Consider the following 288358-nt stretch of genomic DNA (forward strand, 5'->3'; position numbering starts at 1 on the left):
CGGAAGTAAATATAGTGTATATATCGGTAGTAAATATGGCGTATATCGGTAGTAAATATAGCGTATATCGGTAGTAAATATAGTGCATATCGGTTGTAAATATAGCGTATATCGGTAGTAAATATAGTGCATATCGGTAGTAAATATAATGCATATCGGTAGTAAATACAGCGTTTATCAGTAGTAAATATAGCGTATATCGGTAGTAAATATAGTGCATATCGGTAGTAAATATAGTGTATATCGGTAGTAAATATAGTGTATATCGGTAGTAAATATAGTGTATATCGGTAGTAAATATAGCGTATATCGGTAGTAAATATAGTGTATTTCGGAAGTAAATATAATGCATATCGGTAGTAAATATAGTGCATATCGGTAGTAATTATAGTGTATATCGGTATTAAATATAGCGTATATCGGTAGTAAATATAGTGTATTTCGGAAGTAAATATAATGCATATCGGTAGTAAATATAGTGCATATCGGTAGTAAATATAGTGTATATCGGTAGTAAATATAGTGCATATCGGTAGTAAATATAGTGCATATCGGTAGTAAATATAATGCATATCGGTAGTAAATATAGTGCATATCGGTAGTAAATATAGTGCATATCGGTAGTAAATATAGTGTATATCGGTAGTAAATATAGTGCATATCGGTAGTAAATATAGTGTATATCGGTAGTAAATATAGCGTATATCGGTAGTAAATATAATGCATATCGGTAGTAAATATAGTGCATATCGGAAGTAAATATAGTGCATATCGGAAGTAAATATAGTGTATATATCGGTAGTAAATATGGTGTATATCGGTAGTAAATATAGTGCATATCGGTAGTAAATATAGTGCATATCGGTAGTAAATATAGTGCATATCGGTAGTAAATATAGTGTATATCGGTAGTAAATATAGCGTATATCGGTAGTAAATATAGTGTATTTCGGAAGTAAATATAATGCATATCGGTAGTAAATATAGTGCATATCGGTAGTAAATATAGTGTATATCGGTAGTAAATATAGCGTATATCGGTAGTAAATATAATGCATATCGGTAGTAAATATAGTGTATATCGGTAGTAAATATAGTGCATATCGGAAGTAAATATAGTGCATATCGGAAGTAAATATAGTGCATATCGGAAGTAAATATAGTGTATATCGGTACTAAATATAGTGCATATCGGTAGTAAATATAGTGCATATCGGTAGTAAATATAGTGTATATCGGTAGTAAATATAGCGTATATCGGTAGTAAATATAGCGTATATCGGTAGTAAATATAGCGTATATCGGTAGTAAATATAGCGTATATCGGTAGTAAATATAGTGTATTTCGGAAGTAAATATAATGCATATCGGTAGTAAATATAGTGCATATCGGTAGTAAATATAGTGTATATCGGTAGTAAATATAGTGCATATCGGTAGTAAATATAGTGCATATCGGTAGTAAATATAATGCATATCGGTAGTAAATATAGTGTATATCGGTAGTAAATATAGTGCATATCGGAAGTAAATATAGTGCATATCGGAAGTAAATATAGTGTATATCGATAGTAAATATAGTGTATATCGGTAGTAAATATAGTGTATATCGGTAGTAAATATAGTGCATATCGGTAGTAAATATAGTGCATATCGGTAGTAAATATAGTGCATATCGGTAGTAAATATAGTGTATATCGGTAGTAAATATAGCGTATATCGGTAGTAAATATAGTGTATTTCGGAAGTAAATATAATGCATATCGGTAGTAAATATAGTGCATATCGGTAGTAAATATAGTGTATATCGGTAGTAAATATAGCGTATATCGGTAGTAAATATAATGCATATCGGTAGTAAATATAGTGTATATCGGTAGTAAATATAGTGCATATCGGAAGTAAATATAGTGCATATCGGAAGTAAATATAGTGTATATCGGTAGTAAATATAGTGTATATCGGTAGTAAATATAGTGTATATCGGTAGTAAATATAGTGCATATCGGTAGTAAATATAGTGCATATCGGTAGTAAATATAGTGCATATCGGTAGTAAATATAGCGTATATCGGTAGTAAATATAGCGTATATCGTTAGTAAATATAGTGCATATCGGTTGTAAATATAGCGTATATCGGTAGTAAATATAGTGCATATCGGTAGTAAATATAATGCATATCGGTAGTAAATATAGCGTATATCGGTAGTAAATATAGCGTATATCGGTAGTAAATATAGTGTATATCGGTAGTAAATATAGTGTATATCGGTAGTAAATATAGTGCATATCGGTAGTAAATATAGTGCATATCGGTAGTAAATATAGTGTATATCGGTAGTAAATATAGCGTATATGTGTAGTAAATATAGTGTGAATATAGCGTATATCGGTAGTAAATATAGTGTATATCGGTAGTAAATATAGTGTATATCGGTAGTAAATATAGTGTATATCGGTAGTAAATATAGCGTATATCGGTAGTAAATATAGCGTATATCGGTAGTAAATATAGTGTATATCGGTAGTAAATATAGTGTATATCGGTAGTAAATATAGCGTATATCGGTAGTAAATATAGTGTATATCGGTAGTAAATATAGCGTATATCGGTAGTAAATATAGTGTATATCGGTAGTAAATATAGTGCATATCGGTAGTAAATATAGTGTATATCGGTAGTAAATATAGTGCATATCGGTAGTAAATATAGTGTATATCGGTAGTAAATATAGTGTATATCGGTAGTAAATATAGTGCATATCGGTAGTAAATATTGGCCCTCATTCCGAGTCATTCGCTCGGTATTTTTCATCGCATCGCAGTGAAATTCCGCATAGTGCGCATGCGCAATATTCGCACTGCGACTGCGCCAAGTATCTTTGCTATGAAGATAGTATTTTTACTCACGGCTTTTTCATCGCTCCGGCGATCGTAATGTGATTGACAGGAAATGGGTGTTACTGGGCGGAAACACGGCGTTTTATGGGCGTGTGGCTGAAAACGCTACCGTTTCCGGAAAAAACACAGGAGTGGCCGGAGAAACGGGGGAGTGGTTGGGCGAACGCTGGGTGTGTTTGTGACGTCAATCCAGGAACGACAAGCACTGAACTGATCGCACAGGCAGAGTAAGTGTGGAGCTACTCTAAAACTGCTAAGTAGTTTGTGATCGCAATATTGCGAATGCATCGGTCGCAATTTTAAGATGCTAAGATACACTCCCAGTAGGCGGCGGCTTAGCGTGTGTAACTCTGCTAAATTCGCCTTGCGACCGATCAACTCGGAATGAGGGCCATAGTGTATATCGGTAGTAAATATAGTGCATATCGGAAGTAAATATAGTGTATATCGGTAGTAAATATAGCGTATATCGGTAGTAAATATAGTGTATATCGGTAGTAAATATAGTGTATATCGGTAGTAAATATAGTGTATATCGGTAGTAAATATAGTGCATATCGGTAGTAAATATAGTGTATATCGGTAGTAAATATAGTGTATATCGGTAGTAAATATAGTGCATATCGGTAGTAAATATAGTGTATATCGGTAGTAAATATAGTGCATATCGGAAGTAAATATAGTGTATATCGGTAGTAAATATAGTGTATATCGGTAGTAACTATAGTGTATTTCGGAAGTAAATATAGTGTATATCGGTAGTAAATATAGCGTATATCGGTAGTAAATATAGTGTATATCGGTAGTAAATATAGTGCATATCGGTAGTAAATATAGTGTATATCGGTAGTAAATATAGTGTATATCGGTAGTAAATATAGTGCATATCGGTAGTAAATATAGTGTATATCGGTAGTAAATATAGTGCATATCGGAAGTAAATATAGTGTATATCGGTAGTAAATATAGTGTATATCGGTAGTAACTATAGTGTATTTCGGAAGTAAATATAGTGCATATCGGTAGTAAATAAAGCGTATATCGGTAGTAAATATAGTGCATATCGGAAGTAAATATAGTGTATTTCGGAAGTACATATAGTGCATATCGGTAGTAAATATAGCGTATATCGGTAGTAAATATAGCGTATATCTGTAGTAAATATAGTGCATATCGGAAGTAAATATAGCGTATATCGGTAGTAAATATAGTGCATATCGAAAGTAAATATAGTGCATATCGGTAGTAAATATAGTGCATATCGGTAGTAAATATAGTGTATATCGGTAGTAAATATAGCGTATATCTGTAGTAAATATAGTGCATATCGGAAGTAAATATAGTGTATATCGGTAGTAAATATAGTGTATATCGGTAGTAAATAAAGCGTATATCGGTAGTAAATATTAGTGATGAGCGGGTTCGGTTTCTCGGAAACCGAACCCCTCCGAACTTCAGCCTTTTTACATGGGTCCGAGCCGTGATCGGATTCTCCCGTGTGGCTCGGGTAAACCGAGCGCGCCCGAACGTCATCATCCCGCTGTCGGATTCTCGCGAGATTCGGATTCTATATAAGCAGCCGCGCGTCGCCGCCATTTTCACACGTGCATTGAGATTGATAGGGAGAGGACGTGGCTGGCGTCCTCTCCGTTATAGTCATAATAGAAAAGACTAAGAGTGACATTGTTATAATTGTGGGGAGGATTGGGGACGGGGAGCAGCTGTTAGGAGTACAGTGCAGGGTTTTGCTGATAGTAGTAAGTGTGACCACCAGTTTAATCCGTTCTATGCCTGAAAAAAACGCTCCATATCATATCTGTGCTCAGTGTGCTGCATGATATATCTGTGCTGAGTGCACTGCTCACACTGCCTAATTGTGGGGACTGGGGAGCAGTTATAGCAGGAGTACAGTGCACAGTTTTGCTGACAGTGACCACCAGTCCAGTATACGTTTGTCTGCCTGAAAAACACTCCTGTGGTGGCTTTTTTTCTTTATACTAGTAGTTTAGCAGTCTGCTGACAGTGTCCACCAGGTCCATTTATTATACAGTATATTATATATATAGCAGTACGGTAGGCCACGGCTGTACCTACCTCTGTGTCGTTACTCGTCGTCCATAAGTAATAATAGTATACTATCCATCCATCTACATTGTATACCTGTGGTGGCTTTTTTTTCTTCATACTAGTTTAGCAGTCTGCTGACAGTGTCCACCAGGTCCGTTATTATTATTCTGTATATATTATATATATAGCAGTACGGTAGGCCACGGCTGTACCTACCTCTGTGTCGTCACTCGTCGTCCATAAGTTATAATAGTATACTATCCATCCATCTACATTGTATACCTGTGGTGGCTTTTTTTTCTTCATACTAGTTTAGCAGTCTGCTGACCGTGTCCACCAGGTCCGTTATTATTATTCTGTATATATTATATATATAGCAGTGCGGTAGGCCACGGCTGTACCTACCTCTGTGTCGTCACTCGTCGTCCATAAGTAATAATAGTATACTATCCATCCATCTACATTGTATACCTGTGGTGGCTTTTTTTTCTTCATACTAGTTTAGCAGTCTGCTGACAGTGTCCACCAGGTCCGTTATTATTATTCTGTATATATTATATATATAGCAGTACGGTAGGCCACGGCTGTACCTACCTCTGTGTCGTCACTCGTCGTCCATAAGTAATAATAGTATACTATCCATCCATCTACATTGTATACCTGTGGTGGCTTTTTTTTCTTCATACTAGTTTAGCAGTCTGCTGACAGTGTCCACCAGGTCCGTTATTATTATTCTGTATATATTATATATATAGCAGTACGGTAGGCCACTGCTGTACCTACCTCTGTGTCGTCACTCGTCGTCCATAAGTAATAATAGTATACTATCCATCCATCTACATTGTATACCTGTGGTGGCTTTTTTTTCTTCATACTAGTTTAGCAGTCTGCTTACAGTGTCCACCAGGTCCGTTATTATTATTCTGTATATATTATATATATAGCAGTACGGTAGGCCACGGCTGTACCTACCTCTGTGTCGTCACTCGTCGTCCATAAGTAATAATACTATACTATCCATCCATCTACATTGTATACCTGTGGTGGCTTTTAGTTGTGCGCAAAATATGGAGAACAAAAATGTGGATGTTAAAAAAATAGGGAAAGATCAAGATCCACTTCTACCTCGTGCTGAAGCTGCTGCCACTAGTCATGGCCGAGACGATGAAATGCCATCAACGTCGTCTGCCAAGGCCGATGCCCAATGTCATAGTACAGAGCATGTAAAATCCAAAACACAAAAGATCAGTAAAATGACCCAAAAATCTAAATTAAAATCGTCTGAGGAGAAATGTAAACTTGCCAATATGCCATTTACGACACGGAGTGGCAAGGAACGGCTGAGGCCCTGGCCTATGTTCATGGCTAGTGGTTCAGCTTCACATGAGGATGGAAGCACTCAGCCTCTCGCTAGAAAAATGAAAAGACTTAAGCTGGCAAAAGCACAGCAAAGAACTGTGCGTTCTTCGAAATCACAAATCCCCAAGGAGAGTCCAATTGTGTCGGTTGCGATGCCTGACCTTCCCAACACTGGACGGGAAGAGCTTGCGCCTTCTACCATTTGCACGCCCCCTGCAAGTGCTGGAAGGAGCACCCGCAGTCCAGTTCCTGATAGTCAAATTGAAGATGTCAGTGTTGAAGTACACCAGGATGAGGATATGGGTGTTGCTGGCGCTGGGGAGGAAATTGACAAGGAGGATTCTGATGGTGAGGTGGTTTGTTTAAGTCAGGCACCCGGGGAGACACCTGTTGTCCGTGGGAGGAATATGGCCATTGACATGCCTGGTGAAAATACAAAAAAAATCAGCTCTTCGGTGTGGAATTATTTCAACACAAATGCGGACAACAGGTGTCAAGCCGTGTGTTGCCTTTGTCAAGCTGTAATAAGTAGGGGTAAGGACGTTAACCACCTCGGAACATCCTCCCTTATACGTCACCTGCAGCGCATTCATCATAAGTCAGTGACAAGTTCAAAAACTTTGGGCGACAGCGGAAGCAGTCCACTGACCAGTAAATCCCTTCCTCTTGTAACCAAGCTCACGCAAACCACACCACCAACTCCCTCAGTGTCAATTTCCTCCTTACCCAGGAAAGCCAATAGTCCTGCAGGCCATGTCACTGGCAAGTCTGATGAGTCCTCTCCTGCCTGGGATTCCTCCGATGCATCCTTGAGTGTAACGCCTACTGCTGCTGACGCTGCTATTGTTGCTGCTGGGAGTCGATGGTCATCCCAGAGGGGAAGTCGGAAGACCACTTGTACTACTTCCAGTAAGCAATTGACTGTCCAACAGTCCTTTGCGAGGAAGATGAAATATCACAGCAGTCATCCTGCTGCAAAGCGGATAACTGAGGCCTTGGCAGCCTGGGCGGTGAGAAACGTGGTTCCGGTATCCATCGTTACTTCAGAGCCAACTATAGACTTGATTGAGGTACTGTGTCCCCGGTACCAAATACCATCTAGGTTCCATTTCTCTAGGCAGGCGATACCGAGAATGTACACAGATGTCAGAAAAAGAGTCACCAGTGTCCTAAAAAATGCAGTTGTACCCAATGTCCACTTAACCACGGACATGTGGACAAGTGGAGCAGGGCAGACTCAGGACTACATGACTGTGACAGCCCACTGGGTAGATGTATTGCCTCCCACTGCAAGAACAGCAGCGGCGGCACCAGTAGCAGCATCTCGCAAACGCCAACTCGTTCCTAGGCAGGCTACGCTTTGTATCACCGCTTTCTAGAATACGCACACAGCTGAAAACCTCTTACGGTAACTGAGGAAGATCATCGCAGAATGGCTTACCCCAATTGGACTCTCCTGGGGATTTGTGGCATCGGACAACGCCAGCAATATTGTGCGTGCATTACATCTGGGCAAATTCCAGCACGTCCCATGTTTTGCACATACCTTGAATTTGGTGGTGCAGAATTATTTAAAAAACGACAGGGGCGTGTAAGAGATGCTGTCGGTGGCCAGAAGAATTGCGGGCCACTTTCGGCATACAGGCACTGCGTACAGAAGACTGGAGCACCACCAAAAACACCTGAACCTGCCCTGCCATCATCTGAAGCAAGAGGTGGTAACGAGGTGGAATTCAACCCTCTATATGCTTCAGAGGATGGAGGAGCAGCAAAAGGCCATTCAAGCCTATACATCTGCCCACGATATAGGCAAAGGAGGTGGAATGCACCTGTCTCAAGCGCAGTGGAGAATGATTTCAACGTTGTGCAAGGTTCTGCAACCTTTTGAACTTGCCACACGTGAAGTCAGTTCAGACACTGCCAGCCTGAGTCAGGTCATTCCCCTCATCAGGCTTTTGCAGAAGAAGCTGGAGGCATTGAAGGAGGAGCTAAAACAGAGCGATTCCGCTAGGCATGTGGGACTTGTGGATGGAGCCCTTCATTCGCTTAACCAGGATTCACGGGTGGTCAATCTGTTGAAATCAGAGCACTACATTTTGGCCACCGTGCTGGATCCTAGATTTAAAACCTACGTTGTATCTCTCTTTCCGGCAGACACAAATCTGCAGAGGTTCAAAGACCTGCTGGTGAGAAAATTGTCAAGTCAAGCGGAACGCGACCCGTCAACAGCTCCTCCTTCACATTCTCCTGCAACTGGGGGTGCGAGGAAAAGGCTAAGAATTCCGAGCCCACCCGCTGGCGGTGATGCAGGGCAGTCTGGAGCGAGTGCTGACATCTGGTCCGGACTGAAGGACCTGCCAACGATTACTGACATGTCGTCTACTGTCACTGCATATGATTCTGTCACCATTGAAAGAATGGTGGAGGATTATATGAGTGACAGCATCCAAGTAGGCACGTCAGACAGTCCGTACGTATACTGGCAGGAAAAAGAGGCAATTTGGAGGCCCTTGCAGAAACTGGCTTTATTCTACCTAAGTTGCCCTCCCTCCAGTGTGTACTCCGAAAGAGTGTTTAGTGCCGCCGCTCACCTTGTCAGCAATCGGCGTACGAGGTTACTTCCAGAAAATGTGGAGAAGATGATGTTCATTAAAATGAATTATAATCAATTCCTCCGTGGAGACATTCACCAGCAGCAATTGCCTCCAGAAAGTACACGGGGACCTGAGATGGTGGATTCCAGTGGGGACGAATTAATAATCTGTGAGGAGGGGGATGTACACAGTGAAAGGGGTGATGAATCGGACGATGATGATGAGGTGGACATCTTGCCTCCGTAGAGCCAGTTTGTGCAAGGAGAGATTGATTGCTTATTTTTTGGTGGGGGCCCAAACCAACCAGTCATTTCAGTCACAGTCGTGTGGCAGACCCTGTCGCTGAAATGATGGGTTCGTTAAAGTGTGCATGTCCTGTTTATACAACATAAGGGTGGGTGGGAGGGGTGGGTGGGAGGGCCCAAGGACAATTCCATCTTGCACCTCTTTTTTCTTTCATTTTTCTTTGTGTCATGTGCTGTTTGGGGAGTATTTTTTTGAAGGGCCATCCTGCGTGACACTGCAGTGCCACTCCTAGATGGGCCAGGTGTTTGTGTCGGCCACTAGGGTCGTTTAGCTTAGTCACACAGCTACCTCATTGCGCCTCTTTTTTTCTTTGCGTCATGTGCTGTTTGGGGAGTATTTTTTTGAAGGGCCATCCTGCGTGACACTGCAGTGCCACTCCTAGATGGGCCAAGTGTTTGTGTCGGCCACTAGGGTCGCTTAGCTTAGTCACACAGCTACTTCATTGCGCCTCTTTTTTTCTTTGCGTCATGTGCTGTTTGGGGAGTATTTTTTTGAAGGGCCATCCTGCATGACACTGCAGTGCCACTCCTAGATGGGCCAGGTGTTTGTGTCGGCCACTAGGGTCGCTTAGCTTAGTCACACAGCTACCTCATTGCGCCTCTTTTTTTCTTTGCGTCATGTGCTGTTTGGGGAGTATTTTTTTGAAGGGCCATCCTGCGTGACACTGCAGTGCCACTCCTAGATGGGCCAGGTGTTTGTGTCGGCCACTTGGGTCGCTTAGCTTAGTCATCCAGCGACCTCGGTGCAAATTTTAGGACTAAAAATAATATTGTGAGGTATGAGGTGTTCAGAATAGACTGAAAATGAGTGTAAATTATGGTTATTGAGGTTAATAATACTATGGGATCAAAATGACCCCCAAATTCTATGATTTAAGCGGTTTTTTAGGGTTTTTTGAAAAAAACACCCGAATCCAAAACACACCCGAATCCGACAAAAAAAATTCAGTGAGGTTTTGCCAAAACGCGTTCGAACCCAAAACACGGCCGCGGAACCGAACCCAAAACCAAAACACAAAACCCGAAAAATTGCCGGTGCACATCACTAGTAAATATAGTTTATATCGGTAGTGAATATAGCGCATATCGGTAGTAAATATAGTGTATATCGGTAGTAAATATAGTGCATATCGGTAGCAAATATAGTGTATGTCGGTAGTAAATATAGTGCATATCGGAAGTAAATATAGTGTATATCGGTAGTAAATATAGTGCATATCGGAAGTAAATATAGTGTATATCGGTAGTAAATATAGTGTATATCAGTAGTAAATATAGTGTATATCGGTAGTAAATATAGTGCATATCGGTAGTAAATATAGTGTATATCGGTAGTAAATATTGGCCCTCATTCCGAGTTGTTCGCTCGGTATTTTTCATCGCATCGCAATGAAAATCCGCTTAGTACGCATGCGCAATGTTCGCACTGCGACTGCGCCAAGTAACTTTGCTATGTAGAAAGTAATTTTACTCACGGCTTTTTCATCGCTCCGGCGAGCGTAATGTGATTGACAGGAAATGGGTGTTACTGGGCGGAAACACGGCGTTTCAGGGGCGTGTGGCTGAAAACGCTACCGTTTCCGGAAAAAACGCAGGAGTGGCCGGAGAAACGGTGGGAGTGCCTGGGCGAACGCTGGGTGTGTTTGTGACGTCAACCAGGAACGACAAGCACTGAACTGATCGCACAGGCAGAGTAAGTCTGGAGCTACTCTGAAACTGCTAAGTAGTTAGTAATCGCAATATTGCGAATACATCGGTCGCAATTTTAAGAAGCTAAGATTCACTCCCAGTAGGCGGCGGCTTAGCGTGTGTAACTCTGCTAAATTCGCCTTGCGACCGATCAACTCGGAATGAGGGCCATAGTGTATATCGGTAGTAAATATAGTGCATATCGGAAGTAAATATAGTGTATATCGGTAGTAAATATAGTGTATATCGGTAGTAAATATAGTGTATATCGGTAGTAAATATAGTGTATATCGGTAGTAAATATAGTGAATATCGGTAGTAAATATAGCTCATATCGGTAGTAAATATAGTGTATATCGGTAGTAAATATAGTGTATATCGGTAGTAAATATAGCGCATATCGGTAGTAAATATAGTCTATATCGGTAGTAAATATAGTGTATATCGGTAGTAAATATAGCGCATATCGGAAGTAAATATAGTGCATATCGGTAGTAAATATAGTGCATATCGGTAGTAAATATAGTGTATATCGGTAATAAATATAGTGCATATCGGCAGTAAATATAGTGTGTATCGGAAGTAAATATAGTGCATATCGGTAGTAAATATAATGCATATCGGAAGTAAATATAGTGTATATCGGTAGTAAATATAGTGTATTACGGTAGTAAATATAGTGTATATTGGAAGTAAATATAGTGCATATCGGAAGTAAATATAGTGTATATCGGAAGTAAATATAGTGCATATCGGTAGTAAATATAATGCATATCGGTAATAAATATAGTGTATATCGGACGTAAATATAATGCATATCGGAAGTAAATATAGTGTATATCGGTAGTAAATATAGCGCATATCGGAAGTAAATATAATGCATATCGGAAGTAAATATAGTGCATATCGGTAGTAAATATAATGCATATCGGAAGTAAATATAGTGTATATCGGTAGTAAATATAGCGCATATCGGAAATAAATATAATGCATATCGGAAGTAAATATAGTGCATATCGGTAGTAAATATAGTGCATATCGGTAGTAAATATAGTGTATATCGGAAGTAAATATAGTGTATATCGGAAGTAAATATAATGCATATCGGAAGTAAATATAGTGCATATCGGTAGTAAATATAGTGCATATCGGTAGTAAATATAGTGTATATCGGAAGTAAATATAGTGCATATCGGTAGTAAATATAGTGCATATCGGAAGTAAATATAGTGTATATCGGTAGTAAATATAGTGTATATCGGTAGTAAATATAGTGTATATCGGAACGGAAGTAAATATAGTGCATATCGGTAGTAAATATAGTGTATATCGGAAGTAAATATAGTGCATATCGGTAGTAAATATAGTGCATATCGGAAGTAAATATAGTGCATATCGGAAGTAAATATAGTGTATATCGGTAGTAAATATAGTGCATATCGGAAGTAAATATAGTGCATATCGGTAGTAAATATAGTGCATATCGGAAGTAAATATAATGCTTATCGGTAGTAAATATAGTGTATATCGGTAGTAAATATAGTGTATATCGGTAGTAAATATAGTGTATATCGGAAGTAAATATAGTGTATATCGGTAGTAAATATAGTGTATATCGGAAGTAAATATAGTGCATATCGGTAGTAAATATAGTGCATATCGGTAGTAAATATAGTGTATATCGGAAGTAAATATAGTGCATATCGGAAGTAAATATAATGCATATCGGTAGTAAATATAGTGTATATCGGTAGTAAATATAGTGTATATCGGAAGGAAATATAGTGCATATCGGTAGTAAATATAGTGTATATCGGAAGTAAATATAGTGCATATCGGTAGTAAATATAGTGTATATCGGTAGTAAATATAGTGTATATCGGAAGTAAATATAGTGCATATCGGAAGTAAATATAATGCATATCGGTAGTAAATATAGTGTATATCGGTAGTAAATATAGTGTATATCGGTAGTAAATATAGTGTATATCGGAAGTAAATATAGTGTATATCGGAAGTAAATATAGTGCATATCGGTAGTAAATATAGTGTATATCGGTAGTAAGTATAGTGTATATCGGTAGTAAATATAGTGTATATCGGTAGTAAATATAGTGCATATCGGTAGTAAATATAGTGTATATCGGAAGTAAATATAGTGCATATCGGAAGTAAATATAATGCATATCGGTAGTAAATATAGTGTATATCGGTAGTAAATATAGTGTATATCGGTAGTAAATGTAGTGTATATCGGAAGTAAATATAGTGTATATCGGAAGTAAATATAGTGCATATCGGTAGTAAATATAGTGTATGTCGGAAGTAAATATAGTGTATATCGGTAGTAAATATAGTGTATATCAGAAGTAAATATAGTGTATATCGGAAGTAAATATAGTGCATATCGGTAGTAAATATAGTGTATATCGGTAGTAAATATAGTGTATATCGGTAGTAAATATAGTGTATATCGGAAGTAAATATAGTGCATATCGGAAGTAAATATAATGCATATCGCACCCTGTGTATGCACCTTGCGATGCCGATGTGTGGTCTCGTGGGATTGGCATCGCAATGAAATATAGTGGGTGCAGGCAGGGCCAATACTGTCTATATCGGAGGCTTATGCCTCCGGCATCACTATAGTCAGTATCAGCCAGAGGCGGAACTGTGGGAGGCAACGGAGTCGGCTGCTGCCGGGCTCCTGACCTGCAGGGGGCACTTCTCCATTGCCTCCCACTGCCCAACAATCCCTCCCCGCATCTGACTGGACGGAGCAGTGGTGTCAGTGTCATTACATGGCACAGAGACGAGCTGACAGCTGGCTGCATCTAGGGGGAGCTCCAGACACAGCTGCTCACAGGGACTTCCAATAGAGTTGACCGGCTGAAGCTCCCTCTTTCTCCGTCCTGGGGATAGCAACAGGTAGGCACTGGCACCACCTGCCTCAAGCTGCTGCATTGTGTGTATGTGTGTGTGCGTGTGTGTGCGTGTGTGTGTGTGTGTGTGTGTGTGTGTGTGTGTGTGTGTGGTGTATGTGTGTGTGTCTGTGTGGTGTATGTTTGTGTGTGTATGTGGGGGGGGGGTGATTACCGAGGGTATCTTCAATAAATGTTGGCAGCACTATGTTTATGTGTTAGAATGGTTTTAAGTGTGGTGTGTATGTCTGTGTTTTTTTAAAGAAAAGTTGTGTGTTTAAGTAAAAGAGGCAAGTGTGTGTGTGTGTGTGTGTGTCTGTGTGTAAGTGAAAGTGGCATGTGTGTGTGTAATTGTGCGTGTGTAAGTGAAAGTGTAGTGTGTGTAATTGTGTGTGTATAAGTGAAATAGGCATGTGTGTGTAATTGTGTGTGTGAAAGTGATGTGTATGTGTGTAATTGTGTATAAGTGAAAGTGGCGTGTGTGTGTAATTGTGTGTGTGTAAGTGAAAGAGGCATGTATATGTGTAATTGTGCATGTGTAAGTGAAAGTGTTGTGTGTGTGTGTGTAATTGTGTGTGTGTATAAGTGAATAGGCATGTGTGTGTAATTGTGTGTGTAAGTGAAAGTGATGTGTGTGTGTAATTGTGTGTAAGTGAATGTGGCATGTGTGTGTGTAAGTGAAAGTGGCATGTGTGTTTAATTGTGTGTGTAAGTGAAAGAGGCATGTGTGTGTAATTGTGCATGTGTAAGTGAAAGTGACGTGTGTGTGTGGGTGTAATTGTGTGTAAGTGAAAGTGGCACGTGTGTGTAAGTGAAAGTGATGTGTGTTTGTGTATGTATGTGTAATTGTGTGTAAGTGAAAGTGGCACGTGTGTGTGTGTGTGTGTGTGTGTAAGTGAAAGTGGTGCATGTGTGTGTAAGTGAAAGTGGCATGTGTGTGTAATTGTGTGTGTAAGTGAAAGTGACGTGTGTGTGTAATAGTGTGTAAGTGAAAAAGGTGTGTGTAAGTGAAAGAGACGTGTGTGTAAGTGAAAAAGGTGTGTGTGTGTGCGTGTGTAAATGAAACAGGCACATGTGTGTAAGTGAAAAAGGTGTGTGTAAGTGAAAAAGGCGTATGTGTGTAAGTGAAAAAGGCATCTGTGTGTGTAAGTGAAAGAGGCATGTGTGTGTAAGTGAAAAAGGCACGTGTAAGTGAAAAAGGCATGTGTAAGTGAAAAAGGCGTGTGTGTGTGTACAAGAGAAAAAGGCATGTGTTTGTGTAAGTGAAAGAGGCATGTATGTGTGTAAGTGAAAAAGGCATGTGCGTGTGTGTAAGTGAAAAATGTGTGTGTGTGGGAGGGGGGTTTACATGAGAGGCATGTGAGTTTGTGTTTGTGAAAGAGGCATGTGTGTGTGTGTGTGTGTGTGTATAAGTGAAAGAGGTGTGTATGTGAGTTTATGTGAGAGGCGGGTGTGTGGGTTTGCGTGAGAGGCATGTGAGTGTGTGTAATTAAAAGAGACGTGTGTTTGAGTGTATGTGAAACGCATGTGTGTGTGTAAGTGAAAGAGGCGTGTGTGTGTAAGTGAAAAAGGCATGTGTGTGTGCAAGTGTAAGAGGCGTGTGAGTTAGTGAAAAAGGCATGTTTGTGTAAGTGAAAGAGGTGTGTGTGTTAGTGAAAAAGGCACGTTTGTGTAAGTGAAAGAGGTGTGTGTGTTTTAAGTGAAAAAGGCATGTGTGTGTAAGTGAAAGATGTGTGCACTTTAAGTGAAAAAGGCATGTGTGTGTGTGTGCAAGGAAAAGAGGCATGCGCGTGTAAGTGAAAGAGGTGTGTGTGTATGTGTATACTACTATTTTGAAAGGCATCTGAATACACTGCTACTGTTCACCCTGAGTACCAGATATCTACATATGGCATATATGCAGGGGCGGATTGGGAAATAAAAGCAGCCCTGGAAAAATCTGTACTAGTGGCCCCACATGGGCAGCACCAGAGGTATAAGGTCTAGCCATGGGCCATGGCAGCAGCACCCTCCCCCCAAGACTTTCCAGATAGTGGTCATGTCCAGCATCAAGGGGGAAGGTAAAAAGAAATAAAATTAAATATTATGAGCACATTATATGATACACCTTCAGAATTTAGGAAACTATATAATTCTTTAGAAAGATATATTTTCTTACTTATTACACCAACCGTATCCCAATCACTATTCACTCAATCTTATATGTCAGCCAAGCAGGCAGACAGAGCATACACTAGATCATCTGCAATCACAGGCTAAGTGGCAAAGTCATTTTCATATATGCAAATTGTTGGCATCTTATTCATTATGTCTATAAATAGGACCGCATGTCCTCAAACAAAACAGACCCCAGAATCCTCCCTGTAAGCCCTATGGCCAATCCGCCTCTGCATATATGTGTATAGGGGTGGTGGTGGGAAGGGGGTGGGGGGGGGACCAACATTTTATCATGCCTCCGGGCGACTGGGGCGAACTTATGCCACTGGTATCAGCCGCTGCACGGGACGCATCGTGTGATGCACCTTATGTTCCACATGTATGGATCCAGCCTGAGCTAATATTCATCAGGTTTCATATATTTTGCCCATAGTAAGTGAAGGTAATTACACTGGCATTCCATACTATAGTGCATACAGTCGTCTAGAGATTAGTGTAAGATAATACTATTCACATTGGTCTCTTGTGTTTCTGCATGAGAGGCAGATAATGCCATTACTACCTGTTCTGCCGCTACGCCTTGTAGATAACCCACCAGAGCCCCAGATGAAGAGCCCCCTGATGTGCGGCGTTATCAGTGACTGATTGCGTTAGCTCACCATTATCTGCCTGAGACCTCACAGACGTGTCACACGGGAGCCGAATGTCATTACTGGGACAGCATTGGGAAACTATTACATAGCACGTTATAGCAATGCTTTTAGTTATGCCGCACAGGTGCAATGACACATTGTGCCGGATGTAATAGCGTCTGGATTCACCGGACGTGTGGTTTGCCGTCCGAACTGGAACGGTTTTTTAAAGGGGCAATCATTTACAAGGCAGGGTTTTGCTATTACATCCCGCCCACTGCGGCAAGCTGTGGGAGTCTCTGATCTGTGAGATTCCGAGGTGTAAATGAGACATCTGCTCAAATAACTAAACACCAATATGATCTTCAAATTATTGTTCCTCATTTATGCTACTAGTGACACTGGGGGAGATGAATCAAGCCTTGGAGAGCACAGGATTTGCCCAAAGCAAACGATCACCATCTGTCATTTGGATCCAGCACAGTGTATGAAATGATGGTTAGATGCTGATTTGTTACTTTGGCAACTTCTCTACATTATCTGTCTTCAAGGCTTGATACATCTCCCCCAAAAACACCATTAAAGTTGTGCCAGCTTGCAACATCCCTCCGAAGGTGCGAGCAGCAATTTGCGTTACCTGCAGTCTCAGGGCAAGTGTGGGTCTGCAATTAAACAGCTTTAAACAGAACAGACAGCACATTGGGTCCAGGCCACCTCTCTCTGGCAGGCCTCAGACAGCACATTGGGTCCAGGCCACCTCTCTATGGCAGGCCTCAGATAGCACCTTGGGTCCAGGCCACCTCTCTATGGCAGGCCTCAGACAGCACATTGGGACCAGGCCACCTCTCTATGGCAGGCCTCAGACAGCACATTGGGTCCAGGCCACCTCTCTATGGCAGGCCTCAGACAGCACATTGGGTCCAGGCCACCTCTCTATGGCAGTCCTCTGACAGCACATTGGGTCCAGGCCACCTCTCTATGGCAGGCCTCAGACAGCACATTGGGTCCAGGCCACCTCTCTATGGCAGGCCTCAGACAGCACATTGGGTCCAGGCCACCTCTCTATGGCAGGCCTCAGACAGCACATTGGGTCCAGGCCACCTCTCTCTGGCAGGCCTCAGACAGCACATTGGGTCCAGGCCACCTCTCTCTGGCAGGCCTCAGACAGCACATTGGGTCCAGGCCACCTCTCTCTGGCAGGCCTCAGACAGCACATTGGGTCCAGGCCACCTCTCTCTGGCAGGCCTCAGACAGCACATTGGGTCCAGGCCACCTCTCTCTGGCAGGCCTCTGACAGCACATTGGGTCCAGGCCACCTCTCTATGGCAGGCCTCAGACAGCACATTGGGTCCAGGCCACCTCTCTATGGCAGGCCTCAGATAGCACCTTGGGTCCAGGCCACCTCTCTATGGCAGGCCTCAGACAGCACATTGGGACCAGGCCACCTCTCTATGGCAGGCCACAGACAGCACATTGGGTCCAGGCCACCTCTCTATGGCAGGCCTCAGACAGCACATTGGGTCCAGGCCACCTCTCTCTGTGGCAGGCCTCAGACAGCACATTGGGTCCAGACCACCTCTCTCTGGCAGGCCTCAGACAGCACATTGGGTCCAGGCCACCTCTCTCTGGCAGGCCTCTGACAGCACATTGGGTCCAGGCCACCTCTCTATGGCAGGCCTCAAACAGCACATTGGGTCCAGGCCACCTCTCTCTGGCAGGCCTCAGACAGCACATTGGGTCCAGGCCACCTCTCTCTGTGGCAGGCCTCAGACAGCACATTGGGTCCAGACCACCTCTCTATGGCAGTCCTCAGACAGCACATTGGGTCCAGGCCACCTCTCTATGGCAGGCCTCAGACAGCACATTGGGTCCAGGCCACGTCTCTCTGTGGCAGGCCTCAGACAGCACATTGGGTCCAGGCCACCTCTCTCTGGCAGTCCTCAGACAGCACATTGGGTCCAGGCCACCTCTCTATGGCAGTCCTCAGACAGCACATTGGGTCCAGGCCACCTCTCTCTGTGGCAGGCCTCAGACAGCACATTGGGTCCAGGCCACCTCTCTCTGTGGCAGGCCTCAGACAGCACATTGGGTCCAGGCCACCTCTCTCTGGCAGGCCTCAGACAGCACATTGGGTCCAGGCCACCTCCCTCTGTGGCAGGCCTCAGACAGCACATTGGGTCCAGGCCACCTCTCTCTGGCAGGCCTCAGACAGCACATTGGGTCCAGGCCACCTCTCTCTGGCAGGCCTCAGACAGCACATTGGGTCCAGGCCACCTCTCTATGGCAGGCCTCAGATAGCACCTTGGGTCCAGGCCACCTCTCTATGGCAGGCCTCAGACAGCACATTGGGACCAGGCCACCTCTCTATGGCAGGCTTCAGACAGCACATTGGGTCCAGGCCACCTCTCTATGGCAGGCCTCAGACAGCACATTGGGTCCAGGCCACCTCTCTATGGCAGTCCTCTGACAGCACATTGGGTCCAGGCCACCTCTCTATGGCAGGCCTCAGACAGCACATTGGGTCCAGGCCACCTCTCTATGGCAGGCCTCAGACAGCACATTGGGTCCAGGCCACCTCTCTATGGCAGGCCTCAGACAGCACATTGGGTCCAGGCCACCTCTTTCTGGCAGGCCTCAGACAGCACATTGGGTCCAGGCCACCTCTCTCTGGCAGGCCTCAGACAGCACATTGGGTCCAGGCCACCTCTCTATGGCAGTCCTCTGACAGCACATTGGGTCCAGGCCACCTCTCTCTGGCAGGCCTCAGACAGCACATTAGGTCCAGGCCACCTCTCTATGGCAGGCCTCAGACAGCACATTGGGTCCAGACCACCTCTCTCTGGCAGGCCTCAGACAGCACATTGGGTCCAGACCACCTCTCTATGGCATCCCTCAGACAGCACATTGGGTCCAGGCCACCTCTCTCTGTGGCAGGCCTCAGACAGCACATTGGGTCCAGACCACCTCTCTATGGCAGTCCTCAGACAGCACATTGGGTCCAGGCCACCTCTCTATGGCAGGCCTCAGACAGCACATTGGGTCCAGACCACCTCTCTATGGCAGTCCTCAGACAGCACATTGGGTCCAGGCCACCTCTCTATGGCAGTCCTCAGACAGCACATTGGGTCCAGGCCACCTCTCTATGGCAGTCCTCAGACAGCACATTGGGTCCAGGCCACCTCTCTCTGTGGCAGGCCTCAGACAGCACATTGGGTCCAGGCCACCTCTCTCTGGCAGGCCTCAGACAGCACATTGGGTCCAGGCCACCTCCCTCTGTGGCAGGCCTCAGACAGCACATTGGGTCCAGGCCACCTCTCTCTGGCAGGCCTCAGACAGCACATTGGGTCCAGGCCACCTCTCTCTGGCAGGCCTCTGACAGCACATTGGTTCCAGACCACCTCTCTATGGCAGGCCTCAGACAGCACATTGGGTCCAGATTACATCTCTATGGCAGGCCTCAGACAGCACATTGGGTCCAGGCCACCTCTCTCTGGCAGGCCTCAGACAGCACATTGGGTCCAGGCCACCTCTCTATGGCAGGCCTCAGACAGCACATTGGGTCCAGACCACCTCTCTCTGGCAGGCCTCAGACAGCACATTGGGTCCAGACCACCTCTCTATGGCATCCCTCAGACAGCACATTGGGTCCAGGCCACCTCTCTCTGTGGCAGGCCTCAGACAGCACATTGGGTCCAGACCACCTCTCTATGGCAGTCCTCAGACAGCACATTGGGTCCAGGCCACCTCTCTATGGCAGGCCTCAGACAGCACATTGGGTCCAGGCCACCTCTCTCTGTGGCAGGCCTCAGACAGCACATTGGGTCCAGGCCACCTCTCTATGGCAGGCCTCAGACAGCACATTGGGTCCAGACCACCTCTCTCTGGCAGGCCTCAGACAGCACATTGGGTCCAGACCACCTCTCTCTGGCTGGCCTCAGACAGCACATTGGGTCCAGACCACCTCTCTATGGCATCCCTCAGACAGCACATTGGGTCCAGACCACCTCTCTCTGGCAGGCCTCAGACAGCACATTGGGTCCAGACCACCTCTCTATGGCAGGCCTCAGACAGCACATTGGGTCCAGACCACCTCTCTCTGGCAGGCCTCAGACAGCACATTGGGTCCAGACTACCTCTCTATGGCAGGCCTCAGACAGCACATTGGGTCCAGACCACCTCTCTCTGGCAGGCCTCAGACAGCACATTGGGTCCAGACCACCTCTCTCTGGCTGGCCTCAGACAGCACATTGGGTCCAGACCACCTCTCTATGGCATCCCTCAGACAGCACATTGGGTCCAGACCACCTCTCTCTGGCAGGCCTCAGACAGCACATTGGGTCCAGACCACCTCTCTATGGCAGGCCTCAGACAGCACATTGGGTCCAGACCACCTCTCTCTGGCAGGCCTCAGACAGCACATTGGGTCCAGACTACCTCTCTATGGCAGGCCTCAGACAGCACATTGGGTCCAGACCACCTCTCTCTGGCAGGCCTCAGACAGCACATTGGGTCCAGACCACCTCTCTATGGCATCCCTCAGACAGCACATTGGGTCCAGACCACCTCTCTCTGGCAGGCCTCAGACAGCCCCTGGCATTGGTACTCTGTGCCCGCCCCATTGGAGACACCTGAATGTGACATATCCATCCCTTTATCACAATTACTAAACCCCACAAATGCAATCAAGCTAAGCTGCTAAATCCTTTCTCAGACACAAATGCCCCATTCCACTTCTGTAGGAATCCGTCTGCAGTCCTCAAGTCAATGCACTTCCCCATAAAACCAGGTGCCGTTGCGCTTAGTGGCCGGTGACACGACAAAAGAGCATTTGTGCAGCCATTTTACATGGTTTAAAGGGAAGGTCCAAAAGGGAAGTGCATGTCATCGCCCCCTGACCCCTGCTGCTGTTGCGATACGTGCCACTGCACAGAGAATTGCGTCATTATGGCCACACTCACTTTGCAGAACATTAGACAGAGCTGGTTCAGAGTTGGACACAATGCTTATTTTTGCACATGCTGGAATATCCTCAGAAACCATTACTGTGCACGCGTGAACTGCATTTCTGATAGCATGCGCAATTGCATGCTAGGTCACAATGATATGAGACGATCACTGCAAAGCACTTGCAAATCTGGGAGGAGATTGCAAGGTAACCAAAATGAAACAGAATAAGGTGGCGTGCTTGTGCCTGAATTCTCTCCCACAGTATTACTGCGACAGTGGCCATATTTACGGAAATCGCCTCATGGCTCAGCACTGACATTCTCCGGCAGTTGATGTTGGACTGATGTAGGGTCGATGGTGTAGTGCACGGACCAGCCAGCAGATCGGAGCAGTGCACAGATAAATAAAGTGAGCATTTCATGTTTGCACAGCTCAGCTAACGCTTGCACATGTGGGAAATGTGTATACTAACATTTACATATTTTTACATATTAACTGCGTACGGAATCGCAGTAGCGGCAGCATTAGTGTATGTATGTCTTAAGGTGCTCACACACGGCATGATATTTAAAAAGATGTGGGCGTTTCTGACCGCTCGGAATGACACATTGTTTGAAAAGTGCCATATGTGGGCATGATGACAAATCCGATGCCGCACCCGCGGGTCGTTCGTTGCCTCCTCAGATCCCTTCAACATGCAACAAAACAAAAAAAGCAGAAAAACTAAATAACAGTTTCAATTCATAACATTAGTTGGACATGTGAACGTAAAAAACATGTCTCTGATACGCACGTTAGTTTTACCACAATCATAATAAAGATTTGCAAATCATACCATTATTTTCATTTATGATAGGGCGTACTGTATCACATAGGGTGTACTGTATCAGATAGAGCGTACTGTATCACATAGGGTGTACTGTATCAGATAGGGCGTACTGTATCACATAGGGTGTACTGTATCAGATAGAGCGTACTGTATCACATAGGGCGTACTGTATCAGATAGGGCGTACTGTATCACATAGGGCGTACTGTATCACACAGGGCGTACTGTATCAGATAGGGCATACTGTATCAGATAGGGCGTACTGTATCACATAGGGCGTACTGTATCACATAAGGCGTACTGTATCAGATAGGGCGTACTGTATCACATAGGGCGTACTGTATCAGATAGGGCGTACTGTATCACATAGGGCGTACTGTATCACATAGGGCGTACTGTATCAGATAGGGCATACTGTATCAGATAGGGCGTACTGTATCACATAGGGCGTACTGTATCACATAGGGCGTACTGTATCAGATAGAGCGTACTGTATCACATAGGGCGTACTGCATCAGATAGGGCGTACTGTATCACATAGGGGGTACTGTATCACATAGGGTGTACTGTATCAGATAGGGCATACTGTATCAGATAGGGCGTACTGTATCACATAGGGCGTACTGTATCACATAGGGCGTACTGTATCAGATAGGGCGTACTGTATCACATAGGGCGTACTGTATCAGATAGGGCGTACTGTATCACATAGGGCGTACTGTATCACATAGGGCGTACTGTATCAGATAGGGCATACTGTATCAGATAGGGCGTACTGTATCACATAGGGCGTACTGTATCACATAGGGCGTACTGTATCAGATAGGGCGTACTGTATCACATAGGGCGTACTGTATCACATTGGGTGTACTGTATCAGATAGGGTGTACTGTATCACATAGGGTGTACTGTATCAGATAGGGCGTACTGTATCACATAGGGCGTACTGTATCAGATAGGGCATACTGTATCAGATAGGGCGTACTGTATCACATAGGGCGTACTGTATCAGATAGTGCGTACTGTATCACATAGGGCGTACTGTATCAGATAGGGCGTACTGTATCACATAGGGCGTACTGTATCAGATAGGGCGTACTGTATCACATAGGGCATACTGTATCAGATAGGGCGTACTATATCACATAGGGCGTACTGTATCAGATAGGGCATACTGTATCAGATAGGGTGTACTGTATCACATAGGGCGTACTGTATCAGATAGGGTGTACGGTATCACATAGGGCGTACTGTATCAGATAGGACGTACTGTATCACATAGGGCGTACTGTATCAGATAGGGCGTACTGTATCACATAGGGCGTACTGTATCAGATAGTGCGTACTGTATCACATAGGGCGTACTGTATCAGATAGGGCGTACTGTATCAGATAGGGCGTACTGTATCACATAGGGCATACTGTATCAGATAGTGCGTACTGTATCACATAGGGCGTACTGTATCAGATAGGGCGTACTGTATCACATAGGGTGTACTGTATCAGATAGAGCGTACTGTATCACATAGGGCGTACTGCATCAGATAGTGCGTACTTTATCACATAGGGCGTACTGTATCAGATAGGGCGTACTGTATCACATAGGGCGTACTGTATTAGATAGGGCATACTGTATCAGATAGGGTGTACTGTATCACATAGGGTATACTGTATCAGATAGGGCGTACTGTATCAGATAGGGCGTACTGTATCACATAGGGCGTACTGTATCAGATAGGGCGTACTGTATCACATAGGGTGTACTGTATCAGATAGAGCGTACTGTATCACATAGGGCGTACTGTATCAGATAGGGCGTACTATATCACATAGGGCGTACTATGTCAGATAGGGCGTACTGTATCACATAGGGCGTACTGTATCAGATAGGGCGTACTGTATCACATAGGGCGTACTGTATCAGATAGGGCGTACTGTATCACATAGGGCATACTGTATTAGATAGGGCATACTGTATCAGATAGGGCGTACTGTATCACATAGGGTGTACTGTATCAGATAGGGAGTACTGTATCACATAGGGCGTACTGTATCAGATAGTGCGTACTGTATCACATAGGGCGTACTGTATTAGATAGGGCATACTGTATCAGATGGGGCGTACTGTATCACATAGGGTGTACTGTATCAGATAGGGCGTACTGTATCAGATAGGGAGTACTGTATCACATAGGGTGTACTGTATCAGATAGGGCGTACTGTATCACATAGGGCGTACTGTATCAGATAGGGCGTACTGTATCACATAGGGCGTACTGTATCAGATAGGACATACTGTATCACATAGGGCGTACTGTATCACATAGGGCGTACTGTATCAGATAGGGCGTACTATATCACATAGGGCGTACTGTATCAGATAGGGCATACTGTATCACATAGGGCATACTGTATCAGATAGGACGTACTATATCACATAGGGCGTACTGTATTAGATATGGCGTACTGTATCAGATAGGGCGTACTGTATCACATAGGGTGTACTGTATCAGATAGGGAGTACTGTATCACATAGGGCGTACTGTATCAGATAGTGCGTACTGTATCACATAGGGCGTACTGTATTAGATAGGGCATACTGTATCAGATGGGGCGTACTGTATCACATAGGGTGTACTGTATCAGATAGGGCGTACTGTATCAGATAGGGCGTACTGTATCACATAGGGTGTACTGTATCAGATAGGGCGTACTGTATCAGATAGGGCGTACTGTATCACATAGGGCGTACTGTATCAGATAGTGCGTACTGTATCACATAGGGCGTACTGTATTAGATAGGGCGTACTGTATCAGATAGGGCATACTGTATCACATAGGGCATACTGTATCAGATAGGGCATACTGTATCACATAGGGCATACTGTATCAGATAGGGCATACTGTATCACATAGGGCATACTGTATCAGATAGGGCGTACTGTATCACATAGGGTGTACTGTATCAGATAGGGAGTACTGTATCACATAGGGCGTACTGTATCAGATAGTGCGTACTGTATCACATAGGGCATACTGTATTAGATAGGGCATACTGTATCAGATAGGGCGTACTGTATCACATAGGGTGTACTGTATCAGATAGGGAGTACTGTATCACATAGGGCGTACTGTATCAGATAGTGCGTACTGTATCACATAGGGCGTACTGTATTAGATAGGGCATACTGTATCAGATGGGGCGTACTGTATCACATAGGGTGTACTGTATCAGATAGGGCGTACTGTATCAGATAGGGCGTACTGTATCACATAGGGTGTACTGTATCAGATAGGGCGTACTGTATCACATAGGGCGTACTGTATCAGATAGGGCGTACTGTATCACATAGGGCGTACTGTATCAGATAGGACATACTGTATCACATAGGGCGTACTGTATCACATAGGGCGTACTGTATCAGATAGGGCGTACTGTATCACATAGGGCGTACTGTATCAGATAGGGCATACTGTATCACATAGGGCATACTGTATCAGATAGAGCGTACTATATCACATAGGGCGTACTGTATCAGATATGGCGTACTGTATCACATAGGGCGTACTGTATCAGATAGGGCGTACTGTATCACATAGGGTGTACTATATTTTTGCTATGAAGGATAAAGAAATATTAAAAAGAAAAGAGAAGGAATAAAGTTGCCTGTACAGTAGGGTGTGCTATATAAGGCTGGCCATTATCAATATGCTGACACCAGAATGGAAACATAACTGTCAACATTGACTCCATACCGTACAGTACGTTTGCACCAAGGTGTCCCAACTGAGCAATTATCGGTACACTGCGCATCTGTCCTGGACACAAGGTTCCTTTGCGGTGCCGCTCGCAGTACGGAATTAGTCGCAGAGTTATTGACAGAAAGAGGACATTTGGGGGAGGTAACAGGGAGTGTCTACAAAAACGCAGGAGTGATGTGACCGTTTTCCGGGAGTGTCTCTCAGCGTGTGACTGCCATCTTGTGTGCATTAAACATGGCACCAGCGTCACAGCTCCCGCAGCCATTCTGTATGGCCGTGGAGGCACTCAGGGAATCGATGTTCCACGCATCTGCGTCGCGGTTGCGATGGAGTATGCAGTTGCTGAGCATGATGTGACGGCTTCGGTCGGCATCTCTGTTCACCTATGGGCAGCTGCTACGCCTGTGATGCCTCGCAGTTCCATCACTGAAAATGATCGCTGCTACGTCTGAATCAGCCCCAGGTGTGAGTGTAGGACACACGTTACGGTAATGCCCTCTCTCTTGCACACTGATGCAGACTTATATACCATTGGTATTATATAACCATACCAGACAGTAGCACCATACAAGTGGCCTCTGATCCGACAAGAGGGGCACAATATTTTGATGCTAAAATCTATAGATCAGAGTAGTAGATGAAGGCAGCTTAGGGCATAATCCATGTTTGTGCACACTGCCTACACAGCTGCAATATTTTATGCTACAGACTTGCTAATCATCGCAGAAAAAGAAGATAGACCCCCCAGAGCCATTGCACAGTCCCCAGCAACTGTGCACATGTAGCAGGGGCCAGTGTACTAGTGTGGTCACCGGCCCTGCTACTATGTTGCAAGGACATTCATAAAAATAAGGTAGATGAAAGTACATTTACAGTGGAGAAGGTCCTAACTGAACTTTCAAAACTAAAAGTGGATAAATCAATGGGGCCAGATGGGATACACCCAAGGATACTAAAAGAGCTAAAAGATGTGCTGGTGGCACCATTAACAGAATTATTTATCCAGTCACTAAATACAGGTGCCATTCCAGAGGACTGGAAAAGAGCAAATGTAGTTCCACTGCACAAAAGTGGAAGCAAGGAAGAAGCAAGTAACTACAGACCAGTAAGCCTTACATCAGTAGTAGGGAAAGTAATGGAAAAACTACTAAAAGAAAGAGTTGTGGAATATCTTAAATCAAACCACTTACAGGATCCAAAACTGCATGGATTTACTGGTGGGAGGTCATGCCAAACAAATCTTATTGACTTTTTTGACTCTGTGATGAAAATAATAGATCAAGGGGGAGCTGTAGATGTAGCATATCTAGACTTTAAAAAGGCATTTGACACTGTCCCATATCGCAGACTGCTAAATAAACTTGAAAGTGTGGGGGTGGATTATAAAATAGTTAAATGGATAAGAACCTGGTTGCAGGATAGGAAACAGACAGTTGTAGTAAATGGAGTGCAATCTATGGAGGGAAATGTTACCAGTGGAGTACCCCAGGTATCTGTACTTGGTCCAGTTCTCTTTAATATCTTTGTTGGTGACATTGCAGATGGTATTGAAGGGAAGGTATGCCTTTTTGCAGATGATACAAAGATATGCAACAGGGTAGACACACCGGGAGGGGTAAAACAAATGATGGATGACCTAGGTAGGCTTGAGAAATGGTCAAGAACGTGGCAACTACAGTTTAATGCTAAAAAATGCTAAATCATGCACTTGGGTCTCAAAAACCCAAAGGCTGAATATAGTATCAAGGGTACTATAATGGAAACTACTGAGGAGGAAAGAGATTTAGGAGTCACTATTTCAAGTCACTTGAAGGCAGGAAAGCAATGCAACAAAGCAATGAGAAAGGCAAGTCAGATGCTTGGTTGCATAGGGTGAGGAATCAGTAGCAGGAAAAAAGAATGCCACTGTATAGGTCATTGGTGCAGCCTCATCTGGAATACTGTGTCCAGTTCTGGAGACCATATCTCCAGAAGGATATAAATACATTAGAAAGTGTACAAAGAAGGGCAACTAAAATGGTGCATGGCCTACATCACAAAACTTACCCGGAAAGGCTAAAAGATCTTAACATGTATAGTTTGGAGGAGAGAAGGGAAAGGGGAGACATGATAGAAACTTTCAAATATATCAAGGGTCTTAACAAAGTTCAGGAGGGAAACATTCTTCAAAGGAAGAGAAGTATTAGAACTCGAAGACATACACTGAGACTGGAGGGGGGGAGGTTCAGGGGAAATTTAAGGAAAAATTACTTCACAGAAAGGGTAGTGGATAAGTGGAATAGCCTCTCATCAGAGGTGGTAGAGGCTAAGACTGTAGAGCAATTTAAACATGCTTGGGACAGGCATATGAATATCCTTACAAAGAATTAAGGTTCAAAAAGGGTTGCGATTACCTAAAGGATAAAAAAATGGGCAGAGTAGATGGGCCAAGTGGTTCTTATCTGCCGTCACATTCTATGTTTCTATGCACGATCCCCCTTTTTGCATGGGACGGGCCCGGATCCGGAGGGATCCTGGCGCCGTCCTATGCAGCGAGTTACGACTGTGGCAGAGGGCAGTGCTGGGGACCTGGACCTTGTCTGGTGCTACCTGTCCCCATAGCAGCAGAGTTTGGCAGTGGCCATGAAGGGGGCGGTGAATTGTTACCACTGATCCACGTGTGTAATGGTGGCAGACCTGCATCCGCAAGGATTTAGGCCCCACCAATCACAGCGCTGCATCTTGAATTTGGCACCAACGGTCAGCCAATCAGGGCTCACGAGCTGGTGACCAATCGGGAGTGGCAGTAGCGTTCCAATCCCGCCCCCCGGCACTGGCTCATTTTAGCCAGCGCTGGGTGCGGGAGCCCAGTGTGTCGGCCGGGAAGGAGCAGTGAAGAGCTCCTGAAGCAAGAAGATAGGAGACACAGGAAGTCCCAGAGGGCGGAGGCCAATGCAAAAAGCTGAAAAAGTACGTCGGGTGAAGATCAAAGAGCCGTCTGTCGGTGAATACGTTGGAAAGCCTGGGGCGGCGATGTGCGATGCAAAAGAGCAAGGACTGGCCCCAGGTGAAGGCTCCAGGAGGCCCGCCTCCGACGAAGAGCATGTGGTGGGCGGGGCTGGATCAGGCTTGGTTCAGCCAAAGCCCTCAGGACTGGTAAGTCCATCCTGTACCACCCTAGACCACCAGAGTTCGGGCATTAGGCCCGTGGGTATATCAGGCACTAGGCCTGGGGTGCAGTAGGTGGGCTCTAGGCTCGGGGAACATAAGGGGGTGTTAGGCCCTATAGCAAGGTGGAGAAGGGTATTAAGCCCCTAATGGCAACAAAAGGCCAGGGCTCAGTGGGCAGCAGGCCCAAAGCTATTGTGCGAGTTCCAGTTAGGCAGGCAGTAAGTCCGGTCAAATAAAAAAGGCACAAGGCCCTGTGGTATTCTATTGTGCGATCAACAGCACAGAAGATCAGGCGCTAGGCTGTAGGTGTGGTAAGTTGCTGCTAGGCCGTGGTATCACTTGTTCCGGCGCTAGGCCATGGTATCTCTGATCCGGCGCTAGGCCGCAGGTATGGTAAGTTGGCGCTTGGCCGCAGGTATGGTAAGTCGGCGCTAGGCCACAGGAATGGTAGGTTGGTGCTAGGCCGAGGTATTGTACGTAGTATGTCTAGGCCGCGGACACTGTTGTTAGGTGCTAGGCCCATAGGTTTATGGTGAGCAGTCAGGCCCCCATTAAAGGTAAGCTGCGGTAAGTTTTTGGTTTCTCCACAGTCAGGCCCCCATGATCGGACGGCTGTCGGATGGTACCCGTTGGTGAGTATCTTAAGGTTGTTAACAGCATTATCGTATTCTGTTGTAACCACTGCATCGTATTTCCCCATTGTATTGTCTGAGCCTCAGGCCCGTACCACGTCGGTGGGCTGCATCTTGTTGTGTTCTATTGTAGGAGACAGACAGGCAAGTCCAGGGCCGGATTAAGCCCTCGGGGGGCCCAGGGCACCAAAGACAGGGGGGCCCCCACCAGCAACCTCCCCCCGCAGGGGCAAACGCAGGATTGGGAAGGGGGGTTTCCTTTGATGCACGCACGTATGTGTGTGTGTGTGTGTGTGTGTGTGTGTGTGTGTGTGTGTATATATATATATATATATATACACACACACACACACAGTATGTATATATATATATATATATATATACAAACACACACACACACACACACACACACACACACACACACACACACACACACACACACACACACACACACGTTACATAGAACGCATATGCACAAATGCACACAGACACCCACATACACACAAATACATACACATAAAACACATATGCACATATAGCAAAATATACACACATACATATAAACGAATAGAACATATACACAAATACATATACACACAAACACACACACATATAGAACACTCACTGAAGCCTGCCCTGAGGAAAGGGGTGAGGATGCCGCAGGACATATTGCTGGGAGGGAGCCAGAGGCACATTCACCATTCTGACGTGATTCTACACGAATTCTCATATTAACGCCGCTATCTCTGCTGTGCCCCGTGAATTGTGGCACACAGCCACGAGGGGGCGGGGCTCCGAATGCCGGCCGTAGGATCATGGCCATTGAAAAAAAAACTTTGGACCACCCCCGACCCGACCCAAATTTCCCCCGACCCCCCACCCACCCCCCGCCGCACGCACACAAAGCAGCGGGGAGGAGAAAGACTCCCGGCTGCCGGGGAGGGAGGATTCCGCACTGCCAGCGGGCGTGCAATGTCTCGCTCGCGACTGTGCGTGCGGCTCCCTCCTCACGGGCAGCACGGGTCAGGGACTGATACAGGCAGCAATCTCTAGCCTCCGCTGCTGCCAGGAGAGCTGCTGCTGGCGGTGGAGGCTGGAGATTGCTGCCTGTATCAGAGCGGGACAGAGCAGCTTTGGTAGGGGGGCCCCTTATGACGGGGGGGGCCCGGGGTACTGACCCCCTGGGCCCCCCCCTTAATCCGGCTCTGGGCCAGTCGTCTGGCAAGAGGTCTAGGTTACATCCGGTGAGCATATTCATGTTTCATGCGTAATCTGTGTGTTTATGTTGTCCCTTCCCTCATTTCTCCTTTGGGCGTTTTCTTTCAGGGTCGCGCCTGGTGCACCGAGTCTGAGGCCACAAGTGCCAATGATGACCATTCCCAGTGGAGGTCATCCCTGCATAGCGTGTTTTCCGTTCTTTCCAGTTCACCACAGGAGGCTCCCGTCCGAGCCGCTTTCCAGTGCCGTCTGAGTCGCCTTGATGGACTGAAGGTGGGAACGAGGGGTGTAAGGTAAGTGCTTAACTTCAACCACACGGCAGTGGGTTCCGCAACCACTCCCGTCCCTCCCACATACACATACGCAATAACGAGTAGCATCGGCTGCTAGGGTAGTCCTATGGCTACACAGACTGGATACGGCAGTAGCGACGCTGGAGCCATGTTTTTTGCACGTACATATTGCAGTTGAAGGCAGATACACACCCTGTGACAGGCCTTCGTTTTTGCTTCCACTCCCCGTTACCACCCTCAAACGGTCCCTTCCTGTCAGTCGCTTTGCGATGAAATCCTCACTGCATGCGGGATCACAGCGGCATCTTGAGACATGCGCAGTCTGCCGATAATCGCACGGTTGTGTGGACATTGGCGTTGTGTGCCAACATGAAGTATGTACATAATGTGAAGTTAGGATGGGTAGTCTGTCTGGACTGCTACTCCTAAGTCATGTATGAGGTGTTCATAGAGAGTGACCAGATAATCAGATACATGGAGATACTGCGTCTTATGTGCGTGTTATGGGAGTGTCAGAATGACTGTATGCACAGACCATTCACCTCTCATACTCAGACCGAGAATCTGCACCAGGAACTAGTGCAAGTTTCCATGATACGACTAATGGTTGCATTTAAAGACACGTAATATCTGAGTGTCTATAGACTGGAAAACGGAGACGTGTGGTAACAGTGCGGGGAGGGGGTGAATGGTCCATAGCAGAACTACGTGGGATGTTTTGGTAATATTGGCCTATAAAGGCTTTCCCTCCTCCTCGTCCTCTCATGTCTGTGGCAGTCGTCTGCCATGTTGTATAGACTTCCAGTTCCTGCTTCCTGTTGGCCACAGCTGTGTGGCACTTTGATAGGTCAGCGCACAGCAGATGGCTTCCTGTGATATCTCCCATTAGCATGCGAGAACACACATTAGGCTAGAAGTCTGTCAGAAATGTAACATTCCCGTCTGTAGCTCCTCGGTCTGACGTTAGCCGCACTCGGTGGTCGCTGCAGGAAGATATAGAAAACCTTTTCATGTTTAACCATAGCAGGGAATGGTGTTTTCAGTGAGGGCACCGCTGAGTGCATGGCTCTGCCCACCATCTAAGCAAGATATGAACGTTAAAAACTGTATTGTTTCAGGGATGGGGAACCTTTGGCCCTCCAGATGTTGTTAAACTACACATCCCAGCATGCCCTGCATGACCAAAAAGTAAAACTGTAGCAGAGCATGCTGGTATGTGTAGTTCAAAACAGCTGGAGGGCCAAATAATGTTTATTTATGCACAAAGGTGAAAATGTTGCACTTATGTTTGGAGCATTACCCAGTGCCTCGTCCTCCGTCTCAGTGCCTCGTCCTCCGTCTCAGTGGCTCGTTGCTCTTTATCATCTAGCAAACAATAGGTGTTTAAGGCTGGATTTATAATTGGTGGCCAGTGTGTAACAGTAACTCATTATTATTATGCATTGTGGATTTTATTTATGCATTTAGAACCTACTTGCCGATCCTGGATGGTCTTAATTGCAATTTGGGATTTTTTTATTTTTTATTTCCAGCCTGAGTTTCTGATTCCGAGATGCAGCCATGTGCACGGATCTCATGGATTTCACCATACTGCGGCATCAGCAACTGCGCAAGCGCCAGATCAGATATGCGCACATGGATGGAGTTTGCTGGTGCACCCTATCCTGAAAAGGGCTTAAATGCCCGTAATGAGAGGTGCTATGCTATCTGGCTGAGACTTAAGGCTGCTACACACGGGGATGTGTTCCCAGAGATGTGTGATGAGTGAGGGGCAAGACGGGGGAGGTGGGCACTCATTTCACCCCATGGCTAAGTGAGCGATCTCACTAGATTTGGCATGCATGCCAAATCTAGAGCCGGCGATAGCGACACGTGGAACCGCGCATTGCTGTCGCCGGCACCCTACACATGGAGGGGTGGTCTTCTGTTTGCCGACTGACGGGATCCCGGCGCACAGTATACCGGCGCTGGGATCCCGACAGCCGGCATACCGACACTTATTCTCCCTCGTGGGGGTCCACGACCCCCCTGGAGGGAGAATAAAATAGTGTGGCGCGCATAGCGCGCCACCTTGCCCGAACCTTGGCGAGCGCAGCGAGCCCTCAAGGGGCTCATTTGCGCTCGCCACACTGTCGGTAAGCCGGCGGTCGGGCTCCCGGCACCGGCATGCTGGTCGCCGGGAGCCCGACCGCCGGCATATCGTAGTGAACCCCACATGGAGAGATCCATGCTGCAGTTCTAAGCAATCTAGTCAGATCTCTCCGTGTGTATGCCCCATTATAGTACTGTGCAGATGCTCTATACAAGCCGTACTACTCAAAACTGAAATATATATTACAATATTATATAAGAGCTTGTTAGCATATATTTGACCAAAGATACGGGCTTGCCCACCAACATCCAGGTCACCTCTTGTCAGTCAGGTCCCTAACACTCTGGGGTTCATGTCTGGGGTGCAGGACACCCCTAAACCTGCCCAGCCAAACCCTCTGCAGTCTTACAGAGTATCAGGTGTGTTCATAAGAGTGTTATAAGAGCAGGGCAAATGCCAGAAGGGACGATGGCCAGAAGGGCCGGTCCAGCAGACAGCCAGGAGCTGCTGTAAAGGAAACATTCCGACCGAGCTCCCGCCCACTGAGCCCCGCGGTTCTGAGCAGCCAGCAGCAGCAGAACGGGAATGTCAGCCGGCGGCAGGTACAGTATGACTGGAGGGGAGAGTTGAGAAGACAGAGCCGACGGAGGTGTCAGCTGCTGGGGCCGTGCATGCTGGGTGGCCCGGGGAACAGAGCGCGGACAGGATCAGGGACTGGGGCGGCTGGCAGCCAGAGATGGAGCAGGGACTGCGACCACGCTGCTCACCAGCTGGCACCCAGACTGAGTAGACCCGGTGGAGTCAACTAGGCAAGGTGAGGGTGGTGGAGGTGGGGAGCCGGGTAAGAGGAGCAGCCTGTTGTTTCCCTCTCATTGTGCCAGGATCTCAGTATAGGGGCTGATCCATGTCATTATGTATAGCTTTACTGTTATGTTTTTATATTATACATATTTATACAGTGGCCATGGAATGACAGTACTGTGTATAGCTATAATCTATACATCCAGGTGTATATCATATACTACACACTTTATATACTAAGTGTGCGTGTATATTATATAAATGTGTGTAATATATGTTTGTAGGGACATTTATTAATCGGCATATCTATCTATCTATCTATCTATCTATCTATCTATCTATCTATCTATCTATCTATCTATCTATCTATACACATATTTTGAAATTAAAATACTAGTGTACCTACAGCAGACTGTCCATTCATTTATGAATGACTACATATTTTCTCTTGATTTCATGTACGGTTAGTGTAGTGGTTAGCATTACTGCCTCACAGCTCTGAGGTCATGGGTTTGATTCCCACCATGGCTCTACCTGTGTGGAGTTTGTATATTCTCCCCGTACTTGCGTGGGTTTCCTCCCACAATCCAAACATATACTGGGATTGTAATTGGCACTTGATGACAAAAATGAACCCTAATGTGTAAGTGTGTGTAGTCATGGGCAGACTACATGGGCTAAGTGGTTCTTATCTGCTGTCAAATTCTAGTTTCTATGGGCACGCCTCCCCTCTCCTCTGACCAGTCTAGTCCTTACATTAGCTCTGTCTCACCACACTTCTGTTTCCTATGTTCCTCCCCTCTCCTCTGACCAGTCTAGTCCTTACATTAGCTCTGTCTCACCACACTTCTGTTTCCTATGTTCCTCCCCTCTCCTCTGACCAGTCTAGTCCTTACATTAGCTCCATCTCACCACACTCCTATTTCCTATGTTCCTCCCCTCTCCTCTGACCAGTCTAGTCCTTACATTAGCTCTGTCTCACCACACTTCTGTTTCCTATGTTCCTCCCCTCTCCTCTGACCAGTCTAGTCCTTACATTAGCTCCATCTCACCACACTCCTATTTCCTATGTTCCTCCCCTCTCCTCTGACCAGTCTAGTCCTTACATTACCTCTGTCTCACCACACTTCTGTTTCCTATGTTCCTCCCCTCTCCTCTGACCAGTCTAGTCCTTACATTAGCTCCATCTCACCACACTCCTGTTTCCTATGTTCCTCCCCTCTCCTCTGACCAGTCTAGTCCTTACATTAGCTCTGTCTCACCACACTTCTGTTTCCTATGTTCCTCCCCTCTCCTCTGACCAGTCTAGTCCTTACATTAGCTCCATCTCACCACACTCCTGTTTCATATGTTCCTCCCCTCTCCTCTGACCAGTCTAGTCCTTACATTAGCTCTGTCTCACCACACTTCTGTTTCCTATGTTCCTCCCCTCTCCTCTGACCAGTCTAGTCCTTACATTAGCTCCATCTCACCACACTTCTGTTTCCTATGTTCCTCCCCTCTCCTCTGACCAGTCTAGTCCTTACATTAGCTCCATCTCACCACACTCCTGTTTCCTATGTTCCTCCCCTCTCCTCTGACCAGTCTAGTCCTTACATTAGCTCTGTCTCATCACACTTCTGTTTCCTATGTTCCTCCCCTCTCCTCTGACCAGTCTAGTCCTTACATTAGCTCGGTCTCACCACACTTCTGTTTCCTATGTTCCTCCCCTCTCCTCTGACCAGTCTAGTCCTTACATTAGCTCGGTCTCACCACACTTCTGTTTCCTATGTTCCTCCCCTCTCCTCTGTCCAGTCTAGTCCTTACATTAGCTCTGTCTCACCACACTTTTGTTTCCTATGTTCCTCCCCTCTCCTCTGACCAGTCTAGTCCTTACATTAGCTCTGTCTCACCACACTTTTGTTTCCTATGTTCCTCCCCTCTCCTCTGACCAGTCTAGTCCTTACATTAGCTCCATCTCACTACACTTCTGTTTCCTATGTTCCTCCCCTCTCCTCTGACCAGTCTAGTCCTTACATTAGCTCTGTCTCACCACACTTCTGTTTCCTATGTTCCTCCCCTCTCCTCTGACCAGTCTAGTCCTTACATTAGCTCCATCTCACCACACTCCTGTTTCCTATGTTCCTCCCCTCTCCTCTGACCAGTCTAGTCCTTACATTAGCTCTGTCTCACCACACTTCTGTTTCCTATGTTCCTCCCCTCTCCTCTGACCAGTCTAGTCCTTACATTAGCTCCATCTCACCACACTTCTGTTTCCTATGTTCCTCCCCTCTCCTCTGACCAGTCTAGTCCTTACATTAGCTCGGTCTCACCACACTTTTGTTTCCTATGTTCCTCCCCTCTCCTCTGACCAGTCTAGTCCTTACATTAGCTCTGTCTCACCACACTTTTGTTTCCTATGTTCCTCCCCTCTCCTCTGACCAGTCTAGTCCTTACATTAGCTCCATCTCACCACACTCCTGTTTCCTATGTTCCTCCCCTCTCCTCTGACCAGTCTAGTCCTTACATTAGCTCTGTCTCACCACACTTTTGTTTCCTATGTTCCTCCCCTCTCCTCTGACCAGTCTAGTCCTTACATTAGCTCTGTCTCACCACACTTCTGTTTCCTATGTTCCTCCCCTCTCCTCTGACCAGTCTAGTCCTTACATTAGCTCCATCTCACCACACTCCTGTTTCCTATGTTCCTCCCCTCCCCTCTGACCGGTCTAGGCCTTACATTAGCTCTGTCTCACCACACTTCTGTTTCCTATGTTCCTCCCCTCTCCTCTGACCAGTCTAGTCCTTACATTAGCTCCATCTCACCACACTCCTGTTTCCTATGTTCCTCCCCTCTCCTCTGACCGGTCTAGTCCTTACATTAGCTCTGTCTCACCACACTTCTGTTTCCTATGTTCCTCCCCTCTCCTCTGTCCAGTCTAGTCCTTACATTAGCTCCATCTCACCACACTACTGTTTCCTATGTTCCTCCCCTCTCCTCTGACCAGTCTAGTCCTTACATTAGCTCTGTCTCACCACACTTCTGTTTCCTATGTTCCTCCCCTCTCCTCTGACCAGTCTAGTCCTTACATTAGCTCCATCTCACCACACTCCTGTTTCCTATGTTCCTCCCCTCTCCTCTGACCAGTCTAGTCCTTACATTAGCTCTGTCTCACCACACTTCTGTTTCCTATGTTCCTCCCCTCTCCTCTGACCAGTCTAGTCCTTACATTAGCTCGGTCTCACCACACTTATGTTTCCTATGTTCCTCCCCTCTCCTCTGACCAGTCTAGTCCTTACATTAGCTCGGTCTCACCACACTTCTGTTTCCTATGTTCCTCCCCTCTCCTCTGACCAGTCTAGTCCTTACATTAGCTCTGTCTCACCACACTTCTGTTTCCTATGTTCCTCCCCTCTCCTCTGACCAGTCTAGTCCTTACATTAGCTCCATCTCACCACACTCCTGTTTCCTATGTTCCTCCCCTCTCCTCTGACCAGTCTAGTCCTTACATTAGCTCTGTCTCACCACACTTCTGTTTCCTATGTTCCTCCCCTCTCCTCTGACCAGTCTAGTCCTTACATTAGCTCCATCTCACCACACTCCTATTTCCTATGTTCCTCCCCTCTCCTCTGACCAGTCTAGTCCTTACATTAGCTCTGTCTCACCACACTTCTGTTTCCTATGTTCCTCCCCTCTCCTCTGACCAGTCTAGTCCTTACATTAGCTCCATCTCACCACACTCCTGTTTCATATGTTCCTCCCCTCTCCTCTGACCAGTCTAGTCCTTACATTAGCTCTGTCTCACCACACTTCTGTTTCCTATGTTCCTCCCCTCTCCTCTGACCAGTCTAGTCCTTACATTAGCTCCATCTCACCACACTTCTGTTTCCTATGTTCCTCCCCTCTCCTCTGACCAGTCTAGTCCTTACATTAGCTCCATCTCACCACACTCCTGTTTCCTATGTTCCTCCCCTCTCCTCTGACCAGTCTAGTCCTTACATTAGCTCTGTCTCATCACACTTCTGTTTCCTATGTTCCTCCCCTCTCCTCTGACCAGTCTAGTCCTTACATTAGCTCGGTCTCACCACACTTCTGTTTCCTATGTTCCTCCCCTCTCCTCTGACCAGTCTAGTCCTTACATTAGCTCGGTCTCACCACACTTCTGTTTCCTATGTTCCTCCCCTCTCCTCTGTCCAGTCTAGTCCTTACATTAGCTCTGTCTCACCACACTTTTGTTTCCTATGTTCCTCCCCTCTCCTCTGACCAGTCTAGTCCTTACATTAGCTCTGTCTCACCACACTTTTGTTTCCTATGTTCCTCCCCTCTCCTCTGACCAGTCTAGTCCTTACATTAGCTCCATCTCACTACACTTCTGTTTCCTATGTTCCTCCCCTCTCCTCTGACCAGTCTAGTCCTTACATTAGCTCTGTCTCACCACACTTCTGTTTCCTATGTTCCTCCCCTCTCCTCTGACCAGTCTAGTCCTTACATTAGCTCCATCTCACCACACTCCTGTTTCCTATGTTCCTCCCCTCTCCTCTGACCAGTCTAGTCCTTACATTAGCTCTGTCTCACCACACTTCTGTTTCCTATGTTCCTCCCCTCTCCTCTGACCAGTCTAGTCCTTACATTAGCTCCATCTCACCACACTTCTGTTTCCTATGTTCCTCCCCTCTCCTCTGACCAGTCTAGTCCTTACATTAGCTCGGTCTCACCACACTTTTGTTTCCTATGTTCCTCCCCTCTCCTCTGACCAGTCTAGTCCTTACATTAGCTCTGTCTCACCACACTTTTGTTTCCTATGTTCCTCCCCTCTCCTCTGACCAGTCTAGTCCTTACATTAGCTCCATCTCACCACACTCCTGTTTCCTATGTTCCTCCCCTCTCCTCTGACCAGTCTAGTCCTTACATTAGCTCTGTCTCACCACACTTTTGTTTCCTATGTTCCTCCCCTCTCCTCTGACCAGTCTAGTCCTTACATTAGCTCTGTCTCACCACACTTCTGTTTCCTATGTTCCTCCCCTCTCCTCTGACCAGTCTAGTCCTTACATTAGCTCCATCTCACCACACTCCTGTTTCCTATGTTCCTCCCCTCTCCTCTGACCGGTCTAGGCCTTACATTAGCTCTGTCTCACCACACTTCTGTTTCCTATGTTCCTCCCCTCTCCTCTGACCAGTCTAGTCCTTACATTAGCTCCATCTCACCACACTCCTGTTTCCTATGTTCCTCCCCTCTCCTCTGACCGGTCTAGTCCTTACATTAGCTCTGTCTCACCACACTTCTGTTTCCTATGTTCCTCCCCTCTCCTCTGTCCAGTCTAGTCCTTACATTAGCTCCATCTCACCACACTACTGTTTCCTATGTTCCTCCCCTCTCCTCTGACCAGTCTAGTCCTTACATTAGCTCTGTCTCACCACACTTCTGTTTCCTATGTTCCTCCCCTCTCCTCTGACCAGTCTAGTCCTTACATTAGCTCCATCTCACCACACTCCTGTTTCCTATGTTCCTCCCCTCTCCTCTGACCAGTCTAGTCCTTACATTAGCTCTGTCTCACCACACTTCTGTTTCCTATGTTCCTCCCCTCTCCTCTGACCAGTCTAGTCCTTACATTAGCTCGGTCTCACCACACTTATGTTTCCTATGTTCCTCCCCTCTCCTCTGACCAGTCTAGTCCTTACATTAGCTCGGTCTCACCACACTTCTGTTTCCTATGTTCCTCCCCTCTCCTCTGACCAGTCTAGTCCTTACATTAGCTCTGTCTCACCACACTTCTGTTTCCTATGTTCCTCCCCTCTCCTCTGACCAGTCTAGTCCTTACATTAGCTCCATCTCACCACACTCCTGTTTCCTATGTTCCTCCCCTCTCCTCTGACCAGTCTAGTCCTTACATTAGCTCTGTCTCACCACACTTCTGTTTCCTATGTTCCTCCCCTCTCCTCTGACCAGTCTAGTCCTTACATTAGCTCCATCTCACCACACTCCTATTTCCTATGTTCCTCCCCTCTCCTCTGACCAGTCTAGTCCTTACATTAGCTCTGTCTCACCACACTTCTGTTTCCTATGTTCCTCCCCTCTCCTCTGACCAGTCTAGTCCTTACATTAGCTCCATCTCACCACACTACTGTTTCCTATGTTCCTCCCCTCTCCTCTGACCAGTCTAGTCCTTACATTAGCTCTGTCTCACCACACTTCTGTTTCCTATGTTCCTCCCCTCTCCTCTGACCAGTCTAGTCCTTATATTAGCTCCATCTCACCACACTCCTGTTTCCTATGTTCCTCCCCTCTCCTCTGACCAGTCTAGTCCTTACATTAGCTCTGTCTCACCACACTTCTGTTTCCTATGTTCCTCCCCTCTCCTCTGACCAGTCTAGTCCTTACATTAGCTCGGTCTCACCACACTTATGTTTCCTATGTTCCTCCCCTCTCCTCTGACCAGTCTAGTCCTTACATTAGCTCGGTCTCACCACACTTCTGTTTCCTATGTTCCTCCCCTCTCCTCTGACCAGTCTAGTCCTTACATTAGCTCTGTCTCACCACACTTCTGTTTCCTATGTTCCTCCCCTCTCCTCTGACCAGTCTAGTCCTTACATTAGCTCCATCTCACCACACTCCTGTTTCCTATGTTCCTCCCCTCTCCTCTGACCAGTCTAGTCCTTACATTAGCTCTGTCTCACCACACTTCTGTTTCCTATGTTCCTCCCCTCTCCTCTGACCAGTCTAGTCCTTACATTAGCTCCATCTCACCACACTCCTATTTCCTATGTTCCTCCCCTCTCCTCTGACCAGTCTAGTCCTTACATTAGCTCTGTCTCACCACACTTCTGTTTCCTATGTTCCTCCCCTCTCCTCTGACCAGTCTAGTCCTTACATTAGCTCCATCTCACCACACTCCTGTTTCCTATGTTCCTCCCCTCTCCTCTGACCAGTCTAGTCCTTACATTAGCTCTGTCTCACCATACTTCTGTTTCCTATGTTCCTCCCCTCTCCTCTGACCAGTCTAGTCCTTACATTAGCTCCATCTCACCACACTTCTGTTTCCTATGTTCCTCCCCTCTCCTCTGACCAGTCTAGTCCTTACATTAGCTCCATCTCACCACAGTCCTGTTTCCTATGTTCCTCCCCTCTCCTCTGACCAGTCTAGTCCTTACATTAGCTCTGTCTCACCACACTTCTGTTTCCTATGTTCCTCCCCTCTCCTCTGACCAGTCTAGTCCTTACATTAGCTCTGTCTCACCACACTTCTGTTTCCTATGTTCCTCCCCTCTCCTCTGACCAGTCTAGTCCTTACATTAGCTCCATCTCACCACACTCCTATTTCCTATGTTCCTCCCCTCTCCTCTGACCAGTCTAGTCCTTACATTAGCTCTGTCTCACCACACTTCTGTTTCCTATGTTCCTCCCCTCTCCTCTGACCAGTCTAGTCCTTACATTAGCTCCATCTCACCACACTCCTATTTCCTATGTTCCTCCCCTCTCCTCTGACCAGTCTAGTCCTTACATTACCTCTGTCTCACCACACTTCTGTTTCCTATGTTCCTCCCCTCTCCTCTGACCAGTCTAGTCCTTACATTAGCTCCATCTCACCACACTCCTGTTTCCTATGTTCCTCCCCTCTCCTCTGACCAGTCTAGTCCTTACATTAGCTCTGTCTCACCACACTTCTGTTTCCTATGTTCCTCCCCTCTCCTCTGACCAGTCTAGTCCTTACATTAGCTCCATCTCACCACACTCCTGTTTCATATGCTCCTCCCCTCTCCTCTGACCAGTCTAGTCCTTACATTAGCTCTGTCTCACCACACTTCTGTTTCCTATGTTCCTCCCCTCTCCTCTGACCAGTCTAGTCCTTACATTAGCTCCATCTCACCACACTTCTGTTTCCTATGTTCCTCCCCTCTCCTCTGACCAGTCTAGTCCTTACATTAGCTCCATCTCACCACACTCCTGTTTCCTATGTTCCTCCCCTCTCCTCTGACCAGTCTAGTCCTTACATTAGCTCTGTCTCATCACACTTCTGTTTCCTATGTTCCTCCCCTCTCCTCTGACCAGTCTAGTCCTTACATTAGCTCGGTCTCACCACACTTCTGTTTCCTATGTTCCTCCCCTCTCCTCTGACCAGTCTATTCCTTACATTAGCTCGGTCTCACCACACTTCTGTTTCCTATGTTCCTCCCCTCTCCTCTGTCCAGTCTAGTCCTTACATTAGCTCTGTCTCACCACACTTTTGTTTCCTATGTTCCTCCCCTCTCCTCTGACCAGTCTAGTCCTTACATTAGCTCTGTCTCACCACACTTTTGTTTCCTATGTTCCTCCCCTCTCCTCTGACCAGTCTAGTCCTTACATTAGCTCCATCTCACTACACTTCTGTTTCCTATGTTCCTCCCCTCTCCTCTGACCAGTCTAGTCCTTACATTAGCTCTGTCTCACCACATTTCTGTTTCCTATGTTCCTCCCCTCTCCTCTGACCAGTCTAGTCCTTACATTAGCTCCATCTCACCACACTCCTGTTTCCTATGTTCCTCCCCTCTCCTCTGACCAGTCTAGTCCTTACATTAGCTCTGTCTCACCACACTTCTGTTTCCTATGTTCCTCCCCTCTCCTCTGACCAGTCTAGTCCTTACATTAGCTCCATCTCACCACACTTCTGTTTCCTATGTTCCTCCCCTCTCCTCTGACCAGTCTAGTCCTTACATTAGCTCGGTCTCACCACACTTTTGTTTCCTATGTTCCTCCCCTCTCCTCTGACCAGTCTAGTCCTTACATTAGCTCTGTCTCACCACACTTTTGTTTCCTATGTTCCTCCCCTCTCCTCTGACCAGTCTAGTCCTTACATTAGCTCCATCTCACCACACTCCTGTTTCCTATGTTCCTCCCCTCTCCTCTGACCAGTCTAGTCCTTACATTAGCTCTGTCTCACCACACTTTTGTTTCCTATGTTCCTCCCCTCTCCTCTGACCAGTCTAGTCCTTACATTAGCTCCATCTCACCACACTCCTGTTTCCTATGTTCCTCCCCTCTCCTCTGTCCAGTCTAGTCCTTACATTAGCTCTGTCTCACCACACTTTTGTTTCCTATGTTCCTCCCCTCTCCTCTGACCAGTCTAGTCCTTACATTAGCTCCATCTCACCACACTCCTGTTTCCTATGTTCCTCCCCTCTCCTCTGACCAGTCTAGTCCTTACATTAGCTCTGTCTCACCACACTTTTGTTTCCTATGTTCCTCCCCTCTCCTCTGACCAGTCTAGTCCTTACATTAGCTCTGTCTCACCACACTTCTGTTTCCTATGTTCCTCCCCTCTCCTCTGACCAGTCTAGTCCTTACATTAGCTCCATCTCACCACACTCCTGTTTCCTATGTTCCTCCCCTCTCCTCTGACCGGTTTAGGCCTTACATTAGCTCTGTCTCACCACACTTCTGGTTCCTATGTTCCTCCCCTCTCCTCTGACCAGTCTAGTCCTTACATTAGCTCCATCTCACCACACTCCTGTTTCCTATGTTCCTCCCCTCTCCTCTGACCGGTCTAGTCCTTACATTAGCTCTGTCTCACCACACTTCTGTTTCCTATGTTCCTCCCCTCTCCTCTGTCCAGTCTAGTCCTTACATTAGCTCCATCTCACCACACTACTGTTTCCTATGTTCCTCCCCTCTCCTCTGACCAGTCTAGTCCTTACATTAGCTCTGTCTCACCACACTTCTGTTTCCTATGTTCCTCCCCTCTCCTCTGACCAGTCTAGTCCTTACATTAGCTCCATCTCACCACACTCCTGTTTCCTATGTTCCTCCCCTCTCCTCTGACCAGTCTAGTCCTTACATTAGCTCTGTCTCACCACACTTCTGTTTCCTATGTTCCTCCCCTCTCCTCTGACCAGTCTAGTCCTTACATTAGCTCGGTCTCACCACACTTATGTTTCCTATGTTCCTCCCCTCTCCTCTGACCAGTCTAGTCCTTACATTAGCTCGGTCTCACCACACTTCTGTTTCCTATGTTCCTCCCCTCTCCTCTGACCAGTCTAGTCCTTACATTAGCTCTGTCTCACCACACTTCTGTTTCCTATGTTCCTCCCCTCTCCTCTGACCAGTCTAGTCCTTACATTAGCTCCATCTCACCACACTCCTGTTTCCTATGTTCCTCCCCTCTCCTCTGACCAGTCTAGTCCTTACATTAGCTCTGTCTCACCACACTTCTGTTTCCTATGTTCCTCCCCTCTCCTCTGACCAGTCTAGTCCTTACATTAGCTCCATCTCACCACACTCCTATTTCCTATGTTCCTCCCCTCTCCTCTGACCAGTCTAGTCCTTACATTAGCTCTGTCTCACCACACTTCTGTTTCCTATGTTCCTCCCCTCTCCTCTGACCAGTCTAGTCCTTACATTAGCTCCATCTCACCACACTCCTGTTTCCTATGTTCCTCCCCTCTCCTCTGACCAGTCTAGTCCTTACATTAGCTCTGTCTCACCACACTTCTGTTTCCTATGTTCCTCCCCTCTCCTCTGACCAGTCTAGTCCTTACATTAGCTCCATCTCACCACACTTCTGTTTCCTATGTTCCTCCCCTCTCCTCTGACCAGTCTAGTCCTTACATTAGCTCCATCTCACCACAGTCCTGTTTCCTATGTTCCTCCCCTCTCCTCTGACCAGTCTAGTCCTTACATTAGCTCTGTCTCACCACACTTCTGTTTCCTATGTTCCTCCCCTCTCCTCTGACCAGTCTAGTCCTTACATTAGCTCGGTCTCACCACACTTCTGTTTCCTATGTTCCTCCCCTCTCCTCTGACCAGTCTAGTCCTTACATTAGCTCGGTCTCACCACACTTCTGTTTCCTATGTTCCTCCCCTCTCCTCTGTCCAGTCTAGTCCTTACATTAGCTCTGTCTTACCACACTTTTGTTTCCTATGTTCCTCCCCTCTCCTCTGACCAGTCTAGTCCTTACATTAGCTCTGTCTCACCACACTTTTGTTTCCTATGTTCCTCCCCTCTCCTCTGACCAGTCTAGTCCTTACATTAGCTCCATCTCACCACACTCCTGTTTCCTATGTTCCTCCCCTCTCCTCTGACCAGTCTAGTCCTTACATTAGCTCTGTCTCACCACACTTTTGTTTCCTATGTTTCTCCCCTCTCCTCTGACCAGTCTAGTCCTTACATTAGCTCTGTCTCACCACACTTCTGTTTCCTATGTTCCTCCCCTCTCCTCTGACCAGTCTAGTCCTTACATTAGCTCTGTCTCACCACACTCCTGTTTCCTATGTTCCTCCCCTCTCGTCTGACCGGTCTAGTCCTTACATTAGCTCTGTCTCACCACACTTCTGTTTCCTATGTTCCTCCCCTCTCCTCTGACCAGTCTAGTCCTTACATTAGCTCCATCTCACCACACTCCTGTTTCCTATGTTCCTCCCCTCTCCTCTGACCGGTCTAGTCCTTACATTAGCTCTGTCTCACCACACTTCTGTTTCCTATGTTCCTCCCCTCTCCTCTGTCCAGTCTAGTCCTTACATTAGCTCCATCTCACCACACTCCTGTTTCCTATGTTCCTCCCCTCTCCTCTGACCAGTCTAGTCCTTACATTAGCTCTGTCTCACCACACTTCTGTTTCCTATGTTCCTCCCCTCTCCTCTGACCAGTCTAGTCCTTACATTAGCTCCATCTCACCACACTCCTGTTTCCTATGTTCCTCCCCTCTCCTCTGACCAGTCTAGTCCTTACATTAGCTCTGTCTCACCACACTTCTGTTTCCTATGTTCCTCCCCTCTCCTCTGACCAGTCTAGTCCTTACATTAGCTCGGTCTCACCACACTTATGTTTCCTATGTTCCTCCCCTCTCCTCTGACCAGTCTAGTCCTTACATTAGCTCGGTCTCACCACACTTCTGTTTCCTATGTTCCTCCCCTCTCCTCTGACCAGTCTAGTCCTTACATTAGCTCTGTCTCACCACACTTCTGTTTCTTATGTTCCTCCCCTCTCCTCTGACCAGTCTAGTCCTTACATTAGCTCCATCTCACCACACTCCTGTTTCCTATGTTCCTCCCCTCTCCTCTGACCAGTCTAGTCCTTACATTAGCTCTGTCTCACCACACTTCTGTTTCCTATGTTCCTCCCCTCTCCTCTGACCAGTCTAGTCCTTACATTAGCTCCATCTCACCACACTCCTGTTTCCTATGTTCCTCCCCTCTCCTCTGACCAGTCTAGTCCTTACATTAGCTCTGTCTCACCACACTTCTGTTTCCTATGTTCCTCCCCTCTCCTCTGACCAGTCTAGTCCTTACATTAGCTCCATCTCACCACACTCCTGTTTCATATGTTCCTCCCCTCTCCTCTGACCAGTCTAGTCCTTACATTAGCTCTGTCTCACCACACTTCTGTTTCCTATGTTCCTCCCCTCTCCTCTGACCAGTCTAGTCCTTACATTAGCTCCATCTCACCACACTTCTGTTTCCTATGTTCCTCCCCTCTCCTCTGACCAGTCTAGTCCTTACATTAGCTCCATCTCACCACACTCCTGTTTCCTATGTTCCTCCCCTCTCCTCTGACCAGTCTAGTCCTTACATTAGCTCTGTCTCACCACACTTCTGTTTCCTATGTTCCTCCCCTCTCCTCTGACCAGTCTAGTCCTTACATTAGCTCGGTCTCACCACACTTCTGTTTCCTATGTTCCTCCCCTCTCCTCTGACCAGTCTAGTCCTTACATTAGCTCGGTCTCACCACACTTCTGTTTCCTATGTTCCTCCCCTCTCCTCTGTCCAGTCTAGTCCTTACATTAGCTCTGTCTCACCACACTTCTGTTTCCTATGTTCCTCCCCTCTCCTCTGACCAGTCTAGTCCTTACATTAGCTCCATCTCACCACACTCCTGTTTCCTATGTTCCTCCCCTCTCCTCTGACCAGTCTAGTCCTTACATTAGCTCTGTCTCACCACACTTCTGTTTCCTATGTTCCTCCCCTCTCCTCTGACCAGTCTAGTCCTTACATTAGCTCCATCTCACCACACTCCTATTTCCTATGTTCCTCCCCTCTCCTCTGACCAGTCTAGTCCTTACATTAGCTCTGTCTCACCACACTTCTGTTTCCTATGTTCCTCCCCTCTCCTCTGACCAGTCTAGTCCTTACATTAGCTCCATCTCACCACACTCCTGTTTCCTATGTTCCTCCCCTCTCCTCTGACCAGTCTAGTCCTTACATTAGCTCTGTCTCACCACACTTCTGTTTCCTATGTTCCTCCCCTCTCCTCTGACCAGTCTAGTCCTTACATTAGCTCCATCTCACCACACTTCTGTTTCCTATGTTCCTCCCCTCTCCTCTGACCAGTCTAGTCCTTACATTAGCTCCATCTCACCACAGTCCTGTTTCCTATGTTCCTCCCCTCTCCTCTGACCAGTCTAGTCCTTACATTAGCTCTGTCTCACCACACTTCTGTTTCCTATGTTCCTCCCCTCTCCTCTGACCAGTCTAGTCCTTACATTAGCTCGGTCTCACCACACTTCTGTTTCCTATGTTCCTCCCCTCTCCTCTGACCAGTCTAGTCCTTACATTAGCTCGGTCTCACCACACTTCTGTTTCCTATGTTCCTCCCCTCTCCTCTGTCCAGTCTAGTCCTTACATTAGCTCTGTCTTACCACACTTTTGTTTCCTATGTTCCTCCCCTCTCCTCTGACCAGTCTAGTCCTTACATTAGCTCTGTCTCACCACACTTTTGTTTCCTATGTTCCTCCCCTCTCCTCTGACCAGTCTAGTCCTTACATTAGCTCCATCTCACCAAACTCCTGTTTCCTATGTTCCTCCCCTCTCCTCTGACCAGTCTAGTCCTTACATTAGCTCTGTCTCACCACACTTTTGTTTCCTATGTTTCTCCCCTCTCCTCTGACCAGTCTAGTCCTTACATTAGCTCTGTCTCACCACACTTCTGTTTCCTATGTTCCTCCCCTCTCCTCTGACCAGTCTAGTCCTTACATTAGCTCTGTCTCACCACACTCCTGTTTCCTATGTTCCTCCCCTCTCGTCTGACCGGTCTAGTCCTTACATTAGCTCTGTCTCACCACACTTCTGTTTCCTATGTTCCTCCCCTCTCCTCTGACCAGTCTAGTCCTTACATTAGCTCCATCTCACCACACTCCTGTTTCCTATGTTCCTCCCCTCTCCTCTGACCGGTCTAGTCCTTACATTAGCTCTGTCTCACCACACTTCTGTTTCCTATGTTCCTCCCCTCTCCTCTGTCCAGTCTAGTCCTTACATTAGCTCCATCTCACCACACTCCTGTTTCCTATGTTCCTCCCCTCTCCTCTGACCAGTCTAGTCCTTACATTAGCTCTGTCTCACCACACTTCTGTTTCCTATGTTCCTCCCCTCTCCTCTGACCAGTCTAGTCCTTACATTAGCTCCATCTCACCACACTCCTGTTTCCTATGTTCCTCCCCTCTCCTCTGACCAGTCTAGTCCTTACATTAGCTCTGTCTCACCACACTTCTGTTTCCTATGTTCCTCCCCTCTCCTCTGACCAGTCTAGTCCTTACATTAGCTCGGTCTCACCACACTTATGTTTCCTATGTTCCTCCCCTCTCCTCTGACCAGTCTAGTCCTTACATTAGCTCGGTCTCACCACACTTCTGTTTCCTATGTTCCTTCCCTCTCCTCTGACCAGTCTAGTCCTTACATTAGCTCTGTCTCACCACACTTCTGTTTCTTATGTTCCTCCCCTCTCCTCTGACCAGTCTAGTCCTTACATTAGCTCCATCTCACCACACTCCTGTTTCCTATGTTCCTCCCCTCTCCTCTGACCAGTCTAGTCCTTACATTAGCTCTGTCTCACCACACTTCTGTTTCCTATGTTCCTCCCCTCTCCTCTGACCAGTCTAGTCCTTACATTAGCTCCATCTCACCACACTCCTGTTTCCTATGTTCCTCCCCTCTCCTCTGACCAGTCTAGTCCTTACATTAGCTCTGTCTCACCACACTTCTGTTTCCTATGTTCCTCCCCTCTCCTCTGACCAGTCTAGTCCTTACATTAGCTCCATCTCACCACACTCCTGTTTCATATGTTCCTCCCCTCTCCTCTGACCAGTCTAGTCCTTACATTAGCTCTGTCTCACCACACTTCTGTTTCCTATGTTCCTCCCCTCTCCTCTGACCAGTCTAGTCCTTACATTAGCTCCATCTCACCACACTTCTGTTTCCTATGTTCCTCCCCTCTCCTCTGACCAGTCTAGTCCTTACATTAGCTCCATCTCACCACACTCCTGTTTCCTATGTTCCTCCCCTCTCCTCTGACCAGTCTAGTCCTTACATTAGCTCTGTCTCACCACACTTCTGTTTCCTATGTTCCTCCCCTCTCCTCTGACCAGTCTAGTCCTTACATTAGCTCGGTCTCACCACACTTCTGTTTCCTATGTTCCTCCCCTCTCCTCTGACCAGTCTAGTCCTTACATTAGCTCGGTCTCACCACACTTCTGTTTCCTATGTTCCTCCCCTCTCCTCTGTCCAGTCTAGTCCTTACATTAGCTCTGTCTCACCACACTTTTGTTTCCTATGTTCCTCCCCTCTCCTCTGACCAGTCTAGTCCTTACATTAGCTCTGTCTCACCACACTTTTGTTTCCTATGTTCCTCCCCTCTCCTCTGACCAGTCTATTCCTTACATTAGCTCCATCTCACCACACTTCTGTTTCCTATGTTCCTCCCCTCTCCTCTGACCAGTCTAGTCCTTACATTAGCTCTGTCTCACCACACTTCTGTTTCCTATGTTCCTCCCCTCTCCTCTGACCAGTCTAGTCCTTACATTAGCTCCATCTCACCACACTCCTGTTTCCTATGTTCCTCCCCTCTCGTCTGACCGGTCTAGTCCTTACATTAGCTCTGTCTCACCACACTTCTGTTTCCTATGTTCCTCCCCTCTCCTCTGACCAGTCTAGTCCTTACATTAGCTCCATCTCACCACACTCCTGTTTCCTATGTTCCTCCCCTCTCCTCTGACCGGTCTAGTCCTTACATTAGCTCTGTCTCACCACACTTCTGTTTCCTATGTTCCTCCCCTCTCCTCTGTCCAGTCTAGTCCTTACATTAGCTCCATCTCACCACACTCCTGTTTCCTATGTTCCTCCCCTCTCCTCTGACCAGTCTAGTCCTTACATTAGCTCTGTCTCACCACACTTCTGTTTCCTATGTTCCTCCCCTCTCCTCTGACCAGTCTAGTCCTTACATTAGCTCCATCTCACCACACTCCTGTTTCCTATGTTCCTCCCCTCTCCTCTGACCAGTCTAGTCCTTACATTAGCTCTGTCTCACCACACTTCTGTTTCCTATGTTCCTCCCCTCTCCTCTGACCAGTCTAGTCCTTACATTAGCTCGGTTTCACCACACTTATGTTTCCTATGTTCCTCCCCTCTCCTCTGACCAGTCTAGTCCTTACATTAGCTCGGTCTCACCACACTTCTGTTTCCTATGTTCCTCCCCTCTCCTCTGACCAGTCTAGTCCTTACATTAGCTCTGTCTCACCACACTTCTGTTTCTTATGTTCCTCCCCTCTCCTCTGACCAGTCTAGTCCTTACATTAGCTCCATCTCACCACACTCCTGTTTCCTATGTTCCTCCCCTCTCCTCTGACCAGTCTAGTCCTTACATTAGCTCTGTCTCACCACACTTCTGTTTCCTATGTTCCTCCCCTCTCCTCTGACCAGTCTAGTCCTTACATTAGCTCAGTCTCACCACACTTCTGTTTCCTATGTTCCTCCCCTCTCCTCTGACCAGTCTAGTCCTTACATTAGCTCGGTCTCACCACACTTCTGTTTCCTATGTTCCTCCCCTCTCCTCTGTCCAGTCTAGTCCTTACATTAGCTCTGTCTCACCACACTTTTGTTTCCTATGTTCCTCCCCTCTCCTCTGACCAGTCTAGTCCTTACATTAGCTCTGTCTCACCACACTTTTGTTTCCTATGTTCCTCCCCTCTCCTCTGACCAGTCTAGTCCTTACATTAGCTCCATCTCACCACACTTCTGTTTCCTATGTTCCTCCCCTCTCCTCTGACCAGTCTAGTCCTTACATTAGCTCTGTCTCACCACACTTCTGTTTCCTATGTTCCTCCCCTCTCCTCTGACCAGTCTAGTCCTTACATTAGCTCCATCTCACCACACTCCTGTTTCCTATGTTCCTCCCCTCTCCTCTGACCAGTCTAGTCCTTACATTAGCTCTGTCTCACCACACTTCTGTTTCCTATGTTCCTCCCCTCTCCTCTGACCAGTCTAGTCCTTACATTAGCTCCATCTCACCACACTTCTGTTTCCTATGTTCCTCCCCTCTCCTCTGACCAGTCTAATCCTTACATTAGCTCGGTCTCACCACACTTTTGTTTCCTATGTTCCTCCCCTCTCCTCTGACCAGTCTAGTCCTTACATTAGCTCTGTCTCACCACACTTTTGTTTCCTATGTTCCTCCCCTCTCCTCTGACCAGTCTAGTCCTTACATTAGCTCCATCTCACCACACTCCTGTTTCCTATGTTCCTCCCCTCTCCTCTGACCAGTCTAGTCCTTACATTAGCTCTGTCTCACCACACTTTTGTTTCCTATGTTCCTCCCCTCTCCTCTGACCAGTCTAGTCCTTACATTAGCTCTGTCTCACCACACTTCTGTTTCCTATGTTCCTCCCCTCTCCTCTGACCAGTCTAGTCCTTACATTAGCTCCATCTCACCACACTCCTGTTTCCTATGTTCCTCCCCTCTCCTCTGACCGGTCTAGTCCTTACATTAGCTCTGTCTCACCACACTTCTGTTTCCTATGTTCCTCCCCTCTCCTCTGACCAGTCTAGTCCTTACATTAGCTCCATCTCACCACACTCCTGTTTCCTATGTTCCTCCCCTCTCCTCTGACCGGTCTAGTCCTTACATTAGCTCTGTCTCACCACACTTCTGTTTCCTATGTTCCTCCCCTCTCCTCTGACCAGTCTAGTCCTTACATTAGCTCCATCTCACCACACTCCTGTTTCCTATGTTCCTCCCCTCTCCTCTGACCAGTCTAGTCCTTACATTAGCTCTGTCTCACCACACTTCTGTTTCCTATGTTCCTCCCCTCTCCTCTGACCAGTCTAGTCCTTACATTAGCTCCATCTCACCACACTCCTGTTTCCTATGTTCCTCCCCTCTCCTCTAACCAGTCTAGTCCTTACATTAGCTCTGTCTCACCACACTTCTGTTTCCTATGTTCCTCCCCTCTCCTCTGACCAGTCTAGTCCTTACATTAGCTCGGTCTCACCACACTTATGTTTCCTATGTTCCTCCCCTCTCCTCTGACCAGTCTAGTCCTTACATTAGCTCGGTCTCACCACACTTCTGTTTCCTATGTTCCTCCCCTCTCCTCTGACCAGTCTAGTCCTTACATTAGCTCTGTCTCACCACACTTTTGTTTCCTATGTTCCTCCCCTCTCCTCTGACCAGTCTAGTCCTTACATTAGCTCTGTCTCACCACACTTTTGTTTCCTATGTTCCCCCCCTCTCCTCTGACCAGTCTAGTCCTTACATTAGCTCCATCTCACCACACTCCTGTTTCTTATGTTCCTCCCCTCTCCTCTGACAAGTCTAGTCCTTACATTAGCTCTGTCTCACCACACTTCTGTTTCCTATGTTCCTCCCCTCTCCTCTGACCAGTCTAGTCCTTACATTAGCTCCATCTCACCACACTCCTGTTTCCTATGTTCCTCCCCTCTCCTCTGACCAGTCTAGTCCTTACATTAGCTCTGTCTCACCACACTTCTGTTTCCTATGTTCCTCCCCTCTCCTCTGACCAGTCTAGTCCTTACATTAGCTCCATCTCACCACACTTCTGTTTCCTATGTTCCTCCCCTCTCCTCTGACCAGTCTATGCCTTACATTAGCTCCATCTCACCACACTCCTGTTTCCTATGTTCCTCCCCTCTCCTCTGACCAGTCTAGTCCTTACATTAGCTCTGTCTCACCACACTTCTGTTTCCTATGTTCCTCCCCTCTCCTCTGACCAGTCTAGTCCTTACATTAGCTCGGTCTCACCACACTTCTGTTTCCTATGTTCCTCCCCTCTCCTCTGACCAGTCTAGTCCTTACATTAGCTCGGTCTCACCACACTTTTGTTTCCTATGTTCCTCCCCTCTCCTCTGACCAGTCTAGTCCTTACATTAGCTCTGTCTCACCACACTTTTGTTTCCTATGTTCCTCCCCTCTCCTCTGACCAGTCTAGTCCTTACATTAGCTCCATCTCACCACACTCCTGTTTCCTATGTTCCTCCCCTCTCCTCTGACCAGTCTAGTCCTTACATTAGCTCTGTCTCACCACACTTTTGTTTCCTATGTTCCTCCCCTCTCCTCTGACCAGTCTAGTCCTTACATTAGCTCCATCTCACCACACTTCTGTTTCCTATGTTCCTCCCCTCTCCCTTAGCTCTTTTATCATTTTCTCCCAGGCTCTCCCCTTCCCACCCTTGCAGCACCCTTATCCCCCCTGCCACTCAGCTCTGTTACCTACACGAGGAGCTGAGAAGACTGTGTCACTCTGCGTGTGGCTACACTCCCTAACCTGGAGGACTCAAGCAAGTTTAATAAGTGGAGTTAGTTTGGTGCGGTGGTGGGTGCAGCTAATAAAACAAACAGGGTAGGGGCTGGTGGTGCCATGGTCACTTCCAACCAACAATCAGCAATAATTGTGTCCTTAACCCTACCTTTCCCCAGCTGCTATCTATACTTACCCTTTCACTGCCTGACCCTAACCCCTTCTTTCACCCAGTACTGCCCAGAAGTAGGGGGGGGGGGGGGCAGTGCAGAGGGGGCACTGACCCCTTACCTCCTCCCTATCCCCAGCACTGTCCCCAGTACTGCCTGCCCCTAATCCCCTCCTTGTCCCAGTACTGTCCTACTGGCTATCTACTCTTACCCCTCCTTACCACCGGCACTGCCTGGCCATATCCGCATCCTTGCCCCAGCTGCTATCTACCCTCATCCCCTCATTTCCCCAGAGTACTGCTCCAGCTGCTATATACCCTTACTCTGCCCTCCCTAACCCCACCTGTCGCATGCCCTTACTCCCATGTAAACCATCCTGTCCCAACTGCTCCCTGCCTCAACCCTCAGATCTAAACAAACTGCTAACTACCCTTAAATTCCTTTCCCCCAACTGCTACCTGCCCCCTGGCACTCCCCAAGGTGTCACCTGGGGATGGGTATGAAATGCCACTGGTGATAATCTCGGTGGTCTCAATCCCGACAGTGGAGTTCCATCTCCCTCCGGCAGCCTATTCCTAGCGTTTTCCCTCCCTCACTCTGGACCTACATTATGCTGTTTGGGTGTTTATGGCTCATATTTTATTCATTCAACCATTGTCTGTCTCTTTTTCTGTTGTATGGGTGATGGAAATGATCACCAGGACATAGTGAGTAGCAGTATGGTGTGTAGCTTGTTATCTTTAGCACCATTGCAACATACAAGGGATCACCAGTGACCTTTAAGTTAACAAGGCTCAAGTAGGGATCTATATCTAACATCAATTGACATTATTGTCTATGATCCACAGTGGACCCCAGTCTTTAAACAGTCATCTAACACCTGCAACCCGCTTGATTCAGTATATATTTTGGGAACGCTATATGCTCAATCAATCCATCCACTAGATACATACATCAATGAACTGAAACATAATAGCAACAATCAACACTGTTTGCCTGCTACAATCTAATTGATACATATATGTATCGATTTTGTGCTGTTTGTTTATATAGTTTCTTTTTTTAAAGTGTGTTATGTGTATATGAAGTTTATTTAATAAATTGTGATTTTTTTTTTTATTTTTTTTTTACCAAAACAAACCACTGGCAAATAGTATGATAAATAGGGTTTTCTAGCGCGACCCTGTATATATACAATGTGGCATGCCATGAGACCAAGCCCCTTTCCTGCTGTGCACCCTACCTTAAAACAATTCCTACAGAGAACACTATCTTATTCTCTATGCCTACTAAGCCAGGGCTTGGCCAATTGGGAAAATGCCTTCCCTTTACAATGTGTGTGACCTACACCAATGAAGTGCTAGCTTTACCTAACAACCAACCAAATACCAAACATCTGACTATGGCACATGTTTGAATCCCCTGAAGGATGAGCTCTGTTGCATGTATTTTAGATTATGATGACAACTTGTATATTTTGCTAATATTAATTATATTTGTAAAAGCATAAATTAAGAAGTAGGAGGGTCAGGATGAGTAAGGGGAGGTGTCTATGCTAGGAGCCAGAAGCTGATGCCGAGGTGGGCCTATGGTCTTTTAATGCCATAGTCCCAGTCCGGCCCTGTACAAGAGTATATTATAGAAGTACAGTATGGCTCCTTTGGGGAACTACTGCCGCACGAGACATCTCCCAGGTCAGAAGAGATGAATGCAGAGGCGATACTACTGTCTCATAGTGGGTATTTCAGGCCAATAAGAGAGGCAGACACAGAGCCCTGCTCTCATTGTTCCTCATACATTGCAGCAGAGTGGCTCCTGTTATCATCTTAATGAGCTGTTGTCGTCATCTGAACAAGGACAATTAGTGAAGATCCACAGAGCATTTCCCAGGCTTCCCTGATCCCTGGAAGGGGAAGTAATGTCACATTGCCTCATCCAAGAGGGAAAGCGTCTCTAACAACTCCTCCCTCCAAACAGCAGCTACTCAGTTAGCCTAGATTCCTGCTTGAGGTGCAGCTAAGCAATGGAGACAGCCCCAAAGGCATACTGTACTCCCTACGTTGCTGGTGGTAGAGCCGGGATAGATGGTGGACAGGAGTGTAGACATGTCATGGTGGGATTATGCAGGGGGGGAGGGGGGGGAAGGTGTTAGGGTTAGAGTTAGGCTGCAGTAGGTGAGAGTTAGGGTTAGGCTGTGGGAGGTTAGAGTTAGGCTGCAGGAGGTTAGGGTTAGGCTGTGGGAAGGGACGGTTAGAGTTAGGCTTTGGGAGGTGAGGGTTAGGCTGCGGTAGGGGGAAGGGTTAGGGTTAGGCTGTGGGAGGTGAGGGTTAGGCTGCATGGGAGGGGGAGGTTAGGGTTAGGCTGCAGGAGGGGACGGTTAGGGTTACAGTTAGGCTGTGGTATTTTAGGGGTAGGATGCAGGAGGGAACGGTTAGGGTTAGGCTGCGGGAGGGGAGAGTTAGGGTTAGGCTGCAGGAGGGGAGGGTTAGGGTTAGGCTGTGAGTGGTGAGGGTTAGACTGTGGGAGGTGGAGGTTAAGATTAGGCTGCAGGGGGAGTAAGGGTGTAGGGTTAGGCTGCAGTGGGGGGAAGGGTTAGGGTTAGGCTGCGTTAGGTGTGGGTTAGGGTTAGGCTGCGGTGGGGGGGAAGGGTTAGGCTGCAGTGGGGTGAAGGGTTAGGGTTAGGCTGCATTAGGTATGGTTTAGGGATAGGCTGCAGTGGGGGGGAAGGGTTAGGGTTAGACTGTGAAAGGTTAGGGGTAGGCTACAGGAGGGGAGGGTTAGGGTTAGGCTGCGGAAGGTGAAGGTTACGGATAGGCTGCAGTAGGGGGAAGGGGAGGTTAGAGTTAGGCTGCGAGAGAGGACGGTTTGGGTTAGGCTGCAGGAGGTGAGAGTTAAGCTGCAGGTGGGGATGGTTAGAGTTAAGCTGTGGGAGGTGAGGTTTAGGCTGCAGGAGGGGACGGTTAGAGTTTGGCTGCGGGGGGGGGGGGTGATTAGGGTTAGGCTGCAGGAGGGGACAGTTAGGGTTAGGCTGTGGGTGGTGACGGTTAGGGTTAGACTGTGGGAGGTGAGAGTTCGGCTGCGGGAGGGATAGGGCTAGGCTGCGGGTAGGAGGGCTAGGGTTAGGCTGCAGGAGGGGAGGGTTAGGATTAGGCTGCAGGAGGGGTGGGTTAGAGTTCGGCTGCAAGAGGGCTAGGGTTAGGCTGCGGGAAGGAGGGTTAGGGTTAGGCTGCAGGAGGGGAGGGTTAGGGTTAGGCTGCAGGAGGGGTGGGTTAGAGATCGGCTGTGCGAGGGGAGGGTTAGAGTTAGGCTGTGGGAGGTGAGGGTTAGGGTTAGGCTGCGGAAGGTTTTGAGTTAGGCTGCGGTGTTGGGAAGGGTTAGGGTTAGGCTGCGGTAGGTGAGGGTTAGGGTAAGGCTGCAGGAGGTGAGGGTTAAGGTTAGAGTTTGGCTGTGGTAGGTGAGGGTTAGACTGTGGGAGGTGAGGGTTAGAGTTAGACTGTGGGAGGTTAGGGTTAGGCTGCGGGTGGTTAGAGTTAATCTGCGGGAGGTGAGGGTTAGGCTGCGGTAGGTGATGGTTAGGCTGCAGTGGGGGGAAGGGTTAGGGTTAGATTGCGGTGAGAGGAAGGGTTAGGATTAGGCTACGGTGGGGGGAAGGGTTAGGGTTAGGCTGTGGTAGGTGAGGGTTAGGCTGCAGTAGGGGGAAGGGTTAGGCTGCGGAAGATGAGGGTTAGGGTTAGGCTGTGGTCGGGGGAAGGGTTAGGATGCAGTGGGGGGAAGGGTTAGGCTGCGGTGGGGGAAGGGTTAGTGTTAGGTGAGGGTAAGGGTTAGACTGTGGGAGGTTAGGGTTAGGCTGTGGGAGGTGGAGGTTAAGATTAGGCTGCAGTGAGGGGAAGGGTTAGGGTTAGGCTGCGTTAGGTGTGGGTTAGGGTTAGGCTGCGGTGGGGGGGGGAAGGGTTAGGCTGCAGTGGGGTGAAGGGTCAGGGTTAGGCTGCATTAGGTATGGTTTAGGGTTAGACTGCAGTGGGGGGAAGGGTTAGGGTTAGACTGTGGAAGGTTAGGGGTAGGCTACAGGAGGGGAGGGTTAGGGTTAGGCTGCGGAAGGTGAGGGTCAGGGTTAGGCTGCAGGGGAAGGGGAGGTTAGAGTTAGGCTGCGAGAGAGGACGGTTAGGGTTAGGCTGCAGGAGGTGAGAGTTAAGCTGCAGGTGGGGATGGTTAGAGTTAAGTTGTGGGAGGTGAGGTTTAGGCTGCAGGAGGGGACGGTTAGAGTTTGGCTGCGGGGGGGGGGGGGAGGGTGATTAGGGTTAGGCTGCAGAAGGTTAGGGTTAGGCTGCCGGAGGGGACAGTTAGGGTTAGGCTGTGGGTGGTGACGGTTAGGGTTAGACTGTGGGAGGTGAGAGTTCGGCTGTGGGAGGGTTAGGTCTAGGGTTAGGCTGCGGGAAGGAGGGTTAGGCTGCAGGAGGGGAGGGTTAGGGTTAGGCTGCAGGAGGGGTGGGTTAGAGTTCGGCTGCGGGAGGGTTAGGGCTAGGGTTAGGCTGCGGGAAGGAGGGTTAGAGTTAGGCTGCAGGAGGGGAGGGTTAGGGTTAGGCTGTGGGTGGGGACGGTTAGGGTTAGGCTGCAGGAGGGGTGGGTTAGAGATCGGCTGTGGGAGGGGAGGGTTAGAATTAGGCTGTGGGAGGTGAGGGTTAGGGTTAGGCTGTGGGAGGTTTTGAGTTAGGCTGCGGTGGTGGGAAGGGTTAGGGTTAGGCTGCGGTAGGTGAGGGTTAGGGATAGGCTGCAGGAGGTGAGGGTTAAGGTGAGAGTTGGGCTGTGGTAGGTGAGGGTTAGAGTTAGACTGTGGGAGGTGAGGGTTAGAGTTAGACTGTGGGAGGTTAGGGTTAGGCTGCGGGGGGTTGGAGTTAATCTGCGGGAGGTGAGGGTTAGGCTGCGGTAGATGAGGGTTAGTGTTAGGCTGCGGTAGGTGATGGTTTGGCTTCAGTGGGGGGAAGGGTTAGGGTTAGATTGCAGTGAGAGGAAGGGTTAGGATTAGGCTACGGTGGGGGGAAGGGTTAGGGTTAGGCTGTGGTAGGTGAGGGTTAGGCTGCAGTAGGGGGAAGGGTTAGGCTGCGGAAGATGAGGGTTAGGGTTAGGCTGTGGTCGGGGAAAGGGTTAGGGTGCAGTGGGGGGAAGGGTTAGGCTGCGGTGGGGGAAGGGTTAGTGTTAGGTGAGGGTGAGGGTTAGACTGTGGGAGGTTAGGGTTAGGCTGTGGGAGGTGGAGGTTAAGATTAGGCTGCAGGGGGAGTAAGGGTGTAGGGTTAGGGTTAGGCTGCAGTGGGGGGAAGGGTTAGGCTGCGTTACTTGTGGGTTAGGGTTAGGCTGTAGTGGGGGGAAGGGTTAGGCTGCAGTGGGGTGAAGGGTTAGGGTTAGGCTGCATTAGGTATGGTTTAGGGTTAGGCTGCAGTGGGGGGGAAGGGTTAGGGTTAGACTGTGGAAGGTTAGGGGTAGGCTACAGGAGGGGAGGGTTAGGGTTAGGCTGCGGAAGGTGAGGGTTAGGGTTAGGCTGCAGGGGAAGGGGAGGTTAGAGTTAGGCTGCGAGAGAGGACGGTTAGGGTTAGGCTGCAGGAGGTGAGAGTTAAGCTGCAGGTGGGGATGGTTAGAGTTAAGCTGTGGGAGGTGAGGTTTAGGCTGCAGGAGGGGACGGTTAGAGTTTGGCTGCGGGAGGGGGTGATTAGGGTTAGGCTGCAGGAGATTAGGGTTAGGCTGCCGGAGGGGACAGTTAGGGTTAGGCTGTGGGTGGTGACGGTTAGGGTTAGACTGTGGGAGGTGAGAGTTCGGTTGCGGGAGGGTTAGGGCTAGGGTTGGGCTGCGGGAAGGAGGGTTAGGCTGCAGGAGGGGAGGGTTAGGGTTACGCTGCAGGAGGGGTGGGTTAGAGTTCGGCTGCGGGAGGGTTAGGGCTAGGGTTAGGCTGCGGGAAGGAGGGTTAGGGTTAGGCTGCAGGAGGGGAGGGTTAGGGCTAGGCTGTGGGTGGGGACAATTAGGGTTAGGCTGCAGGAGGGGTGGGTTAGAGATCGGCTGCGGGAGGGGAGGGTTAGAATTAGGCTGTGGGAGGTGAGGGTTAGGGTTAGGCTGTGGGAGGTTTTGAGTTAGGCTGCGGTGGTGGGAAGGGTTAGGGTTAGGCTGTGGTAGGTGAGGGTTAGGGTTAGGCTGCAGGAGGTGAGGGTTAAGGTTAGAGTTGGGCTGTGGTAGGTGAGGGATAGAGTTAGACTGTGGGAGGTGAGGGTTAGAGTTAGACTGTGGGAGGTAAGGGTTAGGCTGCGGTTGGTTGGAGTTAATCTGCGGGAGGTGAGGGTTAGGGTTAGGCTGCGGTAGATGAGGGTTAGTGTTAGGCTGCGGTAGGTGATGGTTAGGCTGCAGTGGGGGGAAGGGTTAGGGTTAGGTTGCGGTGAGAGGAAGGGTTAGGATTAGGCTACGGTGGGGGGAAGGGTTAGGGTTAGGCTGTGGTATGTGAGGGTTAGGGTTAGGCTGCAGTAGGGGGAATGGTTAGGCTGCGGTAGATGAGGGTTAGGGTTAGGCTGCGGTCGGGGGAAGGGTTAGGGTGCAGTGGGGGGAAGGGTTAGGCTGCGGTGGGGGGAAGGGTTAGTGTTAGGCTGTGGTAGGTGAGGGTAAGGGTTAGACTGTGGGAGGTTACGGTTAGGCTGTGGGAGGTGGAGGTTAAGATTAGGCTGCAGGGGGAGTAAGGGTGTAGGGTTAGGGTTAGGCTGCAGTGGGGGAAGGGTTAGGGTTAGGCTGCGTTAGGTGTGGGTTATGGTTAGGCTGCGGTGGAGGGGAAGGGTTAGGCTGCAGTGGGGTGAAGGGTTAGGGTTAGGCTGCATTAGGTATGGTTTAGGGTTAGGCTGCAGTGGGGGGGAAGGGTTAGGGTTAGACTGTGGAAGGTTAGGGGTAGGCTACAGGAGGGGAGGGTTAGGGTTAGGCTGCGGAAGGTGAGGGTTAGGGTTAGGCTGCAGGGGAAGGGGAGGTTAGAGTTAGGCTGCGAGAGAGGACGGTTAGGGTTAGGCTGCAGGAGGTGAGAGTTAAACTGCAGGTGGGGATGGTTAGAGTTAAGCTGTGGGAGGTGAGGTTTAGGCTGCAGGAGGGGACGGTTAGAGTTTGGCTGCGGGAGGGGGTGATTAGGGTTAGGCTGCAGGAGATTAGGGTTAGGCTACTGGAGGGGACAGTTAGGGTTAGGCTGTGGGTGGTGACGGTTAGGGTTAGACTGTGGGAGGTGAGAGTTCGGTTGCGGGAGGGTTAGGGCTAGGGTTGGGCTGCGGGAAGGAGGGTTAGGCTGCAGGAGGGGAGGGTTAGGGTTACGCTGCAGGAGGGGTGGGTTAGAGTTCGGCTGCGGGAGGGTTAGGGCTAGGGTTAGGCTGCGGGAAGGAGGGTTAGGCTGCAGGAGGGGAGGGTTAGGGCTAGGCTGTGGGTGGGGACGGTTAGGGTTAGGCTGCAGGAGGGGTGGGTTAGAGATCGGCTGTGGGAGGGGAGGGTTAGAATTAGGCTGTGGGAGGTGAGGGTTAGGGTTAGGCTGTGGGAGGTTTTGAGTTAGGCTGCGGTGGTGGGAAGGGTTAGGGTTAGGCTGTGGTAGGTGAGGGTTAGGGATAGGCTGCAGGAGGTGAGGGTTAAGGTTAGAGTTGGGCTGTGGTAGGTGAGGGATAGAGTTAGACTGTGGGAGGTGAGGGTCAGAGTTAGACTGTGGGAGGTAAGGGTTAGGCTGCGGTTGGTTGGAGTTAATCTGCGGGAGGTGAGGGTTAGGGTTAGGCTGCGGTCGGGGGAAGGGTTAGGGTGCAGTGGGGGGAAGGGTTAGGCTGCGGTGGGGGGAATGGTTAGTGTTAGGCTGTGGTAGGTGAGGGTAAGGGTTAGACTGTGGGAGGTTACGGTTAGGCTGTGGGAGGTGGAGGTTAAGATTAGGCTGCAGGGGGAGTAAGGGTGTCGGGTTAGGGTTAGGCTGCAGTGGGGGAAGGGTTAGGGTTAGGCTGCGTTAGGTGTGGGTTATGGTTAGGCTGCGGTGGAGGGGAAGGGTTAGGCTGCAGTGGGGTGAAGGGTTAGGGTTAGGCTGCATTAGGTATGGTTTAGGGTTAGGCTGCAGTGGGGGGAAGAGTTAGGGTTAGATTGCGGTGAGAGGAAGGGTTAGGATTAGGCTACGGTGGGGGGAAGGGTTAGGATTAGGCTGTGGTAGGTGAGGGTTAGGGTTAGGCTGCAGTAGGGGGAAGGGTTAGGCTGCGGTAGATGAGGGTTAGGGTTAGGCTGTGGTCGGGGAAAGGGTTAGGGTGCAGTGGGGGGAAGGGTTAGGCTGCGGTGGGGAAAGGGTTAGTGTTAGGCTGTGGTAGGTGAGGGTAAGAGTTAGACTGTGGGAGGTTAGGGTTAGGCTGTGGGAGGTGGAGGTTAAGATTAGGCTGCAGGGGGAGTAAGGGTGTAGGGTTATGGTTAGGCTGCAGTGGGGGAAGCGTTAGGGTTAGGCTGCGTTAGGTGTGGGTTATGGTTAGGCTGCGGTGGGGGGGAAGGGTTAGACTGCAGTGGGGTGAAGGGTTAGGGTTAGGCTGCAGTGGAGAAGGGTTAGGGTTAGGCTGCAGTGGGGGGAAGGGTTAGGCTGCAGTGGGGTGAAGGGTTAGGGTTAGGCTGCGGTGGGGGGGAAGGGTTAGGCTGCAGTGGGGTGAAGGGTTAGGGTTAGGCTGCATTAGGTATGGTTTAGGGTTAGGCTGCAGTGGGGGGAAGGGTTAGGGTTAGGCTGCAGTGGGGGGAAGGGTTAGGGTTAGACTGTGGAAGGTTAGGGGTAGGCTGCGGGAGAGGGAGGTTAGGGTTAGGCTGCGGGAGGTGAAGGTTAAGATTACGCTGTGGGGGAGGGGGGGGGGCGGGGAGGGTTAAAATACTTACTGGGATCCATCGGGACTCTGACTTTGGGATTCTGATACAATCTTGGACGGGATGCATCAAGCATCACATTTTGAATGCAATGCATCCTAACACTCATCATATGCATATTGGTATTTATTAAGGCTGTATGCATGAAGATTTTAGCGAAGGACAGCTGGGGCGGGAGTTACTAAATAACATCGCCGCCGATCATTGCGATACTTATGTGATTAGCATTGAGAAGGACAGCTCTTCCAATAAGAACTGTCCTTCACGATCTCTGACTACTCCCTGACTTCTGGGTTTCGGCCCTGGGTGTCATGTACAGAGTGACGGGGGCGGCCGCGCAGAGCCGGCCTTAGCTATAGGCAGGCTAGGCATTTGCCTAGGGCATCCAAGCATGTCTAGGGGCATCCAAGCATGTCCCTGCAGTATCTCATGCTGGGAGGGACAGTCCGCAAACTAACTGTTACTTTCCAAATGTATTCAATCAGTACTTGATACTGGTCTTTTTGTATAACCAGCAAGTGTGGCAGTATCTGTGGCAGTATATGTGTATTATGGGCATTACTAATGTGGGGCATATGTGTAAGGTTCCTTTACTGTGTGGAATTATATGTATTATGGTCATTACTGTGTGGCATTGTGCAGAGTTGAACTGGCCCACAGGGTAACCCCCCGGTGGGCCCCACTACCTGAGCATTGCAGGTACAGATGCAGAACTAGCGGCGGAGCTAGGGGGCACCAGACAAAATTTTGCCTAGGGCATCAAATTGGCTAGGGCCGGCTCTGCGGCCGCGGGGCATGCTGGGAGGGATCCGATCAGATCCCTCACACCAGCGTTGCAGAGAGAAGCCCATAGGCTTCTATGGGGTAATGGCAGCAAAAGCTGGCGAACCCCTCCTCAGCGCTGTCCCGGCGGCTAGCGCATTCGGGAAATGGGGGTTTACCGCACTTTCTGTTTAGTATATCCAGGCCCTGATGAGAACTGTCCTTTGCGATCACTGAACTTACAGGTTTAGGACCCGAGAGTCCATCTGTGCATGCATCGGGGGGAAGAGGGGGGGGTTGCTGGGAGTGATCTGATTGGACGCTCCTCAGAGGGTGTTAAAGATGACATTACCCACCAGAGGGCATTACAGGTGGCATTACCCACCAGGCTGTGGATGTATCGCATTCTGGAGCTTGGTGCATATGCAGTAAGCGGCCAAACCTCCAAAACAGCATTTTCATAGGTTTGACCGCAAAATACCCATTGATGCATCCCACCTTTTATCTGCAGTGCTAGACTGCTCCTTGGGCCACTCCACTTCCCTTCTAAACACCCTTTCATTGCCGAGTACACCAGTGGCGCTTTTCTTGGCACCCGTAGGCTGAACAAGACGTGATTCCCAACATTAGAAAGTGGCGTGACGAAGATGAGCCTTCAAATCGGGACTATCCTGCCTACCGACAGTTTGGGGGGGAGAATAGGAAGGACGCCCGCTGCTCTGCTTGTCAGGGTAAAAGTTATAACACAATAATAAATAATCCCACCACCTGTCTTGGTGAGACAACAGTTTTATGCTCGGTTCCGGTATATTTGGTGCACGTCCCATGGTCGGTCTCCATGCTGCCACAGGAAGAGCGAGGTTACATCATGTTCCATGTGTAGAATCCCCCCATTAGGCAGTTGCAGCCCCTCACAGAGACAGGCAGGAAATGAGACACGTGATGATGAAATGTGCCCTTGTTGAAGAGCTGACACCAGGGTGATACATGCCGTGTTTCCTGTTTTTACTGAAAATTCTTTGTGGGCTACAACATCCTATTAAATAGTCCTGGCAGCCTGACAAAGCTCACACGTTGGGGGCGGCAGGGGAAGGGATTTGGGTAAAAGATAGTTTAATCAGTTGCCAGACAGAAGACCTCGAATAACTTTCTATACCCTGTATGGTTCATGACCAATGGAACTACAAATACTTTATCCTCAGAAGAAAATGTCTCTCACTAATGAAATCACAAAGTTTACATTGATAAGGGGTTTAGTTATCACTATGCGGCAATAGGACATATGAGTGTCGCAGTTTATCGCAGTGATAGAAACTATGGCTGCTATGTAACAATTAGCATTACAGGGGCATTGGCGCCATATCTGTAGGGCTCTTCACCCATTCATAATATTATTTATAGAATATGTGTACATAAGGGTGTTACTACCACGGTAATGTAGCTGCCTCCTGTGCCATCTCTTTCTATCTGACTGCTCCCATTCCTGATCACAGCATCCACTCTGTGGATGCCCTCCCTCCCTCCCTCAAGACTTTCTCCTAGTCTCCAAACTTTAAAGTGTTCTCTGAAAACTCTCCTATTCAGACAACCTAACACATTCCAGAACCACCCAACTATGAGTATATGACCCACACGGATCATTACATATCTCCTCTTCAGGCGGCCTATCACATTCCAGAACTACCCAACTATGAGTATATGACCCACACGTATCATTACATATCTCCTCTTCAGGCAACTTATCACATTCCAGAACTACCCAACTATGAGTATATGACCCACACGTATCACTATATATCTCCTCTTCAGGTGGCCTATCACATTCCAGAACCACCCAACTATGAGGATATGACCCACACGTATCATTACACATCTCCTCTTCAGGCGGCCTATCACATTCCAGAACCACCCAACTATGAGTATATGACCCACAGGTATCATTACATATCTCCTCTTCAGACAACTTATCACATTCCAGAACCACCCAACTATGAGGATGTGAACCACACGGATCATTACATATCTCCTCTTCAGGCGGCCTATCATATTCCAGAACCACCCAACTAAGAGGATATGACCCACACGTATCATTACATATCTCCTCTTCAAGCGGCCTATCACATTCCAGAACCACCCAACTATGAGGATGTGACCCACACGTATCATTACATATCTCCTCTTCAGGCGGCCTATCACATTCCAGAACCACCAAACTATGAGGATGTGACCCACACATATCATTACATATCTCCTATTCAGACAACCTATCACATTCCAGAACCACCCAACTATGAGTATATGACCCACACGTATCATTACATATCTCCTCTTCAGGCGGCCTATCACATTCCAGAAACACCCAACTATGAGTATATGACTCACACATATCATTACATATCTCCTCTTCAGGCGGCCTATCACATTCCAGAACCACCCAACTATGAGTATATGACCCACACGTATCACTATATATCTCCTCTTCAGACAACCTATCACATTCCAGAACCACCCAACTATGAGGATATGACCCACACGTATCATTACATATCTCCTCTTCAGGCGGCCTATCACATTCCAGAACCACCCAACTATGAGTATATGACCCACACGTATCATTACATATCTCCTCTTCAGGCGGCCTATCACATTCCAGAACCACCCAACTATGAGTATATGACCCACACGTATCATTACATATCTCCTCTTCAGACAACTTATCACATTCCAGAACCACCCAACTATGAGGATATGACCCACACGTATCATTACATATCTCCTCTTCAGGCGGCCTATCACATTCCAGAACCACCCAACTATGAGGATGTGACCCACACGTATCATTACATATCTCCTCTTCAGGCGGCCTATCACATTCCAGAACCACCCAACTATGAGGATGTGACCCACACATATCATTACATATCTCCTATTCAGACAACCTATCACATTCCAGAGCCACCCAACTATGAGTATATGACCCACACGTATCATTACATATCTCCTGTTCAGGCGGCCTATCACATTCCAGAAACACCCAACTATGAGTATATGACTCACACATATCATTACATATCTCCTCTTCAGGCGGCCTATCACATTCCAGAACCTCCCAACTATGAGTATATGACCCACACGTATCACTATATATCTCCTCTTCAGACAACCTATCACATTCCAGAACCACCCAACTATGGCCCTCATTCCGAGTTGTTCGCTCGTTCTTTTTCATCGCATCGCAGTGAAAATCCGCTTAGTACGCATGCGCAAAGTTCGCACTGCGACTGCGCCAAGTAACTTTACTATGAAGAAAGTATTTTTACTCACGGCTTTTTCTTCGCTCCGGCGATCGTAATGTGATTGACAGGAAATGGGTGTTACTGGGCGGAAACACGGCGTTTCAGGGGCGTGTGGCTGAAAACGCTACCGTTTCCGGAAAAAACGCAGGAGTGGCCGGAGAAACGGTGGGAGTGCCTGGGCGAACGCTGGGTGTGTTTGTGACGTCAACCAGGAACGACAAGCACTGAACTGATCGCACAGGCAGAGTAAGTCTGGAGCTACTCTGAAACTGCTAAGTAGTTAGTAATCGCAATATTGCGAATACATCGGTCGCAATTTTAAGAAGCTAAGATTCACTCCCAGTAGGCGGCGGCTTAGCGTGTGTAACTCTGCTAAATTCGCCTTGCGACCGATCAACTCGGAATGAGGGCCTATGAGTATATGACCCACACGTATCATTACATATCTCCTCTTCAGGCGGCCTATCACATTCCAGAAACACCCAACTATGAGTATATGACTCACACATATCATTACATATCTCCTCTTCAGGCGGCCTATCACATTCCAGAACCACCCAACTATGAGTATATGACCCACACGTATCATTACATATCTCCTCTTCAGGCGGCCTATCACATTCCAGAACCACCCAACTATGAGTATATGACCCACACGTATCATTACATATCTCCTCTTCAGGCGGCCTATCACATTCCAGAAACACCCAACTATGAGTATATGACCCACACGTATCATTACATATCTCCTCTTCAGGCGGCCTATCACATTCCAGAACCACCCAACTATGAGTATATGACCCACACGTATCATTACATATCTCCTCTTCAGACAACTTATCACATTCCAGAACCACCCAACTATGAGGATATGACCCACACGTATCACTATATATCTCCTCTTCAGACAACCTATCACATTCCAGAACCACCCAACTATGAGGATGTGACCCACACGTATCATTACATATCTCTGCTTTCTACACTCATACATCTCGCTGACCCCACAGCAACATTGCAACATACTGGTATATTCGATTCTTGTCGGATTCTCTCCTGAAAACTGCAAAAAGTGCAGTTTTTTTCACCTGTCGGGCATTTCGACAGGAGTTGAATATACCCATAGAGACCACCAAGAACTTAGCACTTATCTATCCGTGTGTAGCAATGCATATTTCTCTGTAGTGTGTAAGCCGGTGAGCAGGGCCCTGTTAGCACACTATGGGGCCCATTTATAAATAATCGGATTTGGAATGCAATCAGGGAGCTAAATTAGCACCCCAAATCACATTGCAATATGCGGTTATACCGGTGGAAGTCTGAGGAGCACCCGCAGGAGCAGGGGCTCTGAAAAGGAGACTGTCCCTGCGTTGTGTTCACTTCAATACTGGGACTCCTGTGCGGTGCCGCTGACCACACATCTGCAGCGCCGCTAACCACACATCCGCAGCGCCGCTGACCACACACCCGCAGCGCCGCTGACCACACACCCGCAGCGCCGCTGACCACACATGCGCAGCAGTCATTGCAGGGGAGAGTTCTGAAGGAACTCTCTCCAGGTACTTCGTATTCCAGGGCTTGGCAAACCTATGGGGGTTACAGTTGCTGTCGGGAATGCTGGTAATACTAAATATTTACAGTTACCCTTGGTTACACCCATTTTCGGGGAATGTGCCACAAATATTTATTGATAAATGGGTCCATATTTAAGTAAATGTTGATAAATAAAATGTCAGCTATATCCTATGACTGTTATGATCCCAGGAGAAGAGCACGCACACTGCCGTCGGATTGGGTATGCATGACGGGCGGTCAGAAGACTGCCGGTCACTATATCGTCACAGAATTGTGGCTTGCAGATGACCGACGTGGGGAGGGGGTTGCTTACTGAGCTCGCTACGCTGCGGGCTTGGTGGCGAGACAGGTTATATTACCACTCTATGGGTGTCGTGGACTGTAAGGGGGCGGGATTCCGGCGTCGGTATTGTGCAGACTACCGGTCATGTAACTGCGCAGATGTAAGAGAACTCACCTGCCTGCACAGATGTAAGAGAACTCACCCGCCAGCGCACACGTAAGAGAACTCACCTGCCTGCACAAACGTAAGAGAACTCACCTGCCTGCACAGATGTAAGAGAACTCCCCTGCCTGCGCACACGTAAGAGAACTCACCCGCCTGCACAAACGTAAGAGAACTCACCTGCCTGCACAGACGTAAGAGGAACTCACCTGCCTGCACAGACGTAAGAGAACTCACCCGCCTGTACAGACGTAAGACAACTCACCCGCCTGCGCAGACGTAAGAGAACTCACCTGCCTGCGCAGACGTAAGAGAACTCACCTGCCTGCATAGACGTAAGAGAACTCACCTGCCTGTGCAGACGTAAGAGAACTCACCTGCCTGCACAGACGTAAGAGGAACTCACCTGCCTGCATAGACGTAAGAGAACTCACCTGCCTGCACAGACGTAAGAGAACTCACCTGCCTGCACAGACGTAAGAGGAACTCACCTGCCTGCACAGACGTAAGAGAACTCACCTGCCTGCACACACGTAAGAGAACTCCCCTGCCTGCGCAGACGTAAGAGGAACTCACCTGCCTGCACAGACGTAAGAGAACTCACCTGCCTGTACAGACGTAAGAGAGCTCACCTGCCTGCACAGACGTAAGAGAACTCACCTGCCTGCACACACGTAAGAGAACTCCCCTGCCTGCGCACACGTAAGAGAGCTCACCTGCCTGCACAGACGTAAGAGAACTCACCTGCCTGCACAGACGTAAGAGAACTCACCTGCCTGCACACACGTAAGAGAACTCCCCTGCCTGCGCAGACGTAAGAGAACTCACCTGCCTGCGCACACGTAAGAGAGCTCACCTGCCTGCACACACGTAAGAGAGCTCACCTGCCTGCACAGACGTAAGAGAACTCACCTGCCTGCACAGACGTAAGAGAGCTCACCTGCCTGCACAGACGTTATAGAGCTCACCTGCCTGCACAGACGTAAGAGAACTCACCTGCCTGCACAGACGTAAGAGAGCTCACCTGCCTGCACAGACGTAAGAGAACTCACCTGCCTGCACAGACGTTATAGAGCTCACCTGCCTGCACAGACGTAAGAGAACTCCCCTGCCTGCGCACACGTAAGAGAGCTCACCTGCCTGCACATACGTAAGAGAACTCACCTGCCTGCACAGACGTTATAGAGCTCACCTGCCTGCGCAGACGTAAGAGAGCTCACCTGCCTCCACAGACGTTAGAGAACTCACCTGCCTGCGCACACGTAAGAGAACTCACCTGCCTGCACAGACGTAAGAGAACTCCCATGCCTGCGCACACGTAAGAGAGCTCACCTGCCTGCACAGACGTAAGAGAACTCTCCTGCCTGCACAGATGTAAGAGAACTCACCCGCCTGCGCACACGTAAGAGAGCTCACCCGCCTGCGCAGACGTAAGAGAGCTCACCCGCCTGCGCACACGTAAGAGAACTCACCCGCCTGCACAAACGTAAAGAGAGCTCACCTCCTGTGCGCAGATGTAAGACAACTCACCCGCCTGCGCAGACGTAAGAGAACTCACCTGCCTGCGCACACGTAAAGAGAACTCACCTGCCTGCACAGACGTAAGAGAACTCACCTGCCTGCACACACGTAAGAGAACTCCCCTGCCTGCGCAGACGTAAGAGAACTCACCTGCCTGCACAGACGTAAGAGAACTCACCTGCCTGCACAGACGTAAGAGAGCTCACCTGCCTGCACAGACGTAAGAGAACTCACCTGCCTGCACAGACGTTATAGAGCTCACCTGCCTGCACAGACGTTATAGAGCTCACCTGCCTGCACAGACGTAAGAGAGCTCACCTGCCTCCACATTACGTTAGAGAACTCACCTGCCTGCGCACACGTAAAAGAGCTCACCTGCCTGCACAGACGTAAGAGAACTCACCTGTCTGCACAGACGTAAAAGAACTCACCCGCCTGCGCACACGTAAGAGAGCTCACCTGCCTGCGCAGACGTAAGAGAGCTCACCCGCCTGCGCACACGTAAGAGAACTCACCCGCCTGCACAAACGTAAAGAGAGCTCACCTCCATGCGCAGATGTAAGAGAACTCACCCGCCTGCGCAGACGTAAGACAACTCACCCGCCTGCGCAGACGTAAGAGAACTTACCTGCCTGCGCACACGTAAAGAGAACTCACCTGCCTGCACAGACGTAAGACAACTCACCTGCCTGTGCAGACGTAAGAGAACTCACCTGCCTGCACAGACGTAAGAGAGCTCCCCTGCCTGCGCACACGTAAGAGAACTCACCTGCCTGCGCACACGTAAGAGAGCTCACCTGCCTGCGCACACGTAAGAGATCTCACCTGCCTGCACAAACGTAAGAGAACTCACCTGCCTGCACAGACGTAAGACAACTCACCTGCCTGCACAAACGTAAGACAACTCACCTGCCTGCGCAGACGTAAGAGAACTCACCTGCCTGCACAGACGTAAGAGAACTCACCTGCCTGCACAGATGTAAGAGAACTCCCCTGCCTGCGCACACGTAAGAGAACTCACCTGCCTGCACAGACGTTAGAGAACTCACCCACCTGCGCAGACGTAAGAGAACTCACCTGCCTGCGCACACGTAAGAGAACTCACCTGCCTGCACAGACGTAAGAGAACTCACCTGCCTGCACAAACGTTAGAGAACTCACCTGCCTGCACAGACGTTAGAGAACTCACCCACCTGCGCAGACGTAAGAGAACTCACCTGCCTGCGCACACGTAAGAGAACTCACCTGCCTGCACAGACGTAAGAGAACTCACCTGCCTGCACACACGTAAGAGAACTCACCCGCCTGCGCACACGTAAGAGAACTCACCTGCCTGCACAAACGTTAGAGAACTCACCTGCCTGCACACACGTAAGAGAACTCACCTGCCTGCACAAACGTTAGAGAACTCAAGCGCCTGCACACACGTAAGAGAACTCACCTGCCTGCACAAACGTTAGAGAACTCACCTGCCTGCACAAACGTAAGAGAACTCACCTGCCTGCACAGACGTAAGAGAGCTAACCTGCCTGCGCACACGTAAGAGAGCTCACCTGCCTGCGCACACGTAAGAGAGCTCACCTGCCTGCACAAACGTTAGAGAACTCACCTGCATGCACAAACGTGAGAGAACTCACCTGCCTGCGCAGACGTAAAAGAGAGCTCACCTGCCTGCGCAGACGTAAGAGAGCTCACCTCCGTGCACAGATGTAAGAGAACTCACCTGCCTGCACAGACGTAAGAGAACCCACCTGCCTGCACAGACGTAAGAGAACTCACCTGCCTGCTCACACGTAAGAGAACTCACCTGCCTGCGCAGATGTAAGAGAACTCCCCTGCCTGCACAGACGTAAGACAACTCACCTGCCTGCGCAGACGTAAGAGAACCCACCTGCCTGCACAGACGTAAGAGAACTCACCTGCCTGCTCACACGTAAGAGAACTCACCTGCCTGCGCAGATGTAAGAGAACTCCCCTGCCTGCACAGACGTAAGAGAACTCACCTGCCTGCGCACACGTAAGAGAACTCACCTGCCTGCGCAGATGTAAGGGAACTCCCCTGCCTGTGCAGACGTAAGAGAACTCACCTGCCTGCACACACGTAAGAGAACTCCCCTGCCTGCACACACATAAGAGAACTCCCCTGCCTGCGCAGACGTAAGAGTACTCCCCTGCCTGCGCAGACGTAAGAGAACTCACCTGCCTGCACAGACGTAAGAGAACTCCCCTGCCTGCGCAGACGTAAGAGAACTCACCTGCCTGCACAGACGTAAGAGAACTCCCCTGCCTGCGCAGACGTAAGAGAACTCCCCTGCCTGCGCAGACGTAAGAGAACTCCCCTGCCTGCGCAGACGTAAGAGAACTCCCCTGCCTGCACACACGTAAGAGAACTCACCTGCCTGCGCACACGTAAGAGAACTCACCTGCCTGCTCAGACGTAAGAGAACCCCCCTGCCTGCGCAGACGTAAGAGAACTCCCCTGCCTGCGCACACGTAAGAGAACTCACCTTCCTGCGCAGACGTTAGAGAACTCACCCGCCTGCGCAGACGTAAGAGAACTCACCCGCCTGCACAGACGTAAGAGAACTCACCTGCCTGCGCAGACGTTAGAGAACTCACCTGCCTGCACAGACGTAAGAGAACTCACCTGCCTGCACAAACGTAAGAGAACTCACCTGCCTGCACAGACGTAAGAGAACTCACCCGCCTGCGCAGACGAAAGAGAACTCACCCGCCTGCACAGACGTAAGAGAACTCACCTGCCTGCGCAGACGTAAGAGAGCTCACCTGCCTGCGCAGACGTAAGAGAGCTCCCCTGCCTGCGCAGAAGTAAGAGAACTCACCTGCCTGCGCACACGTAAGATAACTCCCCTGCCTGCGCACACGTAAGAGAACTCCCCTGCCTGCGCAGCCGTAAGAGAGCTCCCCTGCCTGCACAGACGTAAGAGAACTCACCTGCCTGCGCACACGTAAGAGAACTCACCTGCCTGCTCACACGTAAGAGAACTCCCCTGCCTGCGCACACGTAAGAGAACTCCCCTGCCTGCGCACACGTAAGAGAACTCCCCTGCCTGAGCACACGTAAGAGAACTCACCTGCCTGCGCACACGTAAGAGAACTCACCTGCCAGCGCACACGTAAGAGAACTCCCCTGCCTGTGCACACGTAAGAGAACTCCCCTGCCTGCGCACACGTAAGAGAACTCCCCTGCCTGCGCAGACGTAAGAGAACTCACCTGCCTGCGCACACGTAAGAGAACTCCCCCGCCTGCGCAGACATAAGTGAACTCACCTGCCTGCACAGACGTAAGAGAACTCCCCTGCCTGCGCAGACGTAAGAGAACTCCCCTGCCTGCGCAGACGTAAGAGAACTAACCTGCCTGCACAGACGTAAGAGAACTCACCTGCCTGCACAGACGTAAGAGAGCTCACCTGCCTGCACAGACGTAAGAGAACTCACCTGCCTGCACAGACGTTATAGAGCTCACCTGCCTGCACAGACGTAAGAGAACTCCCCTGCCTGCACACACGTAAGAGAGCTCACCTGCCTGCACATACGTAAGAGAACTCACCTGCCTGCACAGACGTTATAGAGCTCACCTGCCTGCGCAGACGTAAGAGAGCTCACCTGCCTCCACAGACGTTAGAGAACTCACCTGCCTGCGCACACGTAAGAGAGCTCACCTGCCTGCACAGACGTAAGAGAACTCCCCTGCCTGCGCACACGTAAGAGAGCTCACCTGCCTGCACAGATGTAAGAGAACTCACCTGCCTGCACAGACGTAAGAGAACCCACCCGCCTGCGCACACGTAAGAGAGCTCACCTGCCTGCGCAGACGTAAGAGAGCTCACCCGCCTGCGCACACGTAAGAGAACTCACCCGCCTGCACAAACGTAAAGAGAGCTCACCTCCTGTGCGCAGATGTAAGACAACTCACCCGCCTGCGCAGACGTAAGAGAACTCACCTGCCTGCGCACACGTAAAGAGAACTCACCTGCCTGCACAGACGTAAGAGAACTCACCTGCCTGCACACACGTAAGAGAACTCCCCTGCCTGCGCAGACGTAAGAGAACTCACCTGCCTGCACAGACGTAAGAGAACTCACCTGCCTGCACACACGTAAGAGAGCTCACCTGCCTGCACAGACGTAAGAGAACTCACCTGCCTGCACAGACGTTATAGAGCTCATCTGCCTGCACAGACGTTATAGAGCTCACCTGCCTGCACAGACGTAAGAGAGCTCACCTGCCTCCACATTACGTTAGAGAACTCACCTGCCTGCGCACACGTAAAAGAGCTCACCTGCCTGCACAGACGTAAGAGAACTCACCTGTCTGCACAGACGTAAAAGAACTCACCCGCCTGCGCACACGTAAGAGAGCTCACCTGCCTGCGCAGACGTAAGAGAGCTCACCCGCCTGCGCACACGTAAGAGAACTCACCCGCCTGCACAAACGTAAAGAGAGCTCACCTCCATGCGCAGATGTAAGAGAACTCACCCGCCTGCGCAGACGTAAGACAACTCACCCGCCTGCGCAGACGTAAGAGAACTTACCTGCCTGCGCACACGTAAAGAGAACTCACCTGCCTGCGCAGACGTAAGACAACTCACCTGCCTGCACAAACGTAAGAGAACTCACCTGCCTGCACAGACGTAAGACAACTCACCTGCCCGTGCAGACGTAAGAGAACTCACCTGCCTGCACAGACGTAAGAGAGCTCACCTGCCTGCGCACACGTAAGAGAACTCACCTGCCTGCGCACACGTAAGAGAGCTCACCTGCCTGCGCACACGTAAGAGATCTCACCTGCCTGCACAAATGTAAGAGAACTCACCCGCCTGCGCACACGTAAGAGAACTCACCCGCCTGCACAAACGTAAAGAGAGCTCACCTGCCTGTACAGACGTAAGAGAACTCACCTGCCTGCACAGACGTAAGAGAACTCACCTGCCTGCTCACACGTAAGAGAACTCCCCTGCCTGCGCAGACGTTAGAGAACTCACCTGCCTGCTCACACGTAAGAGAACTCCCCTGCCTGCACAGACGTAAGAGAACTCACCTGCCTGCGCAGACGTAAGATAACTCCCCTGCCTGCGCAGACATAAGAGAACTCCCCTGCCTGCGCACACGTAAGAGAGCTCACCTGCCTGCGCACACATAAGATAACTCCCCTGCCTGCGCACACGTAAGAGAACTCCCCTGCCTGCACAGACGTAAGAGAACTCACCTGCCTGCGCAGACGTAAGATAACTCCCCTGCCTGCGCAGACATAAGAGAACTCCCCTGCCTGCGCACACGTAAGAGAGCTCACCTGCCTGCGCACACATAAGATAACTCCCCTGCCTGCGCACACGTAAGTGAACTCACCTGCCTGCGCACACGTAAGAGAACTCACCTGCCTGCGCACACGTAAGAGAACTCCCCTGCCTGCGCACACGTAAGAGAACTCACCTGCCTGCGCACACGTAAGAGAACTCCCCTGCCTGCGCACATGTAAGAGAACTCCCCTGCCTGCGCACAGTAAGTGAACTTACCTGCCTGCACACACGAAAGAGAACTCACCTGCCTGCGCACACGTAAGAGAACTCACCTGCCTGCGCACACGAAAGAGAACTCACCTGCCTGCGCAGATGTAAGAGAACTCACCTGCCTGCGCACACGTAAGAGAACTCCCCCGCCTGCGCAGACATAAGTGAACTCACCTGCCTGCGCACACGTAAGAGAACTCACCTGCCTGCGCACACGTAAGAGAACTCCCCTGCCTGCGCAGACGTAAGAGAACTCACCTGCCTGCGCACACGTAAGAGAACTCACCTGCCTGCGCACACGTAAGAGAACTCACCTGCCTGCGCACACTTAAGAGAACTCCCCTGCCTGCGCACACGTAAGAGAACTCCCCCGCCTGCGCAGACATAAGTGAACTCACCTGCCTGCGCACACGTAAGAGAACTCACCTGCCTGCGCACACGTAAGAGAACTCTCCTGCCTGCGCAGACGTAAGAGAACTCACCTGCCTGCGCACACGTAAGAGAACTCTCCTGCCTGCGCAGACGTAAGAGAACTCACCTGCCTGCACAGACGTAAGAGAACTCACCTGCCTGCGCACACGTAAGAGAATTCCCCTGCCTGCGCACACGTAAGAGAACTCACCTGCCTGCGCACACGTAAGAGAGCTCACCTGCCTGCACAGACGTAAGAGAACTCACCTGCCTGCACAGACGTAAGAGAGCTCACCTGCCTGCGCACACGTAAGAGAAAGCTCAGGTAAGAATTCCTCTGCATGATAGATGATGTGCACAAGTCTTCCTGTCTACAGACAAACACTCTGCAGTACGCCTGCGACACTGACAGGACTGGTTATTGAAAACTGTTTTTTTTTCGGTTCTTTAGACATTTTCGGTGTGCTTGCAGTTCTGTCACACTAATATAGAGAATGATAGCGGTACTTATAGGAAGATAATAGACCTTTGGCGAGCAGTCTCTTTATACATGTGAACGGGCTGTGTGCGCCCACATGACTTTACAGTGTATACATTAGAATGCATTGTTAGGATGCTGGCACTTGGAGAACCACAAGTGCCAGCATGCTCAGACACTAAGGGCCCGCTGGCACCCGTAGTCTGCCTGTAAATAAAATATTAAAATTAAAAAAAAAACATCTGATGTTTGAATAGTTTATTATAACGCGTCTTCACCTGGGGGCGGCGGCCTTTAAGCTCTTTTTCATGGCCGCCACCTCCTCAGGTCTTCCGGGTTCTTCTATCTTCGGGAGTTCTTGCCTGCTCCCTCCCTGCTGGCAGATTGACAACTGCTGCCTTGCCGCTGACTTACATAAGCCAGTTGAGGGGGCGGGGTGATGAGTGACTTGCGGCGGCCATCTATCAAATTACATGTACGGCCATATCGGGTGTTTTCAGGGGTTAGCCGCAAATAACAGATATCTCCTAAATGTAGGGTATGTAGGAGGGACCACAGCAGGCATCTCCGATGCACTCCCACCGGCAGACAATCCTCCATATATTTCTATGGGGAATGCGATGCTGCCAAATTTACCAATATCCGTAATGCAAAGATGGCGGTAGTCCATTGTGCAAGATGGCGGCAGCCCATTCTAGCCTATGGTCTACAGATCGCACATGTGACCGGGAAGAAGCCTCTGTGCAGCGCAGTCATGCACAGACTCCCTGGCAGCCGACTGAGCACATTGCAGTGTGATTCTGGCAGTGAGATCATGTGATCAGCCCTTGTACATTCAGTGGCACACACGGACGCTGCAGGAAGCAGCACAGTACAGCGGGCTCGGCCCAGTCAGGGAGGGGTTAATGGAATTGCCCATGAGCTGCAGGCACCTCAAGTGTTTAGTGATTTAGGGGTTAATTCAGACCTGATTGTAGATGTGTGAAAAGACGCACATCTACAATCACATTCTTAGACATGCGGTGGGACGCCAAGCACAGGGCAAGTCCGCCCCGCATGCCGGATCCAGCACACCCCCCCCCCCCCCCCATGGCGTCGATGCTTTCGCATGTTTCGAGTAGCCCTCTGCTTACACAGCCTAACTGCGAGGGCAAACGGCTACTCGCCATGTTAAGGGTTGCAGCGGCTGCGCATGACACCACGCAGCCGTTGTGACAAACCACAGCAATGGTCCAGACATGCCTCCGTTGTCTGGACCGCACCCCTGTAACGGAGCGTCGAAGCCCACAAAACATGGCGTCGATACCCTGTTCCCGCTTCCCCCACCAGGTCTTAAACTGACCGGCATACGCACATTCGCAGATGTGAAAAAATAGTTTCATGGTGATTTTTGCACATCAGCGCCAGGGTCTGAATTAGATTTGAAGCGGCAATAACAGGTTGTTTTAGTTCCACCTTCAGATGGCGCTAGCGTTTCTAACCTTGTGGGGGGAGCACCTCCTTTTCCCTCCCAGGCCGCCTTCATACTCCTCCCTTCCCACTTATTGAAATTGAATTTTGCGCATATGGGCCTAATAGGCGCGGTTGTGTTGTACCAGAATTTTTGTATATAGACTAATTACTAGCCCATCAAAATGATTTATTTTATTTATTTATTTATTAACAGTTTCTTATATAGCGCAGCATATTCCGTTGCGCTTTACAATTAGAACAACAGTGATAGAACAAAACTGGGCAAAGACAGACAGACAGACAGACAGACAGAGGTAGGAAGGCCCTGCTCGCGAGCTTACAATCTATAGGGAAATAGGCATTGATACACAAGGATAGATGCTACCTGTCACATAATGGTTCCCCAGATTGCTAGCTTCTTAATGGGTTATATGCTAAAAATTATGGAACAACATAACAGTATGTTATGTATAATAGTGTGCAAAACACTTGAATTCCCCCATAGAGGGGAGGAGTAGCGTTAGCCTTTTATTATATACTAGGTGGCTCATCTATGCACCTTAACCCTTGCACGCTGCAGGTGGGGAAGTGGCAGGTGCGAGGGTGCCGTGGGTGGGGTAGGCGGTTCGGAAGTGCGGTGGGTGGGGGAGGGGGTGCCGCGGGTGGGGGAGGGGCGGGGGTGCGGCGGATGGGGGAGGAGGTCCGGAGGCGCTGTGGTTGGTGGAGTGGCGTGTGCAGGGTGCGGCGTCTGGAGTAGGGGGTCCGGGTGGGGGAGGGGTGGATGCAGGGGTGCCGCGGATGGGGGTGGAGATATAATATAATATATAAAATTGTACATGGTATTATGTAGAGAAATTCTACATTGTACCACACAGAGTACTGCCCTACATACACACATGTACACGGGCCTGTATGACCCCACATGTAACAATGTCCCCCCAGCTGCAGGATACATATAATGTCCATCCTCATCTAGTGCCCGGGCCCCCTGCCCAGCTATGGTGTTAGCGGCAGGGACAATGCATGTGACTGGGCTGCAGCAGCAGTGACCCTAGCTGACACAAAGCGCAGGCGATCCGGGTGTAGCTGCATAGGACACTTCCCCGGCAGAGAAAGAGGAGGCGGCTCATAGTGCGGGGTCAAGGCCCGATCCGGGGTGCTCACCTCGTGCAGCTGCAGTCCCTGCTGCTCTGGGCCGGGTGGAGGGGGCAGGGATGGCGATAGGTCGCAGGCCTCGGTGTGGGGGTTACCTGCTCTCGCCGTGCGCTCTGCTTTCCCCAGCAGTGGCCGCCGCCGCCTCCCCCTGCACGGCGGCCATTGTACACACAGCAGCCGGATGAGGGGAGGAGGAGGGCAGCTCTCACCGACTCCTGGCACCACACGCCGCCGATCACCAGGTCACTTGGTGGTGTGGTGTGAGACGGGGGCGGCGGGTGAGGACGGGGCGGTGCAGGAGGGGGGGGGGGGGTCGGTCTCCTCGGCCCGCGTTTGGATAGTCGCCACCTCCAAGGGGAGTGTAAATTCGCTGTGCAAGTGTGTGATCCAATGTGTACGCCAAGCTGCTAAAATCCACTGCGTGCAGTCGCTGCGCAGCCCAGGACTTACTCCTCCAGTGCGATGAGAACGGGCTGAACGTCACACACCCGCCCTGACAACGCTTGGCCACACCTGTGTTTCTCCTGACACTCCCATAAAACGGTCAGTTACCACCTATGAACGGCCTCTTCCTGTCAATCACTTTGAGAACGCCCATGCGATCGGATTTTTCGCACCATCCCGTCGCTGACCGGAGAGGCCCGTTGTTGTTGTCCGACGCACGTGCACATTGCGGTACATACTCATGTGCAGTCCCAGTGTCGCCTGGGTGATATTTTCTCCATATATTGCATTGACAAGTGCATTTTCTCTATGTGCTATGTATTTTCACAAATAGGGGAAATAATGTTAATAAGACGGTGTCAGGGGACATGTGCAGCAGAGACCGGTACTGTACGGACCCCTCTACTGGTGGAGATTGTGTGTGTGATATGTATGTGTGAGATATATATGTGAGATATTTGTGTGTGAGATATGTGTGTGTGTGAGATATGTGTGTGTGTGAGATATGTATGTGTGAGATATATATGTGTGAGATGTGTGTGTGAGATATGTATGTGTGTGAGATATATATGTGTGAGATATATGTGTGAGATATGTGTGTGTGTGAGATATGTGTGTGAGATATGTGTGTGTGAGATATGTGTGTGTGAGATATGTGTGTGTGTGTGTGTGTGTGTGTGTGTGTGAGATATATATGTGTGAGATGTGTGTGTGATATGTATGTGTGAGATATATATGTGTGAGATATGTGTGTGTGAGATATGTGTGTGTGAGATATGTATGTGTGAGATATATATGTGTGAGATGTGTGTGTGTGAGATATGTGTGTGAGTGTGATATGTATGTGTGAGATATATATGTGTGTGTGTGTGTGTGTGTGTGTGTGTGTGTGTGTGTGTGTGTGTGTGTGTGTGTGTGAGATATGTGTGTGTGAGATATGTGTGAGATATATATGTGTGAGATATGTGTGTGTGTGTGAAATATGTGTGTGTGAGATATGTGTGTGTGTGAGATATGTGTGTGTGTGTGTGTGTGTGTGTGTGTGTGTGTGTGTGTGTGAGATGTGTGTGTGTGTGTGTGTGTGTGTGAGATGTGTGTGTGAGATATGTGTGTGTGATATGTATGTGTGAGATATATATGTGTGAGATATGTGTGTGTGTGAGATATGTGTGTGTGTGTGAGATATGTGTTTGAGATATGTGTGTGTGTGAGATATGTGTGTGTGAGTGCCCAAATAGCTACAACCTGATAACTACTGTAGGCCAAGGTCTCTCCTGCTCTGAAAACTGTGCAGGTAAATGGATTAATCAGCAGCACGGATGGTGCAATGGTTAGCATTACTGCCTCACATGGCCCTGTGTGGAGTTTGTATATTCTCCCCATACTTATGTTGGTTTTGTCCCACGCTCCAAGAATATACTGGTAGATTAATTGGCTCCCAACCCTTGTGTGAATGTGTGTACATGTGGTAAGGAAAATAGATTGTAAACTTCGCTGGGGCAGGGACTGATGTGAATAGCCAAATATTCTCTGTACAGCGCTGCAGAATATGTGTGCGCTATATAAATAACTGGTAATATATATTAGAGATGAGCGGGTTCGGTTCTCAGAGAACCGAACCCCCCTGAACTTTGCCTTCCGAGTCCGGATACAAGCCAGGCTCGGATTTTCCCTCTTGACTCGGAAACCCGAACTCAGCAAAACGTCATCATCCCGATGTCGGATTCTCGCGGGATTTGGATTCCATATAAGGAGCTGCGCGTCGCGGCCATTTTCACTCCAGTCTCGAAGAGTGTAGTGAGAGGACGTGTCCTCAGTGTTCAGTGTCTGTGTGGGTGGGAAAGTGGGGTGGCGAGTCTTGTGCTGTGTTGTGCTGTCCAGTCCAGTGTAGTCAGTGTATTGTGCTGCATCAGTCCAGCAAGTCACAGTGTTAGTGTTCTCTGCTGCCATATATCCAGTGTCCCGTGTCATCAGTAATTCCAGTCATTCCTGTGCCGCATATTGTCTCATATAACTCCCAAAAAATAATGGAGAACAAAAAGTTTGAGGAGAAAATAGGGAAAGATCAAGAAGAACCACTTCCTCCTAGTGCTGAAGCTGCTGCCCTCATCCATGACATAGACGATGAAATGCCATCAACGTCGTCTGCCAAGGTCGATGCCCAATGTGATAGTAGAGGGCGTGTAAAATCCAAAAAGCCAAAGTTCAGTAAAAAGAACCAAAACAATAAATTTCAATTGTCTGAGGAGAAACGTAATCTTGCCAATATGCCATTTACGACATGGAGTGGCAAGGAACGGCTGAGGCCCTGGCCTATGTTCATGACTAGCGGTTCAGCTTCACATGACGATGGAAGCCCTCATCCTCCCGCTAGAAAAATTAAAAGAGTTAAGCTGGAAAGAGCACAGAAAAGAACTGTGCGCTCTCAGATGGTATCACAAATCTCCAAGGAGAGTCCAAGTGTGTGGGCAGTTGCGATGCCTGACCTTCCCAATACTGGACAGGAAGAGGTGGCTCCTTCCACCATTTGCACGCCCCCTGCAAGTGCTGGAAGGAGCACCCGCAGTCCAGTTCCTGATATTCAAATCAAAGATGTCACTGCTGAAGTACACCAGGATGAGGATATGGGTGTTGCTGGCGCTGAGGAGGAAGTTGACGATGAGGATTCTGATGGTGAGGTGGTTTGTTTAAGTCAGGCACCCGGGGAGACACCTGTTGTCCTTGGGACAAAGAAGCTTATTGTGATGCCTGGGCAAACTACCAAAAATGCCACCTCTTCGGTGTGGAGTTATTTCTACTCAAATCCGGACAACAGGTGTCAAGCCATCTGTGGCCTCTGTCAATCTGTAATAAGTAGGGGTAAGGATGTTAACCACCTAGGAACAGCCTCCCTTATACGTCACTTGCTGCGCATTCATCAGAAGTCAGTGTCAAGTTCAGAAACTTTGGGTAAGAGCGTAAGCTGTCCACTGACACCTAAATCCCTTCTTCCTCCTGTACCCAAGCTCCTGCAAGCCAAACCATCAACTCCCTCAACGTCAACTTCCTCCTCAGTCAGGAACGTCCGTAGTCCTGCAGGCCATGTCACTGTCAAGAATGAGGAGTCCTCTCCTAACCGGGGTTCCTCCGTAGGATCCTTGAGTGGTACGCCTGCTGTTGCTGCCGCTGCTGTTGTTGCTGCTGGGAGTTGATCGTCATCCCAGAGGGGAAGTCGGAAGACCACTTGTACTACTTCCAGTAAGCAATTAACTGTCCAACAGTCCTTTGTGAAGAAGATGAAATATGACAGCAGTCATCCTGCTGCAAAGTGGATAACTGAGGCCTTGACAGCTATGTTGGTGTTAGAGGTGCGTCTGGTATCCACCATTAGTTCAGAGTCACTTAAAGATTTGTTTGAGGTACTGTGTCCCCGGTATCAAATCCCATCTAGGTTCCACTTCTCTAGGCAGGCGATACCGAGAATGTACACAGACGTCAGAAAAAGAGTCACCAGTGTCCTAAAAAATGCGGTTGTATCCAGTGTTCACTTAACCACGGACATGTGGACAAGTGGAGCAGGGCAGGGTCAGGACTATATGACTGTAACAGCCCACTGGGTAGATGTATGGCCTCCCGCAGTGGCACCAGTAGCAGCATCTTGCAAACGTCAACTCATTCCTAGGCAGGCTACGCTATGTATCACCGCTTTCCATAAGAGGCACACAGCTGACAACCTCTTATGGAAACTGAGGATCATCACAGAATGGCTTACCCCAATTGGACTCTCCTGGGGATTTGTGATATCGGACAACGTCACCAATATTGTGCGTGCATTACAACTGGGCAAATTCCAGCACTTCCCATGTTCTGCACATACAATTAATTTGGTGGTGCAGAATTTTTTGAAAAATTAGAGGTGTGTGCAGGAGATGCTGTCGGTGGCCTGAAAAATTGCCTGCCACTTTCGGCATTCTGCCACTGCATGCTGAAGACTGGAGTGCCAGCAAACACTCCTGAACCTGCCCCGCCATCAACTGTAGCAAGAGGCAGTAACGAGGTGGAATTCAACACTCTATATGCTTCAGAGGATGGAGGAGCCGCAAAAGGCCATTCAAGCCTATACATCCGCCTACGATATAGTCAAAGGAGGGGTAATGCACCTGACTCAAGCGCAGTGGAGAATGATTTCCGTCTTGTGCAAGGTTCTCCAACCCTTCGAACTAGCCACACGTGAAGTCAGTTCAGACACTGCCAGCCTGAGTCAGGTCATTCCCCTCATCAGGCTTTTGCAGAAGCAGCTGGATAAATTGAAGGAGGAGCTAAGACGGAGCGATTCCGCAAAGTATGTGGGACTTGTGGATGGAGCCCTTCATTCGCTTTGCCAGGATTCAAGGGTGGTCAACCTGTTGAAATCAGAGCACTACATTTCGGCCACCGTGCTCGATCCTAGGTTTAAAGCCTACGTTGTATCTCTCTTTCCAGCAGACACAAGTGTGCAGAGGTGCAAAGACCTGCTGGTTACTAAATTGTCAACTCAAGCGGAACGTGACCCGTCAACAGCTCCTACTTCAATTTCTACCGCCACTGGGGCTGCAAGGAAAAGGATTACATTTCCTAGCCCACCCGCTGGCAGTAATGCAGGGCAGTCAGGAGCGATAGCTGACATCTGGTCTGGACTGAAGGACCTGCCAACGATTACTGACATGTCGTCTACTGTCACTGCATATGATTCTGTCACCATTGAAAGAATGGTGGAGGATTATATGAGTGACAGCATCCAAGTAGGCACGTCAGACAGTCCGTACGTATACTGGCAGGAAAAAGAGGCAATTTGGAGACCCTTGCACAGACTGGCTTTATTTTACCTAAGTTGCTCCCCCTCCAGTGTGTACTCCGAAAGAGTGTTTAGTGCAGCCGGTAACCTTGTCAGCAATCGGCGTAGGAGGTTACTTCCAGAAAATGTGGAGAAGATGATGTTCATCAAAATGAATTATAATCAATTCCTCCGTGGAGACATTCACCAGCAATTGCCTCCAGAAAGTATACAGGGACCTGTGATGGTGGATTCCAGTGGGAACGAATTAATACTCTGTGAGGAGGAGGATGTACACAGTGAAAGGGGTGAGGAATCGGAGGATGAGGATGAGGTGGACATCTTGCCTCTGTAGAGCCAGTTTGTGCAAGGAGAGATTGATTGCTTCTTTTTTGGTGGGGGCCCAAACCAACCAGTCATTTCAGTCACAGTCGTGTGGCAGACCCTGTCACTGAAATGATGGGTTTGTTAAAGTGTGCATGTCCTGTTTATACAACATAAGGGTGGGTGGGAGGGCCCAAGGACAATTCCATCTTGCACCTCTTTTTCTTCTTTGCATCATGTGCTGTTTGGGGGCTAGTTTTTTTTGTGCCATCCTGTCTGCAACTGCAGTGCCACTCCTAGATGGGCCAGGTGTTTGTGCCGCTCACTTGTGTCGCTTAGCTTAGTCATACAGCCACCTCGGTGCAACTGTTAGGCCTAAAAACAATATTGTGAGGTGTGAGGTGTTCAGAATAGACTGGAAATGAGTGGAAATGATTGTTATTGAGGTTAATAATACTGTAGGAGCAAAATTACCCCAAAATTCTGTTATTTTAGCTGTTTTTATGTTTTTTTTTCTTCCAAAAATCATCCAGATCCAAAACCAAAACACTAAAATGTAATTAGAACCAAAACCAAAACACAAAACACGAAAAGTGCCAGCCGCACATCTCCAATAAATATTGGAGAGAATCTCTTTACTGTAGTTAAAAACAAGATCTTGTGATCAGAATAAAGAGAGGGGCATCTAAAGGTCAAAATAGCAAGGAAAGTTAGTGGAAATCTCAAGGTGTTAGGCAGCTTACGATACCAAGTCGATCCCGATGCGTGTTACCGTGGGGTCGGTATCACAAGGCTAGACAGATTGTTCAATCTTGACTATCTAGTACAAAGTATAGTCTAAATTGGCACATGGGGGGTCATTCCGAGTTGATCGCTCGCTGGCTATTTTTTGCAGCGCAGCAATCAGATAGTCGCTGCCCATAGGGGAGTATATGTTTGCTGTGCAAGTGTGCGATCACATGTGTAGCCGGGCGGTACAAAAAAGTTTTGTTCAGTTTCTGAGTAGCTCAGAACTTATTCAGTCGCTGCGATCACTTCAGCCTATTCAAGCCCGGAATTGATGTCAGACACCCGCCCTGCAAACGCTTGGGCACGCCTGCGTTTTTCCAACCACTCCCAGAAAACAGTCAGTTGCCACCCACAAATGCCCTCTTCCTGTCAATCTCCTTGCGATTGGCTGTGCGAATGGATTCTTCGTAAAATCCAACGCTCAGCAACGTTCCGCTTTGTACCTGTACGATGCGCCTGCAAATTGCGGTGCATACGCATGCGCAGTTCGGACCTGATCACAGCGCACCGAAAAAACGTAGTGTGTGATCAGGTCGGAATGACCCCCTTAGTCAAAATCTCACACAGACAAAATCGTAGGTACAGACAGTCAAAATCGGTGCTTCTGGGCTCTGGGTGAGTTGAAGGGAAGTCTCACCGTGTGTATGCACCTATAGGCCTGACCACCCTAATTACTTCTAGGCTCAGTGGCTCCAGTTCTCCCACATGAATCACATGTATAGCCAGTGTGCATCCTCTTCCTGCATGGACAGACCCCGATTCCTGTGTGTGATAACTCTCTGGCTACTTATCCAGCTTCCTGCCTTGTCCCAGCTCCACAGCTGCTCCTCTGGGCTAAGGGGCACAAGGTTAAGAGGCAAAATGGCCTTTTTATAGATCATCCCCTTTGTAAAATGGGTATTGAAGATTTATCATCTGGGGGAGATATTTTATTTTATTTTTAATCCTAGAGGCGTGAAGCATTGATAGAATTGATCCAAAGGTCTGGATATTGCAAGCAGTAATCTTTCCTGCTCCCTGGCATCTCTTTCCTGCTCCCTGGCACCTCTTTCCTGTTCCCTGGCATCTCTTTCTTTTTCCCTGGCATCTCTTTCCTGCTCCCTGGCATCTCTTTCCTGCTCCCTGGCACCTCTTTCCTGCTCCCTGGCATCTCTTTCCTGCTCCCTGGCATCTCTTTCCTGTTACCTGGCATCTCTTTCCTGCTCCCTGGCACCTCTTTCCTGCTCCCTGGCATCTCTTTCCTGCTCCCTGGCGTCTCTTTCCTGCTCCCTGGCACCTCTTTCCTGCTCCCTGGCACCTCTTTCCTGTTACCTGGCATCTCTTTCTTGTTCCCTGGCACCTCTTTCCTGCTCCCTGGCACCTCTTTCCTGCTCCCTGGCACCTCTTTCCTGTTACCTGGCATCTCTTTCTTGTTCCCTGGCATCTCTTTCCTGTTCCCTGGCATCTCTTTCCTGCTCCCTGGCATCTCTTTCCTGCTCCCTGGCATCTCTTTCCTGTTCCCTGGCATCTCTTTCTTATTACCTGGCATCTCTTTCCCGTTCCCTGGCATCTCTTTCCCGTTCCCTGGCATCTCTTTCCCGCTCCCTGGCATCTCTTTCCCGCTCCCTGGCATCTCTTTCCTGTTACCTGGCATCTCTTTCCTGTTCCCTGGCATCTCTTTCATGCTCCCTGGCATCTCTTTCATGCTCCCTGGCATCTCTTTCCTGCTCCCTGGCATCTCTTTCCCATTCCCTGGCATCTCTTTCCCACTCCCTGGCATCTCTTTCCTGTTCCCTGGCATCTCTTTCCTGTTCCCTGGCATCTCTTTCCTGCTCCCTGGCATCTCTTTCCTGTTACCTGGCATCTCTTTCCTGCTCCCTGGCACCTCTTTCCTGTTACCTGGCATCTCTTTCTTGTTCCCTGGCATCTCTTTCCTGTTCCCTGGCATCTCTTTCCTGTTCCCTGGCATCTCTTTCTTGTTACCTGGCATCTCTTTCCCGTTCCCTGGCATCTCTTTCCCGTTCCCTGGCATCTCTTTCCCGCTCCCTGGCATCTCTTTCCTGCTCCCTGGCATCTCTTTCCCATTCCCTGGCATCTCTTTCCCACTCCCTGGCATCTCTTTCTTGCTCCCTGGCATCTCTTTCCCGCTCCTGGCATCTCTTTCCTGTTCCCTGGCATCTCTTTCCTGCTCCCTGGCATCTCTTTCCTGTTACCTGGCATCTCTTTCCCGCTCCTGGCATCTCTTTCCTGTTCCCTGGCATCTCTTTCCTGCTCCCTGGCATCTCTTTCCTGTTACCTGGCATCTCTTTCCTGTTCCCTGGCATCTCTTTCCCGCTCCCTGGCATCTCTTTCCCGCTCCCTGGCATCTCTTTCCCATTCCCTGGCATCTCTTTCCCACTCCCTGGCATCTCTTTCCCGCTCCCTGGCATCTCTTTCCCGCTCCTGGCATCTCTTTCCTGTTCCCTGGCATCTCTTTCCTGCTCCCTAGCATCTCTTTCCTGTTCCCTGGCATCTCTTTCATGCTCCCTGGCATCTCTTTCCTGCTCCCTGGCACCTCTTTCCTGTTCCCTGGCATCTCTTTCCTGCTCCCTGGCATCTCTTTCCTGTTACCTGGCATCTCTTTCCTGCTCCCTGGCACCTCTTTCCTGTTACCTGGCATCTCTTTCTTGTTCCCTGGCACCTCTTTCCTGCTCCCTGGCACCTCTTTCCTGCTCCCTGGCACCTCTTTCCTGTTACCTGGCATCTCTTTCTTGTTCCCTGGCATCTCTTTCCTGTTCCCTGGCATCTCTTTCCTGTTCCCTGGCATCTCTTTCTTGTTACCTGGCATCTCTTTCCCGTTCCCTGGCATCTCTTTCCCGTTCCCTGGCATCTCTTTCCCGCTCCCTGGCATCTCTTTCCCGCTCCCTGGCATCTCTTTCCCATTCCCTGGCATCTCTTTCCCACTCCCTGGCATCTCTTTCCCGCTCCCTGGCATCTCTTTCCCGCTCCCTGGCATCTCTTTCCTGCTCCCTGAAATCTCTTTCCTGTTACCTGGCATCTCTTTCCTGTTCCCTGGCATCTCTTTCATGCTCCCTGGCATCTCTTTCCTGCTCCCTGGCATCTCTTTCCCATTCCCTGGCATCTCTTTCCCATTCCCTGGCATCTCTTTCCTGCTCCCTGGCATCTCTTTCCTGCTCCCTGGCATCTCTTTCCTACTCCCTGGCATCTCTTTCCTGCTCCCTGGCATCTCTTTCCTGTTACCTGGCATCTCTTTCCTGCTCCCTGGCACCTCTTTCCTGTTACCTGGCATCTCTTTCTTGTTCCCTGGCACCTCTTTCCTGCTCCCTGGCACCTCTTTCCTGCTCCCTGGCACCTCTTTCCTGTTACCTGGCATCTCTTTCTTGTTCCCTGGCATCTCTTTCCTGTTCCCTGGCATCTCTTTCCTGTTCCCTGGCATCTCTTTCTTGTTACCTGGCATCTCTTTCCCGTTCCCTGGCATCTCTTTCCCGTTCCCTGGCATCTCTTTCCCGCTCCCTGGCATCTCTTTCCCGCTCCCTGGCATCTCTTTCCCATTCCCTGGCATCTCTTTCCCACTCCCTGGCATCTCTTTCCCGCTCCCTGGCATCTCTTTCCCGCTCCCTGGCATCTCTTTCCTGTTCCCTGGCATCTCTTTCCTGCTCCCTGGAATCTCTTTCCTGTTACCTGGCATCTCTTTCCTGTTCCCTGGCATCTCTTTCATGCTCCCTGGCATCTCTTTCCTGCTCCCTGGCATCTCTTTCTCATTCCCTGGCATCTCTTTCCCATTCCCTGGCATCTCTTTCCTGCTCCCTGGCATCTCTTTCCTACTCCCTGGCATCTCTTTCCTACTCCCTGGCATCTCTTTCACCTCTTTCCTGTTACCTGGCATCTCTTTCCTGTTCCCTGGCATCTCTTTCTTGTTCCCTGGCATCTTTTTCCTGTTACCTGGCATCACATTCCCATTCCCTGGCATCTCTTTCCCGCTCCCTGGCATCTCTTTCCCGCTCCCTGGCATCTCTTTCCTGGCATCTCTTTCCTGGCATCTCTTTCCTGCTACCTGGCATCTCTTTCCTGTTCCCTGGCATCTCTTTCCCACTCCCTGGCATCTCTTTCCTGCTACCTGGCATCTCTTTCCCGCTACCTGGCATCTCTTTCCAGTTCCCTGGCATCTCTTTCCTGCTCCCTGGCATCTCTTTCCTGCTCCCTGGCATCTCTTTCCTGTTCCCTGGCATCTCTTTCCTGCTCCCTGGCATCTCTTTCCTGTTCCCTGGCATCTCTTTCCTGCTCCCTGGCATCTCTTTCCTGTTACCTGGCATCTCTTTCCTGCTCCCTGGCATCTCTTTCCTGCTCCCTGGCATCTCTCTCCTGCTCCCTGGCATCTCTTTCCTGCTCCCTAGCACCTCTTTCCTGTTACCTGGCATCTCTTTCCTGCTCCCTGGCATCTCTTTCCCGCTACCTGGCATCTCTTTCCTGCGACCTGGCATCTCTTTCCTGTTCCCTGGCATCTCTTTCCTGCTACCTGGCATCTCTTTCCAGTTCCCTTGCATCTCTTTCCTGTTCCCTTGCATGTCTTTCCTGTTCCCTTGCATCTCTTTCCTGTTCCCTGGCATCTCTTTCCTGCTCCCTGGCATCTCTTTCCTGCTCATCTCTTTCCTGTTCCCTGGCATCTCTTTCCTGCTCCCTGGCATCTCTTTCCTGTTACCTGGCATCTCTTTCCTGCTCCCTGGCATCTCTTTCCTGCTCCCTGGCATCTCTCTCCTGTTACCTGGCATCTCTTTCCTGCTCCCTGGCACCTCTTTCCTGTTACCTGGCATCTCTTTCCTGCTCCCTGGCATCTCTTTCCCGCTCCCTGGCATCTCTTTCCTGTTCCCTGGCATCTCTTTCCCGCTCCCTGGCATCTCTTTCCCGCTACCTGGCATCTCTTTCCTGTTCCCTGGCATCTCTTTCCTGCTCCCTGGCATCTCTTTCCTGCTACCTGGCATCTCTTTCCTGTTCCCTGGCATCTCTTTCCTGCTACCTGGCATCTCTTTCCTGTTCCCTGGCATCTCTTTCTTGTTCCCTGGCATCTCTTCCCTGCTCCCTGGCATCTCTTTCCTGCTCCCTGGCATCTCTTTCCTGTTCCCTGGCATCCCTTTCCTGTTCCCTGGCATCTCTTTCCTGCTCCCTGGCATCTCTTTCCTGTTCCCTGGCATCTCTTTCCTGCTCCCTGGCATCTCTTTCCTGTTTCCTGGCATCTCTTTCCTGCTCCCTGGCATCTCTTTCCTGTTCCCTGGCATCTCTTTCCTGCTCCCTGGCATCTCTTTCCTGTTTCCTGGCATCTCTTTCCTGCTCCCTGGCATCTCTTTCCTGTTCCCTGGCATCTCTTTCCTGTTCTCTGGCATCTCTTTCTTGTTCCCTGGCATCTCTTTCCTGTTCCCTGGCATCTCTTTCTTGTTCCCTGGCAGCTCTTTCCTGCTCCCTGGCATCTCTTTCTTGTTCCCTGGCATCTCTTTCCTGTTCCCTGGCATCTCTTTCTTGCTCCCTGGCATCTCTTTCCTGTTCCCTGGCATCTCTTTCCTGCTCCCTGGCATCTCTTTCTTGTTCCCTGGCATCTCTTTCCTGCTCCCTGGCATCTCTTTCCTGTTCCCTGGCATCTCTTTCCTGCTCCCTGGCATCTCTTTCCTGTTCCCTGGCATCTCTTTCTTGTTCCCTGGCATCTCTTTCCTGTTCTCTGGCATCTCTTTCCTGTTCCCTGGCATCTCTTTCATGCTCCCTGGCATCTCTTTCCTGCTCCCTGGCATCTCTTTCCCATTCCCTGGCATCTCTTTCCTGCTCCCTGGCATCTCTTTCCTGCTCCCTGGCATCTCTTTCCTGCTCCCTGGCATCTCTTTCCTACTCCCTGGCATCTCTTTCCTGCTCCCTGGCATCTCTTTCCTGTTACCTGGCATCTCTTTCCTGCTCCCTGGCACCTCTTTCCTGTTACCTGGCATCTCTTTCTTGTTCCCTGGCACCTCTTTCCTGCTCCCTGGCACCTCTTTCCTGCTCCCTGGCACCTCTTTCCTGTTACCTGGCATCTCTTTCTTGTTCCCTGGCATCTCTTTCCTGTTCCCTGGCATCTCTTTCCTGTTCCCTGGCATCTCTTTCTTGTTACCTGGCATCTCTTTCCCGTTCCCTGGCATCTCTTTCCCGTTCCCTGGCATCTCTTTCCCGCTCCCTGGCATCTCTTTCCCGCTCCCTGGCATCTCTTTCCCATTCCCTGGCATCTCTTTCCCACTCCCTGGCATCTCTTTCCCGCTCCCTGGCATCTCTTTCCCGCTCCCTGGCATCTCTTTCCTGTTCCCTGGCATCTCTTTCCTGCTCCCTGGAATCTCTTTCCTGTTACCTGGCATCTCTTTCCTGTTCCCTGGCATCTCTTTCATGCTCCCTGGCATCTCTTTCCTGCTCCCTGGCATCTCTTTCTCATTCCCTGGCATCTCTTTCCCATTCCCTGGCATCTCTTTCCTGCTCCCTAGCATCTCTTTCCTGCTCCCTGGCATCTCTTTCCTACTCCCTGGCATCTCTTTCCTACTCCCTGGCATCTCTTTCACCTCTTTCCTGTTACCTGGCATCTCTTTCCTGTTACCTGGCATCTCTTTCTTGTTCCCTGGCATCTCTTTCCTGTTCCCTGGCATCTCTTTCTTGTTCCCTGGTATCTTTTTCCTGTTACCTGGCATCACATTCCCATTCCCTGGCATCTCTTTCCCGCTCCCTGGCATCTCTTTCCCGCTCCCTGGCATCTCTTTCCTGGCATCTCTTTCCTGGCATCTCTTTCCTGCTACCTGGCATCTCTTTCCTGTTCCCTGGCATCTCTTTCCCACTCCCTGGCATCTCTTTCCCACTACCTGGCATCTCTTTCCCGCTACCTGGCATCTCTTTCCTGTTCCCTGGCATCTCTTTCCTGCTCCCTGGCATCTCTTTCCTGCTCCCTGGCATCTCTTTCCTGTTCCCTGGCATCTCTTTCCTGCTCCCTGGCCTCTCTTTCCTGTTCCCTGGCATCTCTTTCCTGCTCCCTGGCATCTCTTTCCTGTTACCTGGCATCTCTTTCCTGCTCCCTGGCATCTCTTTCCTGCTCCCTGGCATCTTTCTCCTGCTCCCTGGCATCTCTTTCCTGCTCCCTAGCACCTCTTTCCTGTTACCTGGCATCTCTTTCCTGCTCCCTGGCATCTCTTTCCCGCTCCCTGGCATCTCTTTCCCGCTACCTGGCATCTCTTTCCTGCGACCTGGCATCTCTTTCCTGTTCCCTGGCATCTCTTTCCTGCTACCTGGCATCTCTTTCCAGTTCCCTTGCATCTCTTTCCTGTTCCCTTGCATCTCTTTCCTGTTCCCTTGCATCTCTTTCCTGTTCCCTGGCATCTCTTTCCTGCTCCCTGGCATCTCTTTCCTGCTCATCTCTTTCCTGTTCTCTGTCATCTCTTTCCTGCTCCCTGGCATCTCTTTCCTGTTACCTGGCATCTCTTTCCTGCTCCCTGGCATCTCTTTCCTGCTCCCTGGCATCTCTCTCCTGTTACCTGGCATCTCTTTCCTGCTCCCTGGCACCTTTTTCCTGTTACCTGGCATCTCTTTCCTGCTCCCTGGCATCTCTTTCCCGCTCCCTGGCATCTCTTTCCTGTTCCCTGGCATCTCTTTCCCGCTCCCTGGCATCTCTTTCCCGCTACCTGGCATCTCTTTCCTGTTCCCTGGCATCTCTTTCCTGTTCCCTGGCATCTCTTTCCTGCTCCCTGGCATCTCTTTCCTGTTTCCTGGCATCTCTTTCCTGCTCCCTGGCATCTCTTTCCTGTTCCCTGGCATCTCTTTCCTGTTCTCTGGCATCTCTTTCTTGTTCCCTGGCATCTCTTTCCTGTTCCCTGGCATCTCTTTCTTGTTCCCTGGCAGCTCTTTCCTGCTCCCTGGCATCTCTTTCTTGTTCCCTGGCATCTCTTTCCTGTTCCCTGGCATCTCTTTCTTGCTCCCTGGCATCTCTTTCCTGTTCCCTGGCATCTCTTTCCTGCTCCCTGGCATCTCTTTCTTGTTCCCTGGCATCTCTTTCCTGCTCCCTGGCATCTCTTTCCTGTTCCCTGGCATCTCTTTCCTGCTCCCTGGCATCTCTTTCCTGTTCCCTGGCATCTCTTTCTTGTTCCCTGGCATCTCTTTCCTGTTCTCTGGCATCTCTTTCTTGTTCCCTGGCATCTCTTTCCTGTTCCCTGGCATCTCTTTCCTGTTCCCTGGCATCTCTTTCCTGCTCCCTGGCATCTCTTTCCTGTTCCCTGGCATCTCTTTCTTGTTCCCTGGCATCTCTTTCTTGTTCCCTGGCATCTCTTTCCTGTTCCCTGGCATCTCTTTCTTGTTCCCTGGCATCTCTTTCCTGCTCCCTGGCATCTCTTTCCTGTTCCCTGGCATCTCTTTCCTGCTCCCTGGCATCTCTTTCCTGTTCCCTGGCATCTCTTTCTTGTTCCCTGGCATCTCTTTCCTGTTCTCTGGCATCTCTTTCTTGTTCCCTGGCATCTCTTTCCTGTTCCCTGGCATCTCTTTCCTGTTCCCTGGCATCTCTTTCCTGCTCCCTGGCATCTCTTTCCTGTTCCCTGGCATCTCTTTCTTGTTCCCTGGCATCTCTTTCTTGTTCCCTGGCATCTCTTTCCTGTTCCCTGGCATCTCTTTCTTGTTCCCTGGCAGCTCTTTCCTGCTCCCTGGCATCTCTTTCCAGCTCCCTGGCATCTCTTTCCTGCTCCCTGGCATCTCTTTCTTGTTCCCTGGCATCTCTTTCCTGCTCCCTGGCATCTCTTTCCTGTTCCCTGGCATCTCTTTCCTGCTCCCTGGCATCTCTTTCCTGTTCCCTGGCATCTCTTTCTTGTTCCCTGGCATCTCTTTCCTGTTCTCTGGCATCTCTTTCTTGTTCCCTGGCATCTCTTTCCTGTTCCCTGGCATCTCTTTCCTGTTCCCTGGCATCTCTTTCCTGCTCCCTGGCATCTCTTTCCTGTTCCCTGGCATCACTTTCTTGTTCCCTGGCATCTCTTTCTTGTTCTCTGGCATCTCTTTCCTGTTCCCTGGCATCTCTTTCTTGTTCCCTGGCAGCTCTTTCCTGCTCCCTGGCATCTCTTTCCAGCTCCCTGGCATCTCTTTCCTGTTCCCTGGCATCTCTTTCCTGCTCCCTGGCATCTCTTTCTTGTTCCCTGGCATCTCTTTCCTGTTCCCTGGCATCTCTTTCCTGCTCCCTGGCATCTCTTTCCTGTTCCCTGGCATCTCTTTCCTGCTCCCTGGCATCTCTTTCCTGCTCCCTGGCATCTCTTTCCTGTTCCCTGGCATCTCTTTCTTGTTCCCTGGCATCTCTTTCTTGTTCCCTGGCATCTCTTTCCTGTTCCCTGGCATCTCTTTCTTGCTCCCTGGCATCTCTTTCTTGCTCCCTGGCATCTCTTTCTTGTTCCCTGGCATCTCTTTCCTGTTCTCTGGCATCTCTTTCTTGTTCCCTGGCATCTCTTTCCTGTTCCCTGGCATCTCTTTCCTGTTCCCTGGCATCTCTTTCCTGCTCCCTGGCATCTCTTTCCTGTTCCCTGGCATCTCTTTCTTGTTCCCTGGCATCTCTTTCTTGTTCCCTGGCATCTCTTTCCTGTTCCCTGGCATCTCTTTCTTGTTCCCTGGCATCTCTTTCCTGCTCCCTGGCATCTCTTTCCTGTTCCCTGGCATCTCTTTCCTGCTCCCTGGCATCTCTTTCCTGTTCCCTGGCATCTCTTTCTTGTTCCCTGGCATCTCTTTCCTGTTCTCTGGCATCTCTTTCTTGTTCCCTGGCATCTCTTTCCTGTTCCCTGGCATCTCTTTCCTGTTCCCTGGCATCTCTTTCCTGCTCCCTGGCATCTCTTTCCTGTTCCCTGGCATCTCTTTCTTGTTCCCTGGCATCTCTTTCTTGTTCCCTGGCATCTCTTTCCTGTTCCCTGGCATCTCTTTCTTGTTCCCTGGCAGCTCTTTCCTGCTCCCTGGCATCTCTTTCCAGCTCCCTGGCATCTCTTTCCTGCTCCCTGGCATCTCTTTCTTGTTCCCTGGCATCTCTTTCCTGCTCCCTGGCATCTCTTTCCTGTTCCCTGGCATCTCTTTCCTGCTCCCTGGCATCTCTTTCCTGTTCCCTGGCATCTCTTTCTTGTTCCCTGGCATCTCTTTCCTGTTCTCTGGCATCTCTTTCTTGTTCCCTGGCATCTCTTTCCTGTTCCCTGGCATCTCTTTCCTGTTCCCTGGCATCTCTTTCCTGCTCCCTGGCATCTCTTTCCTGTTCCCTGGCATCTCTTTCTTGTTCCCTGGCATCTCTTTCTTGTTCCCTGGCATCTCTTTCCTGTTCCCTGGCATCTCTTTCTTGTTCCCTGGCAGCTCTTTCCTGCTCCCTGGCATCTCTTTCCAGCTCCCTGGCATCTCTTTCCTGTTCCCTGGCATCTCTTTCCTGCTCCCTGGCATCTCTTTCTTGTTCCCTGGCATCTCTTTCCTGTTCCCTAGCATCTCTTTCCTGCTCCCTGGCATCTCTTTCCTGTTCCCTGGCATCTCTTTCCTGCTCCCTGGCATCTCTTTCCTGCTCCCTGGCATCTCTTTCCTGTTCCCTGGCATCTCTTTCTTGTTCCCTGGCATCTCTTTCTTGTTCCCTGGCATCTCTTTCCTGTTCCCTGGCATCTCTTTCTTGCTCCCTGGCATCTCTTTCTTGCTCCCTGGCATCTCTTTCTTGTTCCCTGGCATCTCTTTCCTGTTCCCTGGCATCTCTTTCTTGTTCCCTGGCATCTCTTTCTTGTTCCCTGGCAGCTCTTTCCTGCTCCCTGGCATCTCTTTCCTGTTCCCTGGCATCTCTTTCCTGTTCCCTGGCATCTCTTTCTTGTTCCCTGGCATCTCTTTCCTGCTCCCTGGCATCTCTTTCCTGCTCCCTGGCATCTCTTTCCTGCTCCCTGGCATCTCTTTCTTGTTCCCTGGCAGCTCGTTCCTGCTCCCTGGCATCTCTTTCCTGCTCCCTGGCATCTCTTTCCTGTTCCCTGGCATCTCTTTCTTGTTCCCTGGCATCTCTTTCTTGCTCCCTGGCATCTCTTTCTTGCTCCCTGGCATCTCTTTCCTGCTCCCTGGCATCTCTTTCCTGCTCTCTGGCATCTCTTTCCTGCTCCATGGCATCTCTTTCCTGCTCCCTGGCATCTCTTTCTTGTTCCCTGGCATCTCTTTCTTGCTCCCTGGCATCTCTTTCTTGCTCCTTGGCATCTCTTTCTTGCTCCCTGGCATCTCTTTCCTGTTCCCTGGCATCTCTTTCTTGTTCCCTGGCATCTCTTTCTTGCTCCCTGGCATCTCTTTCTTGCTCCCTGGCATCTCTTTCCTGTTCCCTGGCATCTCTTTCTTGTTCCCTGGCATCTCTTTCTTGTTCCCTGGCATCTCTTTCTTGCTCCCTGGCATCTCTTTCTTGCTCCCTGGCATCTCTTTCTTGTTCCCTGGCAGCTCTTTCCTGCTCCCTGGCATCTCTTTCTTGTTCCCTGGCATCTCTTTCCTGCTCCCTGGCATCTCTTTCCTGTTCCCTGGCATCTCTTTACTGTTCCCTGGCATCTCTTTCCTGTTCCCTGGCATCTCTTTCCTGCTCCCTGGCATCTCTTTCCTGCTCCCTGGCATCTCTTTCCTGCTCCCTGGCATCTCTTGTGATCTTGCCCTAACTCTTCAACTGCACAAGTGCAAAAATGATATAAATCCTGGAGAAGAACAATAGTATTTTTGTGATTATTCTTAGAGAGAGGCCGCCCCTGTATCATAGAAGCCTGGAGACGACAGATAAGAACCCTTGGCCCATGTGGCTGCAGTCATTAGTTGTGTGCTGAGCATTTTGTAGCAGGTGGAAGCGGTCATGTTGGAGAGGGTGTAGGGGGTCAGAGATGTGGCTACACCATCCATGTGCCAGATGCATTCTCCATCCCCAAATCTGTAAGCCGGTCTCTTATTTATTTCATAAAACTGAAGCCGTCTAGCAAATCAGAACTGTTGGCGCTACGAGCCCTTTGTATCCCGCCGGTAGATCTCCAATGTTGGGGTTTGGGTACGAGATCCTGGCGGTCAGAATATCGATGGCGAGATCTCGTCCACCAGAATGCCGGCAGGGGGGCGAGCGCAATGAAGCCCCTTGCGGGCTCGGTACTACATCCCCTATGTTCTACATGTGAGAGGGGAATGTACCAGGCTTCTGTCAGTATATCACTATTACGGGGTGGTGTGGGCGGGTGAAATCTTCATTGTTACCCCTATAGACTATAAGCTTGCGAGCAGGGCCCTCTTACCTCTCTGCCTGTTGTTCCAAGTTTCATCTTATTACTGTTTTGTTCCTAATTGTAAAGTGCAACAGAATGTGGTAATTAATAAATACTCCTATCAGCAGGCGGTAAGCGGCTCTCACCACTGTGCACAGGGAAGCGGCTCTCACCACTGTGCACAGGGAAGCGGCTCTCACCACTGTGCACAGGGAAGCGGCTCTCACCACTGTGCACAGGGAAGCGGCTCTCACCACTGTGCACAGGGAAGCGGCTCTCACCACTGTGCACAGGGAAGCGGCTCTCACCACTGTGCACAGGGAAGCGGCTCTCACCACTGTGCACAGGGAAGCGGCTCTTACCACTGTGCACAGGGAAGCGGCTCTCACCACTGTGCACAGGGAAGCGGCTCTCACCACTGTGCACAGGGAAGCGGCTCTCACCACTGTGCACAGGGAATGGGAAGCGGCTCTCACCACTGTGCACAGGGATGCGGCTCTCACCACTGTGCACAGGGAAGCGGCTCTCACCACTGTGCACAAGGAAGCGCCTCTCACCACTGTGCACAGGGAAGCGCCTCTCACCACTGTGCACAGGGAAGCGGCTCTCACCACTGTGCACAGGGAAGCGGCTCTCACCACTGTGCACAGGGAAGCGGCTCTCACCACTGTGCACAGGGAAGCGGCTCTCACCACTGTGCACAGGGAAGCGCCTCTCACCACTGTGCACAGGGAAGCGCCTCTCACCACTGTGCACAGGGAAGCGGCTCTCACCACTGTGCACAGGGAAGCGGCTCTCACCACTGTGCACAGGGAAGCGGCTCTCACCACTGTGCACAGGGAAGCGGCTCTCACCACTGTGCACAGGGAAGCGGCTCTCACCACTGTGCACAGGGAAGCGGCTCTCACCACTGTGCACAGGGAAGCGGCTCTCACCACTGTGCACAGGGAAGCGGCTCTCACCACTGTGCACAGGGAAGCGGCTCTCACCACTGTGCACAGGGAAGCGGCTCTCACCACTGTGCACAGGGAAGCGGCTCTCACCACTGTGCACAGGGAAGCGCCTCTCACCACTGTGCACAGGGAAGCGGCTCTCACCACTGTGCACAGGGAAGCGGCTCTCACCACTGTGCACAGGGAAGCGGCTCTCACCACTGTGCACAGGGAAGCGGCTCTCACCACTGTGCACAGGGAAGCGCCTCTCACCACTGTGCACAGGGAAGCGGCTCTCACCACTGTGCACAGGGAAGCGGCTCTCACCACTGTGCACAGGGAAGCGCCTCTCACCACTGTGCACAGGGAAGCGCCTCTCACCACTGTGCACAGGGAAGCGCCTCTCACCACTGTGCACAGGGAAGCGGCTCTCACCACTGTGCACAGGGAAGCGCCTCTCACCACTGTGCACAGGGAAGCGGCTCTCACCACTGTGCACAGGGAAGCGGCTCTCACCACTGTGCACAGGGAAGCGGCTCTCACCACTGTGCACAGGGAAGCGGCTCTCACCACTGTGCACAGGGAAGCGGCTCTCACCACTGTGCACAGGGAAGCGGCTCTCACCACTTTGCACAGGGAAGCGGCTCTCACCACTGTGCACAGGGAAGCGGCTCTCACCACTTTGCACAGGGAAGCGGCTCTCACCACTGTGCACAGGGAAGCGGCTCTCACCACTTTGCACAGGGAAGCGGCTCTCACCACTGTGCACAGGGAAGCGGCTCTCACCACTGTGCACAGGGAAGCGGCTCTCACCACTGTGCACAGGGAAGCGGCTCTCACCACTGTGCACAGGGAAGCGGCTCTCACCACTGTGCACAGGGAAGCGGCTCTCACCACTGTGCACAGGCAAGCGGCTCTCACCACTGTGCACAGAGTTTATTATATCAAAATATTTACCTTTAACGGAGCAATACAAATGTGTGTTGTACAATACGCTCATCTGAAGTTTACTGTATCCCGAAAGCGTTAGAAAGAATTCAATATATCAGCTGAATTTAGGGCAGAATACATTTGGTAACGGCTTTGCAGCAATTTACAACCCAAAAAGAAAAAGTGGGAACAAAATCCTGACTTTAACGGGGATTAGTGGGAATTACTGAGGGTCGGGATGCCAGCTGTCAGTATACAGACAACAGCATCCCGGCCGTCAGTATGCCGGCAGTGGGGCGAGCTCTAGAAAACCCTTGCGGGCTCGTTGCACTCGCCACTGGTTCTCTTCTCACTCTATGGGTGTTGTGGACACCGAGTGGGAATAGTGCCTGTGGGTCAGCATTCTGTTTGCTGGCATTTTGATTGGTCAGGATCCCTGCATCAGCATGTTGAACGCTGGGATCCCGAGCGCCGGTCACATGACTGGATCCCCCTGATAGGGCTTGTCTTACCAACAAATAGCACCCAACCCCCCAACATCCAGCTGTAGCTACGGTCCGGGCTTCCCCTGGAGAGAGACCTATATGGAGACAGGAGGATTCCATGAGTCTATGGAGTGTAATGGAATATTATGGACATATGGGGAATGGTGACTCTTGCTGGAGTTTGTCACTGTGTTATGTATTCATTCCCTGCCCTGTCCACCCTCTGGTAGAATCTATGATTGCTCAATGTTTCCATGTTACGGTGAAATCCTGGGGTCTCTTTCTCACTGCAGATTCCCCTGAGGATGGCCAGGGTGTGCCGGCTCTCAGGAGTCATATCGGAGTGAAGTTGTGCAGGGTAAGGAAATGAGTCAGTCATAAAAGGCGAGTGTATCCTCCGGGACGCGCTGTAATCAGTATTATCCCTATACAATAATCCCATATCAGAGAGACAGCGGAACCAGAGCCCTACGTGATCATGTAAACTGCTTCCTGTATATACAGAACTGCGCCTGGCCCTGGATGCTGTGATAACTGAGGACAAGCGCAGATAATGGCCGAAGCCTCAGTAACAGAGGCGGCGCTGCAGCAGAGCAGATTTACAGGGTCTTATATGCCACTCAATGAAGTCACCCACTAATCACATTTTCCTGTAAAATGCTTGCAGAAGGCCAGATTCATAGATGTCCATTAGAGCACCGCCGCCGAGTCTGTACGCAGAGGGCCAGATTCATAGATGTCCATTAGAGCACCGCCGCCGAGTCTGTACGCAGAAGGCCAGATTCATAGATGTCCATTAGAGCACCGCCGCCGAGTCTGTACGCAGAAGGCCAGATTCATAGATGTCCGTTAGAGCACCGCCGCTGAGTCTGTACGCAGAGGGCCAGATTCATAGATGTCCATTAGAGCACCGCCGCCGAGTCTGTACGCAGAGGGCCAGATTCATAGATGTCCATTAGAGCACCGCCGCCGAGTCTGTACGCAGAAGGCCAGATTCATAGATGTCTATTAGAGCACTGCCGCTGAGTCTGTACGCAGAGGGCCAGATTCATAGATGTCCGTTAAAGCACCGCCGCTTAGTCTGTACGCAGAAGGCCTGATTCATAGATGTCCGTTAAAGCACCGCCGCTGAGTTTGTACGCAGAAGGCCTGATTCATAGATGTCCGTTAAAGCACCGCCGCTGAGTCTGTACGCAGAGGGCCTGATTCATAGATGTCCGTTAGAGCACCGCCGCTGAGTCTGTACGCAGAGGGCCAGATTCATAGATGTCCATTAGAGCACCGCCGCAGAGTCTGTACGCAGAGGGCCAGATTCATAGATGTCCATTAGAGCACCGCCGCTGAGTCTGTACGCAGAAGGCCTGATTCATAGATGTCCGTTAGAGCACCGCCGCTGAGTCTGTACGCAGAGGGCCAGATTCATAGATGTCCATTAGAGCACCGCCGCTGAGTCTGTACGCAGAGGGCCAGATTCATAGATGTCCATTAGAGCACCGCCGCTGAGTCTGTACGCAGAGGGCCAGATTCATAGATGTCCATTAGAGCACCGCCGCTGAGTCTGTACGCAGAGGGCAAGATTCATAGATGTCCATTAGAGCACCGCCGCTGAGTCTGTACGCAGAGGGCCAGATTCATAGATGTCCATTAGAGCACCGCCGCTGAGTCTGTACGCAGAGGGCCCGATTCAAAGATGTCCATTAGAGCACCGCCGCTGAGTCTGTACGCAGAGGGCCCGATTCATAGATGTCCATTAGAGCACCGCCGCTGAGTCTGTACGCAGAGGGCCCGATTCATAGATGTCCATTAGAGCACCGCCGCTGAGTCTGTACGCAGAGGGCCAGATTCATAGATGTCCATTAGAGCACCGCCGCTGAGTCTGTACGCAGAGGGCCAGATTCATAGATGTCCATTAGAGCACCGCCGCTGAGTCTGTATGCAGAGGGCCAGATTCATAGATGTCCATTAGAGCACCGCCGCTGAGTCTGTACGCAGAGGGTCCGATTCATAGATGTCCGTTAGAGCACCGCCGCTGAGTCTGTACGCAGAGGGTCCGATTCATAGATGTCCATTAGAGCACCGCCGCTGAGTCTGTACGCAGAGGGCCCGATTCATAGATGTCCATTAGAGCACCGCCGCTGAGTCTGTACGCAGAGGGCCCGATTCATAGATGTCCATTAGAGCACCGCCGCTGAGTCTGTACGCAGAGGGCCCGATTCATAGATGTCCATTAGAGCACCGCCGCTGAGTCTGTACGCAGAGGGCCCGATTCATAGATGTCCATTAGAGCACCGCCGCTGAGTCTGTACGCAGAGGGCCCGATTCATAGATGTCCATTAGAGCACCGCCGCTGAGTCTGTACGCAGAGGGCCAGATTCATAGATGTCCATTAGAGCACCGCCGCTGAGTCTGTACGCAGAGGGCCCGATTCATAGATGTCCATTAGAGCACCGCCGCTGAATCTGTACGCAGAGGGCCAGATTCATAGTTGTCCATTAGAGCACCGCCGCTGAATCTGTACGCAGAGGGCCAGATTCATAGATGTCCATTAGAGCACCGCCGCTGAGTCTGTACGCAGAGGGCCAGATTCATAGATGTCCATTAGAGCACCGCCGCTGAGTCTGTACGCAGAGGGCCTGATTCATAGATGTCCGTTAGAGCACCGCTGCTGAGTCTGTACGCAGAAGGCCTGATTCATAGATGTCCGTTAAAGCACCGCCGCTGAGTCTGTACGCAGAAGGCCGGATTCATAGATGTCCGTTAGAGCACCGCCGCTGAGTCTGTACGCAGAAGGCCGAATTCATAGATGTCCGTTAGAGCACCACCGCTGAGTCTGTACGCAGAGGTCCAGATTCATAGATGTCCATTAGAGCACCGCCGCTGAGTCTGTACGCAGAGGGCCTGATTCATAGATGTCCGTTAGAGCACCGCCGCTGAGTCTGTACGCAGAGGGCCAGATTCATAGATGTCCGTTAGAGCACCGCCGCTGAGTCTGTACGCAGAAGGCCAGATTCATAGATGTCCGTTAGAGCACCGCCGCTGAGTCTGTACGCAGAGGGCCTGATTCATAGATGTCCGTTAGAGCACCGCTGCTGAGTCTGTACGCAGAAGGCCTGATTCATAGATGTCCATTAGAGCACCGCCGCTGAGTCTGTACGCAGAAGGCCGGATTCATAGATGTCCGTTAGAGCACCACCGCTGAGTCTGTACGCAGAGGGCCAGATTCATAGATGTCCGTTAGAGCACCGCCGCTGAGTCTGTACGCAGAGGGCCAGATTCATAGATGTCCATTAGAGCACCGCCGCTGAGTCTGTACGCAGAGGGCCAGATTCATAGATGTCCGTTAGAGCACCGCTGCTGAGTCTGTACGCAGAGGGCCAGATTCATAGATGTCCATTAGAGCACCGCCGCTGAGTCTGTACGCAGAGGGCCAGATTCATAGATGTCCATTAGAGCACCGCCGCTGAGTCTGTACGCAGAGGGCCAGATTCATAGATGTCCGTTAGAGCACCGCCGCTGAGTCTGTACGCAGAAGGCCAGATTCATAGATGTCCGTTAGAGCACCGCTGCTGAGTCTGTACGCAGAGGGCCCGATTCATAGATGTCCGTTAGAGCACCGCCGCTGAGTCTGTACGCAGAAGGCCTGATTCATAGATGTCCGTTAGAGCACCGCCGCTGAGTCTGTACGCAGAAGGCCTGATTCATAGATGTCCGTTAAAGCACCGCCGCTGAGTCTGTACGCAGAAGGCCTGATTCATAGATGTCCGTTAAAGCACCGCCGCTGAGTCTGTACGCAGAGGGCCTGATTCATAGATGTCCGTTAGAGCACCGCTGCTGAGTCTGTACGCAGAAGGCCTGATTCATAGATGTCCGTTAGAGCACCGCCGATGAGTCTGTACGCAGAAGGCCTGATTCATAGATGTCCGTTAGAGCACCGCTGCTGAGTCTGTACGCAGAAGGCCAGATTCATAGATGTCCGTTAGAGCACCGCCGCTGAGTCTGTACGCAGAGGGCCAGATTCATAGATGTCCATTAGAGCACCGCCGCTGAGTCTGTACGCAGAGGGCCAGATTCATAGATGTCCATTAGAGCACCGCCGCTGAGTCTGTACGCAGAGGGCCAGATTCATAGATGTCCGTTAGAGCACCGCCGCTGAGTCTGTACGCAGAAGGCCAGATTCATAGATGTCCGTTAGAGCACCGCTGCTGAGTCTGTACGCAGAGGGCCCGATTCATAGATGTCCGTTAGAGCACCGCCGCCGAGTCTGTACGCAGAAGGCCTGATTCATAGATGTCCGTTAGAGCACCGCCGCTGAGTCTGTACGCAGAAGGCCTGATTCATAGATGTCCGTTAAAGCACCGCCGCTGAGTCTGTACGCAGAAGGCCTGATTCATAGATGTCCGTTAAAGCACCGCCGCTGAGTCTGTACGCAGAGGGCCTGATTCATAGATGTCCGTTAGAGCACCGCTGCTGAGTCTGTACGCAGAAGGCCTGATTCATAGATGTCCGTTAGAGCACCGCCGATGAGTCTGTACGCAGAAGGCCTGATTCATAGATGTCCGTTAGAGCACCGCTGCTGAGTCTGTACGCAGAAGGCCAGATTCATAGATGTCCGTTAGAGCACCGCCGCTGAGTCTGTACGCAGAGGGCCCGATTCATAGATGTCCGTTAGAGCACCGCCGCAGAATCTGTACGCAGAGGGCCCGATTCATAGATGTCCGTTAGAGCACCGCCGATGAGTCTGTACGCAGAAGGCCTGATTCATAGATGTCCGTTAGAGCACCGCTGCTGAGTCTGTACGCAGAAGGCCAGATTCATAGATGTCCGTTAGAGCACCGCCGCTGAGTCTGTACGCAGAGGGCCCGATTCATAGATGTCCGTTAGAGCACCGCCGCAGAATCTGTACGCAGAGGGCCCGATTCATAGATGTCCGTTAGAGCACCGCCGCTGAGTCTGTACGCAGAAGGCCGGATTCATAGATGTCCGTTAGAGCACCGCCGCTGAGTCTGTACGCAGAAGGCCGGATTCATAGATGTCCGTTAGAGCACCACCGCTGAGTCTGTACGCAGAGGGCCAGATTCATAGATGTCCGTTAGAGCACCGCCGCTGAGTCTGTACGCAGAGGGCCAGATTCATAGATGTCCATTAGAGCACCGCCGCTGAGTCTGTACGCAGAGGGCCAGATTCATAGATGTCCGTTAGAGCACCGCCGCTGAGTCTGTACGCAGAGGGCCTGATTCATAGATGTCCGTTAGAGCACCGCTGCTGAGTCTGTACGCAGAAGGCCTGATTCATAGATGTCCGTTAAAGCACCGCCGCTGAGTCTGTACGCAGAAGGCCGGATTCATAGATGTCCGTTAGAGCACCACCGCTGAGTCTGTACGCAGAGGGCCAGATTCATAGATGTCCGTTAGAGCACCGCCGCTGAGTCTGTACGCAGAGGGCCAGATTCATAGATGTCCATTAGAGCACCGCCGCTGAGTCTGTACGCAGAAGGCCAGATTCATAGATGTCCATTAGAGCACCGCCGCTGAGTCTGCACGCAGAAGGCCAGATTCATAGATGTCCGTTAGAGCACCGCCGCTGAGTCTGTACGCAGAAGGCCTGATTCATAGATGTCCGTTAGAGCACCGCTGCTGAGTCTGTACGCAGAAGGCCAGATTCATAAATGTCCGTTAGAGCACCGCTGCTGAGTCTGTACGCAGAGGGCCCGATTCATAGATGTCCGTTAGAGCACCGCCGCTGAGTCTGTACGCAGAGGGCCTGATTCATAGATGTCCGTTAGAGCACCGCTGCTGAGTCTGTACGCAGAAGGCCTGATTCATAGATGTCCGTTAGAGCACCGCCGATGAGTCTGTACGCAGAAGGCCTGATTCATAGATGTCCGTTAGAGCACCGCTGCTGAGTCTGTACGCAGAAGGCCAGATTCATAGATGTCCGTTAGAGCACCGCCGCTGAGTCTGTACGCAGAGGGCCCGATTCATAGATGTCCGTTAGAGCACCGCCGCAGAATCTGTACGCAGAGGGCCCGATTCATAGATGTCCGTTAGAGCACCGCCGATGAGTCTGTACGCAGAAGGCCTGATTCATAGATGTCCGTTAGAGCACCGCTGCTGAGTCTGTACGCAGAAGGCCAGATTCATAGATGTCCGTTAGAGCACCGCCGCTGAGTCTGTACGCAGAGGGCCCGATTCATAGATGTCCGTTAGAGCACCGCCGCAGAATCTGTTTGCAGAGGGCCCGATTCATAGATGTCCATTAGAGCACCGCCGCTGAGTCTGTACGCAGAAGGCCGGATTCATAGATGTCCGTTAGAGCACCGCCGCTGAGTCTGTACGCAGAAGGCCGGATTCATAGATGTCCGTTAGAGCACCACCGCTGAGTCTGTACGCAGAGGGCCAGGTTCATAGATGTCCGTTAGAGCACCGCCGCTGAGTCTGTACGCAGAGGGCCAGATTCATAGATGTCCATTAGAGCACCGCCGCTGAGTCTGTACGCAGAGGGCCAGATTCATAGATGTCCGTTAGAGCACCGCCGCTGAGTCTGTACGCAGAGGGCCTGATTCATAGATGTCCGTTAGAGCACCGCTGCTGAGTCTGTACGCAGAAGGCCTGATTCATAGATGTCCGTTAAAGCACCGCCGCTGAGTCTGTACGCAGAAGGCCGGATTCATAGATGTCCGTTAGAGCACCGCCGCTGAGTCTGTACGCAGAAGGCCGGATTCATAGATGTCCGTTAGAGCACCACCGCTGAGTTTTACGCAGAGGGCCAGATTCATAGATGTCCGTTAGAGCACCGCCGCTGAGTCTGTACGCAGAGGGCCAGATTCATAGATGTCCATTAGAGCACCGCCGCTGAGTCTGTACGCAGAGGGCCAGATTCATAGATGTCCGTTAGAGCACCGCCGCTGAGTCTGCACGCAGAAGGCCAGATTCATATATGTCCGTTAGAGTACCGCCGCTGAGTCTGTACGCAGAAGGCCAGATTCATAGATGTCCGTTAGAGCACCGCTGCTGAGTCTGTACGCAGAAGGTCAGATTCATAAATGTCCGTTAGAGCACCGCTGCTGAGTCTGTACGCAGAGGGCCCGATTCATAGATGTCCGTTAGAGCACCGCCGCTGAGTCTGTACGCAGAAGGCCTGATTCATAGATGTCCGTTAGAGCACCGCCGCTGAGTCTGTACGCAGAAGGCCTGATTCATAGATGTCCGTTAAAGCACCGCCGCTGAGTCTGTACGCAGAAGGCCTGATTCATAGATGTCCGTTAAAGCACCGCCGCTGAGTCTGTACGCAGAGGGCCTGATTCATAGATGTCCGTTAGAGCACCGCTGCTGAGTCTGTACGCAGAAGGCCTGATTCATAGATGTCCGTTAGAGCACCGCCGCTGAGTCTGTACGCAGAAGGCCTGATTCATAGATGTCCGTTAGAGCACCGCTGCTGAGTCTGTACGCAGAAGGCCAGATTCATAGATGTCCGTTAGAGCACCGCCGCTGAGTCTGTACGCAGAGGGCCCGATTCATAGATGTCCGTTAGAGCACCGCCGCAGAATCTGTACGCAGAGGGCCCGATTCATAGATGTCCGTTAGAGCACCGCCGCTGAGTCTGTACGCAGAAGGCCGGATTCATAGATGTCCGTTAGAGCACCGCCGATGAGTCTGTACGCAGAAGGCCTGATTCATAGATGTCCGTTAGAGCACCGCTGCTGAGTCTGTACGCAGAAGGCCAGATTCATAGATGTCCGTTAGAGCACCGCCGCAGAATCTGTACGCAGAGGGCCCGATTCATAGATGTCCGTTAGAGCACCGCCGCTGAGTCTGTACGCAGAGGGACAGAATCATAGATGTCCGTTAGAGCACCGCCGCTGAGTCTGTACGCAGAAGGCCAGATTCATAGATGTCCGTTAGAGCACCGCCGCTGAGTCTGTACGCAGAAGGCCAGATTCATAGATGTCCGTTAGAGCACCGCCGCTGAGTCTGTACGCAGAAGGCCCGATTCATAGATGTCCGTTAGAGCACCGCCGCTGAGTCTGTACGCAGAAGGCCAGATTCATAGATGTCCGTTAGAGCACCGCCGCTGCGTCTGTACGCAGAAGGCCTGATTCATAGATGTCCGTTAGAGCACCGCTGCTGAGTCTGTACGCAGAAGGCCTGATTCATAGATGTCCGTTAAAGCACCGCCGCTGAGTCTGTACGCAGAAGGCCGGATTCATAGATGTCCGTTAGAGCACCGCCGCTGAGTCTGTACGCAGAAGGCCGGATTCATAGATGTCCGTTAGAGCACCACCGCTGAGTCTGTACGCAGAGGGCCAGATTCATAGATGTCCGTTAGAGCACCGCCGCTGAGTCTGTACGCAGAGGGCCAGATTCATAGATGTCCATTAGAGCACCGCCGCTGAGTCTGTACGCAGAGGGCCAGATTAATAGATGTCCGTTAGAGCACCGCCGCTGAGTCTGCACGCAGAAGGCCAGATTCATAGATGTCCGTTAGAGCACCGCCGCTGAGTCTGTACGCAGAAGGCCAGATTCATAGATGTCCGTTAGAGCACCGCTGCTGAGTCTGTACGCAGAAGGCCAGATTCATAAATGTCCGTTAGAGCACCGCTGCTGAGTCTGTACGCAGAGGGCCCGATTCATAGATGTCCGTTAGAGCACCGCCGCTGAGTCTGTACGCAGAAGGCCTGATTCATAGATGTCCGTTAGAGCACCGCCGCTGAGTCTGTACGCAGAAGGCCTGATTCATAGATGTCCGTTAAAGCACCGCCGCTGAGTCTGTACGCAGAAGGCCTGATTCATAGATGTCCGTTAAAGCACCGCCGCTGAGTCTGTACGCAGAGGGCCTGATTCATAGATGTCCGTTAGAGCACCGCTGCTGAGTCTGTACGCAGAAGGCCTGATTCATAGATGTCCGTTAGAGCACCGCCGATGAGTCTGTACGCAGAAGGCCTGATTCATAGATGTCCGTTAGAGCACCGCTGCTGAGTCTGTACGCAGAGGGCCAGATTCATAGATGTCCGTTAGAGCACCGCCGCTGAGTCTGTACGCAGAGGGCCCGATTCATAGATGTCCGTTAGAGCACCGCCGCAGAATCTGTACGCAGAGGGCCCGATTCATAGATGTCCGTTAGAGCACCGCCGCTGAGTCTGTACGCAGAAGGCCGGATTCATAGATGTCTGTTAGAGCACCGCCGATGAGTCTGTACGCAGAAGGCCTGATTCATAGATGTCCGTTAGAGCACCGCTGCTGAGTCTGTACGCAGAAGGCCAGATTCATAGATGTCCGTTAGAGCACCGCCGCAGAATCTGTACGCAGAGGGCCCGATTCATAGATGTCCATTAGAGCACCGCCGCTGAGTCTGTACGCAGAGGGCCAGATTCATAGATGTCCGTTAGAGCACCGCCGCTGAGTCTGTACGCAGAAGGCCAGATTCATAGATGTCCGTTAGAGCACCGCCGCTGAGTCTGTACGCAGAAGGCCAGATTCATAGATGTCCGTTAGAGCACCGCTGCTGAGTCTGTACGCAGAAGGCCAGATTCATAGATGTCAGTTAGAGCACCGCCGCTGAGTCTGTACGCAGAAGGCCAGATTCATAGATGTCCGTTAGAGCACCGCCGCTGAGTCTGTACGCAGAGGGCCAGATTCATAGATGTCCGTTAGAGCACCGCCGCTGAGTCTGTACGCAGAGGGCCAGATTCATAGATGTCGGTTAGAGCACCACCGCTGAGTCTGTACGCAGAGGGCCAGATTCATAGATGTCCATTACAGCACCGCCGCTGAGTCTGTACGCAGAAGGCCGGATTCATAGATGTCCGTTAGAGCACCGCCGCTGAGTCTGTACGCAGAAGGCCTGATTCATAGATGTCCGTTAGAGCACCGCTGCTGAGTCTGTACGCAGAAGGCCTGATTCATAGATGTCCGTTAAAGCACCGCCGCTGAGTCTGTACGCAGAAGGCCGGATTCATAGATGTCCGTTAGAGCACCGCCGCTGAGTCTGTACGCAGAAGGCCGGATTCATAGATGTCCGTTAGAGCACCACCGCTGAGTCTGTACGCAGAGGGCCAGATTCATAGATGTCCGTTAGAGCACCGCCGCTGAGTCTGTACGCAGAGGGCCAGATTCATAGATGTCCATTAGAGCACCGCCGCTGAGTCTGTACGCAGAGGGCCAGATTCATAGATGTCCGTTAGAGCACCGCCGCTGAGTCTGCACGCAGAAGGCCAGATTCATAGATGTCCGTTAGAGCACCGCCGCTGAGTCTGTACGCAGAAGGCCAGATTCATAGATGTCCGTTAGAGCACCGCTGCTGAGTCTGTACGCAGAAGGCCAGATTCATAAATGTCCGTTAGAGCACCGCTGCTGAGTCTGTACGCAGAGGGCCCGATTCATAGATGTCCGTTAGAGCACCGCCGCTGAGTCTGTACGCAGAAGGCCTGATTCATAGATGTCCGTTAGAGCACCGCCGCTGAGTCTGTACGCAGAAGGCCTGATTCATAGATGTCCATTAAAGCACCGCCGCTGAGTCTGTACGCAGAAGGCCTGATTCATAGATGTCCGTTAAAGCACCGCCGCTGAGTCTGTACGCAGAGGGCCTGATTCATAGATGTCCGTTAGAGCACCGCTGCTGAGTCTGTACGCAGAAGGCCAGATTCATAGATGTCCGTTAGAGCACCGCCGCTGAGTCTGTACGCAGAGGGCCCGATTCATAGATGTCCGTTAGAGCACCGCCGCAGAATCTGTACGCAGAGGGCCCGATTCATAGATGTCCGTTAGAGCACCGCCGCTGAGTCTGTACGCAGAAGGCCGGATTCATAGATGTCCGTTAGAGCACCGCCGATGAGTCTGTACGCAGAAGGCCAGATTCATAGATGTCCGTTAGAGCACCGCCGCAGAATCTGTACGCAGAGGGCCCGATTCATAGATGTCCATTAGAGCACCGCCGCTGAGTCTGTATGCAGAAGGCCAGATTCATAGATGTCCGTTAGAGCACCGCCGCTGAGTCTGTACGCAGAAGGCCAGATTCATAGATGTCCGTTAGAGCACCGCCGCTGAGTCTGTACGCAGAAGGCCAGATTCATAGATGTCCGTTAGAGCACCGCTGCTGAGTCTGTACGCAGAAGGCCAGATTCATAGATGTCCGTTAGAGCACCGCCGCTGAGTCTGTACGCAGAAGGCCAGATTCATAGATGTCCGTTAGAGCACCGCCGCTGAGTCTGTACGCAGAGGGCCAGATTCATAGATGTCCGTTAGAGCACCGCCGCTGAGTCTGTACGCAGAGGGCCAGATTCATAGATGTCCGTTAGAGCACCGCCGCTGAGTCTGTACGCAGAGGGCCAGATTCATAGATGTCCATTACAGCACCGCCGCTGAGTCTGTACGCAGAGGGCCAGATTCATAGATGTCCATTAGAGCACAGCCGCTGAGTCTGTACGCAGAGGGCCAGATTCATAGATGTCCATTAGAGCACCGCCGCTGAGTCTGTACGCAGAGGGCCCGATTCATAGATGTCCGTTAGAGCACCGCCGCTGAGTCTGTACGCAGAGGGCCAGATTCATAGATGTCCATTAGAGCACCGCCGCTGAGTCTGTACGCAGAGGGCCCGATTCATAGATGTCCATTAGAGCACCGCCGCTGAGTCTGTACGCAGAGGGCCAGATTCATAGATGTCCGTTAGAGCACCGCCGCTGAGTCTGTACGCAGAGGGCCAGATTCATAGATGTCCATTAGAGCACCGCCGCTGAGTCTGTACGCAGAGGGCCAGATTCATAGATGTCAGTTAGAGCACCGCCGCTGAGTCTGCACGCAGAAGGCCAGATTCATAGATGTCCGTTAGAGCACCGCTGCTGAGTCTGTACGCAGAAGGACAGATTCATAAATGTCCGTTAGAGCACCGCTGCTGAGTCTGTACGCAGAGGGCCCGATTCATAGATGTCCGTTAGAGCACCGCCGCTGAGTCTGTACGCAGAAGGCCTGATTCATAGATGTCCGTTAGAGCACCGCCGCTGAGTCTGTACGCAGAAGGCCTGATTCATAGATGTCCGTTAAAGCACCGCCGCTGAGTCTGTACGCAGAAGGCCTGATTCATAGATGTCCGTTAAAGCACCGCCGCTGAGTCTGTACGCAGAGGGCCTGATTCATAGATGTCCGTTAGAGCACCGCTGCTGAGTCTGTACGCAGAAGGCCTGATTCATAGATGTCCGTTAGAGCACCGCCGATGAGTCTGTACGCAGAAGGCCTGATTCATAGATGTCCGTTAGAGCACCGCTGCTGAGTCTGTACGCAGAGGGCCAGATTCATAGATGTCCGTTAGAGCACCGCCGCTGAGTCTGTACGCAGAGGGCCCGATTCATAGATGTCCGTTAGAGCACCGCCGCAGAATCTGTACGCAGAGGGCCCGATTCATAGATGTCCGTTAGAGCACCGCCGCTGAGTCTGTACGCAGAAGGCCGGATTCATAGATGTCTGTTAGAGCACCGCCGATGAGTCTGTACGCAGAAGGCCTGATTCATAGATGTCCGTTAGAGCACCGCTGCTGAGTCTGTACGCAGAAGGCCAGATTCATAGATGTCCGTTAGAGCACCGCCGCAGAATCTGTACGCAGAGGGCCCGATTCATAGATGTCCATTAGAGCACCGCCGCTGAGTCTGTACGCAGAGGGCCAGATTCATAGATGTCCGTTAGAGCACCGCCGCTGAGTCTGTACGCAGAAGGCCAGATTCATAGATGTCCGTTAGAGCACCGCCGCTGAGTCTGTACGCAGAAGGCCAGATTCATAGATGTCCGTTAGAGCACCGCTGCTGAGTCTGTACGCAGAAGGCCAGATTCATAGATGTCCGTTAGAGCACCGCCGCTGAGTCTGTACGCAGAAGGCCAGATTCATAGATGTCCGTTAGAGCACTGCCGCTGAGTCTGTACGCAGAGGGCCAGATTCATAGATGTCCGTTAGAGCACCGCTGCTGAGTCTGTACGCAGAGGGCCAGATTCATAGATGTCGGTTAGAGCACCGCCGCTGAGTCTGTACGCAGAGGGCCAGATTCATAGATGTCCATTACAGCACCGCCGCTGAGTCTGTACGCAGAAGGCCGGATTCATAGATGTCCGTTAGAGCACCGCCGCTGAGTCTGTACGCAGAAGGCCTGATTCATAGATGTCCGTTAGAGCACCGCTGCTGAGTCTGTACGCAGAAGGCCTGATTCATAGATGTCCGTTAAAGCACCGCCGCTGAGTCTGTACGCAGAAGGCCGGATTCATAGATGTCCGTTAGAGCACCGCCGCTGAGTCTGTACGCAGAAGGCCGGATTCATAGATGTCCGTTAGAGCACCACCGCTGAGTCTGTACGCAGAGGGCCAGATTCATAGATGTCCGTTAGAGCACCGCCGCTGAGTCTGTACGCAGAGGGCCAGATTCATAGATGTCCATTAGAGCACCGCCGCTGAGTCTGTACGCAGAGGGCCAGATTCATAGATGTCCGTTAGAGCACCGCCGCTGAGTCTGCACGCAGAAGGCCAGATTCATAGATGTCCGTTAGAGCACCGCCGCTGAGTCTGTACGCAGAAGGCCAGATTCATAGATGTCCGTTAGAGCACCGCTGCTGAGTCTGTACGCAGAAGGCCAGATTCATAAATGTCCGTTAGAGCACCGCTGCTGAGTCTGTACGCAGAGGGCCCGATTCATAGATGTCCGTTAGAGCACCGCCGCTGAGTCTGTACGCAGAAGGCCTGATTCATAGATGTCCGTTAGAGCACCGCCGCTGAGTCTGTACGCAGAAGGCCTGATTCATAGATGTCCATTAAAGCACCGCCGCTGAGTCTGTACGCAGAAGGCCTGATTCATAGATGTCCGTTAAAGCACCGCCGCTGAGTCTGTACGCAGAGGGCCTGATTCATAGATGTCCGTTAGAGCACCGCTGCTGAGTCTGTACGCAGAAGGCCTGATTCATAGATGTCCGTTAGAGCACCGCCGATGAGTCTGTACGCAGAAGGCCTGATTCATAGATGTCCGTTAGAGCACCGCTGCTGAGTCTGTACGCAGAAGGCCAGATTCATAGATGTCCGTTAGAGCACCGCCGCTGAGTCTGTACGCAGAGGGCCCGATTCATAGATGTCCGTTAGAGCACCGCCGCAGAATCTGTACGCAGAGGGCCCGATTCATAGATGTCCGTTAGAGCACCGCCGCTGAGTCTGTACGCAGAAGGCCGGATTCATAGATGTCCGTTAGAGCACCGCCGATGAGTCTGTACGCAGAAGGCCTGATTCATAGATGTCCGTTAGAGCACCGCTGCTGAGTCTGTACGCAGAAGGCCAGATTCATAGATGTCCGTTAGAGCACCGCCGCAGAATCTGTACGCAGAGGGCCCGATTCATAGATGTCCATTAGAGCACCGCCGCTGAGTCTGTACGCAGAAGGCCAGATTCATAGATGTCCGTTAGAGCACCGCCGCTGAGTCTGTACGCAGAAGGCCAGATTCATAGATGTCCGTTAGAGCACCGCCGCTGAGTCTGTACGCAGAAGGCCAGATTCATAGATGTCCGTTAGAGCACCGCTGCTGAGTCTGTACGCAGAAGGCCAGATTCATAGATGTCCGTTAGAGCACCGCCGCTGAGTCTGTACGCAGAAGGCCAGATTCATAGATGTCCGTTAGAGCACCGCCGCTGAGTCTGTACGCAGAGGGCCAGATTCATAGATGTCCGTTGGAGCACCGCCGCTGAGTCTGTACGCAGAGGGCCAGATTCATAGATGTCCGTTAGAGCACCGCCGCTGAGTCTGTACGCAGAGGGCCAGATTCATAGATGTCCATTACAGCACCGCCGCTGAGTCTGTACGCAGAGGGCCAGATTCATAGATGTCCATTAGAGCACAGCCGCTGAGTCTGTACGCAGAGGGCCAGATTCATAGATGTCCATTAGAGCACCGCCGCTGAGTCTGTACGCAGAGGGCCCGATTCATAGATGTCCGTTAGAGCACCGCCGCTGAGTCTGTACGCAGAGGGCCAGATTCATAGATGTCCATTAGAGCACCGCCGCTGAGTCTGTACGCAGAGGGCCCGATTCATAGATGTCCATTAGAGCACCGCCGCTGAGTCTGTACGCAGAGGGCCAGATTCATAGATGTCCGTTAGAGCACCGCCGCTGAGTCTGTACGCAGAGGGCCAGATTCATAGATGTCCATTAGAGCACCGCCGCTGAGTCTGTACGCAGAAGGACAGATTCATAAATGTCCGTTAGAGCACCGCTGCTGAGTCTGTACGCAGAGGGCCCGATTCATAGATGTCCGTTAGAGCACCGCCGCTGAGTCTGTACGCAGAAGGCCTGATTCATAGATGTCCGTTAGAGCACCGCCGCTGAGTCTGTACGCAGAAGGCCTGATTCATAGATGTCCGTTAAAGCACCGCCGCTGAGTCTGTACGCAGAAGGCCTGATTCATAGATGTCCGTTAAAGCACCGCCGCTGAGTCTGTACGCAGAGGGCCTGATTCATAGATGTCCGTTAGAGCACCGCTGCTGAGTCTGTACGCAGAAGGCCTGATTCATAGATGTCCGTTAGAGCACCGCCGATTAGTCTGTACGCAGAAGGCCTGATTCATAGATGTCCGTTAGAGCACCGCTGCTGAGTCTGTACGCAGAGGGCCAGATTCATAGATGTCCGTTAGAGCACCGCCGCTGAGTCTGTACGCAGAGGGCCCGATTCATAGATGTCCGTTAGAGCACCGCCGCTGAGTCTGTACGCAGAAGGCCTGATTCATAGATGTCCGTTAGAGCACCGCTGCTGAGTCTGTACGCAGAAGGCCAGATTCATAGATGTCCGTTAGAGCACCGCCGCAGAATCTGTACGCAGAGGGCCCGATTCATAGATGTCCATTAGAGCACCGCCGCTGAGTCTGTACGCAGAGGGCCAGATTCATAGATGTCCGTTAGAGCACCGCCGCTGAGTCTGTACGCAGAAGGCCCGATTCATAGATGTCCGTTAGAGCACCGCCGCTGAGTCTGTACGCAGAAGGCCAGATTCATAGATGTCCGTTAGAGCACCGCTGCTGAGTCTGTACGCAGAAGGCCAGATTCATAGATGTCCGTTAGAGCACCGCCGCTGAGTCTGTACGCAGAAGGCCAGATTCATAGATGTCCGTTAGAGCACCGCCGCTGAGTCTGTACGCAGAGGGCCAGATTCATAGATGTCCGTTAGAGCACCGCCGCTGAGTCTGTACGCAGAGGGCCAGATTCATAGATGTCCGTTAGAGCACCGCCGCTGAGTCTGTACGCAGAGGGCCAGATTCATAGATGTCCATTACAGCACCGCCGCTGAGTCTGTACGCAGAGGGCCAGATTCATAGATGTCCATTAGAGCACAGCCGCTGAGTCTGTACGCAGAGGGCCAGATTCATAGATGTCCATTAGAGCACCGCCGCTGAGTCTGTACGCAGAGGGCCCGATTCATAGATGTCCGTTAGAGCACCGCCGCTGAGTCTGTACGCAGAGGGCCAGATTCATAGATGTCCATTAGAGCACCGCCGCTGAGTCTGTACGCAGAGGGCCCGATTCATAGATGTCCATTAGAGCACCGCCGCTGAGTCTGTACGCAAAGGGCCCGATTCATAGATGTCCATTAGAGCACCGCCGCTGAGTCTGTATGCAGAGGGCCCGATTCATAGATGTCCATTAGAGCACCGCCGCTGAGTCTGTACGCAAAGGGCCCGATTCATAGATGTCCATTAGAGCACCGCCGCTGAGTCTGTACGCAGAGGGCCCGATTCATAGATGTCCATTAGAGCACCGCCGCTGAGTCTGTACGCAGAGGGCCCGATTCATAGATGTCCATTAGAGCACCGCCGCTGAGTCTGTACGCAGAGGGCCCGATTCATAGATGTCCATTAGAGCACCGCCGCTGAGTCTGTACGCAGAGGGCCCGATTCATAGATGTCCATTAGAGCACTGCCGCTGAGTCTGTATGCAGAGGGCCAGATTCATAGATGTCCATTAGAGCACCGCCGCTGAGTCTGTACGCAGAGGGCCAGATTCATAGATGTCCATTAGAGCACCGCCGCTGAGTCTGTATGCAGAGGGCCAGATTCATAGATGTCCATTAGAGCACCGCCGCTGAGTCTGTACGCAGAGGGTCCGATTCATAGATGTCCGTTAGAGCACCGCCGCTGAGTATGTACGCAGAGGGCCAGATTCATAGATGTCCATTAGAGCACCGCCGCTGAGTCTGTACGCAGAGGGCCCGATTCATAGATGTCCATTAGAGCACCGCCGCTGAGTCTGTACGCAGAGGGCCTGATTCATAGATGTCCATTAGAGCACCGCCGCTGAGTCTGTACGCAGAGGGCCCGATTCAGAGATGTCCGTTAGAGCACCGCCGCTGAGTCTGTACGCAGAGGGCCCGATTCATAGATGTCCATTAGAGCACCGCCGCTGAGTCTGTATGCAGAGGGCCCGATTCATAGATGTCCATTAGAGCACTGCCGCTGAGTCTGTACGCAGAGGGCCAGATTCATAGATGTCCATTAGAGCACCGCCGCTGAGTCTGTACGCAGAGGGCCAGATTCATAGATGTCCATTAGAGCACCGCCGCGGAGTCTGTACGCAGAGGGCTAGATTCATAGATGTCCATTAGAGCACCGCCGCTGAATCTGTACGCAGAGGGCCCGATTCATAGATGTCCGTTAGAGCACCGCCGCTGAGTCTGCACGCAGAGGGCCAGATTCATAGATATCCATTAGAGCACCGCCGCTGAGTCTGTACGCAGAGGGCCAGATTCATAGATGTCCATTAGAGCACCGCCGCTGAGTCTGTACGCAGAGGGCCTGATTCATAGATGTCCGTTAGAGCACCGCTGCTGAGTCTGTACGCAGAAGGCCTGATTCATAGATGTCCGTTAAAGCACCGCCGCTGAGTCTGTACGCAGAAGGCCGGATTCATAGATGTCCGTTAGAGCACCGCCGCTGAGTCTGTACGCAGAAGGCCGGATTCATAGATGTCCGTTAGAGCACCACCGCTGAGTCTGTACGCAGAGGGCCAGTTTCATAGATGTCCGTTAGAGCACCGCCGCTGAGTCTGTACGCAGATGGCCTGATTCATAGATGTCCGTTAGAGCACCGCTGCTGAGTCTGTACGCAGAAGGCCAGATTCATAGATGTCCATTAGAGCACCGCCGCTGAGTCTGTACGCAGAGGGCCAAATTCATAGATGTCCGTTAGAGCACCGCCGCTTAGTCTGTACGCAGAAGGCCAGATTCATAGATGTCCGTTAGAGCACCGCCGCTGAGTCTGTACGCAGAAGGCCAGATTCATAGATATCCGTTAGAGCACCGCTGCTGAGTCTGTACGCAGAAGGCCAGATTCATAGATGTCCGTTAGAGCACCGCTGCTGAGTCTGTACGCAGAGGGCCCGATTCATAGATGTCCGTTAGAGCACCACCGCTGAGTCTGTACGCAGAAGGCCTGATTCATAGATGTCCGTTAGAGCACCGCCGCTGAGTCTGTACGCAGAAGGCCTAATTCATAGATGTCCGTTAAAGCACCGCCACTGAGTCTGTACGCAGAATGCCTGATTCATAGATGTCCGTTAAAGCACCGCCGCTGAGTCTGTATGCAGAGGGCCTGATTCATAGATGTCCGTTAGAGCACCGCTGCTGAGTCTGTACGCAGAAGTCCTGATTCATAGATGTCCGTTAGAGCACCGCCGATGAGTCTGTACGCAGAAGGCCTGATTCATAGATGTCCGTTAGAGCACCGCTGCTGAGTCTGTACGCAGAAGGCCTGATTCATAGATGTCCGTTAGAGCATCGCCGCTGAGTCTGTACGCAGAGTGCCCGATTCATAGATGTCCGTTAGAGCACCGCCGCAGAATCTGTACGCAGAGGGCCCGATTCATAGATGTCCGTTAGAGCACCGCCAATGAGTCTGTACGCAGAAGGCCTGATTCATAGATGTCCGTTAGAGCACCGCCGATGAGTCTGTACGCAGAAGGCCTGATTCATAGATGTCCGTTAGAGCACCGCTGCTGAGTCTGTACGCAGAAGGCCAGATTCATAGATGTCCTTTAGAGCACCGCTGCTGAGTCTGTACGCAGAAGGCCAGATTCATAGATGTCCGTTAGAGCACCGCCGCTGAGTCTGTACGCAGAAGGCCAGATTCATAGATGTCCGTTAGAGCACCGCCGCTGAGTCTGTACGCAGAGGGCCAGATTCATAGATGTCCGTTAGAGCACCGCCGCTGAGTCTGTACGCAGAGGGCCAGATTCATAGATGTCCATTAGAGCACCGCCGCTGAGTCTGTACGCAGAGGGCCAGATTCATAGATGTCCATTAGAGCACCGCCGCTGAGTCTGTACGCAGAGGGCCAGATTCATAGATGTCCATTAGAGCACCGCCGCTGAGTCTGTACGCAGAGGGCCCGATTCATAGATGTCCGTTAGAGCACCGCCGCTGAGTCTGTACGCAGAGGGCCAGATTCATAGATGTCCATTAGAGCACCGCCGCTGAGTCTGTACGCAGAGGGCCCGATTCATAGATGTCCGTTAGAGCACCGCCGCTGAGTCTGTACGCAGAGGGCCCGATTCATGGATGTCCATTAGAGCACCGCCGCTGAGTCTGTACGCAAAGGGCCCGATTCATAGATGTCCATTAGAGCACCGCCGCTGAGTCTGTACGCAGAGGGCCCGATTCATAGATGTCCATTAGAGCACCGCCGCTGAGTCTGTACGCAAAGGGCCCGATTCATAGATGTCCATTAGAGCACCGCCGCTGAGTCTGTATGCAGAGGGCCCGATTCATAGATGTCCATTAGAGCACCGCCGCTGAGTCTGTATGCAGAGGGCCCGATTCATAGATGTCCATTAGAGCACCGCCGCTGAGTCTGTACGCAGAGGGCCCGATTCATAGATGTCCATTAGAGCACCGCCGCTGAGTCTGTACGCAGAGGGCCCGATTCATAGATGTCCATTAGAGCACTGCCGCTGAGTCTGTACGCAGAGGGCCAGATTCATAGATGTCCATTAGAGCACCGCCGCTGAGTCTGTACGCAGAGGGCCAGATTCATAGATGTCCATTAGAGCACCGCCGCTGAGTCTGTATGCAGAGGGCCAGATTCATAGATGTCCATTAGAGCACCGCCGCTGAGTCTGTACGCAGAGGGCCCGATTTATAGATGTCCGTTAGAGCACCGCCGCTGAGTCTGTACGCAGATGGCCTGATTCATAGATGTCCGTTAGAGCACCGCCGCTGAGTCTGTACGCAGAAGGCCAGATTCATAGATGTCCATTAGAGTACCGCCGCTGAGTCTGTACGCAGAGGGCCAAATTCATAGATGTCCGATAGAGCACCGCCGCTTAGTCTGTACGCAGAAGGCCAGATTCATAGATGTCCGTTAGAGCACCGCCGCTGAGTCTGTACGCAGAAGGCCAGATTCATAGATATCCGTTAGAGCACCGCTGCTGAGTCTGTACGCAGAAGGCCTGATTCATAGATGTCCGTTAGAGCACCGCTGCTGAGTCTGTACGCAGAGGGCCCGATTCATAGATGTCCGTTAGAGCACCGCCGCTGAGTCTGTACGCAGAAGGCCTGATTCATAGATGTCCGTTAGAGCACCGCCGCTGAGTCTGTACGCAGAAGGCCTGATTCATAGATGTCCGTTAAAGCACCGCCACTGAGTCTGTACGCAGAATGCCTGATTCATAGATGTCCGTTAAAGCACCGCCGCTGAGTCTGTACGCAGAGGGCCTGATTCATAGATGTCCGTTAGAGCACCGCTGCTGAGTCTGTACGCAGAAGTCCTGATTCATAGATGTCCGTTAGAGCACCGCCGATGAGTCTGTACGCAGAAGGCCTGATTCATAGATGTCCGTTAGAGCACCGCTGCTGAGTCTGTACGCAGAAGGCCAGATTCATAGATGTCCGTTAGAGCACCGCCGCTGAGTCTGTACGCAGAGGGCCCGATTCATAGATGTCCGTTAGAGCACCGCCGCAGAATCTGTACGCAGAGGGCCCGATTCATAGATGTCCGTTAGAGCACCGCCGATGAGTCTGTACGCAGAAGGCCTGATTCATAGATGTCCGTTAGAGCACCGCCGATGAGTCTGTACGCAGAAGGCCTGATTCATAGATGTCCGTTAGAGCACCGCTGCTGAGTCTGTACGCAGAAGGCCAGATTCATAGATGTCCGTTAGAGCACCGCTGCTGAGTCTGTACGCAGAAGGCCAGATTCATAGATGTCCGTTAGAGCACCGCCGCTGAGTCTGTACGCAGAAGGCCAGATTCATAGATGTCCGTTAGAGCACCGCCGCTGAGTCTGTACGCAGAGGGCCAGATTCATAGATGTCCGTTAGAGCACCGCCGCTGAGTCTGTACGCAGAGGGCCACATTCATAGATGTCCATTAGAGCACCGCCGCTGAGTCTGTACGCAGAGGGCCAGATTCATAGATGTCCATTAGAGCACCGCCGCTGAGTCTGTACGCAGAGGGCCAGATTCATAGATGTCCATTAAAGCACCGCCGCTGAGTCTGTACGCAGAGGGCCCGATTCATAGATGTCCGTTAGAGCACCGCCGCTGAGTCTGTACGCAGAGGGCCAGATTCATAGATGTCCATTAGAGCACCGCCGCTGAGTCTGTACGCAGAGGGCCCGATTCATAGATGTCCGTTAGAGCACCGCCGCTGAGTCTGTACGCAGAGGGCCCGATTCATGGATGTCCATTAGAGCACCGCCGCTGAGTCTGTACGCAAAGGGCCCGATTCATAGATGTCCATTAGAGCACCGCCGCTGAGTCTGTACGCAGAGGGCCCGATTCATAGATGTCCATTAGAGCACCGCCGCTGAGTCTGTACGCAAAGGGCCCGATTCATAGATGTCCATTAGAGCACCGCCGCTGAGTCTGTATGCAGAGGGCCCGATTCATAGATGTCCATTAGAGCACCGCCGCTGAGTCTGTACGCAGAGGGCCCGATTCATAGATGTCCATTAGAGCACCGCCGCTGAGTCTGTACGCAGAGGGCCCGATTCATAGATGTCCATTAGAGCACCGCCGCTGAGTCTGTACGCAGAGGGCCCGATTCATAGATGTCCATTAGAGCACTGCCGCTGAGTCTGTACGCAGAGGGCCAGATTCATAGATGTCCATTAGAGCACCGCCGCTGAGTCTGTACGCAGAGGGCCAGATTCATAGATGTCCATTAGAGCACCGCCGCTGAGTCTGTATGCAGAGGGCCAGATTCATAGATGTCCATTAGAGCACCGCCGCTGAGTCTGTACGCAGAGGGCCCGATTTATAGATGTCCGTTAGAGCACCGCCGCTGAGTCTGTACGCAGAGGGCTAGATTCATAGATGTCCATTAGAGCACCGCCGCTGAGTCTGTACGCAGAGGGCCCGATTCATAGATGTCCATTAGAGCACCGCCGCTGAGTCTGTACGCAGAGGGCCCGATTCAGAGATGTCCGTTAGAGCACCGCCGCTGAGTCTGTACGCAGAGGGCCCGATTCATAGATGTCCATTAGAGCACCGCCGCTGAGTCTGTACGCAGAGGGCCCGATTCATAGATGTCCATTAGAGCACTGCCGCTGAGTCTGTACGCAGAGGGCCAGATTCATAGATGTCCATTAGAGCACCGCCGCTGAGTCTGTACGCAGAGGGCCAGATTCATAGATGTCCATTAGAGCACCGCCGCTGAATCTGTACGCAGAGGGCCAGATTCATAGATGTCCATTAGAGCACCGCCGCTGAATCTGTACGCAGAGGGCCCGATTCATAGATGTCCGTTAGAGCACCGCCGCTGAGTCTGTACGCAGAGGGCCAGATTCATAGATGTCCATTAGAGCACCGCCGCTGAGTCTGTACGCAGAGGGCCAGATTCATAGATGTCCATTAGAGCACCGCCGCTGAGTCTGTACGCAGAGGGCCTGATTCATAGATGTCCGTTAGAGCACCGCTGCGGAGTCTGTACGCAGAAGGCCTGATTCATAGATGTCCGTTAAAGCACCGCCGCTGAGTCTGTACGCAGAAGGCCGGATTCATAGATGTCCGTTAGAGCACCGCCGCTGAGTCTGTACGCAGAAGGCCGGATTCATAGATGTCCGTTAGAGCACCACCGCTGAGTCTGTACGCAGAGGGCCAGATTCATAGATGTCCGTTAGAGCACCGCCGCTGAGTCTGTACGCAGAGGGCCAGATTCATAGATGTCCGTTAGAGCACCGCCGCTGAGTCTGTACGCAGAAGGCCAGATTCATAGATGTCCGTTAGAGCACCGCCGCTGAGTCTGTACGCAGAGGGCCTGATTCATAGATGTCCGTTAGAGCACCGCTGCTGAGTCTGTACGCAGAAGGCCAGATTCATAGATGTCCATTAGAGCACCGCCGCTGAGTCTGTACGCAGAGGGCCAGATTCATAGATGTCCGTTAGAGCACCGCCGCTGAGTCTGTACGCAGAAGGCCAGATTCATAGATGTCCGTTAGAGCACCGCCGCTGAGTCTGTACGCAGAAGGCCAGATTCATAGATGTCCGTTAGAGCACCGCTGCTGAGTCTGTACGCAGAAGGCCAGATTCATAGATGTCCGTTAGAGCACCGCTGCTGAGTCTGTACGCAGAGGGCCCGATTCATAGATGTCCGTTAGAGCACCGCCGCTGAGTCTGTACGCAGAAGGTCTTATTCATAGATGTCCGTTAGAGCACCGCCGCTGAGTCTGTACGCAGAAGGCCTGATTCATAGATGTCCGTTAAAGCACCGCCGCTGAGTCTGTACGCAGAAGGCCTGATTCATAGATGTCCGTTAAAGCACCGCCGCTGAGTCTGTACGCAGAAGGCCAGATTCATAGATGTCCGTTAGAGCACCGCCGCTGAGTCTGTACGCAGAGGGCCTGATTCATAGATGTCCGTTAGAGCACCGCTGCTGAGTCTGTACGCAGAAGGCCAGATTCATAGATGTCCATTAGAGCACCGCCGCTGAGTCTGTACGCAGAGGGCCAGATTCATAGATGTCCGTTAGAGCACCGCCGCTGAGTCTGTACGCAGAAGGCAAGATTCATAGATGTCCGTTAGAGCACCGCCGCTGAGTCTGTACGCAGAAGGCCAGATTCATAGATGTCCGTTAGAGCACCGCTGCTGAGTCTGTACGCAGAAGGCCAGATTCATAGATGTCCGTTAGAGCACCGCTGCTGAGTCTGTACGCAGAGGGCCCGATTCATAGATGTCCGTTAGAGCACCGCCGCTGAGTCTGTACGCAGAAGGTCTTATTCATAGATGTCCGTTAGAGCACCGCCGCTGAGTCTGTACGCAGAAGGCCTGATTCATAGATGTCCGTTAAAGCACCGCCGCTGAGTCTGTACGCAGAAGGCCTGATTCATAGATGTCCGTTAAAGCACCGCCGCTGAGTCTGTACGCAGAGGGCCTGATTCATAGATGTCCGTTAGAGCACCGCTGCTGAGTCTGTACGCAGAAGGCCTGATTCATAGATGTCCGTTAGAGCACCGCCGATGAGTCTGTACGCAGAAGGCCTGATTCATAGATGTCCGTTAGAGCACCGCCGCTGAGTCTGTACGCAGAAGGCCAGATTCATAGATGTCCGTTAGAGCACCGCCGCTGAGTCTGTACGCAGAGGGCCCGATTCATAGATGTCCGTTAGAGCACCGCCGCAGAATCTGTACGCAGAGGGCCCGATTCATAGATGTCCGTTAGAGCACCGCCGATGAGTCTGTACGCAGAAGGCCTGATTCATAGATGTCCGTTAGAGCACCGCTGCTGAGTCTGTACGCAGAAGGCCAGATTCATAGATGTCCGTTAGAGCACCGCCGCTGAGTCTGTACGCAGAGGGCCCGATTCATAGATGTCCGTTAGAGTACCGCCGCAGAATCTGTACGCAGAGGGCACGATTCATAGATGTCCGTTAGAGCACCGCCGCTGAGTCTGTACGCAGAAGGCCGGATTCATAGATGTCCGTTAGAGCACCGCCGCTGAGTCTGTACGCAGAAGGCCGGATTCATAGATGTCCGTTAGAGCACCACCGCTGAGTCTATACGCAGAGGGCCAGATTCATAGATGTCCGTTAGAGCACCGCCGCTGAGTCTGTACGCAGAGGGCCAGATTCATAGATGTCCGTTAGAGCACCGCCGCTGAGTCTGTACGCAGAAGGCCGGATTCATAGATGTCCGTTAGAGCACCACCGCTGAGTCTATACGCAGAGGGCCAGATTCATAGATGTCCGTTAGAGCACCGCCGCTGAGTCTGTACGCAGAGGGCCAGATTCATAGATGTCCGTTAGAGCACCGCCGCTGAGTCTGTACGCAGAAGGCCAGATTCATAGATGTCCGTTAGAGCACCGCCGCTGAGTCTGTACGCAGAGGGCCTGATTCATAGATGTCCGTTAGAGCACCGCTGCTGAGTCTGTACGCAGAAGGCCTGATTCATAGATGTCCGTTAAAGCACCGCCGCTGAGTCTGTACGCAGAAGGCCGGATTCATAGATGTCCGTTAGAGCACCGCCGCTGAGTCTGTACGCAGAAGGCCGAATTCATAGATGTCCGTTAGAGCACCACCGCTGAGTCTGTACGCAGAGGGCCAGATTCATAGATGTCCGTTAGAGCACCGCCGCTGAGTCTGTACGCAGAGGGCCAGATTCATAGATGTCCATTAGAGCACAGCCGCTGAGTCTGTACGCAGAGGGCCAGATTCATAGATGTACGTTAGAGCACCGCCGCTGAGTCTGTACGCAGAAGGCCAGATTCATAGATGTCCGTTAGAGCACCGCCGCAGAATCTGTACGCAGAGGGCCCGATTCATAGATGTCCGTTACAGCACCGCCGCTGAGTCTGTACGCAGAAGGCCAGATTCATAGATGTCCGTTAGAGCACCGCCGCTGAGTCTGTACGCAGAAGGCCGAATTCATAGATGTCCGTTAGAGCACCACCGCTGAGTCTGTACGCAGAGGGCCAGATTCATAGATGTCCGTTAGAGCACCGCCGCTGAGTCTGTACGCAGAGGGCCAGATTCATAGATGTCCATTAGAGCACCGCCGCTGAGTCTGTACGCAGAGGGCCAGATTCATAGATGTCCGTTAGAGCACCGCCGCTGAGTCTGTACGCAGAAGGCCAGATTCATAGATGTCCGTTAGAGCACCGCCGCTGAGTCTGTACGCAGAGGGCCAGATTCATAGATGTCCGTTAGAGCACCGCCGCTGAGTCTGTACGCAGAAGGCCAGATTCATAGATGTCCGTTAGAGCACCGCCGCTGAGTCTGTACGCAGAAGGCCAGATTCATAGATGTCCGTTAGAGCACCGCTGCTGAGTCTGTACGCAGAAGGCCAGATTCATAGATGTCCGTTAGAGCACCGCCGCTGAGTCTGTACGCAGAAGGCCAGATTCATAGATGTCCATTAGAGCACCGCCGCTGAGTCTGTACGCAGAACGCCCGATTCATAGATGTCCATTAGAGCACCGCCGCTGAGTCTGTACGCAGAGGGCCCGATTCATAGATGTCCATTAGAGCACCGCCGCTGAGTCTGTACGCAGAGGGCCCGATTCATAGATGTCCATTAGAGCACCGCCGCTGAGTCTGTACGCAGAGGGCCCGATTCATAGATGTCCATTAGAGCACTGCCGCTGAGTCTGTACGCAGAGGGCCAGATTCATAGATGTCCATTAGAGCACCGCCGCTGAGTCTGTACGCAGAGAGCCAGATTCATAGATGTCCATTAGAGCACCGCCGCTGAGTCTGTATGCAGAGGGCCAGATTCATAGATGTCCATTAGAGCACCGCCGCTGAGTCTGTACGCAGAGGGCCAGATTCATAGATGTCCATTAGAGCACCGCCGCTGAGTCTGTACGCAGAGGGCCAGATTCATAGATGTCCGTTAGAGCACCGCCGCTGAGTATGTACGCAGAGGGCCCGATTCATAGATGTCCATTAGAGCACCGCCGCTGAGACTGTACGCAGAGGGCCCGATTCATAGATGTCCATTAGAGCACTGCCGCTGAGACTGTACGCAGAGGACCCGATTCATAGATGTCCATTAGAGCACTGCCGCTGAGTCTGTACGCAGAGGGCCCGATTCAGAGATGTCCATTAGAGCACCGCCGCTGAGTCTGTACGCAGAGGGCCCGATTCATAGATGTCCGTTAGAGCACCACCGCTGAGTCTGTACGCAGAAGGCCAGATTCATAGATGTCCGTTAGAGCACCGCCGCTGAGTCTGTACGCAGAGGGCCTGATTCATAGATGTCCGTTAGAGCACCGCTGCTGAGTCTGTACGCAGAAGGCCTGATTCATAGATGTCCGTTAAAGCACCGCCGCTGAGTCTGTACGCAGAAGGCCGGATTCATAGATGTCCGTTAGAGCACCGCCGCTGAGTCTGTACGCAGAAGGCCGGATTCATAGATGTCCGTTAGAGCACCACCGCTGAGCCTGTACGCAGAGGGCCAGATTCATAGATGTCCGTTAGAGCACCGCCGCTGAGTCTGTACGCAGAGGGCCAGATTCATAGATGTCCATTAGAGCACCGCCGCTGAGTCTGTACGCAGAGGGCCAGATTCATAGATGTCCGTTAGAGCACCGCCGCTGAGTCTGTACGCAGAAGGCCAGATTCATAGATGTCCGTTAGAGCACCGCCGCTGAGTCTGTACGCAGAAGGCCAGATTCGTAGATGTCCGTTAGAGCACCGCTGCTGAGTCTGTACGCAGAAGGCCAGATTCATAGATGTCCGTTAGAGCACCGCTGCTGAGTCTGTACGCAGAGGGCCCGATTCATAGATGTCCGTTAGAGCACCGCCGCTGAGCCTGTACGCAGAAGGCCTGATTCATAGATGTCCGTTAGAGCACCGCCGCTGAGTCTGTACGCAGAAGGCCTGATTCATAGATGTCCGTTAAAGCACCGCCGCTGAGTCTGTACGCAGAAGGCCTGATTCATAGATGTCCGTTAAAGCACCGCCGCTGAGTCTGTACGCAGAAGGCCTGATTCATAGATGTCCGTTAGAGCACCGCCGATGAGTCTGTACGCAGAAGGCCTGATTCATAGATGTCCGTTAGAGCACCGCTGCTGAGTCTGTACGCAGAAGGCCAGATTCATAGTTGTCCGTTAGAGCACCGCCGCTGAGTCTGTACGCAGAGGGCCCGATTCATAGATGCCCGTTAGAGCACCGCCGCAGAATCTGTACGCAGAGGACCCGATTCATAGATGTCCGTTAGAGCACCGCCGATGAGTCTTTACGCAGAAGGCCTGATTCATAGATGTCCGTTAGAGCACCGCTGCTGAGTCTGTACGCAGAAGGCCAGATTCATAGATGTCCGTTAGAGCACCGCCGCTGAGTCTGTACGCAGAGGGCCCGATTCATAGATGTCCGTTAGAGCACCGCCGCAGAATCTGTACGCAGAGGGCCCGATTCATAGATGTCCGTTAGAGCACCGCCGCTGAGTCTGTACGCAGAAGGCCGGATTCATAGATGTCCGTTAGAGCACCGCCGCTGAGTCTGTACGCAGAAGGCCGGATTCATAGATGTCCGTTAGAGCACCACCGCTGAGTCTGTACGCAGAGGGCCAGATTCATAGATGTCCGTTAGAGCACCGCCGCTGAGTCTGTACGCAGAGGGCCAGATTCATAGATGTCCATTAGAGCACCGCCGCTGAGTCTGTACGCAGAGGGCCAGATTCATAGATGTCCGTTAGAGCACCGCCGCTGAGTCTGTACGCAGAGGGCCTGATTCATAGATGTCTGTTAGAGCACCGCTGCTGAGTCTGTACGCAGAAGGCCTGATTCATAGATGTCCGTTAAAGCACCGCCGCTGAGTCTGTACGCAGAAGGCCGGATTCATAGATGTCCGTTAGAGCACCGCCGCTGAGTCTGTACGCAGAAGGCCGGATTCATAGATGTCCGTTAGAGCACCACCGCTGAGTCTGTACGCAGAGGGCCAGATTCATAGATGTCCGTTAGAGCACCGCCGCTGAGTCTGTACGCAGAGGGCCAGATTCATAGATGTCCGTTAGAGCACCGCCGCTGAGTCTGCACGCAGAAGGCCAGATTCATAGATGTCCGTTAGAGCACCGCCGCTGAGTCTGTACGCAGAAGGCCAGATTCATAGATGTCCGTTAGAGCACCGCTGCTGAGTGTGTACGCAGAAGGCCAGATTCATAGATGTCCGTTAGAGCACCGCTGCTGAGTCTGTACGCAGAGGGCCCGATTCATAGATGTCCGTTAGAGCACCGCCGCTGAGTCTGTACGCAGAAGGCCTGATTCATAGATGTCCGTTAGAGCACCGCCGCTGAGTCTGTACGCAGAAGGCCTGATTCATAGATGTCCGTTAAAGCACCGCCGCTGAGTCTGTACGCAGAAGGCCTGATTCATAGATGTCCGTTAAAGCACCACCGCTGAGTCTGTACGCAGAGGGCCTGATTCATAGATGTCCATTAGAGCACCGCTGCTGAGTCTGTACGCAGAAGGCCTGATTCATAGATGTCCGTTAGAGCACCGCCGATGAGTCTGTACGCAGAAGGCCTGATTCATAGATGTCCGTTAGAGCACCGCCGCTGAGTCTGTACGCAGAAGGCCGGATTCATAGATGTCCGTTAGAGCACCACCGCTGAGTCTGTACGCAGAGGGCCAGATTCATAGATGTCCGTTAGAGCACCGCCGCTGAGTCTGTACGCAGAGGGCCAGATTCATAGATGTCCATTAGAGCACCGCCGCTGAGTCTGTACGCAGAGGGACAGATTCATAGATGTCCGTTAGAGCACCGCCGCTGAGTCTGCACGCAGAAGGCCAGATTCATAGATGTCCGTTAGAGCACCGCCGCTGAGTCTGTACGCAGAAGGCCAGATTCATAGATGTCCGTTAGAGCACCGCTGCTGAGTGTGTACGCAGAAGGCCAGATTCATAGATGTCCGTTAGAGCACCGCTGCTGAGTCTGTACGCAGAGGGCCCGATTCATAGATGTCCGTTAGAGCACCGCCGCTGAGTCTGTACGCAGAAGGCCTGATTCATAGATGTCCGTTAGAGCACTGCCGCTGAGTCTGTACGCAGAAGGCCTGATTCATAGATGTCCGTTAAAGCACCGCCGCTGAGTCTGTACGCAGAAGGCCTGATTCATAGATGTCCGTTAAAGCACCGCCGCTGAGTCTGTACGCAGAGGGCCTGATTCATAGATGTCCGTTAGAGCACCGCTGCTGAGTCTGTACGCAGAAGGCCTGATTCATAGATGTCCGTTAGAGCACCGCCGATGAGTCTGTACGCAGAAGGCCTGATTCATAGATGTCCGTTAGAGCACCGCTGCTGAGTCTGTACGCAGAAGGCCAGATTCATAGATGTCCGTTAGAGCACCGCCGCTGAGTCTGTACGCAGAGGGCCCGATTCATAGATGTCCGTTAGAGCACAGCCGCAGAATCTGTACGCAGAGGGCCCGATTCATAGATGTCCGTTAGAGCACCGCCGCTGAGTCTGTACGCAGAAGGCCGGATTCATAGATGTCCGTTAGAGCACCACCGATGAGTCTGTACGCAGAAGGCCTGATTCATAGATGTCCGTTAGAGCACCGCTGCTGAGTCTGTACGCAGAAGGCCAGATTCATAGATGTCCGTTAGAGCACCGCCGCAGAATCTGTACGCAGAGGGCCCGATTCATAGATGTCCGTTAGAGCACCGCCGCTGAGTCTGTACGCAGAGGGCCAGATTCATAGATGTCCGTTAGAGCACCGCCGCTGAGTCTGTACGCAGAAGGCCAGATTCATAGATGTCCGTTAGAGCACCGCCACTGAGTCTGTACGCAGAAGGCCTGATTCATAGATGTCCGTTAAAGCACCGCCGCTGAGTCTGTACGCAGAGGGCCTGATTCATAGATGTCCGTTAGAGCACCGCCGCTGAGTCTGTACGCAGAAGGCCTGATTCATAGATGTCCGTTAGAGCACCGCCGATGAGTCTGTACGCAGAAGGCCTGATTCATAGATGTCCGTTAGAGCACCGCTGCTGAGTCTGTACGCAGAAGGCCAGATTCATAGATGTCCGTTAGAGCACCGCCGCTGAGTCTGTACGCAGAGGGCCCGATTCATAGATGTCCGTTAGAGCACCGCCGCAGAATCTGTACGCAGAGGGCCCGATTCATAGATGTCCGTTAGAGCACCGCCGATGAGTCTGTACGCAGAATGCCTGATTCATAGATGTCCGTTAGAGCACCGCCGATGAGTCTGTACGCAGAAGGCCTGATTCATAGATGTCCGTTAGAGCACCGCTGCTGAGTCTGTACGCAGAAGGCCAGATTCATAGATGTCCGTTAGAGCACCGCTGCTGAGTGTGTACGCAGAAGGCCAGATTCATAGATGTCCGTTAGAGCACCGCTGCTGAGTCTGTACGCAGAGGGCCCGATTCATAGATGTCCGTTAGAGCACCGCCGCTGAGTCTGTACGCAGAAGGCCTGATTCATAGATGTCCGTTAGAGCACTGCCGCTGAGTCTGTACGCAGAAGGCCTGATTCATAGATGTCCGTTAAAGCACCGCCGCTGAGTCTGTACGCAGAAGGCCTGATTCATAGATGTCCGTTAAAGCACCGCCGCTGAGTCTGTACGCAGAGGGCCTGATTCATAGATGTCCGTTAGAGCACCGCTGCTGAGTCTGTACGCAGAAGGCCTGATTCATAGATGTCCGTTAGAGCACCGCCGATGAGTCTGTACGCAGAAGGCCTGATTCATAGATGTCCGTTAGAGCACCGCTGCTGAGTCTGTACGCAGAAGGCCAGATTCATAGATGTCCGTTAGAGCACCGCCGCTGAGTCTGTACGCAGAGGGCCCGATTCATAGATGTCCGTTAGAGCACAGCCGCAGAATCTGTACGCAGAGGGCCCGATTCATAGATGTCCGTTAGAGCACCGCCGCTGAGTCTGTACGCAGAAGGCCGGATTCATAGATGTCCGTTAGAGCACCGCCGATGAGTCTGTACGCAGAAGGCCTGATTCATAGATGTCCGTTAGAGCACCGCTGCTGAGTCTGTACGCAGAAGGCCAGATTCATAGATGTCCGTTAGGGCACCGCCGCAGAATCTGTACGCAGAGGGCCCGATTCATAGATGTCCGTTAGAGCACCGCCGCTGAGTCTGTACGCAGAGGGCCAGATTCATAGATGTCCGTTAGAGCACTGCCGCTGAGTCTGTACGCAGAAGGCCAGATTCATAGATGTCCGTTAGAGCACCGCCACTGAGTCTGTACGCAGAAGGCCTGATTCATAGATGTCCGTTAAAGCACCGCCGCTGAGTCTGTACGCAGAGGGCCTGATTCATAGATGTCCGTTAGAGCACCGCCGCTGAGTCTGTACGCAGAAGGCCTGATTCATAGATGTCCGTTAGAGCACCGCCGATGAGTCTGTACGCAGAAGGCCTGATTCATAGATGTCCGTTAGAGCACCGCTGCTGAGTCTGTACGCAGAAGGCCAGATTCATAGATGTCCGTTAGAGCACCGCCGCTGAGTCTGTACGCAGAGGGCCCGATTCATAGATGTCCGTTAGAGCACCGCCGCAGAATCTGTACGCAGAGGGCCCGATTCATAGATGTCCTTTAGAGCACCGCCGATGAGTCTGTACGCAGAATGCCTGATTCATAGATGTCCGTTAGAGCACCGCCGATGATTCTGTACGCAGAAGGCCTGATTCATAGATGTCCGTTAGAGCACCGCTGCTGAGTCTGTACGCAGAAGGCCAGATTCATAGATGTCCGTTAGAGCACCGCTGCTGAGTCTGTACGCAGAAGGCCAGATTCATAGATGTCCGTTAGAGCACCGCCGCTGAGTCTGTACGCAGAAGGCCAGATTCATAGATGTCCGTTAGAGCACCGCCGCTGAGTCTGTACGCAGAGGGCCAGATTCATAGATGTCCGTTAGAGCACCGCCGCTGAGTCTGTACGCAGAGGGCCAGATTCATTGATGTCCGTTAGAGCACCGCCGCTGAGTCTGTACGCAGAGGGCCAGATTCATAGATGTCCGTTAGAGCACCGCCGCTGAGTCTGTACGCAGAGGGCCTGATTCATAGATGTCCGTTAGAGCACCGCTGCTGAGTCTGTACGCAGAAGGCCTGATTCATAGATGTCCGTTAGAGCACCGCCGATGAGTCTGTACGCAGAAGGCCTGATTCATAGATGTCCATTAGAGCACCGCTGCTGAGTCTGTACGCAGAAGGCCAGATTCATAGATGTCCGTTAGAGCACCGCCGCTGAGTCTGTACGCAGAGGGCCCGATTCATAGATGTCCGTTAGAGCACAGCCGCAGAATCTGTACGCAGAGGGCCCGATTCATAGATGTCCGTTAGAGCACCGCCGCTGAGTCTGTACGCAGAAGGCCGGATTCATAGATGTCCGTTAGAGCACCGCCGATGAGTCTGTACGCAGAAGGCCTGATTCATAGATGTCCGTTAGAGCACCGCTGCTGAGTCTGTACGCAGAAGGCCAGATTCATAGATGTCCGTTAGAGCACCGCCGCAGAATCTGTACGCAGAGGGCCCGATTCATAGATGTCCGTTAGAGCACCGCCGCTGAGTCTGTACGCAGAAGGCCAGATTCATAGATGTCCGTTAGAGCACCGCCGCTGAGTCTGTACGCAGAAGGCCAGATTCATAGATGTCCGTTAGAGCACCGCCGCTGAGTCTGTACGCAGAAGGCCAGATTCATAGATGTCCGTTAGAGCACCGCTGCTGAGTCTGTACGCAGAAGGCCAGATTCATAGATGTCCGTTAGAGCACCGCCGCTGAGTCTGTACGCAGAAGGCCAGATTCATAGATGTCCGTTAGAGCACCGCCGCTGAGTCTGTACGCAGAGGGCCCGATTCATAGATGTCCATTAGAGCACCGCCGCTGAGTCTGTACGCAGAGGGCCCGATTCATAGATGTCCATTAGAGCACTGCCGCTGAGTCTGTACGCAGAGGGCCAGATTCATAGATGTCCATTAGAGCACCGCCGCTGAGTCTGTACGCAGAGGGCCAGATTCATAGATGTCCATTAGAGCACCGCCGCTGAGTCTGTACGCAGAGGGCCAGATTCATAGATGTCCATTAGAGCACCGCCGCTGAATCTGTACGCAGAGGGCCCGATTCATAGATGTCCGTTAGAGCACCGCCGCTGCGTCTGCACGCAGAGGGCCAGATTCATAGATGTCCATTAGAGCACCGCCGCTGAGTCTGTACGCAGAGGGCCAGATTCATAGATGTCCATTAGAGCACCGCCGCTGAGTCTGTACGCAGAGGGCCTGATTCATAGATGTCCGTTAGAGCACCGCTGCTGAGTCTGTACGCAGAAGGCCTGATTCATAGATGTCCGTTAAAGCACCGCCGCTGAGTCTGTACGCAGAAGGCCGGATTCATAGATGTCCGTTAGAGCACCGCCGCTGAGTCTGTACGCAGAAGGCCGGATTCATAGATGTCCGTTAGAGCACCACCGCTGAGTCTGTACGCAGAGGGCCAGATTCATAGATGTCCGTTAGAGCACCGCCGCTGAGTCTGTACGCAGAGGGCCAGATTCATAGATGTCCGTTAGAGCACCGCCGCTGAGTCTGTACGCAGAAGGCCAGATTCATAGATGTCCGTTAGAGCACCGCCGCTGAGTCTGTACGCAGAGGGCCTGATTCATAGATGTCCGTTAGAGCACCGCTGCTGAGTCTGTACGCAGAAGGCCAGATTCATAGATGTCCATTAGAGCACCGCCGCTGAGTCTGTACGCAGAGGGCCAGATTCATAGATGTCCGTTAGAGCACCGCCGCTGAGTCTGTACGCAGAAGGCCAGATTCATAGATGTCCGTTAGAGCACCGCCGCTGAGTCTGTACGCAGAAGGCCAGATTCATAGATGTCCGTTAGAGCACCGCTGCTGAGTCTGTACGCAGAAGGCCAGATTCATAGATGTCCGTTAGAGCACCGCTGCTGAGTCTGTACGCAGAGGGCCCGATTCATAGATGTCCGTTAGAGCACCGCCGCTGAGTCTGTACGCAGAAGGCCTGATTCATAGATGTCCATTAGAGCACCGCCGCTAAGTCTGTACGCAGAAGGCCTGATTCATAGATGTCCATTAAAGCACCGCCACTGAGTCTGTACGCAGAAGGCCTGATTCATAGATGTCCGTTAAAGCACCGCCGCTGAGTCTGTACGCAGAGGGCCTGATTCATAGATGTCCGTTAGAGCACCGCTGCTGAGTCTGTACGCAGAAGGCCTGATTCATAGATGTCCGTTAGAGCACCGCCGATGAGTCTGTACGCAGAAGGCCTGATTCATAGATGTCCGTTAGAGCACCGCTGCTGAGTCTGTACGCAGAAGGCCAGATTCATAGATGTCCGTTAGAGCACCGCCGCTGAGTCTGTACGCAGAGGGCCCGATTCATAGATGTCCGTTAGAGCACCGCCGCAGAATCTGTACGCAGAGGGCCCGATTCATAGATGTCCGTTAGAGCACCGCCACAGAATCTGTACGCAGAGGGCCCGATTCATAGATGTCCGTTAGAGCACCGCCGCTGAGTCTGTACGCAGAAGGCCAGATTCATAGATGTCCGTTAGAGCACCGCCGCTGAGTCTGTACGCAGAGGGCCAGATTCATAGATGTCCGTTAGAGCACTGCCGCTGAGTCTGTACGCAGAAGGCCAGATTCATAGATGTCCGTTAGAGCACCGCCACTGAGTCTGTACGCAGAAGGCCTGATTCATAGATGTCCGTTAAAGCACCGCCGCTGAGTCTGTACGCAGAGGGCCTGATTCATAGATGTCCGTTAGAGCACCGCCGCTGAGTCTGTACGCAGAAGGCCTGATTCATAGATGTCCGTTAGAGCACCGCCGATGAGTCTGTACGCAGAAGGCCTGATTCATAGATGTCCGTTAGAGCACCGCTGCTGAGTCTGTACGCAGAAGGCCAGATTCATAGATGTCCGTTAGAGCACCGCCGCTGAGTCTGTACGCAGAGGGCCCGATTCATAGATGTCCGTTAGAGCACCGCCGCAGAATCTGTACGCAGAGGGCCCGATTCATAGATGTCCTTTAGAGCACCGCCGATGAGTCTGTACGCAGAATGCCTGATTCATAGATGTCCGTTAGAGCACCGCCGATGAGTCTGTACGCAGAAGGCCTGATTCATAGATGTCCGTTAGAGCACCGCTGCTGAGTCTGTACGCAGAAGGCCAGATTCATAGATGTCCGTTAGAGCACCGCTGCTGAGTCTGTACGCAGAAGGCCAGATTCATAGATGTCCGTTAGAGCACCGCCGCTGAGTCTGTACGCAGAAGGCCAGATTCATAGATGTCCGTTAGAGCACCGCCGCTGAGTCTGTACGCAGAGGGCCAGATTCATAGATGTCCGTTAGAGCACCGCCGCTGAGTCTGTACGCAGAGGGCCAGATTCATTGATGTCCGTTAGAGCACCGCCGCTGAGTCTGTACGCAGAGGGCCAGATTCATAGATGTCCGTTAGAGCACCGCCGCTGAGTCTGTACGCAGAGGGCCTGATTCATAGATGTCCGTTAGAGCACCGCTGCTGAGTCTGTACGCAGAAGGCCTGATTCATAGATGTCCGTTAGAGCACCGCCGATGAGTCTGTACGCAGAAGGCCTGATTCATAGATGTCCATTAGAGCACCGCTGCTGAGTCTGTACGCAGAAGGCCAGATTCATAGATGTCCGTTAGAGCACCGCCGCTGAGTCTGTACGCAGAGGGCCCGATTCATAGATGTCCGTTAGAGCACAGCCGCAGAATCTGTACGCAGAGGGCCCGATTCATAGATGTCCGTTAGAGCACCGCCGCTGAGTCTGTACGCAGAAGGCCGGATTCATAGATGTCCGTTAGAGCACCGCCGATGAGTCTGTACGCAGAAGGCCTGATTCATAGATGTCCGTTAGAGCACCGCTGCTGAGTCTGTACGCAGAAGGCCAGATTCATAGATGTCCGTTAGAGCACCGCCGCTGAGTCTGTACGCAGAAGGCCAGATTCATAGATGTCCGTTAGAGCACCGCCGCTGAGTCTGTACGCAGAAGGCCAGATTCATAGATGTCCGTTAGAGCACCGCTGCTGAGTCTGTACGCAGAAGGCCAGATTCATAGATGTCCGTTAGAGCACCGCCGCTGAGTCTGTACGCAGAAGGCCAGATTCATAGATGTCCGTTAGAGCACCGCCGCTGAGTCTGTACGCAGAGGGCCCGATTCATAGATGTCCATTAGAGCACCGCCGCTGAGTCTGTACGCAGAGGGCCCGATTCATAGATGTCCATTAGAGCACTGCCGCTGAGTCTGTACGCAGAGGGCCAGATTCATAGATGTCCATTAGAGCACCGCCGCTGAGTCTGTACGCAGAGGGCCAGATTCATAGATGTCCATTAGAGCACCGCCGCTGAGTCTGTACGCAGAGGGCCAGATTCATAGATGTCCATTAGAGCACCGCCGCTGAATCTGTACGCAGAGGGCCCGATTCATAGATGTCCGTTAGAGCACCGCCGCTGCGTCTGCACGCAGAGGGCCAGATTCATAGATGTCCATTAGAGCACCGCCGCTGAGTCTGTACGCAGAGGGCCAGATTCATAGATGTCCATTAGAGCACCGCCGCTGAGTCTGTACGCAGAGGGCCTGATTCATAGATGTCCGTTAGAGCACCGCTGCTGAGTCTGTACGCAGAAGGCCTGATTCATAGATGTCCGTTAAAGCACCGCCGCTGAGTCTGTACGCAGAAGGCCGGATTCATAGATGTCCGTTAGAGCACCGCCGCTGAGTCTGTACGCAGAAGGCCGGATTCATAGATGTCCGTTAGAGCACCACCGCTGAGTCTGTACGCAGAGGGCCAGATTCATAGATGTCCGTTAGAGCACCGCCGCTGAGTCTGTACGCAGAGGGCCAGATTCATAGATGTCCGTTAGAGCACCGCCGCTGAGTCTGTACGCAGAAGGCCAGATTCATAGATGTCCGTTAGAGCACCGCCGCTGAGTCTGTACGCAGAGGGCCTGATTCATAGATGTCCGTTAGAGCACCGCTGCTGAGTCTGTACGCAGAAGGTGAGATTCATAGATGTCCATTAGAGCACCGCCGCTGAGTCTGTACGCAGAGGGCCAGATTCATAGATGTCCGTTAGAGCACCGCCGCTGAGTCTGTACGCAGAAGGCCAGATTCATAGATGTCCGTTAGAGCACCGCCGCTGAGTCTGTACGCAGAAGGCCAGATTCATAGATGTCCGTTAGAGCACCGCTGCTGAGTCTGTACGCAGAAGGCCAGATTCATAGATGTCCGTTAGAGCACCGCTGCTGAGTCTGTACGCAGAGGGCCCGATTCATAGATGTCCGTTAGAGCACCGCCGCTGAGTCTGTACGCAGAAGGCCTGATTCATAGATGTCCATTAGAGCACCGCCGCTAAGTCTGTACGCAGAAGGCCTGATTCATAGATGTCCATTAAAGCACCGCCACTGAGTCTGTACGCAGAAGGCCTGATTCATAGATGTCCGTTAAAGCACCGCCGCTGAGTCTGTACGCAGAGGGCCTGATTCATAGATGTCCGTTAGAGCACCGCTGCTGAGTCTGTACGCAGAAGGCCTGATTCATAGATGTCCGTTAGAGCACCGCCGATGAGTCTGTACGCAGAAGGCCTGATTCATAGATGTCCGTTAGAGCACCGCTGCTGAGTCTGTACGCAGAAGGCCAGATTCATAGATGTCCGTTAGAGCACCGCCGCTGAGTCTGTACGCAGAGGGCCCGATTCATAGATGTCCGTTAGAGCACCGCCACAGAATCTGTACGCAGAGGGCCCGATTCATAGATGTCCGTTAGAGCACCGCCGCTGAGTCTGTACGCAGAAGGCCAGATTCATAGATGTCCGTTAGAGCACCGCCGCTGAGTCTGTACGCAGAGGGCCTGATTCATAGATGTCCGTTAGAGCACCGCTGCTGAGTCTGTACGCAGAAGGCCAGATTCATAGATGTCCATTAGAGCACCGCCGCTGAGTCTGTACGCAGAGGGCCAGATTCATAGATGTCCGTTAGAGCACCGCCGCTGAGTCTGTACACAGAAGGCCAGATTCATAGATGTCCGTTAGAGCACCGCCGCTGAGTCTGTACGCAGAAGGCCAGATTCATAGATGTCCGTTAGAGCACCGCCGATGAGTCTGTACGCAGAAGGCCTGATTCATAGATGTCCGTTAGAGCACCGCTGCTGAGTCTGTACGCAGAGGGCCCGATTCATAGATGTCCGTTAGAGCACCGCCGCTGAGTCTGTACGCAGAAGGTCTTATTCATAGATGTCCGTTAGAGCACCGCCGCTGAGTCTGTACGCAGAAGGCCTGATTCATAGATGTCCGTTAAAGCACCGCCGCTGAGTCTGTACGCAGAAGGCCTGATTCATAGATGTCCGTTAAAGCACCGCCGCTGAGTCTGTACGCAGAGGGCCTGATTCACAGATGTCCGTTAGAGCACCGCTGCTGAGTCTGTACGCAGAAGGCCTGATTCATAGATGTCCGTTAGAGCACCGCCGATGAGTCTGTACGCAGAAGGCCTGATTCATAGATGTCTGTTAGAGCACCGCTGCTGAGTCTGTACGCAGAAGGCCAGATTCATAGATGTCCGTTAGAGCACCGCCGCTGAGTCTGTACGCAGAGGGCCCGATTCATAGATGTCCGTTAGAGCACCGCCGCAGAATCTGTACGCAGAGGGCCCGATTCATAGATGTCCGTTAGAGCACCGCCGATGAGTCTGTACGCAGAAGGCCTGATTCATAGATGTCCGTTAGAGCACCGCTGCTGAGTCTGTACGCAGAAGGCCAGATTCATAGATGTCCGTTAGAGCACCGCCGCTGAGTCTGTACGCAGAGGGCCCGATTCATAGATGTCCGTTAGAGCACCGCCGCAGAATCTGTACGCAGAGGGCCCGATTCATAGATGTCCGTTAGAGCACCGCCGCTGAGTCTGTACGCAGAAGGCCGGATTCATAGATGTCCGTTAGAGCACCGCCGCTGAGTCTGTACGCAGAAGGCCGGATTCATAGATGTCCGTTAGAGCACCACCGCTGAGTCTATACGCAGAGGGCCAGATTCATAGATGTCCGTTAGAGCACCGCCGCTGAGTCTGTACGCAGAGGGCCAGATTCATAGATGTCCATTAGAGCACCGCCGCTGAGTCTGTACGCAGAGGGCCAGATTCATAGATGTCCGTTAGAGCACCGCCGCTGAGTCTGTACGCAGAAGGCCAGATTCATAGATGTCCGTTAGAGCACCGCCGCTGAGTCTGTACGCAGAGGGCCTGATTCATAGATGTCCGTTAGAGCACCGCTGCTGAGTCTGTACGCAGAAGGCCTGATTCATAGATGTCCGTTAAAGCACCGCCGCTGAGTCTGTACGCAGAAGGCCGGATTCATAGATGTCCGTTAGAGCACCGCCGCTGAGTCTGTACGCAGAAGGCCGAATTCATAGATGTCCGTTAGAGCACCACCGCTGAGTCTGTACGCAGAGGGCCAGATTCATAGATGTCCGTTAGAGCACCGCCGCTGAGTCTGTACGCAGAGGGCCAGATTCATAGATGTCCATTAGAGCACCGCCGCTGAGTCTGTACGCAGAGGGCCAGATTCATAGATGTACGTTAGAGCACCGCCGCTGAGTCTGTACGCAGAAGGCCAGATTCATAGATGTCCGTTAGAGCACCGCCGCAGAATCTGTACGCAGAGGGCCCGATTCATAGATGTCCGTTACAGCACCGCCGCTGAGTCTGTACGCAGAAGGCCAGATTCATAGATGTCCGTTAGAGCACCGCCGCTGAGTCTGTACGCAGAAGGCCGAATTCATAGATGTCCGTTAGAGCACCACCGCTGAGTCTGTACGCAGAGGGCCAGATTCATAGATGTCCATTAGAGCACCGCCGCTGAGTCTGTACGCAGAGGGCCAGATTCATAGATGTCCGTTAGAGCACCGCCGCTGAGTCTGTACGCAGAAGGCCAGATTCATAGATGTCCGTTAGAGCACCGCCGCTGAGTCTGTACGCAGAGGGCCAGATTCATAGATGTCCGTTAGAGCACCGCCGCTGAGTCTGTACGCAGAAGGCCAGATTCATAGATGTCCGTTAGAGCACCGCTGCTGAGTCTGTACGCAGAGGGCCAGATTCATAGATGTACGTTAGAGCACCGCCGCTGAGTCTGTACGCAGAAGGCCAGATTCATAGATGTCCGTTAGAGCACCGCCGCAGAATCTGTACGCAGAAGGCCAGATTCATAGATGTCCGTTAGAGCACCGCTGCTGAGTCTGTACGCAGAAGGCCAGATTCATAGATGTCCGTTAGAGCACCGCCGCTGAGTCTGTACGCAGAAGGCCAGATTCATAGATGTCCGTTAGAGCACCGCTGCTGAGTCTGTACGCAGAAGGCCAGATTCATAGATGTCCGTTAGAGCACCGCCGCTGAGTCTGTACGCAGAAGGCCAGATTCATAGATGTCCATTAGAGCACCGCCGCTGAGTCTGTACGCAGAACGCCCGATTCATAGATGTCCATTAGAGCACCGCCGCTGAGTCTGTACGCAGAGGGACCGATTCATAGATGTCCATTAGAGCACCGCCGCTGAGTCTGTACGCAGAGGGCCCGATTCATAGATGTCCATTAGAGCACCGCCGCTGAGTCTGTACGCAGAGGGCCCAATTCATAGATGTCCATTAGAGCACTGCCGCTGAGTCTGTACGCAGAGGGCCAGATTCATAGATGTCCATTAGAGCACCGCCGCTGAGTCTGTACGCAGAGAGCCAGATTCATAGATGTCCATTAGAGCACCGCCGCTGAGTCTGTATGCAGAGGGCCAGATTCATAGATGTCCATTAGAGCACCGCCGCTGAGTCTGTACGCAGAGGGCCAGATTCATAGATGTCCATTAGAGCACCGCCGCTGAGTCTGTACGCAGAGGGCCAGATTCATAGATGTCCGTTAGAGCACCGCCGCTGAGTCTGTACGCAGAGGGCCCGATTCATAGATGTCCATTAGAGCACCGCCGCTGAGACTGTACGCAGAGGGCCCGATTCATAGATGTCCATTAGAGCACTGCCGCTGAGACTGTACGCAGAGGACCCGATTCATAGATGTCCATTAGAGCACTGCCGCTGAGTCTGTACGCAGAGGGCCCGATTCAGAGATGTCCATTAGAGCACCGCCGCTGAGTCTGTACGCAGAGGGCCCGATTCATAGATGTCCGTTAGAGCACCACCGCTGAGTCTGTACGCAGAAGGCCAGATTCATAGATGTCCATTAGAGCACCGCCGCTGAGTCTGTACGCAGAGGGCCTGATTCATAGATGTCCGTTAGAGCACCGCTGCTGAGTCTGTACGCAGAAGGCCTGATTCATAGATGTCCGTTAAAGCACCGCCGCTGAGTCTGTACGCAGAAGGCCGGATTCATAGATGTCCGTTAGAGCACCGCCGCTGAGTCTGTACGCAGAAGGCCGGATTCATAGATGTCCGTTAGAGCACCACCGCTGAGCCTGTACGCAGAGGGCCAGATTCATAGATGTCCGTTAGAGCACCGCCGCTGAGTCTGTACGCAGAGGGCCAGATTCATAGATGTCCGTTAGAGCACCGCCGCTGAGTCTGTACGCAGAGGGCCAGATTCATAGATGTCCGTTAGAGCACCGCCGCTGAGTCTGTACGCAGAAGGCCAGATTCATAGATGTCCGTTAGAGCACCGCCGCTGAGTCTGTACGCAGAAGGCCAGATTCGTAGATGTCCGTTAGAGCACCGCTGCTGAGTCTGTACGCAGAAGGCCAGATTCATAGATGTCCGTTAGAGCACCGCTGCTGAGTCTGTACGCAGAGGGCCCGATTCATAGATGTCCGTTAGAGCACCGCCGCTGAGCCTGTACGCAGAAGGCCTGATTCATAGATGTCCGTTAGAGCACCGCCGCTGAGTCTGTACGCAGAAGGCCTGATTCATAGATGTCCGTTAAAGCACCGCCGCTGAGTCTGTACGCAGAAGGCCTGATTCATAGATGTCCGTTAAAGCACCGCCGCTGAGTCTGTACGCAGAAGGCCTGATTCATAGATGTCCGTTAGAGCACCGCCGATGAGTCTGTACGCAGAAGGCCTGATTCATAGATGTCCGTTAGAGCACCGCTGCTGAGTCTGTACGCAGAAGGCCAGATTAATAGTTGTCCGTTAGAGCACCGCCGCTGAGTCTGTACGCAGAGGGCCCGATTCATAGATGCCCGTTAGAGCACCGCCGCAGAATCTGTACGCAGAGGACCCGATTCATAGATGTCCGTTAGAGCACCGCCGATGAGTCTGTACGCAGAAGGCCTGATTCATAGATGTCCGTTAGAGCACCGCTGCTGAGTCTGTACGCAGAAGGCCAGATTCATAGATGTCCGTTAGAGCACCGCCGCTGAGTCTGTACGCAGAGGGCCCGATTCATAGATGTCCGTTAGAGCACCGCCGCAGAATCTGTACGCAGAGGGCCCGATTCATAGATGTCCGTTAGAGCACCGCCGCTGAGTCTGTACGCAGAAGGCCGGATTCATAGATGTCCGTTAGAGCACCGCCGCTGAGTCTGTACGCAGAAGGCCGGATTCATAGATGTCCGTTAGAGCACCACCGCTGAGTCTGTACGCAGAGGGCCAGATTCATAGATGTCCGTTAGAGCACCGCCGCTGAGTCTGTACGCAGAGGGCCAGATTCATAGATGTCCATTAGAGCACCGCCGCTGAGTCTGTACGCAGAGGGCCAGATTCATAGATGTCCGTTAGAGCACCGCCGCTGAGTCTGTACGCAGAGGGCCTGATTCATAGATGTCCGTTAGAGCACCGCTGCTGAGTCTGTACGCAGAAGGCCTGATTCATAGATGTCCGTTAAAGCACCGCCGCTGAGTCTGTACGCAGAAGGCCGGATTCATAGATGTCCGTTAGAGCACCGCCGCTGAGTCTGTACGCAGAAGGCCGGATTCATAGATGTCCGTTAGAGCACCACCGCTGAGTCTGTACGCAGAGGGCCAGATTCATAGATGTCCGTTAGAGCACCGCCGCTGAGTCTGTACGCAGAGGGCCAGATTCATAGATGTCCGTTAGAGCACCGCCGCTGAGTCTGCACGCAGAAGGCCAGATTCATAGATGTCCGTTAGAGCACCGCCGCTGAGTCTGTACGCAGAAGGCCAGATTCATAGATGTCCGTTAGAGCACCGCTGCTGAGTGTGTACGCAGAAGGCCAGATTCATAGATGTCCGTTAGAGCACCGCTGCTGAGTCTGTACGCAGAGGGCCCGATTCAAAGATGTCCGTTAGAGCACCGCCGCTGAGTCTGTACGCAGAAGGCCTGATTCATAGATGTCCGTTAGAGCACTGCCGCTGAGTCTGTACGCAGAAGGCCTGATTCATAGATGTCCGTTAAAGCACCGCCGCTGAGTCTGTACGCAGAAGGCCTGATTCATAGATGTCCGTTAAAGCACCGCCGCTGAGTCTGTACGCAGAGGGCCTGATTCATAGATGTCCGTTAGAGCACCGCTGCTGAGTCTGTACGCAGAAGGCCTGATTCATAGATGTCCGTTAGAGCACCGCCGATGAGTCTGTACGCAGAAGGCCTGATTCATAGATGTCCGTTAGAGCACCGCTGCTGAGTCTGTACGCAGAAGGCCAGATTCATAGATGTCCGTTAGAGCACCGCCGCTGAGTCTGTACGCAGAGGGCCCGATTCATAGATGTCCGTTAGAGCACAGCCGCAGAATCAGTACGCAGAGGGCCCGATTCATAGATGTCCGTTAGAGCACCGCCGCTGAGTCTGTACGCAGAAGGCCGGATTCATAGATGTCCGTTAGAGCACCGCCGATGAGTCTGTACGCAGAAGGCCTGATTCATAGATGTCCGTTAGAGCACCGCTGCTGAGTCTGTACGCAGAAGGCCAGATTCATAGATGTCCGTTAGAGCACCGCCGCAGAATCTGTACGCAGAGGGCCCGATTCATAGATGTCCGTTAGAGCACCGCCGCTGAGTCTGTACGCAGAGGGCCAGATTCATAGATGTCCGTTAAAGCACCGCCGCTGAGTCTGTACGCAGAGGGCCTGATTCATAGATGTCCGTTAGAGCACCGCCGCTGAGTCTGTACGCAGAAGGCCTGATTCATAGATGTCCATTAGAGCACCGCCGATGAGTCTGTACGCAGAAGGCCTGATTCATAGATGTCCGTTAGAGCACCGCTGCTGAGTCTGTACGCAGAAGGCCAGATTCATAGATGTCCGTTAGAGCACCGCCGCTGAGTCTGTACGCAGAGGGCCCGATTCATAGATGTCCGTTAGAGCACCGCCGCAGAATCTGTACGCAGAGGGCCCGATTCATAGATGTCCGTTAGAGCACCGCCGATGAGTCTGTACGCAGAAGGCCTGATTCATAGATGTCCGTTAGAGCACCGCTGCTGAGTCTGTACGCAGAAGGCCAGATTCATAGATGTCCGTTAGAGCACCGCTGCTGAGTCTGTACGCAGAAGGCCAGATTCATAGATGTCCGTTAGAGCACCGCCGCTGAGTCTGTACGCAGAAGGCCAGATTCATAGATGTCCGTTAGAGCACCGCCGCTGAGTCTGTACGCAGAGGGCCAGATTCATAGATGTCCGTTAGAGCACCGCCGCTGAGTCTGTACGCAGAGGGCCAGATTCATTGATGTCCGTTAGAGCACCGCCGCTGAGTCTGTACGCAGAGGGCCAGATTCATAGATGTCCGTTAGAGCACCGCCGCTGAGTCTGTACGCAGAGGGCCTGATTCATAGATGTCCGTTAGAGCACCGCTGCTGAGTCTGTACGCAGAAGGCCTGATTCATAGATGTCCGTTAGAGCACCGCCGATGAGTCTGTACGCAGAAGGCCTGATTCATAGATGTCCATTAGAGCACCGCTGCTGAGTCTGTACGCAGAAGGCCAGATTCATAGATGTCCGTTAGAGCACCGCCGCTGAGTCTGTACGCAGAGGGCCCGATTCATAGATGTCCGTTAGAGCACAGCCGCAGAATCTGTACGCAGAGGGCCCGATTCATAGATGTCCGTTAGAGCACCGCCGCTGAGTCTGTACGCAGAAGGCCGGATTCATAGATGTCCGTTAGAGCACCGCGATGAGTCTGTACGCAGAAGGCCTGATTCATAGATGTCCGTTAGAGCACCGCTGCTGAGTCTGTACGCAGAAGGCCAGATTCATAGATGTCCGTTAGAGCACCGCCGCAGAATCTGTACGCAGAGGGCCCGATTCATAGATGTCCGTTAGAGCACCGCCGCTGAGTCTGTACGCAGAGGGCCAGATTCATAGATGTCCGTTAGAGCACCGCCGCTGAGTCTGTACGCAGAAGGCCAGATTCATAGATGTCCGTTAGAGCACCGCCGCTGAGTCTGTACGCAGAAGGCCAGATTCATAGATGTCCGTTAGAGCACCGCTGCTGAGTCTGTACGCAGAAGGCCAGATTCATAGATGTCCGTTAGAGCACCGCCGCTGAGTCTGTACGCAGAAGGCCAGATTCATAGATGTCCGTTAGAGCACCGCCGCTGAGTCTGTACGCAGAGGGCCCGATTCATAGATGTCCATTAGAGCACCGCCGCTGAGTCTGTACGCAGAGGGCCCGATTCATAGATGTCCATTAGAGCACTGCCGCTGAGTCTGTACGCAGAGGGCCAGATTCATAGATGTCCATTAGAGCACCGCCGCTGAGTCTGTACGCAGAGGGCCAGATTCATAGATGTCCATTAGAGCACCGCCGCTGAGTCTGTACGCAGAGGGCCAGATTCATAGATGTCCATTAGAGCACCGCCGCTGAATCTGTACGCAGAGGGCCCGATTCATAGATGTCCGTTAAAGCACCGCCGCTGAGTCTGTACGCAGAAGGCCGGATTCATAGATGTCCGTTAGAGCACCGCCGCTGAGTCTGTACGCAGAAGGCCGGATTCATAGATGTCCGTTAGAGCACCACCGCTGAGTCTGTACGCAGAGGGCCAGATTCATAGATGTCCGTTAGAGCACCGCCGCTGAGTCTGTACGCAGAGGGCCAGATTCATAGATGTCCGTTAGAGCACCGCCGCTGAGTCTGTACGCAGAAGGCCAGATTCATAGATGTCCGTTAGAGCACCGCCGCTGAGTCTGTACGCAGAGGGCCTGATTCATAGATGTCCGTTAGAGCACCGCTGCTGAGTCTGTACGCAGAAGGCCAGATTCATAGATGTCCATTAGAGCACCGCCGCTGAGTCTGTACGCAGAGGGCCAGATTCATAGATGTCCGTTAGAGCACCGCCGCTGAGTCTGTACGCAGAAGGCCAGATTCATAGATGTCCGTTAGAGCACCGCTGATGAGTCTGTACGCAGAAGGCCAGATTCATAGATGTCCGTTAGAGCACCGCCGCTGAGTCTGTACGCAGAGGGCCTGATTCATAGATGTCCGTTAGAGCACCGCTGCTGAGTCTGTACGCAGAAGGCCAGATTCATAGATGTCCATTAGAGCACCGCCGCTGAGTCTGTAAGCAGAGGGCCAGATTCATAGATGTCCGTTAGAGCACCGCCGCTGAGTCTGTACGCAGAAGGCCAGATTCATAGATGTCCGTTAGAGCACCGCTGCTGAGTCTGTACGCAGAAGGCCAGATTCATAGATGTCCGTTAGAGCACCGCTGCTGAGTCTGTACGCAGAGGGCCAGATTCATAGATGTCCGTTAGAGCACCGCCGCTGAGTCTGTACGCAGAAGGCCTGATTCATAGATGTCCATTAGAGCACCGCCGCTAAGTCTGTACGCAGAAGGCCTGATTCATAGATGTCCATTAAAGCACCGCCACTGAGTCTGTACGCAGAAGGCCTGATTCATAGATGTCCGTTAAAGCACCGCCGCTGAGTCTGTACGCAGAGGGCCTGATTCATAGATGTCCGTTAGAGCACCGCTGCTGAGTCTGTACGCAGAAGGCCTGATTCATAGATGTCCGTTAGAGCACCGCCGATGAGTCTGTACGTAGAAGGCCTGATTCATAGATGTCCGTTAGAGCACCGCTGCTGAGTCTGTACGCAGAGGGCCTGATTCATAGATGTCCGTTAGAGCACCGCTGCTGAGTCTGTACGCAGAAGGCCTGATTCATAGATGTCCGTTAGAGCACCGCCGATGAGTCTGTACGCAGAAGGCCTGATTCATAGATGTCCGTTAGAGCACCGCTGCTGAGTCTGTACGCAGAAGGCCAGATTCATAGATGTCCGTTAGAGCACCGCCGCTGAGTCTGTACGCAGAGGTCCCGATTCATAGATGTCCGTTAGAGCACCGCCGCAGAATCTGTACGCAGAGGGCCCGATTCATAGATGTCCGTTAGAGCACCGCCGATGAGTCTGTACGCAGAAGGCCTGATTCATAGATGTCCGTTAGAGCACCGCTGCTGAGTCTGTACGCAGAAGGCCAGATTCATAGATGTCCGTTAGAGCACCGCCGCTGAGTCTGTACGCAGAGGGCCCGATTCATAGATGTCCGTTAGAGCACCGCCGCAGAATCTGTACGCAGAGGGCCCGATTCATAGATGTCCGTTAGAGCACCGCCGCTGAGTCTGTACGCAGAAGGCCGGATTCATAGATGTCCGTTAGAGCACCGCCGCTGAGTCTGTACGCAGAAGGCCGGATTCATAGATGTCCGTTAGAGCACCACCGCTGAGTCTATACGCAGAGGGCCAGATTCATAGATGTCCGTTAGAGCACCGCCGCTGAGTCTGTACGCAGAGGGCCAGATTCATAGATGTCCATTAGAGCACCGCCGCTGAGTCTGTACGCAGAGGGCCAGATTCATAGATGTCCGTTAGAGCACCGCCGCTGAGTCTGTACGCAGAAGGCCAGATTCATAGATGTCCGTTAGAGCACCGCCGCTGAGTCTGTACGCAGAGGGCCTGATTCATAGATGTCCGTTAGAGCACCGCTGCTGAGTCTGTACGCAGAAGGCCTGATTCATAGATGTCCGTTAAAGCACCGCCGCTGAGTCTGTACGCAGAAGGCCGGATTCATAGATGTCCGTTAGAGCACCGCCGCTGAGTCTGTACGCAGAAGGCCGAATTCATAGATGTCCGTTAGAGCACCACCGCTGAGTCTGTACGCAGAGGGCCAGATTCATAGATGTCCGTTAGAGCACCGCCGCTGAGTCTGTACGCAGAGGGCCAGATTCATAGATGTCCATTAGAGCACCGCCGCTGAGTCTGTACGCAGAGGGCCAGATTCATAGATGTCCGTTAGAGCACCGCCGCTGAGTCTGTACGCAGAAGGCCAGATTCATAGATGTCCGTTAGAGCACCGCCGCAGAATCTGTACGCAGAGGGCCCGATTCATAGATGTCCGTTACAGCACCGCCGCTGAGTCTGTACGCAGAAGGCCAGATTCATAGATGTCCGTTAGAGCACCGCCGCTGAGTCTGTACGCAGAAGGCCGAATTCATAGATGTCCGTTAGAGCACCACCGCTGAGTCTGTACGCAGAGGGCCAGATTCATAGATGTCCGTTAGAGCACCGCCGCTGAGTCTGTACGCAGAGGGCCAGATTCATAGATGTCCATTAGAGCACCGCCGCTGAGTCTGTACGCAGAGGGCCAGATTCATAGATGTCCGTTAGAGCACCGCCGCTGAGTCTGTACGCAGAAGGCCAGATTCATAGATGTCCGTTAGAGCACCGCCGCTGAGTCTGTACGCAGAGGGCCAGATTCATAGATGTCCGTTAGAGCACCGCCGCTGAGTCTGTACGCAGAAGGCCAGATTCATAGATGTCCGTTAGAGCACCGCCGCTGAGTCTGTACGCAGAAGGCCAGATTCATAGATGTCCGTTAGAGCACCGCTGCTGAGTCTGTACGCAGAAGGCCAGATTCATAGATGTCCGTTAGAGCACCGCCGCTGAGTCTGTACGCAGAAGGCCAGATTCATAGATGTCCATTAGAGCACCGCCGCTGAGTCTGTACGCAGAACGCCCGATTCATAGATGTCCATTAGAGCACCGCCGCTGAGTCTGTACGCAGAGGGACCGATTCATAGATGTCCATTAGAGCACCGCCGCTGAGTCTGTACGCAGAGGGCCCGATTCATAGATGTCCATTAGAGCACCGCCGCTGAGTCTGTACGCAGAGGGCCCGATTCATAGATGTCCATTAGAGCACTGCCGCTGAGTCTGTACGCAGAGGGCCAGATTCATAGATGTCCATTAGAGCACCGCCGCTGAGTCTGTACGCAGAGAGCCAGATTCATAGATGTCCATTAGAGCACCGCCGCTGAGTCTGTATGCAGAGGGCCAGATTCATAGATGTCCATTAGAGCACCGCCGCTGAGTCTGTACGCAGAGGGCCAGATTCATAGATGTCCATTAGAGCACCGCCGCTGAGTCTGTACGCAGAGGGCCAGATTCATAGATGTCCGTTAGAGCACCGCCGCTGAGTCTGTACGCAGAGGGCCCGATTCATAGATGTCCATTAGAGCACCGCCGCTGAGACTGTACGCAGAGGGCCCGATTCATAGATGTCCATTAGAGCACTGCCGCTGAGACTGTACGCAGAGGACCCGATTCATAGATGTCCATTAGAGCACTGCCGCTGAGTCTGTACGCAGAGGGCCCGATTCAGAGATGTCCATTAGAGCACCGCCGCTGAGTCTGTACGCAGAGGGCCCGATTCATAGATGTCCGTTAGAGCACCACCGCTGAGTCTGTACGCAGAAGGCCAGATTCATAGATGTCCGTTAGAGCACCGCCGCTGAGTCTGTACGCAGAGGGCCTGATTCATAGATGTCCGTTAGAGCACCGCTGCTGAGTCTGTACGCAGAAGGCCTGATTCATAGATGTCCGTTAAAGCACCGCCGCTGAGTCTGTACGCAGAAGGCCGGATTCATAGATGTCCGTTAGAGCACCGCCGCTGAGTCTGTACGCAGAAGGCCGGATTCATAGATGTCCGTTAGAGCACCACCGCTGAGCCTGTACGCAGAGGGCCAGATTCATAGATGTCCGTTAGAGCACCGCCGCTGAGTCTGTACGCAGAGGGCCAGATTCATAGATGTCCATTAGAGCACCGCCGCTGAGTCTGTACGCAGAGGGCCAGATTCATAGATGTCCGTTAGAGCACCGCCGCTGAGTCTGTACGCAGAAGGCCAGATTCATAGATGTCCGTTAGAGCACCGCCGCTGAGTCTGTACGCAGAAGGCCAGATTCGTAGATGTCCGTTAGAGCACCGCTGCTGAGTCTGTACGCAGAAGGCCAGATTCATAGATGTCCGTTAGAGCACCGCTGCTGAGTCTGTACGCAGAGGGCCCGATTCATAGATGTCCGTTAGAGCACCGCCGCTGAGCCTGTACGCAGAAGGCCTGATTCATAGATGTCCGTTAGAGCACCGCCGCTGAGTCTGTACGCAGAAGGCCTGATTCATAGATGTCCGTTAAAGCACCGCCGCTGAGTCTGTACGCAGAAGGCCTGATTCATAGATGTCCGTTAAAGCACCGCCGCTGAGTCTGTACGCAGAAGGCCTGATTCATAGATGTCCGTTAGAGCACCGCCGATGAGTCTGTACGCAGAAGGCCTGATTCATAGATGTCCGTTAGAGCACCGCTGCTGAGTCTGTACGCAGAAGGCCAGATTCATAATTGTCCGTTAGAGCACCGCCGCTGAGTCTGTACGCAGAGGGCCCGATTCATAGATGCCCGTTAGAGCACCGCCGCAGAATCTGTACGCAGAGGACCCGATTCATAGATGTCCGTTAGAGCACCGCCGATGAGTCTGTACGCAGAAGGCCTGATTCATAGATGTCCGTTAGAGCACCGCTGCTGAGTCTGTACGCAGAAGGCCAGATTCATAGATGTCCGTTAGAGCACCGCCGCTGAGTCTGTACGCAGAGGGCCCGATTCATAGATGTCCGTTAGAGCACCGCCGCAGAATCTGTACGCAGAGGGCCCGATTCATAGATGTCCGTTAGAGCACCGCCGCTGAGTCTGTACGCAGAAGGCCGGATTCATAGATGTCCGTTAGAGCACCGCCGCTGAGTCTGTACGCAGAAGGCCGGATTCATAGATGTCCGTTAGAGCACCACCGCTGAGTCTGTACGCAGAGGGCCAGATTCATAGATGTCCGTTAGAGCACCGCCGCTGAGTCTGTACGCAGAGGGCCAGATTCATAGATGTCCATTAGAGCACCGCCGCTGAGTCTGTACGCAGAGGGCCAGATTCATAGATGTCCGTTAGAGCACCGCCGCTGAGTCTGTACGCAGAGGGCCTGATTCATAGATGTCCGTTAGAGCACCGCTGCTGAGTCTGTACGCAGAAGGCCTGATTCATAGATGTCCGTTAAAGCACCGCCGCTGAGTCTGTACGCAGAAGGCCGGATTCATAGATGTCCGTTAGAGCACCGCCGCTGAGTCTGTACGCAGAAGGCCGGATTCATAGATGTCCGTTAGAGCACCACCGCTGAGTCTGTACGCAGAGGGCCAGATTCATAGATGTCCGTTAGAGCACCGCCGCTGAGTCTGTACGCAGAGGGCCCGATTCATAGATGTCCGTTAGAGCACCGCCGCTGAGTCTGTACGCAGAAGGCCGGATTCATAGATGTCCGTTAGAGCACCGCCGCTGAGTCTGTACGCAGAAGGCCGGATTCATAGATGTCCGTTAGAGCACCACCGCTGAGTCTATACGCAGAGGGCCAGATTCATAGATGTCCGTTAGAGCACCGCCGCTGAGTCTGTACGCAGAGGGCCAGATTCATAGATGTCCATTAGAGCACCGCCGCTGAGTCTGTACGCAGAGGGCCAGATTCATAGATGTCCGTTAGAGCACCGCCGCTGAGTCTGTACGCAGAAGGCCAGATTCATAGATGTCCGTTAGAGCACCGCCGCTGAGTCTGTACGCAGAGGGCCTGATTCATAGATGTCCGTTAGAGCACCGCTGCTGAGTCTGTACGCAGAAGGCCTGATTCATAGATGTCCGTTAAAGCACCGCCGCTGAGTCTGTACGCAGAAGGCCGGATTCATAGATGTCCGTTAGAGCACCGCCGCTGAGTCTGTACGCAGAAGGCCGAATTCATAGATGTCCGTTAGAGCACCACCGCTGAGTCTGTACGCAGAGGGCCAGATTCATAGATGTCCGTTAGAGCACCGCCGCTGAGTCTGTACGCAGAGGGCCAGATTCATAGATGTCCATTAGAGCACCGCCGCTGAGTCTGTACGCAGAGGGCCAGATTCATAGATGTCCGTTAGAGCACCGCCGCTGAGTCTGTACGCAGAAGGCCAGATTCATAGATGTCCGTTAGAGCACCGCCGCAGAATCTGTACGCAGAGGGCCCGATTCATAGATGTCCGTTACAGCACCGCCGCTGAGTCTGTACGCAGAAGGCCAGATTCATAGATGTCCGTTAGAGCACCGCCGCTGAGTCTGTACGCAGAAGGCCGAATTCATAGATGTCCGTTAGAGCACCACCGCTGAGTCTGTACGCAGAGGGCCAGATTCATAGATGTCCGTTAGAGCACCGCCGCTGAGTCTGTACGCAGAGGGCCAGATTCATAGATGTCCATTAGAGCACCGCCGCTGAGTCTGTACGCAGAGGGCCAGATTCATAGATGTCCGTTAGAGCACCGCCGCTGAGTCTGTACGCAGAAGGCCAGATTCATAGATGTCCGTTAGAGCACCGCCGCTGAGTCTGTACGCAGAGGGCCAGATTCATAGATGTCCGTTAGAGCACCGCCGCTGAGTCTGTACGCAGAAGGCCAGATTCATAGATGTCCGTTAGAGCACCGCCGCTGAGTCTGTACGCAGAAGGCCAGATTCATAGATGTCCGTTAGAGCACCGCTGCTGAGTCTGTACGCAGAAGGCCAGATTCATAGATGTCCGTTAGAGCACCGCCGCTGAGTCTGTACGCAGAAGGCCAGATTCATAGATGTCCATTAGAGCACCGCCGCTGAGTCTGTACGCAGAACGCCCGATTCATAGATGTCCATTAGAGCACCGCCGCTGAGTCTGTACGCAGAGGGACCGATTCATAGATGTCCATTAGAGCACCGCCGCTGAGTCTGTACGCAGAGGGCCCGATTCATAGATGTCCATTAGAGCACCGCCGCTGAGTCTGTACGCAGAGGGCCCGATTCATAGATGTCCATTAGAGCACTGCCGCTGAGTCTGTACGCAGAGGGCCAGATTCATAGATGTCCATTAGAGCACCGCCGCTGAGTCTGTACGCAGAGAGCCAGATTCATAGATGTCCATTAGAGCACCGCCGCTGAGTCTGTATGCAGAGGGCCAGATTCATAGATGTCCATTAGAGCACCGCCGCTGAGTCTGTACGCAGAGGGCCAGATTCATAGATGTCCATTAGAGCACCGCCGCTGAGTCTGTACGCAGAGGGCCAGATTCATAGATGTCCGTTAGAGCACCGCCGCTGAGTCTGTACGCAGAGGGCCCGATTCATAGATGTCCATTAGAGCACCGCCGCTGAGACTGTACGCAGAGGGCCCGATTCATAGATGTCCATTAGAGCACTGCCGCTGAGACTGTACGCAGAGGACCCGATTCATAGATGTCCATTAGAGCACTGCCGCTGAGTCTGTACGCAGAGGGCCCGATTCAGAGATGTCCATTAGAGCACCGCCGCTGAGTCTGTACGCAGAGGGCCCGATTCATAGATGTCCGTTAGAGCACCGCCGCTGAGTCTGTACGCAGAGGGCCTGATTCATAGATGTCCGTTAGAGCACCGCTGCTGAGTCTGTACGCAGAAGGCCTGATTCATAGATGTCCGTTAAAGCACCGCCGCTGAGTCTGTACGCAGAAGGCCGGATTCATAGATGTCCGTTAGAGCACCGCCGCTGAGTCTGTACGCAGAAGGCCGGATTCATAGATGTCCGTTAGAGCACCACCGCTGAGCCTGTACGCAGAGGGCCAGATTCATAGATGTCCGTTAGAGCACCGCCGCTGAGTCTGTACGCAGAGAGCCAGATTCATAGATGTCCATTAGAGCACCGCCGCTGAGTCTGTACGCAGAGGGCCAGATTCATAGATGTCCGTTAGAGCACCGCCGCTGAGTCTGTACGCAGAAGGCCAGATTCATAGATGTCCGTTAGAGCACCGCCGCTGAGTCTGTACGCAGAAGGCCAGATTCGTAGATGTCCGTTAGAGCACCGCTGCTGAGTCTGTACGCAGAAGGCCAGATTCATAGATGTCCGTTAGAGCACCGCTGCTGAGTCTGTACGCAGAGGGCCGATTCATAGATGTCCGTTAGAGCACCGCCGCTGAGCCTGTACGCAGAAGGCCTGATTCATAGATGTCCGTTAGAGCACCGCCGCTGAGTCTGTACGCAGAAGGCCTGATTCATAGATGTCCGTTAAAGCACCGCCGCTGAGTCTGTACGCAGAAGGCCTGATTCATAGATGTCCGTTAAAGCACCGCCGCTGAGTCTGTACGCAGAAGGCCTGATTCATAGATGTCCGTTAGAGCACCGCCGATGAGTCTGTACGCAGAAGGCCTGATTCATAGATGTCCGTTAGAGCACCGCTGCTGAGTCTGTACGCAGAAGGCCAGATTCATAGTTGTCCGTTAGAGCACCGCCGCTGAGTCTGTACGCAGAGGGCCCGATTCATAGATGCCCGTTAGAGCACCGCCGCAGAATCTGTACGCAGAGGACCCGATTCATAGATGTCCGTTAGAGCACCGCCGATGAGTCTGTACGCAGAAGGCCTGATTCATAGATGTCCGTTAGAGCACCGCTGCTGAGTCTGTACGCAGAAGGCCAGATTCATAGATGTCCGTTAGAGCACCGCCGCTGAGTCTGTACGCAGAGGGCCCGATTCATAGATGTCCGTTAGAGCACCGCCGCAGAATCTGTACGCAGAGGGCCCGATTCATAGATGTCCGTTAGAGCACCGCCGCTGAGTCTGTACGCAGAAGGCCGGATTCATAGATGTCCGTTAGAGCACCGCCGCTGAGTCTGTACGCAGAAGGCCGGATTCATAGATGTCCGTTAGAGCACCACCGCTGAGTCTGTACGCAGAGGGCCAGATTCATAGATGTCCGTTAGAGCACCGCCGCTGAGTCTGTACGCAGAGGGCCAGATTCATAGATGTCCATTAGAGCACCGCCGCTGAGTCTGTACGCAGAGGGCCAGATTCATAGATGTCCGTTAGAGCACCGCCGCTGAGTCTGTACGCAGAGGGCCTGATTCATAGATGTCCGTTAGAGCACCGCTGCTGAGTCTGTACGCAGAAGGCCTGATTCATAGATGTCCGTTAAAGCACCGCCGCTGAGTCTGTACGCAGAAGGCCGGATTCATAGATGTCCGTTAGAGCACCGCCGCTGAGTCTGTACGCAGAAGGCCGGATTCATAGATGTCCGTTAGAGCACCACCGCTGAGTCTGTACGCAGAGGGCCAGATTCATAGATGTCCGTTAGAGCACCGCCGCTGAGTCTGTACGCAGAGGGCCAGATTCATAGATGTCCGTTAGAGCACCGCCGCTGAGTCTGCACGCAGAAGGCCAGATTCATAGATGTCCGTTAGAGCACCGCCGCTGAGTCTGTACGCAGAAGGCCAGATTCATAGATGTCCGTTAGAGCACCGCTGCTGAGTGTGTACGCAGAAGGCCAGATTCATAGATGTCCGTTAGAGCACCGCTGCTGAGTCTGTACGCAGAGGGCCCGATTCATAGATGTCCGTTAGAGCACCGCCGCTGAGTCTGTACGCAGAAGGCCTGATTCATAGATGTCCGTTAGAGCACTGCCGCTGAGTCTGTACGCAGAAGGCCTGATTCATAGATGTCCGTTAAAGCACCGCCGCTGAGTCTGTACGCAGAAGGCCTGATTCATAGATGTCCGTTAAAGCACCGCCGCTGAGTCTGTACGCAGAGGGCCTGATTCATAGATGTCCGTTAGAGCACCGCTGCTGAGTCTGTACGCAGAAGGCCTGATTCATAGATGTCCGTTAGAGCACCGCCGATGAGTCTGTACGCAGAAGGCCTGATTCATAGATGTCCGTTAGAGCACCGCTGCTGAGTCTGTACGCAGAAGGCCAGATTCATAGATGTCCGTTAGAGCACCGCCGCTGAGTCTGTACGCAGAGGGCCCGATTCATAGATGTCCGTTAGAGCACAGCCGCAGAATCTGTACGCAGAGGGCCCGATTCATAGATGTCCGTTAGAGCACCGCCGCTGAGTCTGTACGCAGAAGGCCGGATTCATAGATGTCCGTTAGAGCACCGCCGATGAGTCTGTACGCAGAAGGCCTGATTCATAGATGTCCGTTAGAGCACCGCTGCTGAGTCTGTACGCAGAAGGCCAGATTCATAGATGTCCGTTAGAGCACCGCCGCAGAATCTGTACGCAGAGGGCCCGATTCATAGATGTCCGTTAGAGCACCGCCGCTGAGTCTGTACGCAGAGGGCCAGATTCATAGATGTCCGTTAGAGCACCGCCGCTGAGTCTGTACGCAGAAGGCCAGATTCATAGATGTCCGTTAGAGCACCGCCACTGAGTCTGTACGCAGAAGGCCTGATTCATAGATGTCCGTTAAAGCACCGCCGCTGAGTCTGTACGCAGAGGGCCTGATTCATAGATGTCCGTTAGAGCACCGCCGCTGAGTCTGTACGCAGAAGGCCTGATTCATAGATGTCCGTTAGAGCACCGCCGATGAGTCTGTACGCAGAAGGCCTGATTCATAGATGTCCGTTAGAGCACCGCTGCTGAGTCTGTACGCAGAAGGCCAGATTCATAGATGTCCGTTAGAGCACCGCCGCTGAGTCTGTACGCAGAGGGCCCGATTCATAGATGTCCGTTAGAGCACCGCCGCAGAATCTGTACGCAGAGGGCCCGATACATAGATGTCCGTTAGAGCACCGCCGATGAGTCTGTACGCAGAATGCCTGATTCATAGATGTCCGTTAGAGCACCGCCGATGAGTCTGTACGCAGAAGGCCTGATTCATAGATGTCCGTTAGAGCACCGCCGCTGAGCCTGTACGCAGAAGGCCTGATTCATAGATGTCCGTTAGAGCACCGCCGCTGAGTCTGTACGCAGAAGGCCTGATTCATAGATGTCCGTTAAAGCACCGCCGCTGAGTCTGTACGCAGAAGGCCTGATTCATAGATGTCCGTTAAAGCACCGCCGCTGAGTCTGTACGCAGAAGGCCTGATTCATAGATGTCCGTTAGAGCACCGCCGATGAGTCTGTACGCAGAAGGCCTGATTCATAGATGTCCGTTAGAGCACCGCTGCTGAGTCTGTACGCAGAAGGCCAGATTCATAGTTGTCCGTTAGAGCACCGCCGCTGAGTCTGTACGCAGAGGGCCCGATTCATAGATGCCCGTTAGAGCACCGCCGCAGAATCTGTACGCAGAGGACCCGATTCATAGATGTCCGTTAGAGCACCGCCGATGAGTCTGTACGCAGAAGGCCTGATTCATAGATGTCCGTTAGAGCACCGCTGCTGAGTCTGTACGCAGAAGGCCAGATTCATAGATGTCCGTTAGAGCACCGCCGCTGAGTCTGTACGCAGAGGGCCCGATTCATAGATGTCCGTTAGAGCACCGCCGCAGAATCTGTACGCAGAGGGCCCGATTCATAGATGTCCGTTAGAGCACCGCCGCTGAGTCTGTACGCAGAAGGCCGGATTCATAGATGTCCGTTAGAGCACCGCCGCTGAGTCTGTACGCAGAAGGCCGGATTCATAGATGTCCGTTAGAGCACCACCGCTGAGTCTGTACGCAGAGGGCCAGATTCATAGATGTCCGTTAGAGCACCGCCGCTGAGTCTGTACGCAGAGGGCCAGATTCATAGATGTCCATTAGAGCACCGCCGCTGAGTCTGTACGCAGAGGGCCAGATTCATAGATGTCCGTTAGAGCACCGCCGCTGAGTCTGTACGCAGAGGGCCTGATTCATAGATGTCCGTTAGAGCACCGCTGCTGAGTCTGTACGCAGAAGGCCTGATTCATAGATGTCCGTTAAAGCACCGCCGCTGAGTCTGTACGCAGAAGGCCGGATTCATAGATGTCCGTTAGAGCACCGCCGCTGAGTCTGTACGCAGAAGGCCGGATTCATAGATGTCCGTTAGAGCACCACCGCTGAGTCTGTACGCAGAGGGCCAGATTCATAGATGTCCGTTAGAGCACCGCCGCTGAGTCTGTACGCAGAGGGCCAGATTCATAGATGTCCGTTAGAGCACCGCCGCTGAGTCTGCACGCAGAAGGCCAGATTCATAGATGTCCGTTAGAGCACCGCCGCTGAGTCTGTACGCAGAAGGCCAGATTCATAGATGTCCGTTAGAGCACCGCTGCTGAGTGTGTACGCAGAAGGCCAGATTCATAGATGTCCGTTAGAGCACCGCTGCTGAGTCTGTACGCAGAGGGCCCGATTCATAGATGTCCGTTAGAGCACCGCCGCTGAGTCTGTACGCAGAAGGCCTGATTCATAGATGTCCGTTAGAGCACTGCCGCTGAGTCTGTACGCAGAAGGCCTGATTCATAGATGTCCGTTAAAGCACCGCCGCTGAGTCTGTACGCAGAAGGCCTGATTCATAGATGTCCGTTAAAGCACCGCCGCTGAGTCTGTACGCAGAGGGCCTGATTCATAGATGTCCGTTAGAGCACCGCTGCTGAGTCTGTACGCAGAAGGCCTGATTCATAGATGTCCGTTAGAGCACCGCCGATGAGTCTGTACGCAGAAGGCCTGATTCATAGATGTCCGTTAGAGCACCGCTGCTGAGTCTGTACGCAGAAGGCCAGATTCATAGATGTCCGTTAGAGCACCGCCGCTGAGTCTGTACGCAGAGGGCCCGATTCATAGATGTCCGTTAGAGCACAGCCGCAGAATCTGTACGCAGAGGGCCCGATTCATAGATGTCCGTTAGAGCACCGCCGCTGAGTCTGTACGCAGAAGGCCGGATTCATAGATGTCCGTTAGAGCACCGCCGATGAGTCTGTACGCAGAAGGCCTGATTCATAGATGTCCGTTAGAGCACCGCTGCTGAGTCTGTACGCAGAAGGCCAGATTCATAGATGTCCGTTAGAGCACCGCCGCAGAATCTGTACGCAGAGGGCCCGATTCATAGATGTCCGTTAGAGCACCGCCGCTGAGTCTGTACGCAGAGGGCCAGATTCATAGATGTCCGTTAGAGCACCGCCGCTGAGTCTGTACGCAGAAGGCCAGATTCATAGATGTCCGTTAGAGCACCGCCACTGAGTCTGTACGCAGAAGGCCTGATTCATAGATGTCCGTTAAAGCACCGCCGCTGAGTCTGTACGCAGAGGGCCTGATTCATAGATGTCCGTTAGAGCACCGCCGCTGAGTCTGTACGCAGAAGGCCTGATTCATAGATGTCCGTTAGAGCACCGCCGATGAGTCTGTACGCAGAAGGCCTGATTCATAGATGTCCGTTAGAGCACCGCTGCTGAGTCTGTACGCAGAAGGCCAGATTCATAGATGTCCGTTAGAGCACCGCCGCTGAGTCTGTACGCAGAGGGCCCGATTCATAGATGTCCGTTAGAGCACCGCCGCAGAATCTGTACGCAGAGGGCCCGATACATAGATGTCCGTTAGAGCACCGCCGATGAGTCTGTACGCAGAATGCCTGATTCATAGATGTCCGTTAGAGCACCGCCGATGAGTCTGTACGCAGAAGGCCTGATTCATAGATGTCCGTTAGAGCACCGCTGCTGAGTCTGTACGCAGAAGGCCAGATTCATAGATGTCCGTTAGAGCACCGCTGCTGAGTCTGTACGCAGAAGGCCAGATTCATAGATGTCCGTTAGAGCACCGCCGCTGAGTCTGTACGCAGAAGGCCAGATTCATAGATGTCCGTTAGAGCACCGCCGCTGAGTCTGTACGCAGAGGGCCAGATTCATAGATGTCCGTTAGAGCACCGCCGCTGAGTCTGTACGCAGAGGGCCAGATTCATTGATGTCCGTTAGAGCACCGCCGCTGAGTCTGTACGCAGAGGGCCAGATTCATAGATGTCCGTTAGAGCACCGCCGCTGAGTCTGTACGCAGAGGGCCTGATTCATAGATGTCCGTTAGAGCACCGCTGCTGAGTCTGTACGCAGAAGGCCTGATTCATAGATGTCCGTTAGAGCACCGCCGATGAGTCTGTACGCAGAAGGCCTGATTCATAGATGTCCATTAGAGCACCGCTGCTGAGTCTGTACGCAGAAGGCCAGATTCATAGATGTCCGTTAGAGCACCGCCGCTGAGTCTGTACGCAGAGGGCCCGATTCATAGATGTCCGTTAGAGCACAGCCGCAGAATCTGTACGCAGAGGGCCCGATTCATAGATGTCCGTTAGAGCACCGCCGCTGAGTCTGTACGCAGAAGGCCGGATTCATAGATGTCCGTTAGAGCACCGCCGATGAGTCTGTACGCAGAAGGCCTGATTCATAGATGTCCGTTAGAGCACCGCTGCTGAGTCTGTACGCAGAAGGCCAGATTCATAGATGTCCGTTAGAGCACCGCCGCAGAATCTGTACGCAGAGGGCCCGATTCATAGATGTCCGTTAGAGCACCGCCGCTGAGTCTGTACGCAGAGGGCCAGATTCATAGATGTCCGTTAGAGCACCGCCGCTGAGTCTGTACGCAGAAGGCCAGATTCATAGATGTCCGTTAGAGCACCGCCGCTGAGTCTGTACGCAGAAGGCCAGATTCATAGATGTCCGTTAGAGCACCGCTGCTGAGTCTGTACGCAGAAGGCCAGATTCATAGATGTCCGTTAGAGCACCGCCGCTGAGTCTGTACGCAGAAGGCCAGATTCATAGATGTCCGTTAGAGCACCGCCGCTGAGTCTGTACGCAGAGGGCCCGATTCATAGATGTCCATTAGAGCACCGCCGCTGAGTCTGTACGCAGAGGGCCCGATTCATAGATGTCCATTAGAGCACTGCCGCTGAGTCTGTACGCAGAGGGCCAGATTTATAGATGTCCATTAGAGCACCGCCGCTGAGTCTGTACGCAGAGGGCCAGATTCATAGATGTCCATTAGAGCACCGCCGCTGAGTCTGTACGCAGAGGGCCAGATTCATAGATGTCCATTAGAGCACCGCCGCTGAATCTGTACGCAGAGGGCCCGATTCATAGATGTCCGTTAGAGCACCGCCGCTGCGTCTGCACGCAGAGGGCCAGATTCATAGATGTCCATTAGAGCACCGCCGCTGAGTCTGTACGCAGAGGGCCAGATTCATAGATGTCCATTAGAGCACCGCCGCTGAGTCTGTACGCAGAGGGCCTGATTCATAGATGTCCGTTAGAGCACCGCTGCTGAGTCTGTACGCAGAAGGCCTGATTCATAGATGTCCGTTAAAGCACCGCCGCTGAGTCTGTACGCAGAAGGCCGGATTCATAGATGTCCGTTAGAGCACCGCCGCTGAGTCTGTACGCAGAAGGCCAGATTCATAGATGTCCGTTAGAGCACCGCTGCTGAGTCTGTACGCAAAAGGCCAGATTCATAGATGTCCATTAGAGCACCGCCGCTGAGTCTGTACGCAGAGGGCCAGATTCATAGATGTCCGTTAGAGCACCGCCGCTGAGTCTGTACGCAGAAGGCCAGATTCATAGATGTCCGTTAGAGCACCGCTGCTGAGTCTGTACGCAGAAGGCCAGATTCATAGATGTCCGTTAGAGCACCGCCGCTGAGTCTGTACGCAGAGGGCCTGATTCATAGATGTCCGTTAGAGCACCGCCGCTGAGTCTGTATGCAGAAGGCCAGATTCATAGATGTCCGTTAGAGCACCGCTGCTGAGTCTGTACGCAGAAGGCCAGATTCATAGATGTCCGTTAGAGCACCGCTGCTGAGTCTGTACGCAGAGGGCCAGATTCATAGATGTCCGTTAGAGCGCCGCCGCTGAGTCTGTACGCAGAAGGCCTGATTCATAGATGTCCATTAGAGCACCGCCGCTAAGTCTGTACGCAGAAGGCCTGATTCATAGATGTCCATTAAAGCACCGCCACTGAGTCTGTACGCAGAGGGCCTGATTCATAGATGTCCGTTAGAGCACCGCTGCTGAGTCTGTACGCAGAAGGCCTGATTCATAGATGTCCGTTAGAGCACCGCCGATGAGTCTGTACGCAGAAGGCCTGATTCATAGATGTCCGTTAGAGCACCGCTGCTGAGTCTGTACGCAGAAGGCCAGATTCATAGATGTCCGTTAGAGCACCGCCGCTGAGTCTGTACGCAGAGGGCCCGATTCATAGATGTCCGATAGAGCACCGCCGCAGAATCTGTACGCAGAGGGCCCGATTCATAGATGTCCGTTAGAGCACCGCCGATGAGTCTGTACGCAGAAGGCCTGATTCATAGATGTCCGTTAGAGCACCGCCGATGAGTCTGTACGCAGAAGGCCTGATTCATAGATGTCCGTTAGAGCACCGCTGCTGAGTCTGTACGCAGAAGGCCAGATTCATAGATGTCCGTTAGAGCACCGCTGCTGAGTCTGTACGCAGAAGGCCAGATTCATAGATGTCCGTTAGAGCACCGCCGCTGAGTCTGTACGCAGAAGGCCAGATTCATAGATGTCCGTTAGAGCACCGCCGCTGAGTCTGTACGCAGAGGGCCAGATTCATAGATGTCCGTTAGAGCACCGCCGCTGAGTCTGTACGCAGAGGGCCAGATTCATAGATGTCCGTTAGAGCACCGCTGCTGAGTCTGTACGCAGAAGGCCGGATTCATAGATGTCCGTTAGAGCACCGCCGCTGAGTCTGTACGCAGAAGGCCGGATTCATAGATGTCCATTAGAGCACCACCGCTGAGTCTATACGCAGAGGGCCAGATTCATAGATGTCCGTTAGAGCACCGCCGCTGAGTCTGTACGCAGAGGGCCAGATTCATAGATGTCCATTAGAGCACCGCCGCTGAGTCTGTACGCAGAGGGCCAGATTCATAGATGTCCATTAGAGCACCGCCGCTGAGTCTGTACGCAGAAGGCCAGATTCATAGATGTCCGTTAGAGCACCGCCGCTGAGTCTGTACGCAGAAGGCCTGATTCATAGATGTCCGTTAAAGCACCGCCGCTGAGTCTGTACGCAGAAGGCCTGATTCATAGATGTCCGTTAAAGCACCGCCGCTGAGTCTGTACGCAGAAGGCCGGATTCATAGATGTCCGTTAGAGCACCGCCGCTGAGTCTGTACGCAGAAGGCAGAATTCATAGATGTCCGTTAGAGCACCACCGCTGAGTCTGTACGCAGAGGGCCAGATTCATAGATGTCCGTTAGAGCACCGCCGCTGAGTCTGTACGCAGAGGGCCAGATTCATAGATGTCCGTTAGAGCACCGCCGCTGAGTCTGTACGCAGAGGGCCAGATTCATAGATGTCCGTTAGAGCACCGCCGCTGAGTCTGTACGCAAAAGGCCAGATTCATAGATGTCCGTTAGAGCACCGCCGCAGAATCTGTACGCAGAGGGCCCGATTCATAGATGTCCGTTACAGCACCGCCGCTGAGTCTGTACGCAGAGGGCCAGATTCATAGATGTCCGTTAGAGCACCGCCGCTGAGTCTGTACGCAGAAGGCCAGATTCATAGATGTCCATTAGAGCACCGCCGCTGAGACTGTACGCAGAGGGCCCGATTCATAGATGTCCATTAGAGCACTGCCGCTGAGACTGTACGCAGAGGACCCGATTCATAGATGTCCATTAGAGCACTGCCGCTCAGTCTGTACGCAGAGGGCCCGATTCAGAGATGTCCATTAGAGCACCGCCGCTGAGTCTGTACGCAGAGGGCCCGATTCATAGATGTCCGTTAGAGCACCGCCGCTGAGTCTGTACGCAGAAGGCCAGATTCATAGATGTCCGTTAGAGCACCGCCGCTGAGTCTGTACGCAGAGGGCCTGATTCATAGATGTCCGTTAGAGCACCGCTGCTGAGTCTGTACGCAGAAGGCCGGATTCATAGATGTCCGTTAGAGCACCGCCGCTGAGTCTGTACGCAGAAGGCCGGATTCATAGATGTCCGTTAGAGCACCACCGCTGAGTCTGTACGCAGAGGGCCAGATTCATAGATGTCCGTTAGAGCACCGCCGCTGAGTCTGTACGCAGAGGGCCAGATTCATAGATGTCCGTTAGAGCACCGCCGCTGAGTCTGTACGCAGAAGGCCAGATTCGTAGATGTCCGTTAGAGCACCGCTGCTGAGTCTGTACGCAGAAGGCCAGATTCATAGATGTCCGTTAGAGCACCGCTGCTGAGTCTGTACGCAGAGGGCCCGATTCATAGATGTCCGTTAGAGCACCGCCGCTGAGCCTGTACGCAGAAGGCCTGATTCATAGATGTCCGTTAGAGCACCGCCGCTGAGTCTGTACGCAGAAGGCCTGATTCATAGATGTCCGTTAAAGCACCGCCGCTGAGTCTGTACGCAGAAGGCCTGATTCATAGATGTCCGTTAAAGCACCGCCGCTGAGTCTGTACGCAGAAGGCCTGATTCATAGATGTCCGTTAGAGCACCGCCGATGAGTCTGTACGCAGAAGGCCTGATTCATAGATGTCCGTTAGAGCACCGCTGCTGAGTCTGTACGCAGAAGGCCAGATTCATAGATGTCCGTTAGAGCACCGCCGCTGAGTCTGTACGCAGAGGGCCCGATTCATAGATGCCCGTTAGAGCACCGCCGCAGAATCTGTACGCAGAGGACCCGATTCATAGATGTCCATTAGAGCACCGCCGCTGAGTCTGTACGCAGAAGGCCAGATTCATAGATGTCCGTTAGAGCACCGCCGCTGAGTCTGTACGCAGAAGGCCTGATTCATAGATGTCCGTTAAAGCACCGCCGCTGAGTCTGTACGCAGAAGGCCTGATTCATAGATGTCCGTTAAAGCACCGCCGCTGAGTCTGTACGCAGAAGGCCGGATTCATAGATGTCCGTTAGAGCACCGCCGCTGAGTCTGTACGCAGAAGGCAGAATTCATAGATGTCCGTTAGAGCACCACCGCTGAGTCTGTACGCAGAGGGCCAGATTCATAGATGTCCGTTAGAGCACCGCCGCTGAGTCTGTACGCAGAGGGCCAGATTCATAGATGTCCGTTAGAGCACCGCCGCTGAGTCTGTACGCAGAGGGCCAGATTCATAGATGTCCGTTAGAGCACCGCCGCTGAGTCTGTACGCAAAAGGCCAGATTCATAGATGTCCGTTAGAGCACCGCCGCAGAATCTGTACGCAGAGGGCCCGATTCATAGATGTCCGTTACAGCACCGCCGCTGAGTCTGTACGCAGAGGGCCAGATTCATAGATGTCCGTTAGAGCACCGCCGCTGAGTCTGTACGCAGAAGGCCAGATTCATAGATGTCCATTAGAGCACCGCCGCTGAGACTGTACGCAGAGGGCCCGATTCATAGATGTCCATTAGAGCACTGCCGCTGAGACTGTACGCAGAGGACCCGATTCATAGATGTCCATTAGAGCACTGCCGCTCAGTCTGTACGCAGAGGGCCCGATTCAGAGATGTCCATTAGAGCACCGCCGCTGAGTCTGTACGCAGAGGGCCCGATTCATAGATGTCCGTTAGAGCACCGCCGCTGAGTCTGTACGCAGAAGGCCAGATTCATAGATGTCCGTTAGAGCACCGCCGCTGAGTCTGTACGCAGAGGGCCTGATTCATAGATGTCCGTTAGAGCACCGCTGCTGAGTCTGTACGCAGAAGGCCGGATTCATAGATGTCCGTTAGAGCACCGCCGCTGAGTCTGTACGCAGAAGGCCGGATTCATAGATGTCCGTTAGAGCACCACCGCTGAGTCTGTACGCAGAGGGCCAGATTCATAGATGTCCGTTAGAGCACCGCCGCTGAGTCTGTACGCAGAGGGCCAGATTCATAGATGTCCGTTAGAGCACCGCCGCTGAGTCTGTACGCAGAAGGCCAGATTCGTAGATGTCCGTTAGAGCACCGCTGCTGAGTCTGTACGCAGAAGGCCAGATTCATAGATGTCCGTTAGAGCACCGCTGCTGAGTCTGTACGCAGAGGGCCCGATTCATAGATGTCCGTTAGAGCACCGCCGCTGAGCCTGTACGCAGAAGGCCTGATTCATAGATGTCCGTTAGAGCACCGCCGCTGAGTCTGTACGCAGAAGGCCTGATTCATAGATGTCCGTTAAAGCACCGCCGCTGAGTCTGTACGCAGAAGGCCTGATTCATAGATGTCCGTTAAAGCACCGCCGCTGAGTCTGTACGCAGAAGGCCTGATTCATAGATGTCCGTTAGAGCACCGCCGATGAGTCTGTACGCAGAAGGCCTGATTCATAGATGTCCGTTAGAGCACCGCTGCTGAGTCTGTACGCAGAAGGCCAGATTCATAGATGTCCGTTAGAGCACCGCCGCTGAGTCTGTACGCAGAGGGCCCGATTCATAGATGCCCGTTAGAGCACCGCCGCAGAATCTGTACGCAGAGGACCCGATTCATAGATGTCCGTTAGAGCACCGCCGATGAGTCTGTACGCAGAAGGCCTGATTCATAGATGTCCGTTAGAGCACCGCTGCTGAGTCTGTACGCAGAAGGCCAGATTCATAGATGTCCGTTAGAGCACCGCCGCTGAGTCTGTACGCAGAGGGCCCGATTCATAGATGTCCGTTAGAGCACCGCCGCAGAATCTGTACGCAGAGGGCCCGATTCATAGATGTCCGTTAGAGCACCGCCGCTGAGTCTGTACGCAGAAGGCCGGATTCATAGATGTCCGTTAGAGCACCGCCGCTGAGTCTGTACGCAGAAGGCCGGATTCATAGATGTCCGTTAGAGCACCACCGCTGAGTCTGTACGCAGAGGGCCAGATTCATAGATGTCCATTAGAGCACCGCCGCTGAGTCTGTACGCAGAGGGCCCGATTCATAGATGTCCGTTAGAGCACCGCCGCTGAGTCTGTACGCAGAGGGCCTGATTCATAGATGTCCGTTAGAGCACCGCTGCTGAGTCTGTACGCAGAAGGCCTGATTCATAGATGTCCGTTAAAGCACCGCCGCTGAGTCTGTACGCAGAAGGCCAGATTCATAGATGTCCGTTAGAGCACCGCCGCTGAGTCTGTACGCAGAAGGCCGGATTCATAGATGTCCGTTAGAGCACCACCGCTGAGTCTGTACGCAGAGGGCCAGATTCATAGATGTCCGTTAGAGCACCGCCGCTGAGTCTGTACGCAGAGGGCCAGATTCATAGATGTCCGTTAGAGCACCGCCGCTGAGTCTGCACGCAGAAGGCCAGATTCATAGATGTCCGTTAGAGCACCGCCGCTGAGTCTGTACGCAGAAGGCAAGATTCATAGATGTCCGTTAGAGCACCGCTGCTGAGTCTGTACGCAGAAGGCCAGATTCATAGATGTCCGTTAGAGCACCGCTGCTGAGTCTGTACGCAGAGGGCCCGATTCATAGATGTCCGTTAGAGCACCGCCGCTGAGTCTGTACGCAGAAGGCCTGATTCATAGATGTCCGTTAGAGCACTGCCGCTGAGTCTGTACGCAGAAGGCCTGATTCATAGATGTCCGTTAAAGCACCGCCGCTGAGTCTGTACGCAGAAGGCCTGATTCATAGATGTCCGTTAAAGCACCGCCGCTGAGTCTGTACGCAGAGGGCCTGATTCATAGATGTCCGTTAGAGCACCGCTGCTGAGTCTGTACGCAGAAGGCCTGATTCATAGATGTCCGTTAGAGCACCGCCGATGAGTCTGTACGCAGAAGGCCTGATTCATAGATGTCCGTTAGAGCACCGCCGCTGAGTCTGTACGCAGAAGGCCAGATTCATAGATGTCCGTTAGAGCACCGCCGCTGAGTCTGTACGCAGAGGGCCCGATTCATAGATGTCCGTTAGAGCACAGCCGCAGAATCTGTACGCAGAGGGCCCGATTCATAGATGTCCGTTAGAGCACCGCCGCTGAGTCTGTACGCAGAAGGCCGGATTCATAGATGTCCGTTAGAGCACCGCCGATGAGTCTGTACGCAGAAGGCCTGATTCATAGATGTCCGTTAGAGCACCGCTGCTGAGTCTGTACGCAGAAGGCCAGATTCATAGATGTCCGTTAGAGCACCGCCGCAGAATCTGTACGCAGAGGGCCCGATTCATAGATGTCCGTTAGAGCACCGCCGCTGAGTCTGTACGCAGAGGGCCAGATTCATAGATGTCCGTTAGAGCACCGCCGCTGAGTCTGTACGCAGAAGGCCAGATTCATAGATGTCCGTTAGAGCACCGCCGCTGAGTCTGTACGCAGAAGGCCAGATTCATAGATGTCCGTTAGAGCACCGCTGCTGAGTCTGTACGCAGAAGGCCAGATTCATAGATGTCCGTTAGAGCACCGCCGCTGAGTCTGTACGCAGAAGGCCAGATTCATAGATGTCCGTTAGAGCACCGCCGCTGAGTCTGTACGCAGAGGGCCCGATTCATAGATGTCCATTAGAGCACCGCCGCTGAGTCTGTACGCAGAGGGCCCGATTCATAGATGTCCATTAGAGCACTGCCGCTGAGTCTGTACGCAGAGGGCCAGATTCATAGATGTCCATTAGAGCACCGCCGCTGAGTCTGTACGCAGAGGGCCAGATTCATAGATGTCCATTAGAGCACCGCCGCTGAGTCTGTACGCAGAGGGCCAGATTCATAGATGTCCATTAGAGCACCGCCGCTGAATCTGTACGCAGAGGGCCCGATTCATAGATGTCCGTTAGAGCACCGCCGCTGAGTCTGCACGCAGAGGGCCAGATTCATAGATGTCCATTAGAGCACCGCCGCTGAGTCTGTACGCAGAGGGCCAGATTCATAGATGTCCATTAGAGCACCGCCGCTGAGTCTGTACGCAGAGGGCCTGATTCATAGATGTCCGTTAGAGCACCGCTGCTGAGTCTGTACGCAGAAGGCCTGATTCATAGATGTCCGTTAAAGCACCGCCGCTGAGTCTGTACGCAGAAGGCCGGATTCATAGATGTCCGTTAGAGCACCGCCGCTGAGTCTGTACGCAGAAGGCCGGATTCATAGATGTCCGTTAGAGCACCACCGCTGAGTCTGTACGCAGAGGGCCAGATTCATAGATGTCCGTTAGAGCACCGCCGCTGAGTCTGTACGCAGAGGGCCAGATTCATAGATGTCCGTTAGAGCACCGCCGCTGAGTCTGTACGCAGAAGGCCAGATTCATAGATGTCCGTTAGAGCACCGCCGCTGAGTCTGTACGCAGAGGGCCTGATTCATAGATGTCCGTTAGAGCACCGCTGCTGAGTCTGTACGCAGAAGGCCAGATTCATAGATGTCCACTAGAGCACCGCCGCTGAGTCTGTACGCAGAGGGCCAGATTCATAGATGTCTGTTAGAGCACCGCCGCTGAGTCTGTACGCAGAAGGCCAGATTCATAGATGTCCGTTAGAGCACCGCCGCTGAGTCTGTACGCAGAAGGCCAGATTCATAGATGTCCGTTAGAGCACCGCTGCTGAGTCTGTACGCAGAGGGCCCGATTCATAGATGTCCGTTAGAGCACCGCCGCTGAGTCTGTACGCAGAAGGCCTGATTCATAGATGTCCATTAGAGCACCGCCGCTGAGTCTGTACGCAGAAGGCCTGATTCATAGATGTCCGTTAAAGCACCGCCACTGAGTCTGTACGCAGAAGGCCTGATTCATAGATGTCCGTTAAAGCACCGCCGCCGAGTCTGTACGCAGAGGGCCTGATTCATAGATGTCCGTTAGAGCACCGCTGCTGAGTCTGTACGCAGAAGGCCTGATTCATAGATGTCCGTTAGAGCACCGCCGATGAGTCTGTACGCAGAAGGCCTGATTCATAGATGTCCGTTAGAGCACCGCCGATGAGTCTGTACGCAGAAGGCCTGATTCATAGATGTCCGTTAGAGCACCGCTGCTGAGTCTGTACGCAGAAGGCCAGATTCATAGATGTCCGTTAGAGCACCGCCGCTGAGTCTGTACGCAGAGGGCCCGATTCATAGATGTCCGTTAGAGCACCGCCGCAGAATCTGTACGCAGAGGGCCCGATTCATGGATGTCCGTTAGAGCACCGCCGATGAGTCTGTACGCAGAAGGCCTGATTCATAGATGTCCGTTAGAGCACCGCCGATGAGTCTGTACGCAGAAGGCCTGATTCATAGATGTCCGTTAGAGCACCGCTGCTGAGTCTGTACGCAGAAGGCCAGATTCATAGATGTCCGTTAGAGCACCGCCGCTGAGTCTGTACGCAGAGGGCCCGATTCATAGATGTCCGTTAGAGCACCGCCGCAGAATCTGTACGCAGAGGGCCCGATTCATGGATGTCCGTTAGAGCACCGCCGATGAGTCTGTACGCAGAAGGCCTGATTCATAGATGTCCGTTAGAGCACCGCCGATGAGTCTGTACGCAGAAGGCCTGATTCATAGATGTCCGTTAAAGCACCGCTGCTGAGTCTGTACGCAGAAGGCCAGATTCATAGATGTCCGTTAGAGCACCGCTGCTGAGTCTGTACGCAGAAGGCCAGATTCATAGATGTCCGTTAGAGCACCGCCGCTGAGTCTGTACGCAGAAGGCCTGATTCATAGATGTCCGTTAAAGCACCGCCACTGAGTCTGTACGCAGAAGGCCTGATTCATAGATGTCCGTTAAAGCACCGCCGCTGAGTCTGTACGCAGAGGGCCTGATTCATAGATGTCCGTTAGAGCACCGCTGCTGAGTCTGTACGCAGAAGTCCTGATTCATAGATGTCCGTTAGAGCACCGCAGATGAGTCTGTACGCAGAAGGCCTGATTCATAGATGTCCGTTAGAGCACCGCTGCTGAGTCTGTACGCAGAAGGCCAGATTCATAGATGTCCGTTAGAGCACCGCCGCTGAGTCTGTACGCAGAGGGCCCGATTCATAGATGTCCGTTAGAGCACCGCCGCAGAATCTGTACGCAGAGGGCCCGATTCATAGATGTCCGTTAGAGCACCGCCGATGAGTCTGTACGCAGAAGGCCAGATTCATAGATGTCCGTTAGAGCACCGCCGCTGAGTCTGTACGCAGAGGGCCAGATTCATAGATGTCCGTTAGAGCACCGCCGCTGAGTCTGTACGCAGAGGGCCAGATTAATAGATGTCCGTTAGAGCACCGCCGCTGAGTCTGTACGCAGAGGGCCAGATTCATAGATGTCCGTTAGAGCACCGCCGCTGAGTCTGTACGCAGAGGGCCAGATTCATAGATGTCCATTAGAGCACCGCCGCTGAGTCTGTACGCAGAGGGCCAGATTCATAGATGTCCATTAGAGTACCGCCGCTGAGTCTGTACGCAGAGGGCCAGATTCATAGATGTCCGTTAGAGCACCGCCGCTGAGTCTGTACGCAGAGGGCCCGATTCATAGATGTCCATTAGAGCACCGCCGCTGAGTCTGTACGCAGAGGGCCCGATTCATAGATGTCCGTTAGAGCACCGCCGCTGAGTCTGTACGCAGAGGGCCCGATTCATGGATGTCCATTAGAGCACCGCCGCTGAGTCTGTACGCAAAGGGCCCGATTCATAGATGTCCATTAGAGCACCGCCGCTGAGTCTGTACGCAGAGGGCCCGATTCATAGATGTCCATTAGAGCATCGCCGCTGAGTCTGTACGCAAAGGGCCCGATTCATAGATGTCCATTAGAGCACCGCCGCTGAGTCTGTACGCAGAGGGCCCGATTCATAGATGTCCATTAGAGCACCGCCGCTGAGTCTGTATGCAGAGGGCCCGATTCATAGATGTCCATTAGAGCACCGCCGCTGAGTCTGTACGCAGAGGGCCCGATTCATAGATGTCCATTAGAGCACCGCCGCTGAGTCTGTACGCAGAGGGCCCGATTCATAGATGTCCATTAGAGCACTGCCGCTGAGTCTGTACGCAGAGAGCCAGATTCATAGATGTCCATTAGAGCACCGCCGCTGAGTCTGTACGCAGAGGGCCAGATTCATAGATGTCCATTAGAGCACCGCCGCTGAGTCTGTATGCAGAGGGCCAGATTCATAGATGTCCATTAGAGCACCGCCGCTGAGTCTGTACGCAGAGGGCCCGATTCATAGATGTCCGTTAGAGCACCGCCGTTGAGTCTGTACGCAGAGGGCCTGATTCATAGATGTCCATTAGAGCACCGCCGCTGAGTCTGTACGCAGTGGGCCCGATTCATAGATGTCCATTAGAGCACCGCCGCTGAATCTGTACGCAGAGGGCCCGATTCATAGATGTCCGTTAGAGCACCGCCGCTGAGTCTGTACGCAGAGGGCCAGATTCATAGATGTCCATTAGAGCACCGCCGCTGAGTCTGTACGCAGAGGGCCAGATTCATAGATGTCCATTAGAGCACCGCCGCTGAGTCTGTACGCAGAGGGCCTGATTCATAGATGTCCGTTAGAGCACCGCTGCTGAGTCTGTACGCAGAAGGCCTGATTCATAGATGTCCGTTAAAGCACCGCCGCTGAGTCTGTACGCAGAAGGCCGGATTCATAGATGTCCGTTAGAGCACCGCCGCTGAGTCTGTACGCAGAAGGCCGGATTCATAGATGTCCGTTAGAGCACCACCGCTGAGTCTGTACGCAGAGGGCCAGATTCATAGATGTCCGTTAGAGCACCGCCGCTGAGTCTGTACGCAGAGGGCCAGATTCATAGATGTCCATTAGAGCACCGCCGCTGAGTCTGTACGCAGAAGGCCAGATTCATAGATGTCCATTAGAGCACCGCCGCTGAGTCTGTACGCAGAGAGCCTGATTCATAGATGTCCGTTAGAGCACCGCTGCTGAGTCTGTACGCAGAAGGCCAGATTCATAGATGTCCATTAGAGCACCGCCGCTGAGTCTGTACGCAGAGGGCCAGATTCATAGATGTCCGTTAGAGCACCGCCGCTGAGTCTGTACGCAGAAGGCCAGATTCATAGATGTCCGTTAGAGCACCGCCGCTGAGTCTGTACGCAGAAGGCCAGATTCATAGATGTCCGTTAGAGCACCGCTGCTGAGTCTGTACGCAGAAGGCCAGATTCATAGATGTCCGTTAGAGCACCGCTGCTGAATCTGTACGCAGAGTGCCCGATTCATAGATGTCCGTTAGAGCACCGCCGCTGAGTCTGTACGCAGAAGGTCTTATTCATAGATGTCCGTTAGAGCACCGCCGCTGAGTCTGTACGCAGAAGGCCTGATTCATAGATGTCCGTTAAAGCACCGCCGCTGAGTCTGTACGCAGAAGGCCTGATTCATAGATGTCCGTTAAAGCACCGCCGCTGAGTCTGTACGCAGAGGGCCTGATTCATAGATGTCCTTTAGAGCACCGCTGCTGAGTCTGTACGCAGAAGGCCTGATTCATAGATGTCCGTTAGAGCACCGCCGATGAGTCTGTACGCAGAAGGCCTGAATCATAGATGTCCGTTAGAGCACCGCTGCTGAGTCTGTACGCAGAAGGCCAGATTCATAGATGTCCGTTAGAGCACCGCCGCTGAGTCTGTACGCAGATGGCCCGATTCATAGATGTCCGTTAGAGCACCGCCGCAGAATCTGTACTCAGAGGGCCCGATTCATAGATGTCCGTTAGAGCACCGCCGATGAGTCTGTACGCAGAAGGCCTGATTTATAGATGTCCGTTAGAGCACCGCTGCTGAGTCTGTACGCAGAAGGCCAGATTCATAGATGTCCGTTAGAGCACCGCCGCTGAGTCTGTACGCAGAGGGCCCGATTCATAGATGTCCGTTAGAGCACCGCCGCAGAATCTGTACGCAGAGGGCCCGATTCTTAGATGTCCGTTAGAGCACCGCCGCTGAGTCTGTACGCAGAAGGCCGGATTCATAGATGTCCGTTAGAGCACCGCCGCTGAGTCTGTACGCAGAAGGCCGGATTCATAGATGTCCGTTAGAGCACCACCGCTGAGTCTGTACGCAGAGGGCCAGATTCATAGATGTCCGTTAGAGCACCGCCGCTGAGTCTGTACGCAGAGGGCCAGATTCATAGATGTCCATTAGAGCACCGCCGCTGAGTCTGTACGCAGAGGGCCAGATTCATAGATGTCCGTTAGAGCACCGCCGCTGAGTCTGTACGCAGAAGGCCAGATTCATAGATGTCCGTTAGAGCACCGCTGCTGAGTCTGTACGCAGAGGGCCAGATTCATAGATGTCCGTTAGAGCACCGCTGCTGAGTCTGTACGCAGAAGGCCTGATTCATAGATGTCCGTTAAAGCACCGCCGCTGAGTCTGTACGCAGAAGGCCGGATTCATAGATGTCAGTTAGAGCACCGCCGCTGAGTCTGTACGCAGAAGGCCGGATTCATAGATGTCCATTAGAGCACCGCCGCTGAGTCTGTACGCAGATTGCCAGATTCATAGATGTCCATTAGAGCACCGCCGCTGAGTCTGTATGCAGAGGGCCAGATTCATAGATGTCCATTAGAGCACCGCCGCTGAGTCTGTACGCAGAGGGCCAGATTCATAGATGTCCATTAGAGCACCGCCGCTGAGTCTGTACGCAGAGGGCCAGATTCATAGATGTCCGTTAGAGCACCGCCGCTGAGTCTGTACGCAGATGGCCCGATTCATAGATGTCCGTTAGAGCACCGCCGCAGAATCTGTACTCAGAGGGCCCGATTCATAGATGTCCGTTAGAGCACCGCCGATGAGTCTGTACGCAGAAGGCCTGATTTATAGATGTCCGTTAGAGCACCGCTGCTGAGTCTGTACGCAGAAGGCCAGATTCATAGATGTCCGTTAGAGCACCGCCGCTGAGTCTGTACGCAGAGGGCCCGATTCATAGATGTCCGTTAGAGCACCGCCGCAGAATCTGTACGCAGAGGGCCCGATTCTTAGATGTCCGTTAGAGCACCGCCGCTGAGTCTGTACGCAGAAGGCCGGATTCATAGATGTCCGTTAGAGCACCGCCGCTGAGTCTGTACGCAGAAGGCCGGATTCATAGATGTCCGTTAGAGCACCACCGCTGAGTCTGTACGCAGAGGGCCAGATTCATAGATGTCCGTTAGAGCACCGCCGCTGAGTCTGTACGCAGAGGGCCAGATTCATAGATGTCCATTAGAGCACCGCCGCTGAGTCTGTACGCAGAGGGCCAGATTCATAGATGTCCGTTAGAGCACCGCCGCTGAGTCTGTACGCAGAAGGCCAGATTCATAGATGTCCGTTAGAGCACCGCTGCTGAGTCTGTACGCAGAGGGCCAGATTCATAGATGTCCGTTAGAGCACCGCTGCTGAGTCTGTACGCAGAAGGCCTGATTCATAGATGTCCGTTAAAGCACCGCCGCTGAGTCTGTACGCAGAAGGCCGGATTCATAGATGTCAGTTAGAGCACCGCCGCTGAGTCTGTACGCAGAAGGCCGGATTCATAGATGTCCATTAGAGCACCGCCGCTGAGTCTGTACGCAGATTGCCAGATTCATAGATGTCCATTAGAGCACCGCCGCTGAGTCTGTATGCAGAGGGCCAGATTCATAGATGTCCATTAGAGCACCGCCGCTGAGTCTGTACGCAGAGGGCCAGATTCATAGATGTCCATTAGAGCACCGCCGCTGAGTCTGTACGCAGAGGGCCAGATTCATAGATGTCCATTAGAGCACCGCCGCTGAGTCTGTACGCAGAGGGCCTGATTCATAGATGTCCGTTAGAGCACCGCTGCTGAGTCTGTACGCAGAAGGCCTGATTCATAGATGTCCGTTAAAGCACCGCCGCTGAGTCTGTACGCAGAAGGCCGGATTCATAGATGTCCGTTAGAGCACCGCCGCTGAGTCTGTACGCAGAAGGCCGGATTCATAGATGTCCGTTAGAGCACCACCGCTGAGTCTGTACGCAGAGGGCCAGATTCATAGATGTCCGTTAGAGCACCGCCGCTGAGTCTGTACGCAGAGGGCCAGATTCATAGATGTCCATTAGAGCACCGCCGCTGAGTCTGTACGCAGAAGGCCAGATTCATAGATGTCCATTAGAGCACCGCCGCTGAGTCTGTACGCAGAGAGCCTGATTCATAGATGTCCGTTAGAGCACCGCTGCTGAGTCTGTACGCAGAAGGCCAGATTCATAGATGTCCATTAGAGCACCGCCGCTGAGTCTGTACGCAGAGGGCCAGATTCATAGATGTCCGTTAGAGCACCGCCGCTGAGTCTGTACGCAGAAGGCCAGATTCATAGATGTCCGTTAGAGCACCGCCGCTGAGTCTGTACGCAGAAGGCCAGATTCATAGATGTCCGTTAGAGCACCGCTGCTGAGTCTGTACGCAGAAGGCCAGATTCATAGATGTCCGTTAGAGCACCGCTGCTGAATCTGTACGCAGAGTGCCCGATTCATAGATGTCCGTTAGAGCACCGCCGCTGAGTCTGTACGCAGAAGGTCTTATTCATAGATGTCCGTTAGAGCACCGCCGCTGAGTCTGTACGCAGAAGGCCTGATTCATAGATGTCCGTTAAAGCACCGCCGCTGAGTCTGTACGCAGAAGGCCTGATTCATAGATGTCCGTTAAAGCACCGCCGCTGAGTCTGTACGCAGAGGGCCTGATTCATAGATGTCCTTTAGAGCACCGCTGCTGAGTCTGTACGCAGAAGGCCTGATTCATAGATGTCCGTTAGAGCACCGCCGATGAGTCTGTACGCAGAAGGCCTGAATCATAGATGTCCGTTAGAGCACCGCTGCTGAGTCTGTACGCAGAAGGCCAGATTCATAGATGTCCGTTAGAGCACCGCCGCTGAGTCTGTACGCAGATGGCCCGATTCATAGATGTCCGTTAGAGCACCGCCGCAGAATCTGTACTCAGAGGGCCCGATTCATAGATGTCCGTTAGAGCACCGCCGATGAGTCTGTACGCAGAAGGCCTGATTTATAGATGTCCGTTAGAGCACCGCTGCTGAGTCTGTACGCAGAAGGCCAGATTCATAGATGTCCGTTAGAGCACCGCCGCTGAGTCTGTACGCAGAGGGCCCGATTCATAGATGTCCGTTAGAGCACCGCCGCAGAATCTGTACGCAGAGGGCCCGATTCTTAGATGTCCGTTAGAGCACCGCCGCTGAGTCTGTACGCAGAAGGCCGGATTCATAGATGTCCGTTAGAGCACCGCCGCTGAGTCTGTACGCAGAAGGCCGGATTCATAGATGTCCGTTAGAGCACCACCGCTGAGTCTGTACGCAGAGGGCCAGATTCATAGATGTCCGTTAGAGCACCGCCGCTGAGTCTGTACGCAGAGGGCCAGATTCATAGATGTCCATTAGAGCACCGCCGCTGAGTCTGTACGCAGAGGGCCAGATTCATAGATGTCCGTTAGAGCACCGCCGCTGAGTCTGTACGCAGAAGGCCAGATTCATAGATGTCCGTTAGAGCACCGCTGCTGAGTCTGTACGCAGAGGGCCAGATTCATAGATGTCCGTTAGAGCACCGCTGCTGAGTCTGTACGCAGAAGGCCTGATTCATAGATGTCCGTTAAAGCACCGCCGCTGAGTCTGTACGCAGAAGGCCGGATTCATAGATGTCAGTTAGAGCACCGCCGCTGAGTCTGTACGCAGAAGGCCGGATTCATAGATGTCCATTAGAGCACCGCCGCTGAGTCTGTACGCAGATTGCCAGATTCATAGATGTCCATTAGAGCACCGCCGCTGAGTCTGTATGCAGAGGGCCAGATTCATAGATGTCCATTAGAGCACCGCCGCTGAGTCTGTACGCAGAGGGCCAGATTCATAGATGTCCATTAGAGCACCGCCGCTGAGTCTGTACGCAGAGGGCCAGATTCATAGATGTCCGTTAGAGCACCGCCGCTGAGTCTGTACGCAGATGGCCCGATTCATAGATGTCCGTTAGAGCACCGCCGCAGAATCTGTACTCAGAGGGCCCGATTCATAGATGTCCGTTAGAGCACCGCCGATGAGTCTGTACGCAGAAGGCCTGATTTATAGATGTCCGTTAGAGCACCGCTGCTGAGTCTGTACGCAGAAGGCCAGATTCATAGATGTCCGTTAGAGCACCGCCGCTGAGTCTGTACGCAGAGGGCCCGATTCATAGATGTCCGTTAGAGCACCGCCGCAGAATCTGTACGCAGAGGGCCCGATTCTTAGATGTCCGTTAGAGCACCGCCGCTGAGTCTGTACGCAGAAGGCCGGATTCATAGATGTCCGTTAGAGCACCGCCGCTGAGTCTGTACGCAGAAGGCCGGATTCATAGATGTCCGTTAGAGCACCACCGCTGAGTCTGTACGCAGAGGGCCAGATTCATAGATGTCCGTTAGAGCACCGCCGCTGAGTCTGTACGCAGAGGGCCAGATTCATAGATGTCCATTAGAGCACCGCCGCTGAGTCTGTACGCAGAGGGCCAGATTCATAGATGTCCGTTAGAGCACCGCCGCTGAGTCTGTACGCAGAAGGCCAGATTCATAGATGTCCGTTAGAGCACCGCTGCTGAGTCTGTACGCAGAGGGCCAGATTCATAGATGTCCGTTAGAGCACCGCTGCTGAGTCTGTACGCAGAAGGCCTGATTCATAGATGTCCGTTAAAGCACCGCCGCTGAGTCTGTACGCAGAAGGCCGGATTCATAGATGTCAGTTAGAGCACCGCCGCTGAGTCTGTACGCAGAAGGCCGGATTCATAGATGTCCATTAGAGCACCGCCGCTGAGTCTGTACGCAGATTGCCAGATTCATAGATGTCCATTAGAGCACCGCCGCTGAGTCTGTATGCAGAGGGCCAGATTCATAGATGTCCATTAGAGCACCGCCGCTGAGTCTGTACGCAGAGGGCCAGATTCATAGATGTCCATTAGAGCACCGCCGCTGAGTCTGTACGCAGAGGGCCAGATTCATAGATGTCCGTTAGAGCACCGCCGCTGAGTCTGTACGCAGAGGGCCAGATTCATAGATGTCCATTAGAGCACCGCCGCTGAGTCTGTACGCAGAGGGCCAGATTCATAGATGTCCGTTAGAGCACCGCCGCTGAATCTGTACGCAGAGGGCCAGATTCATAGATGTCCGTTAGGGCACCGCCGCTGAGTCTGTACGCAGAGGGCCAGATTCATAGATGTCCATTAGAGCACCGCCGCTGAGTCTGTACGCAGAGGGCCAGATTCATAGATGTCCATTAGAGCACCGCCGCTGAGTCTGTACGCAGAGGGCCTGATTCATAGATGTCCGTTAGAGCACCGCTGCTGAGTCTGTACGCAGAAGGCCTGATTCATAGATGTCCGTTAAAGCACCGCCGCTGAGTCTGTACGCAGAAGGCCAGATTCATAGATGTCCGTTAGAGCACCGCCGCTGAGTCTGTACGCAGAAGGCCGGATTCATAGATGTCCGTTAGAGCACCACCGCTGAGTCTGTACGCAGAGGGCCAGATTCATAGATGTCCGTTAGAGCACCGCCGCTGAGTCTGTACGCAGAAGGCCTGATTCATAGATGTCCGTTAGAGCACCGCCGCTGAGTCTGTACGCAGAGGGCCAGATTCAGAGATGTCCATTAGAGCACCGCCGCTGAGTCTGTACACAGAGGGCCAGATTCATAGATGTCCATTAGAGCACCGCCGCTGAGTCTGTACGCAGAGGGCCAGATTCATAGATGTCCATTAGAGCACCGCCGCTGAGTCTGTACGCAGAGGGCCAGATTCATAGATTTCCATTAGAGCACCGCCGCTGAGTCTGTACGCAGAGGGCCCGATTCATAGATGTCCATTAGAGCACCGCCGCTGAGTCTGTACGCAGAGGGCCCGATTCATAGATGTCCATTAGAGCACCGCCGCTGAGTCTGTACGCAGAGGGCCCGATTCATAGATGTCCATTAGAGCACCGCCGCTGAGTCTGTACGCAGAGGGCCCGATTCATAGATGTCCGTTAGAGCACCGCCGCTGAGTCTGTACGCAGAGGGCCAGATTCATAGATGTCCATTAGAGCACCGCCGCTGAGTCTGTACGCAGAGGGCCAGATTCATAGATGTCCATTAGAGCACCGCCGCTGAATCTGTACGCAGAGGGCCAGATTCATAGTTGTCCATTAGAGCACCGCCGCTGAATCTGTACGCCGAGGGCCAGATTCATAGATGTCCATTAGAGCACCGCCGCTGAGTCTATACGCAGAGGGCCAGATTCATAGATGTCCATTAGAGCACCGCCGCTGAGTCTGTACGCAGAGGGCCTGATTCATAGATGTCCGTTAGAGCACCGCTGCTGAGTCTGTACGCAGAAGGCCTGATTCATAGATGTCCGTTAAAGCACCGCCGCTGAGTCTGTACGCAGAAGGCCGGATTCATAGATGTCCGTTAGAGCACCGCCGCTGAGTCTGTACGCAGAAGGCCGGATTCATAGATGTCCGTTAGAGCACCACCGCTGAGTCTGTACGCAGAGGTCCAGATTCATAGATGTCCGTTAGAGCACCGCCGCAGAATCTGTACGCAGAGGGCCCGATTCATAGATGTCCGTTAGAGCACCGCCGCTGAGTCTGTACGCAGAAGGCCGGATTCATAGATGTCCGTTAGAGCACCGCCGCTGAGTCTGTACGCAGAAGGCCGGATTCATAGATGTCCGTTAGAGCACCACCGCTGAGTCTGTACGCAGAGGGCCAGATTCATAGATGTCCGTTAGAGCACCGCCGCTGAGGCTGTACGCAGAGGGCCAGATTCATAGATGTCCATTAGAGCACCACCGCTGAGTCTGTACGCAGAGGGCCAGATTCATAGATGTCCCTTAGAGCACCGCCGCTGAGTCTGTACGCAGAGGGCCTGATTCATAGATGTCCGTTAGAGCACCGCTGCTGAGTCTGTACGCAGAAGGCCTGATTCATAGATGTCCGTTAAAGCACCGCCGCTGAGTCTGTACGCAGAAGGCCGGATTCATAGATGTCCGTTAGAGCACCGCCGCTGAGTCTGTACGCAGAAGGCCGGATTCATAGATGTCCGTTAGAGCACCACCGCTGAGTCTGTACGCAGAGGGCCAGATTCATAGATGTCCGTTAGAGCACCGCCGCTGAGTCTGTACGCAGAGGGCCAGATTCATAGATGTCCATTAGAGCACCGCCGCTGAGTCTGTACGCAGAGGGCCAGATTCATAGATGTCCGTTAGAGCACAGCCGCTGAGTCTGCACGCAGAAGGCCAGATTCATAGATGTCCGTTAGAGCACCGCCGCGGAGTCTGTACGCAGAAGGCCAGATTCATAGATGTCCGTTAGAGCACCGCTGCTGAGTCTGTACGCAGAAGGCCAGATTCATAGATGTCCATTAGAGCACCGCTGCTGAGTCTGTACGCGGAGGGCCCGATTCATAGATGTCCGTTAGAGCACCGCCGCTGAGTCTGTACGCAGAAGGCCTGATTCATAGATGTCCGTTAGAGCACTGCCGCTGAGTCTGTACGCAGAAGGCCTGATTCATAGATGTCCGTTAAAGCACCGCCGCTGAGTCTGTACGCAGAAGGCCTGATTCATAGATGTCCGTTAAAGCACCGCCGCTGAGTCTGTACGCAGAGGGCCTGATTCATAGATGTCCGTTAGAGCACCGCTGCTGAGTCTGTACGCAGAAGGCCTGATTCATAGATGTCCGTTAGAGCACCGCCGATGAGTCTGTACGCAGAAGGCCTGATTCATAGATGTCCGTTAGAGCACCGCTGCTGAGTCTGTACGCAGAAGGCCAGATTCATAGATGTCCGTTAGAGCACCGCCGCTGAGTCTGTACGCAGAGGGCCCGATTCATAGATGTCCGTTAGAGCACCGCCGCAGAATCTGTACGCAGAGGGCCCGATTCATAGATGTACGTTAGAGCACCGCCGCTGAGTCTGTACGCAGAAGGCCGGATTCATAGATGTCCGTTAGAGCACCGCCGATGAGTCTGTACGCAGAAGGCCTGATTCATAGATGTCCGTTAGAGCACCGCTGCTGAGTCTGTACGCAGAAGGCCAGATTCATAGATGTCCGTTAGAGCACCGCCGCAGAATCTGTACGCAGAGGGCCCGATTCATAGATGTCCGTTAGAGCACCGCCGCTGAGTCTGTACGCAGAGGGCCAGATTCATAGATGTCCGTTAGAGCACCGCCGCTGAGTCTGTACGCAGAGGGCCAGATTCATAGATGTCCGTTAGAGCACCGCTGCTGAGTCTGTACGCAGAAGGCCAGATTCATAGATGTCCGTTAGAGCACCGCCGCTGAGTCTGTACGCAGAAGGCCAGATTCATAGATGTCCGTTAGAGCACCGCCGCTGAGTCTGTACGCAGAGGGCCAGATTCATTGATGTCCGTTAGAGCACCGCCGCTGAGTCTGTACGCAGAGGGCCAGATTCATAGATGTCCGTTAGAGCACCGCCGCTGAGTCTGTACGCAGAAGGCCAGATTCATAGATGTCCGTTAGAGCACCGCCGCTGAGTCTGTACGCAGAAGGCCAGATTCATAGATGTCCGTTAGAGCACCGCCGCTGAGTCTGTACGCAGAGGGTCCGATTCATAGATGTCCGATAGAGCACCGCCGCTGAGTCTGTACGCAGAGGGCCAGATTCATAGATGTCCATTAGAGCACCGCCGCTGAGTCTGTACGCAGAGGGCCCGATTCATAGATGTCCATTAGAGCACCGCCGCTGAGTCTGTACGCAGAGGGCCCGATTCATAGATGTCCATTAGAGCACCGCCGCTGAGTCTGTTCGCAGAGGGCCCGATTCAGAGATGTCCGTTAGAGCACCGCCGCTGAGTCTGTACGCAGAGGGCCCGATTCATAGATGTCCATTAGAGCACCGCAGCTGAGTCTGTACGCAGAGGGCCCGATTCATAGATGTCCATTAGAGCACTGCCGCTGAGTCTGTACGCAGAGGGCCAGATTCATAGATGTCCATTAGAGCACCGCCGCTGAGTCTGTACGCAGAGGGCCAGATTCATAGATGTCCATTAGAGCACCGCCGCTGAGTCTGTACGCAGAGGGCCAGATTCATAGATGTCCATTAGAGCACCGCCGCTGAATCTGTACGCAGAGGGCCCGATTCATAGATGTCCGTTAGAGCACCGCCGCTGAGTCTGTACGCAGAGGGCCAGATTCATAGATGTCCATTAGAGCACCGCCGCTGAGTCTGTACGCAGAGGGCCAGATTCATAGATGTCCATTAGAGCACCGCCGCTGAGTCTGTACGCAGAGGGCCTGATTCATAGATGTCCGTTAGAGCACCGCCGCTGAGTCTGTACGCAGAAGGCCTGATTCATAGATGTCCGTTAAAGCACCGCCGCTGAGTCTGTACGCAGAAGGCCGGATTCATAGATGTCCGTTAGAGCACCGCCGCAGAATCTGTACGCAGAGGGCCAGATTCATAGATGTCCGTTAGAGCACCGCCGCTGAGTCTGTACGCAGAGGGCCAGATTCATAGATGTCCGTTAGAGCACCGCCGCTGAGTCTGTACGCAGAAGGCCAGATTCATAGATGTCCGTTAGAGCACCGCCGCTGAGTCTGTACGCAGAGGGCCTGATTCATAGATGTCAGTTAGAGCACCGCTGCTGAGTCTGTACGCAGAAGGCCAGATTCATAGATGTCCATTAGAGCACCGCCGCTGAGTCTGTACGCAGAGGGCCAGATTCATAGATGTCCGTTAGAGCACCGCCGCTGAGTCTGTACGCAGAAGGCCAGATTCATAGATGTCCGTTAGAGCACCGCCGCTGAGTCTGTACGCAGAAGGCCAGATTCATAGATGTCCGTTAGAGCACCGCTGCTGAGTCTGTACGCAGAAGGCCAGATTCATAGATGTCCGTTAGAGCACCGCTGCTGAGTCTGTACGCAGAGGGCCCGATTCATAGATGTCCGTTAGAGCACCGCCGCTGAGTCTGTACGCAGAAGGCCTGATTCATAGATGTCCGTTAGAGCACCGCCGCTGAGTCTGTACGCAGAAGGCCTGATTCATAGATGTCCGTTAAAGCACCGCCGCTGAGTCTGTACGCAGAAGGCCTGATTCATAGATGTCCGTTAAAGCACCGCCGCTGAGTCTGTACGCAGAGGGCCTGATTCATAGATGTCCGTTAGAGCACCGCTGCTAAGTCTGTACGCAGAGGGCCAGATTCATAGATGTCCATTAGAGCACCGCAGCTGAGTCTGTACGCAGAGGGCCAGATTCATAGATGTCCATTAGAGCACCGCCGCTGAGTCTGTACGCAGAGGGCCCGATTCATAGATGTCCGTTAGAGCACCGCCGCTGAGTCTGTACGCAGAGGGCCAGATTCATAGATGTCCATTAGAGCACCGCCGCTGAGTCTGTACGCAGAGGGCCCGATTCATAGATGTCCGTTAGAGCACCGCCGCTGAGTCTGTACGCAGAGGGCCCGATTCATAGATGTCCATTAGAGCACCGCCGCTGAGTCTGTACGCAGAGGGCCAGATTCATAGATGTCCATTAGAGCACCGCCGCTGAGTCTGTACGCAGAGGGCCTGATTCATAGATGTCCGTTAGAGCACCGCCGCTGAGTCTGTACGCAGAAGGCCTGATTCATAGATGTCCGTTAAAGCACCGCCGCTGAGTCTGTACGCAGAAGGCCGGATTCATAGATGTCCGTTAGAGGACCGCCGCTGAGTCTGTACGCAGAGGGCCAGATTCATAGATGTCCGTTAGAGCACCGCCGCTGAGTCTGTGCGCAGAGGGCCAGATTCATAGATGTCCGTTAGAGCACCGCCACTGAGTCTGTACGCAGAAGGCCAGATTCATAGATGTCCGTTAGAGCACCGCCGCTGAGTCTGTACGCAGAGGGCCTGATTCATAGATGTCCGTTAGAGCACCGCTGCTGAGTCTGTACGCAGAAGGCCAGATTCATAGATGTCCATTAGAGCACCGCCGCTGAGTCTGTACGCAGAGGGCCAGATTCATAGATGTCCGTTAGAGCACCGCCGCTGAGTCTGTACGCAGAAGGCCAGATTCATAGATGTCCGTTAGAGCACCGCCGCTGAGTCTGTACGCAGAAGGCAAGATTCATAGATGTCCGTTAGAGCACCGCTGCTGAGTCTGTACGCAGAGGGCCAGATTCATAGATGTCCGTTAGAGCACCGCTGCTGAGTCTGTACGCAGAGGGCCCGATTCATAGATGTCCGTTAGAGCACCGCCGCTGAGTCTGTACGCAGAAGGCCTGATTCATAGATGTCCGTTAGAGCACCGCCGCTGAGTCTGTACGCAGAAGGCCTGATTCATAGATGTCCGTTAAAGCACCGCCGCTGAGTCTGTACGCAGAAGGCCTGATTCATAGATGTCCGTTAAAGCACCGCCGCTGAGTCTGTACGCAGAGGGCCTGATTCATAGATGTCCGTTAGAGCACCGCTGCTGAGTCTGTACGCAGAAGGCCTGATTCATAGATGTCCGTTAGAGCACCGCCGATGAGTCTGTACGCAGAAGGCCTGATTCATAGATGTCCGTTAGAGCACCGCTGCTGAGTCTGTACGCAGAAGGCCAGATTCATAGATGTCCGTTAGAGCACCGCCGCTGAGTCTGTACGCAGAGGGCCCGATTCATAGATGTCCGTTAGAGCACCGCCGCAGAATCTGTACGCAGAGGGCCCGATTCATAGATGTCCGTTAGAGCACCGCCGATGAGTCTGTACGCAGAAGGCCTGATTCATAGATGTCCGTTAGAGCACCGCTGCTGAGTCTGTACGCAGAAGGCCAGATTAATAGATGTCCGTTAGAGCACCGCCGCAGAATCTGTACGCAGAAGGCCAGATTCATAGATGTCCGTTAGAGCACCGCTGCTGAGTCTGTACGCAGAAGGCCAGATTCATAGATGTCCGTTAGAGCACCGCCGCTGAGTCTGTACGCAGAAGGCCAGATTCATAGATGTCCGTTAGAGCACCGCCGCTGAGTCTGTACGCAGAGGGCCCGATTCATAGATGTCCATTAGAGCACCGCCGCTGAGTCTGTACGCAGAGGGCCCGATTCATAGATGTCCATTAGAGCACTGCCGCTGAGTCTGTACGCAGAGGGCCAGATTCATAGATGTCCATTAGAGCACCGCCGCTGAGTCTGTACGCAGAGGGCCAGATTCATAGATGTCCATTAGAGCACCGCCGCTGAGTCTGTACGCAGAGGGCCAGATTCATAGATGTCCATTAGAGCACCGCCGCTGAATCTGTACGCAGAGGGCCCGATTCATAGATGTCCGTTAGAGCACCGCCGCTGAGTCTGCACGCAGAGGGCCAGATTCATAGATGTCCATTAGAGCACCGCCGCTGAGTCTGTACGCAGAGGGCCAGATTCATAGATGTCCATTAGAGCACCGCCGCTGAGTCTGTACGCAGAGGGCCTGATTCATAGATGTCCGTTAGAGCACCGCTGCTGAGTCTGTACGCAGAAGGCCTGATTCATAGATGTCCGTTAAAGCACCGCCGCTGAGTCTGTACGCAGAAGGCCGGATTCATAGATGTCCGTTAGAGCACCGCCGCTGAGTCTGTACGCAGAAGGCCGGATTCATAGATGTCCGTTAGAGCACCACCGCTGAGTCTGTACGCAGAGGGCCAGATTCATAGATGTCCGTTAGAGCACCGCCGCTGAGTCTGTACGCAGAGGGCCAGATTCATAGATGTCCGTTAGAGCACCGCCGCTGAGTCTGTACGCAGAAGGCCAGATTCATAGATGTCCGTTAGAGCACCGCCGCTGAGTCTGTACGCAGAGGGCCTGATTCATAGATGTCCGTTAGAGCACCGCTGCTGAGTCTGTACGCAGAAGGCCAGATTCATAGATGTCCACTAGAGCACCGCCGCTGAGTCTGTACGCAGAGGGCCAGATTCATAGATGTCTGTTAGAGCACCGCCGCTGAGTCTGTACGCAGAAGGCCAGATTCATAGATGTCCGTTAGAGCACCGCCGCTGAGTCTGTACGCAGAAGGCCAGATTCATAGATGTCCGTTAGAGCACCGCTGCTGAGTCTGTACGCAGAGGGCCCGATTCATAGATGTCCGTTAGAGCACCGCCGCTGAGTCTGTACGCAGAAGGCCTGATTCATAGATGTCCATTAGAGCACCGCCGCTGAGTCTGTACGCAGAAGGCCTGATTCATAGATGTCCGTTAAAGCACCGCCACTGAGTCTGTACGCAGAAGGCCTGATTCATAGATGTCCGTTAAAGCACCGCCGCCGAGTCTGTACGCAGAGGGCCTGATTCATAGATGTCCGTTAGAGCACCGCTGCTGAGTCTGTACGCAGAAGGCCTGATTCATAGATGTCCGTTAGAGCACCGCCGATGAGTCTGTACGCAGAAGGCCTGATTCATAGATGTCCGTTAGAGCACCGCCGATGAGTCTGTACGCAGAAGGCCTGATTCATAGATGTCCGTTAGAGCACCGCTGCTGAGTCTGTACGCAGAAGGCCAGATTCATAGATGTCCGTTAGAGCACCGCCGCTGAGTCTGTACGCAGAGGGCCCGATTCATAGATGTCCGTTAGAGCACCGCCGCAGAATCTGTACGCAGAGGGCCCGATTCATGGATGTCCGTTAGAGCACCGCCGATGAGTCTGTACGCAGAAGGCCTGATTCATAGATGTCCGTTAGAGCACCGCCGATGAGTCTGTACGCAGAAGGCCTGATTCATAGATGTCCGTTAGAGCACCGCTGCTGAGTCTGTACGCAGAAGGCCAGATTCATAGATGTCCGTTAGAGCACCGCCGCTGAGTCTGTACGCAGAGGGCCCGATTCATAGATGTCCGTTAGAGCACCGCCGCAGAATCTGTACGCAGAGGGCCCGATTCATGGATGTCCGTTAGAGCACCGCCGATGAGTCTGTACGCAGAAGGCCTGATTCATAGATGTCCGTTAGAGCACCGCCGATGAGTCTGTACGCAGAAGGCCTGATTCATAGATGTCCGTTAAAGCACCGCTGCTGAGTCTGTACGCAGAAGGCCAGATTCATAGATGTCCGTTAGAGCACCGCTGCTGAGTCTGTACGCAGAAGGCCAGATTCATAGATGTCCGTTAGAGCACCGCCGCTGAGTCTGTACGCAGAAGGCCTGATTCATAGATGTCCGTTAAAGCACCGCCACTGAGTCTGTACGCAGAAGGCCTGATTCATAGATGTCCGTTAAAGCACCGCCGCTGAGTCTGTACGCAGAGGGCCTGATTCATAGATGTCCGTTAGAGCACCGCTGCTGAGTCTGTACGCAGAAGTCCTGATTCATAGATGTCCGTTAGAGCACCGCAGATGAGTCTGTACGCAGAAGGCCTGATTCATAGATGTCCGTTAGAGCACCGCTGCTGAGTCTGTACGCAGAAGGCCAGATTCATAGATGTCCGTTAGAGCACCGCCGCTGAGTCTGTACGCAGAGGGCCCGATTCATAGATGTCCGTTAGAGCACCGCCGCAGAATCTGTACGCAGAGGGCCCGATTCATAGATGTCCGTTAGAGCACCGCCGATGAGTCTGTACGCAGAAGGCCAGATTCATAGATGTCCGTTAGAGCACCGCCGCTGAGTCTGTACGCAGAGGGCCAGATTCATAGATGTCCGTTAGAGCACCGCCGCTGAGTCTGTACGCAGAGGGCCAGATTAATAGATGTCCGTTAGAGCACCGCCGCTGAGTCTGTACGCAGAGGGCCAGATTCATAGATGTCCGTTAGAGCACCGCCGCTGAGTCTGTACGCAGAGGGCCAGATTCATAGATGTCCATTAGAGCACCGCCGCTGAGTCTGTACGCAGAGGGCCAGATTCATAGATGTCCATTAGAGTACCGCCGCTGAGTCTGTACGCAGAGGGCCAGATTCATAGATGTCCGTTAGAGCACCGCCGCTGAGTCTGTACGCAGAGGGCCCGATTCATAGATGTCCATTAGAGCACCGCCGCTGAGTCTGTACGCAGAGGGCCCGATTCATAGATGTCCGTTAGAGCACCGCCGCTGAGTCTGTACGCAGAGGGCCCGATTCATGGATGTCCATTAGAGCACCGCCGCTGAGTCTGTACGCAAAGGGCCCGATTCATAGATGTCCATTAGAGCACCGCCGCTGAGTCTGTACGCAGAGGGCCCGATTCATAGATGTCCATTAGAGCATCGCCGCTGAGTCTGTACGCAAAGGGCCCGATTCATAGATGTCCATTAGAGCACCGCCGCTGAGTCTGTACGCAGAGGGCCCGATTCATAGATGTCCATTAGAGCACCGCCGCTGAGTCTGTATGCAGAGGGCCCGATTCATAGATGTCCATTAGAGCACCGCCGCTGAGTCTGTACGCAGAGGGCCCGATTCATAGATGTCCATTAGAGCACCGCCGCTGAGTCTGTACGCAGAGGGCCCGATTCATAGATGTCCATTAGAGCACTGCCGCTGAGTCTGTACGCAGAGAGCCAGATTCATAGATGTCCATTAGAGCACCGCCGCTGAGTCTGTACGCAGAGGGCCAGATTCATAGATGTCCATTAGAGCACCGCCGCTGAGTCTGTATGCAGAGGGCCAGATTCATAGATGTCCATTAGAGCACCGCCGCTGAGTCTGTACGCAGAGGGCCCGATTCATAGATGTCCGTTAGAGCACCGCCGTTGAGTCTGTACGCAGAGGGCCAGATTCATAGATGTCCATTAGAGCACCGCCGCTGAGTCTGTACGCAGTGGGCCCGATTCATAGATGTCCATTAGAGCACCGCCGCTGAATCTGTACGCAGAGGGCCCGATTCATAGATGTCCGTTAGAGCACCGCCGCTGAGTCTGTACGCAGAGGGCCAGATTCATAGATGTCCATTAGAGCACCGCCGCTGAGTCTGTACGCAGAGGGCCAGATTCATAGATGTCCATTAGAGCACCGCCGCTGAGTCTGTACGCAGAGGGCCTGATTCATAGATGTCCGTTAGAGCACCGCTGCTGAGTCTGTACGCAGAAGGCCTGATTCATAGATGTCCGTTAAAGCACCGCCGCTGAGTCTGTACGCAGAAGGCCGGATTCATAGATGTCCGTTAGAGCACCGCCGCTGAGTCTGTACGCAGAAGGCCGGATTCATAGATGTCCGTTAGAGCACCACCGCTGAGTCTGTACGCAGAGGGCCAGATTCATAGATGTCCGTTAGAGCACCGCCGCTGAGTCTGTACGCAGAGGGCCAGATTCATAGATGTCCATTAGAGCACCGCCGCTGAGTCTGTACGCAGAAGGCCAGATTCATAGATGTCCATTAGAGCACCGCCGCTGAGTCTGTACGCAGAGAGCCTGATTCATAGATGTCCGTTAGAGCACCGCTGCTGAGTCTGTACGCAGAAGGCCAGATTCATAGATGTCCATTAGAGCACCGCCGCTGAGTCTGTACGCAGAGGGCCAGATTCATAGATGTCCGTTAGAGCACCGCCGCTGAGTCTGTACGCAGAAGGCCAGATTCATAGATGTCCGTTAGAGCACCGCCGCTGAGTCTGTACGCAGAAGGCCAGATTCATAGATGTCCGTTAGAGCACCGCTGCTGAGTCTGTACGCAGAAGGCCAGATTCATAGATGTCCGTTAGAGCACCGCTGCTGAATCTGTACGCAGAGTGCCCGATTCATAGATGTCCGTTAGAGCACCGCCGCTGAGTCTGTACGCAGAAGGTCTTATTCATAGATGTCCGTTAGAGCACCGCCGCTGAGTCTGTACGCAGAAGGCCTGATTCATAGATGTCCGTTAAAGCACCGCCGCTGAGTCTGTACGCAGAAGGCCTGATTCATAGATGTCCGTTAAAGCACCGCCGCTGAGTCTGTACGCAGAGGGCCTGATTCATAGATGTCCTTTAGAGCACCGCTGCTGAGTCTGTACGCAGAAGGCCTGATTCATAGATGTCCGTTAGAGCACCGCCGATGAGTCTGTACGCAGAAGGCCTGAATCATAGATGTCCGTTAGAGCACCGCTGCTGAGTCTGTACGCAGAAGGCCAGATTCATAGATGTCCGTTAGAGCACCGCCGCTGAGTCTGTACGCAGATGGCCCGATTCATAGATGTCCGTTAGAGCACCGCCGCAGAATCTGTACTCAGAGGGCCCGATTCATAGATGTCCGTTAGAGCACCGCCGATGAGTCTGTACGCAGAAGGCCTGATTTATAGATGTCCGTTAGAGCACCGCTGCTGAGTCTGTACGCAGAAGGCCAGATTCATAGATGTCCGTTAGAGCACCGCCGCTGAGTCTGTACGCAGAGGGCCCGATTCATAGATGTCCGTTAGAGCACCGCCGCAGAATCTGTACGCAGAGGGCCCGATTCTTAGATGTCCGTTAGAGCACCGCCGCTGAGTCTGTACGCAGAAGGCCGGATTCATAGATGTCCGTTAGAGCACCGCCGCTGAGTCTGTACGCAGAAGGCCGGATTCATAGATGTCCGTTAGAGCACCACCGCTGAGTCTGTACGCAGAGGGCCAGATTCATAGATGTCCGTTAGAGCACCGCCGCTGAGTCTGTACGCAGAGGGCCAGATTCATAGATGTCCATTAGAGCACCGCCGCTGAGTCTGTACGCAGAGGGCCAGATTCATAGATGTCCGTTAGAGCACCGCCGCTGAGTCTGTACGCAGAAGGCCAGATTCATAGATGTCCGTTAGAGCACCGCTGCTGAGTCTGTACGCAGAGGGCCAGATTCATAGATGTCCGTTAGAGCACCGCTGCTGAGTCTGTACGCAGAAGGCCTGATTCATAGATGTCCGTTAAAGCACCGCCGCTGAGTCTGTACGCAGAAGGCCGGATTCATAGATGTCAGTTAGAGCACCGCCGCTGAGTCTGTACGCAGAAGGCCGGATTCATAGATGTCCATTAGAGCACCGCCGCTGAGTCTGTACGCAGATTGCCAGATTCATAGATGTCCATTAGAGCACCGCCGCTGAGTCTGTATGCAGAGGGCCAGATTCATAGATGTCCATTAGAGCACCGCCGCTGAGTCTGTACGCAGAGGGCCAGATTCATAGATGTCCATTAGAGCACCGCCGCTGAGTCTGTACGCAGAGGGCCAGATTCATAGATGTCCGTTAGAGCACCGCCGCTGAGTCTGTACGCAGAGGGCCAGATTCATAGATGTCCATTAGAGCACCGCCGCTGAGTCTGTACGCAGAGGGCCAGATTCATAGATGTCCGTTAGAGCACCGCCGCTGAATCTGTACGCAGAGGGCCAGATTCATAGATGTCCGTTAGGGCACCGCCGCTGAGTCTGTACGCAGAGGGCCAGATTCATAGATGTCCATTAGAGCACCGCCGCTGAGTCTGTACGCAGAGGGCCAGATTCATAGATGTCCATTAGAGCACCGCCGCTGAGTCTGTACGCAGAGGGCCTGATTCATAGATGTCCGTTAGAGCACCGCTGCTGAGTCTGTACGCAGAAGGCCTGATTCATAGATGTCCGTTAAAGCACCGCCGCTGAGTCTGTACGCAGAAGGCCAGATTCATAGATGTCCGTTAGAGCACCGCCGCTGAGTCTGTACGCAGAAGGCCGGATTCATAGATGTCCGTTAGAGCACCACCGCTGAGTCTGTACGCAGAGGGCCAGATTCATAGATGTCCGTTAGAGCACCGCCGCTGAGTCTGTACGCAGAAGGCCTGATTCATAGATGTCCGTTAGAGCACCGCCGCTGAGTCTGTACGCAGAGGGCCAGATTCAGAGATGTCCATTAGAGCACCGCCGCTGAGTCTGTACACAGAGGGCCAGATTCATAGATGTCCATTAGAGCACCGCCGCTGAGTCTGTACGCAGAGGGCCAGATTCATAGATGTCCATTAGAGCACCGCCGCTGAGTCTGTACGCAGAGGGCCAGATTCATAGATTTCCATTAGAGCACCGCCGCTGAGTCTGTACGCAGAGGGCCCGATTCATAGATGTCCATTAGAGCACCGCCGCTGAGTCTGTACGCAGAGGGCCCGATTCATAGATGTCCATTAGAGCACCGCCGCTGAGTCTGTACGCAGAGGGCCCGATTCATAGATGTCCATTAGAGCACCGCCGCTGAGTCTGTACGCAGAGGGCCCGATTCATAGATGTCCGTTAGAGCACCGCCGCTGAGTCTGTACGCAGAGGGCCAGATTCATAGATGTCCATTAGAGCACCGCCGCTGAGTCTGTACGCAGAGGGCCAGATTCATAGATGTCCATTAGAGCACCGCCGCTGAATCTGTACGCAGAGGGCCAGATTCATAGTTGTCCATTAGAGCACCGCCGCTGAATCTGTACGCCGAGGGCCAGATTCATAGATGTCCATTAGAGCACCGCCGCTGAGTCTATACGCAGAGGGCCAGATTCATAGATGTCCATTAGAGCACCGCCGCTGAGTCTGTACGCAGAGGGCCTGATTCATAGATGTCCGTTAGAGCACCGCTGCTGAGTCTGTACGCAGAAGGCCTGATTCATAGATGTCCGTTAAAGCACCGCCGCTGAGTCTGTACGCAGAAGGCCGGATTCATAGATGTCCGTTAGAGCACCGCCGCTGAGTCTGTACGCAGAAGGCCGGATTCATAGATGTCCGTTAGAGCACCACCGCTGAGTCTGTACGCAGAGGTCCAGATTCATAGATGTCCGTTAGAGCACCGCCGCAGAATCTGTACGCAGAGGGCCCGATTCATAGATGTCCGTTAGAGCACCGCCGCTGAGTCTGTACGCAGAAGGCCGGATTCATAGATGTCCGTTAGAGCACCGCCGCTGAGTCTGTACGCAGAAGGCCGGATTCATAGATGTCCGTTAGAGCACCACCGCTGAGTCTGTACGCAGAGGGCCAGATTCATAGATGTCCGTTAGAGCACCGCCGCTGAGGCTGTACGCAGAGGGCCAGATTCATAGATGTCCATTAGAGCACCACCGCTGAGTCTGTACGCAGAGGGCCAGATTCATAGATGTCCCTTAGAGCACCGCCGCTGAGTCTGTACGCAGAGGGCCTGATTCATAGATGTCCGTTAGAGCACCGCTGCTGAGTCTGTACGCAGAAGGCCTGATTCATAGATGTCCGTTAAAGCACCGCCGCTGAGTCTGTACGCAGAAGGCCGGATTCATAGATGTCCGTTAGAGCACCGCCGCTGAGTCTGTACGCAGAAGGCCGGATTCATAGATGTCCGTTAGAGCACCACCGCTGAGTCTGTACGCAGAGGGCCAGATTCATAGATGTCCGTTAGAGCACCGCCGCTGAGTCTGTACGCAGAGGGCCAGATTCATAGATGTCCATTAGAGCACCGCCGCTGAGTCTGTACGCAGAGGGCCAGATTCATAGATGTCCGTTAGAGCACAGCCGCTGAGTCTGCACGCAGAAGGCCAGATTCATAGATGTCCGTTAGAGCACCGCCGCGGAGTCTGTACGCAGAAGGCCAGATTCATAGATGTCCGTTAGAGCACCGCTGCTGAGTCTGTACGCAGAAGGCCAGATTCATAGATGTCCATTAGAGCACCGCTGCTGAGTCTGTACGCGGAGGGCCCGATTCATAGATGTCCGTTAGAGCACCGCCGCTGAGTCTGTACGCAGAAGGCCTGATTCATAGATGTCCGTTAGAGCACTGCCGCTGAGTCTGTACGCAGAAGGCCTGATTCATAGATGTCCGTTAAAGCACCGCCGCTGAGTCTGTACGCAGAAGGCCTGATTCATAGATGTCCGTTAAAGCACCGCCGCTGAGTCTGTACGCAGAGGGCCTGATTCATAGATGTCCGTTAGAGCACCGCTGCTGAGTCTGTACGCAGAAGGCCTGATTCATAGATGTCCGTTAGAGCACCGCCGATGAGTCTGTACGCAGAAGGCCTGATTCATAGATGTCCGTTAGAGCACCGCTGCTGAGTCTGTACGCAGAAGGCCAGATTCATAGATGTCCGTTAGAGCACCGCCGCTGAGTCTGTACGCAGAGGGCCCGATTCATAGATGTCCGTTAGAGCACCGCCGCAGAATCTGTACGCAGAGGGCCCGATTCATAGATGTACGTTAGAGCACCGCCGCTGAGTCTGTACGCAGAAGGCCGGATTCATAGATGTCCGTTAGAGCACCGCCGATGAGTCTGTACGCAGAAGGCCTGATTCATAGATGTCCGTTAGAGCACCGCTGCTGAGTCTGTACGCAGAAGGCCAGATTCATAGATGTCCGTTAGAGCACCGCCGCAGAATCTGTACGCAGAGGGCCCGATTCATAGATGTCCGTTAGAGCACCGCCGCTGAGTCTGTACGCAGAGGGCCAGATTCATAGATGTCCGTTAGAGCACCGCCGCTGAGTCTGTACGCAGAGGGCCAGATTCATAGATGTCCGTTAGAGCACCGCTGCTGAGTCTGTACGCAGAAGGCCAGATTCATAGATGTCCGTTAGAGCACCGCCGCTGAGTCTGTACGCAGAAGGCCAGATTCATAGATGTCCGTTAGAGCACCGCCGCTGAGTCTGTACGCAGAGGGCCAGATTCATTGATGTCCGTTAGAGCACCGCCGCTGAGTCTGTACGCAGAGGGCCAGATTCATAGATGTCCGTTAGAGCACCGCCGCTGAGTCTGTACGCAGAAGGCCAGATTCATAGATGTCCGTTAGAGCACCGCCGCTGAGTCTGTACGCAGAAGGCCAGATTCATAGATGTCCGTTAGAGCACCGCCGCTGAGTCTGTACGCAGAGGGTCCGATTCATAGATGTCCGATAGAGCACCGCCGCTGAGTCTGTACGCAGAGGGCCAGATTCATAGATGTCCATTAGAGCACCGCCGCTGAGTCTGTACGCAGAGGGCCCGATTCATAGATGTCCATTAGAGCACCGCCGCTGAGTCTGTACGCAGAGGGCCCGATTCATAGATGTCCATTAGAGCACCGCCGCTGAGTCTGTTCGCAGAGGGCCCGATTCAGAGATGTCCGTTAGAGCACCGCCGCTGAGTCTGTACGCAGAGGGCCCGATTCATAGATGTCCATTAGAGCACCGCAGCTGAGTCTGTACGCAGAGGGCCCGATTCATAGATGTCCATTAGAGCACTGCCGCTGAGTCTGTACGCAGAGGGCCAGATTCATAGATGTCCATTAGAGCACCGCCGCTGAGTCTGTACGCAGAGGGCCAGATTCATAGATGTCCATTAGAGCACCGCCGCTGAGTCTGTACGCAGAGGGCCAGATTCATAGATGTCCATTAGAGCACCGCCGCTGAATCTGTACGCAGAGGGCCCGATTCATAGATGTCCGTTAGAGCACCGCCGCTGAGTCTGTACGCAGAGGGCCAGATTCATAGATGTCCATTAGAGCACCGCCGCTGAGTCTGTACGCAGAGGGCCAGATTCATAGATGTCCATTAGAGCACCGCCGCTGAGTCTGTACGCAGAGGGCCTGATTCATAGATGTCCGTTAGAGCACCGCCGCTGAGTCTGTACGCAGAAGGCCTGATTCATAGATGTCCGTTAAAGCACCGCCGCTGAGTCTGTACGCAGAAGGCCGGATTCATAGATGTCCGTTAGAGCACCGCCGCAGAATCTGTACGCAGAGGGCCAGATTCATAGATGTCCGTTAGAGCACCGCCGCTGAGTCTGTACGCAGAGGGCCAGATTCATAGATGTCCGTTAGAGCACCGCCGCTGAGTCTGTACGCAGAAGGCCAGATTCATAGATGTCCGTTAGAGCACCGCCGCTGAGTCTGTACGCAGAGGGCCTGATTCATAGATGTCAGTTAGAGCACCGCTGCTGAGTCTGTACGCAGAAGGCCAGATTCATAGATGTCCATTAGAGCACCGCCGCTGAGTCTGTACGCAGAGGGCCAGATTCATAGATGTCCGTTAGAGCACCGCCGCTGAGTCTGTACGCAGAAGGCCAGATTCATAGATGTCCGTTAGAGCACCGCCGCTGAGTCTGTACGCAGAAGGCCAGATTCATAGATGTCCGTTAGAGCACCGCTGCTGAGTCTGTACGCAGAAGGCCAGATTCATAGATGTCCGTTAGAGCACCGCTGCTGAGTCTGTACGCAGAGGGCCCGATTCATAGATGTCCGTTAGAGCACCGCCGCTGAGTCTGTACGCAGAAGGCCTGATTCATAGATGTCCGTTAGAGCACCGCCGCTGAGTCTGTACGCAGAAGGCCTGATTCATAGATGTCCGTTAAAGCACCGCCGCTGAGTCTGTACGCAGAAGGCCTGATTCATAGATGTCCGTTAAAGCACCGCCGCTGAGTCTGTACGCAGAGGGCCTGATTCATAGATGTCCGTTAGAGCACCGCTGCTAAGTCTGTACGCAGAGGGCCAGATTCATAGATGTCCATTAGAGCACCGCAGCTGAGTCTGTACGCAGAGGGCCAGATTCATAGATGTCCATTAGAGCACCGCCGCTGAGTCTGTACGCAGAGGGCCCGATTCATAGATGTCCGTTAGAGCACCGCCGCTGAGTCTGTACGCAGAGGGCCAGATTCATAGATGTCCATTAGAGCACCGCCGCTGAGTCTGTACGCAGAGGGCCCGATTCATAGATGTCCGTTAGAGCACCGCCGCTGAGTCTGTACGCAGAGGGCCCGATTCATAGATGTCCATTAGAGCACCGCCGCTGAGTCTGTACGCAGAGGGCCAGATTCATAGATGTCCATTAGAGCACCGCCGCTGAGTCTGTACGCAGAGGGCCTGATTCATAGATGTCCGTTAGAGCACCGCCGCTGAGTCTGTACGCAGAAGGCCTGATTCATAGATGTCCGTTAAAGCACCGCCGCTGAGTCTGTACGCAGAAGGCCGGATTCATAGATGTCCGTTAGAGGACCGCCGCTGAGTCTGTACGCAGAGGGCCAGATTCATAGATGTCCGTTAGAGCACCGCCGCTGAGTCTGTGCGCAGAGGGCCAGATTCATAGATGTCCGTTAGAGCACCGCCACTGAGTCTGTACGCAGAAGGCCAGATTCATAGATGTCCGTTAGAGCACCGCCGCTGAGTCTGTACGCAGAGGGCCTGATTCATAGATGTCCGTTAGAGCACCGCTGCTGAGTCTGTACGCAGAAGGCCAGATTCATAGATGTCCATTAGAGCACCGCCGCTGAGTCTGTACGCAGAGGGCCAGATTCATAGATGTCCGTTAGAGCACCGCCGCTGAGTCTGTACGCAGAAGGCCAGATTCATAGATGTCCGTTAGAGCACCGCCGCTGAGTCTGTACGCAGAAGGCAAGATTCATAGATGTCCGTTAGAGCACCGCTGCTGAGTCTGTACGCAGAGGGCCAGATTCATAGATGTCCGTTAGAGCACCGCTGCTGAGTCTGTACGCAGAGGGCCCGATTCATAGATGTCCGTTAGAGCACCGCCGCTGAGTCTGTACGCAGAAGGCCTGATTCATAGATGTCCGTTAGAGCACCGCCGCTGAGTCTGTACGCAGAAGGCCTGATTCATAGATGTCCGTTAAAGCACCGCCGCTGAGTCTGTACGCAGAAGGCCTGATTCATAGATGTCCGTTAAAGCACCGCCGCTGAGTCTGTACGCAGAGGGCCTGATTCATAGATGTCCGTTAGAGCACCGCTGCTGAGTCTGTACGCAGAAGGCCTGATTCATAGATGTCCGTTAGAGCACCGCCGATGAGTCTGTACGCAGAAGGCCTGATTCATAGATGTCCGTTAGAGCACCGCTGCTGAGTCTGTACGCAGAAGGCCAGATTCATAGATGTCCGTTAGAGCACCGCCGCTGAGTCTGTACGCAGAGGGCCCGATTCATAGATGTCCGTTAGAGCACCGCCGCAGAATCTGTACGCAGAGGGCCCGATTCATAGATGTCCGTTAGAGCACCGCCGATGAGTCTGTACGCAGAAGGCCTGATTCATAGATGTCCGTTAGAGCACCGCTGCTGAGTCTGTACGCAGAAGGCCAGATTAATAGATGTCCGTTAGAGCACCGCCGCTGAGTCTGTACGCAGAGGGCCCGATTCATAGATGTCCGTTAGAGCACCGCCGCAGAATCTGTACGCAGAAGGCCAGATTCATAGATGTCCATTAGAGCACCGCCGCTGAGTCTGTACGCAGAGGGCCAGATTCATAGATGTCCGTTAGAGCACCGCCGCTGAGTCTGTACGCAGAAGGCCAGATTCATAGATGTCCGTTAGAGCACCGCCGCTGAGTCTGTACGCAGAAGGCCAGATTCATAGATGTCCGTTAGAGCACCGCTGCTGAGTCTGTACGCAGAAGGCCAGATTCATAGATGTCCGTTAGAGCACCGCTGCTGAGTCTGTACGCAGAGGGCCCGATTCATAGATGTCCGTTAGAGCACCGCCGCTGAGTCTGTACGCAGAAGGCCTGATTCATAGATGTCCGTTAGAGCACCGCCGCTGAGTCTGTACGCAGAAGGCCTGATTCATAGATGTCCGTTAAAGCACCGCCGCTGAGTCTGTACGCAGAAGGCCTGATTCATAGATGTCCGTTAAAGCACCGCCGCTGAGTCTGTACGCAGAGGGCCTGATTCATAGATGTCCGTTAGAGCACCGCTGCTAAGTCTGTACGCAGAGGGCCAGATTCATAGATGTCCATTAGAGCACCGCAGCTGAGTCTGTACGCAGAGGGCCAGATTCATAGATGTCCATTAGAGCACCGCCGCTGAGTCTGTACGCAGAGGGCCCGATTCATAGATGTCCGTTAGAGCACCGCCGCTGAGTCTGTACGCAGAGGGCCAGATTCATAGATGTCCATTAGAGCACCGCCGCTGAGTCTGTACGCAGAGGGCCCGATTCATAGATGTCCGTTAGAGCACCGCCGCTGAGTCTGTACGCAGAGGGCCCGATTCATAGATGTCCATTAGAGCACCGCCGCTGAGTCTGTACGCAGAGGGCCAGATTCATAGATGTCCATTAGAGCACCGCCGCTGAGTCTGTACGCAGAGGGCCTGATTCATAGATGTCCGTTAGAGCACCGCCGCTGAGTCTGTACGCAGAAGGCCTGATTCATAGATGTCCGTTAAAGCACCGCCGCTGAGTCTGTACGCAGAAGGCCGGATTCATAGATGTCCGTTAGAGCACCGCCGCTGAGTCTGTACGCAGAGGGCCTGATTCATAGATGTCCGTTAGAGCACCGCTGCTGAGTCTGTACGCAGAAGGCCAGATTCATAGATGTCCATTAGAGCACCGCCGCTGAGTCTGTACGCAGAGGGCCAGATTCATAGATGTCCGTTAGAGCTCCGCCGCTGAGTCTGTACGCAGAAGGCCAGATTCATAGATGTCCGTTAGAGCACCGCCGCTGAGTCTGTACGCAGAAGGCCAGATTCATAGATGTCCGTTAGAGCACCGCTGCTGAGTCTGTACGCAGAGGGCCAGATTCATAGATGTCCGTTAGAGCACCGCTGCTGAGTCTGTACGCAGAGGGCCCGATTCATAGATGTCCGTTAGAGCACCGCCGCTGAGTCTGTACGCAGAAGGCCTGATTCATAGATGTCCGTTAGAGCACCGCCGCTGAGTCTGTACGCAGAAGGCCTGATTCATAGATGTCCGTTAAAGCACCGCCGCTGAGTCTGTACGCAGAAGGCCTGATTCATAGATGTCCGTTAAAGCACCGCCGCTGAGTCTGTACGCAGAGGGCCTGATTCATAGATGTCCGTTAGAGCACCGCCGATGAGTCTGTACGCAGAAGGCCTGATTCATAGATGTCCGTTAGAGCACCGCTGCTGAGTCTGTACGCAGAAGGCCAGATTCATAGATGTCCGTTAGAGCACCGCCGCTGAGTCTGTACGCAGAGGGCCCGATTCATAGATGTCCGTTAGAGCACCGCCGCAGAATCTGTACGCAGAGGGCCCGATTCATAGATGTCCGTTAGAGCACCGCCGATGAGTCTGTACGCAGAAGGCCTGATTCATAGATGTCCGTTAGAGCACCGCTGCTGAGTCTGTACGCAGAAGGCCAGATTAATAGATGTCCGTTAGAGCACCGCCGCTGAGTCTGTACGCAGAGGGCCCGATTCATAGATGTCCGTTAGAGCACCGCCGCAGAATCTGTACGCAGAGGGCCCGATTCATAGATGTCCGTTAGAGCACCGCCGCTGAGTCTGTACGCAGAAGGCCGGATTCATAGATGTCCGTTAGAGCACCGCCGCTGAGTCTGTACGCAGAAGGCCGGATTCATAGATGTCCGTTAGAGCACCACCGCTGAGTCTGTACGCAGAGGGCCAGATTCATAGATGTCCGTTAGAGCACCGCCGCTGAGTCTGTACGCAGAGGGCCAGATTCATAGATGTCCATTAGAGCACCGCCGCTGAGTCTGTACGCAGAGGGCCAGATTCATAGATGTCCGTTAGAGCACCGCCGCTGAGTCTGTACGCAGAGGGCCTGATTCATAGATGTCCGTTAGAGCACCGCTGCTGAGTCTGTACGCAGAGGGCCAGATTCATAGATGTCCGTTAGAGCACCGCCGCTGAGTCTGTACGCAGAGGGACAGATTCATAGATGTCCGTTAGAGCACCGCCGCTGAGTCTGTACGCAGAGGGACAGATTCATAGATGTCCGTTAGAGCACCGCCGCTGAGTCTGCACGCAGAAGGCCAGATTCATAGATGTCCGTTAGAGCATCGCCGCTGAGTCTGTACGCAGAAGGCCAGATTCATAGATGTCCGTTAGAGCACCGCTGCTGAGCCTGTACGCAGAAGGACAGATTCATAGATGTCCGTTAGAGCACCGCTGCTGAGTCTGTACGCAGAGGGCCCGATTCATAGATGTCCGTTAGAGCACCGCCGCTGAGTCTGTACGCAGAAGGCCTGATTCATAGATGTCCGTTAGAGCACCGCCGCTGAGTCTGTACGCAGAAGGCCTGATTCATAGATGTCCGTTAAAGCACCGCCGCTGAGTCTGTACGCAGAAGGCCTGATTCATAGATGTCCGTTAAAGCACCGCCGCTGAGTCTGTACGCAGAGGGCCTGATTCATAGATGTCCGTTAGAGCACCGCTGCTGAGTCTGTACGCAGAAGGCCTGATTCTTACATGTCCGTTAGAGCACCGCCGATGAGTCTGTACGCAGAAGGCCTGATTCATAGATGTCCGTTAGAGCACCGCTGCTGAGTCTGTACGCAGAAGGCCAGATTCATAGATGTCCGTTAGAGCACCGCCGCTGAGTCTGTACGCAGAGGGCCCGATTCATAGATGTCCGTTAGAGCACCGCCGCAGAATCTGTACGCAGAGGGCCCGATTCATAGATGTCCGTCAGAGCACCGCCGCTGAGTCTGTACGCAGAAGGCCGGATTCATAGATGTCCGTTAGAGCACCGCCGCTGAGTCTGTACGCAGAAGGCCAGATTCATAGATGTCCGTTAGAGCACCGCCGCAGAATCTGTACGCAGAGGGCCCGATTCATAGATGTCCGTTAGAGCACCGCCGATGAGTCTGTACGCAGAAGGCCTGATTTATAGATGTCCGTTAGAGCACCGCTGCTGAGTCTGTACGCAGAAGGCCAGATTCATAGATGTCCGTTAGAGCACCGCCGCTGAGTCTGTACGCAGAAGGCCGGATTCATAGATGTCCGTTAGAGCACCGCCGCTGAGTCTGTACGCAGAAGGCCAGATTCATAGATGTCCGTTAGAGCACCGCCGCAGAATCTGTACGCAGAGGGCCCGATTCATAGATGTCCGTTAGAGCACCGCCGCTGAGTCTTTACGCAGAGGCCATATTCATAGATGTCCGTTAGAGCACCGCCGCTGAGTCTGTACGCAGAAGGCCAGATTCATAGATGTTCGTTAGAGCACCGCCGCTGAGTCTGTACGCAGAAGGCCAGATTCATAGATGTCCGTTAGAGCACCGCCGCTGAGTCTGTACGCAGAAGGCCAGATTCATAGATGTCCGTTAGAGCACCGCCGCTGAGTCTGTACGCAGAAGGCCAGATTCATAGATGTCCGTTAGAGCACCGTCGCTGAGTCTGTACGCAGAGGTACAGATTCATAGATGTCCGTTAGAGCACCGCCGCTGAGTCTGTACGCAGAGGGCCAGATTCATAGATGTCCATTAGAGCACCGCCGCTGAGTCTGTACGCAGAGGGCCAGATTCATAGATGTCCATTAGAGCACCGCCGCTGAGTCTGTACGCAGAGGGCCAGATTCATAGATGTCCATTAGAGCACCGCCGCTGAGTCTGTACGCAGAGGGCCAGATTCATAGATGTCCATTAGAGCACCGCCGCTGAGTCTGTACGCAAAGGGCCCGATTCATAGATGTCCATTAGAGCACCGCCGCTGAGTCTGTACGCAGAGGGCCCGATTCATAGATGTCCATTAGAGCACCGCCGCTGATTCTGTACGCAGAGGGCCCGATTCATAGATGTCCATTAGAGCACCGCCGCTGAGTCTGTACGCAGAGGGCCCGATTCATAGATGTCCATTAGAGCACCGCCGCTGAGTCTGTACGCAGAGGGCCCGATTCATAGATGTCCATTAGAGCACTGCCGCTGAGTCTGTACGCAGAGGGCCAGATTCATGGATGTCCATTAGAGCACCGCCGCTGAGTCTGTACGCAGAGGGCCAGATTCATAGATGTCCATTAGAGCACCGCCGCTGAGTCTGTATGCAGAGGGCCAGATTCATAGATGTCCATTAGAGCACCGCCGCTGAGTCTGTACGCAGAGGGTCCGATTCATAGATGTCCGTTAGAGCACCGCCGCTGAGTCTGTACGCAGAGGGCCAGATTCATAGATGTCCATTAGAGCACCGCCGCAGAGTCTGTACGCAGAGGGCCCGATTCATAGATGTCCATTAGAGCACCGCCGCTGAGTCTGTACGCAGAGGGCCCGATTCATAGATGTCCATTAGAGCACCGCCGCTGAGTCTGTACGCAGAGGGCCCGATTCATAGATGTCCATTAGAGCACCGCCGCTGATTCTGTACGCAGAGGGCCCGATTCATAGATGTCCATTAGAGCACCGCCGCTGAGTCTGTACGCAGAGGGCCCGATTCATAGATGTCCATTAGAGCACCGCCGCAGAGTCTGTACGCAGAGGGCCCGATTCATAGATGTCCATTAGAGCACTGCCGCTGAGTCTGTACGCAGAGGGTCAGATTCATGGATGTCCATTAGAGCACCGCCGCTGAGTCTGTACGCAGAGGGCCAGATTCATAGATGTCCATTAGAGCACCGCCGCTGAGTCTGTATGCAGAGGGCCAGATTCATAGATGTCCATTAGAGCACCGCCGCTGAGTCTGTACGCAGAGGGTCCGATTCATAGATGTCCGTTAGAGCACCGCCGCTGAGTCTGTACGCAGAGGGCCAGATTCATAGATGTCCATTAGAGCACCGCCGCAGAGTCTGTACGCAGAGGGCCCGATTCATAGATGTCCATTAGAGCACCGCCGCTGAGTCTGTACGCAGAGGGCCCGATTCATAGATGTCCATTAGAGCACCGCCGCTGAGTCTGTATGCAGAGGGCCCGATTCATAGATGTCCATTAGAGCACCGCCGCTGAGTCAGTACGCAGAGGGCCTGATTCATAGATGTCCGTTAGAGCACCGCTGCTGAGTCTGTACGCAGAAGGCCAGATTCATAGATGTCCGTTAGAGCACCGCCGCTGAGTCTGTACGCAGAGGGCCCGATTCATAGATGTCCGTTAGAGCACCGCCGCAGAATCTGTACGCAGAGGGCCCGATTCAAAGATGTCCGTTAGAGCACCGCCGCTGAGTCTGTACGCAGAAGGCCGGATTCATAGATGTCCGTTAGAGCACCGCCGCTGAGTCTGTACGCAGAAGGCCAGATTCATAGATGTCCGTTAGAGCACCGCCGCAGAATCTGTACGCAGAGGGCCCGATTCATAGATGTCCGTTAGAGCACCGCCGCTGAGTCTGTACGCAGAGGGCCAGATTCATAGATGTCCGTTAGAGCACCGCCGCTGAGTCTGTACGCAGAAGGCCAGATTCATAGATGTCCGTTAGAGCACCGCCGCTGAGTCTGTACGCAGAAGGCCAGATTCATAGATGTCCGTTAGAGCACCGCTGCTGAGTCTGTACGCAGAAGGCCAGATTCATAGATGTCCGTTAGAGCACCGCCGCTGAGTCTGTATGCAGAAGGCCAGATTCATAGATGTCCGTTAGAGCACCGCCGCTGAGTCTGTACGCAGAGGGCCAGATTCATAGATGTCCGTTAGAGCACCGCCGCTTAGTCTGTACGCAGAGGGCCAGATTCATAGATGTCCATTAGAGCACCGCCGCTGAGTCTGTACGCAGAGGGCCAGATTCATAGATGTCCATTAGAGCACCGCCGCTGAGTCTGTACGCAGAGGGCCAGATTCATAGATGTCCATTAGAGCACCGCCGCTGAGTCTGTGCGCAAAGGGCCCGATTCATAGATGTCCATTAGAGCACCGCCGCTGAGTCTGTACGCAGAGGGCCCGATTCATAGATGTCCATTAGAGCACCGCCGCTGAGTCTGTACGCAGAGGGCCCGATTCATAGATGTCCATTAGAGCACCGCCGCTGAGTCTGTACGCAGAGGGCCCGATTCATAGATGTCCATTAGAGCACCGCCGCTGAGTCTGTACGCAGAGGGCCCGATTCATAGATGTCCATTAGAGCACTGCCGCTGAGTCTGTACGCAGAGGGCCAGATTCATGGATGTCCATTAGAGCACCGCCGCTGAGTCTGTACGCAGAGGGCCAGATTCATAGATGTCCATTAGAGCACCGCGGCTGAGTCTGTATGCAGAGGGACAGATTCATAGATTTCCATTAGAGCACCGCCGCTGAGTCTGTACGCAGAGGGTCCGATTCATAGATGTCCGTTAGAGCACCGCCGCTGAGTCTGTACGCAGAGGGCCAGATTCATAGATGTCCATTAGAGCACCGCCGCAGAGTCTGTACGCAGAGGGCCCGATTCATAGATGTCCATTAGAGCACCGCCGCTGAGTCTGTACGCAGAGGGCCCGATTCATAGATGTCCATTAGAGCACCGCCGCTGAGTCTGTACGCAGAGGGCCCGATTCAGAGATGTCCGTTAGAGCACCGCCGCTGAGTCTGTACGCAGAGGGCCCGATTCATAGATGTCCATTAGAGCACCGCCGCTGAGTCTGTACGCAGAGGGCCCGATTCATAGATGTCCATTAGAGCACTGCCGCTGAGTCTGTACGCAGAGGGCCCGATTCATAGATGTCCATTAGAGCACTGCCGCTGAGTCTGTACGCAGAGGGCCCGATTCATAGATGTCCATTAGAGCACTGCCGCTGAGTCTGTACGCAGAGGGCCAGATTCATAGATGTCCATTAGAGCACCGCCGCTGAGTCTGTACGCAGAGGGCCAGATTCATAGATGTCCATTAGAGCACCGCCGCTGAATCTGTACGCAGAGGGCCCGATTCATAGATGTCCGTTAGAGCACCGCCGCTGAGTCTGTACGCAGAGGGCCAGATTCATAGATGTCCATTAGAGCACCGCCGCTGAGTCTGTACGCAGAGGGCCAGATTCATAGATGTCCGTTAGAGCACCGCTGCTGAGTCTGTACGCAGAAGGCCAGATTCATAGATGTCCGTTAGAGCACCGCCGCAGAATCTGTACGCAGAGGGCCCGATTCATAGATGTCCATTAGAGCACCGCCGCTGAGTCTGTACGCAGAGGGCCAGATTCATAGATGTCCATTAGAGCACCGCCGCTGAGTCTGTACGCAGAGGGCCCGATTCATAGATGTCCATTAGAGCACTGCCGCTGAGTCTGTACGCAGAGGGCCCGATTCATAGATGTCCATTAGAGCACTGCCGCTGAGTCTGTACGCAGAGGGCCAGATTCATAGATGTCCATTAGAGCACCGCCGCTGAGTCTGTACGCAGAGGGCCAGATTCATAGATGTCCATTAGAGCACCGCCGCTGAGTCTGTACGCAGAGGGCCAGATTCATAGATGTCCATTAGAGCACCGCCGCTGAATCTGTACGCAGAGGGCCCGATTCATAGATGTCCGTTAGAGCACCGCCGCTGAGTCTGTACGCAGAGGGCCAGATTCATAGATGTCCATTAGAGCACCGCCGCTGAGTCTGTACGCAGAGGGCCAGATTCATAGATGTCCGTTAGAGCACCGCTGCTGAGTCTGTACGCAGAAGGCCAGATTCATAGATGTCCGTTAGAGCACCGCCGCAGAATCTGTACGCAGAGGGCCCGATTCATAGATGTCCGTTAGAGCACCGCCGCTGAGTCTGTACGCAGAGGGCCAGATTCATAGATGTCCGTTAGAGCACCGCCGCTGAGTCTGTACGCAGAAGGCCAGATTCATAGATGTCCGTTAGAGCACCGCCGCTGAGTCTGTACGCAGAAGGCCAGATTCATAGATGTCCGTTAGAGCACCGCTGCTGAGTCTGTACGCAGAAGGCCAGATTCATAGATGTCCGTTAGAGCACCGCCGCTGAGTCTGTACGCAGAAGGCCAGATTCATAGATGTTCGTTAGAGCACCGCCGCTGAGTCTGTACGCAGAGGGCCAGATTCATAGATGTCCGTTAGAGCACCGCCGCTGAGTCTGTACGCAGAGGGCCAGATTCATAGATGTCCGTTAGAGCACCGCCGCTGAGTCTGTACGCAGAGGGCCAGATTCATAGATGTCCATTAGAGCACCGCCGCTGAGTCTGTACGCAGAGGGCCAGATTCATAGATGTCCATTAGAGCACCGCCGCTGAGTCTGTACGCAGAGGGCCAGATTCATAGATGTCCATTAGAGCACCCCCGCTGAGTCTGTACGCAGAGGGCCCGATTCATAGATGTCCGTTAGAGCACCGCCGCTGAGTCTGTACGCAGAGGGCCAGATTCATAGATGTCCATTAGAGCACCGCCGCTGAGTCTGTACGCAGAGGGCCCGATTCATAGATGTCCGTTAGAGCACCGCCGCTGAGTCTGTACGCAGAGGGCCCGATTCATAGATGTCCATTAGAGCACCGCCGCTGAGTCTGTACGCAAAGGGCCCGATTCATAGATGTCCATTAGAGCACCGCCGCTGAGTCTGTACGCAGAGTGCCCGATTCATAGATGTCCATTAGAGCACCGCCGCTGAGTCTGTACGCAAAGGGCCCGATTCATAGATGTCCATTAGAGCACCGCCGCTGAGTCTGTACGCAGAGGGCCCGATTCATAGATGTCCATTAGAGCACCGCCGCTGAGTCTGTACGCAGAGGGCCCGATTCATAGATGTCCATTAGAGCACCGCCGCTGAGTCTGTACGCAGAGGGCCCGATTCATAGATGTCCATTAGAGCACCGCCGCTGAGTCTGTACGCAGAGGGCCCGATTCATAGATGTCCATTAGAGCACTGCCGCTGAGTCTGTACGCAGAGGGCCAGATTCATAGATGTCCATTAGAGCACCGCCGCTGAGTCTGTACGCAGAGGGCCAGATTCATAGATGTCCATTAGAGCACCGCCGCTGAGTCTGTATGCAGAGGGCCAGATTCATAGATGTCCATTAGAGCACTGCCGCTGAGTCTGTACGCAGAGGGTCCGATTCATAGATGACCGTTAGAGCACCGCCGCTGAGTCTGTACGCAGAGGGCCAGATTCATAGATGTTGTGGCCGGAGAGACCAACCAGCCACACGTGCGGCACTGAAGGGGTTAACCCCTAGTGCCCGGCGCCCTTAACAGGACAATGGGCGCTTGGCGCCACTTTAAAACTGTGCACTGGTGCTAAGCGCCATCTTTAAATATAGTGTGGGTGCTAGGCACCGGGTATTTAAGAATATATTTAATACTGTGTTTTCACCAATGTTATATTTAAGGCAATAGGCACAGTTGTAAGATTGCACATTTACATTGCAGCAAATGCCAGCACTTAGAAGGAATGTGTAAGCTGTGTTGGTTTTAAAATGCATTTACGTTTGAGGACAAATGGCTTGGAAGCTTCTCACCTAGGAATTGAGATGCTGATGACCCTGGCACCTGGAAAGGGGTGTATAGACAAGCCATTTCTTTGAGATTGAGATGTGTCTCTGTGTAACTTTATAGACACATGCAGGTGAAAGGATTTGTTGCTGTCTTCTCTGAATATTGAGTGAACTGGGTTTGCATGGAGATGTTGGAGAGACAGGAACATGTTAATCAGATTGTGTTTTACAAATGCAAACTAGTGGGTTTCGTGTAACAACAGTTTGATGTAACATTTCTTAGGCTGCATTATGTGTGATGCAGATTATGTTTAATTTACAGTATAAGAACGTTGTCTATGTGGGAGAGGGTGAATGCAATTGAAATGCAAGTTACATTTACATTTGTGAAAGAGACAGGAAGATGATAATCAGATTGTGTTTGGGATAGCCACTGGTTTGGTTATATATGAAGAGGAGCAGAACATTGCTTTATCTAATTCTTAACTTTTGAAATGTAAACTTGTATTTCTTTATATTTTCTGCAATAACCTGATTGGTTGGAGAAGACAGGGAGGGCTTACCCCCCTGTGGTACTGTGTGTAGAACGGAGATAAAAAGAGGATGCCTGTGAGCCTCCAGGGAATTGTAACATCTTCTTCTGCTGAAAACATCTTGATTGTATGCTGTTGCCCCTAGCAATAGGGAGGAGCCTTTTTAAAGGTTATTTGAGCAATAAACACCTTTGCCTCAAGAAGACTGCTTCATCTTGTGACCTACAGGGTTAGGCCAAACCTAGCCCCGTTCTCCGGCTGTCCAGGGAAGCACCTGACGTCTCCAAGCTCCGCCTTCCGCCAGCTACCGGTAGAGGCCTAGCAAGTGGCTAGAGGGGATTCGTCAACACCACACAGCTGTGGTAAGGCAGTGCGTCGGCACATACAGAGCAGAACCGTGGTTCCAAACGCCACGGCAGGTTAGGAGTTTGGTGGTGGCAGCAAGAACCCGCCCACAGCACAGTGGGTGGAGTCAGTAACAGGCGGTAACTGACGGTAAGCGGGAATCCCCTATGTGGTCAGGCCTCGTGCGGCTTGACCTTCCATTCTGTGCGCAGTCAACGGGACGCGGCAAGCGGCGAGTGCTTCCGTACGGTACCGTCCTGTCACAGAAATTGGAGGCATAGCGGTGGGATAATCCCAGGCGGCTTTTCATCACCTGATTGGAGAAGCCGAGTTACTCAGGAGAGGAGTAACTGCAGCGCAGGAGAACGCACAAGATGGCGGAATTCAGCGGAATGTCCAAGGAGGATCTGGAGATCGTATGCCAGGGGAAGGGTGTGGATATCCCTTCCAACGCGTCCAGGAGCGTCATGCAGGCAGCGCTCAGGAGCTGGGAGGAGTCTCATCGGGTGGAGGTGGAAAACACTGACGGCGTCAGCATCGCAGAGGACGACCCAACAGTGGACCTTCGCACAGGACCGGTGAGAACCACAAGCCCCGCCCTCTCTCACAACAGCCATGTTTCCCAGCAATCCCTAGCAGGGCCAGGATCCCAACGTCCCAGGGGGGGCGACCCGGATACCCTAGCAGATCGGCTAGCGGAATTGGGGGAAAGGGCAACGGAGCAAGAACGCATGCTTGTCATTCGGATGTGGCATGCGGAGCGGGCATCACAAGCCGTGGTACCCCGGGAGCCGTTGTCAGCTGTTGTCCACAGATCAGGACGTATTCAGTTTGCCAAGTTTGCAGACAGTGATGGGGACATTGATGGACATTTACAAGTTTTTGAAAGGACTTGCAAACTACACGATCTACCCAAGTCGGAGTGGGTGAGACACCTTGTGCCCACTCTGCATGGAGAGGCCTTGGAGGCCTATCGAGGAGTGGCGACGGAGGACTGTGGGAACTACGACGAAGTCAAGAAGGCCCTCCTCCAGCGATTCTTCATCACTCCCGAGTCTTACAGGAAGAAGTTCAGAGACTTGCCCAAGAATCCTAGCAGCACCCATGAGCATTTCGCCACCCAGCTGCGGCAGTACGTGGTGAAGTGGGTGAAGGATTCAGAAGCCACTACGTGGGACGCACTGATCGACCTGATCTGCAGGGAGCAGTTCTACCGCCGGTGCGCCCAGGAAGTGAAGGAGTGGGTGCTAGATCGGGAGCCACCCAGCTTAAAGATGGCTGCCCAATTAGCCGACAAGTATGTGGCAATTCGGCCACGGGGGCAGAAGTGCCCCGCCAGCAGCCAGCTCCAACAGACTGTACCACCAAGGGGACCCCCCTCTTCAGCTCATCACCCCCAAAGACAAGCATCTTCCAACCCGGGTGCTCTTGGCCAGCAACCGCACCGCAGCGTCCCTGCAACTGATCAGAGATCATCGGTGCCACGACTGGAGAAGAAGTGCTACGGCTGTGGGAAAATCGGACATCTGAGGATGAACTGTCCTGCATCCCAAGCACCCCAGACTCGTGCCCCAAATCCGAGTGCTGGAGCCCGGATCGCTTGTTTGACGAGAGGAGATGAGCCTACAGAGACTGTTCCCCCTCCAGTCAGTCCGATGGAGTGTGGCGAAAGACAGGTGCACTCTGCGGAGAGAGTCACCTGCATGGCCAAACAGCCCCTACACAACATGTGGAGGCACCTGCAGCCAGTCCACGTGGGACCCCTGCAGGGAGAAGGCCTAAGAGACTCTGGGGCCTCAATCACTGTGGTGAGCCCCCACCTTATAGATCCTGATGCAGTATTGCAGGGTCGCACTGCCACGGTCACCCTGGCAGAAGGAACAGAAAAAGCGGTTCCCATGGCAAGAGTCTACCTGGACTGGGGAGCTGGACCAGAGTTGCGAGAAGTTGCCGTCATGGATGGTCTCCCAACTGATGTGGTCCTAGGAAATGATCTGGGTGGTGGGATCGTCACTATGTTTGTTGGCGCCATTCCCCGGAGTCAAGTTCCAAAACCACCGTTGACATCAGCTACTCCAGCACAGCCCAGCCCAGAGGAAAAGACTACAGCTGCTAGACAACTGCCAGCACAGCCAACCACAGCATCAACCAGCCCAGAGGAAAAGATTACAGCGGCTAGATCAGCACATCGACCCCGCATGCCTTTTGCCTCTGGTATGCCCACGTCCACTAGCAACGCAGAGGATGTCGGTTCCAGCTCGTGTGATCCTGTGGGGGTGCCCAATGATGCTCCTGACCCAAGTGGTTTGCCAACTCCGGCGGTGAGTATGAGAAACCACACTGATTTTTCCATGACTGACCCCTACCAGACTGACCCTAGTAGTCCCCACCTAGATCCCCCTGTAGAGTGTCCCAATTTAGGAGAGATTGAGGGCCACAGGCAGGAGTTTAGGGAGGCTCAACTCTCTGACCCATCCCCAAAAGGCATGAGGTGCCACTCTGGCAGCGGCCTTGACAGGGTTGGGGCAGGGAGTTTGACCTGGCGGGAAGGGTTACGGTACAGGGTAGCCAGGAAAGTGGGAGGGGATAGACCAGATAGGGAATGTGTCCAACTGGTCCCCCCAGGGAACGTTCCTGCGCAACCGGTGTCGGTTGCCAGCGAAACCCCTTTGGACAGTAACCCGGAGACAGACCGTACCCTGAAGTGCCTGACACAGAGCTTACCCTGGTCTGGAATGTCGGATGACGCCCAGACCAACTGTAAGGCTGGTGCCATGCGTTGGCAGCCGGGGCACTCCAGCGTTTGTGTTGTCTCTGGGCCTCTGCCCATAGGAGAACCCTTGCAGCAAGTTGCTGTGGACATAGCAGGTCCCCTGCCTGTGCGCAGTAGATCGGGGAAGACACGCAGCCTCCCTGTAGTGGATGCCACACAGGATCCAGAGGCTGGTGGTCTGGCCGCCATCACTGTGGCACAGGTAGCGGACGAGGAGGAAGGAGTAGGCCTAGGTGACAGGGTAGGTTTCCCGAGTCATAGGTCGACAGAGGAGGATTGGATGGCAGATCTGACAGTAAGGGCAGACAGTTGCCAGATAGGTATGACGGAGGTGCAGTGCCTGGGGCACCATGTGGGAGGAGACAGGGGTAGGCCCAACCCAGAGGGGGTGGAGGCAACCAGAGGCTGTCCCCGACCCACATCACCCAGACCGGTACTGACCTTAGAACCTGTAAGGCCCTACGGACATGTTGTCATTGACTTTAGTCCTGTAGTGAACCCCTTGACAGAGATGGCTAGGAAGGGCATTCCCAAGTCAGTGGACTTTGCACCCGCTTGCGAGTTGGCATTCCAGTCATTGAAGGAGGCTCGGGTACCCGCTCCAGTGCTGATGGCGCACATTCTTGACCAGGACTGTGCGTTACGAACTACTGCGCCACTGCACGGACTGGGAGCAGTACCGAGCCAGAAAGAGCCATATGGGCAGGAGCACCCTGTGGCCTGTTTGAGCAGAAAACTGCTATGGTGGGAGGTGGGGTATGCCACAATTGGGACACCTTGGGTGGCACTTGTTTGTAACCAGCCCCCCGCCGTGGTGACTTACCACCCACCTGTTAGGTGGCTGCAACCTACCTTGGGGAAATTTGACAGACTTTTGTGGTGGAGCCTTGAACTTGGACTTCAGGTGGACTATTTGAACATTGTGCACCCACGAAGAGAGGCCCACTACACTATGGATGAACTGTCTAGGCCAGAGCCTACACATCCCAGGTAGCGTCCCCTTCACCCCAACGGACTGCGGGACCAGGACCCAAATCGTTGGGACATGGGTCCCTGGTTGACCCGCTTGAATGGGGGGGGAGGAGTGTGGCCGGAGAGACCAACCAGCCACACGTGCGGCACTGAAGGGGTTAACCCCTAGTGCCCGGCGCCCTTAACAGGACAATGGGCGCTTGGCGCCACTTTAAAACTGTGCACTGGTGCTAAGCGCCATCTTTAAATATAGTGTGGGTGCTAGGCACCGGGTATTTAAGAATATATTTAATACTGTGTTTTCACCAATGTTATATTTAAGGCAATAGGCACAGTTGTAAGATTGCACATTTACATTGCAGCAAATGCCAGCACTTAGAAGGAATGTGTAAGCTGTGTTGGTTTTAAAATGCATTTACGTTTGAGGACAAATGGCTTGGAAGCTTCTCACCTAGGAATTGAGATGCTGATGACCCTGGCACCTGGAAAGGGGTGTATAGACAAGCCATTTCTTTGAGATTGAGATGTGTCTCTGTGTAACTTTATAGACACATGCAGGTGAAAGGATTTGTTGCTGTCTTCTCTGAATATTGAGTGAACTGGGTTTGCATGGAGATGTTGGAGAGACAGGAACATGTTAATCAGATTGTGTTTTACAAATGCAAACTAGTGGGTTTCGTGTAACAACAGTTTGATGTAACATTTCTTAGGCTGCATTATGTGTGATGCAGATTATGTTTAATTTACAGTATAAGAACGTTGTCTATGTGGGAGAGGGTGAATGCAATTGAAATGCAAGTTACATTTACATTTGTGAAAGAGACAGGAAGATGATAATCAGATTGTGTTTGGGATAGCCACTGGTTTGGTTATATATGAAGAGGAGCAGAACATTGCTTTATCTAATTCTTAACTTTTGAAATGTAAACTTGTATTTCTTTATATTTTCTGCAATAACCTGATTGGTTGGAGAAGACAGGGAGGGCTTACCCCCCTGTGGTACTGTGTGTAGAACGGAGATAAAAAGAGGATGCCTGTGAGCCTCCAGGGAATTGTAACATCTTCTTCTGCTGAAAACATCTTGATTGTATGCTGTTGCCCCTAGCAATAGGGAGGAGCCTTTTTAAAGGTTATTTGAGCAATAAACACCTTTGCCTCAAGAAGACTGCTTCATCTTGTGACCTACAGGGTTAGGCCAAACCTAGCCCCGTTCTCCGGCTGTCCAGGGAAGCACCTGACGTCTCCAAGCTCCGCCTTCCGCCAGCTACCGGTAGAGGCCTAGCAAGTGGCTAGAGGGGATTCGTCAACACCACACAGCTGTGGTAAGGCAGTGCGTCGGCACATACAGAGCAGAACCGTGGTTCCAAACGCCACGGCAGGTTAGGAGTTTGGTGGTGGCAGCAAGAACCCGCCCACAGCGCAGTGGGTGGAGTCAGTAACAGGCGGTAACTGACGGTAAGCGGGAATCCCCTATGTGGTCAGGCCTCGTGCGGCTTGACCTTCCATTCTGTGCGCAGTCAACGGGACGCGGCAAGCGGCGAGTGCTTCCGTACGGTACCGTCCTGTCACAGAAGTCCATTAGAGCACCGCCGCTGAGTCTGTACGCAGAGGGCCCGATTCATAGATGTCCATTAGAGCACCGCCGCTGAGTCTGTACGCAGAGGGCCCGATTCATAGAAGTCCATTAGAGCACCGCCGCTGAGTCTGTACGCAGAGGGCCCGATTCAGAGATGTCCGTTAGAGCACCGCCGCTGAGTCTGTACGCAGAGGGCCCGATTCATAGATGTCCATTAGAGCACCGCAGCTGAGTCTGTACGTAGAGGGCCCGATTCATAGATGTCCATTAGAGCACTGCCGCTGAGTCTGTACGCAGAGGGCCAGATTCATAGATGTCCATTAGAGCACCGCCGCTGAGTCTGTACGCAGAGGGCCAGATTCATAGATGTTCATTAGAGCACCGCCGCTGAGTCTGTACGCAGAGGGCCAGATTCATAGATGTCCATTAGAGCACCGCCGCTGAATCTGTACGCAGAGGGCCCGATTCATAGATGTCCGTTAGAGCACCGCCACTGAGTCTGTACGCAGAGGGCCAGATTCATAGATGTCCATTAGAGCACCGCCGCTGAGTCTGTACGCAGAGGGCCAGATTCATAGATGTCCATTAGAGCACCGCCGCTGAGTCTGTACGCAGAGGGCCTGATTCATAGATGTCCGTTAGAGCACCGCCGCTGAGTCTGTACGCAGAAGGCCTGATTCATAGATGTCCGTTAAAGCACCGCCGCTGAGTCTGTACGCAGAAGGCCGGATTCATAGATGTCCGTTAGAGCACCACCGCTGAGTCTGTACGCAGAGGGCCAGATTCATAGATGTCCGTTAGAGCACCGCCGCTGAGTCTGTACGCAGAGGGCCAGATTCATAGATGTCCGTTAGAGCACCGCCGCTGAGTCTGTACGCAGAAGGCCAGATTCATAGATGTCCGTTAGAGCACCGCCGCTAAGTCTGTACGCAGAGGGCCTGATTCATAGATGTCCGTTAGAGCACCGCTGCTGAGTCTGTACGCAGAAGGCCAGATTCATAGATGTCCATTAGAGCACCGCCGCTGAGTCTGTACGCAGAGGGCCAGATTCATAGATGTCCGTTAGAGCACCGCCGCTGAGTCTGTACGCAGAAGGCCAGATTCATAGATGTCCGTCAGAGCACCGCCGCTGAGTCTGTACGCAGAAGGCCAGATTCATAGATGTCCGTTAGAGCACCGCTGCTGAGTCTGTACGCAGAAGGCCAGATTTATAGATGTCCGTTAGAGCACCGCTGCTGAGTCTGTACGCAGAGGGCCCGATTCATAGATGTCCGTTAGAGCACCGCCGCTGAGTCTGTACGCAGAAGGCCTGATTCATAGATGTCCGTTAGAGCACCGCCGCTGAGTCTGTACGCAGAAGGCCTGATTCATAGATGTCCGTTAAAGCACCGCCGCTGAGTCTGTACGCAGAAGGCCTGATTCATAGATGTCCGTTAAAGCACCGCCGCTGAGTCTGTACGCAGAGGGCCTGATTCATAGATGTCCGTTAGAGCACCGCTGCTGAGTCTGTACGCAGAAGGCCTGATTCATAGATGTCCGTTAGAGCACCGCCGATGAGTCTGTACGCAGAAGGCCTGATTCATAGATGTCCGTTAGAGCACCGCTGCTGAGTCTGTACGCAGAAGGCCAGATTCATAGATGTCCGTTAGAGCACCGCCGCTGAGTCTGTACGCAGAGGGCCCGATTCATAGATGTCCGTTAGAGCACCGCCGCAGAATCTGTACGCAGAGGGCCCGATTCATAGATGTCCGTTAGAGCACCGCCGATGAGTCTGTACGCAGAAGGCCTGATTCATAGATGTCCGTTAGAGCACCGCTGCTGAGTCTGTACGCAGAAGGCCAGATTAATAGATGTCCGTTAGAGCACCGCCGCTGAGTCTGTACGCAGAGGGCCCGATTCATAGATGTCCGTTAAAGCACCGCCGCAGAATCTGTACGCAGAGGGCCCGATTCATAGATGTCCGTTAGAGCACCGCCGCTGAGTCTGTACGCAGAAGGCCGGATTCATAGATGTCCGTTAGAGCACCGCCGCTGAGTCTGTACGCAGAAGGCCGGATTCATAGATGTCCGTTAGAGCACCACCGCTGAGTCTGTACGCAGAGGGCCAGATTCATAGATGTCCGTTAGAGCACCGCCGCTGAGTCTGTACGCAGAGGGCCAGATTCATAGATGTCCATTAGAGCACCGCCGCTGAGTCTGTACGCAGAGGGCCAGATTCATAGATGTCCGTTAGAGCACCGCCGCTGAGTCTGTACGCAGAGGGCCTGATTCATAGATGTCCGTTAGAGCACCGCTGCTGAGTCTGTACGCAGAAGGCCTGATTCATAGATGTCCGTTAAAGCACCGCCGCTGAGTCTGTACGCAGAAGGCCGGATTCATAGATGTCCGTTAGAGCACCGCCGCTGAGTCTGTACGCAGAAGGCCGGATTCATAGATGTCCGTTAGAGCACCACCGCTGAGTCTGTACGCAGAGGGCCAGATTCATAGATGTCCGTTAGAGCACCGCCGCTGAGTCTGTATGCAGAGGGACAGATTCATAGATGTCCGTTAGAGCACCGCCGCTGAGTCTGCACGCAGAAGGCCAGATTCATAGATGTCCGTTAGAGCACCGCCGCTGAGTCTGTACGCAGAAGGCCAGATTCATAGATGTCCGTTAGAGCACCGCTGCTGAGCCTGTACGCAGAAGGCCAGATTCATAGATGTCCGTTAGAGCACCGCTGCTGAGTCTGTACGCAGAGGGCCCGATTCATAGATGTCCGTTAGAGCACCGCCGCTGAGTCTGTACGCAGAAGGCCTGATTCATAGATGTCCGTTAGAGCACCGCCGCTGAGTCTGTACGCAGAAGGCCTGATTCATAGATGTCCGTTAAAGCACCGCCGCTGAGTCTGTACGCAGAAGGCCTGATTCATAGATGTCCGTTAAAGCACCGCCGCTGAGTCTGTACGCAGAGGGCCTGATTCATAGATGTCCGTTAGAGCACCGCTGCTGAGTCTGTACGCAGAAGGCCTGATTCATAGATGTCCGTTAGAGCACCGCCGATGAGTCTGTACGCAGAAGGCCTGATTCATAGATGTCCGTTAGAGCACCGCTGCTGAGTCTGTACGCAGAAGGCCAGATTCATAGATGTCCGTTAGAGCACCGCCGCTGAGTCTGTACGCAGAGGGCCCGATTCATAGATGTCCGTTAGAGAACCGCCGCAGAATCTGTACGCAGAAGGCCGGATTCATAGATGTCCGTTAGAGCACCGCCGCTGAGTCTGTACGCAGAAGGCCGGATTCATACATGTCCGTTAAAGCACCGCCGCTGAGTCTGTACGCAGAGGGCCTGATTCATAGATGTCCGTTAGAGCACCGCTGCTGAGTCTGTACGCAGAAGGCCTGATTCATAGATGTCCGTTAGAGCACCGCCGATGAGTCTGTACGCAGAAGGCCTGATTCATAGATGTCCGTTAGAGCACCGCCGCTGAGTCTGTACGCAGAGGGCCTGATTCATAGATGTCCGTTAGAGCACCGCCGCTGAGTCTGTACGCAGAAGGCCTGATTCATAGATGTCCGTTAGAGCACCGCCGCTGAGTCTGTACGCAGAAGGCCTGATTCATAGATGTCCGTTAAAGCACCGCCGCTGAGTCTGTACGCAGAAGGCCTGATTCATAGATGTCCGTTAAAGCACCGCCGCTGAGTCTGTACGCAGAGGGCCTGATTCATAGATGTCCGTTAGAGCACCGCTGCTGAGTCTGTACGCAGAAGGCCTGATTCATAGATGTCCGTTAGAGCACCGCCGATGAGTCTGTACGCAGAAGGCCTGATTCATAGATGTCCGTTAGAGCACCGCTGCTGAGTCTGTACGCAGAAGGCCAGATTCATAGATGTCCGTTAGAGCACCGCCGCTGAGTCTGTACGCAGAGGGCCCGATTCATAGATGTCCGTTAAAGCACCGCCGCAGAATCTGTACGCAGAGGGCCCGATTCATAGATGTCCGTTAGAGCACCGCCGCTGAGTCTGTACGCAGAAGGCCGGATTCATAGATGTCCGGTAGAGCACCGCCGCTGAGTCTGTACGCAGAAGGCCGGATTCATAGATGTCCGTTAGAGCACCACCGCTGAGTCTGTACGCAGAGGGCCAGATTCATAGATGTCCGTTAGAGCACCGCCGCTGAGTCTGTACGCAGAGGGCCAGATTCATAGATGTCCATTAGAGCACCGCCGCTGAGTCTGTACGCAGAGGGCCAGATTCATAGATGTCCGTTAGAGCACCGCCGCTGAGTCTGTACGCAGAGGGCCTGATTCATAGATGTCCGTTAGAGCACCGCTGCTGAGTCTGTACGCAGAAGGCCTGATTCATAGATGTCCGTTAAAGCACCGCCGCTGAGTCTGTACGCAGAAGGCCGGATTCATAGATGTCCGTTAGAGCACCGCCGCTGAGTCTGTACGCAGAAGGCCGGATTCATAGATGTCCGTTAGAGCACCACCGCTGAGTCTGTACGCAGAGGGCCAGATTCATAGATGTCCGTTAGAGCACCGCCGCTGAGTCTGTATGCAGAGGGACAGATTCATAGATGTCCGTTAGAGCACCGCCGCTGAGTCTGCACGCAGAAGGCCAGATTCATAGATGTCCGTTAGAGCACCGCCGCTGAGTCTGTACGCAGAAGGCCAGATTCATAGATGTCCGTTAGAGCACCGCTGCTGAGCCTGTACGCAGAAGGCCAGATTCATAGATGTCCGTTAGAGCACCGCTGCTGAGTCTGTACGCAGAGGGCCCGATTCATAGATGTCCGTTAGAGCACCGCCGCTGAGTCTGTACGCAGAAGGCCTGATTCATAGATGTCCGTTAGAGCACCGCCGCTGAGTCTGTACGCAGAAGGCCTGATTCATAGATGTCCGTTAAAGCACCGCCGCTGAGTCTGTACGCAGAAGGCCTGATTCATAGATGTCCGTTAAAGCACCGCCGCTGAGTCTGTACGCAGAGGGCCTGATTCATAGATGTCCGTTAGAGCACCGCTGCTGAGTCTGTACGCAGAAGGCCTGATTCATAGATGTCCGTTAGAGCACCGCCGATGAGTCTGTACGCAGAAGGCCTGATTCATAGATGTCCGTTAGAGCACCGCTGCTGAGTCTGTACGCAGAAGGCCAGATTCATAGATGTCCGTTAGAGCACCGCCGCTGAGTCTGTACGCAGAGGGCCCGATTCATAGATGTCCGTTAGAGAACCGCCGCAGAATCTGTACGCAGAAGGCCGGATTCATAGATGTCCGTTAGAGCACCGCCGCTGAGTCTGTACGCAGAAGGCCGGATTCATACATGTCCGTTAAAGCACCGCCGCTGAGTCTGTACGCAGAGGGCCTGATTCATAGATGTCCGTTAGAGCACCGCTGCTGAGTCTGTACGCAGAAGGCCTGATTCATAGATGTCCGTTAGAGCACCGCCGATGAGTCTGTACGCAGAAGGCCTGATTCATAGATGTCCGTTAGAGCACCGCCGCTGAGTCTGTACGCAGAGGGCCTGATTCATAGATGTCCGTTAGAGCACCGCTGCTGAGTCTGTACGCAGAAGGCCTGATTCATAGATGTCCGTTAAAGCACCGCCGCTGAGTCTGTACGCAGAAGGCCGGATTCATAGATGTCCGTTAGAGCACCGCCGCTGAGTCTGTACGCAGAAGGCCTGATTCATAGATGTCCGTTAGAGCACCGCCGATGAGTCTGTACGCAGAAGGCCTGATTCATAGATGTCCGTTAGAGCACCGCCGCTGAGTCTGTACGCAGAAGGCCAGATTCATAGATGTCCGTTAGAGCACCGCTGCTGAGTCTGTACGCAGAGGGCCCGATTCATAGATGTCCGTTAGAGCACCGCCGCTGAGTCTGTACGCAGAAGGCCTGATTCATAGATGTCCGTTAGAGCACCGCCGCTGAGTCTGTACGCAGAAGGCCTGATTCATAGATGTCCGTTAGAGCACCGCCGATGAGTCTGTACGCAGAAGGCCTGATTCATAGATGTCCGTTAGAGCACCGCTGCTGAGTCTGTACGCAGAAGGCCAGATTCATAGATGTCCGTTAGAGCACCGCCGCTGAGTCTGTACGCAGAGGGCCCGATTCATAGATGTCCGTTAGAGCACCGCCGCAGAATCTGTACGCAGAGGGCCCGATTCATAGATGTCCGTTAGAGCACCGCCGATGAGTCTGTACGCAGAAGGCCTGATTCATAGATGTCCGTTAGAGCACCGCTGCTGAGTCTGTACGCAGAAGGCCAGATTAATAGATGTCTGTTAGAGCACCGCCGCTGAGTCTGTACGCAGAGGGCCCGATTCATAGATGTCCGTTAGAGCACCGCCGCAGAATCTGTACGCAGAGGGCCGGATTCATAGATGTCCGTTAGAGCACCGCCGCTGAGTCTGTACGCAGAAGGCCGGATTCATAGATGTCCGTTAGAGCACCGCCGCTGAGTCTGTACGCAGAAGGCCGGATTCATAGATGTCCGTTAGAGCACCACCGCTGAGTCTGTACGCAGAGGGCCAGATTCATAGATGTCCGTTAGAGCACCGCCGCTGAGTCTGTACGCAGAGGGCCAGATTCATAGATGTCCATTAGAGCACCGCCGCTGAGTCTCTACGCAGAGGGCCAGATTCATAGATGTCCGTTAGAGCACCGCCGCTGAGTCTGTACGCAGAGGGCCTGATTCATAGATGTCCGTTAGAGCACCGCTGCTGAGTCTGTACGCAGAAGGCCTGATTCATAGATGTCCGTTAAAGCACCGCCGCTGAGTCTGTACGCAGAAGGCCGGATTCATAGATGTCCGTTAGAGCACCACCGCTGAGTCTGTACGCAGAGGGCCAGATTCATAGATGTCCGTTAGAGCACCGCCGCTGAGTCTGTACGCAGAGGGCCAGATTCATAGATGTCCGTTAGAGCACCGCCGCTGAGTCTGTACGCAGAAGGCCAGATTCATAGATGTCCGTTAGAGCACCGCCGCTGAGTCTGTACGCAGAGGGCCTGATTCATAGATGTCCGTTAGAGCACCGCTGCTGAGTCTGTACGCAGAAGGCCAGATTCATAGATGTCCATTAGAGCACCGCCGCTGAGTCTGTACGCAGAGGGCCAGATTCATAGATGTCCGTTAGAGCACCGCCGCTGAGTCTGTACGCAGAAGGCCAGATTCATAGATGTCCGTCAGAGCACCGCCGCTGAGTCTGTACGCAGAAGGCCAGATTCATAGATGTCCGTTAGAGCACCGCTGCTGAGTCTGTACGCAGAAGGCCAGATTTATAGATGTCCGTTAGAGCACCGCTGCTGAGTCTGTACGCAGAGGGCCCGATTCATAGATGTCCGTTAGAGCACCGCCGCTGAGTCTGTACGCAGAAGGCCTGATTCATAGATGTCCGTTAGAGCACCGCCGCTGAGTCTGTACGCAGAAGGCCTGATTCATAGATGTCCGTTAAAGCACCGCCGCTGAGTCTGTACGCAGAAGGCCTGATTCATAGATGTCCGTTAAAGCACCGCCGCTGAGTCTGTACGCAGAGGGCCTGATTCATAGATGTCCGTTAGAGCACCGCTGCTGAGTCTGTACGCAGAAGGCCTGATTCATAGATGTCCGTTAGAGCACCGCCGATGAGTCTGTACGCAGAAGGCCTGATTCATAGATGTCCGTTAGAGCACCGCTGCTGAGTCTGTACGCAGAAGGCCAGATTCATAGATGTCCGTTAGAGCACCGCCGCTGAGTCTGTACGCAGAGGGCCCGATTCATAGATGTCCGTTAGAGCACCGCCGCAGAATCTGTACGCAGAGGGCCCGATTCATAGATGTCCGTTAGAGCACCGCCGATGAGTCTGTACGCAGAAGGCCTGATTCATAGATGTCCGTTAGAGCACCGCTGCTGAGTCTGTACGCAGAAGGCCAGATTAATAGATGTCCGTTAGAGCACCGCCGCTGAGTCTGTACGCAGAGGGCCCGATTCATAGATGTCCGTTAAAGCACCGCCGCAGAATCTGTACGCAGAGGGCCCGATTCATAGATGTCCGTTAGAGCACCGCCGCTGAGTCTGTACGCAGAAGGCCGGATTCATAGATGTCCGTTAGAGCACCGCCGCTGAGTCTGTACGCAGAAGGCCGGATTCATAGATGTCCGTTAGAGCACCACCGCTGAGTCTGTACGCAGAGGGCCAGATTCATAGATGTCCGTTAGAGCACCGCCGCTGAGTCTGTACGCAGAGGGCCAGATTCATAGATGTCCATTAGAGCACCGCCGCTGAGTCTGTACGCAGAGGGCCAGATTCATAGATGTCCGTTAGAGCACCGCCGCTGAGTCTGTACGCAGAGGGCCTGATTCATAGATGTCCGTTAGAGCACCGCTGCTGAGTCTGTACGCAGAAGGCCTGATTCATAGATGTCCGTTAAAGCACCGCCGCTGAGTCTGTACGCAGAAGGCCGGATTCATAGATGTCCGTTAGAGCACCGCCGCTGAGTCTGTACGCAGAAGGCCGGATTCATAGATGTCCGTTAGAGCACCACCGCTGAGTCTGTACGCAGAGGGCCAGATTCATAGATGTCCGTTAGAGCACCGCCGCTGAGTCTGTATGCAGAGGGACAGATTCATAGATGTCCGTTAGAGCACCGCCGCTGAGTCTGTACGCAGAGGGCCAGATTCATAGATGTCCATTAGAGCACCGCCGCTGAGTCTGTACGCAGAGGGCCCGATTCATAGATGTCCATTAGAGCACCGCCGCTGAGTCTGTACGCAGAGGGCCCGATTCATAGATGTCCATTAGAGCACCGCCGCTGAGTCTGTACGCAGAGGGCCCGATTCAGAGATGTCCGTTAGAGCACCGCCGCTGAGTCTGTACGCAGAAGGCCTGATTCATAGATGTCCGTTAGAGCACCGCCGCTGAGTCTGTACGCAGAAGGCCTGATTCATAGATGTCCGTTAAAGCACCGCCGCTGAGTCTGTACGCAGAAGGCCTGATTCATAGATGTCCGTTAAAGCACCGCCGCTGAGTCTGTACGCAGAGGGCCTGATTCATAGATGTCCGTTAGAGCACCGCTGCTGAGTCTGTACGCAGAAGGCCTGATTCATAGATGTCCGTTAGAGCACCGCCGATGAGTCTGTACGCAGAAGGCCTGATTCATAGATGTCCGTTAGAGCACCGCTGCTGAGTCTGTACGCAGAAGGCCAGATTCATAGATGTCCGTTAGAGCACCGCCGCTGAGTCTGTACGCAGAGGGCCCGATTCATAGATGTCCGTTAGAGAACCGCCGCAGAATCTGTACGCAGAAGGCCGGATTCATAGATGTCCGTTAGAGCACCGCCGCTGAGTCTGTACGCAGAAGGCCGGATTCATACATGTCCGTTAAAGCACCGCCGCTGAGTCTGTACGCAGAGGGCCTGATTCATAGATGTCCGTTAGAGCACCGCCGATGAGTCTGTACGCAGAAGGCCTGATTCATAGATGTCCGTTAGAGCACCGCCGCTGAGTCTGTACGCAGAGGGCCTGATTCATAGATGTCCGTTAGAGCACCGCTGCTGAGTCTGTACGCAGAAGGCCTGATTCATAGATGTCCGTTAAAGCACCGCCGCTGAGTCTGTACGCAGAAGGCCGGATTCATAGATGTCCGTTAGAGCACCGCCGCTGAGTCTGTACGCAGAAGGCCTGATTCATAGATGTCCGTTAGAGCACCGCCGATGAGTCTGTACGCAGAAGGCCTGATTCATAGATGTCCGTTAGAGCACCGCCGCTGAGTCTGTACGCAGAAGGCCAGATTCATAGATGTCCGTTAGAGCACCGCTGCTGAGTCTGTACGCAGAGGGCCCGATTCATAGATGTCCGTTAGAGCACCGCCGCTGAGTCTGTACGCAGAAGGCCTGATTCATAGATGTCCGTTAGAGCACCGCCGCTGAGTCTGTACGCAGAAGGCCTGATTCATAGATGTCCGTTAGAGCACCGCCGATGAGTCTGTACGCAGAAGGCCTGATTCATAGATGTCCGTTAGAGCACCGCTGCTGAGTCTGTACGCAGAAGGCCAGATTCATAGATGTCCGTTAGAGCACCGCCGCTGAGTCTGTACGCAGAAGGCCTGATTCATAGATGTCCGTTAGAGCACCGCTGCTGAGTCTGTACGCAGAAGGCCAGATTCATAGATGTCCGCTAGAGCACCGCCGCTGAGTCTGTACGCAGAGGGCCCGATTCATAGATGTCCGTTAGAGCACCGCCGCAGAATCTGTACGCAGAGGGCCCGATTCATAGATGTCCGTTAGAGCACCGCCGATGAGTCTGTACGCAGAAGGCCTGATTCATAGATGTCCGTTAGAGCACCGCTGCTGAGTCTGTACGCAGAAGGCCAGATTAATAGATGTCCGTTAGAGCACCGCCGCTGAGTCTGTACGCAGAGGGCCCGATTCATAGATGTCCGTTAAAGCACCGCCGCAGAATCTGTACGCAGAGGGCCCGATTCATAGATGTCCGTTAGAGCACCGCCGCTGAGTCTGTACGCAGAAGGCCGGATTCATAGATGTCCGTTAGAGCACCGCCGCTGAGTCTGTACGCAGAAGGCCGGATTCATAGATGTCCGTTAGAGCACCACCGCTGAGTCTGTACGCAGAGGGCCAGATTCATAGATGTCCGTTAGAGCACCGCCGCTGAGTCTGTACGCAGAGGGCCAGATTCATAGATGTCCATTAGAGCACCGCCGCTGAGTCTGTACGCAGAGGGCCAGATTCATAGATGTCCGTTAGAGCACCGCCGCTGAGTCTGTACGCAGAGGGCCTGATTCATAGATGTCCGTTAGAGCACCGCTGCTGAGTCTGTACGCAGAAGGCCTGATTCATAGATGTCCGTTAAAGCACCGCCGCTGAGTCTGTATGCAGAAGGCCGGATTCATAGATGTCCGTTAGAGCACCGCCGCTGAGTCTGTACGCAGAAGGCCGGATTCATAGATGTCCGTTAGAGCACCACCGCTGAGTCTGTACGCAGAGGGCCAGATTCATAGATGTCCGTTAGAGCACCGCCGCTGAGTCTGTATGCAGAGGGACAGATTCATAGATGTCCGTTAGAGCACCGCCGCTGAGTCTGCACGCAGAAGGCCAGATTCATAGATGTCCGTTAGAGCACCGCCGCTGAGTCTGTACGCAGAAGGCCAGATTCATAGATGTCCGTTAGAGCACCGCTGCTGAGCCTGTACGCAGAAGGCCAGATTCATAGATGTCCGTTAGAGCACCGCTGCTGAGTCTGTACGCAGAGGGCCCGATTCATAGATGTCCGTTAGAGCACCGCCGCTGAGTCTGTACGCAGAAGGCCTGATTCATAGATGTCCGTTAGAGCACCGCCGCTGAGTCTGTACGCAGAAGGCCTGATTCATAGATGTCCGTTAAAGCACCGCCGCTGAGTCTGTACGCAGAAGGCCTGATTCATAGATGTCCGTTAAAGCACCGCCGCTGAGTCTGTACGCAGAGGGCCTGATTCATAGATGTCCGTTAGAGCACCGCTGCTGAGTCTGTACGCAGAAGGCCTGATTCATAGATGTCCGTTAGAGCACCGCCGATGAGTCTGTACGCAGAAGGCCTGATTCATAGATGTCCGTTAGAGCACCGCTGCTGAGTCTGTACGCAGAAGGCCAGATTCATAGATGTCCGTTAGAGCACCGCCGCTGAGTCTGTACGCAGAGGGCCCGATTCATAGATGTCCGTTAGAGAACCGCCGCAGAATCTGTACGCAGAAGGCCGGATTCATAGATGTCCGTTAGAGCACCGCCGCTGAGTCTGTACGCAGAAGGCCGGATTCATACATGTCCGTTAAAGCACCGCCGCTGAGTCTGTACGCAGAGGGCCTGATTCATAGATGTCCGTTAGAGCACCGCTGCTGAGTCTGTACGCAGAAGGCCTGATTCATAGATGTCCGTTAGAGCACCGCCGATGAGTCTGTACGCAGAAGGCCTGATTCATAGATGTCCGTTAGAGCACCGCCGCTGAGTCTGTACGCAGAGGGCCTGATTCATAGATGTCCGTTAGAGCACCGCTGCTGAGTCTGTACGCAGAAGGCCTGATTCATAGATGTCCGTTAAAGCACCGCCGCTGAGTCTGTACGCAGAAGGCCGGATTCATAGATGTCCGTTAGAGCACCGCCGCTGAGTCTGTACGCAGAAGGCCTGATTCATAGATGTCCGTTAGAGCACCGCCGATGAGTCTGTACGCAGAAGGCCTGATTCATAGATGTCCGTTAGAGCACCGCCGCTGAGTCTGTACGCAGAAGGCCAGATTCATAGATGTCCGTTAGAGCACCGCTGCTGAGTCTGTACGCAGAGGGCCCGATTCATAGATGTCCGTTAGAGCACCGCCGCTGAGTCTGTACGCAGAAGGCCTGATTCATAGATGTCCGTTAGAGCACCGCCGCTGAGTCTGTACGCAGAAGGCCTGATTCATAGATGTCCGTTAGAGCACCGCCGATGAGTCTGTACGCAGAAGGCCTGATTCATAGATGTCCGTTAGAGCACCGCTGCTGAGTCTGTACGCAGAAGGCCAGATTCATAGATGTCCGTTAGAGCACCGCCGCTGAGTCTGTACGCAGAGGGCCCGATTCATAGATGTCCGTTAGAGCACCGCCGCAGAATCTGTACGCAGAGGGCCCGATTCATAGATGTCCGTTAGAGCACCGCCGATGAGTCTGTACGCAGAAGGCCTGATTCATAGATGTCCGTTAGAGCACCGCTGCTGAGTCTGTACGCAGAAGGCCAGATTAATAGATGTCCGTTAGAGCACCGCCGCTGAGTCTGTACGCAGAGGGCCCGATTCATAGATGTCCGTTAGAGCACCGCCGCAGAATCTGTACGCAGAGGGCCCGATTCATAGATGTCCGTTAGAGCACCGCCGATGAGTCTGTACGCAGAAGGCCTGATTCATAGATGTCCGTTAGAGCACCGCTGCTGAGTCTGTACGCAGAAGGCCAGATTAATAGATGTCCGTTAGAGCACCGCCGCTGAGTCTGTACGCAGAGGGCCCGATTCATAGATGTCCGTTAGAGCACCGCCGCAGAATCTGTACGCAGAGGGCCGGATTCATAGATGTCCGTTAGAGCACCGCCGCTGAGTCTGTACGCAGAAGGCCGGATTCATAGATGTCCGTTAGAGCACCGCCGCTGAGTCTGTACGCAGAAGGCCGGATTCATAGATGTCCGTTAGAGCACCACCGCTGAGTCTGTACGCAGAGGGCCAGATTCATAGATGTCCGTTAGAGCACCGCCGCTGAGTCTGTACGCAGAGGGCCAGATTCATAGATGTCCATTAGAGCACCGCCGCTGAGTCTGTACGCAGAGGGCCAGATTCATAGATGTCCGTTAGAGCACCGCCGCTGAGTCTGTACGCAGAGGGCCTGATTCATAGATGTCCGTTAGAGCACCGCTGCTGAGTCTGTACGCAGAAGGCCTGATTCATAGATGTCCGTTAAAGCACCGCCGCTGAGTCTGTACGCAGAAGGCCGGATTCATAGATGTCCGTTAGAGCACCGCCGCTGAGTCTGTACGCAGAAGGCCTGATTCATAGATGTCCGTTAGAGCACCGCCGCTGAGTCTGTACGCAGAGGGCCTGATTCATAGATGTCCGTTAGAGCACCGCTGCTGAGTCTGTACGCAGAAGGCCTGATTCATAGATGTCAGTTAAAGCACCGCCGCTGAGTCTGTACGCAGAAGGCCGGATTCATAGATGTCCGTTAGAGCACCGCCGCTGAGTCTGTACGCAGAAGGCCGGATTCATAGATGTCCGTTAGAGCACCACCGCTGAGTCTGTACGCAGAGGGCCAGATTCATAGATGTCCGTTAGAGCACCGCCGCTGAGTCTGCACGCAGAGGGACAGATTCATAGATGTCCGTTAGAGCACCGCCGCTGAGTCTGCACGCAGAAGGCCAGATTCATAGATGTCCGTTAGAGCACCGCCGCTGAGTCTGTACGCAGAAGGCCAGATTCATAGATGTCCGTTAGAGCACCGCTGCTGAGCCTGTACGCAGAAGGCCAGATTCATAGATGTCCGTTAGAGCACCGCCGCTGAGTCTGTACGCAGAGGGCCCGATTCATAGATGTCCGTTAGAGCACCGCCGCTGAGTCTGTACGCAGAAGGCCTGATTCATAGATGTCCGTTAGAGCACCGCCGCTGAGTCTGTACGCAGAAGGCCTGATTCATAGATGTCCGTTAGAGCACCGCCGATGAGTCTGTACGCAGAAGGCCTGATTCATAGATGTCCGTTAGAGCACCGCTGCTGAGTCTGTACGCAGAAGGCCAGATTCATAGATGTCCGTTAGAGCACCGCCGCTGAGTCTGTAAGCAGAGGGCCCGATTCATAGATGTCCGTTAGAGCACCGCCGCAGAATCTGTACGCAGAGGGCCCGATTCATAGATGTCCGTTAGAGCACCGCCGATGAGTCTGTACGCAGAAGGCCTGATTCATAGATGTCCGTTAGAGCACCGCTGCTGAGTCTGTACGCAGAAGGCCAGATTAATAGATGTCCGTTAGAGCAGCGCCGCTGAGTCTGTACGCAGAGGGCCCGATTCATAGATGTCCGTTAGAGCACCGCCGCAGAATCTGTACGCAGAGGGCCCGATTCATAGATGTCCGTTAGAGCACCGCCGCTGAGTCTGTATGCAGAAGGCCGGATTCATAGATGTCCGTTAGAGCACCGCCGCTGAGTCTGTACGCAGAAGGCCGGATTCATAGATGTCCGTTAGAGCACCACCGCTGAGTCTGTACGCAGAGGGCCAGACTCATAGATGTCCGTTAGAGCACCGCCGCTGAGTCTGTACGCAGAGGGCCAGATTCATAGATGTCCATTAGAGCACCGCCGCTGAGTCTGTACGCAGAGGGCCAGATTCATAGATGTCCGTTAGAGCACCGCCGCTGAGTCTGTACGCAGAGGGCCTGATTCATAGATGTCCGTTAGAGCACCGCTGCTGAGTCTGTACGCAGAAGGCCTGATTCATAGATGTCCGTTAAAGCACCGCCGCTGAGTCTGTACGCAGAAGGCCGGATTCATAGATGTCCGTTAGAGCACCGCTGCTGAGTCTGTACGCAGAAGGCCGGATTCATAGATGTCCGTTAGAGCACCACCGCTGAGTCTGTACGCAGAGGGCCAGATTCATAGATGTCCGTTAGAGCACCGCCGCTGAGTCTGTACGCAGAGGGACAGATTCATAGATGTCCGTTAGAGCACCGCCGCTGAGTCTGCACGCAGAAGGCCAGATTCATAGATGTCCGTTAGAGCACCGCTGCTGAGCCTGTACGCAGAAGGCCAGATTCATAGATGTCCGTTAGAGCACCGCTGCTGAGTCTGTACGCAGAGGGCCCGATTCATAGATGTCCGTTAGAGCACCGCCGCTGAGTCTGTACGCAGAAGGCCTGATTCATAGATGTCCGTTAGAGCACCGCCGCTGAGTCTGTACGCAGAAGGCCTGATTCATAGATGTCCGTTAAAGCACCGCCGCTGAGTCTGTACGCAGAAGGCCTGATTCATAGATGTCCGTTAAAGCACCGCCGCTGAGTCTGTACGCAGAGGGCCTGATTCATAGATGTCCGTTAGAGCACCGCTGCTGAGTCTGTACGCAGAAGGCCTGATTCATAGATGTCCGTTAGAGCACCGCCGATGAGTCTGTACGCAGAAGGCCTGATTCATAGATGTCCGTTAGAGCACCGCTGCTGAGTCTGTACGCAGAAGGCCAGATTCATAGATGTCCGTTAGAGCACCGCCGCTGAGTCTGTACGCAGAGGGCCCGATTCATAGATGTCCGTTAGAGCACCGCCGCAGAATCTGTACGCAGAGGGCCCGATTCATAGATGTCCGTTAGAGCACCGCCGCTGAGTCTGTACGCAGAAGGCCGGATTCATAGATGTCCGTTAGAGCACCGCCGCTGAGTCTGTACGCAGAAGGCAAGATTCATAGATGTCCGTTAGAGCACCGCCGCAGAATCTGTACGCAGAGGGCCCGATTCATAGATGTCCGTTAGAGCACCGCCGCTGAGTCTTTACGCAGAGGCCAGATTCATAGATGTCCGTTAGAGCACCGCCGCTGAGTCTGTACGCAGAAGGCCAGATTCATAGATGTCCGTTAGAGCACCGCCGCTGAGTCTGTACACAGAAGGCCAGATTCATAGATGTCCGTTAGAGCACCGCCGCTGAGTCTGTACGCAGAAGGCCAGATTCACAGATGTCCGTTAGAGCACCGCCGCTGAGTCTGTACGCAGAAGGCCAGATTCACAGATGTCCGTTAGAGCACCGCCGCTGAGTCTGTACGCAGAGGGCCTGATTCATAGATGTCCGTTAGAGCACCGCTGCTGAGTCTGTACGCAGAAGGCCTGATTCATAGATGTCCGTTAGAGCACCGCCGATGAGTCTGTACGCAGAAGGCCTGATTCATAGATGTCCGTTAGAGCACCGCCGCTGAGTCTGTACGCAGAGGGCCTGATTCATAGATGTCCGTTAGAGCACCGCTGCTGAGTCTGTACGCAGAAGGCCTGATTCATAGATGTCCGTTAAAGCACCGCCGCTGAGTCTGTACGCAGAAGGCCGGATTCATAGATGTCCGTTAGAGCACCGCCGCTGAGTCTGTACGCAGAAGGCCGGATTCATAGATGTCCGTTAGAGCACCACCGCTGAGTCTGTACGCAGAGGGCCAGATTCATAGATGTCCGTTAGAGCACCGCCGCTGAGTCTGTACGCAGAGGGACAGATTCATAGATGTCCGTTAGAGCACCGCCGCTGAGTCTGCACGCAGAAGGCCAGATTCATAGATGTCCGTTAGAGCACCGCCGCTGAGTCTGTACGCAGAAGGCCAGATTCATAGATGTCCGTTAGAGCACCGCTGCTGAGCCTGTACGCAGAAGGCCAGATTCATAGATGTCCGTTAGAGCACCGCTGCTGAGTCTGTACGCAGAGGGCCCGATTCATAGATGTCCGTTAGAGCACCGCCGCTGAGTCTGTACGCAGAAGGCCTGATTCATAGATGTCCATTAGAGCACCGCCGCTGAGTCTGTACGCAGAAGGCCTGATTCATAGATGTCCGTTAAAGCACCGCCGCTGAGTCTGTACGCAGAAGGCCTGATTCATAGATGTCCGTTAAAGCACCGCCGCTGAGTCTGTACGCAGAGGGCCTGATTCATAGATGTCCGTTAGAGCACCGCTGCTGAGTCTGTACGCAGAAGGCCTGATTCATAGATGTCCGTTAGAGCACCGCCGATGAGTCTGTACGCAGAAGGCCTGATTCATAGATGTCCGTTAGAGCACCGCTGCTGAGTCTGTACGCAGAAGGCCAGATTCATAGATGTCCGTTAGAGCACCCCTACTGAGTCTGTACGCAGAGGGCCCGATTCATAGATGTCCGTTAGAGCACCGCCGCAGAATCTGTACGCAGAGGGCCCGATTCATAGATGTCCGTTAGAGCACCGCCGCTGAGTCTGTACGCAGAAGGCCGGATTCATAGATGTCCGTTAGAGCACCGCCGCTGAGTCTGTACGCAGAAGGCAAGATTCATAGATGTCCGTTAGAGCACCGCCGCAGAATCTGTACGCAGAGGGCCCGATTCATAGATGTCCGTTAGAGCACCGCCGCTGAGTCTTTACGCAGAGGCCAGATTCATAGATGTCCGTTAGAGCACCGCCGCTGAGTCTGTACGCAGAAGGCCAGATTCATAGATGTCCGTTAGAGCACCGCCGCTGAGTCTGTACGCAGAAGGCCAGATTCATAGATGTCCGTTAGAGCACCGCCGCTGAGTCTGTACGCAGAAGGCCAGATTCATAGATGTCCGTTAGAGCACCGCCGCTGAGTCTGTACGCAGAAGGCCAGATTCACAGATGTCCGTTAGAGCACCGCCGCTGAGTCTGTACGCAGAGGGCCTGATTCATAGATGTCCGTTAGAGCACCGCTGCTGAGTCTGTACGCAGAAGGCCTGATTCATAGATGTCCGTTAGAGCACCGCCGATGAGTCTGTACGCAGAGGGCCTGATTCATAGATGTCCGTTAGAGCACCGCTGCTGAGTCTGTACGCAGAAGGCCTGATTCATAGATGTCCGTTAAAGCACCGCCGCTGAGTCTGTACGCAGAAGGCCGGATTCATAGATGTCCGTTAGAGCACCGCCGCTGAGTCTGTACGCAGAAGGCCGGATTCATAGATGTCCGTTAGAGCACCACCGCTGAGTCTGTACGCAGAGGGCCTGATTCATAGATGTCCGTTAGAGCACCGCCGCTGAGTCTGTACGCAGAGGGACAGATTCATAGATGTCCGTTAGAGCACCGCCGCTGAGTCTGCACGCAGAAGGCCAGATTCATAGATGTCCGTTAGAGCACCGCCGCTGAGTCTGTACGCAGAAGGCCAGATTCATAGATGTCCGTTAGAGCACCGCTGCTGAGCCTGTACGCAGAAGGCCAGATTCATAGATGTCCGTTAGAGCACCGCTGCTGAGTCTGTACGCAGAGGGCCCGATTCATAGATGTCCGTTAGAGCACCGCCGCTGAGTCTGTACGCAGAAGGCCTGATTCATAGATGTCCGTTAGAGCACCGCCGCTGAGTCTGTACGCAGAAGGCCTGATTCATAGATGTCCGTTAGAGCACCGCCGATAAATCTGTACGCAGAAGGCCTGATTCATAGATGTCCGTTAGAGCACCGCTGCTGAGTCTGTACGCAGAAGGCCAGATTCATAGATGTCCGTTAGAGCACCGCCGCTGAGTCTGTACGCAGAGGGCCCGATTCATAGATGTCCGTTAGAGCACCGCCGCAGAATCTGTACGCAGAGGGCCCGATTCATAGATGTCCGTTAGAGCACCGCCGATGAGTCTGTACGCAGAAGGCCTGATTCATAGATGTCCGTTAGAGCACCGCTGCTGAGTCTGTACGCAGAAGGCCAGATTAATAGATGTCCGTTAGAGCACCGCCGCTGAGTCTGTACGCAGAGGGCCCGATTCATAGATGTCCGTTAGAGCACCGCCGCAGAATCTGTACGCAGAGGGCCGGATTCATAGATGTCCGTTAGAGCACCGCCGCTGAGTCTGTACGCAGAAGGCCGGATTCATAGATGTCCGTTAGAGCACCGCCGCTGAGTCTGTACGCAGAAGGCCGGATTCATAGATGTCCGTTAGAGCACCACCGCTGAGTCTGTACGCAGAGAGCCAGATTCATAGATGTCCGTTAGAGCACCGCCGCTGAGTCTGTACGCAGAGGGCCAGATTCATAGATGTCCATTAGAGCACCGCCGCTGAGTCTGTACGCAGAGGGCCAGATTCATAGATGTCCGTTAGAGCACCGCCGCTGAGTCTGTACGCAGAGGGCCTGATTCATAGATGTCCGTTAGAGCACCGCTGCTGAGTCTGTACGCAGAAGGCCTGATTCATAGATGTCCGTTAAAGCACCGCCGCTGAGTCTGTACGCAGAAGGCCGGATTCATAGATGTCCGTTAGAGCACCGCCGCTGAGTCTGTACGCAGAAGGCCTGATTCATAGATGTCCGTTAGAGCACCGCCGCTGAGTCTGTACGCAGAGGGCCTGATTCATAGATGTCCGTTAGAGCACCGCTGCTGAGTCTGTACGCAGAAGGCCTGATTCATAGATGGCCGTTAAAGCACCGCCGCTGAGTCTGTACGCAGAAGGCCGTATTCATAGATGTCCGTTAGAGCACCGCCGCTGAGTCTGTACGCAGAAGGCCGGATTCATAGATGTCCGTTAGAGCACCACCGCTGAGTCTGTACGCAGAGGGCCAGATTCATAGATGTCCGTTAGAGCACCGCCGCTGAGTCTGCACGCAGAGGGACAGATTCATAGATGTCCGTTAGAGCACCGCCGCTGAGTCTGCACGCAGAAGGCCAGATTCATAGATGTCCGTTAGAGCACCGCCGCTGAGTCTGTACGCAGAAGGCCAGATTCATAGATGTCCGTTAGAGCACCGCTGCTGAGCCTGTACGCAGAAGGCCAGATTCATAGATGTCCGTTAGAGCACCGCTGCTGAGTCTGTACGCAGAGGGCCCGATTCATAGATGTCCGTTAGAGCACCGCCGCTGAGTCTGTACGCAGAAGGCCTGATTCATAGATGTCCGTTAGAGCACCGCCGCTGAGTCTGTACGCAGAAGGCCTGATTCATAGATGTCCGTTAGAGCACCGCCGATGAGTCTGTACGCAGAAGGCCTGATTCATAGATGTCCGTTAGAGCACCGCTGCTGAGTCTGTACGCAGAAGGCCAGATTCATAGATGTCCGTTAGAGCACCGCCGCTGAGTCTGTACGCAGAGGGCCCGATTCATAGATGTCCGTTAGAGCACCGCCGCAGAATCTGTACGCAGAGGGCCCGATTCATAGATGTCCGTTAGAGCACCGCCGATGAGTCTGTACGCAGAAGGCCTGATTCATAGATGTCCGTTAGAGCACCGCTGCTGAGTCTGTACGCAGAAGGCCAGATTAATAGATGTCCGTTAGAGCACCGCCGCTGAGTCTGTACGCAGATGGCCCGATTCATAGATGTCCGTTAGAGCACCGCCGCAGAATCTGTACGCAGAGGGCCCGATTCATAGATGTCCGTTAGAGCACCGCCGCTGAGTCTGTACGCAGAAGGCCGGATTCATAGATGTCCGTTAGAGCACCGCCGCTGAGTCTGTACGCAGAAGGCCGGATTCATAGATGTCCGTTAGAGCACCACCGCTGAGTCTGTACGCAGAGGGCCAGATTCATAGATGTCCGTTAGAGCACCGCCGCTGAGTCTGTACGCAGAGGGCCAGATTCATAGATGTCCATTAGAGCACCGCCGCTGAGTCTGTACGCAGAGGGCCAGATTCATAGATGTCCGTTAGAGCACCGCCGCTGAGTCTGTACGCAGAGGGCCTGATTCATAGATGTCCGTTAGAGCACCGCTGCTGAGTCTGTACGCAGAAGGCCTGATTCATAGATGTCCGTTAAAGCACCGCCGCTGAGTCTGTACGCAGAAGGCCGGATTCATAGATGTCCGTTAGAGCACCGCCGCTGAGTCTGTACGCAGAAGGCCGGATTCATAGATGTCCGTTAGAGCACCACCGCTGAGTCTGTACGCAGAGGGCCTGATTCATAGATGTCCGTTAGAGCACCGCTGCTGAGTCTGTACGCAGAAGGCCTGATTCATAGATGTCCGTTAAAGCACCGCCGCTGAGTCTGTACGCAGAAGGCCGGATTCATAGATGTCCGTTAGAGCACCGCCGCTGAGTCTGTACGCAGAAGGCCGGATTCATAGATGTCCGTTAGAGCACCACCGCTGAGTCTGTACGCAGAGGGCCTGATTCATAGATGTCCGTTAGAGCACCGCCGCTGAGTCTGTACGCAGAGGGACAGATTCATAGATGTCCGTTAGAGCACCGCCGCTGAGTCTGCACGCAGAAGGCCAGATTCATAGATGTCCGTTAGAGCACCGCCGCTGAGTCTGTACGCAGAAGGCCAGATTCATAGATGTCCGTTAGAGCACCGCTGCTGAGCCTGTACGCAGAAGGCCAGATTCATAGATGTCCGTTAGAGCACCGCTGCTGAGTCTGTACGCAGAGGGCCCGATTCATAGATGTCTGTTAGAGCACCGCCGCTGAGTCTGTACGCAGAAGGCCTGATTCATAGATGTCCGTTAGAGCACCGCCGCTGAGTCTGTACGCAGAAGGCCTGATTCATAGATGTCCGTTAGAGCACCGCCGATAAATCTGTACGCAGAAGGCCTGATTCATAGATGTCCGTTAGAGCACCGCTGCTGAGTCTGTACGCAGAAGGCCAGATTCATAGATGTCCGTTAGAGCACCGCCGCTGAGTCTGTACGCAGAGGGCCCGATTCATAGATGTCCGTTAGAGCACCGCCGCAGAATCTGTACGCAGAGGGCCCGATTCATAGATGTCCGTTAGAGCACCGCCGATGAGTCTGTACGCAGAAGGCCTGATTCATAGATGTCCGTTAGAGCACCGCTGCTGAGTCTGTACGCAGAAGGCCAGATTAATAGATGTCCGTTAGAGCACCGCCGCTGAGTCTGTACGCAGAGGGCCCGATTCATAGATGTCCGTTAGAGCACCGCCGCAGAATCTGTACGCAGAGGGCCAGATTCATAGATGTCCGTTAGAGCACCGCCGCTGAGTCTGTACGCAGAAGGCCGGATTCATAGATGTCCGTTAGAGCACCGCCGCTGAGTCTGTACGCAGAAGGCCGGATTCATAGATGTCCGTTAGAGCACCACCGCTGAGTCTGTACGCAGAGGGCCAGATTCATAGATGTCCGTTAGAGCACCGCCGCTGAGTCTGTACGCAGAGGGCCAGATTCATAGATGTCCATTAGAGCACCGCCGCTGAGTCTGTACGCAGAGGGCCAGATTCATAGATGTCCGTTAGAGCACCGCCGCTGAGTCTGTACGCAGAGGGCCTGATTCATAGATGTCCGTTAGAGCACCGCTGCTGAGTCTGTACGCAGAAGGCCTGATTCATAGATGTCCGTTAAAGCACCGCCGCTGAGTCTGTACGCAGAAGGCCGGATTCATAGATGTCCGTTAGAGCACCGCCGCTGAGTCTGTACGCAGAAGGCCTGATTCATAGATGTCCGTTAGAGCACCGCCGCTGAGTCTGTACGCAGAGGGCCTGATTCATAGATGTCCGTTAGAGCACCGCTGCTGAGTCTGTACGCAGAAGGCCTGATTCATAGATGGCCGTTAAAGCACCGCCGCTGAGTCTGTACGCAGAAGGCCGGATTCATAGATGTCCGTTAGAGCACCGCCGCTGAGTCTGTACGCAGAAGGCCGGATTCATAGATGTCCGTTAGAGCACCACCGCTGAGTCTGTACGCAGAGGGCCAGATTCATAGATGTCCGTTAGAGCACCGCCGCTGAGTCTGCACGCAGAGGGACAGATTCATAGATGTCCGTTAGAGCACCGCCGCTGAGTCTGCACGCAGAAGGCCAGATTCATAGATGTCCGTTAGAGCACCGCCGCTGAGTCTGTACGCAGAAGGCCAGATTCATAGATGTCCGTTAGAGCACCGCTGCTGAGCCTGTACGCAGAAGGCCAGATTCATAGATGTCCGTTAGAGCACCGCTGCTGAGTCTGTACGCAGAGGGCCCGATTCATAGATGTCCGTTAGAGCACCGCCGCTGAGTCTGTACGCAGAAGGCCTGATTCATAGATGTCCGTTAGAGCACCGCCGCTGAGTCTGTACGCAGAAGGCCTGATTCATAGATGTCCGTTAGAGCACCGCCGATGAGTCTGTACGCAGAAGGCCTGATTCATAGATGTCCGTTAGAGCACCGCTGCTGAGTCTGTACGCAGAAGGCCAGATTCATAGATGTCCGTTAGAGCACCGCCGCTGAGTCTGTACGCAGAGGGCCCGATTCATAGATGTCCGTTAGAGCACCGCCGCAGAATCTGTACGCAGAGGGCCCGATTCATAGATGTCCGTTAGAGCACCGCCGATGAGTCTGTACGCAGAAGGCCTGATTCATAGATGTCCGTTAGAGCACCGCTGCTGAGTCTGTACGCAGAAGGCCAGATTAATAGATGTCCGTTAGAGCACCGCCGCTGAGTCTGTACGCAGATGGCCCGATTCATAGATGTCCGTTAGAGCACCGCCGCAGAATCTGTACGCAGAGGGCCCGATTCATAGATGTCCGTTAGAGCACCGCCGCTGAGTCTGTACGCTGAAGGCCGGATTCATAGATGTCCGTTAGAGCACCGCCGCTGAGTCTGTACGCAGAAGGCCGGATTCATAGATGTCCGTTAGAGCACCACCGCTGAGTCTGTACGCAGAGGGCCAGATTCATAGATGTCCGTTAGAGCACCGCCGCTGAGTCTGTACGCAGAGGGCCAGATTCATAGATGTCCATAAGAGCACCGCCGCTGAGTCTGTACGCAGAGGGCCAGATTCATAGATGTCCGTTAGAGCACCGCCGCTGAGTCTGTACGCAGAGGGCCTGATTCATAGATGTCCGTTAGAGCACCGCTGCTGAGTCTGTACGCAGAAGGCCTGATTCATAGATGTCCGTTAAAGCACCGCCGCTGAGTCTGTACGCAGAAGGCCGGATTCATAGATGTCCGTTAGAGCACCGCCGCTGAGTCTGTACGCAGAAGGCCGGATTCATAGAAGTCCGTTAGAGCACCACCGCTGAGTCTGTACGCAGAGGGCCAGATTCATAGATGTCCGTTAGAGCACCGCCGCTGAGTCTGTACGCAGAGGGACAGATTCATAGATGTCCGTTAGAGCACCGCCGCTGAGTCTGCACGCAGAAGGCCAGATTCATAGATGTCCGTTAGAGCACCGCCGCTGAGTCTGTACGCAGAAGGCCAGATTCATAGATGTCCGTTAGAGCACCGCTGCTGAGCCTGTACGCAGAAGGCCAGATTCATAGATGTCCGTTAGAGCACCGCTGCTGAGTCTGTACGCAGAGGGCCCGATTCATAGATGTCCGTTAGAGCACCGCCGCTGAGTCTGTACGCAGAAGGCCTGATTCATAGATGTCCGTTAGAGCACCGCCGCTGAGTCTGTACGCAGAAGGCCTGATTCATAGATGTCCGTTAAAGCACCGCCGCTGAGTCTGTACGCAGAAGGCCTGATTCATAGATGTCCGTTAAAGCACCGCCGCTGAGTCTGTACGCAGAGGGCCTGATTCATAGATGTCCGTTAGAGCACCGCTGCTGAGTCTGTACGCAGAAGGCCTGATTCATAGATGTCCGTTAGAGCACCGCCGATGAGTCTGTACGCAGAAGGCCTGATTCATAGATGTCCGTTAGAGCACCGCTGCTGAGTCTGTACGCAGAAGGCCAGATTCATAGATGTCCGTTAGAGCACCGCCGCTGAGTCTGTACGCAGAGGGCCCGATTCATAGATGTCCGTTAGAGCACCGCCGCAGAATCTGTACGCAGAGGGCCCGATTCATAGATGTCCGTTAGAGCACCGCCGCTGAGTCTGTACGCAGAAGGCCGGATTCATAGATGTCCGTTAGAGCACCGCCGCTGAGTCTGTACGCAGAAGGCCAGATTCATAGATGTCCGTTAGAGCACCGCCGCAGAATCTGTACGCAGAGGGCCCGATTCATAGATGTCCGTTAGAGCACCGCCGCTGAGTCTTTACGCAGAGGCCAGATTCATAGATGTCCGTTAGAGCACCGCCGCTGAGTCTGTACGCAGAAGGCCAGATTCATAGATGTCCGTTAGAGCACCGCCGCTGAGTCTGTACGCAGAAGGCCAGATTCATAGATGTCCGTTAGAGCACCGCCGCTGAGTCTGTACGCAGAAGGCCAGATTCATAGATGTCCGTTAGAGCACCGCCGCTGAGTCTGTACGCAGAAGGCCAGATTCACAGATGTCCGTTAGAGCACCGCCGCTGAGTCTGTACGCAGAAGGACAGATTCATAGATGTCCGTTAGAGCACCGCCGCTGAGTCTGTACGCAGAGGGCCAGATTCATAGATGTCCATTAGAGCACCGCCGCTGAGTCTGTACGCAGAGGGCCAGATTCATAGATGTCCATTAGAGCACCGCCGCTGAGTCTGTACGCAGAGGGCCAGATTCATAGATGTCCATTAGAGCACCGCCGCTGAGTCTGTACGCAAAGGGCCCGATTCATAGATGTCCATTAGAGCACCGCCGCTGAGTCTGTACGCAGAGGGCCCGATTCATAGATGTCCATTAGAGCACCGCCGCTGAGTCTGTACGCAGAGGGCCCGATTCATAGATGTCCATTAGAGCACCGCCGCTGAGTCTGTACGCAGAGGGCCCGATTCATAGATGTCCATTAGAGCACCGCCGCTGAGTCTGTACGCAGAGGGCCCGATTCATAGATGTCCATTAGAGCACTGCCGCTGAGTCTGTACGCAGAGGGCCAGATTCATGGATGTCCATTAGAGCACCGCCGCTGAGTCTGTACGCAGAGTGCCAGATTCATAGATGTCCATTAGAGCACCGCCGCTGAGTCTGTATGCAGAGGGCCAGATTCATAGATGTCCATTAGAGCACCGCCGCTGAGTCTGTACGCAGAGGGTCCGATTCATAGATGTCCGTTAGAGCACCGCCGCTGAGTCTGTACGCAGAGGGCCAGATTCATAGATGTCCATTAGAGCACCGCCGCAGAGTCTGTACGCAGAGGGCCCGATTCATAGATGTCCATTAGAGCACCGCCGCTGAGTCTGTACGCAGAGGGCCCGATTCATAGATGTCCATTAGAGCACCGCCGCTGAGTCTGTACGCAGAGGGCCCGATTCATAGATGTCCATTAGAGCACCGCCGCTGAGTCAGTACGCAGAGGGCCTGATTCATAGATGTCCGTTAGAGCACCGCTGCTGAGTCTGTACGCAGAAGGCCAGATTCATAGATGTCCGTTAGAGCACCGCCGCTGAGTCTGTACGCAGAAGGCCCGATTCATAGATGTCCGTTAGAGCACCGCTGCTGAGTCTGTACGCAGAGGGCCAGATTCATAGATGTCCATTAGAGCACCGCCGCTGAGTCTGTACGCAGAGGGCCAGATTCATAGATGTCCATTAGAGCACCGCCGCTGAGTCTGTACGCAGAGGGCCAGATTCATAGATGTCCATTAGAGCACCGCCGCTGAGTCTGTACGCAGAGGGCCCGATTCATAGATGTCCATTAGAGCACTGCCGCTGAGTCTGTACGCAGAGGGCCAGATTCATAGATGTCCATTAGAGCACCGCCGCTGAGTCTGTACGCAGAGGGCCAGATTCATAGATGTCCATTAGAGCACCACCGCTGAGTCTGTACGCAGAGGGCCAGATTCATAGATGTCCATTAGAGCACCGCCGCTGAATCTGTACGCAGAGGGCCCGATTCATAGATGTCCGTTAGAGCACCGCCGCTGAGTCTGTACGCAGAGGGCCAGATTCATAGATGTCCATTAGAGCACCGCCGCTGAGTCTGTACGCAGAGGGCCAGATTCATAGATGTCCATTAGAGCACCGCCGCTGAGTCTGTACGCAGAGGGCCAGATTCATAGATGTCCATTAGAGCACCGCCGCTGAGTCTGTACGCAGAGGGTCCGATTCATAGATGTCCATTAGAGCACCGCCGCTGAGTCTGTACGCAGAGGGCCCGATTCATAGATGTCCATTAGAGCACTGCCGCTGAGTCTGTACGCAGAGGGCCAGATTCATAGATGTCCATTAGAGCACCGCAGCTGAGTCTGTACGCAGAGGGCCAGATTCATAGATGTCCATTAGAGCACCGCCGCTGAGTCTGTACGCAGAGGGCCAGATCCATAGATGTCCATTAGAGCACCGCCGCTGAATCTGTACGCAGAGGGCCCGATTCATAGATGTCCGTTAGAGCACCGCCGCTGAGTCTGTACGCAGAGGGCCAGATTCATAGATGTCCATTAGAGCACCGCCGCTGAGTCTGTACGCAGAGGGCCAGATTCATAGATGTCCATTAGAGCACCTCCGCTGAGTCAGTACGCAGAGGGCCTGATTCATAGATGTCCGTTAGAGCACCGCTGCTGAGTCTGTACGCAGAAGGCCTGATTCATAGATGTATGTTAAAGCACCGCCGCTGAGTCTGTACGCAGAAGGCCGGATTCATAGATGTCCGTTAGAGCACCGCCGCTGAGTCTGTACGCAGAAGGCCGAATTCATAGATGTCCGTTAGAGCACCACCGCTGAGTCTGTACGCAGAGGGCCAGATTCATAGATGTCCGTTAGAGCACCGCCGCTGAGTCTGTACACAGAGGGCCAGATTCATAGATGTCCGTTAGAGCACCGCCGCTGAGTCTGTACGCAGAAGGCCAGATTCATAGATGTCCGTTAGAGCACCGCCGCTGAGTCTGTACGCAGAGGGCCTGATTCATAGATGTCCGTTAGAGCACCGCTGCTGAGTCTGTACGCAGAAGGGCAGATTCATAGATGTCCATTAGAGCACCGCCGCTGAGTCTGTACGCAGAGGGCCAGATTCATAGATGTCCGTTAGAGCACCGCCGCTGAGTCTGTACGCAGAAGGCCAGATTCATAGATGTCCGTTAGAGCACCGCCGCTGAGTCTGTACGCAGAAGGCCAGATTCATAGATGTCCGTTAGAGCACCGCTGCTGAGTCTGTACGCAGAAGGCCAGATTCATAGATGTCCGTTAGAGCACCGCTGCTGAGTCTGTACGCAGAGGGCCCGATTCATAGATGTCCGTTAGAGCACCGCCGCTGAGTCTGTACGCAGAAGGCCTGATTCATAGATGTCCGTTAGAGCACCGCCGCTGAGTCTGTACGCAGAAGGCCTGATTCATAGATGTCCGTTAAAGCACCGCCGCTGAGTCTGTACGCAGAAGGCCTGATTCATAGATGTCCGTTAAAGCACCGCCGCTGAGTCTGTACGCAGAGGGCCTGATTCATAGATGTCCGTTAGAGCACCGCTGCTGAGTCTGTATGCAGAAGGCCTGATTCATAGATGTCCGTTAGAGCACCGCCGATGAGTCTGTACGCAGAGGGCCAGATTCATAGATGTCCATTAGAGCACCGCCGCTGAGTCTGTACGCAGAGGGCCCGATTCATAGATGTCCGTTAGAGCACCGCCGCTGAGTCTGTACGCAGAAGGCCTGATTCATAGATGTCCGTTAGAGCACCGCCGATGAGTCTGTACGCAGAAGGCCTGATTCATAGATGTCCGTTAGAGCACCGCTGCTGAGTCTGTACGCAGAAGGCCAGATTCATAGATGTCCGTTAGAGCACCGCTGCTGAGTCTGTACGCAGAGGGCCAGATTCATAGATGTCCATTAGAGCACCGCCGCTGAGTCTGTACGCAGAGGGCCAGATTCATAGATGTCCATTAGAGCACCGCCGCTGAGTCTGTACGCAGAAGGCCAGATTCATAGATGTCCATTAGAGCACCGCCGCTGAGTCTGTACGCAGAGGGCCCGATTCATAGATGTCCGTTAGAGCACCGCCGCTGAGTCTGTACGCAGAGGGCCAGATTCATAGATGTCCATTAGAGCACCGCCGCTGAGTCTGTACGCAGAGGGCCCGATTCATAGATGTCCGTTAGAGCACCGCCGCTGAGTCTGTACGCAGAGGGCCCTATTCATAGATGTCCATTAGAGCACCGCCGCTGAGTCTGTACGCAGAGGGCCCGATTCATAGATGTCCATTAGAGCACCGCCGCTGAGTCTGTACGCAGAGGGCCCGATTCATAGATGTCCATTAGAGCACCGCCGCTGAGTCTGTACGCAAAGGGCCCGATTCATAGATGTCCATTAGAGCACCGCCGCTGAGTCTGTACGCAGAGGGCCCGATTCATAGATGTCCATTAGAGCACCGCCGCTGAGTCTGTATGCAGAGGGCCCGATTCATAGATGTCCATTAGAGCACCGCCGCTGAGTCTGTACGCAGAGGGCCCGATTCATAGATGTCCATTAGAGCACGGCCGCTGAGTCTGTACGCAGAGGGCCCGATTCATAGATGTCCATTAGAGCACTGCCGCTGAGTCTGTACGCAGAGGGCCAGATTCATAGATGTCCATTAGAGCACCGCCGCTGAGTCTGTACGCAGAGGGCCAGATTCATAGATGTCCATTAGAGCACCGCCGCTGAGTCTGTATGCAGACGGCCAGATTCATAGATGTCCATTAGAGCACCGCCGCTGAGTCTGTACGCAGAGGGCCCGATTCATAGATGTCCGTTAGAGCACCGCCGCTGAGTCTGTACGCAGAGGGCCAGATTCATAGATGTCCATTAGAGCACCGCCGCTGAGTCTGTACGCAGAGGGCCAGATTCATAGATGTCCATTAGAGCACCGCCGCTGAGTCTGTACGCAGAGGGCCCGATTCATAGATGTCCATTAGAGCACCGCCGCTGAGTCTGTACGCAGAGGGCCCGATTCAGAGATGTCCGTTAGAGCACCGCAGCTGAGTCTGTACGCAGAGGGCCCGATTCATAGATGTCCATTAGAGCACCGCCGCTGAGTCTGTACGCAGAGGGCCCGATTCATAGATGTCCATTAGAGCACTGCCGCTGAGTCTGTACGCAGAGGGCCAGATTCATAGATGTCCATTATAGCACCGCCGCTGAGTCTGTACGCAGAGGGCCAGATTCATAGATGTCCATTAGAGCACGGCCGCTGAGTCTGTACGCAGAGGGCCAGATTCATAGATGTCCATTAGAGCACCGCCGCTGAATCTGTACGCAGAGGGCCCGATTCATAGATGTCCGTTAGAGCACCGCCGCTGAGTCTGTACGCAGAGGGCCAGATTCATAGATGTCCATTAGAGCACCGCCGCTGAGTCTGTACGCAGAGGGCCAGATTCATAGATGTCCATTAGAGCACCGCCGCTGAGTCTGTACGCAGAGGGCCAGATTCATAGATGTCCATTAGAGCACCGCCGCTGAGTCTGTACGCAGAGGGTCCGATTCATAGATGTCCATTAGAGCACCGCCGCTGAGTCTGAACGCAGAGGGCCCGATTCATAGATGTCCATTAGAGCACCGCCGCTGAGTCTGTACGCAGAGGGCCCGATTCATAGATGTCCATTAGAGCACCGCCGCTGAGTCTGTACGCAAAGGGCCCGATTCATAGATGTCCATTAGAGCACCGCCGCTGAGTCTGTACGCAGAGGGCCCGATTCATAGATGTCCATTAGAGCACCGCCGCTGAGTCTGTACGCAAAGGGCCCGATTCATAGATGTCCATTAGAGCACCGCCGCTGAGTCTGTACGCAGAGGGCCCGATTCATAGATGTCCATTAGAGCACCGCCGCTGAGTCTGTATGCAGAGGGCCCGATTCATAGATGTCCATTAGAGCACCGCCGCTGAGTCTGTACGCAGAGGGCCCGATTCATAGATGTCCATTAGAGCACCGCCGCTGAGTCTGTACGCAGAGGGCCCGATTCATAGATGTCCATTAGAGCACTGCCGCTGAGTCTGTACGCAGAGGGCCAGATTCATAGATGTCCATTAGAGCACCGCCGCTGAGTCTGTACGCAGAGGGCCAGATTCATAGATGTCCATTAGAGCACCGCCGCTGAGTCTGTATGCAGAGGGCCAGATTCATAGATGTCCATTAGAGCACCGCCGCTGAGTCTGTACGCAGAGGGCCCGATTCATAGATGTCCGTTAGAGCACCGCCGCTGAGTCTGTACGCAGAGGGCCAGATTCATAGATGTCCATTAGAGCACCGCCGCTGAGTCTGTACGCAGAGGGCCCGATTCATAGATGTCCATTAGAGCACCGCCGCTGAGTCTGTACGCAGAGGGCCCGATTTATAGATGTCCATTAGAGCACCGCCGCTGAGTCTGTACGCAGAGGGCCCGATTCAGAGATGTCCGTTAGAGCACCGCCGCTGAGTCTGTACGCAGAGGGCCCGATACATAGATGTCCATTAGAGCACCGCCGCTGAGTCTGTACGCAGAGGGCCCGATTCATAGATGTCCATTAGAGCACCGCCGCTGAGTCTGTACGCAAAGGGCCCGATTCATAGATGTCCATTAGAGCACCGCCGCTGAGTCTGTACGCAGAGGGCCCGATTCATAGATGTCCATTAGAGCACCGCCGCTGAGTCTGTACGCAGAGGGCCCGATTCATAGATGTCCATTAGAGCACCGCCGCTGAGTCTGTACGCAGAGGGCCCGATTCATAGATGTCCATTAGAGCACCGCCGCTGAGTCTGTACGCAAAGGGCCCGATTCATAGATGTCCATTAGAGCACCGCCGCTGAGTCTGTACGCAGAGGGCCCGATTCATAGATGTCCATTAGAGCACCGCCGCTGAGTCTGTACGCAAAGGGCCCGATTCATAGATGTCCATTAGAGCACCGCCGCTGAGTCTGTACGCAGAGGGCCCGATTCATAGATGTCCATTAGAGCACCGCCGCTGAGTCTGTATGCAGAGGGCCCGATTCATAGATGTCCATTAGAGCACCGCCGCTGAGTCTGTACGCAGAGGGCCCGATTCATAGATGTCCATTAGAGCACCGCCGCTGAGTCTGTACGCAGAGGGCCCGATTCATAGATGTCCATTAGAGCACTGCCGCTGAGTCTGTACGCAGAGGGCCAGATTCATAGATGTCCATTAGAGCACCGCCGCTGAGTCTGTACGCAGAGGGCCAGATTCATAGATGTCCATTAGAGCAACGCCGCTGAGTCTGTATGCAGAGGGCCAGATTCATAGATGTCCATTAGAGCACCGCCGCTGAGTCTGTACGCAGAGGGCCCGATTCATAGATGTCCGTTAGAGCACCGCCGCTGAGTCTGTACGCAGAGGGCCAGATTCATAGATGTCCATTAGAGCACCGCCGCTGAGTCTGTACGCAGAGGGCCCGATTCATAGATGTCCATTAGAGCACCGCCGCTGAGTCTGTACGCAGAGGGCCCGATTCAGAGATGTCCATTAGAGCACCGCCGCTGAGTCTGTACGCAAAGGGCCCGATTCATAGATGTCCATTAGAGCACCGCCGCTGAGTCTGTATGCAGAGGGCCCGATTCATAGATGTCCATTAGAGCACCGCCGCTGAGTCTGTACGCAGAGGGCCCGATTCATAGATGTCCATTAGAGCACCGCCGCTGAGTCTGTACGCAGAGGGCCAGATTCATAGATGTCCATTAGAGCACCGCCGCTGAGTCTGTACGCAGAGGGCCAGATTCATAGATGTCCATTAGAGCACCGCCGCTGAGTCTGTACGCAGAGGGCCAGATTCATAGATGTCCATTAGAGCACCGCCGCTGAGTCTGTACGCAGAGGGCCAGATTCATAGATGTCCATTAGAGCACCGCCGCTGAGTCTGTACGCAGAGGGCCCGATTCATAGATGTCCGTTAGAGCACCGCCGCTGAGTCTGTACGCAGAGGGCCAGATTCATAGATGTCCATTAGAGCACCGCCGCTGAGTCTGTACGCAGAGGGCCCGATTCATAGATGTCCATTAGAGCACCGCCGCTGAGTCTGTACGCAGAGGGCCCGATTCATAGATGTCCATTAGAGCACCGCCGCTGAGTCTGTACGCAGAGGGCCCGATTCAGAGATGTCCGTTAGAGCACCGCCGCTGAGTCTGTACGCAGAGGGCCCGATTCATAGATGTCCATTAGAGCACCGCCGCTGAGTCTGTACGCAGAGGGCCAGATTCATAGATGTCCGTTAGAGCACCGCCGCTGAGTCTGTACGCAGAGGGCCAGATTCATAGATGTCCGTTAGAGCACCGCCGCTGAGTCTGTACGTAGAGGGCCAGATTCATAGATGTCCATTAGAGCACCGCCGCTGAGTCTGTACGCAGAGGGCCCGATTCATAGATGTCCATTAGAGCACCGCCGCTGAGTCTGTATGCAGAGGGCCCGATTCATAGATGTCCATTAGAGCACCGCCGCTGAGTCTGTACGCAGAGGGCCCGATTCAGAGATGTCCGTTAGAGCACCGCAGCTGAGTCTGTACGCAGAGGGCCCGATTCATAGATGTCCATTAGAGCACCGCCGCTGAGTCTGTACGCAGAGGGCCCGATTCATAGATGTCCATTAGAGCACCGCCGCTGAGTCTGTACGCAGAGGGCCAGATTCATAGATGTCCATTAGAGCACCGCCGCTGAGTCTGTACGCAGAGGGCCAGATTCATAGATGTCCATTAGAGCACCGCCGCTGAGTCTGTACGCAGAGGGCCAGATTCATAGATGTCCATTAGAGCACCGCCGCTGAATCTGTACGCAGAGGGCCCGATTCATAGATGTCCGTTAGAGCACCGCCGCTGAGTCTGTACGCAGAGGGCCAGATTCATAGATGTCCATTAGAGCACCGCCGCTGAGTCTGTACGCAGAGGGCCAGATTCATAGATGTCCATTAGAGCACCGCCGCTGAGTCTGTACGCAGAGGGCCAGATTCATAGATGTCCATTAGAGCACCGCCGCTGAGTCTGTACGCAGAGGGCCCGATTCATAGATGTCCATTAGAGCACCGCCGCTGAGTCTGTACGCAGAGGGCCCGATTCATAGATGTCCATTAGAGCACCGCCGCTGAGTCTGTACGCAGAGGGCCCGATTCATAGATGTCCATTAGAGCACCGCCGCTGAGTCTGTACGCAGAGGGCCCGATTCATAGATTTCCATTAGAGCACCGCCGCTGAGTCTGTACGCAAAGGGCCCGATTCATAGATGTCCATTAGAGCACCGCCGCTGAGTCTGTACGCAGAGGGCCCGATTCATAGATGTCCATTAGAGCACCGCCGCTGAGTCTGTACGCAAAGGGCCCGATTCATAGATGTCCATTAGAGCACCGCTGCTGAGTCTGTACGCAGAGGGCCCGATTCATAGATGTCCATTAGAGCACCGCCGCTGAGTCTGTACGCAGAGGGCCCGATTCATAGATGTCCATTAGAGCACCGCCGCTGAGTCTGTACGCAGAGGGCCCGATTCATAGATGTCCATTAGAGCACCGCCGCTGAGTCTGTACGCAGAGGGCCCGATTCATAGATGTCCATTAGAGCACTGCCGCTGAGTCTGTACGCAGAGGGCCAGATTCATAGATGTCCATTAAAGCACCGCCGCTGAGTCTGTACGCAGAGGGCCAGATTCATAGATGTCCATTAGAGCACCGCCGCTGAGTCTGTACGCAGAGGGCCAGATTCATAGATGTCCATTAGAGCACCGCCGCTGAGTCTGTACGCAGAGGGCCCGATTCATAGATGTCCGTTAGAGCACCGCCGCTGAGTCTGTACGCAGAGGGCAAGATTCATAGATGTCCATTAGAGCACCGCCGCTGAGTCTGTACGCAGAGGGCAAGATTCATAGATGTCCATTAGAGCACCGCCGCTGAGTCTGTACGCAGAGGGCCCGATTCATAGATGTCCATTAGAGCACCGCCGCTGAGTCTGTACGCAGAGGGCCCGATTTATAGATGTCCATTAGAGCACCGCCGCTGAGTCTGTACGCAGAGGTCCCGATTCATAGATGTCCGTTAGAGCACCGCCGCTGAGTCTGTACGCAGAGGTCCCGATTCATAGATGTCCATTAGAGCACCGCCGCTGAGTCTGTACGCAGAGGGCCCGATTCATAGATGTCCATTAGAGCACCGCCGCTGAGTCTGTACGCAAAGGGCCCGATACATAGATGTCCATTAGAGCACCGCCGCTGAGTCTGTACGCAGAGGGCCCGATTCATAGATGTCCATTAGAGCACCGCCGCTGAGTCTGTATGCAGAGGGCCCGATTCATAGATGTCCATTAGAGCACCGCCGCTGAGTCTGTACGCAGAGGGCCCGATTCATAGATGTCCATTAGAGCACCGCCGCTGAGTCTGTACGCAGAGGGCCCGATTCATAGATGTCCATTAGAGCACTGCCGCTGAGTCTGTACGCAGAGGGCCAGATTCATAGATGTCCATTAGAGCACCGCCGCTGAGTCTGTACGCAGAGGGCCCGATTCATAGATGTCCGTTAGAGCACCGCCGCTGAGTCTGTACGCAGAGGGCCAGATTCATAGATGTCCATTAGAGCACCGCCGCTGAGTCTGTACGCAGAGGGCCCGATTCATAGATGTCCATTAGAGCACCGCCGCTGAGTCTGTACGCAGAGGGCCCGATTCATAGATGTCCATTAGAGCACCGCCGCTGAGTCTGTACGCAGAGGGCCAGATTCATAGATGTCCATTAGAGCACCGCCGCTGAGTCTGTACGCAGAGGGCCAGATTCATAGATGTCCATTAGAGCACCGCCGCTGAGTCTGTACGCAGAGGGTCCGATTCATAGATGTCCATTAGAGCACCGCCGCTGAGTCTGTACGCAGAGGGCCCGATTCATAGATGTTCATTAGAGCACCGCCGCTGAGTCTGTACGCAGAGGGCCCGATTCATAGATGTCCATTAGAGCACCGCCGCTGAGTCTGTACGCAAAGGGCCCGATTCATAGATGTCCATTAGAGCACCGCCGCTGAGTCTGTACGCAGAGGGCCCGATTCATAGATGTCCATTAGAGCACCGCCGCTGAGTCTGTACGCAGAGGGCCCGATTCATAGATGTCCATTAGAGCACCGCCGCTGAGTCTGTACGCAGAGGGCCCGATTTATAGATGTCCATTAGAGCACCGCCGCTGAGTCTGTATGCAGAGGGCCCGATTCATAGATGTCCATTAGAGCACCGCCGCTGAGTCTGTACGCAGAGGGCCCGATTCATAGATGTCCATTAGAGCACCGCCGCTGAGTCTGTACGCAAAGGGCCCGATTCATAGATGTCCATTAGAGCACCGCCGCTGAGTCTGTACGCAGAGGGCCCGATTCATAGATGTCCATTAGAGCACCGCCGCTGAGTCTGTATGCAGAGGGCCCGATTCATAGATGTCCATTAGAGCACCGCCGCTGAGTCTGTACGCAGAGGGCCCGATTCATAGATGTCCATTAGAGCACCGCCGCTGAGTCTGTACGCAAAGGGCCCGATTCATAGATGTCCATTAGAGCACCGCCGCTGAGTCTGTACGCAGAGGGCCCGATTCATAGATGTCCATTAGAGCACCGCCGCTGAGTCTGTATGCAGAGGGCCCGATTCATAGATGTCCATTAGAGCACCGCCGCTGAGTCTGTACGCAGAGGGCCCGATTCATAGATGTCCATTAGAGCACCGCCGCTGAGTCTGTACGCAGAGGGCCCGATTCATAGATGTCCATTAGAGCACTGCCGCTGAGTCTGTACGCAGAGGGCCAGATTCATAGATGTCCATTAGAGCACCGCCGCTGAGTCTGTACGCAGAGGGCCAGATTCATAGATGTCCATTAGAGCACCGCCGCTGAGTCTGTATGCAGAGGGCCAGATTCATAGATGTCCATTAGAGCACCGCCGCTGAGTCTGTACGCAGAGGGCCCGATTCATAGATGTCCGTTAGAGCACCGCCGCTGAGTCTGTACGCAGAGGGCCAGATTCATAGATGTCCATTAGAGCACCGCCGCTGAGTCTGTACGCAGAGGGCCCGATTCATAGATGTCCATTAGAGCACCGCCGCTGAGTCTGTACGCAGAGGGCCCGATTCATAGATGTCCATTAGAGCACCGCCGCTGAGTCTGTACGCAGAGGGCCCGATTCAGAGATGTCCGTTAGAGCACCGCCGCTGAGTCTGTACGCAGAGGGCCCGATTCATAGATGTCCATTAGAGCACCGCCGCTGAGTCTGTACGCAGAGGGCCAGATTCATAGATGTCCGTTAGAGCACCGCCGCTGAGTCTGTACGCAGAGGGCCAGATTCATAGATGTCCGTTAGAGCACCGCCGCTGAGTCTGTACGTAGAGGGCCAGATTCATAGATGTCCATTAGAGCACCGCCGCTGAGTCTGTACGCAGAGGGCCCGATTCATAGATGTCCATTAGAGCACCGCCGCTGAGTCTGTATGCAGAGGGCCCGATTCATAGATGTCCATTAGAGCACCGCCGCTGAGTCTGTACGCAGAGGGCCCGATTCAGAGATGTCCGTTAGAGCACCGCCGCTGAGTCTGTACGCAGAGGGCCCGATTCATAGATGTCCTTTAGAGCACCGCCGCTGAGTCTGTACGCAGAGGGCCCGATTCATAGATGTCCATTAGAGCACCGCCGCTGAGTCTGTACGCAGAGGGCCAGATTCATAGATGTCCATTAGAGCACCGCCGCTGAGTCTGTACGCAGAGGGTCAGATTCATAGATGTCCATTAGAGCACCGCCGCTGAGTCTGTACGCAGAGGGCCAGATTCATAGATGTCCATTAGAGCACCGCCGCTGAATCTGTACGCAGAGGGCCCGATTCATAGATGTCCGTTAGAGCACCGCCGCTGAGTCTGTACGCAGAGGGCCAGATTCATAGATGTCCATTAGAGCACCGCCGCTGAGTCTGTACGCAGAGGGCCAGATTCATAGATGTCCATTAGAGCACCGCCGCTGAGTCTGTACGCAGAGGGCCAGATTCATAGATGTCCATTAGAGCACCGCCGCTGAGTCTGTACGCTGAGGGCCCGATTCATAGATGTCCATTAGAGCACCGCCGCTGAGTCTGTACGCAGAGGGCCCGATTCATAGATGTCCATTAGAGCACCGCCGCTGAGTCTGTACGCAGAGGGCCCGATTCATAGATGTCCATTAGAGCACCGCCGCTGAGTCTGTACGCAGAGGGCCCGATTCATAGATTTCCATTAGAGCACCGCCGCTGAGTCTGTACGCAAAGGGCCCGATTCATAGATGTCCATTAGAGCACCGCCGCTGAGTCTGTACGCAGAGGGCCCGATTCATAGATGTCCATTAGAGCACCGCCGCTGAGTCTGTACGCAAAGGGCCCGATTCATAGATGTCCATTAGAGCACCGCCGCTGAGTCTGTACGCAGAGGGCCCGATTCATAGATGTCCATTAGAGCACCGCCGCTGAGTCTGTACGCAGAGGGCCCGATTCATAGATGTCCATTAGAGCACCGCCGCTGAGTCTGTACGCAGAGGGCCCGATTCATAGATGTCCATTAGAGCACCGCCGCTGAGTCTGTACGCAGAGGGCCAGATTCATAGATGTCCGTTAGAGCACCGCCGCTGAGTCTGTACGCAGAGGGCCGGATTCATAGATGTCCGTTAGAGCACCGCCGCTGAGTCTGTACGTAGAGGGCCAGATTCATAGATGTCCATTAGAGCACCGCCGCTGAGTCTGTACGCAGAGGGCCAGATTCATAGATGTCCATTAGAGCACCGCCGCTGAGTCTGTACGCAGAGGGCCCGATTCATAGATGTCCGTTAGAGCACCGCCGCTGAGTCTGTACGCAGAGGGCCAGATTCATAGATGTCCATTAGAGCACCGCCGCTGAGTCTGTACGCAGAGGGCCCGATTCATAGATGTCCGTTAGAGCACCGCCGCTGAGTTTGTACGCAGAGGGCCCGATTCATAGATGTCCATTAGAGCACCGCCGCTGAGTCTGTACGCAGAGGGCCCGATTCATAGATGTCCATTAGAGCACCGCCGCTGAGTCTGTACGCAGAGGGCCCGATTCATAGATGTCCATTAGAGCACCGCCGCTGAGTCTGTACGCAGAGGGCCCGATTCATAGATGTCCATTAGAGCACCGCCGCTGAGTCTGTACGCAGAGGGCCCGATTCATAGATGTCCGTTAGAGCACCGCCGCTGAGTCTGTACGCAGAGGTCCAGATTCATAGATGTCCATTAGAGCACCGCCGCTGAGTCTGTACGCAGAGGGCCAGATTCATAGATGTCCATTAGAGCACCGCCGCTGAGTCTGTACGCAGAGGGCCAGATTCATAGATGTCCATTAGAGCACCGCCGCTGAGTCTGTACGCAGAGGGCCAGATTCATAGATGTCCATTAGAGCACCGCCGCTGAGTCTGTACGCAGAGGGCCTGATTCATAGATGTCCGTTAGAGCACCGCCGCTGAGTCTGTACGCAGAGGGCCAGATTCATAGATGTCCGTTAGAGCACCGCCGCTGAGTCTGTACGCAGAGGGCCCGATTCATAGATGTCTATTAGAGCACCGCCGCTGAGTCTGTACGCAGAGGGCCAGATTCATAGATGTCCGTTAGAGCACCGCCGCTGAGTCTGTACGCAGAGGGCCAGATTCATAGATGTCCGTTAGAGCACCGCCGCTGAGTCTGTACGCAGAGGGCCCGATTCATAGATGTCCATTAGAGCACCGCCGCTGAGTCTGTACGCAGAGGGCCCGATTCATAGATGTCCATTAGAGCACCGCCGCTGAGTCTATACGTGTTACGTTCTTGGTGCTCAGAACGAAAGAGGTGTTGCGTACTGAGTCCAAAGCACCAGAACGTGACGCTGAAATAAAGGCAAGGTGTATTAATAGCCCCTAGCAGCCTACCTCCGTTGTTTCACTCGTGTGGTCAGTTTACGCCTGCGAGACTGTGGTTTCTTGGGCCTACGGCAGCCGCGTTTGAAGGGTGGATTAGGTCTGCCCAACTCCGATGCCCCCAGGTCTTAATGTGAGACAAGGCATAAACCGAGACGGGATGATAACAAGGGGACCTCTAACTAAAGCAAACTGAGAGCTAGGGGCTACAAAGAGACCTAAAACTAAACGTATATGCGGCACAGCCGCCAGGATAAACAACAACAAAGGAGATGCTGTCCACACGCCGACACAATACTGTTGTGTACCGGCGGTGACAGCATATGCAGAACCCTCTGCAAAACACCAGTAACGAAATATAACCAAAGAATACAGCGGCCTAGGCCGACGGACGCAGCAAAGCCGCTACTCACGAAACCGGTACAAACACTGGCAAATGGACAGGAACCCCCAATGTAGCCGACATAGGCTCTCAGGACCGGAGGACAGGCAGAGTTCCAACGACTGAGCAGTGGACACCAAGAAACAGGATACGAGATCAGGATCAGGAACAGACAAAGCCACTGGACTTCAGGACAGGAACGCTTCAAGGCAAGACACTGGATCAGACACTGGATCAGACACTGGATCCGACACTGGATCCGACACTGGATCAGACACTGGATCAGACACTGGAAGCAGCTAGACAGAAACTATCACCGGCGTCTGTGTAATGCACTGAGACAGAATATAACAAGGATTTCTTCCAATCATAGCAGGGACCCTGATTAATTATGTCGTGCAGCTGCCCTGTTGCACGACTCCAAACTGACAGGTGTAATTAACAGACAGGTGAGGCTAAACACATGGAAACAGGCTGCAATTACACAGACTCACCACCGGCGGCCAACAAGAGTCTTTCTAAATCAGAGCAAAGGAAATCCTGGCCTGCAAGAGAACTATAACATAAAATACATAAACGGAAAAACAGGAATGAACCACTACTTGTGGTTCATAACAGTACCCTCTCCTTAAGGGTGGGCTCCGGACACCCCATGACACCCACGGGGAACAGAAACAGAAGTATAACATAAAATACATAACCAAAATGCAAAACAGGAATGAGCCACTGCCGTGGCTCATAACAGTACGCAGAGGGCCTGATTCATAGATGTCCATTAGAGCACCGCCGCTGAGTCTGTACGCAGAGGGCCTGATTCATAGATGTCCATTAGAGCACCGCCGCTGAGTCTGTACGCAGAAGGCCTGATTCATAGATGTCCGTTAGAGCACCGCCGCTGAGTCTGTACGCAGAGGGCCTGATTTATAGATGTCCATTAGAGCACCGCCGCCGAGTCTGTACGCAGAAGGCCTGATTCATAGATGTCCGTTAGAGCACCGCCGCTGAGTCTGTATGCAGAGGGCCCGATTCATAGATGTCCGTTAGAGCACCGCCGCTGAGTCTGTACGCAGAGGGCCCGATTCATAGATGTCCGTTAGAGCACCGCCGCCGAGTCTGTACGCAGAGGGCCCGATTCATAGATGTCCATTGGAGCACCGCCGCTGAGTCTGTACGCAGAGCTGTGCAAAAATGTGCGAAAGCAGCATAACCAAAGGACTCAGCCAGCGGCATTGGCACGCACAGAAATTGGGGCCAACCTTCCCTTTCTGTAATGCAGAGTTACCTACCCTCCCTCATTCTGCAGGAGACTCCCTGAAATAGTAGCAATCTCCCTCACTCCCTGAATAGACCAGCAATCTCCCTGATTTTACTTTACATTCTTGGGGTAAAAAAAATAAATCAGAGATAAATACATTCAAATGAGTTCATCAACGCCATTTCCCTGCATTGTTATAAGGCACAATGATCCCTATGGCTACATGCATTTTATATAAGGTTTCTCTTGGCCACTTACAGCATATGGAAGCTCTTCTAAAACACAATATATGAACAATTCCTGAAAAATATCAGAGTCTTTTCTTTAACAAGTAGATCTTACAAACTTTGGGGCTCATTTACATTTGAATATAAGACATTTTTATGACGCGCCTCTCAGATGTAGCAGTACGCGCCCGCGCTGATATGTGTTACACTCACAATCTCCCTGACATGCTTTTTCAAAAGTAGGCAAGTATGCAGCAATGCTGGCTGCCCCCATCAATGGTAGAAAACACATCAGCCATCAGTTAACAACCCAGCACAACCGTACCAAGAGAAGGACTGTGATTACGTTCTGCTAGTTATTGAGGAGCAGCACAGGCCAGGAAGGAGGAGAAGGTGCTGCATTTGGAGGTGGCAGAGCGGGCGCTGGTGCTGGTGGTGGGCAGTCATGGGCGGCATGGAAGTGTTACAAACCGCCGTATCGGCCATCGACAGGAGCGCCGTGTCATTAGCTGGCTGCGTCAGGCTACTGATCAGTCCTGGAGTGTAAAGTTTGCAGCACTGTGTCAGGTGCTGTAATCATGCTGGCTGCGTTCTCTGAGATCTCAGCTGGTTCCAGTCAGCTAATCCGCTCCTTATACATAGGATTTCTTTTTGCTCAGTCAGTGTTGGTGATAGCTTCATGTAGGCTGTGTCATTCCACCTGGGAAACTACTTGATAGATTCTGTTAAGAACTTTGGAAAGACTCCATCTGGCATCCTCTAGGAAGATCTTGTTCGATTTACAGCTCCAGGAAGGTCCTATGCCGATTCGGTCAGGAAAGATTCCAAAGCTTATATTGGGAGGAAGATTCAAGTTTGTTTCTGTGCTTATATGAGAAATTCTACTGGGCGAACTTTTGGAAAGTCTGTTCTTGCCTAATCTGCTGGAGGAGTCTGTCGTACTACTCCAGAAAGGTCCAGTGGATTCTGGTCCAGAAGAGCCCTTTTATTCTCTGATAGAAAGACTCATACCTGCCGCTTCTGTGGTGAAAGATTCCATTTGGAAGGATTCTGGAAAGACCTTGTGCTGCGTGTCGATTGGAGGATCCTGTCGTTACCATCTCCAGGAAAGTCCGGTGGAATCCTGTTCAAGGAGATTCTCTGAACACCCAGTGGAAAGATTTATCATAGTTCCAGTCCGTGTTTTGTCCAGGTCACTCGTGTCCATGTCATCCGTGTCTGTCCTGGGATTCCTGTCGCCAGCCAAGCTAAGTCCTGGTTTATTTATCATCCTTTCCCGTTGCCTTGCCGTGTCTTGTTATCTGTACCGGCCACTGACTGTGATTCCGTGACTGCGCTTAGCCCTTCTGGCATATACCCTATTTACCACATTGAGGGTAATCCTAGTGACTAGTTTACAGTTGCACCTTCAGCTGCTGTATTGTGGTGTTTTCCTGCCATCTAGCACCACCTAGCGGTTCTCTGTCTGTTGTACTACTGCCCAGAGGCAATAAAACCTGGGGGAGGCCTAAGTACCGGTGTGCTGGCTTGCACTAAGCGAACAACGGGTCATTGCTATAGGCAAAAGACCCTCTACTGAGGAGCTCTAGTTACTTATCCTGCAGTAGAGGGTTCCCTAACAGGAAGCTGACGGTACGGGCAAGCATTTGTGAATTGAATAACTGTATAAAAGGACATGTTACTCCAAGTCACAATTAGGATCTGAAGCTTTGTTGGTGGTTTTATGACCCCTGGTGAGTGCACAGTATCAGTCACTGAATAAGCTTCTAGGCAAAAGACAGGAGATCTGGATAACTGGAGCCCAGGTAGGCCTGTCCTGCTCTGACGTAGATTACTGTTTACCATTCATTTTTAGTTTATTCAATTTTTTTGGTTGGAATATCTGTGTGTACAGTTCTAAGCTGTGTATATCTAGAAAGCCTGAGATAGGTATGGTATGGACTTCCTCTACAGACGGTAATATAGAAATGGGTGTTATGTTCTCTGTACTTGGAACCCAGGAGATAGGGTGGCAGCAGAAGAGTTCCAAGTACAGATGCGTGAAGCTGTGACAGAACTGGGGAACGCAGCAATGCCTAACGGGATTCCTGACTCCGTTGTCTCTCCCAAGTGGTCGGTCAAAGCCTGCGAAACTATGGTTTCTTGGGCCCATGGCAGCTGTGTTTGACGGGCGGATTATGTCTGCCCAACTCCGATGCCTCCTGGTCTTAGTAGGTGACAAGGTGTTATTTATTATTATCCTTTATTTATATGGCGCCACAATTACAAAGTACATGAATAATCAAACAGGAAAACAGCAACTTACCGTTGATGACAGTATAGGACAAGTACAGGGTAAATAAACATAGTTACATCAGCAGATGACACTGGAATAAGTATCAGGTGGCAGAAGACTGCTGGATTTGGTGCAGCTGAAGATTATTAAAGTAAGAAAGGATAAGCACATGAGGGAAGAGGGCCCTGCTCGTGAGAGCTTACATTCTAAAGGGGAGGGGTAGACAGACAGGGGTGACACAGATGGCGTACATGGAGAGTGTAGAACAGAGGGTTAGGATGAGATTTGGCTGGGTTTGGTGAAGAAGTGGGTCTTGAGAGCCCGTTTGAAGTTTTGTAGAGAGGCGGAGAGTCTGAGGGGGAGAGGTAGGGAATTCCAGAGAAGTGGTGCAGCACGTGAAAAATCTTGGAGGTAGGAGTGGGAGGAGGTGATCCGTAGGCAGGAAAGTCGTCGTGCATTAGCAGAGCGAAGAGGACGTGTGGGAATGTAAAGGGAGATAAGATCAGAGATGTAGATGGGAGAGGAGTGGGTGAGGGCTTTGTAAGCGAGTGTGAGAAGCTTGAAATGGATTCTGAAAGGGAAGGGGAGCCAGTGAAGGTCTAGTAAGAGTTGAGAGGTAGACGTAGTGCGTTTGGTGAGGAAAATGAGCCGGGCATCAGCATTGAGGATAGATTGGAGTGGAGAGAGGTGTTTGTCAGGAATGCCAGTCAGGAGGAGATTACAGTAATCCAGTCTGGAGATGACCAGTGAGTGGATAAGAGTCTTAGTAGCATCCTGGGTCAGAAAGGGTCTGATCCTGGAAATATTTTTTAGATGAAAACGGCAGGTTTGTGAGAGGTGCTGAATGTGTTGTTTTGAAGGAGAGGGAGGAGTCAAGGATTACTCCAAGACAGCGCACTTGGGGGCTAGAGGAGATAGTAGTGCCATCAAAAGATAATGAGATTGTAGGAGGTGAGGTTATGCGGGAGGGAGGGAAGATGATCAGCTCGGTCTTACACATGTTAAGTTTAAGAAAGCGCTGGGACATCCAGGAAGAGGTAGCAGAGAGACAGTTGGAGATACAAGTGAGGAGAGCAGGGGAGAGGTCTGGAGAGGAAATATAGATTTGGGTGTCATCAGCATAGAGATGATATTGGAAACCAAAAGAACTAATGAGCTTACCTAGTGAGGACGTATAGAGAGAGAAGAGGAGAGGACCAAGGACAGAACCTTGGGGTACACCTACAGTTAGTGGAAGTGAGGGGGAGGTGGAGTCATGAGAAGAGACAGAGAATGAACGGTCAGAGAGGTAGGAAGACAGCCAAGAGAGGGCAGTGTCACGCAGACCAATGGAGTGAAGGATTTGCAGTAGGAGAGGATGGTCCACAGTGTCAAAAGCAGCAGAGAGATCAAGTAGAATAAGTAGAGAGTAGTGTCCCTTAGATTTAGCAGCATGGAGGTCATTGCATACTTTTGTAAGGGCAGTTTCAGTGGAGTGGAGAGGACGGAAGCCAGACTGGAATGGGTCAAGTAGTGAGTGTGAGGAAAGAAAGGCAGTAAGGCAGTTGTAGACAATACGCTCAAGGAGTTTGGAGGCAAAAGGGAGGAGAGAGATGGGTCGGTAGTTGGAGAGAGTGTTTGGATCAAGGGTAGATTTTTTAAGAATAGGAGAGATGAGTGCATGCTTGAAGGCAGAGGGGACAGTGCCTGATGAGAGGGAGATATTGAGAAGGTGGGAAAGGTGGGAACAAGCAGAAGGAGAGAGGTAGCGAAGGAGGCGGGAGGGGATAGGGTCAAGTGGGGAGGTGGTGAGGGGACAGGAACGAATGAGGGCCATGACTTCCTCTCCAGTTGCATGGGAGAAAGAGGTCAGAGTAGGTGGGAGGGATGGGGAGGGGTGATAAGGGATGAGGGAAAGCTGGCTACTGATGATCTGGTGTGATGTGATGTCCTTACGTATGGAGTCAATTTTGGATGTGAAGTAAGTGGCAAAGTCAAGAGCAGAGAGTGAGGAAGGGAGACAAGGTGGAGGTGGGCAGAGGAGTGAGTTGAGAGTGGCAAAGAGGCGCCGGGGGTTGGAAGACTGGGAGGAGATGAGGTTCTTGAAGTATGACTGTTTAGCAAGAGAAAGGGCAGCACTGAAGGATGAGAGCATAAGTTTGAAATGGAGGAAGTCTGCCTTAGAGCGTGATTTCCTCCAGTGTCGCTCAGCAGTACGTGAGCATTTTTGCAGATATCTGGTGCATTTGGTGTGCCAGGGTTGTGGTGTTAATTTGCGAGGGTGAATAGTGGTTGGTGGAGCAACAGAGTCAAGAGCAGAAGTAAGGGAAGCATTGTATATGGAAGTGGCTTGTTCAGGGCATGAGAGAGAGAATAGGAGAGAGAAGTGAGTCAAACAGGGAGGAAAGGAATGTGGTGTCAATAGCCTCAATGTTACGCTTAGTGATGGTAGCCTTGGGAGGTAGAGATGGGGAAGTTGAGAGAGATAGGTTAAAGGAGAGCAGGTGGTGGTCAGAGGGAGGAAATGGGGAATCGGAAAAATCAGAAATATCACAGCGGTGAGTGAAGACCAGATCCAGTGAGCTCCCATTCACATGGGAGAGTGAGGAGGTCCACTGGGAGAGGCCAAGTGAAGAGGTGAGGTTAAGGAGTTTAGAGGCAGGGGATTGTGTGGGGATGTCAATAGGGATGTTGAAATCGCCTAGGATAATGGAAGGAATGTCAGAAGAGAGGAAGTGAGGAAGCCAGGAAGCCAAGTTGTCGATGAATTTGGAAGCAACGCCAGGGGGGCGATAAATGACAGCTACTCTTAGATGGACTGGTTGGAAGAGGCATATAGTATGGACCTCAAATGTAGAGAATGTAAGGGATGGTTCTGGTGGTATGAGTTGGTAGGAGTAACTAGAAGGTAAAAGGACCCCAACACCACCCCCATGGTGACCCCCAGGTCGGGGTGTGTGTGTGAATGCGAGGCCCCCAGCAGAGAGAGCAGCAGGAGAAGTAGTGTCAGAGGGCGTAATCTAAGTTTCAGTAATGGCTAGTAGGTGGAGGGAGTTGGAAATGAAAAGGTCATGAGTGGGGACCAGTTTGTTACAGACAGATCTGGCATTCCAGAGGGCACAGGATAGGGGGTAGGAGTCTGTGGGAGAGATGTGAATGAGATTTTCAGGGTTGCTGTAGCGATGAGGTGAGAGTAACTTTGAGTGCAGGGATGATGAGAGAGTAGTGATGGTGCGGGTGCCCGAGCTAGGAGGGGAAACTGCAGGAGGTGGGCAGGGAGGGAGGTCAGTGTGATGTGGATGGGGGTGTGGGGAGGTGACAGGGAAGGGAGAGAGGGAGCAGGGCTGAGTTGTGGGGTAGCAGGACCATGGGGTAGACGTGAGTGAAAGTGGGGTAACAGGAAAGGAGGGGAAAGTATACAGAGGGATGGAGGGGAGACAGAGGAGGGGAGAGAGGAGGAGGTGTAGGAGACTAGGGGGGAAGGATAAAGACGCATGATTAGGTAGACACTGAGTGATGTGGGGAGTATAAGAAAGCCTTGACATAGTGTTCAGTAGGTAAATAGGTTGAGGGAAAGTGGAAGTAGGAGAGGAGAGTGTAAGGAATTCAGAGTTGAAGAATTGCAGAAATGCAGATTAGAAAAGCAGTCGGGTCAATGGGTGTAGATTTAGTATGAAATGAATCAGAAGTGTAGATAAAGTGGGTGTTGAGATGTATTTGGACCGTATGTAATGAAAAGATTGTGAGGTTTAAGAAGCAATGGTGGTTCTGTAAGATTTTTTAGGTGTTTGTAGGTAAGATTGCATTGGTGCAGCTGTGCATGAAAAACAAAATTCCAATAATATAGATACAAGCATTTGTTGGTGAAATGGATGGTTTATGAAATGTCCAAGTAAGGTAGTTCCGTGCTATTTAATCAGATGCAACAATCAAGAGGTAAGTGGTCTGAAGAGTAAGTGACTCACATTTGTTATTAGTACCTCTGGTTTCTTTGTTTTGTTAGATTGGTGTGCTTCTGTTTTCCTTTTTTTACTTCGTTTGAACGCTGTTGGAACGCTGCTGTTATGGGTCAATTTTATCACGCTTTGATAAAAACGCACGCTTAGATCATAGATGCACAGCCAAACGGCTTTGCACAGCCTACACCATTGGATTTAAGTAGAGGACTACTACAAGTGAAACCAATAATTGAAATCTGTAACCACACCCCACCCCCTCAAGTGCCAGGCAATAAATTAACTTAGAAAAACATCCAGGCATTCCACAAAGATTAAACTGGGTCTATATCATTCTAAACTAAAAAAAAGTACTTCAGAATCACATACTATGCAATAATGTTTCAATTTGCATTACCTAGCAGAATCAGCTTGGCCTATACAAATATATAGTGCAGCAGAATATGTTGGTGGTTGTAGTCAATCAATCAAGTTACCTGTAGATGACAAGAAGAGACGCCAATTCACAATCGATATCAGCTGAAGATAAATGAACGCTGTTGGAACGCTGCAGTTGTGTGTCAATTTTATCACGCTTTGATAAAAATGCACACTTAGATCATAGATGCACAGCCAAATGGCTTTACACAGCCTACACCATTGGATTTAAGTAGAGGACTAACCGAGACATGGAGAGAACAAGAGGGAAATTAACTAAGACAGATACAAAAGAGAAAGGGGAAACTACTGAAAACTATAACTAATTTATGTGCGGCGCGGCCGCCAAGAAAACCGTAACCAAATTAACACAGCCTAACTGCCAAATACCAACCTGTCGTAATAAGGCGAGGGCAGCGATGTGGAACCCTCCGCAAAAATGACACAACCAAACACAAATAAAGAAAATATGGCTTCAGCCAAACAATGCGGCAAAGCCGCTACTCACGACACCACGAAGGGTGTATGCAGAAGGAACAGGACCCCAAGGCTGAAGATTCAGGATCACTGGACCGGAAGGCTGGAACAGATTCCCAGGACCAGGCTCCAGAAACCGTGACACAGGAATGGACTGGCTGCAAGCAGGAACACTCCAGAAGCAGGATACAAACTCCACAGGAAGCTGACAGGTTCTCACAGGAACATACCGGTATCATGACAAACTTCTATCACCAGTACTGGACTGCAGAGCTAGCTGGGTAATAAGGGAAACATGCCCCAATCAGGATGGCTGGAAGTCAGGCACAAGGTAATGGCCAAAATACTGGCAGGTGAGGTTACACAGACAAGAGCCAGACTGCAATACACAGACTCGCCATATAATGACCAAATATCTGACAGGTGAGGTTAAACGCATAGAAAACAGGCTGCAGTTACACAGACTCACCACCGGCGGCCAACAAAAGTCTTCTAAACAAGTACAAGAGAAATCCTGGCATGCAAACAGAACTATAACATAAAATTAATGAACACAAAGCAAACAGGAATGAACCACTGCTTGTGGTTCATAACAGCACTCCCTCCTTAAGGGTGGACTCCGGACACCCTATAAAAGCCAAGGGAAACAGAAACAGAAGTATAACATAAAATACATAACCAAAATGCAAAACAGGAATGAGCCACTGGAGTGGCTCATAACAGTACCCTACCTTGAGGAGGGGTCAAAGGACCCCAAAATTCAGGTTTCCCAAAACAAGGGATACATTAAAAAAACCTGACACACTGGTATAAACAGACAATGGCAAGAAAACAGAAACAGGCTGTGGTGACTTAGAGGAACCTGAACCAATTTATTTGGAACCATATTTCTTAATAACTACATCACTAAATGCCCGGACATCCTGAAGAATGGGATCTTCAGTTTTAATTAAGTTGGACGCCCATTCAAAAGGCTCCCCTCTAAAGGAATAAATCAGATAGAGCACTAAGTTGTCTGAAGTGATGCCCAAAAATGGTCTAGACAGCATAATGGTGAAGTAGTGTTTGGTGAGCGCAAGAAATTGGACTAAGTCCTTGTGGCCGGAGAGAGCCCGAAGCCACATGGTTAATGGCGGCTGCGGCAATGAAGGGGTTAACCCTCAGTGCCCGGCGCCATATTCAAGGACAATGGCGCTTGGCGCCACTTTTAAACTGTGCACTGGTGCTAGGCGCCATCTTTAAATGTATTGTGGGTGCTAGGCACCGGGTATTTATGTTTAATACTGTGTTTTCCCCATGTTATATGTAATGCTCTAGGCACAGTTGTAGGATTGCACATTTACATTGCAGCAAATGCCAGCACTTAGAAGGAATGTGTAAGCTGTGTTGGTTTTAAAATGCATTTACGTTTGAGGACAAATGGCCTGGAAGCTTCTCACCTAGGAATTGAGATGCTGATGACCCTGGCACCTAGGAAGGGGTGTATGGACAAGCCATTTCTTTGAGATTGAGATGTGTCTCTGTGTAACGTTATAGACACATGCAGGTGAAAGGATTTGTTGCTGTCTTCTCTGAATATTGTGTGAACTGGTTTTGCATGGAGACACAAGTTGCTGCTAAATCAGATTGTGTTTTATGAATGCAAACTAGTGGGTTTCGTTTACCAACAGTTTGATGTAAGATTTCTTAGGCTGCATTATGTGTGATGCAGATTATGTTTAATTTACAGTATAAGAACGTTGTCTATGTGTGAGAAGGTGAATGCAATTGAAATGCAAGTTACATTTACATTTGTGAAAGAGACAGGAACATGATAATCAGATTGTGTTTGGGAAAGCCACTGGTTTGGTTATATATGAAGAGGAGCAGGAATGTGCTTTATCTAATTCTTAACTTTTGAAATGTAACTTGTATTTCTTTATATTTTCTACGATAACCTGATTGGTTGGAGAATACAGGGAGGGCTTACCCCCCTGTGGTACTGTGAGTAGAACTGAGATAAAAAGAGGATGCCTGTGAGCCTCCAAGTATTTATACCATCTTCATTCTGCTGGGACATCTTGCTGTATGCTGTTGCCCCTAGCAATAGGGAAGAGTCTTTTTTAAGACAATTAATGAGCAAATAAACATCTGCCTCTAGAAGATTGCTTCATCTTGTGACCTACAGGGTTATGCCAAACATAGCCCCGTCCTCCGGCTGTCCAGGGAAGCACCTAACATCTCCAAGTTCCGCCTTCCGCCAGCTACCGGTAGCGGCCTAGTCAGGTGACTAGTGGGGATTCGTCAACACCACACAGGTGTGGTAAGGCAGCGTGTCGGCACATACAGAGCAGAACCGTGGTTCCAAACGCCACGGCAGGTTAGGAGTTTGGTGGTGGCAGCATAAACCCGCCCACAGCGCAGTGGGTGGAGTCAGTAACAGGCAGTTACTGACGGTAAGCAGGAATCCCCTATGTGGTCAGGTCCCGTGTGACCTAACCTTCCATTCTGAGCACAGGGGACAGGACGCGAACGCAGTGAGTGCTTTCATACGGAACTGTCCTGTCACAGTCCCCATCAAAGACTATAGATGTTGAGATATCAAAAGAGTCAGGATCCGCTTCATTTCCATCTGACTGACTGGAGTGCATTTCTGGGACTAGGGCACTACCGACCTTACTCGAGGCTGTGGCCTTTGGGACCCTCTTTGGGGCAGTGGCCTTCAGGACCCACTCTGGGGTCAGTACCTCAGACTCTCTTGCTGGGACCGGATCGTCGGACTCCCTCTCTGGGACGGGACCGTCGGACTCCCTCTCTGGAGGTATGACATAGGTATGAGCACTGGGTCAGTATTAGGGTACAGCACAGGTGATGGTAATAGAGAAGTGCAGTAGCAGAGCATTGTGTCCTCCTGGAGAGGGTTATGATGGGAGGTATGACATAGTATGAGCACTGGGTCAGTATTAGGGTACAGCACAGGTGATGGTAATCATACAGTAAGAGGGAAGAGCAGGAGCAGAGCATTGTGTCCTCCTGGAGAGGGTCATGTTGGGAGATATGACATAGGTATGAGCACTGGGTCATTATTAGGGTACAGCACAGGTGATGGTAATCATACAGTAAGAGGGAAGAGCAGGAGCAGAGCATTGTGTCCTCCTGGAGAGGTCATGTTGGGAGGTATGACATAGGTATGAGCACTGGGTCAGTATTAGGGTACAGCACAGGTGATGGTAATCATACAGTAAGAGGGAAGAGCAGGAGCAGAGCATTGTGTCCTCCTGGAGAGGTCATGTTGGGAGGTATGACATAGGTATGAGCACTGGGTCAGTATTAGGGTACAGCACAGGGGATGGTAATCATACAGTAAGAGGGAAGAGCAGGAGCAGAGCATTGTGTTCTCCTGGAGAGGTCATGTTGGGAGGTATGACATAGGTATGAGCATTGGGTCAGTATTGGGGTACAGCACAGGTGATGGTAATAGAGAAGAGCAGGAGCAGAGCATTGTGTCCTTCCTGGAGAATATATTTCTAGGGGTAATTAGTGTAAACCACTAGTGGGTACTACACTAAAAAAGAAGCTTAGTGTGTGGCACTTCTTTTTTAGTATAGTACCCACTAGTGGTTTACACTAATTACCCCTAGAAATATATACTGCAACCTCAGCTGAGTGGCGCACCTCCAACCTGATATAATTTTGGGCCTTTTTATAAAAGAAAGGCCAAGTTATTCATCTCACTGGTTGGTTTTTCTACAATTTATTGATGAATTCTTGACTACTTGTGCAGTGTCCTCTGGACTTTGTTGTCTCTCCCTAGAGTCCTTCCTGGAGAAGTCATGTTGGGAGGTATGACATAGGTATGAGCACTGGGTCAGTATTAGGGTACAGCACAGGTGATGGTAATCATACAGTAAGAGGGAAGAGCAGGAGCAGAGCATTGTGTCCTCCTGGAGAGGTCATGTTGGGAGGTATGACATAGGTATGAGCACTGGGTCAGTATTAGGGTACAGCACAGGTGATGGTAATCATACAGTAAGAGAGAAGTGCAGGAGCAGAGCATTGTGTCCTCCTGGAGAGGGTCATGTTGGGAGGTATGACATAGGTATGAGCACTGGGTCAGTATTAGGGTACAGCACAGGTGATGGTAATCATACAGTAAGAGAGAAGTGCAGGAGCAGAGCATTGTGTCCTCCTGGAGAGGTCATGTTGGGAGGTATGACATAGGTATGAGCACTGGGTCAGTATTAGGGTACAGCACAGGTGATGGTAATCATACAGTAAGAGAGAAGTGCAGGAACAGAGCATTGTGTCCTCCTGGAGGGGTTATGTTGGGGGGTATGACATAGGTATGAGCACTGGGTCAGTATTAGTGTACAGCACAGGTGATGGTAATCATACAGTAAGAGGGAAGAGCAGGAGCAGAGCATTGTGTCCTCCTGGAGAGGGTCATGTTGGGAGGTATGACATAGGTATGAGCACTGGGTCAGTATTAGGGTACAGCACAGGTGATGGTAATCATACAGTAAGAGAGAAGTGCAGGAGCAGAGCATTGTGTCCTCCTGGAGAGGTCATGTTGGGAGGTATGACATAGGTATGAGCACTGGGTCAGTATTAGGGTACAGCACAGGTGAGGGTAATCATACAGTAAGAGGGGAGAGCAGGAGCAGAGCATTGTGTCCTCCTGGAGAGGTCATGTTGGGAGGTATGACATAGGTATGAGCACTGGGTCAGTATTAGGGTACAGCACAGGTGAGGGTAATCATACAGTAAGAGGGGAGAGCAGGAGCAGAGCATTGTGTCCTCCTGGAGAGGTCATGTTGGGAGGTATGACATAGGTATGAGCACTGGGTCAGTATTGGGGTACAGCACAGGTGATGGTAATCATACAGTAAGAGGGAAGAGCAGGAGCAGAGCATTGTGTCCTCCTGGAGAGGGTCATGTTGGGAGGTATGACATAGGTATGAGCACTGGGTCAGTATTAGGGTACAGCACAGGTGATGGTAATCATACAGTAAGAGGGAAGAGCAGGAGCAGAGCATTGTGTCCTCCTGGAGAGGTCATGTTGGGAGGTATGACATAGGTATGAGCACTGTGTCAGTATTAGGGTACAGCACAGGTGATGGTAATCATACAGTAAGAAGGAAGTGCAGGAGCAGAGCATTGTGTCCTCCTGGAGAGGTCATGTTGGAAGGTATGACATAGGTATGAGCACTGGGTCAGTGTTAGGGTACAGCACAGGTGATGGTAATCATACAGTAAGAGGGAAGAGCAGGAGCAGAGCATTGTGTCCTCCTGGAGAGGTCATGTTGGGAGGTATGACATAGGTATGAGCACTGGGTCAGTATTGGGGTACAGCACAGGTGATGGTAATCATACAGTAAGAGGGAAGAGCAGGATCAGAGCATTGTGTCCTCCTGGAGAGGTCATGTTGGGAGGTATGACATAGGTATGAGCACTGGGTCAGTATTAGGGTACAGCACAGGTGATGGTAATCATACAGTAAGAGGGAAGAGCAGGAGCAGAGCATTGTGTCCTCCTGGAGAGGTCATGTTGGGAGGTATGACATAGGTATGAGCACTGGGTCAGTATTAGGGTACAGCACAGGTGATGGTAATCATACAGTAAGAAGGAAGTGCAGGAGCAGAGCATTGTGTCCTCCTGGAGAGGTCATGTTGGAAGGTATGACATAGGTATGAGCACTGGGTCAGTGTTAGGGTACAGCACAGGTGATGGTAATCATACAGTAAGAGGGAAGAGCAGGAGCAGAGCATTGTGTCCTCCTGGAGAGGTCATGTTGGGAGGTATGACATAGGTATGAGCACTGGGTCAGTATTGGGGTACAGCACAGGTGATGGTAATCATACAGTAAGAGGGAAGAGCAGGAGCAGAGCATTGTGTCCTCCTGGAGAGGTCATGTTGGGAGGTATGACATAGGTATGAGCACTGGGTCAGTATTAGGGTACAGCACAGGTGATGGTAATCATACAGTAAGAGGGAAGAGCAGGAGCAGAGCATTGTGTCCTCCTGGAGAGGTCATGTTGGGAGGTATGACATAGGTATGAGCACTGGGTCAGTATTAGGGTACAGCACAGGTGATGGTAATCATACAGTAAGAGGGAGGAGCAGGAGCAGAGCATTGTGTCCTCCTGGAGAGGTCATGTTGGGAGGTATGACATAGGTATGAGCACTGGGTCAGTATTAGGGTACAGCACAGGTGATGGTAATCATACAGTAAGAGGGAAGAGCAGGAGCAGAGCATTGTGTCCTCCTGGAGAGGTCATGTTGGGAGGTATGACATAGGTATGAGCACTGGGTCAGTATTAGGGTACAGCACAGGTGATGGTAATCATACAGTAAGAGGGAAGAGCAGGAGCAGAGCATTGTGTCCTCCTGGAGAGGGTCATGTTGGGAGGTATGACATAGGTATGAGCACTGGGTCAGTATTAGGGTACAGCACAGGTGATGGTAATCATACAGTAAGAGAGAAGTGCAGGAGCAGAGCATTGTGTCCTCCTGGAGAGGTCATGTTGGGAGGTATGACATAGGTATGAGCACTGGGTCAGTATTAGGGTACAGCACAGGTGAGGGTAATCATACAGTAAGAGGGGAGAGCAGGAGCAGAGCATTGTGTCCTCCTGGAGAGGTCATGTTGGGAGGTATGACATAGGTATGAGCACTGGGTCAGTATTAGGGTACAGCACAGGTGAGGGTAATCATACAGTAAGAGGGGAGAGCAGGAGCAGAGCATTGTGTCCTCCTGGAGAGGTCATGTTGGGAGGTATGACATAGGTATGAGCACTGGGTCAGTATTGGGGTACAGCACAGGTGATGGTAATCATACAGTAAGAGGGAAGAGCAGGAGCAGAGCATTGTGTCCTCCTGGAGAGGGTCATGTTGGGAGGTATGACATAGGTATGAGCACTGGGTCAGTATTAGGGTACAGCACAGGTGATGGTAATCATACAGTAAGAGGGAAGAGCAGGAGCAGAGCATTGTGTCCTCCTGGAGAGGTCATGTTGGGAGGTATGACATAGGTATGAGCACTGTGTCAGTATTAGGGTACAGCACAGGTGATGGTAATCATACAGTAAGAAGGAAGTGCAGGAGCAGAGCATTGTGTCCTCCTGGAGAGGTCATGTTGGAAGGTATGACATAGGTATGAGCACTGGGTCAGTGTTAGGGTACAGCACAGGTGATGGTAATCATACAGTAAGAGGGAAGAGCAGGAGCAGAGCATTGTGTCCTCCTGGAGAGGTCATGTTGGGAGGTATGACATAGGTATGAGCACTGGGTCAGTATTGGGGTACAGCACAGGTGATGGTAATCATACAGTAAGAGGGAAGAGCAGGATCAGAGCATTGTGTCCTCCTGGAGAGGTCATGTTGGGAGGTATGACATAGGTATGAGCACTGGGTCAGTATTAGGGTACAGCACAGGTGATGGTAATCATACAGTAAGAGGGAAGAGCAGGAGCAGAGCATTGTGTCCTCCTGGAGAGGTCATGTTGGGAGGTATGACATAGGTATGAGCACTGGGTCAGTATTAGGGTACAGCACAGGTGATGGTAATCATACAGTAAGAAGGAAGTGCAGGAGCAGAGCATTGTGTCCTCCTGGAGAGGTCATGTTGGAAGGTATGACATAGGTATGAGCACTGGGTCAGTGTTAGGGTACAGCACAGGTGATGGTAATCATACAGTAAGAGGGAAGAGCAGGAGCAGAGCATTGTGTCCTCCTGGAGAGGTCATGTTGGGAGGTATGACATAGGTATGAGCACTGGGTCAGTATTGGGGTACAGCACAGGTGATGGTAATCATACAGTAAGAGGGAAGAGCAGGAGCAGAGCATTGTGTCCTCCTGGAGAGGTCATGTTGGGAGGTATGACATAGGTATGAGCACTGGGTCAGTATTAGGGTACAGCACAGGTGATGGTAATCATACAGTAAGAGGGAAGAGCAGGAGCAGAGCATTGTGTCCTCCTGGAGAGGTCATGTTGGGAGGTATGACATAGGTATGAGCACTGGGTCAGTATTAGGGTACAGCACAGGTGATGGTAATCATACAGTAAGAGGGAGGAGCAGGAGCAGAGCATTGTGTCCTCCTGGAGAGGTCATGTTGGGAGGTATGACATAGGTATGAGCACTGGGTCAGTATTAGGGTACAGCACAGGTGATGGTAATCATACAGTAAGAGGGAAGAGCAGGAGCAGAGCATTGTGTCCTCCTGGAGAGGTCATGTTGGGAGGTATGACATAGGTATGAGCACTGGGTCAGTATTAGGGTACAGCACAGGTGATGGTAATCATACAGTAAGAGGGAAGAGCAGGAGCAGAGCATTGTGTCCTCCTGGAGAGGTCATGTTGGGAGGTATGACATAGGTATGAGCACTGGGTCAGTATTAGGGTACAGCACAGGTGATGGTAATCATACAGTAAGAGGGAAGAGCAGGAGCAGAGCATTGTGTCCTCCTGGAGAGGGTCATGTTGGGAGGTATGATATAGGTATGAGTACTGGGTCAGTATTAGGGTACAGCACAGGTGATGGTAATCATACAGTAAGAGGGAAGAGCAGGAGCAGAGCATTGTGTCCTCCTGGAGAGGGTCATGTTGGGAGGTATGACATAGGTATGAGCACTTGGTCAGTATTAGGGTACAGCACAGGTGATGGTAATCATACAGTAAGAGTGAAGAGCAGGAGCAGAGCATTGTGTCCTCCTGGAGAGGTCATGTTGGGAGGTATGACATAGGTATGAGCACTGGGTCAGTATTAGGGTACAGCACAGTTGATGGTAATTATACAGTAAGAGGGAAGTGCAGGAGCAGAGCATTGTGTCCTCCTGGAGAGGGTCATGTTGGGAGGTATGACATAGGTATGAGCACTGGGTCAGTATTAGGGTACAGCACAGGTGATGGTAATCATACAGTAAGAGGGAAGTGCAGGAGCAGAGCATTGTGTCCTCCTGGAGAGGTCATGTTGGGAGGTATGACATAGGTATGAGCACTGGGTCAGTATTAGGGTACAGCACAGGTGATGGTAATCATACAGTAAGAGTGAAGAGCAGGAGCAGAGCATTGTGTGCTCCTGGAGAGGTCATGTTGGGAGGTATGACATAGGTATGAGCACTGGGTCAGTATTAGGGTACAGCACAGGTGATGGTAATTATACAGTAAGAGGGAAGTGCAGGAGCAGAGCATTGTGTCCTCCTGGAGAGGGTCATGTTGGGAGGTATGACATAGGTATGAGCACTGGGTCAGTATTAGGGTACAGCACAGGTGATGGTAATCATACAGTAAGAGGGAAGAGCAGGAGCAGAGCATTGTGTCCTCCTGGAGAGGGTCATGTTGGGAGGTATGACATAGGTATGAGCACTGGGTCAGTATTAGGGTACAGCACAGGTGATGGTAATCATACAGTAAGAGGGAAGAGCAGGAGCAGAGCATTGTGTCCTCCTGGAGAGGTCATGTTGGGAGGTATGACATAGGTATGAGCACTGGGTCAGTATTAGGGTACAGCACAGGTGATGGTAATCATACAGTAAGAGGGAAGAGCAGGAGCAGAGCACTGTGTCCTCCTGGAGAGGTCATGTTGGGAGGTATGACATAGGTATGAGCACTGGGACAGTATTAGGGTACAGCACAGGTGATGGTAATCATACAGTAAGAGTGAAGAGCAGGAGCAGAGCATTGTGTCCTCCTGGAGAGGGTCATGTTGGGAGGTATGACATAGGTATGAGCACTGGGTCAGTATTAGGGTACAGCACAGGTGATGGTAATCATACAGTAAGAGGGAGGAGCAGAGCATTGTGTCCTCCTGGAGAGGTCATGTTGGGAGGTATGACATAGGTATGAGCACTGGGTCAGTATTAAGGTACAGCACCGGTGATGGTAATCATACAGTAAGAGGGAAGAGCAGGAGCAGAGCATTGTGTCCTCCTGGAGAGGTCATGTTGGGAGGTATGACATAGGTATGAGCACTCGGTCAGTATTAGAGTACAGCACAGGTGATGGTAATCATACAGTAAGAGGGAAGAGCAGGAGCAGAGCATTGTGTCCTCCTGGAGAGGGTCATGTTGGGAGGTATGACATAGGTATGAGCACTGGGTCAGTATTAGGGTACAGCACAGGTGATGGTAATCATACAGTAAGAGGGAAGAGCAGGAGCAGAGCATTGTGTCCTCCTGGAGAGGTCATGTTGGGAGGTATGACATAGGTATGAGCACTGGGTCAGTATTAGGGTACAGCACAGGTGATGGTAATCATACAGTAAGAAGGAAGAGCAGGAGCAGAGCATTGTGTCCTCCTGGAGAGGTCATGTTGGGAGGTATGACATAGGTATGAGCACTGGGTCAGTATTAGGGTACAGCACAGGTGATGGTAATCATACAGTAAGAGGGAAGAGCAGGAGCAGAGCATTGTGTCCTCCTGGAGAGGTCATGTTGGGAGGTATGACATAGGTATGAGCACTGGGTCAGTATTAGGGTACAGCACAGGTGATGGTAATCATACAGTAAGAGGGAAGAGCAGGAGCAGAGCATTGTGTCCTCCTGGAGAGGGTCATGTTGGGAGGTATGACATAGGTATGAGCACTGGGTCAGTATTAGGGTACAGCACAGGTGATGGTAATCATACAGTAAGAGGGAAGAGCAGGAGCAGAGCATTGTGTCCTCCTGGAGAGGTCATGTTGGGAGGTATGACATAGGTATGAGCACTGGGTCAGTATTAGGGTACAGCACAGGTGATGGTAATCATACAGTAAGAGGGAAGAGCAGGAGCAGAGCATTGTGTCCTCCTGGAGAGGTCATGTTGGGAGGTATGACATAGGTATGAGCACTGGGTCAGTATTAGGGTACAGCACAGGTGATGGTAATCATACAGTAAGAGGGAAGAGCAGGAGCAGAGCATTGTGTCCTCCTGGAGAGGTCATGTTGGGAGGTATGACATAGGTATGAGCACTGGGTCAGTATTAGGGTACAGCACAGGTGATGGTAATCATACAGTAAGAGAGAAGAGCAGGAGCAGAGCACTTTGTCCTCCTGGAGAGGTCATGTTGGGAGGTATGACATAGGTATGAGCACTGGGTCAGTATTAGGGTACAGCACAGGTGATGGTAATCATACAGTAAGAGGGAAGAGCAGGAGCAGAGCATTGTGTCCTCCTGGAGAGGGTCATGTTGGGAGGTATGACATAGGTGTGAGTACTGGGTCAGTATTAGGGTACAGCACAGGTGATGGTAATCATACAGTAAGAGGGAAGAGCAGGAGCAGAGCATTGTGTCCTCCTGGAGAGGTCATGTTGGGAGGTATGACATAGGTATGAGCACTGGGTCAGTATTAGGGTACAGCACAGGTGATGGTAATCATACAGTAAGAGGGAGGAGCAGAGCATTGTGTCCTCCTGGAGAGGTCATGTTGGGAGGTATGACATAGGTATGAGCACTGGGTCAGTATTAAGGTACAGCACCGGTGATGGTAATCATACAGTAAGAGGGAAGAGCAGGAGCAGAGCATTGTGTCCTCCTGGAGAGGTCATGTTGGGAGGTATGACATAGGTATGAGCACTGGGTCAGAATTAGGGTACAGCACAGGTGATGGTAATCATACAGTAAGAGGGAAGAGCAGGAGCAGAGCATTGTGTCCTCCTGGAGAGGGTCATGTTGGGAGGTATGACATAGGTATGAGCACTGGGTCAGTATTAGGGTACAGCACAGGTGATGGTAATCATACAGTAAGAGGGAAGAGCAGGAGCAGAGCATTGTGTCCTCCTGGAGAGGTCATGTTGGGAGGTATGACATAGGTATGAGCACTGGGTCAGTATTAGGGTACAGCACAGGTGATGGTAATCATACAGTAAGAGAGAAGAGCAGGAGCAGAGCACTTTGTCCTCCTGGAGAGGTCATGTTGGGAGGTATGACATAGGTATGAGCACTGGGTCAGTATTAGGGTACAGCACAGGTGATGGTAATCATACAGTAAGAGGGAAGAGCAGGAGCAGAGCATTGTGTCCTCCTGGAGAGGGTCATGTTGGGAGGTATGACATAGGTGTGAGTACTGGGTCAGTATTAGGGTACAGCACAGGTGATGGTAATCATACAGTAAGAGGGAAGAGCAGGAGCAGAGCATTGTGTCCTCCTGGAGAGGTCATGTTGGGAGGTATGACATAGGTATGAGCACTGGGTCAGTATTAGGGTACAGCACAGGTGATGGTAATCATACAGTAAGAGGGAGGAGCAGAGCATTGTGTCCTCCTGGAGAGGTCATGTTGGGAGGTATGACATAGGTATGAGCACTGGGTCAGTATTAAGGTACAGCACCGGTGATGGTAATCATACAGTAAGAGGGAAGAGCAGGAGCAGAGCATTGTGTCCTCCTGGAGAGGTCATGTTGGGAGGTATGACATAGGTATGAGCACTGGGTCAGTATTAGAGTACAGCACAGGTGATGGTAATCATACAGTAAGAGGGAAGAGCAGGAGCAGAGCATTGTGTCCTCCTGGAGAGGGTCATGTTGGGAGGTATGACATAGGTATGAGCACTGGGTCAGTATTAGGGTACAGCACATGTGATTGTAAACATACAGTAAGAGGGAAGAGCAGGAGTAGAGCATTGTGTCCTCCTGGAGAGGTCATGTTGGGAGGTATGACATAGGTATGAGCACTGGGTCAGTATTAGGGTACAGCACAGGTGATGGTAATCATACAGTAAGAGGGAAGAGCAGGAGCAGAGCATTGTGTCCTCCTGGAGAGGTCATGTTGGGAGGTATGACATAGGTATGAGCACTGGGTCAGTATTAGGGTACAGCACAGGTGATGGTAATCATACAGTAAGAGGGAAGAGCAGGAGCAGAGCACTTTGTCCTCCTGGAGAGGTCATGTTGGGAGGTATGACATAGGTATGAGCACTGGGTCAGTATTAGGGTACAGCACAGGTGATGGTAATCATACAGTAAGAGGGAAGAGCAGGAGCAGAGCATTGTGTCCTCCTGGAGAGGTCATGTTGGGAGGTATGACATAGGTATGAGCACTGGGTCAGTATTAGGGTACAGCACAGGTGATGGTAATCATACAGTAAGAGGGAGGAGCAGAGCATTGTGTCCTCCTGGAGAGGTCATGTTGGGAGGTATGACATAGGTATGAGCACTGGGTCAGTATTAAGGTACAGCACCGGTGATGGTAATCATACAGTAAGAGGGAAGAGCAGGAGCAGAGCATTGTGTCCTCCTGGAGAGGTCATGTTGGGAGGTATGACATAGGTATGAGCACTGGGTCAGTATTAGAGTACAGCACAGGTGATGGTAATCATACAGTAAGAGGGAAGAGCAGGAGCAGAGCATTGTGTCCTCCTGGAGAGGGTCATGTTGGGAGGTATGACATAGGTATGAGCACTGGGTCAGTATTAGGGTACAGCACAGGTGATGGTAATCATACAGTAAGAGGGAAGAGCAGGAGCAGAGCATTGTGTCCTCCTGGAGAGGCCATGTTTGGAGGTATGACATAGGTATGAGCACTGGGTCAGTATTTGGGTACAGCACAGGTGATGGTAATCATACAGTAAGAGGGAAGAGCAGGAGCAGAGCATTGTGTCCTCCTGTAGAGGGTCATGTTGGGAGGTACGACATAGGTATGAGCACTGGGTCAGTATTAGGGTACAGCACAGGTGATGGTAATCATACAGTAAGAGGGAAGAGCAGGAGCAGAGCATTGTGTCCTCCTGGAGAGGTCATGTTGGGAGGTATGACATAGGTATGAGCACTGGGTCAGTATTAGGGTACAGCACAGGTGATGGTAATCATACAGTAAGAGGGAAGAGCAGGAGCAGAGCACTTTGTCCTCCTGGAGAGGTCATGTTGGGAGGTATGACATAGGTATGAGCACTGGGTCAGTATTAGGGTACAGCACAGGTGATGGTAATCATACAGTAAAAGGGAAGAGCAGGAGCAGAGCATTGTGTCCTCCTGGAGAGGTCATGTTGGGAGGTATGACATAGGTATGAGCACTGGGTCAGTATTAGGGTACAGCACAGGTGATGGTAATCATACAGTAAGAGGGAAGAGCAGGAGCAGAGCATTGTGTCCTCCTGGAGAGGGTCATGTTGGGAGGTATGACATAGGTATGAGCACTGGGTCAGTATTAGGGTACAGCACATGTGATTGTAAACATACAGTAAGAGGGAAGAGCAGGAGTAGAGCATTGTGTCCTCCTGGAGAGGTCATGTTGGGAGGTATGACATAGGTATGAGCACTGGGTCAGTATTAGGGTACAGCACAGGTGATGGTAATCATACAGTAAGAGGGAAGAGCAGGAGCAGAGCATTGTGTCCTCCTGGAGAGGTCATGTTGGGAGGTATGACATAGGTATGAGCACTGGGTCAGTATTAGGGTACAGCACAGGTGATGGTAATCATACAGTAAGAGGGAAGAGCAGGAGCAGAGCACTTTGTCCTCCTGGAGAGGTCATGTTGGGAGGTATGACATAGGTATGAGCACTGGGTCAGTATTAGGGTACAGCACAGGTGATGGTAATCATACAGTAAGAGGGAAGAGCAGGAGCAGAGCATTGTGTCCTCCTGGAGAGGTCATGTTGGGAGGTATGACATAGGTATGAGCACTGGGTCAGTATTAGGGTACAGCACAGGTGATGGTAATCATACAGTAAGAGGGAGGAGCAGAGCATTGTGTCCTCCTGGAGAGGTCATGTTGGGAGGTATGACATAGGTATGAGCACTGGGTCAGTATTAAGGTACAGCACCGGTGATGGTAATCATACAGTAAGAGGGAAGAGCAGGAGCAGAGCATTGTGTCCTCCTGGAGAGGTCATGTTGGGAGGTATGACATAGGTATGAGCACTGGGTCAGTATTAGAGTACAGCACAGGTGATGGTAATCATACAGTAAGAGGGAAGAGCAGGAGCAGAGCATTGTGTCCTCCTGGAGAGGGTCATGTTGGGAGGTATGACATAGGTATGAGCACTGGGTCAGTATTAGGGTACAGCACAGGTGATGGTAATCATACAGTAAGAGGGAAGAGCAGGAGCAGAGCATTGTGTCCTCCTGGAGAGGCCATGTTTGGAGGTATGACATAGGTATGAGCACTGGGTCAGTATTTGGGTACAGCACAGGTGATGGTAATCATACAGTAAGAGGGAAGAGCAGGAGCAGAGCATTGTGTCCTCCTGTAGAGGGTCATGTTGGGAGGTACGACATAGGTATGAGCACTGGGTCAGTATTAGGGTACAGCACAGGTGATGGTAATCATACAGTAAGAGGGAAGAGCAGGAGCAGAGCATTGTGTCCTCCTGGAGAGGTCATGTTGGGAGGTATGACATAGGTATGAGCACTGGGTCAGTATTAGGGTACAGCACAGGTGATGGTAATCATACAGTAAGAGGGAAGAGCAGGAGCAGAGCACTTTGTCCTCCTGGAGAGGTCATGTTGGGAGGTATGACATAGGTATGAGCACTGGGTCAGTATTAGGGTACAGCACAGGTGATGGTAATCATACAGTAAGAGGGAAGAGCAGGAGCAGAGCATTGTGTCCTCCTGGAGAGGTCATGTTGGGAGGTATGACATAGGTATGAGCACTGGGTCAGTATTAGGGTACAGCACAGGTGATGGTAATCATACAGTAAGAGGGAGGAGCAGAGCATTGTGTCCTCCTGGAGAGGTCATGTTGGGAGGTATGACATAGGTATGAGCACTGGGTCAGTATTAAGGTACAGCACCGGTGATGGTAATCATACAGTAAGAGGGAAGAGCAGGAGCAGAGCATTGTGTCCTCCTGGAGAGGTCATGTTGGGAGGTATGACATAGGTATGAGCACTGGGTCAGTATTAGAGTACAGCACAGGTGATGGTAATCATACAGTAAGAGGGAAGAGCAGGAGCAGAGCATTGTGTCCTCCTGGAGAGGGTCATGTTGGGAGGTATGACATAGGTATGAGCACTGGGTCAGTATTAGGGTACAGCACAGGTGATGGTAATCATACAGTAAGAGGGAAGAGCAGGAGCAGAGCATTGTGTCCTCCTGGAGAGGCCATGTTGGGAGGTATGACATAGGTATGAGCACTGGGTCAGTATTTGGGTACAGCACAGGTGATGGTAATCATACAGTAAGAGGGAAGAGCAGGAGCAGAGCATTGTGTCCTCCTGTAGAGGGTCATGTTGGGAGGTACGACATAGGTATGAGCACTGGGTCAGTATTAGGGTACAGCACAGGTGATGGTAATCATACAGTAAGAGGGAAGAGCAGGAGCAGAGCATTGTGTCCCTCCTGGAGAGGTCATGTTGGGAGGTATGACATAGGTATGAGCACTGAGTCAGTATTAGGGTACAGCACAGGTGATGGTAATCATACAGTAAGAGGGAAGAACAGGAGCAGAGCATTGTGTCCTCCTGGAGAGGGTCATGTTGGGAGGTATGACATAGGTATGAGCACTGGGTCAGTATTAGGGTACAGCACAGGTGATGGTAATCATACAGTAAGAGGGAAGAGCAGGAGCAGAGCATTGTGTCCTCCTGGAGAGGTCATGTTGGGAGGTATGACATAGGTATGAGCACTGGGTCAGTATTAGGGTACAGCACAGGTGATGGTAATCATACAGTAAGAGGGAGGAGCAGAGCATTGTGTCCTCCTGGAGAGGTCATGTTGGGAGGTATGACATAGGTATGAGCACTGGGTCAGTATTAAGGTACAGCACCGGTGATGGTAATCATACAGTAAGAGGGAAGAGCAGGAGCAGAGCATTGTGTCCTCCTGGAGAGGTCATGTTGGGAGGTATGACATAGGTATGAGCACTGGGTCAGTATTAGAGTACAGCACAGGTGATGGTAATCATACAGTAAGAGGGAAGAGCAGGAGCAGAGCATTGTGTCCTCCTGGAGAGGGTCATGTTGGGAGGTATGACATAGGTATGAGCACTGGGTCAGTATTAGGGTACAGCACAGGTGATGGTAATCATACAGTAAGAGGGAAGAGCAGGAGCAGAGCATTGTGTCCTCCTGGAGAGGCCATGTTGGGAGGTATGACATAGGTATGAGCACTGGGTCAGTATTTGGGTACAGCACAGGTGATGGTAATCATACAGTAAGAGGGAAGAGCAGGAGCAGAGCATTGTGTCCTCCTGTAGAGGGTCATGTTGGGAGGTACGACATAGGTATGAGCACTGGGTCAGTATTAGGGTACAGCACAGGTGATGGTAATCATACAGTAAGAGGGAAGAGCAGGAGCAGAGCATTGTGTCCTCCTGGAGTGGTCATGTTGGGAGGTATGACATAGGTATGAGCACTGGGTCAGTATTAGTGTACAGCACAGGTGATGGTAATGATACAGTAAGAGGGAAGAGCAGGAGCAGAGCATTGTGTCCTCCTGGAGAGGGTCATGTTGGGAGGTATGACATAGGTATGAGCACTGGGTCAGTATTAGGGTACAGCACAGGTGATGGTAATCATACAGTAAGAGGGAAGAGCAGGAGCAGAGCATTGTGTCCTCCTGGAGAAGGCCATGCTGGGAGTTATGACATAGGTATGAGCACTGGGTCAGTATTAGGGTACAGCACAGGTGATAGTAATTCTACAGTAAGAGGGAAGTCCAGGAGCAGAGCACTTTGTCCTCCTGGAGAGGGTCTTGTTGGGAGGTATGACATAGGTATAAGCACTGGTTCAGTATTAGGGTACAGCACAGGTGATGGTAATCATACAGTAAGAGGGAAGAGCAGGAACAGAGCATTGTGTCCTCCTGGAGAGGTCATGTTGGGAGGTATGACATAGGTATGAGCACTGGGTCAGTATTAGGGTACAGCACAGGTGATGGTAATCATAAAGTAAGAGGGAAGAGCAGGAACAGAGCATTGTGTCCTCCTGGAGAGGTCATGTTGTGAGGTATGACGTAGGTATGAGTACTTGGTCAGTATTAGGGTACAGCACAGGTGATGGTAATCATACAGTAAGAGGGAAGAGCAGGAGCAGAGCATTGTGTCCTCCTGGAGAGGCCATGTTGGGAGGTATGACATAGGTATGAGCACTGGGTCAGTATTTGGGTACAGCACAGGTGATGGTAATCATACAATAAGAGGGAAGAGCAGGAGCAGAGCATTGTGTCCTCCTGGAGAGGCCATGGTTGGAGGTATGACATAGGTATGAGCACTGGGTCAGTATTTGGGTACAGCACAGGTGATGGTAATCACACAGTAAGAGTGAAGAGCAGGAGCAGAGCATTGTGTCCTCCTGGAGAAGGCCATGCTGGGAGGTATGACATAGGTATGAGCACTGGGTCAGTATTAGGGTACAGCACAGGTGATAGTAATTCTACAGTAAGAGGGAAGTCCAGGAGCAGAGCACTTTGTCCTCCTGGAGAGGGTCTTGTTGGGAGGTATGACATAGGTATAAGCACTGGGTCAGTATTAGGGTACAGCACAGGTGATGGTAATTATACAGTAATAGGGAAGAGCAGGATCAGAGCATTGTGTCCTCCTGGAGAGGCCATGTTGGGAGGTATGACATAGGTATGAGCACTGGGTCAGTATTTGGGTACAGCACAGGTGATGGTAATCATACAATAAGAGGGAAGAGCAGGAGCAGAGCATTGTGTCCTCCTGGAGAGGGTCCTGTTGGGAGGTACGACATAGGTATGAGCACTGGGTCAGTATTAGGGTACAGCACAGGTGATGGTAATCATACAGTAAGAGGGAAGAGCAGGAGCAGAGCATTGTGTCCTCCTGGAGAAGGCCATGTTGGGAGGTATGACATAGGTATGAGCACTGGGTCAGTATTAGGGTACAGCACAGGTGATAGTAATTCTACAGTAAGAGGGAAGTCCAGGAGCAGAGCACTTTGTCCTCCTGGAGAGGGTCATGTTGGGAGGTATGACATAGGTATGAGCACTGGGTCAGTATTAGGGTACAGCACAGGTGATGGTAATCATACAGTAAGAGGGAAGAGCAGGAACAGAGCATTGTGTCCTCCTGGAGAGGTCATGTTGGGAGGTATGACATAGGTATGAGCACTGGGTCAGTATTAGGGTACAGCACAGGTGATGGTAATCATACAGTAAGAGGGAAGAGCAGGAACAGAGCATTGTGTCCTCCTGGAGAGGTCATGTTGGGAGGTATGACATAGGTATGAGCACTGGGTCAGTATTAGGGTACAGCACAGGTGATGGTAATCATACAGTAAGAGGGAAGAGCAGGAACAGAGCATTGTGTCCTCCTGGAGAGGTCATGTTGGGAGGAATGACATAGGTATGAGCACTGGGTCAGTATTAGGGTACAGCACATGTGATGGTAATCATACAGTAAGAGTGAAGAGCAGGAGCAGAGCATTGTGTCCTCCTGGAGAGGGTCATGTTGGGAGGTATGACATTGGTATGAGCACTGGGTCAGTATTAGGGTACAGCACAGGTGATAGTAATTCTACAGTAAGAGGGAAGTCCAGGAGCAAAGCACTTTGTCCTCCTGGAGAGGGGCATGTTGGGAGGTATGACATAGGTATGAGCACTGGGTCAGTATTAGGGTACAGCACAGGTGATGGTAATCATACAATAAGAGGGAAGAGCAGGAACAGAGCATTGTGTCCTCCTGGAGAGGTCATGTTGGGAGGTATGACATAGGTATGAGCACTGGGTCAGTATTAGGGTACAGCACAGGTGATGGTAATCATAAAGTAAGAGGGAAGAGCAGGAACAGAGCATTGTGTCCTCCTGGAGAGGTCATGTTGGGAGGTATGACATAGGTATGAGCACTGGGTCAGTATTAGGGTACAGCACAGGTGATGGTAATCATACAGTAAGAGTGAAGAGCAGGAGCAGAGCATTGTGTCCTCCTGGAGAGGGTCATGTTGGGAGGTATGACATAGGTATGAGCACTGGGTCAGTATTAGGGTACAGCACAGGTGATGGTAATCATACAGTAAGAGGGAAGTGCAGGAACAGAGCATTGTGTCCTCCTGGAGAGGGTCATGTTAGGAGGTATGACATAGGTATGAGCACTGGGTCAGTATTAGGGTACAGCACAGGTGATGGTAATCATACAGTAAGAGGGAAGAGCAGGAGCAGAGCATTGTGTCCTCCTGGAGAGGGTCATGTTGGGAGGTATGAAATAGGTATGAGCACTGGGTCAGTATTAGGGTACAGCACAGGTGATGGTAAACATACAGTAAGGTGGAAGAGCAGGAGCAGAGCATTGTGTCCTCCTGGAGAGGTCATGTTGGGAGGTGTGACATAGGTATGAGCACTGGGTCAGTATTAAGGTACAGCACAGGTGATGGTAATCATACAGTAAGAGGGAAGAGCAGGAGCAGAGCATTGTGTCCTCCTGGAGAGGTCATGTTGGGAGGTATGACATAGGTATGAGCACTGGGTCAGTATTAGGATACAGCACAGGTGATGGTAATCATAAAGTAAGAGGGAAGAGCAGGAGCAGAGCATTGTGTCCTCCTGGAGAGGTCATGTTGGGAGGTATGACATAGGTATGAGCACTGGGTCAGTATTAGGGTACAGCACAGGTGATGGTAATCATACAGTAAGAGGGAAGAGCAGGAGCAGAGCATTGTGTCCTCCTGGAGAGGTCATGTTGGGAGGTATGACATAGGTGTGAGTACTGGGTCAGTATTAGGGTACAGCACAGGTGATGGTAATCATAAAGTAAGAGGGAAGAGCAGGAGCAGAGCATTGTGTCCTCCTGGAGAGGTCATGTTGGGAGGTATGACATAGGTATGAGCACTGGGTCAGTATTAGGGTACAGCACAGGTGATGGTAATCATACAGTAAGAGGGAAGAGCAGGAGCAGAGCATTGTGTCCTCCTGGAGAGGTCATGTTGGGAGGTATGACATAGGTGTGAGTACTGGGTCAGTATTAGGGTACAGCACAGGTGATGGTGATCATACAGTAAGAGGGAAGAGCAGGAGCAGAGCATTGTGTCCTCCTGGAGAGGTCATGTTGGGAGGTGTGACATAGGTATGAGCACTGGGTCAGTATTGGGGTACAGCACAGGTGATGGTAATCATACAGTAAGAGGGAAGAGCAGGAACAGAGCATTGTGTCCTCCTGGAGAGGTCATGTTGGGAGGTATGACATAGGTATGAGCACTGGGTCAGTATTAGGGTACAGCACAGGTGATGGTAATCATAAAGTAAGAGGGAAGAGCAGGAACAGAGCATTGTGTCCTCCTGGAGAGGTCATGTTGGGAGGTATGACATAGGTATGAGCACTGGGTCAGTATTAGGGTACAGCACAGGTGATGGTAATCATACAGTAAGAGGGAAGAGCAGGAACAGAGCATTGTGTCCTCCTGGAGAGGTCATGTTGGGAGGTATGACATAGGTATGAGCACTGGGTCAGTATTAGGGTACAGCACATGTGATGGTAATCATACAGTAAGAGGGAAGAGCAGGAACAGAGCTTTGTGTCCTCCTGGAGAGGTCATGTTGGGAGGTATGACATAGGTATGAGCACTGGGTCAGTATTAGGGTATAGCACAGGTGATGGTAATCATACAGTAAGAGTGAAGAGCAGGAGCAGAGCATTGTGTCCTCCTGGAGAGGGTCATGTTGGGAGGTATGACATTGGTATGAGCACTGGGTCAGTATTAGGGTACAGCACATGTGATAGTAATTCTACAGTAAGAGGGAAGTCCAGGAGCAAAGCACTTTGTCCTCCTGGAGAGGGTCATGTTGGGAGGTATGACATAGGTATGAGCACTGGGTCAGTATTAGGGTACAGCACAGGTGATGGTAATCATACAATAAGAGGGAAGAGCAGGAACAGAGCATTGTGTCCTCCTGGAGAGGTCATGTTGGGAGGTATGACATAGGTATGAGCACTGGGTCAGTATTAGGGTACAGCACAGGTGATGGTAATCATAAAGTAAGAGGGAAGAGCAGGAACAGAGCATTGTGTCCTCCTGGAGACGTCATGTTGGGAGGTATGACATAGGTATGAGCACTGGGTCAGTATTAGGGTACAGCACAGGTGATGGTAATCATACAGTAAGAGTGAAGAGCAGGAGCAGAGCATTGTGTCCTCCTGGAGAGGGTCATGTTGGGAGGTATGACATAGGTATGAGCACTGGGTCAGTATTAGGGTACAGCACAGGTGATGGTAATCATACAGTAAGAGGGAAGTGCAGGAACAGAGCATTGTGTCCTCCTGGAGAGGGTCATGTTAGGAGGTATGACATAGGTATGAGCACTGGGTCAGTATTAGGGTACAGCACAGGTGATGGTAATCATACAGTAAGAGGGAAGAGCAGGAGCAGAGCATTGTGTCCTCCTGGAGAGGTCATGTTGGGAGGTATGACATAGGTATGAGCACTGGGTCAGTATTAGGGTACAGCACAGGTGATGGTAATCATACAGTAAGAGGGAAGAGCAGGAGCAGAGCATTGTGTCCTCCTGGAGAGGTCATGTTGGGAGGTATGACATAGGTGTGAGTACTGGGTCAGTATTAGGGTACAGCACAGGTGATGGTGATCATACAGTAAGAGGGAAGAGCAGGAGCAGAGCATTGTGTCCTCCTGGAGAGGTCATGTTGGGAGGTGTGACATAGGTATGAGCACTGGGTCAGTATTGGGGTACAGCACAGGTGATGGTAATCATATAGTAAGAGGGAAGTGCAGGAGCAGAGCATTGTGTCCTCCTGGAGAGGGACATGTTGGGAGGTATGACATAGGTATGAGCACTGGGTCAGTATTAGGGTACAGCACAGGTGATGGTAATAATACAGTAAGAGGGAAGAGCTGGAGCAGAGCATTGTGTCCTCCTGGAGAGGTCATGTTGGGAGGTATGACATAGGTATGAGCACTGGGTCAGTATTAGGGTACAGCACAGGTGATGATAATCATACAGTAAGAGGGAAGAGCAGGAGCAGAGCATTGTGTCCTCCTGGAGAGGTCATGTTGGGAGGTATGAAGTCGAGTTCATGATAAATAATATACAAAAGCTATCACCAAAATTGTCTTGTCTGTTGGTGTTACAAACGCTATCCCATGTGCCCTGCTTGTCAGCTACACGTAAAAAAGATGGAAAGTGCCATCTAGTGGAAGAAAACTTCTTTACAGCCTCTCAGAAGAACATCATTTACCAGCTGTTGTTATGAAACAGAAAAGATACAAGTTGGACAATGGCCGTCATTCCGAGTTGATCGCTCGCTAGCAGTTTTTAGCAGCCGTGCAAACGCTAAGCCGCCGCCCACTGGGAGTGTATCTTAGCTTAGCAGAAGTGCGAACGAAAGGATCGCAGAGCGGCTACAAAAAAAATTTGTGCATTTTCAGAGTAGCTTCAGACCTACTCAGCGCTTGCGATCACTTCACACTGTTCAGTTCCTGTTTTGACTAGAGATGAGCGGGTTCGGTTCCTCTGAATCCGAACCCGCCCGAACTTCATGTTTTTTTACACGGGTCCGAGCGACTCGGATCTTCCCGCCTTGCTCGGTTAACCCGAGCGCGCCCGAACGTCATCATCACGCTGTCGGATTCTCGCGAGGCTCGGATTCTATCGCGAGACTCGGATTCTATATAAGGAGCCGCGCGTCGCCGCCATTTTCACACGTGCATTGAGATTGATAGGGAGAGGACGTGGCTGGCGTCCTCTCCGTTTAGAAATAGATAGGAGAGTGAGAGTGAGACACTTCATTTACTGGAGCTTAGGAGGAGTACTCAGAGAGTGCAGAATTTTGCTGATAGTAGTTAGTTAGTTATACTAGTGACTGACCAGTGAGACCACCAGTGCAGTTTTATTATTATTTAATATAATCCGTTCTCTGCCTGAAAAAAACGATACACAGTGACTCAGTCACATACCATATCTGTGCTCAGCCCAGTGTGCTGCATCATCTATGTATAATATCTGACTGTGCTCACACAGCTTAATTGTGGGGGAGACTGGGGAGCAGTTATAGGTTATAGCAGGAGCCAGGAGTACATATTAAACAGTGCACACTTTTGCTGCCAGAGTGCCACTGCCAGTGT

The sequence above is a fragment of the Pseudophryne corroboree genome, chromosome 11 (assembly GCF_028390025.1).
Source record: "Pseudophryne corroboree isolate aPseCor3 chromosome 11, aPseCor3.hap2, whole genome shotgun sequence".
Taxonomy (NCBI): domain Eukaryota; kingdom Metazoa; phylum Chordata; class Amphibia; order Anura; family Myobatrachidae; genus Pseudophryne; species Pseudophryne corroboree.